This window comes from Engystomops pustulosus, chromosome 4 (genome assembly GCF_040894005.1).
Source record: "Engystomops pustulosus chromosome 4, aEngPut4.maternal, whole genome shotgun sequence".
NCBI classification, from domain to species: Eukaryota; Metazoa; Chordata; class Amphibia; order Anura; family Leptodactylidae; genus Engystomops; species Engystomops pustulosus.
In genome coordinates, this window is record NC_092414.1 from 136,679,694 (window position 1) to 136,958,932 (window position 279,239).

The 279,239-nt window shown below is 40.8% G+C and overlaps 6 protein-coding genes, 1 long non-coding RNA gene and 5 other non-coding genes across 18 annotated transcripts; 8 read left to right on the plus strand and 4 right to left on the minus strand.

The window, feature by feature from the left end:
- The first annotated feature begins 17,722 nt into the window (after positions 1-17,722).
- On the plus strand, positions 17,723-32,598 carry GTF3C6 (general transcription factor IIIC subunit 6). Of its 2 annotated transcripts, none has more exons than XM_072147571.1 (7): positions 17,723-17,826; positions 22,484-22,664; positions 23,729-23,809; positions 24,336-24,399; positions 25,635-25,679; positions 29,518-29,625; positions 30,561-32,598. In XM_072147571.1, the coding sequence occupies exons 2-7, from the start codon at positions 22,575-22,577 to the stop codon at positions 30,947-30,949; spliced, it is 777 nt and encodes a 258-aa protein (XP_072003672.1). In that variant the 5' UTR covers positions 17,723-17,826; positions 22,484-22,574; the 3' UTR covers positions 30,950-32,598. The 2 variants fall into 2 exon arrangements, with proteins under 2 accessions (XP_072003672.1, XP_072003673.1); XM_072147572.1 differs by lacking the exon at positions 17,723-17,826 and adding an exon at positions 17,889-17,983.
- Positions 32,599-76,920: 44,322 nt separating this feature from the next.
- On the plus strand, positions 76,921-176,131 carry IMPDH1 (inosine monophosphate dehydrogenase 1). Of its 3 annotated transcripts, none has more exons than XM_072147574.1 (15): positions 76,921-77,259; positions 142,142-142,240; positions 153,401-153,449; positions 155,488-155,589; positions 156,077-156,151; positions 158,815-159,021; positions 159,533-159,620; positions 163,208-163,407; positions 164,487-164,577; positions 165,646-165,741; positions 165,860-166,003; positions 166,945-167,089; positions 167,260-167,403; positions 167,635-167,718; positions 172,075-176,131. In XM_072147574.1, exons 1-15 carry the CDS (start codon positions 77,036-77,038, stop codon positions 172,094-172,096), a joined length of 1,770 nt encoding a protein of 589 aa, XP_072003675.1. In that variant the 5' UTR covers positions 76,921-77,035; the 3' UTR covers positions 172,097-176,131. The 3 variants fall into 3 exon arrangements, with proteins under 3 accessions (XP_072003675.1, XP_072003676.1, XP_072003677.1); XM_072147575.1 differs by lacking the exon at positions 76,921-77,259 and adding an exon at positions 140,903-141,093; XM_072147576.1 differs by lacking the exon at positions 76,921-77,259 and adding an exon at positions 145,879-145,999.
- On the minus strand, positions 87,549-140,996 carry LOC140127193 (uncharacterized). The gene is made up of 5 exons (XR_011854962.1): positions 140,579-140,996; positions 98,358-98,463; positions 92,956-93,042; positions 91,977-92,063; positions 87,549-88,129 (listed from the first exon to the last, which is right to left on the minus strand). It is a non-coding gene; the product is annotated as an uncharacterized lncRNA (long non-coding RNA).
- A 1,161-nt stretch (positions 176,132-177,292) lies between the features above and the next one.
- Positions 177,293-177,364, plus strand: TRNAP-UGG (transfer RNA proline (anticodon UGG)). The gene has a single exon. It is a non-coding gene; the product is annotated as a tRNA-Pro (tRNA).
- A 7,365-nt stretch (positions 177,365-184,729) lies between these two features.
- On the plus strand, positions 184,730-184,801 carry TRNAP-UGG (transfer RNA proline (anticodon UGG)). The gene has a single exon. It is a non-coding gene; the product is annotated as a tRNA-Pro (tRNA).
- A 177-nt stretch (positions 184,802-184,978) lies between these two features.
- TRNAP-UGG (transfer RNA proline (anticodon UGG)) lies at positions 184,979-185,050 on the minus strand. The gene has a single exon. It is a non-coding gene; the product is annotated as a tRNA-Pro (tRNA).
- A 1,204-nt stretch (positions 185,051-186,254) lies between these two features.
- Positions 186,255-199,664, plus strand: OPN1SW (opsin 1, short wave sensitive). The gene is made up of 5 exons (XM_072147577.1): positions 186,255-186,614; positions 188,338-188,506; positions 190,173-190,338; positions 197,835-198,074; positions 198,217-199,664. Exons 1-5 carry the CDS (start codon positions 186,260-186,262, stop codon positions 198,340-198,342), a joined length of 1,056 nt encoding a protein of 351 aa, XP_072003678.1. The 5' UTR covers positions 186,255-186,259; the 3' UTR covers positions 198,343-199,664.
- On the plus strand, positions 188,670-188,743 carry TRNAT-AGU (transfer RNA threonine (anticodon AGU)). The gene has a single exon. It is a non-coding gene; the product is annotated as a tRNA-Thr (tRNA).
- TRNAP-AGG (transfer RNA proline (anticodon AGG)) lies at positions 196,288-196,359 on the plus strand. Its single transcript has one exon. It is a non-coding gene; the product is annotated as a tRNA-Pro (tRNA).
- A 3,465-nt stretch (positions 199,665-203,129) lies between the features above and the next one.
- Positions 203,130-218,046, minus strand: CALU (calumenin). 4 transcript variants are annotated; one of them, XM_072147579.1, is made up of 7 exons: positions 217,746-218,046; positions 212,474-212,710; positions 210,801-210,994; positions 208,114-208,280; positions 206,973-207,033; positions 206,513-206,712; positions 203,130-206,072 (listed from the first exon to the last, which is right to left on the minus strand). In XM_072147579.1, the coding sequence occupies exons 1-7, from the start codon at positions 217,769-217,771 to the stop codon at positions 205,968-205,970; spliced, it is 990 nt and encodes a 329-aa protein (XP_072003680.1). In that variant the 5' UTR covers positions 217,772-218,046; the 3' UTR covers positions 203,130-205,967. The 4 variants fall into 4 exon arrangements, with proteins under 4 accessions (XP_072003680.1, XP_072003679.1, XP_072003682.1 ...); XM_072147578.1 differs by lacking the exon at positions 210,801-210,994 and adding an exon at positions 211,048-211,241 and having other exon boundaries at positions 217,746-218,041; XM_072147581.1 differs by lacking the exon at positions 210,801-210,994 and adding an exon at positions 211,048-211,241 and having other exon boundaries at positions 217,785-218,037.
- A 14,916-nt stretch (positions 218,047-232,962) lies between these two features.
- On the plus strand, positions 232,963-239,210 carry GCC1 (GRIP and coiled-coil domain containing 1). The gene is made up of 4 exons (XM_072147583.1): positions 232,963-233,119; positions 233,984-234,478; positions 235,671-236,193; positions 237,263-239,210. Exons 2-4 carry the CDS (start codon positions 234,006-234,008, stop codon positions 238,373-238,375), a joined length of 2,109 nt encoding a protein of 702 aa, XP_072003684.1. The 5' UTR covers positions 232,963-233,119; positions 233,984-234,005; the 3' UTR covers positions 238,376-239,210.
- A 6,181-nt stretch (positions 239,211-245,391) lies between these two features.
- Positions 245,392-276,214, minus strand: DENND6B (DENN domain containing 6B). Its single transcript, XM_072147586.1, has 20 exons — positions 275,977-276,214; positions 275,772-275,810; positions 274,908-274,950; positions 270,747-270,856; positions 269,396-269,476; positions 267,009-267,114; positions 265,459-265,538; positions 264,832-264,891; positions 263,632-263,687; positions 263,379-263,501; positions 262,784-262,879; positions 262,203-262,297; positions 260,802-260,867; positions 260,255-260,319; positions 259,656-259,745; positions 259,531-259,584; positions 253,836-253,945; positions 253,482-253,584; positions 251,958-252,032; positions 245,392-246,107 (listed from the first exon to the last, which is right to left on the minus strand). The coding sequence occupies exons 1-20, from the start codon at positions 276,133-276,135 to the stop codon at positions 245,985-245,987; spliced, it is 1,734 nt and encodes a 577-aa protein (XP_072003687.1). The 5' UTR covers positions 276,136-276,214; the 3' UTR covers positions 245,392-245,984.
- Between the last annotated feature and the right edge of the window lie 3,025 nt (positions 276,215-279,239).

The following is a 279,239-nucleotide window of genomic DNA, read 5'->3' on the forward strand; positions in this document are numbered from 1 at the left end:
GGTGGACTTGCTGTGCCGTGGTACCACCAGGTCGTTCCACAGGTGAAGGCAAAGTACACAGATGTAAAGCAGGATCAAAGTTGGAGACAGGCAGAAGGTCAGTACAGGCAGCTCGGGATCGAAGTCGGTAATGAAGCAACAGGTCAGGGCAGGCGGGACAGGATCAAAGTCTAATACAGAACCGAGGTCAAAATAGCTAATCCAAACACAAGCATACAGAATAAGCATGAAGATCTGGTAGGGAATGCTGGGAGAGGCCGGTTTATAACAATTTCCTGGAAATGGCCAGCACCAATCAGTGGTGCGTTGGCCCTTTAAATCTTCACAAGCCGGTGCGCACACTAGGAGTGGAGTCGCCTACACACAGCCATGGGAGCCGCAACAGGAACAAGGACAGGCGAGTGTGCTGGGTTGGGTGGGGCACAAGGGGCACGGGTGAGCCCATGACCCTCATGACAGTTGCCTCCCCTTCGGCTTCCACCTCTTCTTGGGCTGCAGAAATCTCTCCAGAAGATCATGGTCCAGGATATTGTCCTCGGGCTCCCAAGATCTCTTCTCCGGCCTAAACCCCTTCCAGTCTACCAAGAAGAACCGCTTACCTCTCATGTCTACGATTTCCTTTAACTCGAAGACATTGGTGGAGTCAGCCTCAGGAGAAGGAGGAGGAACTTACGGGGAGAAGCGGTTCAGGATGACTGGCCTGAGTAGAGATACTTGGAAGGAGTTCGGGATGCGCATGGTGGGAGGAAGAGGCAGCTTGTAGGCCACATTATTGATGTGGTTGAGCACCTCAAAAGGACCCAGGAATCATGGACCAAGTTTGTAGTCAGAGATCTTTAGCTGAACATACCTGGAGGACAACCAGACTTTGTCACCTGGAGGGATGATAGGAGGAGGCCTGCATCTCTTGTCAGCCTGGAGCTTGGTTGGGGGCGAGTCTACTCTCAGATAGACTTCAGATCCTGTACCAACTCATCAAGAGTAGTGACATCCGAGGACACAGGCAGTGGAAGAGGGGGCCGTACATGCAGTCCATAATTGATGAAAAATGGAGCAGAACCTGCAGAAGCTGAATCCAGGGAGTTATCAGAAAACTCTGTTCATGGCAACAGAGGGGACCAGTCGTCCTGACAGGCAGAAATAAAATATGGAGATAGCAGCCCAGGGTCTGGTTAACTCTTTCCTGTGGGTGATAGGCAGAGAATTTGGAGACAAACTGAACGCCATGATCAGAAACGATGCAGTGGGGAAGTCCATGGAGCCAGAAGATGTAATGGAAGAACTGGCTGGCAAGGCCTGGATCAGACGGCAGACCTGGCAGAGGAACAAAATGGGACATTTTGGAAAACTGGTCGGTTGCCACCCAGATGACAATATTGCCAGAGTAGGGCGGTCTATGATGAAGTCCATAGCCACATGAGTCCACAGGCAGCTGGGTATCGGCAATGGCTGAAGAAGACCAGCATGTTTCAGATGAGACATCCATGAACATCTATGACCAGATCTGGACACCAGTAGGAATGTAAAATGAGGGCAACAGAGCACTGCACCCCAGGGTGCGCAGCCACACGTGAGCAATGTTCCCAAGTCAGAATCCTCTTTCGTAAAGCAGGTCAAACATAGATCTTGCCAGGTGGTAGCCGCCGAAAGTCCACTGGAGTGGCCACTACCAGTTGCTCAGGAGGAATGACATGCCGAAGAGACGGTTCTTCCCCAATGACATCCGAGGCATGAGAAAGGGCATCAGCCTTAATGTTTTTTACAGCCGTATGGTTGAAGAAACTGAAACAGGAAAAGAAGAGTGACCAGCAGCTTGCTGCGGATTGAGTCGCTGTGCAGTCTGGAGATAGAGGAGGTTATTGTGATCCGTGAAGATGCACACCGGAAAATGAACTCCCTCCAGAAGATAGCGGGACTTTTCTAACGTGAGTTTTATCGCCAATAGTTCCCGATCCCCTATGGAGTAAGTCTCTGAAAATAAACTGCAGTTCAGCGTTTGGGCCCTTTGTGGGTGAGCACCTCCAAAGCTCCTACTGAGGAGCCATCTACTTCCAGATCACTTCTAGATGGAATGGTTAGTCTGTATCAGGCTGAGTGAGAACTGGGGCTGAGGCAAAGGCAGACTTTAATATTCAGAAGGCTTCTTCAGCCGCTGGAGGCCAGAGACGGGGATTTGCGCCCTTCTTTGGGAGCCTCACAATAGGAGATACTAGAGAGGAGAAGTGCGGGATAAAATGCTGGTATTAGTTTGCAAAGCCCATGAATCTCTGTATTGCATGTAGTCCTACTGGGCGTGGCCATTGAAGCACCACAGACAACTTAGCAGGATCCATCTGTAGACCCCTGTCAGAGATAATGTACCCAAAAAGGACTTGATGCACATGGGACCGATGGGATTCAAGGTCCGCAGAAAACACCAGTATATCATCTAGATAAACCACAAAAAAAGTTGTATTGCAAGTCCCTGAAGATGTTGTTGACGAACTCCTGAAAGACGGTGGGTGTGTTACAAAGTCCAAAGTCCGAACGACATAACCAGGTACTCAAAGTGCCCATCGTGAGCGTTAAAGGCAGTCTTCCACTCGTCACCCTTGCATATACGGATGAGGTTGTAGGCCCCATGAAGACCTTTGTGGAGAAGACCTTAGATTGATCAATGGCAAAGGATAGCGGTTCTTAACCGTGACCTTGTTAATGTTGCCGTAGTTGATACATAGACGCAATGACCCATCCTTCTTGGTCACAAAGAAGAAGCCTGCACCAGCCAAAGAAACGGATTTACGTATAAACCCCCTCTGCAGGTTCTCTTTGATATAGTCCAACATTGCTGCAGTTTCAGGCACTGAGAAAGGGTACACCGGACCCCGAGGAGGAGACATACCCGGCAGTAGATTAACAGGGTAGTCGTAGGGACGGTGTTGTGGCAAAGTCTCTGCTTGCTTCTTTGAAAAGATGTCCGCAAAATCCTGTAAGCAAGCTCAGAGGCTTGGGAACCACAGAAGAGACCAAGATGGGTACTGGATGAGGAACCACCAAGCAGCAAGACTGGCAATCAGATCCCCAATGAAGAATTTCCCCCGTCTTCCAATTGAGCATAGGTGCATGGAGCGGCAGCCATGTAAGATCCAACAGAAGGGAAGATGTGGCCCGAGGTAGCACATAGAAAGATAGTCTCTCTTTGTGTAGTACTCCGACTTGCAGTAATAAAGGCTCAGTGCGGTACCAGATCAGATCGGAGAGGATTTGGCCAATGACAGAGGAGATGACCAGAGACTTCTCAAGGCGGGCCACAGGGAAGTGATGCCGGGAGACCAGAGAGGCATCCACGAAGTGCCCTGCAGAGCTGGAATCCAGGAAGGCATAAATCTTGAACTGAGCACCTGTCTCTGAGCTGAGCAGAATGGTCAGATTCAGACGTGGAGAAGCTTTGTTCACATCTGGGGACGCTTCTCCCAAGAACCCTAGATGCGAGCATTTCCCGGACACTGAAGACGGAGTGGACAGGCCTGCAGGAAATGTTGCAGCAGAGGCAAAGATTCTCCTGGCGGCACCTGGCACGTTCCTGAGAAGACAGCCGAGCTCTGTCCGCCAGCACCGGTTCCTCAGTAGCTGTCACGGCAGGTGACTGAAGCGGTCTTTGGAAGGCAGGAGCCAAGGGGGGTAGACGTGGAACCTGGACTTGCCCTATATAAACTGGATATCGATCTAAATCGCCAGGGAGATGAGTTCACTCAGAGTAAACGGCAGGTCACGTGCAGACAGTGTCTTTAATTTGTCACCAAAGCCCCTTTTTAAAGGTCACTGTCAGGGCTTCATCGTTGCAAGTTAGCTCAGAGGCCAGGGTATGGAATTGAACCGCATAGTCACCAACAGAAGAGTCTTCTTGAAGCAGGTTCAACAGTGCAGCCTTAGCTGAAGATGTCCATGCTGGTTCCTCAAAGACAGACTGGAAATCAGCAAAGGAGGTAATATCAGCGGGTCTTTTCTGTCCCAGAGAGTAGTAGCCCATGCCAGGGCCTTCCCACAGAGAAGGATGATGGTGACAACTGAGTTGGCACAAGCTAAATATGCAGGGAGCACCAGGTGACAAAGCAGGAGCACCGGGTGATTAAGCCCCTGCACAACTTGGGGTCCCCATCATACTTTGACGGCATAGGTAGTCTCAGCCTAGGTTCAGCGGCAGGCAGGCTAACCGGAGTAGCAGGAGGAGCTGCAGGAACTTGACGCTCTTGCTGAGTAGCCATCAGTTGCTGCAACATGACAATTACTTGACCAAGCTGTTCACCATGCATGACAATCTGCTGGGACTGCTGGACCACGACGGTGGTAAGAACAACCAGTTAAGACAGCTGGACCTTGCCGGGGTCCATGGCCGGATCTTACTGTCAGGCTCCAGGGCAGTGGACCCACTGGGCCCACCGTGGATGATGACATAAGGTGACGCCTGGGACCGGAATCTAAGTGGCACCCGTTTTCCACCAGAGCCGCTACAAAGTGAGATGGACTTGATGCGGCGTGGCACCACCAGGCCATTCCACAGGTACAACTTTGTCCGCGGTGCCAGCCAAGGCGAGGTACACAGACATAAAGCTGGATCGTAGTCGGGGACAGGCAGGAGGTCAGGATGGGCAGCTCGGGATCGGAGCCGGAGACGAAGCAACAGGTCAGAGCAGGTGGAAGAGGATGAAAGTCTAATACAGAGCCAGGGTTTATAAGGAAAATCCAAACACAGGCACAAGGTAGGGACACAAAGTTTAACCTGTTGACGCACCAGGACATATTATAACGTCCTGGTGCTATGGGGGTTGTATGGAGAGAGCTCACGGGCTTACACAGCGAGTGTCAGCTGTATAATACAAATGACACCTGCCTGTTTCTGTCGTGGTCGGTGTTAAATTAACAGATTAATTGCTGCAGTCAAATCCGACTACAGCATCTAATATTGCTGCTATATCATATTTATATATTTTTTAAAATGACCTTCATTTTCAAATTAAAATCCAATCCCTTCAGGGAAAAACATTTTTGCATTGGCAAAAGCCATAACTTTTAAAACGTTTTGTCAATGTAGCTATGTGAGGACTTTTTTTTTTTGCATAAAGACTAGAGATGATCAGACCTGAACTTTCCATTCGGGTTGGGGTTCGGGTGTGTGATGCACATATTGTCAGATTGGCTACTAAAGAGCCAATCCGGAAAATTAACACCCCTAGCTACCAGCTATGGCTGTGATTGGCTGCGATTGTGATATTTTTGTGTGATGAATGATTTAAAAAAGTCAATTTGGTGCTTTCTATATTAATGCTATAGTAGTGAGTGTAGTACAGAAAGGCAGCACTGTGAGATGTAGCAAGGGATTCAATCCGCGTGGGTGCTAGCTGCGTTGGTCTGACCCAAGATCCAGTGGCATCAAAAACAGAAGAGAAGGCAGCAGCAGCACTCCGTTGTCCTTATCCAAGATATGTTTATTCACATGTGGATATAAAGCTACGTTTCGGCTAGCTCAATGTAGCCATTTTCAATGCTATAGTAGTGTGTGTAAATAAGAAAATAAAATTATGCCCATTATGTGGCCATGATTTTAGGAAGAAAATATCCAAATGCATTTTTAAGATGAGATAAGGAGAGAAGCCCCCCTAACATAAACTTATATTACTATGATTTATTCAGAAAGCTAATAGGCAAATCATTATTACTTACCTGAAGAAGACTACCTGAACAAGACTACAGTCTCTCATCTAGCCTATGTCATTAGGCTGTCTGAATATATCATGCTTGATAGTAAGGGGGCTTCCTTACAAGGTAGATGTGAGGCAAAGAAAAATTAATTTGCATATTGTTATGCAGTTTGAGAACAGACAGACAGGAATATTGGGGGCGTTGAAATTAATCCCTGACAAATAGCATTACCTACCCCAAGAGTTAGGATACAACTGGTTAATGTTCCCTTTTTGTGCAAAACACAGAGACAAAGAAAAAACAATATAACACGGAGAGGGATAGTTTCCAAATACAGGCCAGAACCAGGAGCACAATATAGTACAAAAAAGGGTCAAAGATACAGATTGGTGTGGTGGAAATAAATCGTGGCTGCTAGGAAAGGAATACACCAGTTTGGTAGTCTGAGAAGAAGTTAAACAAATTGATACTTCCCCAAATGCACAGCCTTTAAGTCTCAACACACCTGTAGAAGCAGACTTAAAAGGCAGAGTCTCCTTAAAGGGCACCTACCACCACAAATCTACCTATAAAGGTAGATCGGGTGGTAGGTGAATCAATGGGACGTGAGGATAGCCCTTTTAAGGGCTAATCCTCACGTCCCCGCACTGTTTTGTAAACTTTTATTACCCTAATATGTTAATTTACTTATGCGGCTACTGGGGCGTGGAGTAGCCGCATCTGAGGTTACACGAGGTGGCTACTCCACGCCCCGGTAGCCACTTTTCCCCTCCTACTCACCATGTTCGGCGCGCAGCTGCTCGTAGCTGCGCGCCCTCGTCCGCCGATCCTGCCGTCTGCGCATGCGCAGAACAGCAGGCCCGCGCCTGCGCGGTCACTGCTCCGAAGCCGGGGCTGCGCAGGCGCGGGCCTGCTGTTCTGCGCATGCGCAGACGGCAGGATCGGCGGACGAGGGCGCGCAGCTACGAGCAGCTGCGCGCCGAACATGGTGAGTAGGAGGGGAAAAGTGGCTACCGGGGCGTGGAGTAGCCGCCTCGTGTAACCTCAGATGCGGCTACTCCACGCCCCAGTAGCCGCATAAGTAAATTAACATATTAGGGTAATAAAAGTTTACAAAACAGTGCGGGGACGTGAGGATTAGCCCTTAAAAGGGCTATCCTCACGTCCCATTGATTCACCTACCACCCGATCTACCTTTATAGGTAGATTTGTGGTGGTAGGTTTCCTTTAATGAGTCTGCTTACTTCCTTGAAGCATGTTTTAGGAATTATATCTCTACATGCCTGGTTTGCGTTTTCTAACTGCTTTATAGATATCTACATACTATGACAACTCTGTGAGCTTATGCATTGCTAGAAACATGATATTTAGCAGGGATCTTAGGAAGAAAGTTGATTTGAAAAAAAGGGGATGAAAAAAGCAAAGTGATTGGAGAAAAACACATTCATATGTGCTATTGATTTATGCATATGTTTCAGTTAGTACAGTATATTTGGGAATACAACTTAGTGTTTGAAACTGGTAGCCTTTAGCCACAGCTGTATTCAGTATCACTGCATACATGATAAAAATGGAATTACTACTGGCCAGTGCTTAAGAAATGTTTCTGTCTACATCAAATAAAGGCAGTCCCCTACTTAAGGACACCCGACTTACAGACAACCCATAGTTACAGACAGACCCCTCTGACCTCTGGTGAAGCTGTCAGGAAGCTATATTATAGTCCCACATTGCAATAATAAACTGTAAGGTGTCTGTAATGAAGATTTATTGATAATCCTTGGTCCAATTACAGAAAAAAATGTTTAAACTCCAATTATCACTGCGGCCAAAATTTTTTTTGTCTGGATCTACAATGATAAATTATACAGTTTCGACTTAAATACAAATTCAACTTAAGAACAAACCTCCAGGACCCTATCTTGTACGTAAATGTTGTACTTCTTTGTGATCCAAATTTTTTATTCTATATTATGTAGGCTTTGTAGATGAGATGTGTCTCCCATTTATTTTCCCAGAGGAATCCCATTGTACCACAATGATGGGACTCTGCTGAAACAAGGGGGATTTAGGTTTCTTCTGGTTAAAATAGTATTGAAGTCCTGCTGTTTTTCCAGTGGCCAGAGAAAAATCAAATAATTACAGGAATAATTTTTATCTTTACAGGATCAATTAAATCTTTAATAACTCCACATTTTGGGAATATAACACAAGAAATTGCTACATTACACTCATCAATCATGAATGACTACCTTCCACTACAGGTAACTTGCCTTTCATCACTTGTCACTGCAATGGCATAATAAAAGATAACAGTCTTGTTCAGAATGTTCCTTGTCATACATCTACAGTGTATAGCCCATGGCAAGTGGAATACATACAGATTGCCTAAACTGTTAAGTTTAGTTCTTATATGAATAAATCAGGTGATAATGTGAAGCATCTTTCTCCACCCCTGCCTTTCTCTGCACTGTTTCTAAAAATCAGATAAAGAAAGGAATTGCAGACCTGGTTAACATTTTACTTGCGTATTCAGCTCTGTAAAGAAACAAGATTATTATGTGAAATGTTAGGTCTATAATGAGTTATATGGGTTCAAGTAAATCAAGTGACAGAAAACCATAAAATTACCTAAATGCAGGGTACACTTTCTTTTTTACGGTCACTCTTGCCCTGAAACCTGGGGGATTTGCAGGATTCCTGGGGAAGTCATTTGCAACTTTAGCAATTTCTCCTTATGTTTTTGATCTTTGAAGGGGTGTTTATTTGGAGAGATTGATAAGTGTGGGAAGACATTAAGAAAAAAAGGGCAACCATTTTTCTACGAGATAATATCATCAACTATACTATAGAAAATAAAGAAAAAATATTTTTAAAAAGTGTAGTTACACTTCAAAATAAAATAAGTATAGTAGAAAGCAGTGGTCAGAAATACAGAACCACTATACTATTACAACCAAACATGTAGAAAAATAAGTTGGGCAAATCACAATCTGCACCATCAGGGAGACATCCGAAAAGTATACCTGATTTACTCAAGAATAAAGTTGTGCTGCAGCTCACACAAGAGATCTCTCTACAATCATCTTATATAGATTATGGATTATGTTATTTTCTTATTAACGCTAGCAGATGCATAATGTTTTCTCCTTTTCACTACCAGATATTTAACCTCAACAATTAGGTTGTTCTTGTAATGTGACAATGTTGCAATGGCAACATTTTAATGCGGAAAACAGACAGAACAGTAAACCCTAAAACTCCAGCTCACTAGCAGCCCTACCTGCTTGGCTTTGTGTATCCTAGGTGATACAAAACAACCACAAAGACAGTCCCTCTGTAATTTCCATGCCAGTATCATCCTCTGTATGCAGAATGCGGCTAAGAAGTCATTAATGTCTGTTTGTGTTCCCCCTGTGTGAACTGTGGTGTAGCCTTTTGTTTATTCAGTCACACCAAATCCCACTGTTTGATAAAACCTGGAAACTGTGGGATCGCTTTTGGATGGAGGAGCTGAGACGTGAGGGAATGCGGATACCCATAAATATAACCCTTGTGTTTCTTTCCTTGTGGGGTACGTTGTCCTAGTGTGTATATGTGATCTCCCCAGTTTGTATGTGCTCTCTTTTATCCGCCTTCGTTTATTTGTGGTTTAGACAGTGGTGGTTGCACAATTTCCTTTATAACATGTTTTTCTCACACAAGTGCAATTTCCATTATCTTTGTGGTCGTGTAATAAAAAAAACAGAATGGAAGCTCTGGTAAAATTAATATGAAAGGTGTTTCTTTTAATAAAGCAGTTTATTTTTACAGGCAATGTTACATTACCCATCACAACTCAGTAAAATTCAGTTGTTGATGAGATGATTATTGACATACTCAGAGATAATTCCATCCAAAGATATTTACAATCATAGGTGATATTTTGGTCTCATAGACCTTCTTTAGACCGTCTAATAGACATTCTTGACAGAGTTTTTCATCCTTTCCTAGTGGGGTACGTTGTCCTGGTATGTAGGTGTGGTCTCCCCAGTTTATAACTGTGTTCTCTTTTATCCGCCTTGGTTTATTTCTGTTGAATAGGGACTATATGGCATTCAATATCCAATTTACAGGCAGTCCCCGGGTTACATACAAGATAGGTTCTGGAGGTTTGTTATTTGTTAAGTTCAATTTGCATGTAAGTCGGAACTGAATATGTTATAATTGTAACCCCAGACAATTCTTTTTTGGTCTTTGTGACAATTGAATTTTAAAAATGTTGCATTGTCATATGAACCAGGATTAACAATAAAGCTTCATTGCAGATACCTTTGATGAATGTTATAGCTGTTTATTGTAGCCTAAGGTTAAAGTACAGTAAATTACTATCATCCAGAGGTCCGTTTGTAACTCGTGGTCGTCTGTAAGTCGGGTGTTCTTAAGTAGGGGACCGCCTGTACTGCATTTTGTTTATAAAGGATGCCAATTGGCAACACCGTTGAGCTTTAGTTTCCACAAAAATATGTGTCATCTATGATTGATATTCTGTACTCTTCGATTTAATGCAATTTAATTTAATTATCCAAAAAATAAAAAAGGGTTACTGGTATGATGGACAGCTCCTCCACTCTGCTGTGGGAGGTGTACACGGGAGTATCCTTATATACCTGACCTTGATTGTAATAGGTTATACCTCCATTTCTATCAGTGAGTTCCAGTGCTTATATATAGTTTATTTGGCTATTGTACCCTAGACTATCCCTTTCTGGATTCTGATTCTGTGCTGTACCTGCTATCTTGTTGTGACCGGGACCACTTGTGATTGTTATTTGTTTGTTTATCTTTTATGTGTCTGCACAGTGGCTTAGGAACGTCTTTGTGGGTTCCCCATGTCACCTTTAGGGCATGTGAGGCAAATAGGTAGGTTAACGTTTTGGGGGCTCAGCTTAGGGCTCATTGTCCTGTCTGTCATCCTACGCTCCCTTACCTCCATCCCTACACCACAGTGCAGACATGAAACTAACATAGATAACACAATCAGAGGTGGTAAACAATACTGGTCACAACTGAGATAGCATATTAGGTACAGATGTGAAAATACATGAGAATAGTTGAGAATAGAAGCCAAGATCAAAATATGTCAGAAATACAGATCAAAGTCTCACTCTCAGGTTATAAGCAGGCCAATATAAATGTTAACCGTCAGGGAGGGACCTAGACACAGGATCTTTATAGGCAGCCAGAACTCTGCTCCAGGTGATTGGATTGGGGATTGGTCTGTTTACTGTTGCTGATTCATAGTAAGGTTGCAGAGATGGGTGTGGTGAAATCAAAACAGCAACTAAACCAATGTTTATACTTCCAAAGAAAGTGGGACACATACAAAATCAGCGTTTTCACAGTCTCCCAGCATGAATCAAGGTAGATGCCAGCACAGATAACAGCATCTATTCATTTTGTATTTGTACAGAGACAACCATTGATGGACACAACCTTTGGACTAGACAGAATCTCTTATAAACTTCAACCCATCAATTCCCCATTCACTGCAGAGGAGGCTCCATCAAGTAAGAGTTGTGTGCTCACATAAACAGTTATAGTACATTTTGGGGAAATGTAAGTCTTTTTAATCACTTTATATTAAAGTTTTTAGGATGCAGAGATACCTAATATGATTATGATTTGTTGTCTAACAGGTTAAAGGTCCACTTTACTTCACGTTTTGTGAATTTTGTGGGGCAGGATATGCATCTATTAATAGAAACAAAAAAGTGGTTTTGTTAAAAAATGTTGAGCCATTAACCTTCTGTGCTCCCCTGCCCTTCCTGAGTGTGTATATGCATTTTATCAAGAAAATATAAAAAGTACTGTTCTGTATAAAGAGGCCTCATTTTACCTTCTAGATCAATTACTTAAAATAGTTATGTGACATGACAACGTTTATAGGTCACTCTTTAGACAACTATAAAAGTCTAAGTAAGGCTTGCCCAGTATCCTTAACAATCACCACCTTCGTTTGCAAGCTTACTAAAGTCAAGCAGCAGGCATTTTTGCATATATAAAAAGGGGAATCTCCTACAAATTCCCCATTCCTGTGTATCTTGTTGACTCCACTGGCTGTGCTGGAAATGTTGACAGTCATGTGACAGCTGTGGCCCGTCGGTGGCAACTGTTACCACAAAAGGGTGAGCAATGATGTTCAAAAGTGACTTCCAACTTCCTATATGTAGAATGTATAGCCTCTTCAGGCTACTTTAGAAAAAGACATTTTGGTGTAATTTTTCAAATTTTTATTGTTCCAGGGCTATCTTCTGTTTCATCACCATCTCCTATGACAACAAGGTCCATTTTTTCCAGTGATTTTACAAATAGAGATATTTCTACTTTGGAAGGTGTATCACTTCCTGCCTCTATTGCAATGCAGCCACTGTCCTTTTCTCACCACCAGAGTGGATGTATAACTAACCGGTATCCTCATGTACCATATCTTAATGTGGACAGCTATGCATTCCAAAAAAATCAGAATTTTGGAGCCCCATGGACATTTGAAAATGTACGTTCTGTGTATCACTACTAATGGAAAATAGGGAACTACCGTATATACTCGTGTATAAGCCGAGTTTTTCAGCACAAAAAATGTGCTGAAAAATGTCCCCTCAGCTTATACATGAGTCATATACGAGTTAAAAATACTTAAAAAATCAAAAACTTATATACTCACCCTCCGGTGGCCCTGATGTGCAGCGCTGCTCCGACGTTTTCTGCGCGGCTCGTCTTCAGGCTTCCGCGCCCGTCTTCTTACTTCTGCAGGGCGCTGCCATTGTTCTTCCCCAGAGCGGCGCCTAGTATGACGTCAGCAGTGGCGCGTTATACTAGGTGCCGACCGAGAGAGAGAGCAATGGCGGCGCCCAGCAGAAGAAAGAAGACGGCGCGGAAGCCTGAAGACGAGCCGCGCGGACATCGGGGGAGCAGCGCTGCACACCGGGGCCACTGGAGGGTGAGTATATAAGTTTTTTATTTTTTTTTTTATGCTGGGGAAAGCTCTATACTACTGGGGGCAGGCGTATACTACCGGGGGAAGGCTGGGCTGTATACTACACGGGGCAGGCTAGGGTGCTGTATACTACTGGGGGCAGTGCTGTATACTACTGGGGGCAGTGCTGTATACTACTCGGGGCAGGCTGTATACTACTCGGGGCAGTGCTGTATACTACTGGGGGCAGTGCTGTATACTACTGGGGGCAGGCTGGGCTGGCTGTATGCTACTGGGGGCAAGCTGGGCTGGCTGTATACTACTGGGGGCAAGCTGGGCTGGCTGTATACTATAGGGGGCAGGCTGGGCTGGCTGTATACTATAGGGGGCTGACTGGTTATATACTGGGGGCAGGGTCTGTGACCAATGCATTTCCCACCCTCGGCTTATATTCGAGTCAATATGTTTTCCCAGTTTTTGGTGGTAAAATTAGGGGTCTCGGCTTATACTTGGGTTGGCTTATACTCGAGTATATACGGTAATTAAAAATTGTAGGATTATTCTGTACAAATTAATGAAAGTTCTGCCAGTCCCAAGTCAAGTTTAATTTCTGTCTTCTTGTAAAGCTGGGGCAACACTTGTATTATTATCCAGACTATTTTCCAGCTTCTGTAGTATGACTTTTTCTTTAGCTTCTGTAGTATATACGACTACATCACATGGACAATGTTGGTTGCACAATTTCCTCTATATCATGTTTTTCTCACATCAAGTGAAATTTCCATTATCTTTGTGTAATAAAAAAATGGTGGAATCTCTGATAAGATAAATATGAAAGGTGTTTTTTTTTCATAGGTGATGTTTTGGTCTCAAAGACCTTCTTTAGACACTGTTAAAACATATAATAGGCATTCTTGACAGAGTTTTTCATCTTATCCACAGAAGTAATAGAAAATAATTAATTATTGAAAAAATAATTTTTACATTGGATGTCATATTTGTGATCCGATCTCATACATTTTGGATAGTTTTAACCAGTAAAAGACCATATAATGAGATTCACGACAAAGGCCATCCCCTGCGTTCAGCCACCACATGAAACACCTGAGTGAAGTTGCCCCCCCCTCCACCTTCAAATCAAATCTAACATAATTGGTGTCAAACTTTTGTGCTATTTTTGTGCTGGTTTGTGCAACAGAAATTTTCGTTTGTGCCACTATCGTTTTTAAGATGTTAATAAAAGTTTCCAGGGGTCATCAGAGTTCAACCAGCCCCCCATTACCCAAATCAAACAAAACTGGTGCCAATCAATTGTGCAACATTTGTGCTGCCCAAATTTTTGTTTCTGTTGCTTTTGTTTTAAAGATACTAACGAAATTGTAAAGGTCAAATTACCCCCACATTATCGGAATCAAACAAAACTAGTATCAAATGTTTGTGCTATGGTTTGTGCAGCAAAAATTCCATTTGTGCTGCTATCGTTTTAAGGTACGTTTAGGTGTTTAAATGAGTTAAGGTGTTTAGGATGAACTGGTAAAAAGACAAACCTTGTGACACTTCGCTGGCTGACAATTTTGTTAATATCTTTAAAACAAAAGCAGCACAAAGAAAAATTTGAGCAGCACAAACCAGCACAAATGTAGCACAATTGATCGGCAGTTTTTTTTGATTTGGATAATGTTGGGGTGGGCTGGTTGACCACGGACCTCTGGAAACTTTTATTAATTTCTTTCTTAAAAACGATAGTGGCACAAACAAAAATTTCTGCTTCACAAACCAGCACAAACGTTTGACAGCAAATTTGTTTGATTTGAACAAGCCCCACTTTGAATGCCAACTTCACTAAGGTACATGAAACATGTTTCTTTAATGCAATTCTAATAAAGATTAAAACAATAAGAAAACATGGTCATTTACTATCCTATGTACTGTATATACTCGAGTATAAGCCGACCGAAGTATAAGCCGAGGCCCCAAATTTTACCACCAAAAACTGGGAAAACCTACTGACTTCAGTATAAGCCGAGGGTGGGAAATGCATTGGGCCCTTTAGTATATAGCCAGGCAGCTCCCAGTAGCATACAGCCAGACAGCACCCTTTAGTAGCCAGTCAGCCCCCTTTAGTAGCCAGTCCCCAGTTTGCCTAGCACTTAAAAAAAATAAACTTACATACTCACCTTCGAGTGGTCCCAATGTTTGGCACGGCTTGTGTTCTGCAATAGCCGGCAGAGACGCGGCCATGCTCTCTGCCGGCCGGCGCATGCTATGACTTCATCAGCAGCCGCATCATAGTGTGTGCTGTTCGGCAGAGAGGATGGCCTCGGGGACCGGAGAATCGAGGAGAAGACAGAGGAGGAGCCGCGCTGAGCATCGAGGGCGCCGGAAGGTGATTATGTAAGTTTATTTTTTTTTATTGACTCGTGTTTAAGCCCAGGTGAGGTTTTTCAGCACATTTTTTGTGCTGAAAAACTCGACTTATACACGAGTATATACGGTATGTGTGTATTTAATTACTGTTGCATTTTTTTCATTTTCCTTGTATCTTTTATGTAAAAGTCTGTTCATTGTTACTTTTTGTACATGTTTATTTATGCTATTGACATATGTATGTAATTTTATGGCTTCAATAAAAAGATTCAAACAAAAAATTATTAATTATTTTAAGTAATTCTGGAGCTGCAACAAACTTCAAACAATTCAAGTCCACCAGTAGAATGATACATTATATAGTTTTCAGGTAGAATAAAAGCCTAGAATTTGAAAAAGTTAATAATTAATTATATGTATCCTAAAACTGGAGAGAATCTGCAAGCTGGAATGGCAGAATGGCCCCTAATCCAGGTGTGAAAAAGTTTTTACATCCTACCCAAGAAGACTCATGGCTGTACCGGCTCAAAAGGTGCTTTTACTAAACAATGAGCAAAGAGTCTGAATACTTATAATCGTATAAAAAATCAGTTTTTGTTTTAATAAAAGAAAATGTATATATTTTTTTATTTAATACAGTAGCAAAAATATCTACATTTCTGCTTTCTTTCTAATAAGATGGGGTGCAGAGTGAAAAATGTAAAGGGGTTTGAACACTTTCCATACCCACTGTATATACATCTGATATGTCATAATCCAGTAGCCCATATGCCAAAAGCACATTTGAAAATGTAATGGCCTGATATAAACACTATATACTGAAATACATTTTAAAGCCTAAACATTTAAAACAATACTTTAAAATAAAAATAAAAAAGCTAGAGGTTACCAGAGCCTACCTCTATCCTTAGATGAATGAATAATAAAGTGTTACTGCATATAAAATATGAGGTTACATTGTTTTTTTTGGTCTGTGAAAGCCCCAAAAGTAAGACTTTATCACATGATGTAAAGTCCCTTTTTGTCTTTATTGCTATGATACAATATTTAAGGTATGGCTGTTCCTCTTCTTTCATATTGCTAAATTAAATTCAGATTGCTTCCCCTGGCAAAAATAAATTATACTTCAGAGTGTGCACTACTCAATATATACAAAGGTAATCATGCAAAGCACGTTCTGACAACTATTTTCACAAATGGTCAGATATTACTGTTACCATTTGATGAATTATTACCTTTCTATCACAAAAGAGGATGAAGTAAGAATGTGCAAAGCTGTTATTTTCACATTATCTTTAATTACTTTTTTAGTTGCTTACAGATCTATTATTATTACAAATATAAAATATATTTAAATGAAGAATGTTGCTTTTAAAATGTATTTTCTGTACATGGAAGAGATGAAAGATTTAATACAAGCAACTGCTGCATTATTAATATATGTGTATAGTGTAGGTTCAGCATCAGTAGAGCCAGGCAGAACTGTCTCTTAGCAAACAGTGAGGAGAATGTATCATAGCAGTTTTCTTGCGTTTCATTGTAGCAGAATTATTGCATTGGCTGTACTGCACCATATTTGCACCTTTTGCCTAATTACTCCACTACTCTCTTTTTTTAAAATCCAATCTTTTTTATTGAAGATTTTTAAATTTTGCAATCACACAACAAAAACAAAACAATCCCCTGCCTCCCCACCAAAGAGTCGTACAGCTTAAATAGACGTTGACATCTGGATATTATGGCAAATGACATACATCAATCAAGAGAGATAATGTATTTACTCAAGGGTATACCGAGGACATTATATACTACCCCATTTGTTATGTGACTCCACTACTTTCTAAAGGGAGAGAAGTGCACAATGTGGCAGGGCAGCAGAGAAGTGCTAACCTCTACAGAAGAATCAAGTGACTGCTCATGAAAGGACACAGCTCTGAACAAGAACATCACTTCATGCCATGTAGATGCCATTTAATGGACAGAGCTCAGCTTAAAGGGAACCTGTCACCAGCCCCAACGCTTGTAAACCACAAAAAGTATATGGCAGTTCTCAGTCACTCACAATGTCTTTATAACTTTCTAATGCTGCGTACTGCCCCAAAATGCACTTATATCCCTGTCCGGTCAGGGGGGTGGGGTTGTCATCCCAGCAGTCACAGGGGTACTCTCTGTCACGGTCACCTTGTCAGCATGGACCTGCAGCAAGCCCTGCCTCCTTGTCCACAAACAGTCCAGGCACATTTTATGTAGTTGCGCAGAATGAGTGATTTGTTTCTCACATCTGAATTGTGTTTTCATTTTCCCTTGCACTCTGGAGATTGAGCTTGAGCCATTTCATAAAAAAGAATGGGATCTAATACCAAAACAACTTTGATAAACAGGCGCAAACATGCAACAAAGGAAAATTATGATTTATGACCCCCTTGGTATTTTGTTGGTGTGACTTTATCAAGGCTTGTACGTCAATAGGTTACTGCAATAAATGACAGAAGCAGCGCCTGTTTCACAGTGGCCATTTCACTACAGAAAGTAGGGATGTGTCCCCTGCCTACATGGGTTTTGTCATCATATCCTTGTACTAACTGGCTACACAGCTCTACATCATGCAGCCTAAACACAAACATGCACCAGAAATAACATAGAAATCTGCCGCACACCCCCTGCATATCACATGCACAAACATGTCTGCATCACTTGTAGTATACACAACTCATCTCCTCTCATCTTCTGCGGACTCCACCCATCCAGCCCACATGACCGGTCACATGATGATGACATCATCATCACAGGTCCTTCAGCTGCATAGAGGCGGATGTGTAGACGAGGTAAGATGAGTTAGTGATGTGTGGTGGGCTGTATAGCCGGCTCTCAGTGGTGGCTCATGTACACGTGTATCTCTGTGTTCCGGGGGAGCTGAGGAGTGGTCTCTACTGCGGAACTGCTTGTTCTTATTACAGGACACTGTATTGCATGGACGGCATTGTGTGTAATGGACGTGCCCTGTATATGCTGTAATACTTGACATTGGTCACTAGATGGCTCTGTAGTGACAAGGAAGAGGGAACAGTCTGTGGTTGTTGCCATTTGGGTTTTTAGTGTGGGGAATTGCTATGTAAAGGGGTTTTCTCACGAAGTAAATTAGGACCTATCCACAGGATGGGGGGGCTTACTTGCCGATGGGTGGGGGCGCTCTGGTCGTCTCGGAAAGCTGATGAGGGAAGCAACGGGGGTTTATATCGGACTCTTCTTCTCATTATCTGTGGGGGGTCCCATCACTGAGACCCCCACCGATCAGAAAGTTCGGCCCTATCCACCTGACTTGCCTTTTGACATTAATAACAATGGTAAACCATGTTGCTACTAAGAAAACTCACTTGCATTTGGTGATGTGCTCCTCCTGAAACCATGTCCACACAAAATATATACCACCCCCTTGTTAATCATTGTGTCTCTTGCACTATAACAATGACATTTCCACTACTGCACTGTGGTGCCCGTCCCCAAGAAATATATTTTCCAACTTTATAATACATCCCATCAAATACATAAGTTTAAGACTGTCAGTGATGGGCTGTAGAGAGATTAGGGGCTCACCAGAGGCATATTTTTAGATGAACTGACATCTACTGCATAAAAACAGTTATATAATGAAACTTGTTACATAGAAAAGAAAACATAATTACATTTATTACATGAGGGCAGTATCAAAGCTACATAGAAGGAATAGATATACTGATTTGGCTTAATCCGGTATCATGTTATTAGGCTTCTTGTAAGTCATACTTGGTGTTAAGGGGGCTGCCTTTCAATGTAGCAAAAAGAGGCATTGTTTTCCTTTTCCAACCTTGGGATACATCACCAGCACAGACAGAGGTAATACAGTGGGCAGTAAATCTGTAAGTTATGAGCCAGAGCTCTGAGAGGTATAATTGCCTACCAATGTCACTTGCCATCTCCCATAAGAATCTTTCTAGTTGCTACTGCTCAGGAGGTCAGTGTAAGTGGTGTGTAATCTATTTACACTCTGCAGCCAGAAGCTCAATGCTCAGAGAGGAGGGGAGTCCTGTCAGTGATGTCCAGCAATATGCAGCAAGCTGTAACTGGTGGAGGAGGAGATCAGCTGACTACTATGCGACCAATCGAGGTTCATGCTGCAGATATCCATATTTCATACTGTCTGTAAGCACAGCCCATTGTATGAGAAGGGGGACCAGCATCTGGGAAACTATGGTTCTCTGGGGCCCATGAATGAAGTCACAGTATTATCCCTATGATGGCGGCCTTGCCATCTTCTACTCCTCATCTTTCAAAAGTCATAACGAATTACTGAAAGATAAATACTTCATTAAAATCTTCGATTAAAAAGCTTAAAATCTATCCTTAAATGGTTTCTTTCCATGGATGCAACGTTGAAGAAATTGAGTTTGTAAACTTATAAGGATATTGCCTGATGTGAGTAAAATAACACTAAGTGAGTCCTGCATATAAAATTTTACTTGCATTGCCCTGCTTCCTTGCTCCTGATTGACAGGTCTCACTGCTAGGACATGCTGCTTTGAGGAACATTGAGAGAGAGAGCATGTAACCAGGGTGATTTATTCTTCCAAGAGTCTTTATTCCTACAAGTAACTTTAAATTGTGTCTTCACTTTAGTAAATAATATAAGAATATACCATAGCCTGCACGGATTGTTTAAACGCACCTGACCCAGGGTTTCGCCAATTAGGCTTTTTCTGGGGCATGAGCAGCACATTCACTTCCATTTATACATCTTACAAGTCTTCAAATAACATAAAATTAGTTGTTTTGTTTTTACACTTGTATTATGAGAACAAAAGGACTAGAACCACCTCGGGTGGAAACCCTCTTTTTTCACAAAGAAACTATGACTAAAACGTTGTTAAAACATTTCAAAAAGTCAAGCTTTCACTGCCACACAGTGGCCCTTTACAGTGATGATCCTATGTCCAGGGAAAGCACTAAGCAGCTTTTGTGAAGTCTAGCAACAATGTCAATCAAAACAGAGGGGACATTCTGACATTGGGAGAGCTTGACTTTAGTGCTGAACTCTCCACCTCTGTGACTTTATACACATAGCGGGAGATTTATCATTAGTCCTAGGTAGCTTCTTGGCGTATAATTGTCGCAAATTTTTGCAGGTTTTTTTGGCAAGGAAAAAACGCAATTCTAAAGTCGCGCAGTGGTGGAAAAAATACACTACAGAGGCATATATCAACCTACTTGAGTGTGCAACAACAGATTAATCAACTGAGAATTTTCAAAAGAACGCAAATTTAATTGCAAAACTACACCTCACTGGAGGTTGTGTATGTGGGTGTACAGTGCTGATAAGTCTTCCACGGAGGCTAGTAACAGGGGACTTTAAGCTGTTTGCAGTGGTGAGCTAGTGTTGTGCGATACCCGATGGATGTCTCGACAACTCTAATTCGCTTCCGGAAACGTGCATTCAGGGAGTGTCTATAAAAATCAATAATTAAATGACCTTGCATACCCTTCAGTGGCGTGAAACGTTACAGCCACCATACTGTACTGGGTAATGAAATTGACATCTAGTAATAGTAGTAGTTACACACATACCCCAATGTAATACCACTCTGATTCTGTTCGCTGACACGTATCGGGCAGCTCTCTGACTTACATTGTCAGCACCTCAAACTGTCTTCCTCTCTAGTGGGATACACGAGAGAACTGACAACAGTTCCCACAGAGAGAACTGACAACTGTCGGTCGGCGCTGACATGCGCAGACTGACGTTCTATGCCTGCCAGCTAATAATACTACCATCGGTGGCTGGGAAATAGATGGCAGGGTAGCGATGTATTATTTCACCTAGCTAATATTACTTTCACAGTGTCATTGAACAATAAACAACAATGTGACTTTATGCATGAAAGGCAATATTGTATACTAGCGACATAACATCTGCAACTGATATAATATAGCAAGACAGCTGTGCTGAATAAATGTGATAAGTGATATGCTGTAAATTTTGGTGGTGTATGTAAATCTCATATAAGTCCATACTTACCAGATACATGAGATCATTACTTCCCAACATCATATGGGGATTTTGTGTCCATTGAATCAACTAATTCATGATTTAACAGGATCGATACAAGCAATTTTTTTTTTTAATCAAATCTTTTTATTGAACATTTTTGCATTTAAACCTCAACAAGTACAACACCAGGGGAGGTAAGTACAGATTTTTGCCGCATACAGAAATATTATACAATATATAAATAGTATCTTGCAACCATATATGTATTACAGAATGATTTCAGCTTTTACACTTTATGTTATACACTTTACACTTTACATATCAACTTTCCGAGTTGGCAATCAAACATAGTTATGACAATAAATTAACTTACTCTCTACCCTATACCACACCAATTCAAACGATCTATGAATTCTTTCTTATTAGGAGGCCTAGGTCTTATCCAGTGAGCCGCTATAACTTTCCTTGCTTGGTAAAGAGAACGTTGAATCGCGATGACTCTTTCTTCGCCCTCTTTCCCGGGGAACCCTGTAATATCCGCAGATTTCCTAATAATAGCGGCTAAAGCAAATAAGTAAGGGGATAGGGGGCATCCCTGCCTCGTTCCCCTTTCTAAAGCAAATTCGTTTGCGACACAACCGTTTATTTTTACCCGTGCTTTAGGACCTGAATATAATAATTTTATCCAATGAATGAATCTTGTCCCAAATCCCATACATTCCAGGTTTGCCGATACAAGCAATTTTACTATATCATTTACTAATAGAGGCACACAGGGTTATATTACTGTTCAGGACCCTATCAAACTAGGAGTAGAATAACTTGGGGACTCACCCCGACACAAATCAATATCTGGAATAAGGGTATACAGAATGTATGATTACATATCAACCATATTTTAAGAAGCTTTGATTATATTTAAAATATAATATTTTAAAAGATAAAAATATAAGCTATATTTTAATACTTTCTCTCTTCTCCCTATTCATTTGAGCTACTAACGTTTTGTTAACGGACAATATAATCTGTTTTGCGTAATGAAAGAAATACTATCTGAAAGTTGCTTGACTATATACTGGTACTGGACAGGTTCCTTTCAATTGTATGTGTTTATGGACTAAAATGGCATTTAGTAAAGAAATAGTTGTTGGCTTATGTCATATACAGTGCTTCAAACAATATTTAATTAGATCAAAATCTATAATGTGTCTGCTGCATGCATGGATGGAGACCCTAATATAAATGAGAAGATAAATAATAGCTTTGGGCCCATACAGATGGCAGTGTTTGAGCCAGGAAATAAGGTGCATGTTGTGACTGAAATTCCGAGCCCAACTGTGGCACATCTTCCCTAGTGATTTATGATTATTTGAGTTCCATCATTGCATGATTGAGTTTGGGATAAACCTACAGGTTGGCTGAAGGGTAGGTCTTGCTAAGACTGTATTTACTTTTCTCAGCATAAAAGCAACCAAGACGCGTGCAGCTGCTGCCACCCTGTGTTCTGAAGTCTTCAACTGCAAGTCTGCAACATCATTTATCCAGTCCATTATGGCTTCCAACACTGTATCTTATCATCAAACTACCAGTGTAACCAGTCAGTGCTTGCCTACTGATGATGATGACGACGAAGAAGAAGAGGTTGGATATAGCACAAAAGTGTTGTCATATATTACATATATATTTTTTAAGAGATTTTTTCTTAATATAAAGTTGTACACAAACTACAACATTATTGGAGCTTTAATCCCACATTGTGTCATTATACTTCTCGAAAGTCATTCTTGATGGTAAAAGGGCTGCTTTTCAAGGTAGCCAAAAAACCTCATGGTTTTCCTTATCCTATCCTGAAAAACATATTTGCATATTCCCCAGAATCCTCTAGTGGAACATCAGCAAAGTCACCATAGGGAGAGCTTTAACTTTCCAACCCTTAATTGCTTGGGGTCTGACTAAAGGGACTGTAATCACACGAATGGTGGACCTAAAGTCCCTTGAGGTGTTGAATAGGTAATGGAACACTCTTCATGACTTCAGCAGACCTTTTAGCAATGCCCCTAAATTTCATGGAAGTGAAAGGAGCAGTGATTCAGCATTTCATTTCTTATGATACACTTCAGTGCACTATTGATGTGCCGTTCTTGTGATCTCTAGAGGTCCCATTGACCTCCTATTGACAAACCAAGTACAGGCGGTCCCCTACTTAAGGACACCCGACTTACAGACAACCCATAGTTACAGACAGACCCCTCTGACCTCTGGTGAAGCTTTCTGAATGCTTTACTATAGTCCCAAGCTGCAATAATCTGCTGCAAGGTGTCTGTAATGAAGCTTTATTGATAATCCTTGGTTACATTACAGCAAAAAATGTTTAAACTCCAATTGTCACTGGGCCAAAAATTTTTTTGTCTGGATCTACAATTATAAAATATACAGTTTCAACTTGCATACAAATTCAACTTAAGAACAAACCTCCGGACCCTATCTTGTACGTATCCCGGGGACTGCCTGTAGTGCCAAACCTAGCAGTCCCAGGATTGATGTGAAGACAAATCAGAGCAGAGTAGGAGGGATGGGCCTTATAAGCAAGTGGGACCCAGAACACTACTGGACCTTATGTACTTCCCACAATAGTTACTGTTAAATTTAGTTGGTGGACTGTATATTTTATATTGATTTTTTTATTTTTATTTTTTTCATTTTAGGAGCAGCTGGTCTTGGTGGAATTAACAGGAATCATAGACTCAGACATTTTAGAAAAATGTGACAACAAATGCAAAATTTTGGTATAGTACAATGATATTCTAATGTATTAGTAACTATCTAGTTTCATGAATGGGATTTATGTTATGCAGAAAAAAAAAGAATGGTTTCTTAATTTAATGTCTATTATTTGTGATATAAAATTGTAATTGGATTGCAGACATGGTTTCTTAAAAAAAAAAAAAAAACATTGCAAATACCCTACATATTTACCTTGGTTAATAAGTAAATTGCATGGTTGTGCAATAAAATACTTAGTCATCTAAATCTTGATATATCTTAATATAATTTTCTGTTCTGCATCATTCCCTAAAGACTACATAATATATAACTATACAGACCAATACAAAGGGCATATATATCATATACATACTCACACTAAATACATATTAAATACCCCCTCAATATAACAAGGGGGGAGGAAAATTATTTTTATTGCTGGTTGCCTCATATATAGTAATAACTAAATATACATTTAGGCCTTATCTGTATTGTTTAACTTTTAAAAATCACTACTACAAAAATCACTACATCTACTTTTCTTTTCAGGGAATAAACACAGAAAAGCCCTTCCTTCAAGTTGATAAATATGTGTTTGCAGGCGAGTATGAAGGTGAGTTATGGATGCATGAGGCCCCGATCGTGTAATGGGACCGTGTGCTATCTGTTGTTTTAGCGGGTAGCACACATCCACAGTTACTTCTATGGGCCCATGCCCATGGATTCCATGGCCTTGTGAATGAGCCTATAACCCCGGTCACAAGTTTTAGGGTAGGACCTATTCCTTGAGAAATAAAGTTGATGGTCCAGCCAGCAAGAGTGATCTTTTTTAGACTTTTATTTCATCCATTATTCTTTTGTCCATAGTGCTATTCCAACATTCCAACGCGTTTCGAGCGATCTAGTCGCTCTTAATCATGGAATGACCTATCATGGAAGGACCTATTCCTGCCTGAGTTTGCAGCCAGGACCGTCTTTTTCTATTGTTGACAGTGGTGTGCTAACACCCCAATATTAGACAGGCTTCTAACATGTGCCCATAGTTTCTGGCCTGGAAACAGCAGACATTGGTGTGCACTTGGTAATCTTGAAAATGCTAACTTCAGCAGCACTGGGGATATTGTGTACCTAGGTGTGCAGTGCCACATGCTAAAATTTGCAGTGGATAGGATGGTTCTTCTTTCCTAATGTTTTTTCATACAGAATGTATTTTGCTTCAGTCTGAAAATCTGCTTCAAAAATGAATCTTAACAGTGATGCTGAGCCTCAGTTTTATTACATTAATTGTCAACAAGTGTCTGAAAGTAAGTCATTGCAAAGTTGCATTTTTATTGAAGTGGTCTCAATTGTCCAAAAACCAATTGTTTGAAACCTTTAGAAAAATGTGGTGCAAGGTGTTTTAGATGATTGGTACAAATTGTACTAGAAAACTGTTGCATGTTTTGATAAGTCTTCCCCAATCAGTGTCTGGTCACCTGCCCCATTCTAAAGCTCTATGGACACTGGATGTCCCAAAAATAGCAGCTACCTCATCCCTGGATGTGCATTATGCACAGGCATAGTGCGGTGAACGCATACTTGGATATGTGGCACTCGCAGAGATGATCCTTCAGAATTTTGACAAATGCGGCGTCCTGTACCCATTTATGCACCCTTTAAAATTCTGTAGGATCATCTAGGTGAGTGCAACATCTCTTTCTACGTAGGTCTGCATTGAGCTTTATGGCTGATCCTAGCTATCGCTATCCAGACCTGACCATTGGCTTAGAATTAAACCTGGATATCCATGTTTACTGTAAATTGTCATCCAAGGTGTTTTTTGGTAATATTTATTCATTTTTATTCTAGATGCTTTGGGCACATGTGTGATCTTTGAGGAATTACCAGATCAAGGTAACAGACTGTTGTAATTTTATAATATCCAGTTCAATTATTTAGAAAATACTGAATTGCATGAAGTAAATAGGAAAAGAAAGGAGGGAAAACGGATTGGCTACTGCTTTAATCAGCAGTTCCCATCCATCAATAAACAGATTTTTAAGCAATAAGGACAAAAGGGAGCAAACAGGTATTTCCAAGGCTTGTGTGGTGCTCTATTCCCAGTAAAAGTGGGACTTTAAAACTTGCAAGCATGTAAGAAGAATGAAGAAAGGAATGGCACTCGCCACCTTGGGATCTTCTTTAGTATTTCATTTCTTGGTACATACTCACAAATCTTTATGGCTGACAAAACCACATAGCAGAGAGTGAGGGGAGAAAATCAAATGCAGTACATCACAAAAAGACAAAACGACGGCCTTTGAATAGCACTTCATCCGGTACGCTTGTGTGTATGGAGACTAAAAAACTCTCATACTTATAGTACCACCGAGCCATCCTCTAGAGACACCTATACAAAGCCCATTAGAGAATAGTGGAATAGGGAATTTGGAATTTATTTCCAGCTTCCCAGTACATGACACAGAATATTAAATAGGCCTCACTCTGCAAATCAAGAAATTGGTGCAGAAAATGTAATGGTTGTATATTGGTAAATTATCTATCCTGCTACCCACAATTACACACATATTACAAAAAACATGAGGTAAAGTGGCCAACCCCTTCAAAACTTGCAATTAAAAGACTGTCTGTCTAACTTTAACCCCTTTAGAACGCAGCCATTTTGTAGCTTAAGGTATATGGTTATAACTTTTGAGCACTGCTACTTATTAAAGCGATTCTGAGATTGTTTTTTCCCCACATGTTGTACTTCATTTTAGTGGTAAATTGTGGCTGATAATTTTTGCGTTTATTTACAAAAAAAAAAAAAAGAGAAAAAATGATGAATTATTTTAAAAAATAGCCATTTTTGAAATTCAAAATCATTGTGTTTTCAGGCAGATAGATTTACCACCTAAATAAGTTGCTAAATAACATTGCCCATATGTCTACTTTACATTTTTATAATTTTTGAGGTCTGGATAATCTAATTTGATGTCACACGGATTATCGCTTTTCCGTCTTTTCTGATTGACTATTTTGGGGATGGATACCATTTTGAATTAAATTTTACATATTTAATCAAAACCCCCTATATAACCAACCCATTTTCAAATCTGCACCCCTCAAACTATCAGAAACAGCTTTTAGGAAGATTAACCCCTTGAGATCTTCATAGTAATCAAATCAAAATGGAGGTGAAATTTAGAATGGTCAAATTTTGTCGGTTATACGTTCATTTAGCCCTAAAAAACAGAAAAAGAGAAAACCCATCTTACAGTTTGTTATGCAATTCCTCCCGAGTGCAGAGACCCCCCCACATGTGGCAGTTACTTGCTTTATGGGCGCACAGCGAGGCGCAGTAGGGAAGGAGGGACCTGCAGCTGCAAGGATTTTAGTTTTCCCATTGGTCCCTTTTGCAGGCTATAAAATTTTAGCTTTTTCGTTATTGGGGCCATGTGATGCCATTTTTTTGCGGGATATGATGCTTTTTCCAGTTTTTTTTTGTGTTCACCGTGTTGCCCAATAATCTATGGTTCAATACGATTACGGGGATACCAGACCAGAATACCAGATACCAGAATATTTTTTACGTTTTACTAAATTTGTCAAATAAAACCCTGATGTGGGAAAAATCTATCATTTTTGCATTCACGTCTTCCAAGTGGCATACCATTTAAAATTTTTTTGGCTATGAAGTTGTTTGATGGCTTGTTTTTGCGTGACATGTTGTACTTTGCAACAGCATTAGATCTTGAGCTGAACCGGTATCAGTTCTCCGTCCAACATATCGGACGCTGAGCGCCAAGTCCCTGCACTCAGCATCCGATATATATCGGACGCAGAGCCCTAAGTCTGATATACTGTACGAGAGTTGATTTTCAGAAAATTACTATGTACTATTACTTTTGTCAGCTCAACCTATTTCACGAACCATCAGGAGTTTCTTAAAAAGAAGGTTACCAACAATTTTGTCCATATGTGCAAGTGTTTAACTGAGGCCATCTTTATAAAGAAATGCAACCACCGGACAGAGAATAAAAAGAAAAGTAATTAATAAAATGAAATGGTTCCAAAATAGTGCCAGTACTTCTAGTGAAGAATCATCAAATGTTGGTTGAGGCTTAGGCTTCCCAACCTGTCAAATAGTTTTTAGACACAGTGGGGGGATTCTTTAAGATTGGTTATTTGAACGTGAGCCTTAAAGTTCCCCTCAAAGCTGCTCTGTTCTCTCAGTAAATACAGGTGCAAAGTCGTTCAAACCTGTAGACCATTTCTGAATTGGCAGAGTTATTTTACAGATTTTAGCAAATCTGTTGAGCCAGGTGTTCTCGAACCTATCCCTATCTCGCCTGCTCTATAACATAAGGATGCAGCATTAGTAAGCCCATCTTGGCCAATAATATCCTCTGTAGAGGATATGTTCATGTGTTCCTAAATGGAATTCATAGAGAAATATACAGCGAGCCAGCACTTAAAAAAAAAAATTATATACTCACCTTCCGGCGGCCCGATGCGCAGCGCTGCTCCCCCAATGTCCGCGCTGCTCCCCCGATGTCAGCGCAGGTCCTCTTCTGTCTTCAGTAACATCCTGCAGAGCGCGGCCATGTTTCTTCACGGCCGGAGCATAGTATGATGTCTGCATCGGCCTACTATGCGCCGGACGGACGGCAAGAGCGTGGCCGCGCCCTGCAGAATCTTACCGAAGATGGAAGAAGTTGGAAGGCAGAAGAGGACCCGCGCTGACGTCGGGGAAGCAGCGCTGCACATCAGGGCCGACGGAGGGTGAGTATATAGGTTTTTTTTTTTTTTAATGCTGGGCTACAGGGGGCAGGCTGGGCTGTCTGTATAATACGGGGGCAGGCTGGGCTGGCTGTATACTACAGGGGGCAGGCTGGGCTGGCTGTATACTACAGGGGGCAGGCTGGGCTGGCTGTATACTACAGGGGGCAGGCTGGGCTGGCTGTATACTACAGGGGGCAGGCTGGGCTGGCTGTATACTACAGGGGGCAGGCTGGGCTGGCTGTATACTACAGGGGGCAGGCTGGGCTGGCTGTATACTACAGGGGGCAGGCTGGGCTGGCTGTATACTACAGGGGGCAGGCTGGGCTGGCTGTATACTACAGGGGGCAGGCTGGGCTGGCTGTATACTACAGGGGACTTGCTGGCTATATACTGGGGGGGGGGTCTGTGATCTATGCTTTTCCCACTTTCAACTTATACTTGAGTCAATAGGTTTTCCCAGTTTTTGGTGGTAAAATTAGGGGTCTCGGCTTATTCTCGGGTCAGCTTATACTCAAGTATATACGGTATCTAAACCCAGCATTACAATAACCACAATCATAGAATTACAAAAAAAACAAACCAGTCTGGCAAGATTGTCACACCTATACAAGATCTGTATGAATATATCTGCAAAGAAGCTCTCAAAAGTTAAATCATTTATTTGTTAGCATTGTTTAATGGACTTTGTTTTATTTTTCACCATTTTGAAGGGCTGAGTATATATGTACACATCTGATACATCTATATGATCTTCTGATTCATAAACAGTGTACAATGCAGGCTTTTACGTTGTTGCAAACTACGAATAACATTTTTGCAGCTACTCCTGATATATTTGGTTTAAAGAAAACTGTCTAGACGGAAAACAATTGTGTCCTTTACTCATCAGAGCAACTCCTTTGTAGAATGTAGTTATTGATAATGAAGCAAAGATTCTTAATTCTTTTTTTTGCTGTTCCATAAATAGGGGAAACTGAAAGCACAAAACCAAAACTAAAGTATAAGTGTCATACAGTAAAGAAACTAAACATGACCAGAACATTTCTGACAGAAAAGAAAGAAAGTGATGAGGGAGGTGAGTATTTGACTGACAATATATATTGTTTTTTGTAAAATGGTGTCCTTATATATAGTTTATATATAGAATATATAGTCCTGGCGAGCCAAAATCATAATCTCGGCCATATGTGCAAGTGCTCCAGTCCTAACTCTGCAAAGATTTGCTCAAACATCCTGCTCATTTAAGAAGGCATTACTCTAGGGCAAATATGAAGTTAGGTGTTCCCATTCTCTTCCCAATCTTAATGTTGGCTTGTGAAGGAAAACAATGAACACATTGACCCATTGGTTCCCATTCTCTTCCCAATCTTAATGTTGGCTTGTGAAGGAAAACAATGAACACATTGACCCATTCCAAAGCCTGGACGGAAGCTCTGGGGGTTTAGGGGAACTGCTTCTGCCAATAAGTAGCTTCCTCTGACTTTCGTCCCTAGATATGAAAACGTCACTCATTGGCTGAAGTGGGTCATATGGTACCTGGAAGTTCCAGTCCCAACTCCATTTCAAGAATTTGTGAAATTATGACAAACTTCTTTTTTTTTTTTTTTTTTTATACACTATTCTCACTCCCTTCTCATCTTATCAGAAAGTTATTTTAGAAAAGTGTGCTCTGCCAGAGCACCTAGCATCAGTGAAACTCTGATCTTAGGCCATTAACCCCATAGATTATGTGGTTCATAGTAACCGTGAAATCTTAGGGGTATGGTATGAATACCAAAATATCCTGGTGATAGATGCCAGATAATGTATTACTAATTATGAAATATTCATATTTACTAGGAAATCAAATAAGATATACTTGTGATGTTAAAGAGCTCTTTATTTACCCAGCTAATTTGTTCTGATATTGTGTTACTTACTAGATCATAGAAAAAATGTGTATAGTTACAGTTTTCACTAAGTTTCTTTGTGATACATGTTATTATAAGACTGATCACTTATATGTTTTAGGTAAAATTGAATGGTTCCAGATTAAAGATGATAGTTCTGCTAGTTGGCCACAGATGATCTGCAGCTTTGCACAGGAAACTGAGGATGTTGTTGAGTCTCAAAGTGAAGATGATGACCCTGGACAACTGGATGTATCTAATGAGGACACTGGACAAGTAGAGCAGGACATTCATTCAGAAGGGAAGCAACAGTCATCTGATTGTGAGAAAGGGCCATCTGAATCTGAAGCAAAAATACACATGAACATAGAGAAATTAGACTGTGACCCTAACCTGCTACACAAAGAAATATGTGTAGCAGGAAGAGACACTCCTTCAGCTGAGGTTGCCTTTACACAGAAAGAGGACTTAATCCATGCAGCCTCAGAAGACGATTGGTGCACTTCATAGCACTTAATAACTTTTTTTTTTACTGTAGGCAAACATAATTGCTAGAGCTGTTAAATTGATAGGTCTCGAGCTTTTAAGGAAAAATTGATCATCCAAAAATGTTTTTCATTTGACAGGATAGATGGATAATGTATTGTAAATAGAATAACTTTCTTCATACATTGGGGAAGATGCATTAAAGCATTTTTTCAGACTTCTGGTATAATCTGCAGCAAAAATGCCACATTTATCAAGGCTTTTAGACCTCTTTTCTACACTTTTCTGACGTGTCCGACTAAAGAGGCGTAACCTGTGAAAATGGGGCATGTTCTTTGAAAAAGGGGGCATGATGGGGTGGTTAATGGGCTGTGCATCAAAAAGTCAAGACTGTCGCCACATTGTGGGGCACAAGTTTAGACCGACTCTAAGGAAGAGTAAAGGAGGACACAAAATTTTGCATCACAGTGATAAATCTGGTGCAGCAAAAAACTAGTTCTATTTCTCTCTAATTTGGATTAAAGGGCCTTATTCAATGGTTGTAGAATGTTTTATTGCGTGGTTAAACCCTTTCTGTATAGAGCTTCAGAAATACTTGGGTATGGGTACTACACTATAGCTGAGCACTAACCCTGACTAACCACTATATGGTGCTTCTGTACATTTAAATTGCAGGATGCTTGTTAACAAGTATCATTAATAATGGTGAAACAAATGTGGTTTCCTTCATATGTTCAATGAGTGTAGTTAGTTCCTGTTTACTTGAATGGAAGCTGGGCTGCAGTGGCCCAGGCCACCCTTATACCGAACTATTTTTCCATTTGGTTTTGTGTTTTTATAGTTGTCTCCAGCAGCATAATAAAGAGTTGATCAATGTGGGTCCCATGATCAAATATTGATGATCTATACTATTGTAGTGAAAGGGTGGTGGGGAGAATCCTCTCCTGGGGTACATAGGCACACCAAGAGTCCACATAGCAAGATTGTTTACCACAGAGTTTGGCCAGTTATACTATCCTGATGCAGGGTTTGCATCCTATACAAAACAACAAATCCTATACCTATCCGGTTCTAACTCAGATGTCCTGAGACCTCTTAGAGATTTCCTAACTCATCCAGTACCAGCCTTGTATCTTGCACCACAAACATACAAAGTTCAGCAATTCCCCTATTGCTGTGGCTCCTCTGGCCTGCCACACAGCTCGTTGCCTCCCCAGAGTGGAGTCCCTGGGAAAAGAGTTTTCCATTATTATGCAGCTATTCCAGCTGCTAATTGATCTTCATTAACAGGCTAGAACTGTGTGTGCCATAGGGAAACGCCCAGCTTTTCCTTGGTAGAGGTGCACTTTTTCTGCTCATGTCCTCTTTTCTCAGAGCTAACCTACCAGCAAAGGTGATAGATCAGGATTCATAAGACAAGACTTCTTTCTTTTAAAAAACTGTGCCACACCTATCATAGGTTTTGTCTGAAATTGCTCTTCAGCTCCATTTAAGTGTATTGGGCTGATATATGATGGCATTTATGACCAATAGCTTCCGAAACAGCACACAAGTCTATCATCCATATTCTTGTCATTCTTGACTACCTTTTGCGATGAAAAATAGAATAATTAAATTAAAGTTTTATGTATTTTTATGTTGTATGTTTTGATAATAAACCATTGCTTTTTGAATTGCTGAATTGGATTTCACAGAAACACAAAGTTGTAAAACTTAACCTGTTTATTAGTATTTAGGCCAAGGTTCGTGTAGTGAGCTTTAACATTTGCATCTACCCTAAGGTTACCTCCCTTGAAAGTCCCTTGTTTTTTAGCAAGCCATATTCAGTCCCCATGCTGTCAGCTGAAGATGATTGACCGCCGGATGAAAGATCGGACCCTGGAACAGAAGATGCTGGCATACTTGCAACTTCATGTAGTCCTCTGAAGTGGAGATAGAAAGGGGGAAAAGCATACAAAACGCAGCAAGGGCACTACCCCACATGAGGAATCTGCCCGTGACTAAGAGAAAAACTTTTGAACTTGATAGTTTCCCCAGAGATGAATAAGCCCATAGTCGGTGTGCCCTATTTTGCTATTATGGTCTGAAAAATGTCCTTTTTTAGACCCCATTCTCCTTCACTTAAAGGGCATCTACCAGCAGGTTACCTGACGGTAGATGACTACTACGTACCTCCCTATCCTGTTCCCGTGTGTCCCAAGCTTAATTTCTTAAATGTGGGGTAGGCAAAGAATAGGAAAGCAGCACTCCGTGTCAAATAGGTGTTTATTTCACCAGTGGAGATTACAACGTTTCAGCTATCTCAATGTAGCCATTTTCAAGTCTTGAAAATGGCTACATTGAGATAGCTGAAACGTTGTAATCTCCACTGGTGAAATAAACACCTATTTGACACAGAGTGCTGCTTTCCTATTCTTTGCCTATTGGATGTTTGGGATCCTTGAGTCGGACCTTTACAAGCCTGCACCCTACCCTCGGATATAATCCGTATTCACACTGCCGCTTCATCCCTCCAATTGCTAGCTTAAATGTGGGGTAGATGCTCTTTGTCAACAGTGCCCTCGCTGCGCATTGTTTGCTTTTCCCCCTTTATAACTCCTCCTAAGAGGACTACATGAAGTTGCCAGTATGACAGGATCTTCTGTTTCAGGGTCCGGTCTTTCATCCCCCGGTCCATCATCTTCAGCTGACAGCATGGGGACTGAATATGGCTTGCTTAAAAAACAAGGGCCTTTCAGACAAGGTAAAATGTTGCTGGTCTTTTTACAAAATAGACTTGATATGGGATTAAGGGTCTCTACCCTGAAGGTCCACATTTCCGATCTTACTGTCTAACTGTATTGTAAGTTAGCTGACTGTCCTCTCATTTATAAAAGAGGCCTGTAACGCTGGCGATGGGTTCCGCCCCTTGTCACAGTCCTCGTCGCAGGCTTACCTTTGGCCGGGCCAGCCATGCTTCAGCTTCCTTAGGACACGGGCAGCGCCTCTCTCTCCTTCTTAAAGAAGCAGGGCGTTTCCCATCTAGGCTCCCCCTGCATGCCCTGTTCTCCGTGCCTGAGCAATGCTGCTTGCCTTGATTACAGACTGTTATTGACTACCCGCCTTGCCTGACCCCCTTGGTACCAAGAACTGGTGTCTTTGTGTCCGCTGGGCCAGCTGCTATCTATACGGGGACCACCATAAGAGGTAGCGGCCTTGTTATCTCTCTCTGCAGTCCAAATCCCTGTTTAGGCGGTACAAGGGTTAATACCAGAGAGGTCAGAGGATAACACCCTTAGTGTGTGGCTCTAAACCAAACCAGTTAGACAGCACAGTGGGTTTACAGCACGCTTTTTATCACAGTGCCTACAGAATTTGGCCTCCGGTCCAGGCTTCCTTCTTGGGACCTTAAGCTAGTGCTTTCCCTAACTACAGTGCCGTTTTCAACCTTTTTCTCTCAGGTTTCTCAGTTTTAAAACAGCCTTTCTTCTGGCCATAATTACCGCTAGAAGAGTCAGACAAATCTAAGCTTTTTCTTTTAAAGCCCATATTTTAGGATTTTAGATTATATTAAAACATCATTTTTCTTTTTTGCCAAAGATTCCAGATTCCAATGCGTGCAAGCGTGTCTCTCTGCCCAAAGGAATATGTGGTGTTATTTCTGTTTAATAAACTTTATTGAATTTGGCAATGCGTAATTAGGGCAATTCGCAATTGTAAAGGTGACTCCTATTAAACACATATCACATGTAGTAATAGAAGTAGAAATATATCACAATCAGTAGTTAAAAAATTGTATATGGGGGACCTCTGCATTGTGTAAGTCAAAGGATCGAACAGAGGCCATCCCCCCAATATAAGTAACTAAAACTGAGATATTTGAGTCTATGCTAATTGAATAACATACAGTAAACCACACTTACCTTGCTAGACAAGTAAGAGAGGAGTAACACATATAGAAAAGACCGGAGCTATCTGGTGTTATTTAGCTGACAAAAGCAGGTTTACTTTCTGTAACTATGACTGTTTATGTTCTGTAACTAGAATGTTATTTCTAATAAATTGTTGTATGTGCAACACCCTGCCAACTCATAGGCAAGGTGGTAGTTGCAAATAGCTCCCTCTCCATGTCAGAAGCTGTTAGGGAGACTGATCACCTTTCTAGGAAGTCTCTAAGTACTGGAGCACTTTGTAATTACAGCCACTGCCTGGTAAGGCAAGAGTTAACAATGGCAAGTGTTATTGTCCAATTATGTTTTTTGTGATATTGTAAACCAAGCCGGAAGCTGATTGGATAGTGTTGCCACCTGACCAAGGGAGTATATAAACCCCTGGTGGGTGGGAGCACATGGTCAGACCTCATGAGTCAGAGTGAGAGACTCCATCTTGGAGCATGTGTCAGCTGCAGTAAGCAGCGGGAAGTGCAGCTCCTGAAGAGCTGCATCGGCCAGTGTCTTAATACCAGGAACCAGAGGTGCCTCAGGCCACTACCTAGCACCTGGGGCAAGTCCAGAGACCTCTGGGCCAGAACAGAGAACCACTATCTGGCCTCTGGCTACTACCAGGCTGTATACAACCTTCCTGTGGACCAGCTATCTCCATGAGCCTTCCAGCTTGCTGAATTTGCTGCTACCGGTTGGCTGTTGACTGCTGTTGAAAGTTGAATAAAGAACTGTAAGTTGATTTGCAAAACGTTGCCTACATGTAATTCCTGGTTAAGGCTGCTTACCACCACGGGCTTCCCCATCCATTACCCAGGGATTCCTCCTACAGACACCTCAATGGTTGCCCCAGGGAGAAACTATTGCATCAGCTCCCCCCATATTTCTTGCACATACAACCTGCTGGAGACCTGCCAGACTGTATGTCAGCCCTCCGTTCCCCATACCAAGCACCCTGACCATAGCGTACCCAAGGCTGCACTAGCCAGCCACTTCGGTATTCTGTGCCCCGGCCTCCAGGCCACAAGAAAAGGCTAGGCCCCGGTGGGGGATGTTGCATATGCTTGCATCCTAGAAGGTACTCTCTTATTGAACTGAAGAGGTAAGATGAGTGAACCCAGTTTTAAAGGTTTTCTTCAGTATTGTTTTCTGTCCTGGGGGGTGGGGGAGCACTCCTTGCGTACCGCTGTGGAGGCTAAGGGAGAAATCCAATAACAGGTAAGTAATTTTCATCTTTTTCATTGACTATTTGCATAGACTGGCATATTTTCTTCAGCGCAGTGCTGCTTCTCTAAAAAACGTCAAGGCCTGATGTCAAGGCAATGGTGTTTTCAAGGGTGCAGTAACAGGTTTATGGTAAGAAGTTGCTTTGATTGTCATGGCACTGGGAAGCGTTGATGTTTACCATTGCAGTATATTGAAAAATGATTCTCTAAGGAATGAGTAAAGTACACGTAGCACATCCTCTGGGCATCATTGCTTTAGAGTTAAGTGAGCTGCAGCAGGATGTTTTGTTGCATGGAGATTATAAAGAAAATGTACTCTTATTTTATATTCAAAACATTTTTATTAAAGGTTTAATCTTATAACAATATAGAAGACCATGCAAGAAAGAAAAAACGAGAATTATTATGAAATACAGGTTAATGCAAACATAAGTCACGCAGGACCATGTATTAAGTAACTCAGAGGTATATCCAGAAAAAATAGCATTTTTCTGCTAAGGGAAACAAAATTTTAAATAACTAATTGCATATTAGCTTATATTTTAAGGACCCATTTGTATATTAATTATGCTTATTCCTGGAATACCCCTTTAAGTGTTAAGAGATACTGGGGTTCATTTACTAAGGGCCCGATTCGCGCTTTCCCGACGTGTTACCCGAATATTTCCTATTTGCGCCGATTTCCCTTGAATTACCCCGGGATTGTGGCGCATGCGATCGGATTGTGGCGCATCGGCGCTGGCATGCACGTGACGGAAATCGGGGGGCGTGGCTGAACGAAAACCCCATAGATTCGGAAAAACCGCTGCATTTAAAACAAAAAATGTGTCGCGGAGCTTGCACTTACCTTCACTAGGAATAGGCCAGTGAACTTGAGCGCGTTCCGATGCTCTTCAGCGCAGCAGCGCCACCTGGTGGACGTCGGAATCCCGGCCGGACCCGAATCCACCGCAGAGAACGTGCCGCTCGATCGCGAATGGACCGGGTAAGTAAATCTGTCCCACTGTTTTTAAGTGTCAGGCCCTGTTTTGTCAACGTTTTGTTGAACCCATCTCTCTAGGTGACTAGCTCAAATCCCCTCATGACTGACTTTATATATTAGATACATATATTGTCTATACATATTCCTGTATGTCATTAATAATATTTTTTTCACCTGTACTGTATTTTTGTTTTATTATATTGCATACATAACATATATAGTGCATATTTATTACTTTAAAGCTATAGTGATTTTGCTAAATTATTATATATGATTCCCCCTTTGAAAACAAACAGAACAATGCCTACTTTGTGCTGCTTGCACTTTACAAAGTTATGGCATTCTCTGTTCTGAAAGTGTTTGACAAAAATCTTTTTCACCAAAGGAGAAGTGGGCGGAGACTAATGTCTGTCAGTCTATGCCCTCAAGCTGGGGCCAGCTAGCTTTTCCACAGATCCCATGATGCCTTGAATCTCTAGCATTAAATACATGTAGCTTCCCACAAGTAAATGAAGTGAACACTGCACAGGGCACATACAGTATGTATAGGGTGACAGCCTGGCAGCTTACATCACATGCAGCAGTAGGGGACATGTAATAGGTGGGAGTAATCATAAGGAAACCAGTTACATGAAGTGTATAACCTGTGCAGTGTGAGCACTAAGGGTTAATACCTTACCTGCACAGAGCTTGAACTGCCAATGACAATGTGGCGGAAGAAAGCCGCATGAAGTGCAGAGAGAGACAGACAAAGAAAGTTCTGTAGAATCACAGACTAGTGTGGAAGGACTAATAGGGAACAGGGGAGATCTTGTAGCTCAGTATTCTGTGCAGAAGACATCTGCATTCACTGTCTTGGACACATCCAGCTGTCACATGACCTCCTCTCTGAGCAGGGATCAGCTGATCCTCCTCTCCCATGAAACTGACCAAGAAACATAGTGTAAACCAAGTACGGATTCACAGGGCTTACCAGCAGAGGGAGAGCCATTACAGCACTGAGGTAATCTGATGGGGATAGTAAAGAAACTACTGAATATAGGTAACAAAGATAATAGACAACATTGTTTTATATCCCAAGAGCTATTGTTTTGTGGAAAAATAAAAAATAACAGTTACTCTTTAATTGTTTTGCATAGACCCAGCCCAAGTTTTCTTTATTCAAAAATGTTTTCTATTTTTCTTTTCTTTCTAGCAAGACGGCAACCTTGCCTTGAATAGTATTAAGCTTTATCAATTCAGTAAATTGAATACATAACATAGTGTGTGAGGAAAATTATGCTGTTATATATATTATATTGTTGTTGTATATATTAAATAAGAACATTTGAATATTTGTAAATCTAAAGCTACTTCTCATCTAGAAAATCCTGTTCAAAGATATAAAAAAACAGGAACAGGTTATAGACAAATTCTGAACTAAAATTACCATATATACTCCAGTATAAGCCTAGGCTTATACTCAAGTAAAACAAATATATATATCAAAACTCACCTTTACGGCTTTCCTCTCTGCTGGCTATATACTGGGGGATATGGGGTGACAGGCTATATACTGGGGGGCAGGTGCTGGCTATATACTATGAGGCAGGGTCCGGCAGGCTATATACTGGGGAGGCTGTGACCAATGCATTTCCCACCCTCGGCTTATACTCGAGTCAATAGGTTTGCCCAGGTTTTAGTGGTAAAATTAGGGGCCTCGGCTTATACTTGGGTCGGCTTATATTCGAGTATATACGGAATATATATATATATATATATTTATGTTTAAGTTGGGTCTTCTATGCTGTCACCAATCTTTATCAATGTCAGACCTACCACTGTTAAAGCCATAGCAAGGTGTGAAGGGTGAAGTAGACCAGACTTTTTGTTGCACAACAGTAAAAGTCAAAGCTTCTTTCATCATATTCTTCCAGCGTAAACTTTTGATATTCAATAAAATAATAGAATTTAAATGAAGATACCAAGGGCCAGAAATAAGAGGCAAATCAATAGATCAATCACATAATTAAAATGTCAGGGACAGTTTCCTCTGATGCTTACTATAGTATTGGTTTAGTAGATGTTATAGTCTTTCTGGAAGTGACCTTTTTTCCTATCCATTACCAAAGCTATGAATGTTAAGATCCATGTTCTTCTTTTTACAAATTTGTGCTTCTCTGCACTTTCATGGCCTTTTCTAATGAATAGCCCTGCAGCAGGTTTCCAGCTGCTGCACAATCCTCCGGAGAAACCACTTAGCAACCTTACAGCTCTCCAGGGGATCGACAAAACAAATCTTTGTGTGTTTGTAAGATTCAAACGGACAAGACTTATTATAGCACCCAAGAATATGATGTATTATATGTTATGCACACATTATGCAGAATATACATATACAGGTGGTCCCCTACTTAAGAACACTCGACTTACAAACGGACCTCTGGATGTTGGTAATTTACTGTACTTTAGCCTTAGGCTACAATAAACAGCTATAACAATTATCAAACGTGTCTGTAATTAAGATTTGTTAATCCTGGTTCTTATGACAACCCAACATTTTTAAAATCCAGTTGTCACAGAGACCAAAAAATTTTGACTGGGATTACAATAATAAAGTATACGGTTCCGACTTACATACAAACTCAACTTAAGAACAAACCTACAGAACCTATCTTGTACATAACCCGGGGACTGCCTTTACACTGTGGCAGGGATTTATAATGGCTTATACAAGCCATGATAAGGTCAGAATTCTTGGGGCACGGTCAGAAATTGCAATTTCCTCTCTTACAAGTGGCCATGGAGGGGCACGGAGTGGGATGCCCCACCTATTATCTATAGCTTAATTCTAGTTATAGAGTAGGCACTGCCGGAGCCTCTTAATATAGTCTCTTTGTATATCCATTACTACCTGTAGTCATCTGTTAACCACCTCCAATAGTAATATATTTTGTTTTAGTTTTTCTATCCCAATACCATATATACCAACTTTTCTGATGACATTGAGAATTGAAATGTACAGTGGGTAAAATTCCCAAATTCCTAATTCTCTAGAATATAAACAACAGGTACAGGTTTATTTAAATGTACTAATAAAAAATAATATGAAAAACAATATTCTTTTTTTCATATTGTTAATTGTCTGCAAATAATAAAATTGAAAAACATGTGATTAAACTAAACTAATGTATTTAAGAAGAGCAAAACTTGTCATAAAAACAAAATGGTTATGGTATGTAAAGCTGTTGTAGATATATTCTCATTTAAAGAGAACCTGTCACCAGTAATGTCATTTTTAGCTGGTGACAGGTTCCAATAGCCTATGCTATGCTGATTTTAAAAATGCCTTTGTCAGCATTCTGAATCAGCTAAAAATGGTGATAAGTTTGCTTTTAGCTCTCACTGCAAACCGCCAGCGGGTGGGAAAGGTGGTATGGAAAGAGCTGCAAATTGCTAATGGCTAACACCCAAGGCCGCTGCTTGCAGTGCTGCAATTGGCATTTTTTAAACCGGCAGTGCTGTATTGGCCCAGATTGTCCCTTTCTGTGGACGTCATCAATGATGGACGATGGTTGACAAAAAATTATCTCTAACCATGAAACATAGAAATTTTTTTTTTTACAAAAGATTTACATTATTTAACATTATTTACGTTATTTATATATTTATATATATATTAAATATCTTCATGATCGTACTGACCCAAAGTATAATGAGGAGTGAAAGCCATAAAAGCAGAGCTTACAAGAAAGTGTTGCAAATCCGTTTTTTGTCAATTTCATTTGCATTTGGATTTTCCATTTCCCAGTATATGGCATTTTAAATACTGTCACTAGGAAGTACAATTTGGTATGCAGAAAACAGCTCTATACATGGAAACATAACTGAATTGTTAAAGGAGAGGAGCAAAATATGGAAACATACAAATGAAAAATGGTGTCTGCATGGAGGGGTTAAAGAACATCATATGAACAATATACACTCACCGGCCACTTTATTAGGTACACCGTGCTAGTAACGGGTTGTACCCCCTTTTGCCTTCAGAACTGCCTTAATTCTTTGTGGCATAGATTCAACAAGGTGCTGGAAGCATTCCTCAGAGATTTTGGTCCATATTGACATGATGGCATCGCACAGTTGCCGCAGATTTGTCGGCTGCACATCCATGATGCGAATCTCCCGTTCCACCACATCCCAAAGATGCTCTATTGGATTGAGATCTGGTGACTGTGGAGGCCATTCTTGTCATGTTCAAGAAACCAGTCTGTGATGATTCCAGCTTTATGACATGGCGCATTATCCTGCTGAAAGTAGCCATCAGTTGTTGGGTACATTGTGGTCATAAAGGGATGGACATGGTCAGTAACAATACTCAGGTAGGCTGCGGCGTTGCAACTCTTTGGTACCAAGGGGCCCAAAGAGTGCCAAGAAAATATTCCCCACACCATGACACCACCACCACCAGCCTGAACCGTTGATACAAGGCAGGATGGATCCATGCTTTCATGTTGTTGACGCCAAATTCTGACCCTACCATCCAAATGTCGCAGCAGAAATCGAGTCTCATCAGATCAGGCAACGTTTTTCCAATCTTCTACTGTCCAATTTCGATGAGCTTGTGCAAATTGAAGCCTCAGTTTCCTGTTCTTAACTGAAAGGAGGGGCACCCGGTGTGGTCTTCTGCTGCTGTAGCCCATCTGCCTCAAAGTTCGACGTACTGTGCGTTCAGAGATGCTCTTCTGCCTACCTTGGTTGTAACGGGTGGCGATTTGAGTCACTGTTGCCTTTCTATCAGCTCAAACCAGTCTGCCCATTCTCCTCTGACCTCTGGCATTAACAAGGCTTTACGCCCACAGAACTGGCGCTCACTGGATGTTTTTTCTTTTTCGGACCATTCTCTGTAAACCCTAGAGATGGTTGTGCGTGAAAATCCCAGTAGATCAGCAGTTTCTGAAATACTCAGACCAGCCCTTCTGGCACCAACAACCATGCCACGTTCAAAGGCACTCAAATCACCTTTCTTCCTCATACTAATGCTCGGTTTGAACTGCAGGAGATTGTCTTGACCATGTCTACATGCCTAAATGCACTGAGTTGCCGCCATGTGATTGGCTGATTAGAAATTAAGTCTTAACGAGCAGTTGGACAGGTGTACCTAATAAAGTGGCCGGTGAGTGTATGATCTGTATCACTTTATTCCCTGTCTAGACCTTCAGCTACAGGACTGCTCCTAAAGGTAGAACATACTGCACCTCGTACTTTACCTAGTCCCCTGACACTGTCCCTAATGCTATGCCTATCAGTTTTTGATTTGACTAGTCTTCGGCTCTACAGATGCCTAGAGGTGAAAAACTGCTCCTGACTATATATTCTGTGTTTATACCTGTTTATACCTTCCCCAAAGTAACAAAATGTGTGAACAAAACCTCAACACTGTGAAGAGTGACATACCTGGACTTACTCCCTTCAAGATGTCAAGAAGAAATGACACGAGATAGCACAGACTGATGCATATCCAGCACTAGCCGTGATGTCGTCATTACTACCAATGAATTATATATAGCATGTAATAATGTGGATATCATAGTAATGTATGCTCACATGTGTCCAGGGTTGGTACAGCTTTGCTAATGATGTTATTTTGTTGGTAACATTTATTTATGTACCGATCCCTGAATATATTATAGTCAAAAAACATATAAAAATGGTAAGCATAAAAAGCATATGAACAGCAAAACAGACAGGGACAAATGATCACAGCTTTTATTTCAAATTATACTCCTAAAAATTAAAGTTGGACTTTTACTTTCTTTAAGACATCTTTGTAGATCTATCCTGTGGTAGAATGATAAGAACACCAAAGTCAGTTTTATGTTTTTTTTTAATTAGACATTATATTTTCCAATACCGAAAATACCAGTAGATACATTTATCTTGTTTGCATTCAGATCTGGACAATATTGTGTAAATATTGTGTCACCTTTTGCCTATCAAACTCATAGGCCTACATTACTTTACAACCAAAAAGCCATGTTCTAGAAGTCATGTGATGTCAGGACCATTATAAGGGGTATTCCCGAAGACAAGATGTACTCAGGATAACAAAATAACACATTCTCTAAATCACTGCTATTAACAAAAATACAGCATTTCTCAGATATAAGTCCAACCTGTCTCTATTAGTCCTGGTGCATACAATTTCGGTTGCTGCGGGATCCAACTGTAAATCTTCAGATTTTTATGGTGAGGCATGGTAGATTCTTCTCATGAATAGCTTCTCCTATTTTCTTGATGCAGTGTGTGATCTCTGCCCCTCCTCCTGCATTACAAGATGAGCTCACACACAGACACTTCCTGCCGGAAAGCATCATTATGCACAGACAAACTGACAGTGTTTGTTATAGCTCTGATGTAGCAGAGCTGAAATGTGCCATTGTGTTATATGCATCTCAAGGATCTCATCATCTCTCATCTCTAATCTGTCTCATCTCTCTTTTTCTGTGTGCTGAAAACTAGTAGAATGTTCAGAAGCAGGGGCGTAACTTGAGGGGGTGCAAAGGGTGCGGCCCAAGAGGCTTAGGGGCCCATAAGGGGTCACTTTCCCATATGAGAAGACTAGTACTATACACAATACATTATAGTCGGGGGCCTGGCACAGACCTAGCACTGGGGCCCATCAGCTTCAAGTTATGCCACTGTTCAGAAGCTTAATAACAGTGTAGATAAACCCTGTACTCTGATAATCTAAGCACTTTGCCAGCACACAGCATTTCATATCACAGAGTAATCATGGAGTGTCTGCTTAGAGAGTCTCCACCCTCACTCTGGAATTTTACACTGACCGTCATTGAGTTATAGGAGCTAAAACAGCAATAAAACTGAATAAAATTGCAAAGTAGGGGGTTCAAATTATCTTTATTGTGTTAACATCATAAGGGGATTCAAATTTGAAAACTTTCTTTCATAAACAAACCCATTTGAAAAGGACCTTTCACTACCTCTATCTACCCCACCCCTTTAAAGCAGTGTTGTATTTGGGGACTGACTGCACCCATTTTTTAATTTTTATTTTTTACCAGGTACTGGGCCGGGAAAATAAAATTGTGTGCCCTGCAAACAGTCCATATCTAAATCCAACCCATATAATGCCCCCTTTCCTGCAGCCCCTTATCTAAAATATCCCCTTTCAATAAGGAACATCTTAGCAGAACACGTCTACCGTCAATAAAACTCGTGATAGATTTCCTTTAACATATTTCCCAGGCATATTTCTGATCTCTTGAGTCAGATGGACAGTGTCACTTGGCTTTCTAACCCAATGACCACCTGGCAATAAAGGTACCTTAAGACTATGCTCTTTACTGTCAGATGTGTGGCCCTTGACAGTATCAGACAGTTTTGCAGGAAATTCATCAAATTTGCTGCATGGATTTCTGCATAGAAAATTTACAGAAGAGCCAAAAATAATGAAACTGATTGCTAAGAAACAGTGGTGACTGGACAAATAATTAACTCTGTGCCATAATCAGTGGAACCATACCCACTAAAGAATGCACAGAGTTGGTGTTGGTGTAGGTGAAGTAGTAACCATATGAAATCTGGGTACAGAACCTTATCATGTAAAAACCCAAATGAAGGGATGTATGGAAAATAGATGAGAGATCCAAGAAACAAACCCAATTAATGGCCCAAATTAATTAATTTGACTGTATATTTTAACTACCGAGAATTCAACACAAAGACACAAACTATAAAATGACTGATTTCGACTTCCGGTTCCGGCGCGGGAATGTGAGGACGCACCTCAAAGAGCTCCCGTGAGCCGACCCCAGAAACCCGCAAAGAACCAGCCGGGGGGCAAATCGACGCTACCCGATTTGAGCCCTACAGTAGCGGAACGAGCAGCGGGCAATCCGGTGGCAGCGGAGTCGGCGGCAATCGCGCCCAGAAAGAAAAGGTCAGAGAGCCGGCCCGGAACCGCAGCACAGCCGCAACCGAAAGCGGGCAAGCACCGCAGCTGAGGATCCCCTGAACAGACCCACCGACAGCTGAGACCAAACGGTAGGAGAAAGGGGGAAGACGCAGGTGTCCTCGGCGGGAGAGATCACCCGCAGTAGCAGCACAAGGAGCGCAGAGCTGACAGGAAGCGCCATATTGGCTATAGCATCAGCACGTGGAGAAGCACGTGGAGGCAGGGAGACGGGCCAGGCACAAAGTAACGCCAGAACTCACAGGCTCCCCAGAAAAGGCCTGCCCAAGTCACAGCCAGACTGGCCAGAGATCTAATATATCCCAAAGCACAGTAGTATTTGGAGGCACGAAGTGATACATAGAAGAGTATTGGAGCCCCTGAGTGTATGGAGCGTTATCTCCTCCGCAGCGGTCACAAGACTAAAGCAGACAACGCTACTTCCACAGAACCTGCTCCACAAACAAATCTAGAACCTGTGAGAATGAGCTCCCAGCAAACTGACATATCGGCAGATGAGGAAATAGGAGCCTGTTCCCCCACGCCGCCAGACCCTGAGATGATGGCCGCGCAGTTCTCTCAAGATCCCACACCCCAGATAGACTATCAATCACTGGCGGCAGAGGTGATGGCAAAATTGGCGCCTGACATACATAAGGCCCTGGAGTCGTCAATACAAAAAGCTCTACAATCAGTGCGCACTGACATAGTGAAACAGGGGAGCAGGATATCGGAGGCGGAACGAAGAATCTCGCTCACAGAAGACTCACAGGTTGATCTAAAAAAACAACTAGAAATGGTCACGCTGGAAACTAAACGGCTGTCCGGAAAACTAGATGACATGGAAAATCGATCAAGAAGGAATAATCTCCGCATAGTGGGATTGCCGGAATCGGTCCGCCCAGGCGACTTACAGTTGTTTTGTGAACTTGACTTGCCAAAAGTACTGGGCCTCAAAGGAAGGTGCCGGGTGGAAAGGGCGCATCGATTGGGACCGGATCCGAGAGCAACTGAACCCCAGGTATCTGGAACAAACCAGGACATGAGCAGGCCGAGACAAGTAATAATGCGCTATCTGGACTACAACGATAAGACAGACATAATCAGAGCCTTCAGAAGGAGAACGTATCCGCTGATGTTTAAGGGTTCCAAAATATTGTTATTTGAGGACTACTCGGCAGAAGTTACCAAGAAAAGAAGAGCATTTAGTAACATATGTACAGCCCTAATAGAAAGGAAAATCCGATTCCAATTAGTGTTCCCAGCTACCCTTCGGGTGTTTTATAGCGATGGCTCCATGGGCATCTATGTCAACCCAAAGGAAGCAGAAGAGGCCCTCAAACGTCATCAAGTCCTGCCAACTGATCGGCAATCAAGAGACAGCAGAAAGCGAATGACCTCACCACAACCTCAAAGGCGCCCTCGACGCAGATTCCGCAGTCTGGAGTCCAGAACCTCCTCACCAGACCGAGACTTGAGGTTCCCAAGACCCAGCAGAGAACCCTGAACTGGTCGCCTGAGGGTGGGGTAAGGGAGCATAGCTCCACAAAATGTAGCAATACAGTTAGATAAGTTGAAGCATGTTATGTTATGTTGTCATAAAGGGGCCTAAACAGTAAGAGACTCCCGGGCAAGGGACTGTTATGATTTGATAGAGCAACCACTCAAGGAAAAGAAGGGTGAATTCAGCCAGAGCAATTCCCCACAATGAGCTAGCATGAAAGGCCCCCCTGGTGGACACTTATAGACACTTGGTCGGACTACTGAGGTGCTCTTTACACTCCTGAAAAAAGTGAAGTCCACAAGCCCAGGCGAGGACGGTCTGACGGCCGAACTCCTGGCTTCTAAGAAATATATTGTTGTTATGTGTTTCTGTTTTTTCTGGGGGGGATGGGATTCCTGTTATGCAATGTTATTGGCAAACAAAAACTATACACTAAATGTGATACATGTTAAGTGCATGGGGGGAGGGCGCACCACATTAAAGAGACGATCCAACACCTGTCAGACCGATGAAGCGATCTTTAAACAGGAAATACCAGCTTCTGGAATTTCATTGAAACCCGCCAACCACTTAAGCTAAAAGACATGAGAATTATCACATGGAACGTGAAAGGTCTGCGTTCCCCGCAAAAGCGCTCTAAGGTTCTTCGCCATTTAGGTAAATTACGCCCTGACATTGTCTTATTGCAAGAAACCCACTTAGAGGCATCAGACTACTTTAGACTTCAAAAATTCTGGGTGGGACAGGTGTATGGATCGCCTTCACAAAAAGGAAAGGCTGGAGTACTAACCCTGATACATAGGTCCTTTTCAGGGAAGGTGTTGCAGTCGAAACATGACACAGAGGGAAGACGGGTTTGGTTGCAGATAGAACATCAAGGGGAAATATGGTCGATATACAACATTTATGGCCCGAACGAGAACAATAGATGCTTCTTTAGGCAGGTCGTGGACTCCCTATTGGGAGATGGAGAAAGACTCATAATACTGGGGGGAGACTTGAACACAGTGGCATCGGTTGAGGAAGACCGTAAGAAACAAAATGGACAGACATCACGCCAAACAGAACGAGCGTTACCGGATCTTCTGTCACAAACAGGGATGAGGGACGGGTGGCGCGACACACATCCTGACGGGAGGGAATACACGCATTATTCACACCCACATAACAGTTGGTCACGCATCGATTACCTCCTGCTATCAGACAAAGCGAGCCAAAGGCTACTAACGTCGGAAATAGAAGAACTAGCAATATCGGATCACGCACCAGTGACAATCACATTACATGACGCACATCCCAAAGGTAGTGACATCCTTTGGCGTTTCCCGGCCTTCCTAACAAAGGACGATTCATTCAATAAAACACTAGAGGGATGGTGGGTAGAGCACGACTTCGAGAATGGGGTACACAAGGAGGAACCTGCAAAATTCTGGACGTCAGCCAAAACAGCAATAAGAGGGCGATTGATGGCCTACACATCTACACTAAAAAAGAAAATAGAAAAACAATATAGACAAGCCAGTGATACCCTAAGAGCAGCGTACACAACATTCCTAAACACTTCCACGCATGATTCAAAAATAGCATGGGATGAGGCCAGATCAAACTATGATCTATGGCTGGATAGAAAAGAGGAACAATACAGAAAGCCATACGAGGCAGAACTTTTCCGCTTTGGAAACAAGTCTGGGAGATTGATGGCCAGATTAGCAAAAGGAAGATTTAAACCAAACCATATCCCAGCTGTACGAAATAACGCAGGAAAGGTGCTTTCATCCCCCAAAGAGGTGAATGCAACTTTCAGGGACTATTACGCCAAGCTCTATAAGGACGACACGAAAGGGAGTGGGGAAGCGAAGAGTTTTATATCCTCAGTCAAATTACCCAAGCTTAGTCAAACCCAGCTAGACATGTTAAACCAAGACGTCACAGAGGAAGAAATAGGAAGAGTGATTAGCACACTAAAAAATGGAAAAGCCCCAGGTCCCGACGGGTACACCTCAGAGTTTTATAAAGCGTTAAAAAAACAAATAATCCCCATACTGATGCCATATTTTAATGGAATTCTCCAACATGGCAAACTCCCTCTGCACTCTAAAACGGCGTATATAAAGTTAATTCCCAAAGACGGCAAAGATCCCCTGGACCCTGGCTCCTACCGCCCTATTTCCCTAATAGACCAGGACATCAAGATTCTATCGAAAATCATGGCAGACAGACTGTCACTCTGTATGCCAGCACTAGTCGGGGAGTCCCAAGTAGGTTTTATCAAGGGGAGGGCGGCAGTGGCTAACATACGCAAGGTACTGGCAGTCCTAGATAGGGTAAAATACTGTCCACAGCCAGGGGAACATCCGACCCTGGTGGCATTAGATGCCGAAAAAGCGTTTGACAACGTGAAATGGCCCTGGCTGTGGACAGTCCTGCATAAATATGGATTCACCGGGAAGTTTTGCACCCTGCTAAAGGGTCTGTATAATGAGCCGGTGGCAAGGATACACACTCCAGGGTTCCTGTCAGCGCCATTTAGGCTACAGAAGGGCACAAGACAGGGATGCCCTCTATCGCCCTTGCTCTTTAACTTGGCGCTGGAACCGTTAGCAAGATCTCTTGAAGATGGGGCGCTGTTTGAGGGTATTAAAATAGGTAAAGAAACCGTAAAGCAGGCGCTTTTTGCAGACGATGTAATTTTGTTCTTTTCCAACCCAGAGAAACACCTAGAGAGGGTACTAGGACATATTGAGAGATTCGGTGCATTCTCAGGGTTTACCATCAATGTGGCAAAAAGTGAAATGTTGGAGTTAAGTCCAGGAACAACTAGCGCTAATTGGCCGCAACCAAACATGCCCATAAAGAAGGCGCGTACATACTTAACATACCTGGGAATCCACATCGGGCGACAACCCGAACAAATTTACACACTAAACTACCCTCCCCTAATTGAAAAAATCCTGAAAGAATTGGAAAGGTGGCAACAGCTTCCCTTAACTATGTTAGGACGGGGTCATCTAATAAAGATGATCTCGTTTCAGAGACTCCTCTACCCCCTACAAACTATCCCTGTCCTACTGACTCACATGGACGTAAACAAAATAACAAAAGCATTCCAAACATTCCTGTGGCGGGGTAAAAGACCTAGAATCACAGCCAAAAAGCTGATGCTCAGCAAATGGGAAGGGGGTATAAACTTACCCAATATAAGAGGCTATAACCTAGCCTGCTTATTTAGACATGTGGTGGATTGGATCAATGACACGGCCAAATACTCCAACACAAACCTGGAGAGAGAACTGGTGGCGCCAAATGATGTGGTGACATTGCTCCACACCAGTTTCCCGAAAAGGCCCTTAATAGCAAGGCAGTCATTAGTAATACGTGATACGCTGGTAGCATGGAAGGAGGTGAGAAAACTATACCACTTACCCTTCCTGCTGTCTAAGCACATGCCACTCTGGAATCATAAGGAATTTATGCCAGGGAAAGAAAGTACCCTCTATAAACCCTGGAAGGAATCGGGGGTGGGAAAAGTGGGTGACCTCATACATGACACTGAACCAAGGTGGCGCTCATTAGAAGAACTCAGGGCGAAATTCTCCTTAAATGGAAATATTGAGTTCACTTATCACCAAATGCATAACTTTCTCAGATCAAGAACCAGAGACATTACGAGGGAGGCATCTGACAGCGCGTTCAGTTCACTATTAGGCACAGCTCAGAGTACTCGCAATATAACCATACTCTATGCAGATATCAAAAACCGCATGTTAAAAGGGACACAGAACAAAGTAGGGAACTGTTGGGTCAAGCGATTCCCGGACAAAGAGATCTATGAGGGACTGATGCAAGGGTGGGCCAAAGTGAGACAATGCATAACGAGCGAACAATGGCGGGAGACTTATTTTAGGATCATGCACCATGCCTACTATGGCTTTAACCTGCCAAGAACACCAAATAATCCAGACAGACTGATAGCCTGTCCAAAATGCAAACAGCCTAGCACAGATGTATGGCATGGGATATGGTCATGCGACATTATTCAGACTTTTTGGAACCGTATAAGGGATCACATAAAATTAAACTGGGACAAAAACCTACCCATGGACCCGCTGCTCTTAATATTCCACATAGTAGAAGGGGATGCAGGTCAAGAAGAGATCCCACTGATCAGATTAGACGTCCATGCCTTCCTACTAGTGGCCAAAAGATGCATCATGAACCACTGGATAAAGGACTCCTCCCCGACAATTGTGGAGGTAGTCAATCAGATGAAACACTTGATCAGATTGGATAGGATCGAAACACTTAGACATAAAGAAAAACAAACCAAGAGTTTTTTCAGCAAATGGAAGCAATTTATTGTTTCACATATGACCAGACAAGAAATAATAGAACTGGTTACCCCTTTCAAACTAACAACGTGGTATAACACGGGAATTCTGAGGGGAAACCTGGGTAAACTACAGGTATGAGGGCCACAGAGGAGGATAAGGGCAGACGTGGAGATGACATCCCCAGTAAACCGAGCAGCGGGTCAAAAAGAGATCGCTGGGAACTAGATGAGGTGGTCCACCCCCCTGTGCACTAAAAACACAAAAATGGAAAATGTAACTGACATGTAACTCAGAAAGTATCTGATACATTGCTGAATGTTAAAATGTTTGTAAAATGTCTTATGTTAAATTTTTGTTTGAAAACCAAATAAAAAGAAGTTTTAAAAAAAAAAAAAAAAAAAAAATGACTGATTTCTCCTGCAATGTTAAAGACGCAGGGGAAATGTTGTCACATTTGATCCCATCATAATGATTCCCTGTACTCAGTCTATTGTTGTAAAACCCTTTTACCAAAAAAGTACAATGTTCCACACCTCTAAATTTTAGAGCTATGCTAGTTTTATTATTATAGTTTTTAAATGTTATACATAGCACAAAATGAGTCCACATCAATTGAAATATAGACCATCTTTGTTAAATGCTCCTGAAAATACAAAGTAACATTAGGATGTATGTTGGTTTCATAATGTACCACATTCTTTCTTCTGTAAAATATTTGAACAACTAATACAGAGTCAGTTTTATTTAGCTAAATCTACAGACAAATATGGAGTCTTAAGAGATTGCCAGAACATAGTGTTAAAATTCTATATAATTTTTTGTAACATAAGTGAAGCAAAGTAAGACTAAAGCCTTGACAAATGGCGTTAGTGTACAAAAGCATATTTTAGTGAAGAGTCTTTGTCATATATGCAACTGTGATGAATCATTTGATATCATAGTTCAATAAAGCAAAGTCATTTCTACAGGTATTTTTACACCAGCATGAGTCTTTTCATTTAAATACTGTTAGCGTTTTATTAAAAGGCAAACCTAGCACTCAGCAAGTGGCGTTATCTTTGTCTGACCTCATCTTAACCTTGGGCAAACCCATCTTTTTGAAGACAATAAAGTGCATAGTTTGCAGTTTCACATTTTGTGGCATGACTTTACAAGATTTAAAGAGACAGAATTTCATTTTGTGAGGGTAATACTGGAAGTAAGGACCGATTCATCGACTTGTGCAGTACATTTTTAACAGAGAGCACACAACAACATTAAATTAAATCCTCTTTAATGGATCAATTTACTCATCCATGTTTTGGCAGACCGTTTGACCTTTCAATTAAAAAATAGTGTATGAGGATCTGTGAAAAACAGGTGCAACATGAATGAAACTTGGTTGTGTGACTATAACCTCAATCACAATCACCTTCTTTTACCACCATTGATTTAAATGCATGTTATTTCTTCTTACTGCTGTCTTTTACCTACAGATGAGCTAAGGTTATGATATGTGTTCTCTTGCATTATGGAATATCCTTTTTTTAGATTCATTCTAAATCAATGGTCATCCATATGTGTATGGCTGGGTTAACATAAATCGTGCTATTATCCATGCTCTTATTTTATTCCGAAATATATGATTATTTTAAACTGCAGAGCATGGCTTAAAGGTGACACCTTAGAAAAAAATATTTTCTATGTTTCTCCATTTGGTTTTTATAGGTATTAAGAAAATTGGGTATACATTCACTTTAAGGAGAGATACACATAAGTCAGACTCACAGTCATTTGCTACTGCTGGGGAATTGAGTTAGCATTGAATTGTATACATTTAATTATGCACCCTAAATCTGCAGCAATAATTAACCTGCTGTGGATTTATATAGATTCTTGTTTTTTTTTATTTCAGGATGTGGATGGGATTTTTTTAAACATTCCATTCACTATGCTGCTAATGGAAATCACTGAAGGTCAGTTGCAGATGATTCTATTGAAACTAACCCACAGTGTAACTATCCTTCAGTTTTTAATCCTTTTTACAAGTTTACAAAGTTCTATAGTGCAAAAAATAGGTGTCCAAAGAAAGGAAAACAGATATAGTGCATCTTTTAATTTGCATTGGCTTTTGGAAAAGAAATGCGAGGCAGCCATACATGTTAAATAAACCAACACGGGGAGAGAAAAAGAACTGGACCGCACATCCACACATCATACAATGATTTTGATCAAATTGTATGACCTAGTTGTAGTGGGTCCCTATGCTATTGTGTACAGCATCAAATGGCATCCTCCACCTCTGCAGCATAGCACCAGCAGGGACCAAGAGAGTGAGTATTCAATACCTGTTCACACATGGTGAGCACTTTCTCCTGTTCACATGGTGCGGTATTGGCATCTGCTGCTTCTGTGGTGCGGTGCTGGTGGGGACTATGCCTGCCAGTATGGGTGCTGGGGGGCAACCGGGTTTTGGTCCCTGCTGGGGTGGTGGATGACGTGACGCCGCACACAATAGCATAGGGACCCACTACAACAAGGTCACTGAGGTCACCGTGAAGTGGTTAGTGGGCTTATACAATTAGATCAAAATGTAACTAAGAACCTCGAGTTCATTATGAAAATGTAGCCTAGCAGCAGTAGATCATTGTGTGATATGTGGATGTTTGTTCAGGTTATTTTTCTCTCCCCATGTTGTTTTATGCATGTTAAATAACTGTTATATGAAAAAGCAACCAAGCCAAGTGTTAAAATATTTTCAAAGGGAAGAGGGTAAAAGCAATTAACATAGAGTTTACTGAAAAGTCCACTGTTATTGGCTCAATGCATTCCATTCTAGGTGTTTGGGATGCAAAGAAAACTAAAATATTACTTCATATGCTTAAAATGTTGAAAAGTTGATTTCAATTGTTACCTGTGGTGCACAGATGTTCTATATACAGAATTTATTCCTGTAATTTGAAGGTTTAATGGTGAGGTGTTCAGGACTTAGCACTATGAAAAGCAAGAGTAAATGATAATACAGAGTACTCAATATCATGGAAAACACTTTATTTAAAGCTTCATGTTCCATTTTCTGATAGTCCCCATATCAACAATGTTCAAAATAGGCGCATTGTTATGTTTGTCTTAGACATTAGCCTTACATAACCTTCTGTGCCTGACACTCCCTGTGTGTTTTTCTCAGAATGAACTGAACAATCTGAAAAATGTTAAGGTTTCACTAAGAGTTGCCCTGTTTAACCCTTATGATAAAAAATAAAATCTAATAAGTGACCACAAACAGGCTCATTTGCAGGCTGAAAATGCTCACTGATGTGCAATTCTTGTCAATCCTTTCATGTTCAGAATGGTCAACTGTAATCTTTATATATAAAAGTGTCAAAAGTATTTAGCAGACATTTCCCTTTTCTCGCCATATATAGGTGATGAGATTTATGGGTGGTGTCTTCTCATTGCATAAAAATGTAAAGCACACATTTAGAAAGTGACAAATCACCTTTACTGTAGAGATCTTCCAATTGTTGCCTGGCAAAGTAAGTCAACAAGAAATCGGTGCCAAAGTATTTGAGCAATTTCCCTGTTGAACTCCCTGGTTGCAATCCTGAGAGAATTAACTGCAAGGGCAGATGCAAATACAGTAAAAAAAAATCCATCATCAACATGATCAAAAATGGGTCAGTGATCAAAACATTGAGAAAAAGGAAAGCTAAATCCAAGTGAGTACCAGATGTAAATAAGTTAGATAGAATATATTTTTCCCATAGCAAGTTTTACCAGCTGGAACTGAAGTAAGTTTAACTAAACTACATAATGGTTAATACAGCAATAATAGACAGAAAATTACTTTCAGCTCCATTGTTCACATGGACGGCCACGAGTGAATACAATTCTAAACAAGGGGACCCACCACATGACAGTCTGATAGGGATTTATATAGTTACACAATTATTGTGACTAAAGGAGGGAAGGGGAATGTGGGATTGGGGGATGTGCCTTGGCGGTTTCTTGCTTATAGGGAACCTGTCACCACATTTGCACAAATACAGCCAGTGACAGGTTCCTATAGAGGCCTATTAACTAACTGACACCCTTATTTTAGCTAAAAATTGCTTTACTGAGATCGACATAAATAACCTTTTATCTTATATTACCTAGCATCAGAGGGGGGGCATGCCCTGCTCATCTGGCCCCTCCCATCTACTCCCCATGCCTTATGCCTCCTTACTGGTCACAGTTCATGTCATGTGACCATAGTGACATCATCTCAGATCCTTTAGCCTCTTAATAATAGCAAACTGTACCCCATGCATGTATCTGACCACATGAAGTCACAGCTGCCTCCCTGGACTTCTACTCATCCTCCATGAAGGCTGTTGTGATTTCATGTGATCACATACATGGGGTACAGTTTGCTATTCTTAAAAGTCTATAGGACCTGCAATTATGCCACGGGACACATTTAATGAATGTAGAACAAGGCAACGTGTTAAAAAATTTACACAATATTTCCCATTTGTACATTAGAGCTTTATATGTCTGTAGTTAAATATTAGCAGACGGTCCCTAAGTACACTGAGGGAGGGCAGTGATTTGAAGAGACACAGAGCTCAGAATAATGGGGCATGGTTCACTGCCAGCCTGAGAGAGAGTCAAAAACACCAGACATGAGTAACAAAATCTTATTTGCATATCAGAAAAACATCTGTAATTAAGGTACCGTGCCCCACTGGCAGCTAATTTTAGGTGATATAGGTGGGCCTCTTAACCTTTGATCAGCTGGCATTGTTAGTCAGGGTGGTAAAAATCTGGTGATAGGGCCTTCATAAAAGAGCTCAAATGGCTACTGATTTTCTTTTTTAAATTGGTGAATAAAGTTGTTTAATGTTGGCCAAGCTGGGTAGGAGACACCTACGGGGCCTCATATTGGAAGTATAACAGAGATAGATTTGTGGTCCTGGTATAATCCTCTATCTATGATATTTATAATTATTATTATGTTAACCTTTATACCCTTAGAGTTGCTTTTGTGCTTCATTGAGCTCCCATCTCTATTGAAGGCTTCAAGGGAATATCTTAGGCCCACAAACCACAAAGAACATCTCATGAAGTACTGTTACAGGAGCAAAATGATGTCCTTCTATATTCTGGGAGTCATGCTGGGATGTCCTCTACTGACTTAATTAATTTTTATTGGCCAGGTACATAATCACAAGGGTGAGTGTCAGCTGCTGAAGTTAGCTTATGATGATGAACTATGGAATATATGTCAAGGGAGGAGATGTGAGGCAAGTGTGATTCTTCTTCACCCCCATGACTCATTGATTCATTTGTATCATTTGTATGCAGCTTTCAAATATTTATTTCTGCAAATTGCTGAATCTACCATAAAGTAAAGGACACATTGTGTACAAAGCTGGCAAGGTTATTACCCATTGGGAATTTTATCCCTTGATATCCTTATTAAACCAAACTATTAAAGTCAAAATAACTAGTTAACTGAGAAGTGTGACTGCTCCCACAACTTGTGGACTCTTACCATATGGGGTATGTACAGGGGAGATCAGCCATAGCAAATATCTGTATGGTTTTGGTGGTGCAGTATTGGTTGTCCGAATGTGCATGTGTTGTTGACATCTGGAGTGCAGGGATCTTATTGCAATTATCTTAGAGCCATGTATACAGCTTCATATACCAGAATGTACTGTCCACCACCAAAATGGCATAATGCAATCCGCATTCATCCACTTTTGCAAGAGGGTTTTCTGGCTTTACAAGCAGTGTCCGACTTAGGTCCCTTTTACACTACCATTGTGGGAATGCATATCTGGCTGCAAATTTACGGACAGATATATGCCCCCATAGACGGCTATGCTGTTTGGTGAACTCTCTCAGAGCAGTGCAGAGGGCGCCAGATTCATGAAGAACATGTGCCACAATTCATGAATCTGGCGCACCCAGCACACTTTTGATACATTTGGGTCAATGTGTCTGGAGTTACACATTTAATACATTAATGTATATTATATAAATCCTCTTTTTTATGTGGAAATCTAGTTTTCAGTTCAAAAATCCATTATGCTTCCTCTTTTCTTACTAAAGACTCTGAATTTCCTCTGAATCGTGTTAAACACCCTTTCTATCCCATAGAAGTAGCGGGGATAGGTTCTTTAAATGAAAGGATCATTGACTGGGTAAAAGCTCATTTACAACCCCTAGTACAAAGGGTCTCAAGTCTTAAAGAGGACCTGTCACCTAAATTTTCGGCACTAGGAGCTGCTTACTAAAGTAAGCAGCTCCTAGTGCTTGATCAAACGCCGCAGGGGGGGTACAGTGTAATCATGTATTCATGAGGAGGCGGTCCGAGGCGCTGCCTCTTCCCCGGTCCGTCCCGCTCGCTCCATAGGCCATGCCCCGCCCCCTCATGAATACGTCGGACAGCTTTGCGAGCTGTCCGACAATTACATTGTACCCTGCTGCAGGTTTCCGGTAACGCTATCACTCTAGCACTGCGGCGTTTGATCAAGCACTAGGAGCTGCTTACTTTAGTAAGCAGCTCCTAGTGCCGATAAATTGGGTGACAGGTCCTCTTTAGGTGAAGGCCTGAGGACAAGGTGGACAGTGTGTGACGTGGTTTTACTCTAATCACGTGTTCCACACAATGTGGAATTATTTGTTTTAAAATTTCATCTAGATAGCTACAGCAACTATGTTACTAATTTAAAGGAGCTTCTAACTGTATCTGATCTTATGGACCATAACTACTGTATATACACGAGTACAAACCTATTGACTAGAGTACAAGCCGAGGGTGAGAAATGCATTGGTCACAGCCTCCCAGTATAAAGCCAGCCAGCCCCCAGTAGTATACAGCCAGCCAGTCCCATGTAGTATACAGCCAGCCAGCCCCAGTAGTATACAGCCAGCCAGCCCCAGTAGTATACAGCCAGCCAGCCCCTATGTAGTATACAGCCAGCCAGCCCCCATGTAGTATACAGCCAGCCAGCCCCCATGTAGTATACAGCCAGGCAGCCACCATGTAGTATACAGACAGTCAGCTCCATGTAGTATACAGCCAGCACCCAGTAGTATACAGCCAGCCACCAGTAGTATAAAGCCTGCCAGCCCCATGTAGTATACAGCCTGCCAGCTCCATCTAGTATACAGCCCCATGTAGCATACAGTCAGCCCGAAGTTTGCCCAGCACATTAAAAATAATAAACTTACATAGTCACCCTCTGGCGCCCCGATGCTCCATGCGGTTTCCGATCCTCGGCGCTGCTCCTCTTCTATCTTCTCTATGTTGTAGTAGCCGGCATAGACGGGCATAGATGCGTCTCTGCTGGCTACAACAGCATAGAGACGATAGAAGTGGATCCGCAGAGAGCCGCGCCAAGGATCGGGGCACCGGAGGGTGATTATGTCAGTTATTTTTTTTTATTGACTTGTATATAAAAGTATATATGGTATTTCTGATCTCTGTATAGGGACTCGGTTTGAATAAAAAAAAACTATTCTTTATGTGTACCCAGCCTTAGGGGGATTTATATTAATCATGGAGTTCCGAATGTATTCAGTTCATCAGATTCAATGGGGCTCATTTACTTACCCGGTCCATTCGCGATCCCGCGGCACGTTGTCCGACGTTGATTTGGAGCTTGCTGGGATTCATTAAGGTCATGCGCCCGATGTCCACTAGGTTTCGCTGCTGCGCTGAAGTCTGCCAGAGTTCACCTTCTTTGTCCCGGTGTGAGTGCTATTCTTGCGACACAAATGTTTTTTAAAATTCTGCGGTTTTTCCGAATCCGTCATGTTTTCCGATGGCCACCCCCCCCTCGATTTCTGTTGCATGAAAGCCGGCTCCGATGCGCCACAATCCGATCGCGTGCGCTAAAATCCCGGGGCAATTCGGCACAAATCAGAAATATTCGGGAAACCCGACGAAAGTGCACAATTCGGACCCTTAGTAAATGAGCCCCATTGTTGCATCAGGCGCATGAGAAAAGACGGATGGGTGTGCCTACCTCTGTAAACAAACAGGGACACGGCAATGACAGCGCAGGAATGTGGGAATGATAGAGGAGGTACGCGTAACTTTTTTTACAGCCTTCCCAGGCAACCTTTTTAATGTTGTCAGCATACTGTGATCAGGTTGTAGATGCTTTTAACTCCTTAAAGCTCTGCATCCGATATATATCAGACACTGAGCTCTGTAAATTAGCACTCAGTGTCTGATATATCGGACGCAGAGCTGATGCCAGCTCAACGCGAGATCGTAGCTGCGCTGGCATCGGAATACACTTGGTGTAAGCTGTAACTAACAGCTGACATCCCAGCATAACACCAGCATTTGGAGTGGGCTCTGACCGCGGGTGTTTAACACGTTAAATACTGCATTCACCGCTATGGAGGTTTTATCATGCCTGACAGGGGTCTCTCCCCCACGATCCCCCCCCCCCCTGCTGTCTCCGGGGGTGGGGAGGGCGCCGATCGCTGTCATGGCAGCTCTGGAGTCCAATCAGAATCTCAGGGCTGTCTGCAGGCCGTACCTGTAAGATGCCATCTGTGATGGCATTTAAAAAGCACAGTGTCAGCGCATGTGCACAGGCTGACATGGCTTATACCCTGCAATACATAAGTATTGCAGGGTATTATCATGAACAAGCAATTAGATGACTGCTTGTGCATGTCACATGGTGGAAGTAATAAAAAAAAGTTTTTAAAAAAACAACCTGTAATGAGATTTAATAAAAAAGATCATTATTGAACTTGCTTCATGAACACAGTAAAAAAAACGTTAAAAACCCACCAAAAATTTGGATTTAAACCTATTTCATCCTACAAAAAAATGCAATAAAAAGTGATCAAAAAACATGTGCTCCAGATTGATACTGTTTCAAAGTACAACATGTCCTGCAAAAAACAAGCCATCAACCAGCTCCGTAGCCAAAAAAATAAAAAATGTTATGCCACTTGGAAGAAGGCAATGCTAAAATGATAGATTTTTCCCCAAGTTAGGGTTTTATTTGGCAAATTTAGTAAAACGTAAGAAAAAATATCTAAGTATGGTATCCCCGTAATCTAATCAACCAAAAAAACCAAAAAAAAAGGAAAAAATCCAGTACAGAATTGATGCTTTTCTACTCCTGCCCTCAAAAAAAAGTTCCTAAATTTTCAACAATAGGGGATACCAACCCCAAAATGGTAACACTGGAAAAAGCATCTCATCCCACACAAAAAAATGCTGTCACATGGCCCCAGTAACGAAAAAGCAAAAATTTTATAGCCTACAAAAGGAGCCAGAGAGAAAACTAAAATTCTGGCAGCTGCAGGGTGCTCCTTCCCCTCTGCGCCTTGCTGTGCCCCCATAACACAAGTAACAGCCACATGTGGGGGGTCTCTGTACTTGGGAGAATTTGCATAACACATTTTAAAATGGGTTTTCTCTTTTTATCTTTTGGAAATGTGTAAATTTTAGGGCTAAATGAATGTATAATATAACTGACAAAATTTGACAATTCTAAATTTCACCTCCATTTTGATGTAATTACTATGAAGATCTCAAAGGGTTAATGATCTGTTTCTGATCATTTGAGGGGTGCAGATTTGAAAATGGGTTGATATATAGGGTTTTTTTTAATGTTGTATATTTAAAATTTAATCAAAAACAGTAATTATCCCCAAAATTCAATCCTTCAATTCTGAAAATACATAAAATCCGATTAAGATAAATTATTCACACATTTAAAAAATTATTACAATGTAAAGCACGCCTTAAAGGGGTTTTCCCACGAAGTAAAGTTGCTGATCAGTGGGGGTCTCAGTGCTGAGACCCCTGCAGATTGCGAAAACGAGGGGCAGTCGGACCCCTCGTTGTTCCGTCAGATAAATGGAGCAGACTATCCCAGTGATGGCGAACCTTTTAGAGCCTGAGTGCCCAAACTTCAACCAAAAGCCATTTATTTATTGCAAAGCAATTTAAGCAGTAATTTATTTTTCCCTGTTCTTTAACAACCTTTAGTCGTATCAGCCTCCTGAGCACACCAATGCAGTTAAAAGGAGGAGAGCAAATTTGTCTATTGTTGCAAGAAGATTCTGCATAAAGATTCTTTGAGTCCTGTCTGGTGAACTTCATTCTGGGGAGATGGCCTGGGTGCCCACAGAAAGTGCTTTGAGTGCCGCCTCTGGCACCCGTGCCATAGGTTCGCCACCACTGATCTATCCTATGAATGGGTCATTTATCTTAAGGGCACGTTAATACGTTCAATTTTTCAGATGCAGTTTTGGATGTCCAAATCATGAGTTGAGTGAATAAAGAGTTAGAGTAGCTCCTTTCAATTATATATTCTCACACATTATGATCCACATCTGCTTTTGGCTTTGAAAACAGCACCCTCAAATTTTCAGATACAGTTTTTGGATGATAATGGGATGAGACAAATAATTTAAAGGTCCTACTCCTCCTCCTACATTTACTTTATTCCTGGTTTGGGCATCAAATACTGCAAAAATGAACGTGTAGCCGTACCCTGAATGAACCCTAAGAGCCCGGAAGTAAAGTAAAAGCAGCATAGTGTAGTAAAATATAAAAAGCTTTCTATAGCTTTTATGAAAGGTAATTATCATAGTATATAAGGCTGGAAAAAGACACAAGTCCATCAAGTCCAACCTTTAAGAATTAAACTAATGTTTTTTACCCATAACCTGTGATATTTTTGCTCCTTTTTTGCTACTTTTGCATCCATGTACAATTATCTATTTCTTAGGGATGTTGTGGTCATGTTAGAGAAAAATAAGTTTGTACCATAAGTACATGTAATGTTAACTTTAAAGCTTTGTATGTTCTTTGTATGTAACTTGCAACTACTAGGCTCCATGTTTGCCATCATTTGTTTCTCAGTTCTATAGGTCCTGTCTTGTTTTTTTGCTATTTTTGGTTCAAATCTTCCTAACTGAATTTCCAGCTTCACCACACCTATTTTCTCTGGCAAATACAATTTGCCAGTTAATTGTGTGGTAATTGCCATTGCAAATAGTCCCTCTTTCATCATCTTCATATTCATCGTCTTCATATTCATCTTCAGATCTCCATACCAAGACCCCTAGGACCTAGGGCCTTAGACCCCTTACATAGATGGACTCCTAGGACCTTCATGAGTAATGCATGTCAGAGTACCCTAACTGTATTTCATTCACATTCTATATTTAGGATAGTGCATAAAAACCATCCTCTGTATTTGTTTTATTGTATGGAAGGTCCTAACAAGTATCCTATCTCCTGGGATCCACCTTCTTAATCACACTCCAGGGCTGCTGGAGATAACATTTATAATGGGGGCCACAGAGTAATCATACAGAGTAGCACCGATCACGATGTTAACCCTTTGATTGGCGGCAGCAGAAGTCAAAATCCAGCAGCCAGTGGGCGGTGCCATCTTGTTGTGGATCGTTGCTCCACATGGCGTGGAGCACTCTGCACATGCCACAGGCAAACTTCCTGCATATAGGTTTTATTGACATTTTGATAAACGTGGGCCAATGTTTTAATTTCTTAAAATGTATCAAAACACAATAAAACCATTACCATGATCGTACCAAACCAAAGAATAAAGTAGATGTATCATTTGGAGCACACAGTAAATGCAGTGAAAACTAAGAAAGTGACACAAATTTGTTTTTTCGCCATTTCTCCACATCTGAAATTTTTTTTCCAGCTTCAGCATGGAATGAAAAATACCATCACTGAGAAGTACAATATCTATCAGAAAAGAAGCTGTCACATAGCTCTTAAAAATGTAAAAATTAAAAAGGTATATATTTTTGAAGGTGGGGAACGAAAAAAGGCTGTGATGCAAAAGGGTTAATAAAGAAGGCGGTCTACGGAATTTTGAATTAATTAAGGGGACATGAGGATATCATAGTTAATCTCTTTTGAATTAATCTATTTTGCTATATTAACTATGATATCCTCATGTCATTACTACAATTACTTAGTATATGCTTTGTATTTATATTTTCAGTGTTTGAACATTTATATGAATATTGACTGTGTGTCTTATTAAAATCCTTAAACTGCATATCGAAGTGCTGGGATTACATTTTTACATATCCTATGAATAGGTCATTTAGTTTAAGGGTTCGTTCATATGCAGATGCAGATGCAGTTTTGGATGTCCAAATCAGGTGTTGAGTGAATAAAGAGTCAGAGTAGCTCCTTTACTTTGTTTTGCTCCCTTTAGGTTTTTTATTGAAAATAAAACTGGTTGCGGCCAGTTGAATCAAACGAACGGTGTGATTGCTGTGTCTCGCAAAAGTGCCCGTCTTTCCCAGGAGACGACTACCCTGCTACCTAATCCCCTTAGAATACCTTTATCTGAGAGTTTCTTATATATGGTGTATGTGTCTATTTGTATGTGTAGCGTATAGTTTGTGTATGTTTGTAGAGCATATAGTGCTGTGTTTATAAAGCGTACTGTATTATGTGTAATGCAAGGGGGGGCGGGAGTGAGGATTTAGGTATATGGGCCCCCCTCATAATTTTGCAACAGCAAAGGGAAAAGGGTCTTGTTATGCCACTGGATATTCTGGTGCCACGCAGAGCATGTTTCTGTTTTTTTATAATAATATTCTATGTTACTTGTCAGTGATTAAATGAAAAAATATATTGCAATGGACACATTTACAGTATCACTTGGATGATGTAACCATTGCTTGTGTCCCTGGAGTGTACATTGTTATGATTAGGTATGTGGATGCAAGTTGTACTCTCATTCTTTCTGAAGTGCGGTATAATACTGCTTTACATTCCATCATTACTCTATAAATCTTTGTTTGTCCAATCCTGACTTCTAAAAATCAAGATTTTCTTATAGGTAGATTATCTTTATCGGTAGGAATAAGGCCCAGTTCACTTCTCTTTGAGTCTTCACTTATTTTTAGCCAAAATCAGGTGCAATTCTTTCCAGTGACTCTTCAAGTAAGTTGTAATGGGAAGCCTAGCACCTGTTCTTTGTGTTCAGCCACTTCTGGTTTTGGCTCACAATAATTGTAGGAAATGACTGAAGACCTAACAGAGATTGGCCAGTAATCCTTTTGCTCCCAGTTTTCCCTGTGAATACTGTTACACTTATGTTAAAATGGCATAACTGTAGCCAATGCAGGAGAGGGGGTCTTCTGTACTAAATATGTAGTTTCTTTTTACAGTAATAATACAGAGGTGGGTATAAGTATGAAGGCGTGGACATATAACATGACTGTGTCTTATGTGTTGTATATGAAGACGTGTAAACATGTTCTTATCTTATTAAGCAGAGCCGAGAGTGTCCTTCACAAAGGTCCTTTAAAGACAGGCATGAGGTAATTTAAAATTACACCACCGACAGTGCGAAGGGTGTGATCGAGGTTGTGAATAAACGTGCACGTAAGTTGATTGTGAACTGTAAAGTCTAGTGACAGGTAAAAAAAAAACATATGACAGTGTTTAGAAAATAATTTAGGTTTTTTTTTTTAGAAAAGAGGTAATGTAATTTATATTAATGATGCAGGTCATTGTCACTGTGTTTATGAAAGATTTACACTATGTTTATGTTGTTCTGTGACATTTATAATAGGTTAAGAGAATAAACAAACATCAAATGAATTTGGCTATACAATTTGCAATGGGAAATGAATTATCTATCTGTCTTTATATAAATTTCATAATGAACTGAATTACTCTAAGGAACTTAGAATGACATCACTTTATCCTTTGAGGCTTTTACCAACCGGCTATAATGTCATTTGCATGTGACCAGCCTGTAAATGTCGCTGACTTTAAGATGAGACAAATAATTTTTAATGTTTTCACTCCTTATCATTTTATCAGCCATATTTTTTTCATAGTCTATTTAGGTTCATCATACCTTGATTGATTTGACTTTATTTGACTTTTCGTGTTGTACAACAGCATTGTAATTATTATTTAGGACTATTATGCGTTTTACTATTTGTGTAATAGAGGAACATATTCTATATATTTAAGACCAAACTATCATTTTTTAATTCCAGGAATGAGAGTTGCTTAAACATATTTGGTTTTAGCTAATACCAATATCATTCTTCCCTTTACTACCCACGCTGGAATTTTATACATAGCAGCAAGTTGTTGTTACCAATGAAATATGAGAGTGTTTATTTAGATGCAAATGGAAACAAAATTATAGTCAATAAATGTGGGCCAATATGTGAACCAGACTGATGTCCCAATGATATGCTGTATCTTTCCACTAGATGCAATAAGATATTCGTGAATTGAACTACAGATGTGGATACAATGGGGGGGAGGGATTTACTAATTATGGCGCAAGCACGACTGTTGGCATCGGAGATCAGTCTCCAGAAAGCACAGCCCGATGTTTTAACACCTTAAGGACACAGCCTAAAATGGCCTTCAGGACACAAGCCTATTTTTCAGACCCGACATGTATCATTTTGTTTGATAATAACTTCAGAACACATTAACTTATCTGTGTTATTTTAAGATCGTTTTTTCTTGACACACTGTGCTTTATGTCAGTGGTAAATGTTAGTTGATATGATTCATGTTTTTTATTAAAAAAGGGGAAATGTAGCAAAAAATAAAAAAAATCTGCAATTTTTCTAATTTAACATGTTTTTTTTTCAGACAGACAATCTTACCATCCAAATTACTTAATAAATAGCATTTACCATAGCTCTCCATTATATTGTAATAACTTTGTAAACATTCTTAAATTTTTCTAGGATGTTAGCAGACTTACAATAGTAACAGCAATTTATAGGAAAATTTGGAAACCGTGTTTATGGACTATTGCAATTAAGAAAGGGCTTTTGAAAAGACTTTGCAATAAAAAACCATCACAAATGACTTAATTTTCAGAAATGCTCCCATCCAGCTTTTCAAAACCACTTTTAGAAGTTTTTTTAACCCTTTCGGTGTTTCACAGGAATTAAAGAGAAATGGAAGTAAAATTTTTAAAAATAATTTTTTTCACTAATATATTTATTTAGGCCTAAAATGTACAAATTTACAATGGGTTGTAGCAAAAAACACACACCCCATTTTATTGCACAATTCCTCCCGAGCACGGAAATACCCCACATGTGGGTGTAAACTGCTATTAGGGCATATAGCAGGGCACAGAACAGAGCGAGCACCATTTGGTTATGAGTGGGTAGATTTTCCTGAAACTGTTTTAGGCCACCATCATTCATTTACAAAGACTCTGGGGGATGGAAACAGTTAAAAACCCCAACAAGTGACCCCATTTTGGAAACTACACCCCTGAAGGAATTTATTGAGTGGTATAATGGCCTTTTCTACCCCCTCTGTGTTTCACAAAAATTAAAATAATATGGAAGTCAAATTTTTAAAAATCATTTTTTTCACTAATATATTAATTTAGGCCTAAAATGTACAAATTTACAATGGGTTGTAGGAAAAAGCACACCCCCATTTTATTGCACAATTCCTCCCGAGCACGGAATTACCCCACATGTGGGTGTAAACTGCTTTTAGGGCATATAGCAGGGCACAGAACAGAGCTCCAACGAGCACCATTTGGTTATGAGTGATTAAATTTTCCTGAAAGTTTTATGTCACACCTTTCATTTACAAAGACTTTTGGGAATGGAAACAGTTAAAAACCCCAACAAGTGACCCCATTTTGGAAACGAAACCCTTAAAGGTTTCCAGAATAAAGCAATAGTGACTTATAGGCCCCATTCCACACTTATAGTAGATTTGAGCTAACAGAATAATGTAACACCACCATAAGTGAACCTTATTGAAAACAACACCCAGAAAGCAGAAATTATTCATCTAGGTGTATAATGAAGGTTTTTGGTGCTAGTAAAATTAAATCCAGGCAAAATCTATTTGCATATGTTGTGAAGAACACTTGTTCCTTCTGTATTCATCTAGGGGTAATATCACTTTGTAAATGGCCAACATTGCAATGAAATTTTGGGCATGTTTGTTCAGGATCATGTAAAAATAACAAAAATGACAAAATAACAATAAAATCAATATTCCAAGGAAGTATGGTAAGCGCGGAAACAGTCTTTGATGCACAACCCTGGCTTATCTGGGCAAGTGTCGCTTTGATAACCGGTATCTTTGCGTGTTCCCTTCTTGTAACACACACAGTATTTTTTGTATGGCCGTCTTTTCTTTTCTGTTGGGGGGGGATCTCAGATGGGAAATGTTGTCGTGGCACAATTCTGCTGGCGTGACTAGCATGGGATGTGTTCGCACCCTCTTCACCCTCTGGGAACAGTAATTGCTTAATTACTTGTTCTTGGTATGCCAAGTATGTTACTTGTTGGCGGGTCTTGCGGTAAATGATAAAAGAATTATACAATACAGTTTGCACTAAATGCACTGCAACCTTTTTGTACCAAGTGCGGGACTTGCGAATCGCATTATATGGCTGTAGCATTTCATCGGCTAGATCGGTGGTTCCCAACGTTTGTAATACTGTGACCCCGCAATACAGTTCCTTATGTTGCGGTGACCCCAAACCATGTGATTCTCTGCAAAAACGCAATAAAATTGTGGCCTTTGATGGCTTTAGGTGACCCCTGTGTTTTGGTCGTTTGACCCCCGCTGGGGTCGCGACCCGCAGGTTGAGAACCGCTGGGCTAGATCAACCCCTCCCATGTGTTGGCTGTACTCCTGTATGCAGACTGGCTTGAGGACTGTGGCATTGGCTCCTCTAACAGAGACAGGGGTGCTGTAATCTGCATGGATAGATGTGAGGACAAACACATCTCTCTTGTCCTTATATTTTGTCAGCATGATGTTACTCTGACACAAGGACTTGCTTTCACCCCGTCTCAATTTAAGGTCCACCAGATTTTTTGGGAGGCCTCTTTGATTCCTCCTTATTGTTCCGCAGGCCACTGTTCCTTTTTCAAGGAGGTACTGAAAGAGAGGGACACTTGTATAGAAATTATCTATGTAAAGGTGATAGCCTTTACCCATCAGGAGGAATAAAAGATCCCATACGATTTTACCGCTTGTGGTTAGGACAGGAGGGCACTCCGGTGGACAGATCTGGGAGTCCTTTCCCTCAACGATACGGAATTTGTAGGTGTATCCGCTTTCACTTTCACAGAGCTTGTAAACTTTGATCCCGTATCTAGCTCTTTTGCTTGGCAGATATTGCCGAAATTTAAGCCTACCTCTAAAAAGTGCAAGTGACACGTCGATGGCTAAATTTTTTGTGGGGTGTAAACTTCCATAAATTTCTCATTAAAATGAGTCACTACTGGCCTAATTTTGTACAATCGGTCTTGGGCATGGTCACCAGCAGCAGGACACTGACTATTATCACTGTAATGGCGAAATTTTAACAGCGCCTCAAAACGTGGTCTTGTCATTACAGCCCTGTACATTGGTGTGTGGTATAAAACGTCACTGGACCAATATGACCGGATGCTAGGCTTTTTAACAAGTCCCATATTAAGAAAGAGCCCCCAGAATTTTTTTAATTCTGTGGCATTAGTGGGGTGCCAACTCTGGCTTCTAGCATAATAAGATGTGGGGTGACCTGCCAGAAACTGTTCTGCATACAGATCTGTGTAACCATAAGGTCTACAAATTCCTCTGTAAAAATTTTTTTTTAAAAATCAAGTTCCTTGTACCCATCTGTATTAATATTTATTCCTGGGTTGGAACTGAATGCTGGAATTTGGGGAGAAAACATATTTGGGGGCTCCCAACCTGGGTTACTTGACTGCTCTTCACTCTGCCTACTGCGCCTTTGTGAGGGTTCATCACTGTCACTAGAGGAGGACATTAGAAAGTGTTCTTCATCACTTGCAGTGTCTGAACACATGAAGGCATAGGCCTCATCCGCAGAATACACCCATTTAGCCATGCTAGAAACTATTTTTTTTGTATTTTTTTTGTTTTTTTAGTATTTTTTTAATAGTTTTTTTTATTTTATGGTAAAACAAAATACTAACTGAAACGTCAGCGCAGGAAGGGATACGCTGAAGATCTGTGTAGGTGTAAGTATATGTAATAATGTACCCCTACAGTACTAAACTGATACTATATCTATAAAACTAGAAACTATATATTTTTTTGTATTTTTTTAGTTTTTTAGTATTTTTTTTATATTTTTTTAAAATTTTATGATAAAACAAGAAACAGTAACTGAAATGTCAGCACAGGAAGGGATACAAACGCTGAAGATCTGTGTAGGTGTAAGTATATGTAATAACGTACGATTTTATATACTGCTTTTGTGTATACAGTATATATCCCTAACCGCTAGCCCTGATCACTAACCCTAATCGCTTACCCTAATCACTATAGATATTCTGCTGCCCTAATCACTAGCCCTAATCACTAGCCCTAATCACTAGCCCTGATCACTAGCCCTGATCACTAGCCCTGATCACTAGCCCTGATAACACAAAAAAAAAAAAAATGACAGCTCCGGCTGTCACACTGAATAAAGATGAAGAACAGGGGTGTGGAGGGGGTCGGATTGGGTTTTAGGGGGTATTTGTATGTGAGGGGGAACTTTCCACGCACTGAGGGGTCAGAGCTTCGGTTCACGGCTCTGATCCTGTCACTTCTGTCACGAAATATGACAGAATCAGACCCGGGAACCAGCTCTCCCCTCCCTCTTTAACAGTGATTGGTCAGGTTGGATTCCCTGACCAATCACAGTGATCATCGGGCAGGGACGGCTGTGATAGGTCCCTGGCCCGATGTCCGTGACGATCCGCTGTCATTGACAGCTGTCGTCACGGACTTGTCACCATGTGTTTACACATGGTGACAGTTTCAATGTATGACGATATAGATCATCTTTTTGCGCAAAGTACTCGCGGAAAAAGACGATCTATATCGTCTAGCGTCGCTAACGTGTTAAAGTGGGGCACGGCTGTAAGTTAACAATGGGTAGAAGGTAATAATCAGTTGTGCGCCATAAAAATACCAACATCAATGAGATGTGCGCCAAAATCTTACATGGACTGTGCCTTCATTTTGCTCTCTGACCATTTTTTTCTGGTCTATTGTGCACCAACAATTGCACCTCAAAATGCTGACAAAATACATATAAATGTGTCGGATAATGTGGAAAAGTTAGACCACGCTTACTTGTGCCTAATAAAGACGGAGGAATCGGGATAGTCGGAAACATCTGTTCTTTCTGGCACAAACTCATTATAAATGACTTGCAACAATTATGCGCCCAAAAGACGAAAGATCCAGGCATTTTTTTAGGCGCAGATACGATAATACATGTCCCCCAATGTGTTCTAATGTGAACCGTGAATATGAAGTAGATATATGATTATGACCAACAGTGAGTTGCTGTTTGGTGAAAAATAATTTTCTGATGAAAGGGAAGCTCATAATCCAGTAATCATTTTTATAGCACAGCTGCCTTAGTAGGAAGTATTACATAAGGATTATGTTTACTTGTGAGAGTTAAAATTATACATAATATTCATGCTGAACATTGTGCCTCATGAAGACAACCCATTCTGTTTGCTTTTTTAGAGAATATAAACATCTTATGTATAATGCCTAGCCACTCTATAAGCCAGAGGAGAGTACAATTCATGTGGTGATTTTGCATTGAGACTTAAACCCTTAGGCTTACTGCACAAGTTGTAAACTCTCACGTGGAAAATCCACAAATTAACCACACCAAATCTGCAAGGCTGTGGCAGAAAAGTGACATAATCATTCTTTTATTTTCCACATTGCACAACATTGCTGTCATCACATTGCTGAACTTGTGCCCTATCAATTCAAAGAGGCTTAAGAAGGTCCCACCTCTTATTGAATATGGGTGTCAGTTCCGACCCGTAAACCGTATTGGAACTGGCGGAGTTTTCTACTATAGTCTTTAATGGTTTTCCGGCGGAGACTATAGTAAATGTGATGGTCTAAGCATTTAAGCCCCAGCCCGCCCTCTATCCACCTTGCTCAATAGTGACGTGTGGGTCGGAGAAAACCCTAAACTGGCGGGGAAGTGGAGATTCATGTAGTTTCTCCTTCAGAAAACGAAGAAGCCATAATGAATCATCCCCATTGTGTATTGTTTTTTTTTACTATTTTATTTCATTTTTATTTTTGTCATCCATGAGCAATAACTTTTTTTTATTTTTTTGTCAACATAACTGTTTGAGTTCTTCTAATGTATTTTTTTTTTTTTGCGCTGTTCTATTTACAACTTAAAATATCTTGTTAAAGTTATCCAATAGGTCATTGTGGTTATATAGAGTTACATAGTATTATTTGCATAGTAAAACGACTTAAAAAATGTTTTTGTCTTCTAAGATGCACAATGTTTGTTTTTTTAAATGAAAACCTTAAAATATTTGTAAATATACAGATTTATAGCATGTTGTAGAGATATGTACTTCATTATATTCAATATATCTTCATTATTTTGGTCCATTATGCAATTTCCAAGATATTCCCAGTTTAATCTGTATGCTAATGAGGTATTCAGCCTTATACTTTTAACAAGACAAATCTACTGATGAATCTGATTAAGAAAGTAGTGGTTCAGGCAGGAATAGCAGTGCCACGGGTGCTTAGGATATGACCTTTGTGCACCATATGCCTCATTATAGTAGAAATTTCTTAGAAGCAGCTGGGATGCTGGGAATCATAGTGCATTGCTCTACAACAGGCTGCCAGCTGATTATTACACTTCGGATGGTATTAGACTAACTTTAAACTTATATTATCTTTAGCATTTTGAACTGCATTTTTTTTAGTTATTTGCTGTTTTGCTGTTGATTATTTTTATCAGTCAAGGGCTACATTCACACAATGTATACCCGCTGTACCGTAGTACGGCAGGCATACATCTGTCCCGGGGAGAGAAGGAGGGTATGAGCGCCACTTACCCTCGCCCCTCTTCATAGCGATATATGGCAGCGGAGCCGTATTACGGTTAAAGATGGGACATGTCCTATCTTTCTCCTGGCTACAGAACGGTACGGTGCTGTACGTGATCCCATTGCCGTGTATGAGGGTCGTATATACGCCTTATATTTGTCAGCCGTATATACGTCTATATGAGTTTGTGTGAATATAGCCTAAGCAAGTGGAAAAAGTGGCATTTTTAAATATGGATAGCTGCCTGAGCACTACTGCCCTTTCTAAAAAGCAACCGTGACCACTACTTACGACTATTTTAGTAAAAGCTTGTGTTCCTACAAAAACTGAAAAAAATTAGAATCTTTTGTACAAAAAAAATATTTGCCAATAACTTTTTCACACTTTGATGTACACCGCTATATAAGGTGTGATTTGTTGAAGTGTGCGCTGACATTTTAATTTATATCGATTGGGTTGCTATATGACTGTTTGATCATTTTTTTTTCAAATACTCATGGGTGGAAAAAGGTGATTCGGACATTTGGGTTCTATTTTCTATTATGGTATTCACTACCAGGAATAATCTTTTTTACGGTATATTTTGATAGAACAGGCATTTTGGGACACGGCGATACCTAACATGTTTATGATTTTTATTTCAGACCCTCTAGGGTACTTTAACCCTGTAGGGTCTCATTGCTCACACTGTATATTGCAAGACTTCTATATATAGTATATAGCAGTATATAGTAATTTTACTGCTCATCTCTAATAGTCTGCCATCAGAAGGCCTACAAGTCTCTATGAGACTATAGGCCGCCATGACAACCTATTGGCGCCCTCCGATTACATCATGATCGGCTATCCAATATGACAGCGCTCAGAGTCGGACTGGAGTGCCTAGGACCAGTAAAATTGATTCCTAGGGCCCACTCTACTGCTGCATAGAAATTTTATCTAAATCGTGGCAGTCTGAGATCAGGGAATTTCTAGGCATTGAGATGAGAAATCAATCCTTTCTCCTTCCCTGGCTGCAGTGCTTACATTATGTGAGGGAATTTTGTGTACAGTCACACATCGTGCTTAAGTTTGATCGACTAAAGATCCTACCCACCTTTTAACCCCTTATCACCGACACTAGTTTTCAGCTCAATGACCAGACTCGATTTTTCAAATCTGACATGTCTCACGATAATTGGTTATAACTTCGGAACGCTTTAACATATCCGGGTGATTTTGAGAATGTTTTCTCGTGACACATTGTACTTCATGTTAGTTATAAAATTTAAGTGATAAGTTTTGCGTTTCGTTCTGAAAAAAAGTGAAAATTTGGCAAAAGTTTGTAAAAATTCTTCATTTTCCAAGTTTGAAATGTTCTGGTTTCCAGACAGGAAGTAAAACTACCCAAAAAGTTTGATAATTAACATTTACAGAATATCTGCTTTATGTTGGGATGATATTTTATGCTTCCGGTCATTTTTCTAGGATGTTATGAGGTGCAGAACTTTAGGTGCGATTTTTCTTATTTTCATGAAAATTGCCATAACTCACATTTTGAGGGACAACTCAGCTTTCAAGTGACTTTGAGAGGCCTAAATAATAGTAAAACCCCATAAATTACCCCACTATAGAAAGTTCACCCCTCAACATATGTAAAACAACTTCTATTAAGTCCATTAACCCTTTAAGTGTTTCACATGGGTTAAAAAATATGGACCTGCGATTTAGAAACTATGGAATTTTTTTGGAAATACATTCATTTAGGCCAAAACTGACATTTTCAGAATAAATTAAATGATGAAACGCACTGAAACGCTTGATGCCCAATTCCTCCCGAGTGTACTGATACCACATATGTGGTGGTAAACTGCTGTACGGGCGCACGGCCGAGCATAGAATGAATGGAGGCGCCGTCCACAGATTTGTATTGTCACATTGTACGACCTATAAATTTTTATTTTTTTTGGTAATGCGATCATATGAGGGCTTATTTTTTATGGGATGAGATACAATGTATAAATAATTTATTTTGGGAGTCTAAAGCTTATTCATGAGATTTTATTAACTATTTCAAGGGGGACACAAACAAAATCATCAATTTTTATTTTGGATTGTGAGCATTCCCCCCCCCCCCCCGCTCACCGTAACGTAAAAATAATATTTTATCTTTATTCTCTGGTTCACTACGATTGCGGTGATACCTCATTTATATAGTTTTTCTTATTTTGCTCAATTTTCCTGAGCAAAACCAATATTGGAGAAAATCGCATTGTTTTTACTATTGACAACTTTTCAGGGCCATAACTTCTGTATTTTTCTGTTGTCAGATCTGGTTGAGGGCTTATTTTTTGCGAAAACAGTTGTTCTTTTCAGTCGTATCATATTAGGTACCGTAACTTTTTTTGATCACTTTTTAGAACATTTTTTGTGATGGTGTTTGATGAAAAATTGTATATTATGGGAAGTTTTTCGAGTTTTTTTTTTACGTAGTTCACCGAGCGGGTTCAATATTGATTTAGATTTATTGTACAGATTAATGCGGACGCGGTGATACCTCATTTATATAGTTTTTCTTATTTTGCTCAATTTTCCTGAGCAAAACCAATATTGGAGAAAATCGCATTGTTTTTACTATTGACAACTTTTCAGGGCCATAACTTCTGTATTTTTCTGTTGTCAGATCTGGTTGAGGGCTTATTTTTTGCGAAAACAGTTGTTCTTTTCAGTCGTATCATATTAGGTACCGTAACTTTTTTTGATCACTTTTTAGAACATTTTTTGTGATGGTGTTTGATGAAAAATTGTATATTATGGGACGTTTTTCGAGTTTTTTTTTTACGTAGTTCACCGAGCGGGTTCAATATTGATTTAGATTTATTGTACAGATTAATACGGACGCGGTGATACCAAATATGTACGTGTTTTGTGTTTTATATACTTTATTTGCATTTTATGTGTTACTGGGGAGATTATGGGACTTTTATTTTATTTATTTATTTAATTATATTATAAAAAGATTTAATTTTTTTTTTTTTACTTTTTTACATTTTCTACTTCTTGGCTTGAATAAGCGATCATCCGATCGCTTATTCAAGCCTTTACACTGCAATACACTTGTATTGCAGTGTATAGTGAAAGTAACTGAGCATGCTGCGCATGCTCAGTTACTTACAGCCGGGTCCTGCCAGGAAGGCAGGACCCGGTGAGAAGAGGAGCCGACAGCCCCGGGTCACTCGTCGGAACCCGGGGCAGCGGCAGGAGGGATCGGATCCCCCGGTAAGCACACCGGGGGGGTCCGATCCACGGGGGACACACTTGCACGCCGCGGTCATGCTTGACCGCGGCGTGCAAGGGGTTAAACACCCGGGATCGGAGTTTTTCCGATCCCGGGTGTTAGTGCCGGGTCTGGGCTGTGATATCACAGCCCGACACCGGCACCAGCGAGACCCGGTGTCCCGAAAACTTCTTCTGATGCGCCGCCGTAGAAAGGCGTCGCATCAGAAGAAGTACCCTTAATGACCGCCGTAAAAACCCGATAGGGCGGTCATTAAGGGGTTAAGGAGGTTCAGAAAGTTATTGTTTACATCTTAAATTTAAAACACAATATCCATATCGAGAAGGTCTGCCGTATAAAATGTCTCTTGGCACCAGAACAGTATGTCAAGCATGACCGCCTCGTGTAAGTGTCCCCACCGTGGATCGCCCCCCTCCCCCCGTGTGCTTATTGGGGGATCCAGTCCCTCCTGCCTCAGCCCTGGGGTGCGGCGAGTGCCCCGAGTCATCGGCTTCTCTCCCCACCGGGTTCCACCTCCTGGCAGGACCCGGCTGTATCTAAGTGAGCATGCTCAGTTACTTACACTGTACACTGCAATAAATTGGGCATCAAACGTTGGAGAGCGTTTTAATCATTTAATGTATTATGAAACTCTCAGTTTTGGCCTAAATGAATGTGTTTTCCCTAAAGCGCCTCCATTCATTCTATACTCGGCCGTGCGCCCGTACAGCAGTCACCACCACATATGGGGTATCAGTAAACTCGGGAGGAATTGGGCATCAAGCGTTGCAGTGCGTTTCATCATTTAATTTATTCTGAAAATGTCAGTTTTGGCCTGAATGAATGTATTTTCCAAAAAAAATTCTATAGTTTCTAAATCGCAGGTCCATATTTTTTAACCCCTGTGAAACACTTAAAGGGTTAATAGCCTTTATAGAAGTTGTTTTACATACATTGAGGGGTGAAGTTTCTATAATGGGGTAATTTATGGGGTTTTACTATTATTTAGGCCTTTCAAAGTCACTTGGAAGCTGAGTTGTCCCTCAAAATGTGAGTTTTGGGGATTTTCCTGAAAATGAGAAAAATTGCACCTAAAGTTCTGCGCCTCATAACATCCTAGAAAAATGACAGGATGCATAAAATATAATCTCAACATAAAGCAGACATTCCATAAATGTTAATTATCAAGCTTTTTGGGTAGTTTTACTGCCTGTCTGGAAAGCAGAACATTTCAAACTTGGAAAATGAAGAATTTTTACAAACTTTTGCAAAATTTTCACTTTTTTTTTCAGAACAAAACGCAAAACTTATCACTTAAATTTTAAAACTAACATCAAGTACAATGTGTCACGAGAAAACAGTGTCAAAATCACCTGGATATGTTAAAGCGTTCCGAAGTTATAACCAATTATCATGATACATGTCAGATTTGAAAAATCGAGTCTGGTCATTATGCTGAAAACTAGTATCGGTAATAAGGGGTTAAATTATCATAATTCCGTAATTAATGTGGCCAGATCATAACCCTGTCACTGCGGCGTCCTGACCACTCCATTAAATTATCCAGAATTAGGTAGCAACACAGGGTCTTAAACTCTTAAAGGTTAAAGTATGAACATAATACTTAATACATTTCTCTGATCAGAGACTGAAATCCTGAAGTGTTGCCAAGTCACTGTTCTGTGTATATCCAATGCAGGGAGGTAGAGCAGACTTATCAGTGCTGTCTGGTGGTAGCCACAGGGGTCACAGCTGGGAGCTCTGGGCTCTGTGATAAAGGTGCCCAGAAGAAGGCACGAGCTGGTGAGAACTAATAACAATGTGTCCTCTGGGTGGAGACATCTCCTGGAAACAGAAGCTCGGTGAGAAAGGGGGCAGGGAATCTGCAAGTGTGCAAATTCCCCGGCTATCAGCTGGTTAAATACTCCGATCCTCTTTGACAGCAGATAGTGCTCAGCTCAGGAGCCAAGGGCACAAGCTGCCTCATCCCTCAGCCAACCCTGTGCCCTCACTGCCCTGCACTAACTACTGGCAGAGCACTGCACAGGATGCCTCACTGACTATGGACGGCTACAGGTATGACGGTGATGCCCAGCAAGGGCTGTATGATTACCGGCTCATTGTGGGGGATGTGAAAGAACCCCCAATGTCCCCTTCTCATACCACACAAAGACGGTCATTGATGAATGGTTGCTCCCCTGTACACGGTGGGCATCTCCATGGGCATGAGACTGCGGCTCAGCGCTACAGTGCTACTCGTCTACAGGCTGGGTACGAACCTGAAAGGTAAGAGTTCTTCAAAGTTCTTACATTCTTTCACTTTACTTGCTGGGCTTTACCTCAGGTACAGAATCAGGGAGATAACAGGTTTGTCTGATAATATAACAAGTTCATTAACTTTTTTCAGTTTATGGTTCATTTCTTCATCCATCCAAGTCACAAACTAAGCAATCCCAACCAGTTATGAGCGATCCCCAAATAAAATTCAACATTATTTCCATTTTCACACAGGGCAAAATAATGCCCAGTGGTCAAACTGAATATTAGTGTGAGTGCCAATTAGATCCCCTGACCATACATGCTCATGTCACCTAAAGGGTATATCCTCCTGAGACATATATGCGGTGTGTGTGTATATAATATATATATATTTATTTCTGGATTAATCTGCAACTTGCACAAAAGCATCAGAGTGAATAACAAAATAAAATAATCAGAAATGGACCTGTATTGTCTATTTATGCTGCAGAGGTTTACAGCGGATTTATGCTTCAGAGGTTTATAGTTGGAATAATTCACATTCCAATGGACCCCATTGTAGTCAGGGGTGACTTTTCATCACCCTTGTTGTTTTCTGTTGTGTCACATGTTGATGGAGCAGAACAACACAGGCCCAGAACACAAGTGTATATTTAGCCCAAATTGTAACTCAATTGAATACATAGGGCTACTAGAAGGACATCATCCTCTCAAACAGTAAGTTATCTTGCAGAAAACTTATTTATCATCTTCACGTTAATAATAATGTGAGACAGCTTGCTGAAGTGAAGCAGATAGGTCAGAAGTTTTCAATGTGTGGCTCTCCAGCTGTTGTCAAACTATAGGTTCCTGTGTAACTTTTACACAGAATGTATGGAACAGAACAGATGACCTAGTATATTTGCAGCAAAACATAATCACTATGTGGGCATATTGTGGCATACATCAAATAGTGACTTTTTTATTTATACAGTATAAATATTTTTACAGTTTTAAATGCAGACTACTGTTTTCTTTAGTAAAAAAAAAAGGATTGTTTACCAAGTGCGTATGCCAAAAATGAATCATACAAGAAGTGTGAAAAGACCCTGACATGATTTACATACTGGTTTGGGGTGTAAATCCATATTCAAATATATGTCACCTTTTCGTTTCCAAAATGCCTATAAAAAGTTAAAGATGGATTCAGAATTGTAGACATGGGAATCTGCTTTTCCTTCTTATGCAAATTATTAAATGCCCATATTGTATCTTGAATAAAAAAGAATTATAATAAGTCATATAATATCACAAAACTGCTGACACCTAATAGCACTATTGGTATTTCCTGTATGAGCTTGTGGTTTCACTTTCCATGAAAAGTCATGTAAGAAATTTCATATAAATTTATATCTAATGCATTGCTTTTGAATTCAACTGGTTTATGCAGTCTCAGTGGCTACTGTAAGGTCAAATGTTAGAAATAATGGCTAATCGCACCTATGTATTGTGTAATGTGAGCAGTATTTGGAATATGCTCCATTATTGTTAGTAAATGTATAAAGGAATTGTATAGTATACGATTGAAGATCTGCTGTGTACTGTAGCCTCCCGTCTCCACACAGATAACGTCAGGGAATAAAAGGTCATGTATATTAATTTTTGACATATTGAGAATAAGGGGCCAGATTTATGAATAGTGAGGCAAACTAATTGCGCTTGAACTGAGTTCCCCAGTTTGTTTTTGTTGCACTTAGTTTATGAAGCGTGTGCCACATTTCTGTCGATTAACTGTAATAAATGTGGCGCATGGTCCCTCTGTGCACTAACACGCCCCTTTTAGGTGCAGAATTTTGTGGCCCAGAACACACAGCACTGCCGCGCCACAAAACTGGTGAAGATACTTCTTAAATACATGTGCAAGCTCTAAAGACGTTTATTATGTGCAAAGTAGGACAGAAAATTGTTATACTGCAAGCAGTTTAAATTGTGACATATCTGCCTTTTGCATCAGCACCTGCACCATGTTATAATCTGGTGCTGAAATGCCAATGCAAGAGTGCAGTGCCAGAATTAATAAGTCTCAACCACCAAGTAATTTCAGCATGCCATGCTGGGTGTGCCAGTATTTAAGAAGTATGAATACCCATAGATTTTCTGCCAGAGGTGTTTGAATGTGGCTTATCCCCTCTACTACTTCAGAACACACACATTTTCTGAATGGAGAATGCACATGTTTATGGGTATCAGCAGGAATACCTATTCCATGACTTCCGTAGGAGTATGTTAGTACCACTTCTGTTTCTAGAGCGCTTTTTTCTCTGTCACAAATAATGGATGCCTAATGGAGGTGATGCTACTGAACACTTCTGGAAGCCAATGGATTTAACGGATCCATTAGGCCTAAAACCCACGAACGGGTCTAATGCAACTAACTCGCATCAAACTCACATTGTGTGCTAGCTGGACTGTCGGGGACAAACACTCCGAGACCGGAACTGAACTGACATGCTGAGTTAAGTTCCGATTTCTGAGTGTTTGAGCCGGACATCAGACTCGCTTGTGGGTTTTGGGCCTTATACTTCAGGCATTATCATTTTAGTAGTGAAAAAATAATAACAGGCAGTAGCTTTCCAAACTAACTTTTAAACTTGAATTTTATGATAGTGGGATATCTTTTTCAAACTTTGTGAGTTTAAATAATAAAATTCAGTTTATTTGGAGACTGTAGATAAATGCACTTTGCATTTTCACTTTTCTTAAATTGAATCTGTCAACAGGAATGGTCATTTTTAGCTGGTGACTGGTTTCAATAGCCTATGCTAAGCTGATTTAAAAATGCCTTTGTCAGAATTCTGAATAATTTCAGTATTTTACAATAGTTTAATTTACATTAACTGGCTCCCTTTAACCAGTATGTGATGAGTCCCCTGGTAGGGGCAGCTGCAGCCTGTGTCTTCTTGTGTCAGTCTTCTCTCCTTCACACTCATCCAGCTCCCTCTCCACTTCCTGTCATGTGCACTGAGCAGGGGAGGGAGGGGGATGGTGTGAAGTAAAGGATGAATGCATGAGGAGGCACAGGTACACACAGGCTGCAGCTGCACCCCCCCCCCCCCAAGACTCACCAAACGCTGCTGGCAAGAAGCCAGGTAATGTAAAACTTTTTTTTTATAAACTACTGACAAAGGCATTTTTAAATGCTGAATTTTTAATGCAGCCATTTCAGTTCACTGCAAAGGGGCCCACTGACGCTCTGTCGCCCAGGGGGCTATTGAAACCTGGAGACAACCCTGGCAACAGGTTCCAATAGGCCCCTGGGCGACAGAGCGTCAGTGGGCCCCTTTGCAGTGAACTGAAATGGCTGCATTAAAAATTCAGAAACTAGTTTCCTACTTTATTATGTCAAACAGCCCCCTCATGGTTATGTCATATAAGCCCCCCTCACACCCTATGGATTCATTAGATACAGCCCCACTCACCCTCATGGATTACTTATGTACATTCTTATGTGGGCTCTCCCCACACAGCTCTGAGCCCAGGCACTTGCCCAGGTATGCCCAGTGCTAGCGCCGGCCCTGCCTGTCACCAGCTAAATATTACATTCCTGGTGACAGTTTCCCTTTAAAGGAAACCTACCACTTGAAGTGGCAGGTTTCAGATGGAAATACCGGGCACCAGCTCAGGGTGAGCTGGTGCCGGAGCTTATTTTTGTTAGTGTTTTAAACCGCTGTATTGCGGTTTAAAACACTATTTAAACTTTATAGCCGGCGCAGGGAGGTACGCGCTCGGCGCTTACCATGCGCGCGGCTCTCCTTCACTTCCTATGTGGTCGCGCGCATGGTAAGCGTCGAGCGCGTACCTCCCTGCGCCGGCTATAAAGTTTAAAAAGTGTTTTAAACCGCAATACAGCGGTTTAAAACACTAACAAAAATACCGGCACCAGCTCACCCTGAGCTGGTGCTCGGTATTTCCATCTGAAACCTGCCACTTCAAGTGGTAGGTTTCCTTTAAGGTATCGGATGCACACAAATGCATAGTACAGGAACACAGTGGGCCATTTTTCTTCCTAACATTCTATATGCCTACCTTCACACAACTAGGTCTATTGTCATCAGTGAAGATTTAATGTATGAAATGTTAGAAAATTGGGAAATTGTAAGGCTACCTGCACATAAACCATGTTTCATGGTCTACTGGTGACACTAGAAAAAGAGTTCCAACCCACTAGGGGTATGCTCACACGCTGTGCTTGCATTGTATTTAGAAACGCAATGCAAGCACATGGTACAGGCCTTGGCCCGATCACATATGAAATCTGTGACCTGGTGTTTTGTATATAAACAATTATTTAAATATTTGCTGGTTATTAATCAGACTGAGGCCTGCTCCCATGTGCTGGCGTTGCGTTTCTAAACACAATGTAAGCACCATCTGTGACGGTACCTTAATACTGTCAGCAATATAATTTATGGCTCGGGCAGTAGACCGATAGACAGGGACATGAAAACCATGCCCATGTGTACAAGCCCTTTGAAATACATGGGTCTGTATGATAACTGTTGGCTAGCCAACAACAAAAATAGTGTTCGTGTGCATGTAACCTAATACAGTAGCAGAGTAGTGAACAGCTTTTCTGAAAATCCCATACACACAGCAGAAAAATATGATGCACTCTATTTTTGTAATACAAAGTTTGAGCTCTGCTCCCCCCCATCAAACTGAAAAAAAAATGCATCAGAAAGAAACCAGATGGTGTTTGAACGCATAGAAAATGCATTTGTTTACTAAATGTGACATAAACACACTGTTAATTCAATAAGTGATAGCAGGAGTCTATGCGATGCGGTTTGAAATGCAATGCACATACCACGTGTGAATGCAGCCACAATGTGGGAATGCAGCCTGAGGCCATATTCACACGTTGTATAAGTTGTGTTCTTAAATGCAACAGGGAGGAGCTTGGTCACAACATATATGACACTAAAATGCATGAGTTCTGGAATTGCGAACCAGGTCTTTTGCATTTGCGTTGCATTTAAAAACGCAACTGAAAAACAATGTATGAATGCGGCTTTTAGGCTATCTGTAAACGTTGCATATTTCGCACAGATTTTATGCAATGTTTTTGGTGAATGTGATTTGGAAAACGCAGACAAGGCGTTTTTTTTCCCCCGTGCAGAAATTGTACCTCAGTGCAGAAACAAGAATAATAAACATGTTACTTTTCTTGTGCGTTCTTCCAGATTTTTGCATGCATCTTTTTTTATATTAATGTCTTTAGGAGAGTTAAAATCTGCATCAAATCTGTATCAAACCCACATCAAATTTGCAATCATGCAATTTTCATGCTATCTGAAATCTTCACATTGGAACATACACGAGCTAGTGGCCCAGCACTAACCCAGACACTCATGGGGACATTTATCATATGAATGAAAACCCTGCTTCTATGGTGCCACCACATATGAAGCCTCCTTATGTATTTGGTGGGTCGCTTTGAAAGTTCACTGGCTGTAGCAAATGCACAAGCACTACATCGGATCCTTTCACCTTCCTCCACACCCACTTGCCATTGAGGTGGTGTAAAGGTGGAAATAGTTGCAAATACTGGCTGTGTGGTCTGTGTGTAATATTCCAGTAAAAAGTATTGCATTTAGTGCAGTTAGTGCAGTTGTGTGCTGTCTGTAAAAAAAAAAAACTAATTGGCACATATCCATTTTTCACTATTGTGGGCATGAGCCCTAGGGGAAGATGATGACAGTGAAAATCAGTCATGTGCTATCCTTTGTTTGGATGGATGGCACAGAGCTTTACAAAATGCAATAATCTTTAATGGATCAGGGCCCAAGGGAGAGAGAGGACATAACATTTGGACATTCGTCTGACTGGTTTCTAGTGTCTTTTTATATTGCGCTGTTGTTAAAACATAAGGACCTGCTCAGTTTTTCCTGCTTTTCATACTGCTGCCAAACTGTACTCCTCTGCTTCCTGCACCTAATCCCTACATGGCTGCTGATGGTGAAGCATATCCATCCATGGCCTCCATTGACTGGAAACAAAATCTGATCTAGCTCATGCCCACTGTTTCTCAAGTAATCATGTTTATATTTTGTGAAGCTTTTTTTTTTTTTTTTACTTACAAACTTTATAATGAACCATAAGAAATCTTGCAATGGTGTGTTCGTGAATATATAATAATTCTGTGTGAGCTGAGCAATATGACCTGTGATCCCAAGAAAACACAAATCTCCAGAGGGAGGTTGTAATTATGGTCTCCAGCCTGCAGATAGTACATTGCAAGCCTTCTCCCTCACTGTACTTTTCTGGTGGTCCCTAGAGAGCTGAATGCTAAATCTCTGCCTTACCCAATGCTAAATAATGGTTTATAGGATGCATTCACTTGCATAGAATACATGTTAAATTACCAGTAAGAAATCTAATAACTCAAGTGAAACAAATGATATATTTGCAGGGCATGGGGCACATGCTGGTGTTTAATAACAGAGGGCACCATTGTTAAAATGCACCTATCTGTATGAACTTAACAGTTTACTTTATATAAAAATATTTACAGTCTACTCACTGGCAGAAAAGCCCCCTGATGGAGCTGTTGGAAAACAATAAAATGTGTATTTAATGATGATACATGTACGTGATTAAAATATTAGAATAAAAGTTTAAGGATAATATGAAGAGAAATGTACAATTGAAGCTCTAGTACCCTGTGAAGCCACCTCTAGCCTGGATACAAGAGGACATATTGCGGGGGATAGAGTTCTATATGGCATCCTACTGCACATTTTAACTCAGATATTGCAAAAGGACTGTCTTCCCATCTGGTGATATTATTGGCTACAAGCCAAGGTAATGTTGCAATCTGGCTCAGAAATTTCTGTGAAACTTTGCTATATGTGGGCTAGCATTATCCCTCTGAAATATGGCAGCAGTATGACCTGCCAACAGAAGAAACCTATGTGGCCTTAGGAACCTATGAGTCTGAAATGTGTCAACAATGATTACAATGAAAACTTCAAGTTTTAGAGGAACCTACAAAGTGCTGGATCACTCATGGGGGGACATTTACATAAAGTGTCGGTGTCTGCATTGGCTTTGTTACTGACCTGCTCTCAGAAAGAAGGTACACATTTAATATTGTGGAGCTGTGCCGATACATTTCTGGCGCCAAGACCATTTTTTGTCCCTGGGACAAAACAGTCCAACAGTCGGAGAACAGGCAATAGCACTGTTTTATGTCCCTTTTAGACCAAATTTCTTTTGGTCTACTTTCCGCTAGTTTATAGCGCCCATAAATGGCTGTGACACATATTAATTGTGTCTGAGTTTCCGCCAAAGCCACACTCCTTTTCGGAGAAGAGTCAGAGCAGGCGGAAAAAGTAACTTTTTCTGTCGCCGCCACAAAACTGGCGGAAGCGCCATAGTAAATGTCCCCTATTATCTTCTGCCATCTTATCTTGAGACACTAGTCCAGTGTCCTGATCCGTTACATGAGTCGAACCCATCTTGTTGGGAAGTTCTCCTGATGGTGTGTCGTGATGATGCTGTATTTTGTCTATTTTTCAATACTTTGTCCTACCAAGAAACATCCACGTGGGGGAGGTTAAATAAATATATTTTTATTGGGTAAAAGACTTACCCAGTAAAAGGATATTTTTTAACCTACCCTACATGTTTGTTGGATGTGCATAGGAAATACTTGCTCTTTTCCTCTGCTTTCACTATTATTCCCTGCCTGAGGGGAATGCAGTACCCACTTTCCCACATTTAAACCCTCACTAGAGTTATGCCTGCAGCACAACCGCCCGAGGTGAGCACCAGCCTGTCAACTTTGTGTAACACTTGTACAAGAAGTACAGACTGGCAAGGGATTTATACATTTATTGCTTTTTGGATTTTCTCAGCTTTCATGTGCACTGGTGAAAAAAACTAATATTTGGATGCAACATTTATGGGTGAGCTGATTGTATACTTTTTTCGGTTATTACATGTTGTAGGCAACCCTACCAGGGTTTTCAGGTTAAATTTGAAGGTTTGGATGTTGGGGGACAGGTTAACATGTTTTGGTAGAGTTCCAGAATATGGTGGATGTATGGGAGAGGTCCTGGGATATCTGTGAGAAGAGTGGTTGATAAGAGAGTGAAACAGAAGGTCTTTTAAGGAATGGAGATTATGGGGATTATTTATAATTCACCTGCATTCGTGATAATGTTGTAGCAGACCGGCCCGCAAACTTTCACTATTGAAAAGTAGATATAATGATAAATATCCCCCAATATGTGGGACATATTTGCTAATTGGTTCATGGTTAATATTTGACTAAACTGAATGTGTTGTACAATGGGTAACCAGAAGACAGGAGTGGTAGAGGAGAAGTGGGTAGAGGTAGGTGGGCAGAAGAGTTAAAGGGAACCTGTCACCACATTTTTGCAAATACAGCTGGTGGCAGGTTTCCATAGAGTCCTATTCACAAATAAACTTTATGTTATATTCCCTGGTATCAGAGGATGCATTTCCTTCTCATCGGACCCCTCCCATCTACTCCTTGCCTTGTCCGGTTCTTCTTCTCAGAATGCCATGTGACCAAGGTGATGTCATCTACGGTGCTGTTACATTTGCAACATCTACCCCACATATGTATCTGATTACATTAAAGGGGACCTACCACCACGATTCTACCTATAAAGGTAGAACGGGTGGTAGGTGGATGAATGGGACGTGAGGATAGCCCTTTTTTGGTAAATTTTAATAAGTCTGTATGTAAATTTTTTTAAGCGGCTACTGGGGCGTGGAGTAGCCGGACACGAGGCTACACGTCGCGGCTACTCCACGCCCCAGTAGCCTCGTCCCTCCGCCTACCATGTCATCTTCGGCGCGCAGCTGAGCGCCCTCATCCGTGTACCCGGCGTTCTGCGCATGCGCAGAAGCCGGGTACTTGGACGAGGGCGCGCAGCTGCGAGGAGCTGCGCGCCGAGATTACATGGTAGGCGCATGCGCATAACAGCAGGCCCGCACCTGTGCGGCTCCGGCTTTGGAGCAGTGACCGCACAGGCATGCGCAGATGGCAGGTTCGTCTGACGAGGGCGCACTGAAGATTGTGGGTAGGAGGAGTAAAGAGGCTACTGGGGCGTGGAGTAGCCGTGCTGTGTAGCCTCAGCTGCGGCTACTCCACACCCCAGTAGGCGCATGACAAAATTTACATATAGCTAATAAAAGTTAGCGAAACAGTGCGGAGACGTGAGGCTTAGCCCTTAAAAGGGCTATCCTCACGTACTATTGATCCACCTACCAACCGATCTAGCTTTATAGGTAGATTCGTGGTGGTAGGTTCCTTTTAAGTTTAGCGTATGGCCCTCTTTGTCGGTGGCTTTGAAAGACCATTGTGAGAGGTCAAAGGTGGATGTAAGTGAGAGGCGTTTAGAGGTTGCAGAATGCCAACTCTTTAACCATAAGAGAGTACAGCAGAGGAGGCAATGTCTATTAGAACATATGTGTGATAATAATATTACTCCTCCAGAGTTTGTTATATTTTTTTTTTTTTTTTTTCTTTCTTTGTGTTGTTTCATTCTGCCTGTTATAAATCATTAGGCTCCATTTGTTTAAGACCAGCCAGAAAGAGGAGCCTGGCAGTGTGTTTATAACACCCCAGGGAGTCTAAGTTTGATCAGAGAAGCATGGTCTTCCTAAGTGGCAGAATTAACACCTTTCGGCCAGAGTAGTCTAGCTAGTGGGGGATGAAAAGAAGCCACAGACTGCATGTTCTTCCCTCCAAATTTAGACAAAGGGAATAGCACAGCTGTCCATAACTGGGACATAATTCATAATTATAGGTCCCAAGTAACACAGGACAGTTATGGGGTCTAGACACACTCCTGGGCCGAAAATCAGAACGTTAGCTGCAATGGAAGGCAGCCAATAGCAGAACACCCCTGATATTAGGCTAAGACACCCCGAGTTCGGTATAGGGTTAATGGGAATAACATGCTCGTTTGGTTGGAAGCCATGGCACAATTGTGCCATCTTCCAATCAAAAGTTATGGGGTTCTGATAAAAACCCAGACCCAAAAAGTAGCTCACTGATGGGAGGGGGATAGAAAAATCCCCCTCACAAAGACATCACAGCCATGGGTGGGGGTCAAAAATCACCTGGGTTTAAATTAATGAAGCAGCCACATAGTAGTGTTCAGTCTGAGGATTCTATCACAATAGAAGGCTGGATCGATGCTTATGCCTTGTCCTTGGGCCAAAGAATTTCTTCCTATTCCACTAGCAAGAATTTTTTTTGTTTCGGTTTTCCCTCACTGTTTGTAAGTATTGTATGTGTATTGTTTTAATCCTTTTTTCATTTTATCTGACAATTTAATTCTTTGAGTGTACTGCATTTTTATGTAAATTAAAACTTTTTAATAAGCCTCTGCTTGTAGCCTTAAAGAATCTGAGTCTCTGAAGGGAATCACGTTACCAGAGGTCATTATTAGCATAGTCCATGTAGTAAGCGATTGCATGTTCTGTGTGAATTTATAATTGTAATATCGTGTAAGTAGTGAGTGCATGTGCTGAGTTATCATCAGGGTGCATTGTCTGTGTGGTTGAGGTGCCTACGGTCTTCTTTGCGTAAGTAATTCGTGGGTGGTGGCAGTGCGGATTGGCTGGGGCTGGAATTCTGTGGAGTAAATTTAGCGTACGGACGCCATTTTGTGGAAGTGGGCGGAGCTTAAGGGCTAAATTCTGGGACTCCATAGAGTAGGTATCCCCGTGTGTGAACTCCGGTGAGTCGGGTTCGTGACAATATGCTTGTTTTACTAGTTTAGAGTTTCATTAATCTTGTAAAATTCTGTAAATCTTTTATTTAGGTTTAGGTCTTGTAGTGCCATGATTCATGAACAAGGATGTCTTTACAGTTCTGTAAAAAAGAAAATAAAAAATGAACACCCAAAAACATGCAATGTCATATGTGATATGTGTTGTAAGTATCATGGTCTTGTTTGTGTATTGTTTGCATAATATTATGCAGCTTGTATGCACATGCAAACTTAACAAGTGGACTTGCGTTGTACTCTCATGGAAAAAAAACATGTCACAATATACGGTTAACGCTGACACATTACAATAAGAGATATTTGTGAATATAATAATATATAAGCTTATATGAAATTAGAAAACTATTGTGGTTCATAAACTGCTTCTGGTATAGCAACTTAGTCATTTTTACTTTTCCCTTTTAGATTTGGCATCTCAAAGATGTATCCTATGTTCACACTCATTCTGCAATTCATTCTTTTTAAAATGAATCTTGAGGTGTAGATTTAGACCAAAACACTGCCACCAACCTGTTATCCAGGGCAGTCACAAGATCACAATGATATCTATGGATCTATCTATGGATAGATTATCAATATCTTTCTCTTGAAAACTGTTTTTATAATGAATGTGAAAAGGATCACAAAGAGATGCTATTCAATGTTGATCACAATGTAGAATAGTTAGGAAAGGAAAAATGTAAACCATGCAAATTACTACGGCTTGTGCTTCAACAGACATCCCTACACATATTAACATGCACAGTCCATCGACCATGCAAACGAGTGTGTCTACAGTAGGTTTAGCCCTAAGTACAAAATTATGCTTGTCAAAAGATAAAACAGTGAGGGTATAAGAACCTAAAGTTTAAAAGTTGAATACATAGGGGTGAAACCTGTTTCTGAGAAATCTTCAAGTCCTGATTTACCTATTTTGAACAAATGAACTGTTGGATTTCTATATTACCCATTTACACTATTTAAAATGAATTAAAATAACTATTTCCCCTAGGGTTTATTTTGCTTTTAAGGCCATCTGCACACAAATGTGCTTGGTCCGTGGAAATGTTCCTGTGTATTGTAAAGATCCCATGGACCGAGCACAGTGCGGAGGATGTAAGTTTTAGTAACATAGAGAAAAATAACTACCTGTCTACTGGCTGAGCAGCATCGGCAACATAGTAACAACAGTAAGACATTGAGTCCTTGCATCATATTTCTCTATGATGCAAGGACTTACATGCTCTGCACTTTGTTCAGTCTGTGGGATGTGACCAGCACACGGGTCTATTTCCATGGACTGAATACGTTTGTGTGCAGCCAGCCTTAGTCAGCAAGCCTGCACTGAATCACATAGATCAGACAGCTCCTGATAAAGCCTTATCACTATAATGGCACCTATTGTATTTTTATCAGGGTGCCAGGATTTTACTGCACAGCATGGTGCATTTCACATGTGAACAGACCCTTAATACATATGAATATTTGTAAATTGACCATTGCATCTAAAATTGTCAAAATTATGTGCACCTACACAGTCTCTAGGACAATCAGGATTGGTTTGGCTGAGTCAAATTCTGGAGTAACATGACTCCTACTGGTTGTCAATTTATATAATAATCTAAATATAATATATAATTATATAATTTATACAAAAATATTTATACTATAAGTATTTTTGTGTTTTGTTGATACAAACAAGACAGCATACTAAAAATAGCTTTAACAATGTTATTTCATGCAAAATGCAAATATGTACTGAAATAGGCATAATAGGATGACCAAGAGGTGACTGTTCAAAAAATGCAGGTACAAATGCAGTATGTGGCAGTCAAAACACTAGTTTCCTGAGACAAAATTTGACATGCAATACATTACAAAACATCAAAAAACCAAGGAAACAGAAATCTCATTGCATGCTTGCATACAGTCTGTAGCTTTGGTCCCCAGTTGTTTACATAAAGATTGTTGTTACTAGCATTTTTGTGTGTATGCATTTTTGTGATATGATATTTAATCGGAAGCAGAAAACTTGAGAATTATTCTTATGTTTACTTTTAGAAATGGACCTGGCAATGCAGCCATATTAGTTAGCACTTTTGAATCTCCAACATGTATCACAGTGTCATGGCAGCATGTATTTTATTCCAAAGTTTTACCATAATTTTCTGATAATCTTATTAATAGAAAAATAAAAAGAACATGTCCTTATGTTATATCATTTATATTTTAATCTGTGGATAGATACAGTATATGTTTCTTCAAGTTCTTTACAATTACAATTGTTTAGAATTTTGGTAAAATACCGAAAACACTTCTATCCTCAAAGTAATTTAAAACTTTATAGCGAGTGTGACAGCAGGAGAGTTACTTGCCTCAGTAACCTTCAATAAAACATAAGCCGAGTGTTTATAATTGCCAAAATAGCTGCTCAATTTCTTAAAAAACAAAACAATATAATGAATGAATGAAGTTCAGTAATATCTTCGGCACCCATGTAGACACTGGTGAGAATAGTGTTTGCTCATCCTGCCATTATAACCAATAGTGAGAACGGGAATTCTCCGGATTGCGTGATTAGTGGGGGTCCCTGTAATCAGAACCTCACCGTTCAGCTTGTTATCCACTATCGTGTCGTGTGGATAGGGGATAACTTGTGCACTTGGTACAACCCATTTTTGTTCTCAGCCTCATGTGAACAAGACCTAACACCAAAATCCAATGTGCAACTACCAAATGGATATTAACGCAGCATCTGCGTTTGGGTTCTCTGATATTATATTTGATTTTCCATATTAGTTTCAAAGTTATGAATATGCAAATATGAACTGCTAAACAGCACTGTCCCACATAAAGTAAAAACTGCATAAATAATAAATTTGTATTTAATTAATTGTAAGGAGGCTCTTTTGGACCTCGTTTGCATTTTGTTTCTCTATATAGCTTCCTAATAGAATGCTCTACATTTACTTCTAACTATATATTGTTATTTCAAACAATTTGATACAAGTTATGACAATAATGTAATCTAAGGTTAAGCTGAGTTATTACAAGCCATTGACAAAATACTGAGCCAAATATGTATGTAACAATTTCTTTTGCCTAGCATCATTGGCAATATATGGCCAGTTTAAATGATTTTATAACCCAAAATACACAAAATATATATATATATATATATATATATATATATATATATATATATATATATAAAGCTGTGCCTGCCTAGTTACTGATTAGTCACTCTGATTTGTATGGCCTTCTTTATTTATCAGTTCCTTGTGCTGTAAAAGATGGCTATATCTATTAATTCTTGTCTAAAGTGCATTAATCACGAATAATGCTTTATAATGGTAATTACTAAAACATGTATTAAAGAGTATTCTCCAAAGACAATATTCTTAAATATACCCAGGATAACAAAATAACACATTTTCTAATTCAATGTTATTAACAAAAATAAAGCATTTCACAGATATTATTACAACCTGTCTCTATCAGTCTTGGTGTATACAATTTTGGTTTCCCTGGCTGGAAAACAACTGTAAATCTTCTGATTTTTATGGGCAGGCAGGAAAGATTCTTCTCATGAATTGCTTCTCCTGTCTGCACGGTGCAGTGTGATCTCTGCCCCTACCCCCTTCATTACAAGCTCATACATAGACACACACAGACACTTACTGCCGGCAAGCAGCATCATGCACAGACTTACTCTACAAGCTACAGATAAGAAAAGGCCTTTATCCAGAGGGGGAGACACTCTGTCATATATAGCATAGCTGACAGTGTTTGTTATAGCTCAGATGTAGCAAAGCTGAAGTTTGTCATTGTATGTTATATACATTTCATGGATCTCATCATGCCTCATCTCTGATCTGTCTCATCTCTTTTTTTTCTATGTGCCAGAAACTAGTAGAATGTTCAGAAGCTAAATAAAAGATAAACCTGTACCTTGATGATCTAACCACATTGTCAGCACACAGGGATCATAAAGTGTCTGCTTAGAGTTCCCGTCCAGAGTTCACTGAGTTATATGAGCTAAAACCGGAACAAAACAGAGTATTATTTTAAAGTAAAGGGTTAAAAATTATCTTTTTGTGTAGACATCACTTGGGGATTAAAATTTGAGAACTTTCTTTCATGGGGCAACCCCTTTAAGTTCACTTGCATGCAAATAATGGTAACATAATTTGTGAGGATAATCAAGCTGTCTGCGCCAGAATTATGGAGTATTTTCTGCCAAAAAACTCACCAGATTTATTAAAAGGGGTATTCCAACGAAGACAGGATTCTTAAATATACTCAGGATGACAAAGTAACACATTCTCTAATTCACTGTTATTAACAAAAATACAGCATTTCACAGATATAATTCCAACCTGTCTCTATCAATCCTGGTGTACACAATTTTGGTTGCCCTTGGTTCCGAACTGTTCCCTTGGTTCCGAACTGTTAATCTTCTGACTTTAGGGTCAAGAGGGCATTTTGCTCTCCTGTCTGATTGCACTGAGCTTCTCTCAGTAGCAGCCCCCATCCTTACATTTCAGGACAAGCACACACATGGCAAGCAACACACACATTAAATTTAGGGCCACGCCCACACATGTCACTGTATGTTTTTTTTATCCATCCACTCCTTCTATGTTATAACTTTATTTTAGAAATATGAAAATGGGGCTGGAGTGCTTGCTGGACCCAGGAGTCATATAGATGATAGGATAAGGGTGAGGGAAAGCACTGGCTGCTGAAAGTGTAATGGTGTTATTTCTCTGGAGCCGGTGCCCTGAGCTGCTCTTTTAACGCCCCAAAAAAAAAGCTTCAGCCTCATTCCCATTTTCCTATAGTTTTGGCACGGAAGGAGCAGCTATAAATAAAATCAAAAGTATGACATGTCTGGGCCTAGCCCTGCATTACATTTCAGCTTGTTCACCTTGGTAAATCGTGGTGACTGATTCCTTTAATTACTTGGTTTCATAGACAATCCTTGCTTTGTAAATCAGTAGCTGAGCAGATGTTTCTGAAAGCAAAGTTACACATGTAGGAATGTCAGTCATTGATAGGACCATCCACATGACCAGATGTCAGCTCTTATGCACCCAATGAGCTGCGCTTCATTGCACCATTTTGTATTCACAAACCTGTATATGAGGGTGCTGTCACACGTCGCGTTTACTGCATGCGTTTAAAAACGCATTGCTACAGCTGAAGGGATATTTCCCTAATTAAACAGCTGTTAACACTTGCGTTTACAAAACGCAAGCGTTAACGCATGCGTTAACATCGCGGTTAACGCATGCGGTTGTTAACGCATTGTTAACACATGCGTTAACCGCGATGTTAACGCATGCGTTTTGTAAACGCAAGCGTTAACAGCTGTTTAATTAGGGAAATATCCCTTCAGCTGTAGCTGAAACGCATGCAGTAAACGCGACGTGTGACAGCACCCTCTGGGTGCTGTCACACGTCGCGTTTACTGCATGCGTTTAAAAACGCATTGCTACAGCTGAAGGGATATTTCCCTAATCAAACAGCTGTTAACGCTTGCGTTTACAAAACGCATGCGTTAACATCGTGGTTAACGCATGCGTTAACAATGCGTTAACAACCGCATGCGTTAACCGCAATGTTAACGCATGCGTTAACAATGCGTTAACGCTTGCGTTTTGTAAACACAAGCGTTAACAGCTGTTTAATTAGGGAAATACCCCTTCAGCTGTAGCAATGCGTTTTTAAACGCATGCAGTAAACGCGACGTGTGACAGCACCCTCAGGGGGCAGTCACACGTTGCAGTTAAAACTGCATCGCAATTAGTTTTGAGTTGGTTTTATGTGCAGTTTTGTCAATTTCACAGGTGAAAGACATGAACTGAATAGGTGAATTTGATTTTGAAGGAGAAAGCTGTTTCACAAATTTCATTCACTTATTGATTTGAGGTCTTTCACTTGTTAAAATACGTAATAGCACCTAAAACCACCCCAAAACTAATTGTGACGCAGCTTTAACTGCAACGTGTGACCTCACCCTTAATCTACTCATCTCCTCCTACTTTATAACATGCTATGTGTTCATGCTGATGGTTTCCCTTTATAGACACACATTTGAAATTATGTTACAAGCAGGGCCACAGAGCTTCAGTGGGCCTCTTTCCATTGAACTTATGTGGTGGCATGAATAACGCAGAAACTAAAGACACCAAATATAAAAACGTTTTATTTGCTTGTTAATTATAATATTTAAGTATTAATATACAAGTATTTACTATTGACAGCCCTGGAGTCTTAGATAAGACCCCAGAGCTGCCATAGCAATGATGAGCAGTCCCTGATAATGCTGCGGGGGCACCAATCGTGAGGGAATCACTTTGAGGGCATTTAACACCCGTGATCAGTTACAGCTGACACCCCATGTTTCCGCATGTTGCTTCAGCTCTGGTGACAAGCTAATTCGACATGATGTATTGTTACTGCATGGAGAGCTAAGTTACAGAAATCCATGCAGTAATAGTACGTCATAGAACATTAAGGGTTAATTATATACTGCCCTTTATAGTTTTAGTAGGGCCCTACTAGGGTTAAACAGCCCTCCCCTGGAGGGAGCTTTATATACTAAAACTATGAAGAGCTGTATGTAAGTTATAGTTTTTGTTTATACAGGTGGACCCCATGCCTTAGCCCAGATGTATGGAACCTATGGCTTGGGAATCAAATATGGCTCTTTTGTTGGCTGCATATGGCTCTCAGACAGATCTTTAATAAATAGTGACGGCTGCTGTGTTTCGCCGCCATTGTCTAAGCCTGGTTCAAAGAGAAGAGCATGGGAGTGAGGAGGAGCTGGGTGCAGGGATCGCTGGTATACTTTTTTTTTGTTGCTGTAACTATCTATCTACTGGGGGGCATGTGCTGTGGCTGCCTATCTACTGGGGGGCATGTGCTGGGACTACCTATGTACTGGGAGGCATGTGGTGGGTGTCAGGATTTGGAGTAGTGAACCCCCCGGACCACCGTGGACGATGATATAAGCAGACACCTGGGACTAAGTGGCACCCGGTCTTCACCAGAGCCCGCCGCAAAACAGGATGGTCCTGCTGCATCGGGGTACCACCAGGTCATTACACAGGCGCGACTTGTCCACAGTGGCAGCGAAGGTTGAGGTACAGGATCACTAGGCAGTCTTGTGGTCAAGGAACAGGCAGGCGGTCAAGGCACGTGGCAATGATGTGAGGCCCTTAAATCAGTGAGTGCCGGCACGCTTGCCCTTTAAATCAGCGAGTGACGGCAAGCTGGACGTGACGGGAGCAGGAACATGGAGAGGTGAGTGAGCTCGGAAAGGGGCATGGGTGTGCCTGCGATCCGAGACATAGATCGCAGGGGCACCCATGACACTGGAACTACCTATCTACTGGGAGACATGTATGGATCTTACGGAATAACATTTAAAAATATGTAGCGTTCATGGCTCTCTCAGCCAAAAAGGTTCCTGACACCTGCCTTAGCCCATCAGTTTTATGCTTCAATGTGGCCAGCAAATAATGAAAGTTACTTCACCACCTCATGCAGGTCCAAGGCTCCTGCTCTCCCCTTCTACTGTTACTTCCGGGCATGTTACAGTTTAAGGCAGAAGTCATTGACAGTGAGGTGCTCTGAGTCCTCCCCCAGACAGCATGCACCGGCAACGCAAAAGTAACTGTCAGCAAGGTGCTTCGAGTCCTCCCCCAGGCAGCATGCGCTGGCAATGCAGCAGCCCCCTTCACTAAGAGACATTGGCAATTGTGTTCAGTATAAACCCGTCCCCAATTTCCCCCACCCTTCCCGGCTCTGCAGTGGTGTCTCCCAGGCATTGGTAAATTGCTCCTCTCCCAGGTGGCCTGCCACCACCTTTACTTTACGGTGCTAGCACCTGTCCCAGAGCTTGGGTATGCGAGGTGCTGAAGCCAGCCCTGGTCATGTTTTTGGAACCACAAAAATGTGCAATTGAAGTAAATCAAACAAACATTTTTCAGGAATCGCATAAAATGACAAATAGTGTATAACAACACTTAGACCACTATTTCTCAAACTTTCTCAATTGAGCCCCTAAATACACCTAGTTCACTGAGGGATGGAATTTGAAAACGTTAACATCCAAATATTCAATTTTGCTGAATTTTTGCTAATTTTATGGCAGCAATACTCTGTTGACAATTATTATTACATTACCTATTATTCAATAAAAGTGACTGGCAGCTCCAACAGAGAATAAGCAGTAATGACATGACAACTGTTTTTTAGCCCTGATAAACAGATTAACCATGTTAAACCTGTACTATGCTGTGAGGCATTTGTTGTTCAGCATAGGCATTAAGACAGAGAATGTAATAGTTGCTCTACTGCTAATAGAGAACCAAAAAAAAAAAAAAAAGAAAAGAATCATCAGTTCCTTAGACTAGTATACCTGGCAATGATTGTATGGACAGTATATACATCTTTAGACAGCATATATTTTGTATGTGAAGTAGACTAGCTGGGGGCAGACTACAAGCTTTAGATTTTCTAAAAGCACAACTAGACCGTGCAGACCAGAACTATAGCAAAGCACTACTGGCCAGGGTACGCATTGAGCACAATCAGGGGCGTAACTAGGAGAGGTAGGACCACATAGCAGACTTCTAAATTGGTCTCCCCCTACCCCTTCAGAAAATATACATATTTGTATACTCGGACATTTATACACTCTTACACACATTTATACATTTATGTGCATTTATACATTTATGCACTGATATGTACATTTATACACAGATCTGTCCCAGTAGATGCTGACCACATGGGAGAAGTAGATGTCATGAATTAGACATGAGAGATCTCTAGTCCTTTTGTTCTGCTGTCCCGTCCCTCCCCCTCCAAATTTCTTATCTGAGATTCTTGCTGTATACTGTGAAAGACATGTACTTTTATATACATACTAGCTGTAGCTCCTGGCGTTGCCTGGGATAGTAAATAACTGCTTTTAGCTATAACAAGATAGAATGGGTTATCAAAAAATATTTTATATGTATCTATAGACTATCTTAGACTATCTCTGTCACTGACCGTCTTTGTCACTGACCGTCCCTTTTTTAGAAACATTTTTTACTATCTCTGTCTTTAACTGTCTCTTTCAGCGACCGTCTCTGGCAGTCTCTTTCAGCGGCTGTCTGTCTCCGAATGTCACTTTGTCTATGGGGTGATTTATCAGAAGTGTCTGAGAGAAGAACTGCTGTAGTTGCCCATGGCAACCAATCAGAGCTCTGGCTTCTTTTTCCCACAGCGGTTTATAAAATTACAGCTGGTCTCTTATTGGTTTCCATGACAACTGGAACAGTTTTACCTCACATTTCTGATAAATCTCCCCATATCTCTGTATCCCTTTCCATCTTCCGTCACACATAAGTATCTTATACTCATTGCCTGTAGTACCAATCACAGCTCAGAGCTCATATTAATGACCTGTGGCAGAACAGCAACCAATCACAGCTCAAAATCCCACTGCTGCAGCAGCAGCAAACAATCGCTCCTGAATGTGGTGGTTAATAAGTGAATTTTGGAAAGCATGGGGTGAAAATGTTGTCTCAAAACCTAGTCTATGACACTCCCCGAGTCACAGAGAGCAGTTGTGCAAAATTTGGGGACTGTAAACATGACGGTACAGATTCCTTTAGACATACATACACACAAAGACACACACTCAGCTTTATATATTAGATTATACTGTACAATGTGCAGCATGATATGTATATTATGGTGCACATCCTCCACTCTTTAGAGTGTCAACTCAGATACCAGGGTCCCCTAACACTACAGGCCCCATAGCAGCTGCTAAAGCTGCTACTTCTGTAGTTACACCCCTAGGTACAACGACAACATCACATTGCGCCTACCGACCCCTACAGGACTCAAGCCCAGGACCTTAGTTGGTGGGCTCCAGATTATTGCTGCCAATGTCCATGAGACTGTATAAAGCTGTTTCTATTGTCATTGGTGCTCAGGTTTGTTTGCAAGTAGCCTTATACTGAGAACTGTCCTTCTGCCCAAAGTAAGCTCAGGTTGTTTAAAATTAATTAATAGCCTTTACATCTAAGTGGTGGTGCATATGTACATAGACATCTGCATGTGTATTTCACCTCACAACCAATGTCCCAATAGTTAAAAAAAATGTTTTCTGATGGTGTGTTATACTGACTTGATAAATGATACCGATTTTCAATACCTCTATAGATGCTCCACTGAAAGGGTTAAATGAACTCACTGTCCATGTAAATCGACTTGTGATAAAGCCTCCCAGTGTCCAGTGACACAGATTACTTCACTGCTTACCTTGGGATAGAGATGGAACATGACATCCATTAATCCAAGCTGGTTGTGTCCAGGCTAATTCTATGCAGTCTTCCGTAGAGCTGCTTTCAGAGGACATCCTGGTGAACTGGGACAAAAAGCCTGCACATGTAATACTATTAGTTTCAGCTATATGATAAAATAACTAGAGAGAGAAAATATGACGAAATGGCAGCAATGTGCACATTTACTTTAGTATAAAAAAATTTAATGTTAGTAATGTCACTATGTATGGAAGAACATTTTAATGCAGTTAAATTAAGTTGAAATGAGATAAAAATATGAATTATATTATAGTAAAAATTGGAAGAAAGATTTTGAGGAATTATGGAAAACCTCCTTACTGTGCCTGCTTTAAAAAAAATCACATTACATAGAGTAAATTCTGATCTATATGGATTACATACAACATTGTATAAGGCATGGTAACATATACAAAGACTGTTAAACCAATAAACATACAGTTTATAAAAAGACATGGCTTGCTGAATCTAACTCATGTGGTTCACTGTTTATTACAATAGTTAAAGGGAACCTGTCACCACATTTTTCACAAATACAGCAAGTGACAGGTTCCTTATTAACTATTAACATAGTAAAATAGTTTTCCTCACATCCCAATAAAATCAACTTTGTTCAATTATCTGATATACAGCTTTTAGTCAGAGGGGGCTTGGCTTCTTAGGCCCCGTCCAGTGGCTCCTCCCAATGCCTCATACCACTTCTCATTATTCAGCACTTCATGTCAGGTGACCAGGGTGATGTCATCTAAGGTCTTTTACCCCCTAAGGCCGTTTTTCACACACGTGTTCTGCGCATGCTTTTGACGTGCAGAACTTGCATTACACTCTGACCCATTGTAATCAACAGGCTTTTTCAGACCTGCATTATTTTTCAAGCAAACGCGCATTTTTTTGAAAGTGCATATAAATCTCAGCACACTCTACTTTTGTAAATCACATGCGTGGAAAACGCACCATATAAGTCTATAGAGATGCATCAGAAACGCATTGCACTCTGAGATGGATGCTAAGTGCAATGCGTTTTTCACTGGTCAATTGCCATAGAAAAGATAGACCATAGTTCTTTTACACACGCGTTATCTGTGAGTGAAAAACGCATTGAAAACACACTGAGACACTGAACAAACTCTGACCGAAAACTGATTGAACTCTGATGCGTAAATGTCAGTTTTTTACTGACCAAACCCTGATCGCACCCTGATCAGACTCTGATGCCTTCAAGGAGGCATGCTATGATTTCACGTGATCAGATAAATACATGGGATAGATTTTACAAATATTAGGGTATAAAGGACCTTAGATGACATTACCCTGGTCACATGACATGAAGTGCTGAATGATGTAACAGAGCTCTATCTCAACGCTCCAGTAAGGCACTGTGCAAGGCAGGGCAGTAAACACTACATATATTGACTACATTAATAGCATTGGACTCACATCAGATGAGTCGCATATCAGTTTACAAACTGACTTTTTAACATTGCAGGCATGGAAGAAACCATTTAGGGATAAGGGGAATGCTGTTTAATCATAGTTTTTTTTATGAAGTATCTATTCTGGTTGGGATAATTTAAATTGCAGGTTCCCTTTAAGTGATGTGAATTGTGATTTCACACCAAAAGGTTGTCAGCCATGTTACACAACCATAACATTGTATTACGTTTTATCACATCACGAGCAGATTACAGTCAAGAGCGACATCAAGAATTTTGTGGACCTCCTATGCCTGGCACATTACAGTATTTACTTTTTTTCCCTAAAGCCAGCCTCCCTTCAGTAAAATGGGCCCATTAGCTTTACATACCCTTGTCATTTTACATCATCAGCTACCTTATGTGGACAAACGTCTACTGACTCTTCCATGACGTATTGGACAACCAACAGGTTCATGTCAATCTTGTTCAGTCTCCAAGCATTTCAGGTCTCTCTCTTCTCTCAGTTCAACAAGACATTATGGTTCTTCTGAAGCAAAAAGGATACCCAAATTCTTGTGGGAATTTTAAACCCATATGATATGAGACACAGCGGTGAGACCTCCAAAATTAGTTGGCCCTACAGTTGTTGTGATTCGTCTATATTAATATCCTGTAATCTTGCCAATACGATTATACTTGGTCAAAACCCTCCTGATATACAAACCAAGGCACACACTCCACACATGTCCAGTGTTTGACATGGTCCTTTGTTTGGCACATTTCCTGACCTAGATGGATACGCATTATATGTAAAAAGAGCGGTGGGCTAGCCCAACAGGGTTTGTATCACACCATAGTGCTTATATCTATACATGCAAAACTGTGGGTAGAGATTGAATTGGATATATCCATAGCACAGAAAAGGCCATAGGATGCTCCTAGAATCAAGATACAGAACTATCACCCTTCTTGTCATTCTTGCTAAATGAGGTGGTTTACATTTAAATCTAATCTAACAGCTATTCTCAATCCATCCTCCGTGGCCCCATTGGGTACAAAAACATCCCTAGATCGATTGAACAAAAAATAACATGATCCCTAGAATTAGAGATGTAATGAATGCAGGTGGGCTAAAACTACATGTGGATATGACAGACAGAAAGAGGGTCTCATGCTGTAATTGGCTTTTGGATTTTCAAATATGTTGTTTTCTAACATCCCCGGCTCACAATTTTCTGCTTCTGTCACCCCTTTTGAGAGCTCGATAAATCCCTCTCTTCCAAGTGGTGGTCTGAACATGCTGGTAATATGCACAGGCAAAAGCTGAGACATTAGTTAGGAAGACTTTAACCTAGTGTATCATAGTATATAATATTGAATAAATACATCCATTAATTCCAACCATAAAGAATTAAACAATTGAGGCATCCAGGCCTCTCTTGTACATAGAGTCCGCCATAACAACCTCTTGTGGCAGAGAGTTCCATAGTCTCACTGCTCTTACAGTAAAGAACCTTTGTCTATGGGGATGTTAGAATCGCCTCTCCTCTAGGTGTAGAGGATGCCCCCCGGTCATAGCCACAGGCGTAGGTATGAAAAGATCTTTGGAGAGATCCTTGTACTGTCCATTCAGGTATTTGTACATGATCATGAGGTCTCCCCATTAGTAATCTGAATAAGTTTAGTAATCTATCATTGTAGTCTAGTCCCCCGATTACCCTAATAGTCTTACTTTCTCTCCTCTGCACCCATTCCCCTGTTCCCAAAAATGTACACAATATTCCATGTGTAGTCTGACCAGGTAATTGTATAAGTGCAAAACTATGTACTTATTAGAATCTATTTCTCACTTGATACATCCTATAATTTTATTTGCTTTATTAGCAGCTGCCTGTCACTGTTCGCTATAATTAAAAGACATCTACCACCAGAATGAAGTATTGTAAACCAAGCACACTGACATACCGGTGTGTGTCTATTCTGGCAGGATCTGCTCTTCTTTTAGCTTCTTATTCCCTGTTTTTTTTTGGGGGGGGGGGGGGGTTTAAAGGCTTTTAAAATTATGCAAATGACCCAAAGGGGCTCTGGGCTCCACAGGTGTTAATGGAGCCTGGAGCCCCTCAGGCTCATTTGCGTAATTTTAATGCCTTTTTTTTCTTAAAAACAAGGACAAAGAAGCCGAAATAAGAATGGATCCTGCTAGATGGGACACACACCTGTATGTCAGTGTCCTTGGTTTACAATCCTTGATTCTGGGGTAGATGTCCTGTGTTTACCATCCAGCAGTCCTCATGATCAAGGGGAAATTACCTTATGGGTTCATCAAAACATTATTACCAGTGTTAGTTATTAAACATCACAAAATAAATCAGTGAACATGTAGTTAATTTATAATAAGAATAATAACTGCATATAGAATAATTTAGGTAATTTGAAAAAAAAAAAACATGGCAGAATCTCCACAAATGGCCAGTTCACATGTCTGTTATGTCAACATTGATTTATTGCTGCAATTTTAAGCAAAAGACAAAAGTAGATAAATACAGTGACCCACATTTCTTAAAGTGTTTGCATCTGTGTTCTGTCTGACTTTGCACTTGAAAGAACATTCAAAATGCTTGTACATGTATTTAAAATGTGTCTGCGCCAGTTTTGTGTTGTGGCTGTATCTGACAAGACAGAACAAATGTGCACTAAAAGGGGGTATTAGTACTTAGTCGGATTGTGTGCCACAATTCTGCAGCATAAATAAAGTACACCAAAAAAAATGGTGCACACGTCCAGAGCAGTGCAGGGGGCGCAAGATTCATGAAGACCATGCACCACAATTCATGAATCTGGCGCACTCTGCACACTCTACAGGCAAACTGCATATAGTACAGTTTGCACTGTTTTTGGTAAATGTGGGTCATAGAATAGGTACAAACACATTTGCTCCGTGTATAGCATGTGGACTAAAGCCATAAAATGGCTGCAGTTGATGACACTGGTTAACAGCATGTGGCACTGAGTAAAGCGGCAAGCAGAACAGCCTACAGCACTGATTCAGCTATACATGTGCTGAGCTGACACTTACCAGCATCACCAAGGGAAGTAGCAGTAATTAGGACTCTTGTCTTTACAGCTTGTTAAAGCTGTGATGACTCTGTAGGTTTCTCTGCATGTAAACTCCAATGCACAATTTATGAACATGTCATAATCTTCTCAGCTCCATGCAGGGCATCAAGTAGATAAAGAACTGTAAATAATATTTATTTTGCCATGCCTGATACAAGGTCATTTATGCAACAAATCCCATTGTAGGAGTTAAAGAAAATAATTTTATGAAATAATGCAATACTCTTGTGACAAAGCTTAATAATAATAATAATAATAATTCTTTATTTATATAGCGCACACAGATTACGCAGCACTGCACAAAGCATGTCTAATTGGTCCCTGTCTCCATGGGGCTCACAATCTAAACAACCTAACAGTATGTTTTGGAGTGTGGGAGGAAACCGGAGTACCCGGAGGAAACCCACGCAAACACGGTGAGAACATACAAACTCTTTGCAGATGTTGGGGTTCTGTACTAACTTTGCAAATTATCCCCTAAAACAAGCTGATTGCTAAGGGTCTGATTGATGACACCCCCACAATTAAGAATGGGACCCCAGCAATCTGTATAATGGGGATACCATTCTCAGTGATGGTTGTAGCAGCAGGATGAACATGCATCCTGCTGCTCCATTTAAGAGTATGGAATTGTCTAAATTTACGCCATTCCCATTCTATTAAAAGCAGCAGGTTCATCATGCACCATTAATGAGAAAGATCCATAGCCAGCAAACTTGCAAAGTTAGCACAGTTGAATACAGTTGGTAACAAAGAGGGCCTTGACTCACAAAGATAACCCAGGGTTCATGCTCTACCTGCTATATACGAATATTAACTGTGCTCTAGGGAATACCCAACTCTGAATAGTATTTGTAAGCAACGGCTGATGTGCAACTGATCGATAATACCAGAGAGTGATCTGCTGCCTGGTGAGCCCTCTCCATAGCTGGTAAGTCTTTGTTGCATATTGCATATCGCAGCGTTGCCGGTGGCGCCGCCATCTTGCCAAGGATCGCCGCTCTCTGTGACATCATCAAGGAACGGCGATCTGTAACCATTACAGCCTTGGGTCTTCTGAAGACCCGAGGCTGTCTCGTTTTAACCCTATCCACACATTGTAATGAATGAGGAGGGAAATCCCAATATACTGCCATACTGTAGTATGGCAGTATATGGTAGGATCGATCAGACAACCTAGGGTTAAAAGTACCCTATGGAGTCTGAAAAATAGTAAAAATAAAAAATAATTAAAAAAAAAATAATTAAAAAACTACAAATTCAAATCACCCCCTTTCCCTAGAACTGTAATAAATATAGATAAACAGTTAAATTCATAAACACATAAGGTATCATCGCATCCAAAAATGCCTGATCAAAATATAATAACGGCTTTTCACTGCGTTTATCCCCGTAACGGAAAATAGCACCCAAAGTCGAAAAAGGCAGTCGTTTGCCATTTTGTAAAATAAAAAATTCTATAAAAAGTGATAGAAAGGTCGTACAGTCCTAAAAATGGGAGTATTAAAAACGTCATCAAAAGTCACAAAAACCAACACCGCCCACAGCTCCGGGCACCAAAGTTTTAAAAAGTTATTAGTGCCAGAAGATGGCAAAATAAAAATAAAAAAATTTATACAGGAGGTTTAATTTGTATGAAAAAAATTATAAAACCTATACAAATGTGGTGTCCCCGTGATCGCACCAACCCAAAGAATAAAGTAGACATGTCATTTGGGGTGCACAGCAAAAGCTGTAACATCCAAGCTCACAAGAAAACGGTGCAAATGCGTTTTTTCACCATTTTCACTTTTTATTTTCCCGCTTCCCAGTACACGACATGGAAAATTAAATACCATCACTATGAAGTGCAATTTGTTATGCAGAAAACAAGCCATCACATAGCACTTTACGTGGAAAAATAAAAAAAGTTAGATTTTTGAAGGCGGGGAGTGAAAAATGGAAGCGAAAAAAAACCTAAAAACGTCCAGGTCGTTAAGGGGTTAATTTTGTGGGCGACTCCAAATACACACATATTCTTTGCATTCTAGGACACGTATGCGACAGGAAGGCAGTCATTTTATTTTAGAGCTATGATTAAACCATGAAGCAACAGTTGCCAAATAAAAACTATTTCTGAAATTATCTATATCAATGTTTTTTTATTTTGTTTTCTCAATACTGTCCTGTTTTGTGCTTAGCAACTAAAACCCAACATGTCATGCCTTAAAATTCTTTTTAATAGACCTATAAAGATTAGAAAAAAATATCATACCAACATTGGTATTTACAGGCGGTCCCCTACTTAAGAACACCTGACTAACAGATGACCCCCCTTGTTACAAACGGATCTGGGTATTGGTAATTTACTGTACTTTAGTCTTAGGCTGCAATAAACAGCTATAACAGTTATTAAAGGAGTCTGCAATTAAGCTTCATTGTTATTTCTGGTTCACAATCAAACATTTTTTTAAATCCAATTGTCACAGGGACCAAAAAGTATTTGGCTGGGGTTGCAATTATAAAATATACAGTTCTGACTTACATACAAATTGAGAACAAACCTAGAGAACCTATCGTGTACATAAACTGGGGACTGTCTGTATTGGACAGAATGCTAAAAGCCAATATACTTTGTCAACTAATGGTACAAAGACAGTTTTTTTGGTCAGAAGGCTGAATTGGCAAATGGTACTAACTCAAGGGGCTACAATAAATTTTTGTATGCATTTTTCAGGGTGCAGATGAGTTTGAGGAAGAGTTAGCTGCGTAGTTGGGTTACAAACTGATGGAAATGTTAAAGTCTGCTGGAATTTTTCTGTCTTGTGTAAAATCTTTTATAGTTCTTAAAAAAGACTTCTCATAAAAAAAACTTGTTTAATGTGAATTGTTGTTTAATTATTGACTAGTTTTGGGTCAATTGTTTATTGCTTTACACATTTGAGGAACTATTCAAAATGATTGTAATCATTTATAATATTTCCCATACTTGCCCACCAGAGGGAGCTACAGCTGTATACTCTATCTATGGAGGCAGAACACAGTCCATTATGGAGTTTAGAGATTGGGAGCTGACCCCATTACTGCTCCCAACAGGAGCTCCGATGACATCATGATGGGGGACCAATGCAATGCAACCAAAACCACCAGATCAGCACAAGGCCTTGTACAGTATACTGTACTTTGTTTTTAAAATGTGACAATTGCCTTTCCCCAAATATGACATCATCAAAGAACCTTTACGTGTAACAATCATCTGTGTGCCTTTTATTGTTACAGTTCATAGATGGTGCTCCCTCTAGTGTCCAATAGGGGTATACATTTAAAAGAAAAGTCTATAATTTTTAATATTTCCCAAAATATGAAACGAGAAAAAAATTACTAACGTTAACAAACACAAATGTACATTTATTTTTTAATTCTTTTGACAACACTTTCCTTAGAGGGAACCTGTGAGCAGATAATGACCTAACAAATGACTACCAGTATGTTGTCAAGTACATTAACACCTTCCGCATTGTGTTTCTTTCGTGGCCCAATGTGGTTGAATCTTCCAGAAGATTACATTTGAACTGAAATGCACATTTGTCACATAAAATCGTGGAGGCACCTTGTGGAGCATTAAAGGGGTATTCCCATCTGGGCATTCACATTCAGTTTCATTAATCTGCCATATATAAACATTTATTCCATTAGATGTTATTAAAAAAAATGTACCGGTGTGAAGATAATTTCTCATAAATGTAGTAATATGGTCCCTAAGAAACAAGACTGTATCTTTGGATACGGCCACCTCTGCTGGAGGGATTCCACAAGGAAACAAAAAGTTTCTGAATATTAAATGTTCGAGGAGTTACTGCAGGTGCCACAGCCGTCCTGTGGTAATGATCGCTGAATCCATGTGGTCAGGCAGGACTCAATAGCACAAGTCTGGCCACCGCTGCCAAAATGTGAGGTGGTCGTATCAGAGGACGCTATCTTGTTTCTAAGGGACAACATGGCTACATTTATGAGAAATTATCTTCACAAAGGAACATTTTTTAACCAGTTAAGGCCCTTTCCTGTTTTACATTTTTCACTCCCCACCTTCAAAACCGTGTTTTCTGCGTAACAGATTGCACTTCATAATGATGGTATTGAATATTCCATGCCATGTACTGGGAAGCGGGAAAAAAATTCCAAATGCAGTGAAAATGGTGAAAAAACGCATTTGCGCCATTTTCTTGTGGGCTTGGATATTACGGCTTTCACTGAGCACCCCAAATGACATGTCTACTTTATTCTTTGGGTTGGTACGATTACGGGGATACAAAATTTCTATAGGTTTTATAATGTTTTTATACATTTACAAAAATTAACCCCTTCACGCTCCGTGGCGGATATATCCGCCACGGAGCGCAGTGACTTAGCGCTCAGTGGCGGATATATCCGCCACGGCGCCTATGCCGGCTCGGCTCTGGATCAGAGCCGAACCGGCATCGGGAAACACGGGGTGCCGGGAGTTGTCTCCGATCGTGGGTGCTTAACCCGTTAAATGCCGCGGTCAGCGCGACCGCGGCATCTAACCTGCATCCGGGGGGTCTTTCCCCCACGATCGGCCCCCCCGAACCGTTTTTGGGGGGCACCGATCGTTGCTATAGCAACTCTGGGGTCCGATCTGGACCCCAGAGTTACTTGCAAGAATTGCCGGTAAGATGGCGTCTGTGACGTCATCTTACTGGCACAGTGCCAGCCTATGCAAGTGCATAGGCTGACACTGATAATACTCTGCAATACATCAGTATTGCAGAATATTATCATGAAGAAGCAATCAGATGATTGCTTCTTCATGTCCCATGGTATAAAAGTGAAAAAGTAAAAAAAAAAAAAGTTATTCAATAAAAAAATATAGTCATAAATCACTAAAAATGCCCCAAACCCCCAAAACATATAAAGAGACATATAACTCAAAAAAAAGACTAAATCATAACACAAACCCCACATATATAGTATCACCGCGTCCGTAACAACCCGTAGAATAAAAGTAAATCATTATTGAATCCCCACGATAAACGCCGTAAAAAAACTGTTATAAACCCTCCAAAAATTATGATTTTTACCTTTTCAATCCCACAAAAAATGCTATAAAATGCGATCAAAAAACCATATGTACTCAGACATGATACTGGTGCAAAGTACAACATGTCCCGCAAAAAACAAGACATCAACCAGCTCCGTAGCCAAAAAAGTAACAATGTTATGCCACTTGGAAGACGGCAATACATAAATGATAGATTTTTCCCCACATTAGGGTTTTGTTTGACAAATTTAGTAAAACATAAGAAAATATATTCATGTCTGGTATCCCCGTAATCGTATCAACCCATAGAATAAAGATAACATGATTATTAGTCTATACAGTGAACACCAAAAAAAAAAAAAAAAGTAAAAAATCCAGTACAGAATTGATGCTTTTCTACTCCTGGAGTAATAAAGTTGATGGTCCAGCCAGCAAAGGTGATCTTTTTTAGACTTTTATTTCGTCAATCATTCATTTGTCCATAGTGTTACTCTAAAATTCCTACGCGTTTCAAGTGAAGTGGTCGCTCTTAGTCATGGAATATCAGTTTACATTTGTGTTAGTCCTTTTAAGCATTTCCTAAAGTGAACACCTGTAGGTGGGCGTGTACAAATCAGAGTATCACGTATTACCGTTGTGAAGGAAATGCACAAAAAGGAGTAAAACATACAAATAATCCAAATACATAGTACATAATACAAATACAAATATATCTTAGTACAAGAACACAATTTAAAACACTTGATTGTTTGCAAATTCGAAAGAAAGAACCTTTCTCTGTGCCTCCGGTTCCCAGGGCAACGTGGACTCCTCTGCAAGGGTCATGTGATGTCACGTGATCTACGTCACGTGGACCAAATCACGTGAACCATGTCACGTGAACCAAAGGTCGAGAATCAGGGAAGAAACTCAACCACTGGTAAGTAACGATTTAAGATAAAAAAAAAAAAAAAAAGGCTTTTTGGTCGTCAAAATTGCTCACAAAAGTCCCTTTCAATATTGATATTCGGTATCGATATAATTATTTCGGAGTAAAAGCGTTGCCGTGGACATCCCGGAACTTCAGTGGAAAGATTCTTCATGATGCTGCATATATTCTACATGAGAGAAGGATGAAAAAGACAGCAATTACTTACTCGAACCAACATTAAAATACTAATAATGGATTAAAAACAAAAGCTATGAATAGTGGCAATATAAATATGACAACTTTGATATAGACATAAGTCGATATAAGTCGATATATAAGACTAATAGACAGATGAGTCTTAGAGGCTAATGAACCTATGTAAGTAAATATCAGGCAACTGTAATAACAGGAACATGCATTAAGCTTCCAGATTAATAATGATATGAGAAGTCACTTCTGAAGTTCATGCCTTTTGGATACCGTGTATCCAGGTTCAATATCCAAAATGCCTCTCGGCTACGTAATTTATTACTTATATTTCCTCCTCTTAATGGTGTCTCAACTTTTTCAAACGCAAAGGTACGTAAATTATCTGTGTTTCTCTGGTGTTTATCAATAAAATGTCTGGATGCTCCTGATAACCCTCTAATGTCAGTCTTATTTATCCCATTGAGATGTTCTTAAAACCTTGTTTTAAATTTACGTTTAGTTTGTCCGATGTACATGAGATCGCATTCAACACATGTGATAGCATAAACAACTTTTGAGGTGTTACAATTGATAAAATTTTTTATTGGAAATGATTTATCCCCAGTGCTATTTTTAAATGTACCAGTTTTTTGAACATGGCTACATGTAACACATCGGTTGCTGCCACATTTAAAGAAACCTTTTTGAGACAACCAGGTAGGTGTAGGTTTTTTAGGGAGTGACTGTTTTGACATGGACGATTTCTTATTTAAGAGTTTTTCTCGTTCCTTTTTATCAACTAGATTTTTTGCACGTGACAGCATCCAGTTCGGATAATGTCGGTTTTTGAGTCTACTGACAGATTTGGCAACTTCCTGTTCAAATACATTTTTTTGACTACAATTACGTTTTAATCTTGTAAATTCACAAACCGGAATGGCTTTAATAGTATGTTGGGGATGTTGTGAGTCCGCATGTAATATAGTGTTACCTGCTGTTGGTTTCCGGTACGGGACAAACTGGATAAATTCATTGTCACTACCTTTAAGTATCAAATCCAAAAACACTATCTCCTGTGGATGACTATATGACGTGAAACCCAAATTGTAGTGATTACCATTAAGATATTCCAATAATTTCACTTCATCGGACCAGGACTCCACAGAAGGTCAGACCCAAGAATCGGAGGAGGATTCTCCTGAGAGAGCTACTCATAAACCAACTTATTATAAAAAGTCCCGCAATAAGAAGAAATCAAAAAACGTCGAGGGGGGCGTAAACACCATAGAAGGCATCCCCAAAAGGAGATTACGGAGCCAGAAGAACAACTAAAGGTATTTGACGTTATGAATCTTTCTAATCACATTATGACTAAAAATCAAGAAGAACTTCTCTCACGAGGTCTTAGCTTTGTTCCTACTAGGGACTTTGACTTATACTCTACATTATGTGATATCAACAAATTTGTACGTGATATGACTGTCAAAAGACATTTTTTCAATACAGAATTGACGGACGATCCTGTCATTTGCACTGAACCTATGAAGCAAGTAAATGTATATAAGAATATGTCTTTTTTAGAACAAATGACTTTATCTACTTTATATGACCTAGATGAAGGAACCTCTCAGAAAATAGATTTGAATCAAGTCACTGACTTTAACATTAAAAATCCTAGGTTTTACCCAATACAATCGAGGTGTGAATCCATGGACCTTTTTCAGGAACGGGTTGAGAGAGATTTAAAAGATTTAAAAAAGTCAAGAAATCTTCTGCATGATAATCTCTCGCCCAACCTTAGAAAGGCCCTTGGAGAACTTAATAGTTGGGAGGATGTGACCATAAAAGTGGCAGATAAAGGGGGTATGGTGGTAATTATGAATAAAGAAGATTATAAGAATCAAATTTACTCACTTTTAAATGATACCACCACTTATCGGAAGTTACAATATAATCCCATTCTGTCTTTCAACAAAAATTAACTAAACTGCTGCAGGATGGCTTTACCATGGGGGTTTTAACACAGGCACAAATAGATCAGCTTAATACCAAGGATCCTATAATTCCCATTATGCATGCCCTTCCTAAAGTACATAAGGGGGTCACACCACCACCAATGAGACCGATAGTGTCTGGCATAGGGTCTCTTAATGAAAACCTTTGTGGATGGGTTGACACATTGCTTCAACCCCTCGTCCAGTGTGTACCAGGTTTCTTACAGGATACTACCGATGTTTTAACATCTTTGAAAAATACTATTTGGAATAAGCATTTTCATTTTTTAAGCTGTGATGTGGTCTCTCTCTACACTTCAATCCCCCATGAGATCGCTATAAAAGCCTTACAATTTCACCTAAATGAATATAGTGATTACAGTTTGGATTTAAAGGAGTTCATAGTTGATGTCTGCATATACTTATTAAATCATAATTATTTTATGTTTGACAATGTTTTCTTTCTACAGATTCGAGGTGTCAGTATGGGGGCAAAATTTTCCCCCTCACTGGCAAACCTGACGATGTCATGGTGGGAAGGACAATTCATCTTCACCGATGACAATCCTTTTCTTGAGTCTCTGGAGTGGTATGGCAGGTATATAGACGATCTGCTGATTATATGGAAGGGCAGTGCACCTGCCATACCACTCTTCTTGGAATATCTTAATGGTAAATCACTACAATTTGGGTTTCACGTCATATAGTCATCCACAGGAGATAGTGTTTTTGGATTTGATACTTAAAGGTAGTGACAATGAATTTATCCAGTTTGTCCCGTACCGGAAACCAACAGCAGGTAACACTATATTACATGCGGACTCACAACATCCCCAACATACTATTAAAGCCATTCCGGTTTGTGAATTTACAAGATTAAAATGTAATTGTAGTCAAAAAAATGTATTTGAACAGGAAGTTGCCAAATCTGTCAGTAGACTCAAAAACCGACATTATCCGAACTGGATGCTGTCACGTGCAAAAAATCTAGTTGATAAAAAGGAACGAGAAAAACTCTTAAATAAGAAATCGTCCATGTCAAAACAGTCACTCCCTAAAAAACCTACATTAGTTGTCAGCTATAGTCCTCAATTTAAGGACATAACTAATATTATTCATAAACATCTTCCCCTTTTGAAAGCAGATCCAATATTGGAGAAAATCTTATCTCCGGGATATAGAATTGTTTCACGCAGAGGAACCACCTTAGGTAACCTCCTTTCACCTTCTTTATTTACAACCCGCATTAAATCTACCTGGTTGTCTCAAAAAGGTTTCTTTAAATGTGGCAGCAACCGATGTGTTACATGTAGCCATGTTCAAAAAACTGGTACATTTAAAAATAGCACTGGGGATAAATCATTTCCAATAAAAAATTTTATCGATTGTAACACCTCAAAAGTTGTTTATGCTATCACATGTGTTGAATGCGATCTCATGTACATCGGACAAACTAAACGTAAATTTAAAACAAGGTTTTAAGAACATCTCAATGGGATAAATAAGACTGACATTAGAGGGTTATCAGGAGCATCCAGACATTTTATTGATAAACACCAGAGAAACACAGATAATTTACGTACCTTTGCGTTTGAAAAAGTTGAGACACCATTAAGAGGAGGAAATATAAGTAATAAATTACGTAGCCGAGAGGCATTTTGGATATTGAACCTGGATACACGGTATCCAAAAGGCATGAACTTCAGAAGTGACTTCTCATATCATTATTAATCTGGAAGCTTAATGCATGTTCCTGTTATTACAGTTGCCTGATATTTACTTACATAGGTTCATTAGCCTCTAAGACTCATCTGTCTATTAGTCTTATATATCGACTTATGTCTATATCAAAGTTGTCATATTTATATTGCCACTATTCATAGCTTTTGTTTTTAATCCATTATTAGTATTTTAATGTTGGTTCGAGTAAGTAATTGCTGTCTTTTTCATCCTTCCCTCATGTAGAATATATGCAGCATCATGAAGAATCTTTCCACTGAAGTTCCGGGATGTCCACGGCAACGCTTTTACTCCGAAATAATTATATCGATACCGAATATCAATATTGAAAGGGACTTTTGTGAGCAATTTTGACGACCAAAAAGCCTTTTTTTTTTTTTTTAATCTTAAATCGTTACTTACCAGTGGTTGAGTTTCTTCCCTGATTCTCGACCTTTGGTTCACGTGACATGGTTCACGTGATTTGGTCCACGTGACGTAGATCACGTGACATCACATGACCCTTGCAGAGGAGTCCACGTTGCCCTGGGAACCGGAGGCACAGAGAAAGGTTCTTTCTTTCGAATTTGCAAACAATCAAGTGTTTTAAATTGTGTTCTTGTACTAAGATATATTTGTATTTGTATTATGTACTATGTATTTGGATTATTTGTATGTTTTACTCCTTTTTGTGCATTTCCTTCACAACGGTAATACGTGATACTCTGATTTGTACACGCCCACCTACAGGTGTTCACTTTAGGAAATGCTTAAAAGGACTAACACAAATGTAAACTGATATTCCATGACTAAGAGCGACCACTTCGCTTGAAACGCGTAGGAATTTTAGAGTAACACTATGGACAAATGAATGATTGACGAAATAAAAGTCTAAAAAAGATCACCTTTGCTGGCTGGACCATCAACTTTATTACTCGAGGTGTTTTTGCCTTTGCAAACAGGGCGGGTTCCGTGCCGACATCCATGTGATCTCGGAGGTGAGCTGGGATAAAATTTTCTTTGTTTCTTTTCTACTCCTGCCCTCAAAAAAAGTTCCTAAATTTTCAACAATAGGTGATACCAACCCCAAAATGGTAACAATGGAAAAAGCATCTCATCCCGCAAAAAAAATGCCGTCACATGGCCCCAATAACGAAAAAGCGAAAATTGTATAGCCTTCAAAAGGGGCCAATGAGGAAACTAAAATCCTGGCAGCTGCAGCGCCCTCCTTCCCTTCTGCACCTCGCTGTGCCCCCATAGAACAATTAACCGCCACATGTGGGGGGGTCTCTGTACTCAGGAGAAATTGCAGAACAAATTGTATGGTGGGTTTTCTCTTTTTATATTTTGGAAATGTGTAAATTTTAGTGCTAAATGAACGTATAAGGGAACAATATGACCATTCTAAATTTCACCTCCATTTTGATTCAATTACTATGAAGATCTCAAGGGGTTAACAATCTTCGTAAAAGCGGTTTCTGATAGCTTGAGGGGTGCAGATTTGAAAATGGGTTGGTTATATAGGGGGTTTTGATGCTAAATATGTAAAATTTCATTCAAAACTGTATTTATCCCCAAAATAGTCAATTCTGAAAATCCGGAAAAGCCATATTCGATTTGTAGGCCGCGTGACATCAAAATAAATTATCCAGACATTTCAGAAATTATGAAAATGTAGACAAATGGGAAATGTCATTCAGCAACTTATTTAGGTGGTAAATCTATCTGCCTGAAAACGCAATGATTTAGAATTTCGAAAATGGCAAATTTTTCAAAAAATTTATCATATTTTCTTTTTTTTTGTAAATAAACGCAAAACTTATCAGCCAAAATTTACCACTAAAATGAAGTACAACATGTGGGGAAAAAAAACAATCTCAGAATCGTTTTGATAAGTAACAGTGTTCAAAAGTTATAACCATATAAAGCGAAGCAAGTCCGAATCCAAAAAAATCGGGCTGAGCCTTAAGCTACAAAATGGCTGCGTCCTTAAGGGGTTAAAGCCTCCTGTACAAAAATTTATTTTTTGATTTTGCCATCTTCTGGCACTAATAACTTTTTTATACTTTGTTGTACAGAGCTGTGGGTGGTGTAATTTTTTGCGACATTTGATAATATTTTCAATGATTTCATTTTTAGGACTATACAACCTTTTGATCACTTTTTATAGATTTTTTTTATATTTTCAAAATGACAAAAAAGTGCCATTTTCGAGTTTGGGCGCTATATTCCGTTACAGGGTTAAATGCATTGGAAAACCGTTAATATATTTTGATAGATCGGGCATTTCCGGATGTGGCGATACCTAATGTGTTTATGATTTTTACTGTTTATTTATATGTATGTCAGTTCTAGGTAAAAGGGGGTGATTTGAATTTTTAGTTTTTTTTATTATAATTTTTTTTTTTTTACTTTTTTTTTAAATTTTTACTATTTTTCAGACTCCCTGGGGTACTTTAACCCTAGGTTGTCTGATCGATCCTATCATATACTGCCATACTACAGCATGGCAGTATATGGGGATTTTCCTCCTTATTACAATGTGCTACCAGCACATTGTAATGAAGGGGTTAAAACAAAATAGCCTCGGGTCTTCGGAAGCCAAATTGTCAAATACGTCCCCCATACGTTCGTGTGAATGTAGGGATAAATACTATAATAGTTTTGCAACCTTGGTTTGTATGTGTACAGAGGTACATAATGGGGCTCATTTACTAATGATCTCACGCTGCACTTTCGTCGGACTGATCACCTTTTCGAGGGCTTACACGGATTGCACAGATATTTGAGAAGTGTCTGCGCTGGGGTTTTGGCGCAGCTTCGCTGGCTTTCATACGACACAAGTTAGGGGGGCGTGCCGTCGGACTGTCCAACTAATTTGGAGTTAACTTTCAAATTGTGTCGTAAGCCCAAGCACTTAGATGCACCACATAAAAGATGGTGAACTCTGTTGGACTTGAGCGGGGAAGCAGCACATTCATGACTTCGGGCGCATGATCTTAGTGAATTGCGGCAGGGGTCATTATAGTCGGACAATGCACTTTCTGTGAACTCCAGTGGCAATGTAAGTAAACGTGCCCCAATGTGTGCGATTTTACTTTTTTTTTTTTTTTTTAAAGGGGCTGGCGATTTTTGTATTTTTTTTCTAATTCATTGTTTTAGGTTTTGTAGAACATTATTATTATTTTATTTTGTACATTTTAGTTTGTCCCATAAGGGACACTATTACAATGCACAGCCCTACTTATGTAGTGCATTGTATTATATCATCCCTAACAAGCATCTTAACCCCTTCACGCTCCGTGGCGGATATATCGGGCTGAGCCCTCTTCATACAGAGATGGGCTTTGCTGCATATCGCAGCAAAGACCCATCACTATCACCCGCGGTCGGTGCTTGCACCGATCGCGGGTGTTAACCTTTTCTTTGCCGCCGGCGGCACTCTAAATTTGGCGGCGCATGGGCGCCGCCATCTTACCTCCGATTGCCGCTCCCCCGAATGTTAATGTACCCTAGAGGGTCTAAGAAATAGTGGGGAAAAAAAGAAAAAAAAAAAAGTTTAAAAAATGTATAAAAAAAATAAAAAATATTAAAAGTTCAAATCACCCCCCTTTCCCTAGAACTGATATAAAATATAATAAATAGTAAAAATCACAGACACATTAGGTATCGCCGCGTCCCAAAATGCCCCATCTATCAAAATATAAAAACGGTTATTGACGGCGGTGACCACCGGAACGCCAAATGGCGCCCAAATGTCCAAAACGCGACTTTTACACCTTTTTAGATGACATAAAAAATGTAAAAAAATGATCAAAATGTCGCACAGTCCTCAAAACGGTAGCAATGAGAACGTTGGCTCATTTCGCAAAAAATGACACCTCACACAGCTCCATGCGCCAAAGTATGAAAAAGCTATTTGCGTCAGAAGATGGCAAATTTTTTTTTTCTTTTTTGTACACATTTGTTTAATTTTTGAAAATGTATTAAAACGCAATAAAACCTGTATAAATTTGGTATCACCGCGATCGTACCGAACCAAAGAATAAAGTAGAGGTGTTATTTGGAGCGTAGAGTGAAAGTCGTAAAAACTGAGCCCACAAGAACATGACGCACATGCAGTTTTTTTCAATTTTTCCACATTTGTAATTTTGCGGCTTCCCACTACATGGCATGGAATAATAAATAACATCATGGGAAAGTAAAATTTGTTACGCACAAAATAAGCCCTCACACAGCTCTGTACACGGAAAAATGAAAAAAAGTTATGGATTTTTGAAGATGGAGAGCGAGAAATTAGCGAAAATACCCTGCGTCCTTAAGGGGTTAAGCCTCCGGCCTGGCCCAGATTGCCGTGCCATGCCAGCAGCATGCTGCAGCGAATCGCGTGCTCCCTCGGCAAGCAGCAGGACAAAATGGGGGATATTTACTTAAAGTGTCGGTGTCTGCATTGGCTTTGTTACCGACCTGCTCTCGGAAAGAAGACACACATTTAATATTGTGGAGCTGTGCAGATACATTTCTGGCGCCGAGACCATTTTCTGTCCCTGGGACCAAAATCTGTCCCGAGCACCAGAAATGTGTCCAACAGTCCCTGCTAGACCAGTATTCTTTTGGTCTACTTTCCGCCAGTTTACAGCTCCCAAAAAGGGCTGCGACACATATTAATTGTGTCTGAGTTTCCACTCCGCTAAAGCCACGCCCCTTTTCGGAGAAGAGTCGGAGCAGACGGAAAAAGTCATTTTTTCTGTCCCCGACAGCTAATAAATAGGTCTCAGAGCAGAACATGTGGTGAGAGCGCCACAAAATTGGCGGAAACGCCATAGTAAATGTCCCCCAATGTCCTGCAAATTTCTCTGATGTGGTGCAATTTAAAAATATGTTGAATCACAAGATGTACCATTAATGGCCTTAAGAGACTTAGAGAACTTTTCACCAGGTTTTACCCCACTAAACTACCAGCTTTCTCAAGTGAAAGTGCTGTGAGAAGTTGTGCTGTGAGAAGTTTCCTATTTGTCCATCTTCAACTAGGATTTTTTTTTTGCAAATGTAAAGGGTATAGGACCTTAATGACATTGCCTTGGTCACATGACATGAATGTAACACAAGGCACCGTGTAAGAAAATTGGCACAATATTTCCTAGAGGCACAGAGCTGTCAAAACAAGGGGGGGGGGTTCACTGGCAGCCTGGGAGAGGATTAGAGTCAAGAAGACTAACTTACATATCAGAAAAATAGCTGTAATAAGGGTAGGATGTCCACTGTTAGCTAATTTGAGGTTATATGGGGAGGACTTGTAATCCTTTACCAGCAGGCATTGTTGGTTTGGGTGGTAAAAATCTGGTGACGGGTCTCCTTTAAGTGCTCAAATCTCTGCCTCTTGACTTGAAAAAACAAATTTGCAGTCTTCCCTGTCTGCACGCCCTCCTTCATCAAAAAAACTCCCAGATCAGTGGTTGGAGGAGTGTGCTGATGTATCTGCTGATATCGGAATGGAGATCATGGAGGGGCATGCAGACAGGAAAGACTGCATGGCCCCCTCCATCCACCAGAAGCCAGCAAGAGTCAGGAACTTTCATAGACCTGAATGGAGAGTGGCTTTGCAAACTTTCCATTTGACTCAGGCAGTGGAAGAGGATCAGTGAGCCCCTGTTCTTGAGATAGGTGCACATATCATGTATTTATGACATATCCTGTACAGGCAGTCCCCGGGTTACATACAAGATAGGGTCTGGAGGTTTGTTCTTAAGTTGAATTTGTATGTAAGTCGAAACTGTATACTTTATAATTGTAGATCCAGACAAAAAAGTTTTTGGGCCCAGTGACAATTGGAGTTTAAACATTTTTTGCTCCAATGGGACCAAGGATTATCAATAAAGCTTCATTACAGACACCTTACAGCTGATTATTGCAGTCTGGGAATATAGTAAAGCATTCAGAAAGCTTCACCAGAGGTCAGAGGGGTCTGTCTGTAACTATGGGTTGTCTGTAAGTCGGGTGTCCTTAAGTAGGGGACCGCCTGTATATGCTTTGTATTTGACATGGCACACACCGGAAAATCATGATGAAGTACTTTTTTTACCGCGGTAGACACTATAGTAGTGCATCCAATGTTACATTTTCACCACAAAATTCTGTTTGACTGACAGATCACTTTGTAGCAACATTTCTGTCATTCGTGACCTTTGTTAGGCTAGATCTTCAGAGAAAATGGATCGATAAGAGCCAAGAAAAAGAAATGTATGCAATAAAGCTTCTAGGTCTCATCATAGATAATGTGATACAGTCAGGGGCAGTTAAATGGCAATATCATATGAGGAAGAATAAATACAGATAGGGCTGAGGAGGGAAGCCAGGGTAGATATGGAGGCAAGGAGATAATTGCCAGTGGCTCAGGAGGAAGGACTGGAGAAAAGCAGAGGATCTAGAACTAGTTAATATATGAAGAGAGCAGGTAGGAGCATAGTTCTTATCTGTAATTGCCATAAATGGGACTACATGAGGTAAGGGGAGCTGTTGAAGCACCCTTTAAACTGCCATATCATCTGAAATACAAATCGCATGACTTTACTACATGTAGGAAATGAAATAATTGTTAAAACTTCCGTACTTCCAGTGAATTCATGACTGCCATGTGATCACTGCTATGTAGTACATTTCCCACATCCTTTCTTGTTTAATCATACTCCTTGATTAAATGATAGCTCTTGTATTCTGTAGAATGAAAAGGTAATTTTTCTGATATTTTTTTCCCTCCAAAGAGTGTATAAAATTAGCATTCTTAATTTCATATTTTATTTTTAAAAAAACTCAATTTAATAATTTTACTTCTTACTATGTGGGAAGTTGTTATATTTAACCTCCCAATACGGTTTGCATACACTTGCTATAGCAGACTAGTATTATCCTAGCTGTTTAATATTTTAATAGCACTCAGATTATTACTTTTATTTTCAGCATCTCCTAGTAAAACACATGGGTGAAAACCTGGGAACTTGTTAATAAATCAATTAAAGTAAAGATAAAGGCTGCTCTTGTGACTTACTGAAATATCATGTGGTCTCAATGTGAAATCTTTCCAGCACAACTAATGTTTCTCACAAGTCTGGTCACTTATCTCTGCCTGTTCTAATTTCATGTGAACATTATTAGGGTCACAAGGCTATAGAACAATTCAATTATTGCCATCAGGACAGGCTTCGTAGCAGAAAATAGTGAAAACTGATGTCTGTCCATTTCTCCATTTTTGTCAGATCTCATTATGGGCGTCTAATATTACACAGTAGAGGGCAAAAACTGAAAGAAGCACTAGGATTCTGCTGAATGTTCCCACACAACTCAACATTACTGAGATGAGACCTTGCATACATTTCAAGGGCAGCTGAACCTTCTTAGTCTGAAGGATGTCTCAATCATTTGTTAACCATACATCTTGAGATAAAGTGCAAGGGCAGGCAACAAACTAGGGAAGATAATGAACATTGTTCATAAACGTTGTATGGATGTTATGAGACTTTATTCAGTTAACCATAGCAACAGATGTGCCTTTCAGTCACAACAACTGCTGAATGTTGTTCAATAATTTCTTGCCAAAATAAAACATTTTAAGTTAAAATATTTTTTTCCTTGTTCATTTTTTCTCTCTCTATTTTAACATATTATCTTTGAGATCAAAAGATGTTTGCATATATATTCCAATATGTATGCTAATTATTTAAATGAGCTATAGTTTGGCACATGTTTCTTAATATGCATCTGCGTTTATGCATCGTGAGAAAGGCTGTTATCACTATTGAAAAACATAAATTGTACCCCGGTGAGTAGTGAGAAAATATGTGCATGGGGAGACTCCTCAATCTTGCCCACTTTTATCACATCATGGGAACATGTGCACACTACACTTAGTTAATAGCAAGTTCTTCTTTATCTCTTTTTAATAAGAACATTAGCATACAGTATTTTTGTGGTGTCTCCACCGTGTTATATACTGTCCATATTCAAAAATCACTCATATGTCAAGCTTATCTTACTTTAACACACTATATATATATATGTGTTGTGATCTGTAAAAGGTTTAGAAGAGTCATGATGGACTATACACCTCCATGGCTTGAATAATTGCCGGCAGGACCAATATGACATAAACTACCTTCCTAGATGGCACGTCAATTAAGCCAGCATCATTCTTCTCCATCCATGTACTCCTTACATGTTTGTGTTCAGCCCATGAAGATCTTTTTCAATGTAATGCTGAATCTCTCATTAATATAAAAGCACAGCATTGTGAAACTGTCATCATCCTGGATAACAGGTTGTGGAGGTTTCTGGGCCTTAATCCTCATGACAGGTTCCTTTAAAACCACGGTGTACTGCTTACATACGAAGTACATCAAATGTACGCCAAGTCTTAAAACTGATTTGATTGTAGATCGGTAACACAAATAATACATTGGTTAGTGCTGTGTCTGTGAATGCATTCGGTTAACAGACCAAGTCAGACCAAGTCAGTTTGTAAAAAGTGAAGCCTTCCAGCATTTTTTTTTACTTTATTGAATTTGTGCATTGCACACGGTTTTATAGTGCCCCCCAGTTTCCTTTTGAGGAGAATTCACTTAGTTTTCAATTTGCTGAGAACTGAAATATTGTCCTGTGTCTGATGTCTTTTTTTCTAGACTGTGAGAATAAGACGACGACACAGATAAGTGGAATTAAAACAGAACTAGATGTATATATTTGAGTATTTCTAAACAAAAATCTCACCCCCTAACAAGGTCACAAAAACATTTTTAAAATGTCAACTTTTTCAGTTTTTGTGTCCTTGAGGATGATGATAAAAATGCAATTGTATTTGTAATTTCTCACAACAGACTTATCTTTTGCAGAATGAGAATCTCCATAGTTTTGATTTTTTTCAATGGCTTGACTAATTTATTAAGCGGTTTATTAAGTCAAATAAGCCTTAAATAGAGTTTAATTTTCATGTTGTAAGGAGGATTCCCATAATATCCTTGCAATGGAGAGCAGTGGTGTTTGCCCCTATATGCTCATAGATTGGAATAGGTCCTCCAGTTCCACTCCAGGAGGTGAAAAGAACATTGGCAGCAGTCAGTGAATTCCTGCTGCCAATGTTCCATGTGTCTCCCTAGTGACATAACTGTCCATAGTACACGCTCAGTAGACGTTAGAAATAGATGCCATCAGTTCCCCATGGGCTATTACAACCTCCAGTAAACATATACTGCTGAGTCCAACAGGAAATGGGATGGAAAGCCGAGGGAGGTAAAAAGCATTCCTCTGGCAGTATATGTCTATGGACACATGTATGCCAGGAGCCTTTCTGGCGCATACACTGAACATAGCCTAAACTTATCTTGCCTCTTTTCAAGTAGTCACTTCTACATGAAAGACACATCACTGCCTAGGCCGGTCAGTAATGCATCATGGATGCAGAGCTCACACGCAATGAACACCGTACAAAAAAAAAATTGTTAAAAAAAAACCACCAAAAAGTTATGATTTTTATATTTTACACGACAAAAATAAATAGTAAATCAAAAAACATATCTACTCCAGGATGATACTGATGCAAAGTCTTACATGTCCCACAAAAGTGTTATGCCACTTGGAAGACAGAGATGCAAAAACTATAAATTTCTTTCCCCCATATTAGGTTTTATTTTGAGATCATATTGACCCGTAGAAAAAAAAAAAAAAAGTTGAATAATAAAAGTAGTACCATATATACTCGAGTATAAGCCGACCCAAGTATAAGCCAAGGCCCCTAATTTTACCACAAAAACCTGGTAAAACCTATATTTTTTTACTCAAGTATAAGCAGAGTATAGGTTTTCAACACATTTTTTGGTGCTGAACAACTAGGCTTATACTCGAGTATATATGGTAATTGATTTTTGACTTGATTTTTTTGGTGTTCACCATATAGCCTAATAAAAATCTTATTAGGCTAAATCTAATTGATGTTTTTCTACTCCTCCACCCCCAAATATGTTTTCAACAATAGGGCATACAAAATGGTATCACTGGAAATTACATCTCATCCCGCAAAAAAATTGCCCACACATGGCCTCACTATTAAAAAACTAAAATTTTATAGCCTACAAAAGGGCCCCCAATAAGGGAACTAAAATCCATTAAGATGATTAGCACAAATCTGGCAGCTGCAGGATGCTCCTTCCCTTCTGCGGCTTGCTGTGCGCCCATGTAACGTAACAAGTAATTTGTGGGGTGTCTCGTTACTCAGGAGAAATTTTATAAAATTTAAGATGGGTTTTCTCTTTTGACCTTTTGGAAATGGCAAAATTTTAGGGCTAAATGAATGTATAACAAATTTCAACTCCATTGTGGTAAAATTTTGTTTTAAAGGGGGTGTCCGACACCGTAAAAAAAAACATTGGTGGCCGGGATGGGGCTGCTCGAAAAAAATAAACATTTACTGACCTCAGAGGTCCCTCCCGGCGTTCCACATTGCCTTCTGTTTTTTTACAGGGGCATGGAAGCTGTAATGCATTTTGGTAAAGTGTTCTAAAGTTATAACCATGTAATGAGATACATGCCAGATTACATAAAAGAAGCCGGGCCTCAACGAACAAACTGGCTACATCTTGAAGGTGTTACAGAAGAGTGGATGCAGCCACACACCAGTATGTCAGTGTGCTTGGTTTACAATCCTTGATCCTGGTGGCAGATGTCCTTTAATATGGTAAAGTAAAACAAATGACAAACACCAGACCTAAAATAAGGAACAGATAAACCACCCATAGGTAAACAATTTCAGCACAACTTAAAATGGGACATAAAGCTATACATAGGATAAGAATACAATAAAGTGTCTGCATGTGAAGTCAAAATACAATACACAGTATCTGCAACTTCCTTATTATAGGTCTGGTGTTTTTTGTTGCTGTAGTTTACCTTTTGAAGTGTTTTATCTGGTATTTTTATCTCCTTGATTACCATGAAATAAAGGAATTATTTTAAGAGGTGCAGAGGTTTTGTATATATGTCATCTTGGTCCTAACACTTGTAAATGTAAATCATTTGCAGTGAACCACTTGCCAAACAGGCTCAATACGGTCCAGACGTTGTTTTGGCGCCTAGGAACTTCACTCATGATGACAGGAACTGTCATAATAATAACATCCAGCTAGGTAACAATAATATAAAAACCATGATTTTAAGATCAAGCTACCTGTTTCGTGTCTGGTCTGCACACTTTGTCAGATTATAGCATGACAAAGTGCCCAGACCAGACACGAAACAGGTAGCTTGTTCTTAACCCCTTAATGACCGCCGTATCGGCTTTTTACGGCGGTCATTAAGGGTACTTCTGATGCGACGCCTTTCTACGGCGGCATGTCAGAAGAAGATTTCGGGACACCGGGTCTCGCTGGTGCCGGGCTGTGAGATCACAGCCCAGACCCGGCACTAACACCCGGGATCGGAAAAACTCAGATCCCGGGTGTTTAACCCCTTACACGCCGCGGTCAAGCATGACCGCGGCGTGCAAGTGTCCCCCCCCGTGGATCGGACCCCCCCCTGGTGTGCTTACCGGGGGAACCGATCCCTCCTGCCGCTGCCCCGGGTCCCGACGAGTGACCCGAGGCTGTCGGCTCCTCTCTGTGCCGGGTTCCGCCTCCTGGCAGGACCCGGCTGTAAGTAACTGAGCATGCGCGGCATGCTCAGTTACTTACACTATACACTGCAATACAAGTGTATTGCAGTGTAAAGGCTTGAATAAGCGATCGGATGATCGCTTATTCAAGCCAAGAAGTAGAAAATTTAAAAAAGTTTTACAAAAATTAAATCTTTTTATAATATAATTAAATAAATGAAATAAAAGTCCCATAATCTCCCCAGTAACACATAAAATGCAAATAAAGTATATAAAACACAAAACACGTACATATTTGGTATCACCGCGTCCGTATTAATCTGTACAATAAATCTAAATCAATATTGAACCCGCTCGGTGAACTACGTAAAAAAAAAAAAAAACCTCGAAAAACTTCCCATAATATACAAATTTTTCATCAAACACCATCACAAAAAATGTTCTAAAAAGTGATCAAAAAAAAGTTACGTTCCCTAATATGATACGACTGAAATGAACAACTTTTTTCGCAAAAAATAAGCCATCAACCAGAAATGACAACAGAAAAATACAGAAGTTATGGCCCTGAAAAGTTGTCAATAGTAAAAACAATGCGATTTTCTCCAATATTGGTTTTGCAAAAATAAGAAAAACTATATAAATGAGGTATCAACGCAATCGTAGTGAACCAGAGAATAAAGATAACATATTATTTTTACATTACGGTGAGCGTGGGGGAAAAAAAATGCTAACAATCCAAAATAAAAATTGATGATTTTGTTTGTCCCCCTTGAAATAGTTAATAAAATCTCAAGAATAAGCTTTAGACTCCCAAATTATCTATACATTGTATCTCATCCCATAAAAAAAAGCCCTCATATGTTCGCATTACCAAAAAAAATTAAAATTTATAGGTCGTACAATGTGACAATACAAATCTGCTGTGAATGGCGCCTCCATTCATTCTATACCCGGCCGTGCGCCCGTACAGCAGTTACCACCACATATGGGGTATCAGTAAACTCGGGAGGAATTGGGCATCAAGCGTTGCAGTGCGTTTCATCATTTAATTTATTCTGAAAATGTCAGTTTTGGCCTGAATGAATGTATTTTACAAAAAAATTCCATAGTTTCTAAATCGCAGGTCCATATTGTTTTAACCCATGTGAAACACTTAAAGGGTTAATGGACTTAATAGAAGTTGTTTTACATACGTTGAGGGGTGAAGTTTCTATAGTGGGGTAATTTATGGGGTTTTACCATTATTTAGGCCTTTCAAAGTCACTTGAAAGCAGAGTTGTCCCTCAAAATGTGAGTTTTGGCAATTTTCATGAAAATGAGAAAAATCGCACCTAAAGTTCTGCACCTCATAACATACTAGAAAAGTCAGAGGATGCATAAAATATCATCCCAACATAAAGAAGACATTCCGTAAATGTAATTTATCAAGCTTTTTGGGTAGTTTTACTTCCTGTCTGGAAAGCAGAACGAAACGCAAAACTTATCACTTAAATTTTATAACTAACATGAAGTACAATGTGTCACGAGAAAACATTCTCAAAATCACCCAGATATGTTAAAGCGTTCCGAAGTTATAACCAATTATCGTGAGACAGGGCAGATTTGAAAAATCGAGTCTGGTCATTGAGCTGAAAACTAGTGTCGGTGATATGGGGGTTAAAATCATGTTTTTTTATATTTTCTTGTCTGGTCTGGGCACTTTGTCATGCTATAATCTGACAAAGTGTGCAGACCGGACACAAAACGCTAGGCTTGTTCATAAAATCATGTTTTTTATATTTTGGTACTTTTTTTTTTTACCTTTAGACTAAGGTGACTTGCTAAAGTCCATGGACCTTATACCGATCATCCCCCATAGGAGTTAAATGGAAAAGCCAAGCAAAACTAAAAAAAAAAAAATATTTGAGGGTTGTGAGTTAGTCACACAAATATTGCACACAGTCGCAGTGTGGGACGATGCCAAGCTCCACAAAATATTGCGTAGGTCCTTTTCCTGCCCAGATTGTGCTGCGACCTCTCATATCTTACAGTGGGTATAGAAAGTATTCAGACCCCTTTAAAGGACATCTATCGCCAGATCAAGAATTGTAAAGCAAGCACACTGAAATATTGGTGTGTGCCCCCTCTGGTAGGATCAGCTGTTCTTTTAGCTTCTTATGCCTTGGATTTTTACAGAAAAAGGCCTATAAAAAAATATGCAAATGAGCCTGAGGGGTTCACGGCTCCATAGAAGTTAATGAAGCCTGGAGCCTCTCAGACTCATTTGCATAATTATTAAGGCCCTTTTTTTCTTAAAAACAATGGCATAAGAAGCTTAACCCCTTCACGCTCTGCGGTGCAGAGGTGCAGGGAATGTATGAGGAGGGCTCATGGGCTGAGTCCTCTTCATACAAGGGTGGGGGTTGTTGCATATTGCAGCAAACCCCCACCACTAATAATAATGCAAGCACTGACCGCGGCTATTAACCCTTTCTATGCACCCGGCAAAGTTGCCAGTGGCATTTAAAAGACGGCGGCGCGTCCATCTTTATTACGATCTTAGCTCCCCCAAACGTCATCGGGGGATGGTAATCGCTTGCCATGGTAGCCTCGGGTCTTCGATTGAGCCACTGACTCATTGTAACGAATAACATTCAAAAATGCCATACATTGCAATACAGAAGTATTGCAGTATATGGCAGGAACGATGTAGGGTTAATGTACCCTAGATCAGTGATTTTCAACCTTTTTTGAGCCGCGGCACACTTTTTATACTTAGAAAATCCTGGGGCACACCACCAACCAAAATAGCACAAAATGACACTAAAACAGTCATAAAAGGCCTCCCTTTACTAGTAAAAAGGCCCTAGCTGCCTCCCTTTACTAATAAAAAGGCCCTAGCTGCCTCCCTTTACTAATAAAAAGCCCCTAGCTGCCTCCCTTTACTAATAAAAAGCCCCTAGCTGCCTCCCTTTACTAATAAAAAGCCCCTAGCTGCCTCCCTTTACTAATAAAAAGCCCCTAGCTGCCTCCCTTTACTAATAAAAACCCCTAGCTGAATCCCTTTACTAATAAAAAGGCCCTGGCGGCCTCCCTTTACTAATAAAAAGGCCCTGGCGGCCTCCCTTTACTAATAAAAAGCCCCTAGATGCCTCCCTTTACTAATAAAAAGGCCCTAGCTGCCTCCCTTTACTAATAAAAGCCCCTAGCTGAATCCCTTTACTAATAAAAAGCCCCTAGCTGCCTCCCTTTACTAATAAAAAGCCCCTAGATGCCTCCCTTTACTAATAAAAAGGCCCTAGCTGCCTCCCTTTACTAATAAAAAGGCCCTGGCGGCCTCCCTTTACTAATAAAAAGGCCCTAGCTGCCTCCCTTTACTAATAAAAAGGCCCTAGCTGCCTCCCTTTACTAATAAAAAGGCCCTAGCTGCCTCCCTTTACTAATAAAAAGGCCCTAGCTGCCTCCCTTTACTAATAAAAAGGCCCTAGCTGCCTCCCTTTACTAATAAAAAGGCCCTAGCTGCCTCCCTTTACTAATAAAAAGGCCCTAGCTGCCTCCCTTTACTAATAAAAAGGCCCTAGCTGCCTCCCTTTACTAATAAAAAGGCCCTAGCTGCCTCCCTTTACTAATAAAAAGGCCCTAGCTGCCTCCCTTTACTAATAAAAAGGCCCTAGCTGCCTCCCTTTACTAATAAAAAGGCCCTAGCGGCCTCCCTTTACTAATAAAAAGGCCCTAGCGGCCTCCCTTTACTAATAAAAAGCCCCTAGCTGCCTCCCTTTACTAATAAAAAGGCCCTAGATGCCTCCCTTTACTAATAAAAAGACCCTAGCGGTCTCCCATTACAAATTATGAGCCCCTAGCAGCCTCCCTTTACAAATTAAGAGCCCGTAGCGGCCTCTCTTTACTAGTTAAAAGCCCCTAGCTGCCTCCCTTTACTAATTAAAAGGCCCTAGAGCCCCCCCCCCTTTACTAATTAAAAGGCCCTAGAGCTCCCCCTTTACTAATTAAAAGGCCCTAGAGGCCCCCTTTACTAATTAAAAGGCCCTAGAGCCCCCCCTTTACTAATTAAAAGGCCCTAAAGGCCACCCTTAACAAATAAAAAGCCCCAGCCTACCTTTACTAATAAAAAAAAGACCCTAGCTGCCTTCCCTATACAAATAATAACCCTATATACTTACCCTTGATGTCTTCTTCCGCGTACCTTCACTCCTAATGGCGATCCGCTCACCTTCTGTAGCTCCTGCACCGCGCGCCTCTGGTCACGTGACTTACGCGACCTGACGTCAGGTCGCGTCAGTCACGTGACATGGGCCGCGCGGTACAGGAGCTACAGAAGACGGGCGGATCGCCGACGCGGGGCTTGGAGGTAAGTATGGGGCAGAAAACGGGGGCGCGGCGGCAGCTCGACACCGGGGCAGCCTAGTTCGGGCAACTTTTCCCCGCGGCACACTCAACCTTGTGTCGCGGCACACTAGTGTGCCGCGGCACACAGGTTGAAAATCACTGCCCTAGATGGTCTAAGAAATAGTGAAAAAAAAAAAAGTTTAATAAAAAAAATTAATAAAATATAAAAAATTCAAATCACCCCCCTTTCCCTAGAACTGATATAAAACATAAACAGTGAAAATCACAAACACATTAGGTATCGCCGCGTCCCAAAATGCCCGATCAAAATATAAACACGGTTACGGCCAGCGGGGACCTCCGAGACGGGAAATGGCGCCTAAATGTCTGAAATGAGACTTTTACACCTTTTTACATCACATAAAAAATGGAATAAAAAGAGATCAAAATGTCACACCGACTTCAAAATGGTAGCAATGTAAACGGCGGCTCATTTCGCAAAAAATTACACCTTTCCCAGCTCCGTACAGCGAAGTATGAAAAAGTTATTAGCGTCAGAAGATGGCAAAGTTTTTTTTTTTTTGCACACAGTTTAATTTTTGAAAATGTATTAATGTAAATGTATCAATAAAACCTGTATAAATTTGGTATCACCAAACCGAACCAAAGAATAAAGTAGAGGTGTTATTTTGTGCGCACAAAGTCTTAAAAACTGAGCCCACAAGAACGTGACCCATGTGTATTTTTTTTTTATTTCCAATTTTTCCACATTTGGAATTTTTTTCCAGCTTCCCAGTGCAAGGCATGTTAAAATAAGTAACATTACGGGAAAGTAAAATTTGTTACGCACAAAATAAGCCCTCACACTGTAAAAATGAAAAAGTTATGGATTTTTGAAGGTGTAGAGCGAGAAATGAGCGAAAAAACCCTGCTTCCTTAAGGAGTTAAAGAACATCAGATCATGCCATAGGGGGCACACACCAGTATGTCAGTGTGCTTACTTTACAATCCTTCATCTGGTGATGTCTTTTAAGTTTTTCACTGTTTGTTTGGAAAGATCAAAAAAAGTTCTGTTTTCTGCTTATTATTGTGCACTTGGCACCCCATCTTCACAAAAATACTGAAATATAGATATTTTTGCTAATTTACTAAACAAGAAAAACTGAAATATCACATGGTCATAAGTATTCAGAGCCTTTGCTCAGTATTGAGTAGAAGCACCTTTTGATCTAGTACAGCCATGGGTCTTCTTGGGAATGATGCAACAAGATTTTCACACCTGGATTATGCCTTGCAGAATCTCTCCAGTTCCCTCAGGTTGGATAGTGAACGTTGGTGGAAGTAATTTTTAAGTCTCTCCAGAGGTGCTCAATTGGGTTTTCACTCAAATTTATAACGGGAATGCTGTCCTTTTCCTTTTGATCCACCTTGAGATGATTCTACTCCTTCATTGGAGTCCAGCCTTGTTGAATTTACTTGATTAGGAAAGGCACACTACTTTTCCTGCACCTGGCCGTCCAGCTAAAGAACCCTGTGGCTGATCTTCAGAGATGCAGTAGCGAGATGGGAGAAAGTTCCACAACTATTACTGCAGCCCTCCAACCAGTTGGGGCTTTATGGCAGAGTGTGCCGATGGAAGCCTCTGCTCAGTGCAAGACATATGAAAGCCGCAAACACTTTGCAAAAAAACACATGCAGGACTCCCAGACTATGAGAAATAAGATTCTCTGGTCCGATGAGACGAAGATTAAACTTTTTGGTGTTAATTCTATGTGGTATGTATGGAGAAGACCAGGCACTGCTCATCACCTGCCATATACAATCCCAACAGTGACACAGCATCATGCTATGGGGATATTTTCCAGCTGCAGGGACAGGACGACTGATTACAATTGAAGGAAACATGAATGCAGCCAAATACAGAGATATTCCCGATGAAAACCTCTTCCAGAGTGTTCTGCACCCTAGACTGGGCTGAAGTTTAACATCCCAACAAGACAGTGACCCTAAGCGCACAACTAAAGTAACAGTGGCTTCAGAACACTCTGTGACCATTAACTGGCCCAGCCACAGCCCTGGCCTAAACCCAAAAGAGCATCTCTGGAGAGACTTGAAAATGGACTCCACCAAAGTTTACCATCCTGAGAGAACTGGAGAGGATCTGTAAGGAAGAATGGTAAATGATTCCAAAATCAGAGTGTGAAAAACTTGTTGCATCATTCCCAAGAAGACTTGGGGCGATGCCACACGTTGCATTTTTTCTAACCGTTTTAGCCCCTTAAGGATGCAGCCATTTTACAGCTCAAGGCTCAGCCCCATTTTTTAGATTCTGACCTGCGTCTCTTTATATGGTTATAACTTTTGAACACTGTTACTTATCAAACCGATTCTGAGATTGTTTTTACCCACATGTTGTACTTCATTTTAGTGGTAAATGTTGGCTGATAAGTTTTGTGTTTGTTTTCCAAAAATAGAAAAGAATTTTTTTTAAAATTCGAAATTATTACATTTTCAGGCAGATAGATTTACCACCTAAATAAGTTGCTGAATAACATTTCCCATATGTCTACTTTACATTTTCATAATTTTTGAAATGTCTGGATAGTTTATTTCGATGTTGCGCGGCTCACAAATCGAATAGAGATTTTCCATATTTTCAGAATTTACTATTCTGCGGATAAATACATCAAAACCCCTCTATATAATCAACCCATTTTCAAATCTGCACCCCTCAAACTATCAGAAACAGCTTTTAGGAAGATTGTTAACCCCTTGAGATCTTCATGGTAATTGAATCAAAATGAAGGTGAAATTTAGAATGGTAAAATTTTGTCTGTTATACGTTCATTTAGCCCTAAAATGTACACATTTCCAAAAGATAAAAATACAAAACCCATCACACAATTTGTTCCGCAGTTCCTCCCGAGTACAGAGACCCCCCCCCCACATGTGGCCATTACCTTATATACTCAAGTATAAGCCTAGTTTTTTAGCGCACAAAAAATGTGCTGAAAACCCAAAACTCTGCTTATACTCGAGTCAAAAAATAAATCAAAACTCACCTTTCCGGCAGCCCCCGTAGATCTTCTGTGCGATCCGTTCGCTGCAATGGTATTGTTGTGCTTCACAACAGAAAGGGGGGTTGGGCAGCTATACACTGGGGCAAGGCCTGTCAGGCTATATACACTGGGGCAGGGGCTGGCAGGCTATATACTGGGGAGGCTGTGACCAATGCATTTCCCACCCCCGGCTTATACTCGAGTCAATAGGTTTTCCCAGTTTTTTGTGGTAAAATTAGGGGCCTCGGCTTATACTCGAGTATATACGGTACTTGTTTTATGGGTGCACAGCGAGGCGCAGAAGGCAAGAAGGGACCTGCAGTTTCCTCATTGGTCCCTTTTGTAGGCTATAACATTTTTGCTTTTTTGTTATTGGGGCCATGTGATGGCATTTTTTTTTGCGGGATGAGATGCTTTTTCCAAAGTTACCATTTTGGGGTTGGTATCCCCTATTGTTGAAAATTTAGGAACTTTTTTTTTTTTTAGGACAGGAGTAGAAAATTCTGTACTGGATTTTTTACTTTTTTTTTGGTGTTCACTAAATAGCCTAATAATCATGTTATCTTTATTCTATGGGTCAGTACGATTACGGAGATACCAAACATGAATATTTTTTTCTTACGTTTTACTACATTTGTCAAATAAAACCCTAAAAATCAATCATTTTTGCATTGCCGTATTCCAAGTGGCACAACATTTTTAATTCTGAAGTACATTTGTTTTTTTGATCACTTCTTATTGCATTTTTTTGTGGGATTGAATAGGTAAAAATCATAATTTTTGGAGGGATTTTAGCAGGTTTTTTTTTTTTACGCCGTTCATTATACGGGTTCAATAATTATTTACTTTTATTCTACGGGTTGTTACGGACGCGGTGATACTATATATATGGGCTTTGTGTTATGATTTAGACTTTTTTTTGTGTTATATCTCTTTATATGTTATGGGGCTTGCGGGCATTTTTATTGATTTATTACTTTATTTTTATTGAAAAACTTTATTTTTTTTACTTGTTCCACCATGGGACATGAACAAGCAATCATCTGATTGGGGAAAGACCCCCCCCCCCACAAATGCAGGTTAAATGCCGCGATCGTGTTGACAGCGGCATTTAACAGGTTAAACACCCGTGATCGGGTGCCAATTAATTTTTCTTACTTTGGTATACGGAGCTGTGGGAGTTTTTTTTTTTGCGACTTTTGATTAAGTTTTCAGTGCTACCATTTTTAAGACTGTACAACCTTTTGATCACTTGTTTTTTTTAATATTTTTCAAAATTTTCCGTTAGGGGTAAAATATACTGTGAAAAAAGGTTATGTTCTTTGATAGAACGGGCATTGTCTGATGCGGCGATACCTAATGTGTTTGTGATTTTTACTGTTTATTCATATTTATATCAGTTCTAGGGAAAGGGGGTGATTTGAATATTAATTAATTTAATTTTAATATTAATTTTTTTTAAACTTTTTTTTTATTTTTACTTTTACTATTTTTCAGACTCCCTAGGGTACTTTAACCTTAGGTTGTCCGATTGATCCTACCATTAACTGCCATACTACAGTATGGTAGTATATGGGGATTTTCCTCCTCATTCATTACAATGATCGCACCAATCGCAGGTGTTACCAGTAAGTCTTTGCACCAAAGACTTACCAGCTATGGAGAGGGCAAAGCCCGTGAGCCCTCTCCATGCACCTGCAGCTGACTCGTGACATGCTGATGTGTTACGTGCTGACATGGTAAACATTCAAAAACCCACGCAAACAGTCCTAAAACATGACGTGTGGCATCACCCTAGTGGCTGTACTAGCTCAAAAGGTGCTTCTACTCAATACTGAGCAAAGGGTCTGAATACTTATGACCATGTGATATTTTAGTTTTTCTTTTAAATAAATGATCAAAAATATTTACATTTTAGTTTTTTCAACTCGCACAAAAAGTGAGTAGGTACCGCGGTCCACACCAGCTGATGACCTTAGGCTAAAATGGGCAAGAAACAGGGCCCGTTTGTTGTCCGTTTTGCATACACGGTCATGTGCATGAGGCCTTACACAGATTTTCCAGTGTTGCTATGTAACACTGTCTTGTAGACTCCCTGTAATGTAAGGCCAATTAACAGGAACATTGCAGAGTTGCTTATTTTTATTTTAGCTTTACTTCTAAATTAAATTGATTATAAAATGGTTTCATTTTCCCTAATAGAGAGCATGTGGGTAGGAGCTCATGAGGTTTACTGTACAGGATGCAAGATGCTGTGTGGATAATCATTGTTACATAACGGCTGGAGGCAGCAGACGGCAAGCTCTCTGGTCACTGCTAATTACATTGTCAGAGAAACACAAGAGAAGCTGCCTTTGGGGAGTCATGTTTATGTCCTTGCTGATACTCACATGCCAGCAAATTCTGTGCATGCTTCATTTTAGATGGGCTGTGTCTGATCTGGTTGGAAGAATTATCTAATTGACATTTGCAAACTACATGAAAAGGTGCATTGACATGTGGGACAAAGCTCCATATTATGCTTCTTAAAGGACATCTAACATCAGTTTAGTGATGGTAGATGTTTCCTAGGAAGATGTTCCTCAGCACTTCGTTTATTAGAACTCTATATGCCGCAATAGTGGAGAAATAGATTTCTAAAAGTTATTCAAATTACCTTTGGGCGCTCAGGCTACATCAACTGAGCGCCTAAGGGTGAAGACACACATGGCGTTTTTGGGCCGTTTTTGGGCCGTTTTTACTAAGTGCGTTTTTAGATCGTTAAAAACGCATGCGTTAAAAAACGCATCCGTTTTTTAAAAACGCATCCGTTTTTTGAAAACGCATGCGTTTTTGTCCGTTTTTCTTTGCGCAATTTCGGAAAAACGGACAAAAACGCATGCGTTTTCAAAAACCGCATGCGTTTTTTAAAAAACTGATGCGTTTTTTAACGATCTGAAAACGCACTTAGTAAAAACGGCCCAAAAACGCCATGTGTGTCTTCACCCTAAGGCTGGTGCCACACTTAGCGTTTTGTCTGCGCTTGCAAACGCAAACAAAGCTGCGCCCACCGGGGCGGGCCTCAGCCCGATCGCATGGACGCTTCTATGGAAAAGCCTGCGATCGGGAACAAGCCGCCGGTCTTTTGCGGTAATTTAACGCAAAACACTAGCGTCTCGTTTCCGATCGTAGGTCTTTTCCATAGAAACGCGGATGCGATCAGGCCGAGACGCAGCCAGCGCGGCTTTGTCTGTGTTTGAAAGCAGAAAAAGCGCTGTGGAGCCACATATTTTAATATATGCACACCCCCGTAGTACGGTCCTGCCTGCGAATTTTTTGGAACATAATGCTACATGTAATCAATCAAAATTAGGACAAAATTCTGTTGGGTTAGCAGTATTTTTGGTGGAAGGCCATCCCCCTTTTGTTGAGCAAGTCATAGGAGAGCCAGAAAACCATCTAAAACCCTTTATAAATGTGGTGCAGACAGTTTTTTAGTGCAAACTACTACATAATTCCGTCGTAGATAGATTAATAAATCTCCCCCTGTGTTTGTAGACCCCAAATTGCACACATTTGTGCGAATTAGACTGAGGCTGGGGGCATATGGGCTACAATCATCAAAGGAAATCTACCATTAGTTTTTTTTCATTATGAATCAAACATACCTTGAGAATGCTGTAACTACACTGATGCAGAAACATATCTTGGTTAATCCCTGAACTGAGTGGTTTTACTGAAAAAAAACTATTACAAAAATATGATAATGAGGCTCTGTCCCACCTGTGGCTGCCCCGGCGCTCTCCTCACACTAATTATGCACTACTTCAGCCTTGTCCTGCCCAGCATAAGCCAAGAATACGTGATCACTGTGTTGTCCCTGACAGGCAGAACTAATCAGGTTGGTAAGTCCTGTTTGGATAGTTTAGGCAGCTCCTTTGCATGTGGAAGCAATATGTTTATGTACGGCAGCCATTCTGCCCCAAGCTTTCCCAAGGTCCTGAATTTTATAATTCATTTTCAAGCTAAACCACTCAGTTCAGGGATTAAAAAATATATGTTTCTGCATCAGTGTCGCTACAGCATTCTACAGGTATGTTTGGTTTACAATGCATAAATACAAAAGGTAGATTACCATATTTCCATAATGGCAATTCCATCTGTGTTTTAAGGCTGCAACTTTGCTGAAGCAAAGGATTAGAGCTGAATTCTGCAGGAATACCGTATTTTCCGGGCCATTAGGCGCACCGGAATATAAGGCGCATTAGTCCGATGCGCCTTATATATGTAATAATTCCATATATAAGGCGCGGGGTCCGGCGGCGTGGCGGAGGTCCGGGGGCGGAGCGGAGACCCGACGGGACGAGACGCGACGCCGAGACGCAACGCGGAACGCGGGGAAGGTGAGCGGGGAAGGTGAGGGGGAGGTGGAGGATGGCAGCGGACCATACTTACATAGGTCCCCGCTACCGGAGACAGCAGATCTCCAGCGGGAACTGCAGACCGCTGGAGATCTGCTGTCTCCGGTAGCGGGGACCTATGTAAGTAGGGTCCGCTGCCCTGCGCCATACATAGGACTATAAGGCGCACTTTGGATTTCTAAGGAAATTAACATGCTGCTGATTCAAAGCCCGCAGCAGAAATTAGTTTCCAAACATTCTCATTTTTCACATTCAGAAAATGTACTAGAAAATGTTGAAAGAGAACCTGTCAAAAGTCATCCCCCCTACAAACCTCTCACAGTACCTTTTAGATGTCTATATACATATTCCACTAATGCCTCGATCCATGCAATTAGAGCCACCAAAAAAATTTATTGATGTCCTTTGTTACTATAAATCCAGTCATGAAGAGAGGGGGAACTCTAACATACAGTCAAGGTATCATGCCCCCTAACTACTGCCGACACTGCAAACGAGAGAGTTGAAGAACAAGAGTTAGAAAAGATGTTTGCTGTGTGTGACTTGCTGAAGCGAAATCAGCTCTTTCAAGCAGCCTTCCCTCAGAAATTCACACACAGCCGGCATGTCTCGACAGTGTAACAGACTTTCGCTGTAGTGCAGCCTCCAATCTGCTTTCATCATTACACTATCATTACAGTAAGATGATTCAATCATCAGGAGAGTATTACATGGTACACATGTTGCTTGTTCTCGATCATAAGCATTTAGGTCTAAATGCAAAGGCAATTTTGAAAAATTCCTCCCTGCTGTGCTTGAATTGCATTTGTAAATGCTGCCTGAGGGTGAAGACACACGTGGCGTTTTAAGGCCGATTTTAGTAGAGCGTTTTCAGATTGGAAAAAAAACGCATGCGTTTGTGACCAGTTTGAATTAAGATAATTGGTCAGACCTGTCAAAAACGCATGTATTTTTTACCATCGGAAACTAGAAACGGCCTAAAAACGCCACGTGTGTCTTCACACATTTTAGAAATGCAAGTTAACCTGAACGGTAAGGGTGATGTCATACATAGCGTTTTAAGGCCATTTTTGAGCCGTTTTCAGATCGTAAAAAATGTGTTTTTTTTCAATCTGAAAACGGCCTAAAACCACCATGTGTGACATCACCCTAAGTGGCTTGGTCTAATAGCATATGTGTTTCAACTAAAATGCATGTGATCAGTAGCAAGCACCATGTGTTTTGTATGTAAACATCATAAGATATATGGTGCTTTTTATTGGTGTTCAGGTGAAATGCATATGCCATCAAGCCAAGTCCTGCCCCATTCCTTTTGACAAGTCAACTGGAATGTTTGAAAGCAGCCACGGTAACCATACTGCCACACTTTGCATTTTTGGACTTTTTTAAAGCATGCGGTTAATTAATGTTTACCATGTGTTTGGCTGCTTTAAATCCGTTTCCCAGCTTCCTACACTTTTAGAAATGAAGACAAACAGGTTCAAAGCAGCCAATCGCATGGTAAACATTCAAAGATGCAAGCATTTTAAAAACGGACTGAAAAACCTGCTATAAACGGTCCAAAAACGTGACGTGTGAAGTGATGCATCACCCTAAGGGTGATGCCACACATGGTGTTTTGAACACGTTTTTGAGCGGTCCGTTAAAAAAACGCATGTGTTAAAAAACGCATCCATTTTTTTAAACTGCATCCGGTTTTTGAAAATGCATGCGTTTTTGTCCATTTTTATTGCTCAAATTCGGAAAAACTGACAAAACGCAAGCGTTTTAAAAAACGGATGCGGTTTTAAAAAAACCCAGATGCGGTTTTTTAACGCATGCGTTTAACAGATCGCTCAAAAACGTGTTCAAAACGCCATGTGTGGCACCACCCGTAGGGTACATATTCACATATGTTGACTTTGTCCAAGTGCTAATCAATCACGCCAATCGTTGCCATAGCCCGGTGTGAACTGATTGCTTTTTTCTTTTGGAATGACACAGTGACACATGGGCTGCAAATAATAGACCCAGGGAGGTCCTAAAAACTGAAGTGCAACACAGCTAAAGGGAAGCAGAGCAGGTTAAGTACTAACCTTCAGGCCCATGTTCAGGCACAGCTTTTGTTAACCCCTTACTGACCGCCCTATCGGCTTTTTACGGCGGTCATTAAGGGTACTTCTTCTGACGCGTACGCCTTTCTACGGCGGCGCGTCAGAAGAAGATTTCGGGACACCGGGTCTCGCTGGTGCCGGTGTCGGGCTGTGATCTTACAGCCCAGACCCGGCACTAACACCCGGGATCAGAAAAACTCTGATCCTGGGTGTTTAACCCCTTACACGCCACTGTCAAGCATGACCGCAGTGTGTAAGCGTGTCCCGCGTGGATCGGACCCCCCCCCCGGTGTGCTTACTGGGGGATCCGATCCCTCCTGCCGCAGCCCCGGGTTCCGACGAGTGACCCGGGGCTTCCAGCTCCTCTACCCGCCGGGTTCTGCCTTCCTGGCAGGACCCGGCTGTAAGTAACTGAGCATGCGCAGCTCAGTTACTTTCACTATACACGGCAATACAAATGTAAAGGCTTGAATAAGCGATCGGACAAGAAGCCAAGAAGTAGAAAATGTAAAAAGGTAAAAAAAAAAATAAAAAAAAAAAGAAATCTTTTTATTATATAATTAAATAAATAAAAGTCCCATAATCTCCCCAGTTACACATAAAATGCAAATAAAGTATATAAAACACGTACATATTTGGTATCACCGCGTCCGTATCAATCTGTGCAATAAATCTAAATCAATCTTGAACCCGCTCGGTGAACGACAAAAAAAAAAAAACTCGAAAAACTTCCCGTAATATACAATTTTTCATCAAACACCATCACAAAAAATGTTGTAAAGAGTGATCAAAAAAAGTTACGTTCCCTAATATGATACGACTGAAAAGAACAACTTTTCGCAAAAAATAAGCCCTCAACGAGGTCTGACAACAGAAAAATACAGAAGTTATGGCCCTAAAGAGTTGTCAATAGTAAAAACAATGCGATATTCTCCAATATTGGTTTTGCTCAGGAAAATTGAGCAAAGATAAGAAAAACTATATAAATGAAGTAGTGAACCAGAGAATAAAGATAAAATATTATTTTTATGTTACGGTGAGCGTGGGGAAAAAAAAGTGCTAAAAATCCAAAATAAAAATTGATGATTTTGTTTGTGTCCCCCTTGAAATAGTTAATAAAATCTCATGAATAAGCTATAGACCCCCAAAATGAATTATCTATACATTGCATCTCATCCTGTAAAAAATAAACCCTCATATGTTTGCATTACCAAAAAAAAAAAAAATGTATAGGTTGTACAATGTGACAATACAAATCTGCTGTGAATGGCACCTCCATTCATTCTATACTCAGCCGTGTGCCCGTACAGCAGTTTACCACCACATATGGGGTATCAGTACACTCGGGAGGAATTGGGCATCAAACGTTGCAGTGCGTTTCATCATTTAATTTATTCTGAAACTGTCAGTTTGGCCTAAATGAATGTATTTTCCAAAAAAATTCCATAGTTTCTAAATCGCAGGTCCATATTGTTTTAACCCATGTGAAACACTTAAAGGGTTAATGGACTTAATAGAAGTTGTTTTACATATGTTGAGGGGTGAAGTTTCTATAGTGGGGTAATTTATGGGGTTTTACTATTATTTAGGCCTTTCAAAGTCACTTGAAAGCCGAGTTGTCCCTCAAAATGTGAGTTTTGGCAATTTTCATGAAAATGAGAAAAATTGCACCTAAAGTTCTGCGCCTCATAACATCCTAGAAAAGTGAGAGGATGCATAAAATATCATCTCAACATAAAGCAGACATTCCGTAAAGGTTAATTATCAAGCTTTTTGGGTAGTTTTACTTCCTGTCTGGAAAGCAGAACATTTCAAACTTGGAAAATGAAGAATTTTTGCCAAATTTTCACTATTTTTCAGAACGAATCGAAAAACGTATCTCTTAAATTTTATAACTAACATGAAGTACAATATATCACGAGAAAACATACTCAAAATCACCAGGATATGTTAAAGCGTTCCGAAGTTATAACCAATTATCATGAGTGTCGGTGATAAGGGGTTAATGCATTATTAACATAGTTAATTTACTTTGTCTTAACATTGTTTTAAGTAAACGCAATGCAAATGTGAGAACATATAAAGAATATGTCAAACTAATCCTTTTAACACACCGCAATGGAAAACGCAAAGGTCCAACCATGAGGGAGGGATCCCGCACCTCCAGTAGGTGTATAGAGCAGGGGCCGCATGTGCAGGTATGAGGTGGGGCGTATAACAACGTGGTAACTGCAGCGCATTACACCAGGCCTGTCATCTGTTGTAGGGTACACGTAGCAGCTGTTAGATACCTGTATGTCCCATGAATACTGCTAGTGGCCTAAAGCCGCGGACGTTTATATGCTGAAGGTGGTACTTGTGTGACTGGCCGGGGGCCGCAGTGTCGCTACCCCGTGTTACATGTTCTGACCACGTGTTGCTGCTGTTTGCTTCCGCTTCCCACGTGGCTCTGGCTCCCGGGCACTGCGCATGCGTTGTTGCTCCCTATGAGAAGAATTAGTGTGGTGACAGGGATTCTCGGGCTACATGCTGTGTAGTTGCGCTTCCCGTTACCTCTCTGCAGGGAAGACACAGAGAGACAAATACATAACTCGAGGTTAAAAAAGAAGGGCGGGTCGAAAGCCGAAGGGGGGAGTGGCTAGGTGGCGGCCAGGCCCCGCCCTCTGGCAGACTGTTTATGTGCCCGCACCGCCTGACTCTAGCCTTATTCCCGGGGACTGTGCACGGATTGCGGCTCGTCTTGAGGAGGTGGCGGGAGAGCAGCAGTGAGAGTCGTCCTCCCAGGGGGACGCGTGTGTTCCGCAGTGTGTGTATATATATGTGTTGTCGTGTGGGTGTATGTAGCTGGGGTGGGGGGAGCAGGCCTGGTATATAGGGTGGAGGGTGCAGAGCCCGATGTGTGACTAGCCTGTCACTGCCATCTAGCTGCCAGGCATCTGCACCAGAACAAAGGCCACAGCTTCAGTATGGAGCGCTGTGTGCTGGCACATTACTAGTCTCAGGAAGGGGGATGCGTGTCCCTCCTCATGTCACACATCAGGATGCGGTCACTGCAGTCTCATCCCTATCATATCTTACTGACACCAGGCTCACATTCCTCACTTCATAGCAAAGGGTTAATCTGGGGCCCCTGTATAGTGGGTGACTGGTGTCCAGCTTCCATAGATGACTGGTCACACTGTGGCCTACTTACTGAACCTACCTGTGCTGCTTCCATATGGATGTGCTATGTGGTATAGGGGAGACGCGTCCCAGATGTACAGGTGTAATGTCCACACTGTCTATATTTCTTGTCTGTTCCTTAATATTTTTGCTGTGAAGTTAAATTGCCAACCTGTCATTATTTTCCTCTTGCTGACAATAGAAAGGACAATCTGAAGGTATAATGTATACTATAGGGCAGATGTTTTATCATTTCCAAATTGAGAAACTCTGAATTTCCATTTTAATTGAAGATGTTCCATTTCTTTAATATGAATATTTGCATGTTGGCATAGAGTAGACACTTCTGACTATATACATTATAGACATTTACTGTACTGTCATTAACAGTCCACATCTCTCTTTACAAGGCATTTTGTGCTATTCCCTTATATAAATGGTTGGTACACTTTGTGATGACGGAGTATGTAGATATACTTTAGTCTTGATATTCCAGGTTTTTTAATTACACTGGTGCCCAGGCCACCTGAGTCGTGTATTTGGCTACATTATGCATCTGCTTCCCAGCAGGAACACCACTGCCAAATACCAGTATAGTTTTTTTCAATAATGAATGGTGTAAGCTTAGTCCTCAAGAAAGTGGTATATTTCTACATGTACTAAGTTAATTTATCCTTGTATTTTTCTTCCAGTATGGCAGACTATTTGATCAGCGGTGGTACTGGATATGTCCCGGAAGATGGTCTGACTGCACAGCAGCTATTGGCAATTTCTGATGGACTAACATACAAGTAAGATTATGATATGTTTTATTCATTTCCTGATCCCATCTAGTTTCTGTGATAAACCTCTAAACTAGATGAAAATTGCTACAAAAAAATTGATTGTGAGTTTGTCAAAGATTGTTTCAAAATCAGCATGGTTTGCATAGCAGAGGGTGAAAATCCACTACATAAATTTCTATGCTGTGCATTTTTTTTTCCTCCATATCTTGCAACAAAATGTATCAGCCATGTGTTAACATACCTGTATTTACAAATAATGTCATCCTTTGCTGTTCATAGGGTAAAAATCTGATACCATCCATATGCAAAGGTCAACATGATTGTATGCCTGACAATTCATCATGGTGCTTAGAATAGAAAATAGAACGTCAATATGAACATGTTGAAAAGGGCGTTTGAAAGTGTTTTATCCCCAGATGTCTTGCATTTTTGCAAGAGCGTATAGAAATTTTTGTGTCGTCTGGGAGATTCATCAATCATAGGGGGTAGCATAGGGGGTAGGTTGATGTGATTTGGTACTATGCAATCTCATAGACCTGCTCTGCATGTAAAATAATTCAATATGCTTACACTTAAGGATGGTTTCCAAAAACTTGGACATTGAATATATTCTTAGAATAGATCAGCAATATCAGGTTGGCGAGAGTCCAGCTCATGGCTCTCCACCCAGTCGTCTGCTGTTTACATCTTACAACTTGTAATTTACAACTTCAATGTTGATTTTTCTGGATGATGGCTCCACATCAGGAGATGAAAGAAACCTCATCAAGTAGCTGTTCAGCTACATGACAACAGACTGTTATTGGTGTATTAGGCCAATTTATGATGACGGGTTCCCTTTAAGTATTTGCAGCTAGATTGTTTTATATATTTAAGGTTGTACTTCATTGCCTACAAGGAAAGGAAGATCTTGTGGAGACAAGTGGTCAACCATCGCTGCCATATATAAGTTACATGCTTGGATCCTGAGAATGTTTACGTAGTCCCTTATAACATATAATCACAAAGACTCTTTTAGTGTCTGGCAACTTTTGCCTTGTGCAAGGATGCAGTATTGTAGTTTTTAGACCAAACAATGTCTTGGGGATGGGGCTCCAAGCATCATAATTATATATGATTCAAGGAGCCACTTCAAAACTTCACATCAGGTGTGCCGAACTGTAATGTTTTTAGTACTGACTGTTCTGTCGTAAAACGGCATGTTTGTTTTGGGGAGATGCATTTTTCAATATACAAAGTTTGACCGTTTTGTTTGCTAACTGTAAATTTGTGTTGCTGTCTTAAAAGGAGGCCTAGCCTAGGTTGCAATGTTGGACACTAATTTAGAATACTATTTAAAGGGGTAAACAGTCTAAGGGTACATTCGCACAGATGTATGCCTGCTGCTCACCCCTCCCCTCCATAGAAAACAGCGCCCCACATGCAAGGAACGATGGAGCATGCTCTATCTTTTCCCTGCGTATGACCCTTCCATTGTCGCCTGACAGATCGCCGGATTAACATCCCCCAGACAAGCCGTGTGTTTTTTCTTCTTCTTTTAAACAGACAAAGCTGCTCCTGAAAAAAATTTATTTAATTGGGAGAGGGATATTGACAGTTTTTCTGAGCAGAAAATCCTTGCCAGAATTCTCTGTGCGAACCATCCCTAAGGGCGCGTTCACACGTTGCATTTTGGTCGCGTTTTCATTGCGTTTGAAACGCATTACAACAGCTGATTTGCGTTATTACATTACAGTTTATGTTTGTTAACGCAATGCATGTGTTAACATCGCATTTACGATGTGTTTTGTAAATGGAAATGTTAACAGTGATATAATTAGGCAAATCACCTCTTCTCAGCTGTTGTATAAGCATTTCAAACGCGATGAAACCACAGGTCAAAACGCAACGTGTGAACGCGCCCTCTGGCTATTTGCACACGATTGGGATTCAGTGCACTGTATTGCATTTATTATGTGCTTTACTTTAGAAAACTGTGCACCAAAAGTGAGTGCTTGATGCAGATTTTCATGCAAGCGTTTCGCATGACAATCCACAACATGTGCAGATAGCCTAAAAACGTCTAATCTAATTTTCATGCATTGAAACTGTCTAAAAATTATCCCAATTCGTACTTTATTTCCCTTACACTGTCCGTTTAAAGTGGGTTTTCCTACAAAGACAGTTAGGCCCTATCCACGGGAATGCGGTGCTCAGCAATTTCCATCAACTCCATAGAGATTATAGTGAGGTGTGTGTGTGTTTGTGTGTGTGTGTCAAAATGCTAGCAGTATAAATTGCTGCATTTTTGCCCCCCCATAAACCTGTTGCATTGTATATTTCTTACTTTGTTCTGGTTATTTAGATAAAGCCAAACAATTGCTTACCAGATACTAATGGAGCAAATAATACCAAGGTAGTCAAATATATCTGAAGCACGGTACTTCCATTAATAAAACTTTTACTTCTGATCATGAAAATTATATGCAAACAAGAATATGTATTAAAAATTCTGTATACTTTAGCACCTCTGCATGGTAAGAAAAAAAAAAAAGATTTGTCTTGCCACAACCTCTGATACCAAACTCCTTGGTCAGGATTCTCGGGGAGAAAGTGTATAGCAGGGAGCTCTGTCTCTATCCCTTCTTTTGACTCCAAGGGATTTAGCGGTATCACTCCCCTCAGCCTTTCACCTTCACAGAGGGCTTAGATATTAACAAGAATGCCGGTTCACACTGAAGGCTGGTGACCAGTATTGTAATTCCCCTGGTCTATCAAAAATAGGGGAACAAGTTAATATTGGTCCTCATCTAATTTTTCTAGAAACCGTGGCCTCATGCATGAACCAACTATGTGAGCCATTGAATTCAGAACAGGTCTTATGCCAGTCTATCTTTTTGGCTTGAGAAGCCTTAATTATGCTCATCAGTGCATGGAGTGGACTACGTCCCTGTTACTTGTGGCTTAGGATCACACCACGGGTGTGTGCATGTAGCATAAGGGTTCATTCAGACGGCTGTCTGGAGGCACGTACATGTGGCCGCAAACTTGCGGCTGCATGTATGTCCCCATAGACTGCAATGGCCGTCCGGCGGCGGTGTGGCACCTTTCCGTGCCTTACACTGGACAAAGATAAAGCCTGCTCTATCTTTTCCCGGCTGTGCGCTGCTGTTTCTAATGGAGGGGGGAGAGGTCACCTCCTCCTTGTCTCCAGCAAACAGCGTTGTGCCCGCACGGCGGGAATACTGCATGTGAATGCACCCTAAGAAGAATGTTTAATGATGTCAAACATCACATGGAGATGAAGACCAGCTAATCTTCCAACTATTTGTCTCTCAACTTTGTTTTTTTTTGTTTTTTTTTTTATATTTTGGCTACAGTTTATTCCAGTAGTCTAAGAAGGCCAGATGATTGAACTCAGATCTGTCTTGGTTTTCACAAAACTTTACCATCTATATGCATGTAACGGCTTGATGGAAAACATATACATTTTATATATATAATTTCTTTTTATTTTTCTGGGAGGAATTGTTTAAGACCTATTGCTTTGTAAAGAAATGTGGATTTAGATGAGAATTGTGCATTAGTTGTACAGTCTGCACAGAATACTTGGTCAAAGCGGAAGGAAAGCCTGTAACAGTGATCGTTCTCCTCCCATATTCCAGATCAAAATAAATAAGTGTAAATCTGTCACAGCTGCCTGCATGTTAAGCCGATAATGGAGCGGGACAGTAGAGCCAGCAGTGAGGTTACACCACCAGCTTTGTTACTAAAGAATCCAGAATGGCAAGTGTTTCCTTTCTATTCTCTTATTATGACTGTTTTCATGTGTTTCTAGTGCCACTGTATGACAAATGCTTTAACGGGCACTGTAACTTTCTCCATATGTATGCATGTCCTTCCAATCCTTGATCTGTATTTGCCTAAGTTTAGAAAGTTTTTAGAAGAGTTTGTAGAGATGTAAGAATGATTATTTAATGAAGTGCCATTCTATTGTCATATTGCTTTCCCTGACATTGCTGTTATCTAGCATAGACTATAGGGAATTCAATAATTGTGGCTACGTGGAAAGTGGTTGTTTATCAGGCTGCTTTTATTCACATCATATGTGAACACAATAGGGAAGCTTCCCCGACTGATTCAAAGTTAATAGAAGAAATTCTCGTAAAAACGACTTTTGTCCCTGCTTTAAATTTGGCCAAGCCCAATCAATGTGTGGGAACTGTTCACATTTGGATTTAATGGATTTAAATTTGTTTTAATAAGCCTTCATGTAAATGGAAAAATATACATCTGTTCTTTGTGTGGACGTGTGCATGAAACAAATGCAATAACAAAAGCGCTCCGGCGTTGAGGATTAAGACTGTTGAAACCTTATTAAAGGCTTCCCAACTTTTCTGGACCATCTAGGACACTTGCTAACTATTTTGTGGGGATTTAAGCAGTACTAGTTATGCAATAAGATCACAGGGCTGCAATGTGACAGAACGTTGCACCTGTCCTTTTAACCCCTTACATATGCGCGCCGTAGTAGTACGTTGGGTCCTGGTGCATGAAGAGGGCTCATGGGCTGAGCCCTCTCCATAGCCGGTAAGTCTTTGCTTCATATTGCAGCAAAGACTTAACGGTAACACCTGCTATGTCGTCGATCGTGGCTGACAACGCTGCCGGCGGCTTCAAAAAGATGGCGGCGCATGAGGATCGTCGCTCCCCCTGACGTAATCGGGGAGCGGCGATCCATCGCAATGACAGCCTCGGGTCTCCCTTTCATTACAATATACTAATGAATGAGGAGGAAAATCCCCATATACTGCCATACAGTAGTATGGCAGTATATTATAGAAGCAATCAGACAACCTAGGGTTAAAGTACCTTAAGGGAGTCTGAAAAATATTAAAAATAAAAAAGTTTACAATTAAAATTAGAATTAAAAAATCAATTCCCCCCCCCCTTTCCCTAGAACTTTCCCTAAAAAAAAGAAAAAAAAAACCGTAAACACATTAGTATAGTAAAAATCTAAAAAATGTCAGCATTGAAAAAATCGTCAAAAGTCGCATAAAAATGACACTACCCACATCTCCGTACACCAAAGTATGAAAAGGTTATTAGCGCCAGAAGATGGCATAATTCAAGAAAAAAAAAATTTGTACATGAGTTTTTAATTTTTGTAAATGTATGAAAACATTATAAAACCTATACAAATTTGGTATCCCCATGATCTCAGACTCAAAAAATAAAGTACTGTATTTTCCGGACTATAAGGCGCACATAAAAGCCTTGGATTTCCTTGGAAATCCAAAGTGCGCCTTATAGTCCGGTGCGCCCTATAGGAGGGCAGCGGACCCTACTTACATAGGTCCCCGTTCCCGGAGACAGCAGATCTCCAGCGGGAACTGCAGACCACCGGTCTGCAGTTCCCGCTGGAGATCTGCTGTCTCCGGTAGCGGGGACCTATGTAAGTATGCCATTCTCCACCTTCCCCGCATTCCTCGTCTCGGCGTCGTGTCTCGTTCCGTCGGGTCTCCGCTCCGCCCCCGGACCTCCGCCACACCCCCGGACCCTGCGCCTTATAGTCCGATGCGCCTTATATATGAAATTATTACATATATAAGGCGCATCGGACTGATGCGCCTTATATTCCGGTGCGCCTAATGGCCCGGAAAATACGGTAGGCATGTCTTTTGGTGCTCACAGTGAAAGTCCAAGCCCACAAGAAAATGGCACCAATTCCTTTTTTTTTTTCACTGTATTTGGATTTTTTTCCAGCTTTCCCGTACACAACATGGAAAATTACATGGAAGTGCAATTTGTTACGCAGAAAACAAGCCATCACAGAGCTCTTTTACGTGGAAAAATAAAAAAGTTATAGATTTTTGAAGCTGGGGAGTGAAAAAACTAAAAAGGGCCAGGTCAGGCCAGATGTGGAGGCCTGAGTTTAGGTGTTTAATAGTAGAAGAAGAGTGCCATATGGTAAGAGCAGCACTGCTTCCTGTCATGTTGTGCACAGTATGATTGCCTGCTGACTCTTATTTCCTGCTCCTTTCTATATTTAATAATGCAAGAACACATGACCATGTTAATCTCACACAATTACAGTAAATAAATCTCTCAATTTTAGGGGCAAGGGCAGTGCTGAACTCGGCTCCACACAGTGCACACTGACTGTGACATTCACTTCCAGGTTATCTGATGAAGGGAAGCAGAAGCCACGCCCTCTCAGCCTGGAGCACTTTTTGTGACTGATGCTGGGCAGGTCACTGTCTGCTACCAGAGTCCCAGCGCTCCTGTGCCTACTGTGCTGTTCTCACAGGTGTGTGACACTGAACAATTCCCAAAGAGGGCCTGTACAAGGTCACAGGAGCTTACAGTCTGTCACCTCCTGTGTCCTCCTCCTCATAGATTGTACAAGCATTGTCACCTCCTGTGTCCTCCTCCTCATAGATTGTACGCTCTTGTGGCCATTGTACAAGCATTGTCACCGCCAGTGCCCCTCCTCCTCATAGATTGAAAGCTCTTGTGGCCATTGTCACATATACTCATACCTATACAGCCCTGGTAACTCTTGAGACACCCTGACGTGTCAGCATAATTCTATCTAAAGAGCCGTAATTCCCATCACTAATTCTGCCCCCAACACTGGTTGGCTGAGCTTGCTGCTAGCCAAGCCTTAGCCAATCAGTGTTGGGTCAAAGGAACAACACTCCCCCAGAGTCATCCTTTAGCATCCGGTAACAGTGTTCATAAAATGTCCCCTAATAAGGTCTCCCCACACAAAGTACACTTAAAAATTCACCAAATGTCACACAATGACACAAAGTATCCCCTACACAGTCCCTCTAGGCTACATTCACATGAACGTGTGCCCTCCGTACCGTAGCACGGTGGGCACACGTTGATCCCTGGGAGAGGAGGAGGGTGAGGGCTGCTCGCCCCCTACCCCTCTCCAAAGAGAAACATGGCTGCACCGCCCCGTACGGCGACGTTACTTTACTAAATATTTTAGCACACTATAAAAAAATTTATAGTGGTCAATTTGAGTATGAAAATTGATATGTTTTATATTTTTTGCATTTTCGGTTTTATGTCTGTCGATTGCGTTTGAATTGTTTAGAAACGTAATTGAAATGCAGCAGGTGAGCCAGCTTTAGGCCAGTTGACCACAAATGTGTTCGGTCCGAGAAAACCCACCATGTTCTTGAGGGATTTCTCAGATTGAACCTCGTATCAGTGGACTGAACTCAGCATGTCTGTTCAGTCTAGGAAAACCTGCCTGTTTTTCTTGGGCCATACTGTCTTGTAAAGCAGTGAATATGGAGAGGATGCCAGGAAACTGTTAAGATGTCTGCACATGTGGCCTTGTTAGCTGAAACTACAGAGTATCCTGAGATGCAGTATAAAATAAAGATATATGTGCTCTAAGTGACGGAGTAAAAACCAGTGCAGAGCTGTTTATTGGTAACATACCTTTTCTTGTTTAAAATATCTTATTGCTACTGGTAAGTTATTCACTTTCGCCTTACTTTTATTTGTACAATTTTGATTTCGTTTTTATTTAAGCCTGCTGTCTTTCGCCATTTTTATTTTTTAAATGCATGCATTACTGTATTTTTGTGCTGTAAAAGCCAAATTCAGATTATAGTAGTGTATACAAATTAAATCCACTTAGTACAACTTGCTTCCAACAGTCGAGTATGTATGGTATTTTTTGGCAAGTGTTCTCTATTAACAGAGTTGGTCTTTATTGCTTATGTACTCCATAGACGGTGAGGGCACAGGAATTACGGTCTCCCCAATTTTTTTTTCTTTACTTTATTAAATTGTTTTGATATCTAGGGTGGCTTGTAATTCTGAATATATTCTTGAGTATAAGCCAACCTGAATATGGGGTGGGAAATGCATCGGTTACAGCCCTTTGCACCCTTCCCTAGCAGTCAGCCACCCCCCCGTTTGCCCAATTTAAAAAAAAAAAAAAAGTCAGCAAAACTCGCCTTTCTGACGGCAGACCACGGCCCCCATAGACCTCTGGCTCCTGGTTACAGCACGGTGAGCAACACAGTGCATCACCTAACCGTGACAAAGTCAGTATGGAGGGTGGATAGGTGAAGAGCACTCTCGCCACCTCCTAGCCCTGTGCTCTCCTGGGAAGTTCATAGCCGTGGGAATGAAGCCTTAAGTAAATTCTTGTGCCCTGTCTGAGAAGCTCATATCTTTTGTTTTGGTGTGTGTGTGTGTGTGTTTCACCATGACAATATATAATAGTTGAGTTGCATTGCTACTCACATTTACTTTGAATCCTCTTTGCGTTGTTGATTGCATTTGCATTAGGTAAGTCGGTATTTCCAGAGATTAGTCAGCAGCCAGGGATTGGCAATCTGTTGTTGAAACCCATCTGCTTTCTTCCAGCAAGAGGCATATGTACTGATGGCATATTTGTTTTTTTTTTCCTAATAATTGTTATCTTTGGTGTACATTCTGTACTGTTCTGAGACCGCACCAGTCACATGTAATAGTATTTTTAAAGGTATTTTAGGCTCATTACCTCTGCATTCATGGCACATGATCTTACACTGGTAAAGCCAAAAAGTAATTTATATTAAAAGCAATTTTAAAGGGAACCCGTCACATTTTTTTATCCCACTAAACTAGCTGCAGCCTCGGGTACAGTATGAAATGTCCTTTCTAGAATTCCCTCTTTTATGTGATATTTTGCTGTTTTTTAACTACTTTTTTTAAATTAAAAAAAAAATATATATAGCTGAGAAGAGTTATTAAGAGAATTTCATTTATGAAAACACATCAGGCTTATGGCTATGTAATCTACTGAACCTGAGATATGGCAAGTAAAGTAAAGCTATAAATAAATATAATTGAATTGGACCTTTAACTCCTTTAACACTCCATTACGGGTGTATGAAGAGGGCTCACGCAATGAGCCCTTATAAAGACCTGAGGTTTGCTCCGTTGTTCTGGCACCGATCACGGGTGTTGACCTTTTAAATGCCGATCGCAATGTCGCTTGGGGGCACATAGGTGCCGCCATCTCGGGATGGTTGTCACACCCTGTGATGTCATCTGGGAGCGACAATCTGTTTCCATGACAGCCTGGAGTCTTTAGATTACCCCCTTTCCCTAGAACTATTAAAAAGAATAAACAGAAATCATAAAAATTTTGGGTATGTCCCAAAATGCCCGTTATATCAATATAAAAAAAGTTTATTCCTGGTGGGGAACCCTGTAAAGTAAAATGACTCCCAAATATCCAAAGCACCACTTTTTTGTAATTTTTCATAACTTAATAAAAAAAAAAATAAAAGGTTGTACAGTCCTCTAAATGGTAGCCATTAAAGGGTATTACAATCTCTGAAATGTTATTTTATTTGGACTATTAATTCTGTTATTATTCTATTATTATTATCAGCTAATTTCTCAAAATATGACCTTACACAGCAACGTACACTGAACTATGAAATTTGCGCCAGAAGGCAACTTAAATTTTTTTGTTTTCGTACCCAAGGGTTTAATTTTTAAAAAATCTAATTAAAGCCTTTATAAATTTGGTATGGCTGTGATCGTACCGAGCCAAAAAACAAGAAGTATCATATGAAGTGCACAGTAAAGCTGTAGAAAATGAGCCCAAAATAAAATGGTGCAAATTCTTTCACCAATTCCACTGCATGTGGATTTTATTTTCCTGCTTCCACAGCATGGAATAATAAATACCATCACTAAGAAGTACAATGTGTTATGTAGGAAACCCAGCTCTGCTCTGTACATGGTAAAATGAAAAGTTTTTTGGAGTTGGTGAGGGAAACCTATACAAATAAAGGCAGCGTCCTTAAAGGATATTTTTCAGTTTCTCCCATCTTCATCCCTATATTTCAGGTTCTGATATCATTTTGATGAGATTCTCATCGTTAAATTGGTAACTTTAGAGCACGTTTATAAGTCCCATTTTACACGCATTCTGTACTTCCACCCTTACATCAACTCAGGCTAGAAAATAATAATAGTAGTATTTATCCAGTAAAGCAAAAAAAAATTTAAAAAATATAAACTACCAGCTGCAAAGTGGATTACACCACTGTTCTCCAGACCAGCAATGCTTTCTGTACTCTATGGTTTACTATTACTTTCCTTTCAGGTGACAATGCCTGATTACCTGTAGAGGTAGCTGGCATGTCTCTCTCTTATTGAGGTGGTGCTGACAGTATTGCATAGAGCCTATATGGTACACAATCACTTATGCCTTCTATTCTGTGGTCTTTTCTCAGTTTTTGGGGGTTATGATGAGAATGGCTCTACCTTTCCAATATGGTGGACGTTTTGTTCTAGGACCGAAAACTGTTAGGCTACATGAACACATCCAGCACCATAGGACATGACCTATCTTTTCCCCATGTACGGAGCCGTCTATGGGGGACTTATTGCAGCCGTACATATGTTGCCCCTCCCCCAATGGTTGTGTGCATGAGGCATAAAGGCTGTGTTCATATCCTGTCATGGACGGGATGCCATTCTTTGCCTCCAATTGCCTCTGCTGATCGTATACGTTGCTCAGCAGGGTGGAAAGACTCCCTTTGATTTTATTGTATTGAGGACTTTCCATAACACTTTTCAATAAACTATATTGAATAGAAAATTAAAAGAAAAGTTATGTGCAAACAAGTACAACAGCATGTGCAAACTGGTTTCAAGGCACACATATCAAGGATCGTGCAGGATCCTACACTTTCCTTGTTGACTACAATGTCAAGAAATTTACTTTTCCGTAATGGAAATAAAGATGCAAGTTTCTGTGTTCTCTTTTTGTTTTGTTTTTTCCTGCTGGCTTATATCAGAAGAGGGGGTGCAGCCTGACTTGCCCTACGAAAGAATGGAATAAATGCAATGGTTGCTGCGTTAGCTTGAAACTGAAAAGGATGATGATAAATTGCAACTAAACGCTCTAATTTTTAGTAATTGTTTGCCTCCTTCCTGGTGGACATTAGATATGAAGGACATTAGTCACTGGCATTAGATAGAGGCTTCATTACTTGCTCAGGTAAGTTCTAACTGGCCTGTTTGCAGATGGAATAAAACCTTATACATTCTCCGGAAGTCTTATCTGATGATGGCGATGAGCATTGTATACTGAAAATGAAATTTAGATCTTATGTTTAGTTTACATATGACTTCTTTCTTTTTCAGTGACTTTTTGATCCTTCCTGGATTTATTGATTTTACTGCAGATGAAGTGGTGAGTGATGCTTGAAAACCTGTAAAACCAGGTTCTGTTATATGTATAGATCAATGTATGTACGATGTATGCACTAAAGCCACTCTTACAGCAGTCCTGCATCCGGACCTCCTACTCATGATCTCAATGTTTGGGCCATTGCCCCACATTTTTGTTTTTAAATTATTTAACCATAAAGTTTCTGTATTTGAACATGTCAGTAGGGCTACATGCACATGACTGTGATCTGAGATTCCATGGGTTAAAAAGAATAGTGCATGCCCATTAATCATAAATGGAGGGGTTGAGGGTTTCACAGCTTGTGTCCCACAAAGTCCATCTGTCATAGACGTCCATTTAGAGAGGCAGTTAGATGCTTCATAGAAAACATGACTCCATAGAAATCAAGCAGGAGACCTTGTGGTAGCCAGAACCTTAGATTCTGACCACAAAAGCTTTAATAAGAAGACAAATGGGTCTGTTGCTTGCACATTCAGAAGGATCCTACCCAGGTTTGTACTGTCCCACGTTTTAAAGTCACATTTATCTAACCAATGCTCTCCGTGAATGACCTTTCTGAGCATTGTCTCACATTCTAGGTTACTGTGTACCTACAGTACTGGCAGAAGTAGTATCTAGCCAATCACGGGCAACTATTCTGTTTCATTAGGTACAGAGCTTTATTTCTACTAGCCTGACATCTCACTGAAGAATCTTCCCTCTATAGGTCTTTACCTCCCCATTAGTAATATACATATACAGCAATGCTGTAGTTGATCACACACTCTTAAAGACTCCACCATTTCATCTTATGATACCTCTCCTGGTACTAGTCTAGACCATACACCTTTAAATGGTGTGCACTGTAATATTGCGGTGCAGTGTCATTAAACCTTTGAGGACAAAGCTTCTGTTTTTTTCTCTTCCTGCATTGGCAGGGTGTGTTTTCAGTGCTCCATGAGGTTTGTCATTTCTACTTGCTGCCAGAGTTTGTGTAACGATTAAATGGTACAGTCTCTCCCAAATTTTTATGGGTTGCAAAAGTGTAAATTTTGTTTATTTGATCGGGCATTTTGGGATGCGGAGATGCTCAACATGTTTTATTTTGCTTGTGTATATATGCTATCTAGTGAAGGGAGGGTGCTTAGAATTTTTACAGTTTTTTTTTTTTTTTTTTTTAACGTTTTTTCTATGTATAATTTTTTAATTAAAAAAATGTATACTTTTTCAAGCCTCGTAGGATACTTGATCCCTAGGGGGATTGCTTATACATTATACAGCAATACTACTGCCTATCTCTGCAGACCAAAAGGGTAAAGGGGAATATGTCATTTGGATAGCATAGTAAAAGCCATAAAAATTAAGATAGTATTTTAATATTCTGAACATGACCTTTTAAATATACATGATAAAGGCCATTGTCTATCCAGGTTTCTACCAGTGCCGACACAATATGTCACTTTGTTACTATAAAGCTCCATAAGACACCTCCCAGTCATGTATCCAGTTGTTGGCTCTAAAAAATGAAGGCTTCCCTATACTTAGGGCATACTTTATATCATATATGCAGAGGAGTTTTAATTTTTAGTTAGCTCACGTATTGACTTGCATACGCAAGTGGCACCTTGGATTTATATGTGTGTTTTTTGTTTTTCAAAAAAATGTACAGTCTTTTAACGGCTTCTGCTGCCACCCTGTGGTGGTTTAAAAGGCTGCAACTAAACTCTTCAACACAGAAATAAGTGTGACATTTCTAAGGTTTCACCTTATACCTTATATGATGATGTTAATGTTACTGATGTTACAACACAAATTACTCACACAGAATCTGTGTTCTAGAGTGACACATGCTCGTTGTCTCAGACAATGGCAACTTGACACATGGGTGCTATTATTTTCCACACTTCTAAAATAATTTGTACACCTGGTAATATTATATGACTGACTGCTTGCTGCTACTATAAAAATTTATAAAATATTGTCAGAAAAAAAAAAAAATTCATGGAATTTAAGATGACGAATGCTAAAAAGTGCTATGTTTTGTTTTTTTCTTTTGCAGGACTTGACTTCTGCTTTGACACGTAAGATAACTCTGAAGACCCCTTTGATCTCTTCACCCATGGACACCGTGACTGAATCTGATATGGCCATTGCCATGGCGGTGAGTAAGCATGGATCTACCAGCACTGCAGGCTAAATAAATGTGTATATGTGTGTGTGTGTATGTGTGTGTAATATCTCGTTCTAAAATAATTGCGACTCATTCCTCACAATATGGTGGAAATACACTATAGAGCCACAGGATAGGGAATAACCCGTGTGATTGGTAGTGGTTGCATTGTAACTAATCGATTAAGCAGCAGGTCAAGCATGTGTCCTCTGATTCATTTTGCTGTCTGTGGATGTGAAAGCTGAGTACTATGCCTGACATCGCCATAGACAGAGATTGGAGTAGCAGATCAAGCATGCCACTACTCATTACTGGGAACAAAACCACTATTCCGTGATCGATGAGGGTCCCTGAGGTCAGACTTGACCACTGTAGCTATCCTGTGGATATAACCATTAAAAATTATCATTCTGACATGTTTACATGATACTGTTATATCCCTTGTAAATGTTCTACTTTATCATTTCCTTTATTACAGCTGATGGGTGGAATTGGGATTATCCATCACAACTGCACGCCAGAGTTTCAAGCAAATGAAGTCAGGAAAGTCAAGGTAATAAGCGGTTTACTACTCTATATAGACTGTAGGAGGATACAGGTTGTGATTTAATTGTAAAACTAGCTTTGAGGAGATGATTCCTTAACAAAGTGAATTTTGAGTGTAATATGCCCTGTGCATCAAGCAATTAAGTAGCCTGTCATGTTGTAGGAGATTGCTTGAATTGTACGTTATAGTCTTGTGTCATTCTGTAGTCTGCTGGTCTCTAATTCTTGTTTCTAGACACTGCCAGGGATTGGTTGACTGATGTTTCCCGAGAACGAAGAAGGAAATGCCAGAGGTTCAAGTTGAATTTGTTCCTGGACCTGGTGTGACATTTAGTTATAGGGGGTTGTTGTAACAGAGGGCCCTCCATATATCCGTGTACATACAGAGTTAGGCGGTCATTTCCTGATCATACCATCTACTTTACATTGCATTCTGAAAAGTATATGGATTAAAGTGTGGAAAATCCTGGGGCCATGGCCGGGTAGCTGAGCTACACAGACGTATGAAGTGAGCTCTCCTGCTAAACCCTGTATACAGCGACTATACACAGCCATCTCTGAAAAGCTACTTAACTAGAAAGCTAGCTAAAAATTATTTCCCTTTAACCCCATAGAATCAGAATTATAAACTTGCCAGCAAAAAAAATAATCACAGCATGACTGCATAGACTTCTGCTCCTCTCCATGCAGGCTACTGTGATTTCATGAGTTATATGCTTGGTGTACAGTTTTCTAATGATAGACTGAAGGACCTGTGATGATGTCACACTGGTTTATATTATATTACTGCTGGATTCAGCCCAAGGAGGCCATACCCACCTTGACTTGCTATAGACCTGCTTGGGCACCAGGTAAAACTATAAAGTTGAATATATAGGAGTCTTGAGAGGAACAATTTTTAGCCTATAGGGGTATTCTCATCTGGGCATTCACATTCAGTTTCACTAATCTGCCATATATAAACATTTCTTCAATTAGATGTTATTAAAAAAAAAAATGTTCCTGTGTGAAGATAATTTCTCATAAATGTAGTGATATGGACCCTTAGAAACAAGACTGTGTCCTTTGTCTCCAGCAGAGGTGGCCGTATCAAAGTTTTTGTATATTAAAAAAAAAAGTTTTTGTATCCAGAATGTCCGAGATTTACTGCAGGTCCTACAGCCGTCCTGTGGTATTGATCCCTGAATCCAGTTGGTCGGGCAGGGCTCAATAGGTCATGTCTGGCCACCGCTGCCAAAATATGAGGTGGTTGTATCTGAGGAAGACATCTCGTTTCTAAGGGACAACATGACTACATTTATAAGAAATTATTTTCACACAGGAACATTTTTTTTTAATAACATCCCATTGATGTTTACATATAGCAAATTAATTAAATTAAATGTAAATGCTCAGATGGGAATACCCCTTTAAGGAAGGGTGTCAGTTACTAGGCTCTAGGAATCTGCCACTAGCTGTATTTGTGAAAAATGTGGTGAAGGGTTCCCTTCAAGTCCCAGCCAATCTGATGAATCTGGACGCCTTGGTCTTCCCTCAATGTTTGCACATAAGCATATACTGGTTAGGTACCACTTTTTTCCTGGCACGTTTCTTGTCAGTGCCATGGATCAACTACACTAGGCTTAGAGAGATGTCTGTGATTATTATGTTTTGTTATTATCCTCTTAAATATGTGTATCTTGTACTATCTAAAGAAAAGACCTTTACCCAGAAAAATATGCATGATCATAGTTGGTGAATTATGTTACACTTTTTTTAAGCTGTTTTGAATATTTGTGTTGTCTAAAGCTTCACTTTGCTAATGTTTTTATATCTTTTATTAAGAAATATTAGAGGACCTGTCACCCAAAATTTCGGCACTAGGAGCTGCTTTCTAAAGTAAGCATCTCCTAGTGCTTGAACAAACGCTGCAGTGTTAGGATAGTGTTACCAGAAACCTCCGGTAACTCTATCTAACACTGCGGCGGGGTACAGTGTAATCGTCAAACCGCTCACAAAGCTGCCCGACATATTCATGAGGGGCGGATTGGGGCATGTTTAGGGGCGGTGAATGCCGCATGACACGCAGAAGAACCGCCACCTTATGGAGCTAGCGGGGCGGTCCGGAGAAGAGGCCACGCCTCGTACCTCCCCCTCATGAATACATTGGACAGCTTTGCGAGCAGTCCGATGACTACACTGTACTCTGCCGCAGAGGTTTCCGGTAACGCTATCCTTCTAACACTGCCGGGTTTGTTTGGGTGACAGGTCCTCTTTAAGACAAAACAAAATGTGGAAAATAAAAGTTTTACTGAATCCTTTCCCAGAAACCTACATTAAAGAATGGCATACATCTGCATGGGGGTTTTGGTTGTTATGCTTTGCTAGGCAAGCTGAGGAAAAAAACCTAGTGTGGATGGTAAAACTAGTTGGCACCAGCAACAAGGAATGTGCCCTTAAAAAGAATTGTACTGTATTACTCCAGTGAACTAGTATGTGGATCTCATGAAATGCTCTACATTTACAAATGGCAAGTGGATATTTCAAAATGGGGTCAAAGGATTTAATGCTTGTATATTGTTCTTTTTTCTTTTTTTTTCCTACCTGCAATTCCATCTGTTTAGTTGCATTTCTTTACATCTTTTTGTGTAGGTGAAGGGTTTCATCTTTGCTTTCTTTCTTTTCCTCCAGAAATTTGAGCAAGGATTTATTACAGATCCAGTCGTCATGAGTCCCAACCACACTGTGGGCGATGTGTTCGAAGCTAAAAATAGACATGGATTTTCAGGCATCCCAGTGACCGAAACAGGAAAAATGGGCAGCAAATTAGTTGGGATTGTGACTTCAAGAGACATAGACTTTTTGACAGAAAAGGACTACATTACATACTTGAGTGAGGTATGTATCATCCACTTAACATTTATATGCTGCAGTTTTGTAATTTAAGTCTGCCAGTAATAAAAATGTAAAAATGTTGGATTTTAGAACTTCAATAAATTGGGGTGAAATCCACAGTGAATTGGCAGGGAGATCCACATGGAAGTTGAGCATGATCTATTGTAGAAATATTCTTGATCTCCTTCACCATCAGATTGCAGTGTAGCCTATATTGCAGGTAATACGTGAATGTGCATACATTGCAATATAAAAGCACATCAGCATGACAGCCACCAGAATACATGCAGGTATGGATATGTTCGCATTGCAACCCACAAGTTAATACTTCCTTGCAGTTACCAGAAATGTATCTATAGTGGAATCCTCCTTTAGTCATTTTATATTGGCTAGTTGCTGGTGATTGTACCCCTGATGGTTGCTGGTTCTCAATGAGCTATAATTTGCAGCTCATATTCTGTTTTACATGTTTACATTTTGCTTTTCATGTCTAATGTTGCTAATGTTTCCATAGGTAATGACCAAACGTGATGAGCTTGTTGTTGCTCCAGCAGGCGTTACCCTAAAAGAAGCCAATGAAATCTTACAACGTAGTAAGAAAGGTATACTGCTTACTAAATGTAAAAAGTGACGATTATTTGGAACACATCAGCAAATGCCATTTCAGACAAACTTTCAAGGAAAGGCCTCAAAATCTATTAACAGAATGGTGGAGATTTATCAGAAGTGTCTGAGATAAAACTGTTCTAGTTGTCCAGGGAAACAAATCGGAGCTCGCCTCTAATTTTATAAATATTTGTGGGAAAATGAAAGCTGAGCTGTGATTGACTTCCATGGGCACTAGAACAGGTTTGCTCTGACACTGGTGAAGATTTATCAGAAGTGTCAGAGCATACATGTTCTAGTTGCCCATGGAAACCAATCGGAGCTCGCCTCTAATTTTATAAATATCTGGTCGGTACATTCATGAGGATACCAAATTTATATGGTGTTTGACATGCATTTACAAAAATTAAATTTTGCCGTCTTCTGGCGCTAATAACTTTTTAATATTTCAGTTTAAGGAGCTGTGTATGAAATAAGGTGACATTTTCAATGCTACCATTTTGAGGACTGCACAGACATTTGATCACTTTTTAATAAGTTTTTATTTATATTTTGCAAAATGGCAAAGAAGTGGAATTTTCAACCTTGAATGTTTTGTAGGGTTAAACGCCAGAACTTTATTGTTATATTTTGATAGGAGATATTTGGACTTATGATTTTTAATATTTATTTTTTATTTAGATCAGTTCTAGGGAATGGGGGTGATGGAGGTACCTCATACCCCCTTTCTTGTGATCTGTTGGGGTCTCATGGGGACCTCATATCAATCTATAGGATAGGGCCTAACTTGTTTGGTGGGAAAACCCCTTTAACTCTAACACCAAATAAAACCTACGGTATATATAAATTTGGTATCCCTGTGATGGTACCGAACCTAAGAATATATTAGGGATGCCATTTGGAGCGCACAGTGAAAGATGTAAAAACGGAGTCCACAAGAAAATGGTGCAAATATGGAAAGGAAGTACAATTTGTTACGCAGTAAACCACCATACAGCTCTTTACACGGAGAACTAAAAAAAGTTTATTGATTTTTGAAAGTAGGAAGCGATAAATGGGAACTAAAATGGAAAAAGCCCATCAGTGGCAAGGGGTTAAAATGGCCCCTGTTCCACATGATAAAAAGTTTACAAATTCTCTGGGATAAGGGTTTGTGGTTGAGAAACAAGAAGTAAATGCAATCTTGCCTCAACATGCGATCACAGACAGACTTTGGATTGCGTTTCAAAATGCAACAAAAATACCACGGCCTCAGGGGCTCTGCAAACATGTCATGGGACCTGAAAACTATTCTAATCGAAATATGCCCTACAAAAGCTCAATGGTTCCTTCCCTTCCACGCACACCATATGCCCTAACAGTGGGTTACATCCATATATGGGGTGTCGTCTTACTTGAAAGAAACAACACAATATATTTGTAGATGCATTTCCTACTTGTATTCAGTTTATGTGTGAAATTTTAGGGTTAAATTAACATATTAATGATAAATATTAGTGAATTCCAAATCAAACCTTTTTTGTTTGAAGTCCTGTAAAATAGTTAAAGAGAACCCGTCATGCAAAATAACCCCCCTAAACTAAATATATTTTCATAAACTGCAATTAGAAAGCATTGCCTCTATCCCTTCATTGTCCCTCTACATGCCTGTAAACCTAAGCAATGAGGTCCTAAAGCTGTATGCAAATGACCTGTGAAATGTCCAATGAAGCATTAGCATATTCAAGCTGTCCACTCTATTCATGAGTGGGAGGCACAGCCACACCTCCAGTGCATGACTGACAGCCTGTATAATGATGTGAGGCTGTATAATGGTGTGCTTCCTGGTGCTGGTGGCCACGCCCCCTGCAGCCTGTGTGTGCATGTGTGTGTGTTTAGGAGAGATACAGCAGCTCCAGGATGCAGCCATGTTACAGCAGAACATGTCAGATTCATGTGTAGCTGATGTCTGTGTCTCTCACCTGTATATTAGGAGGATGCAGCATGTCAGCAGGTAAAGCACAGACACTAGTCATGCTTTACTATACATTACACACAGACATGAGCAGGGGGAGGAGAGGGGAGGAGGAACAGGGGTGACATCACTGCCTCTGACCATGTGACCAGCCTCATTTACATGATAAAAAATAGATGATTTTACAATGAATAATGTATGAAATAACTAGATAAAGGCTGGGATGGGATCCTTGTGAGCTGCTCCAACAGGTAGAGGTGACAGGACTAGTGACACAGACCTGATGACAGGTGTCCTTTAAAGGTTAACAAGCTTCCTACCTGCTGTTTTGAATCGTTTGAGGGGTGAAGTTAATAGAACGGGGTTATGTGTGGGGATTTTTATTAACAGAACTCCCAAAACCCCTATAGAAATAAAATGGTCCCTAAAATAATTGATTCTAAAGGAAGAATTCTGTTGGAATTGCGATCTTTCTAGCGTCATAATAAAACAGAAGGACACTTCTAAAATGACGCCAACAAAAGCTAAGATATGCTAAAAGTTAGTGATTAAACTTTGATAATATGACTATCAGTTTGAAAAACAGAAAATTTTTAAAATGATTAATTTTTTTTCAAAATATTTACCAAATTCAAAAAAATTTTAATAAATGCATGCTAGATATATCAACCAAAATTTCCCACTAGCTTGAAGTAGAAAATGTCACCAAAAACACTTGAGTAAGTTAAAGCCTTCTAAAGTTATTATCGAGGTAAAGTGACACACTCTGGTTTTGCAAAATAGGCCTTGGTCATCAAGCCACAAATGAGCTTGATCACTAAGGGGTTAACACTCAAATACATTACAATGCAGCTAAACTACACCAGCAGCAGTTGTCAACCTTGGATATGTAGGTGACATTTTGGCACCTGGAATATTTTGTTTTGGTATTTGCTAATTTAGGCAGGGCTATACTCCGAGCTTCACAATAGAGTATTGTGGTATCATCTTACATGAATCTTTTGGAATTGCTCATTGACCAAAGGTAAGCAGGATCCTGGAGCAGATCCCTTCATCCTCAACATGAAAGCCCTCTGGCTTCTTCCTGAGAATCAGGGGGAAGGGCGTAAACCAGCAAAGACTGCAGACATTGATCATGGTGGTAAGGAATTGCATAAGGTAGAAAAGTTTTTTTTTCCAGGATCTGTCTTCCTGGTCGTGGGTTTTTATTTTGTTATGTTTAGAATTTATATAGCTTTAATGAGCAAGGTTTGGAGGAAGTTTACTGGGGCTATTTCTTGCTATCTTTGTGACTTTTTGTGATGTTTTTAGGAGAAAATGTAAGTATCTGCATTTCATTTCCTGCGTGTGAAACCTAATACATCTACTCTTACTCGCAAAAAAATAACAAATACGATTCTGGGGCTTACATTGGTCTGTAAAAACAAATTAACCTAATGTTTATTAAGTTTACTGTTAAGTTGCTGCTTTAAGTTGGTAATGTATTACTTTTTATCCCAGTGTCCTCCCCGAGGACATGCTCATGGATTAGTCTTTCAATGCTTTACTAAGTCCGCTAACATTCTATGCAGTGTCCTGTCGTTCTGTTGGTTTAAAAGTAATGAACGTATTTTCACCTTTTTACTACAGGCAAACTACCTATTGTAAATGACAGCGACGAGCTTGTTGCTATTATTGCTAGGACCGATTTGAAGAAGAACAGAGACTACCCTCTTGCATCCAAAGACTGCAGAAAACAGCTGCTATGTGGGGCTGCCATTGGGACTAGAGAAGACGACAAATATCGACTTGATCTTCTCATGCAAGCTGGAGTAGATGTTGTTGTTTTGGTATGTATGTATGTATGTACATAGTTTACTGTGTGTGTTTGTGTGGCCGGGCTGTTGCATCCATTTTGTTAAATGTCTGGGTTTTTTGTTTTTTTTTGTGTTAAATATGGGCTCCAATGAGGTTTAAAGTAACATAGAACCTACACCTGCTGTTCTCTGGCCCTTGGTGCCAATTTTAAAGTCCCCACCACCCTCTGTTCAGACACTCCATACAGAAATTCTGCAGTAGAGCCAAGCCCACAAGACTGTACATAATGAATCCTAGGGGGTGATGGGGAGCCTTATATAAAATAACCATGAGGGGGCTGTTTGGGATGATAAACTAGGGAACAGGAGGCTGTTTTAGCTTATGAATTTTTATGCCGCCAAGTGAGTTCACTGTAAAAGGGCCCACTGTGGCTCTGTTGACCTGACACTACAGCTGAGCCTCTGCATAGAGGAACCAGTGGTTACTCACTGGACTATAGCGCTGGGGAGTGGTTCTTTATTTTTACAAACCCTCATGCCAATATTTAATATTGAAATTTCTTTTATTTTTATTTACCTGCAAATTGGATTGTGGCAATGTGATGTGAACTCAAACCACGGTTGGTGGCGCATGCACAGCCATGGAGAAAGGCGCAGGCATCTATTGCACAGGCGCAAGAACTGTAATTGAAGGGGAGGCCCTCATGACTACGCCGGACTGCCGCAAGGAGAGTTCCTTCGATGGGACCCATAGTAGCTAATTAGCGTAATGTGGGTCTCACATTGGAGATGATTATAAAAGTTGTAGAAATCCTGCAGAAACCAAATTCATATGCTTAGAAAAGGGGCTGAGGGATGTTGTTGTGTGATGTTATTTTATGTGATGGGTGTCCTTTAATGCAATTTTGAAAATGAGTCAAGTGTCCGCTTTCAGAAAATATATGGTTTGTTGGAATTTAGTACAGTTTTTTTTTTGTTTTTGTTTTTTTTTCTTTATGCTCTCCTTTCATTTTTATTATAAATTGTAAAAATTGCGCAGGCCAATAATGATACAAATTTGCAGAAATGACTGGAAGGGAAAGAATTAATAGCTGTCCTTTCTCCATCTACAGGATTCATCACAGGGTAATTCTGTGTATCAGATAAATATGATCCACTACATCAAACAAAAATATCCTGATCTACAAGTGGTTGGTGGAAATGGTAGGTGGTAGCTAAATGTGATGCACTTTGTTTTATGAGAAGATTCCTTTGTTCACACTATTGAAGGCCTATTCTTTAGATTATATAACATACAATGATATTGTGGTGCTGTGGGAATGTCTGGAGAAGGCACACTGACACCCACAGTGTTTGGAGAGAGCTCAGCCTGAGTCGGGTGACAGCTGTGTTATACAGCTAACTGCAGCAGTCTGTGCTGGCAACAATCATCGTAGTCACATTTAAATAAGCCTCTTTCCCTAGAATGCCTAGGAAAATAAACAAAATCATAAATGCGTTGGTTATCACCACATCCCAAAATACCTGTTCAATTAAAATATTCTTGGCCGTGAACACTGTAACGGAAAATGTCTAAATCCCAACTTTTTTGTCTTTAAATCCCAAATATTTTAATTAAAAAAATAAATAAAAATGATCAAGCTGTAATAAATGTTCAAGATTGGTATAAATAAAAGCTTCAGCGCGTCCTGCACCTTACAAGGGTCCGTACAACAAAGTATGAGAAAGTTATTTGGCTCATACTTTGGCAAAATTGCACTTTTTTTTTTTTTTTTTTGTATATATATTTTTTTCAAATCTACAAAACCTTAATAAAACCTATATCAAGTTGGTATCCCTGCGATCATTAAGGGCAGCCGTCATTTGAAGCCCACCAACCATGAAAGACATAAAATGGTACTCAAAAGAAAATGGTGCAAATGTGTTTTTATTTTACCGCACATGGAAATTTTTTCCAGTATTAATATTCCACATGGAATATTAAATGGCGCCAATAAAGTACAATTTGTCCCGCAGATAACAAGCCCTCCTATAGCTTGGCGAACTGAAAAATAACAAATGGTGTGGTTTTTTGAATGAGGGGAGTAGAAAACAAAAATGAAAAAAGTCCTGAAGGGGTCAAAGGATTGCGCAGCAAAATTTATTTGAATGAATAAAATCCATTATTACTTGTGATTTTATCAAAGTTTTCATGCGTGTTTTCTGCTCTTAAACAAAAGATTCATTAGTACTAAATGTTGGTAACTTGTGTGTTCCTTTTGGTGTTAACAGTGGTAACTGCAGCACAAGCAAAGAATCTCATTGATGCTGGCGTAGATGCTCTGCGTGTGGGGATGGGTTGTGGATCTATATGCATTACTCAGGAAGGTAAGTATGTGGTCGTTAGAATGCAACCCAAAAACCGATATGGACTAGAAATGTGAAAGTAATGGGTAGAAAACCATGTTTTATTATAATGGTCAAATGGGATTTTTTAAAATTGCAGTCATGGCCTGTGGAAGACCACAAGGAACTGCAGTATACAAAGTTGCAGAGTATGCCCGCAGATTTGGTGTTCCAGTTATAGCTGATGGTGGCATTCAGACAGTGGGACATGTTGTGAAAGCTCTAGCTCTTGGCGCTTCAACAGGTAAATATAACAAAATAATAATCAAATATGCAAAGGGAAGTTTAGATGCTGTGAAATGTTTGTTTTTTGTCTGCGGTTATGTTTCCATGTTTTGAGATGTCTTAAATCTCTAACTAGTCTCAAGTCATTGAAAAGTTAAAAACTACTGAATTCCCATAAGAATGCCTGTGCTTGTCCAGAACATAGGCATCACATGAGTGGATTCTGGTCCAGAATCCACAGTGATATATGAGACTCCCCTAAGGCCACTTTTATGAAGCAGCATATTGTGTATTTGTAAAGAAAAAAATTTGAGTGGGACAAAGACTTGAGGTTGACCACTGCCCCCTACATATATACCAGCTTCCTCTCACTGCTTTAGGCTGTCCTTATGGTGTCATCTGCCATGTCTAGCTTTTCCCTGTCCATCCTCACTGACAAAGACTAGAGTAGGGTGCAGGATGAGTCATAACTCTCCTGCTACAACTCCTCATTTTCAGCAGAGCTCAAAGATGTGAACAAAGAATCGAAGAGAATCTGCGCACAGCACAAGCTAAAATGGCAGGACTGTTGAATCACTTGAATGTTTAGGGTTTATCCACAAGGCATTCATACTGCTTGAGGTGTATGCAGTATATAGATATTTAATATGTGAAGACAATTGCATAGACCACTGATGATATAGGATGTTATCTGCTATTGTAATATTGTTAGTAAAGTCTGTTGTTAATGAGGTGATACCTGCAGAGAAATCCCCCTATAGATTTTGCAAGTATCAGTCTATTAGGCCTAGTGGCAAGTAGTGTATACTACTTTATCTTTTTAAAGGAAAAATACATTTTTAGAGAATTTGACAATTTTTATTCAATTTCTGGCAAAAACTTTAAAAAGTAATGCATCACCAGAAAATTGTTGTAAAGGGACTTTAGTTTTCAATTAACTCTTTACTTTTCTCCATTCAGTTATGATGGGCTCCTTGTTGGCTGCCACCACAGAGGCACCTGGGGAATATTTTTTTTCGGATGGTGTAAGACTGAAGAAATACAGAGGAATGGGCTCTCTGGATGCTATGGAGAAAAATACCAGTAGCCAGAAAAGATATTTCAGGTTTTCTGAACTATTTTATCCCCCCTTACATTATGCCCCCGTGTTTGTCAATTTCCCTTATCAAGTCTAAATCAAATCTTGTATAGAATATCAAAGAAGCTTAAATTAAATACTTTTAGGTTGTTAATCCTAATCTGTAACAGGATTTTGTTTTGTTTTGTTTTTAACAGTGAAGGGGACAAAGTAAAAGTGGCTCAAGGTGTGTCTGGTTCCATTCAAGACAAAGGGTCCATACATAAATTTGCTCCATACCTAATTGCAGGGATTCAACATGGCTGTCAAGACATAGGGGCTAAAAGTCTTTCAATATTACGGTAAGTAGCCTGTGTGTTTTTCCCTTTTTAGTAGAAGACTCTTCTGCAGCACCACTGCAATAAAACCTACAGATTCACCAAGGTGCCCACAAAATGCTTGAATCGGATGCTGAGGACATTTTATGATATACACTACTCCCAAAACTGTTGCCATGTCAGAACAAATTTTACTATACAAATGTGAAGTATCATAATTTTGGTTAAGTAATTAATAATTCCATACATTTTCAGTTCCATGATGTATTCCGGAGAACTGAAACTGGAAAAGAGGACTATGTCAGCCCAAGTAGAGGGAGGCGTCCATGGTCTACATTCGTAAGTTTTGATTGTTTTGCTTAAGTTATCTCACCTCCTGGATATAGATATATAATATATTATTATTATTATAATAATAATATTTTATATATATATTTTTTTTATATTTCTAGATTATTAGATGTTGTGCACAAAACAAAAAGCATACATGGATGGCAAAAACATTATATTCTATGGCTAGAAAATAAGATGTATGATGCAGATTTGCTTCATAAATGGTGATCGAATTATGCTTATTGTTTTGTCGGTAGTGTGCCATCTCTTATTATTCCTGTGTGGGTTTTTTATTTTATTTATTTAGATTAGTATTGTCAATGGTTGCATGTGGGACCTGATAGGTGTGTGTGTGTTGTTAATCATTTTAACATTTTTCTAAAGGACTAATTTACTATAAGTTCTGATGTTTTTGGACACTGTGAAAACCTCACCATAACAATTTTTAGTTTGTTATGGCTGTCCCATTATCTTTGTGGGAGCAATGGGAGACCAGTTTGGTACTTATTTGGAAGGTGGTAAACTTGGCACCCTTTCTGATCATGACCCAAACTATCTTCAAAAGAACTAAAAATCTTCACTCAAGGTGGTGACTTTCACTGACCAGAAGCATTCCACTTTAAAGGGGTATTCTCATCTGGGCATTCACATCCAGATTCATTAATCTGCCATATATAAAAATTTCTTCAATTAATGTCATTAAACAAAATTTACCTGTGTGAAGATCATTTCTCATAAACGTTTTAATATGGGCCCTTAGAAACAAGACTGTGTCCCTGGAAACTGCCACGTCTGCTGGAGTGATTGCACAAAGAAACAAAAACCTTTTGTAAATGAAATGTCCTGGACTTACTGCATGTCACACAGCCGTCCTGTAATAATGAATGCTGAAACCTGGTGGTCAGGCAGGGATCAATAGCGCATGTCTGGCCACGGCTACCAAAATGTGATGTGGTCGAACCCGAGAAAGCCATCTCATTTCTAAGTGACAACATGGCTACATTTATGAGAAATTATCTTCACACAGGAACATTTTTTTTAATAACATCCAATTGAAGAAATGTTTATATATGGAAAATGAATTTAATTAAATTTAAATGCCCAGATGGGAAAACCCCTTTAACTACTAAAGAGTTCCTTTTATTTTGCATCATGCATTGAATTTGGGAATTAAAGTGCAACTAAACTTTTAAGAAAATTGCGCAAATCAATAGTCTTAATAGGGATAATGGTAAACCTTTCTAAAATAAAAATCCTTCAAAGTTTTCGTTGTGCTTCAAGCCATTCTATAGATTAGTAGAGGATACTGATGTTTATAGGAGGTCTAAACCAAAAGCAGGCACAAACATAGTGCCTATACTGGCAGCATTATCTGGCATAGCAGCCAGTATGAGGAGGTGATAAGACTCTCTCGGTACTGCTGATTGTGACAGCAATCAATATGGAATGCCTGTAATGGTGAGGGTCCTGTTCCTGGCTAGGTTGGATACTCAAAATAGTTGTATCTTGTAGCTGTTTTTTGTCAATCTTGATGCATATGTAGCCAGGCAGTAATGCAATAGCGGCTATCCATGTGGAGCAAAACACAAAGGATTTACCCCTCTTATGAGAACAGTATACAGTGAATGTTTCTCAAGTTTGAATCCTGAGCTGTGTAAGCTGCTGCACATGTGTGTTCACCAGCAAACACCTGTTAAACTCATGTTGTTTGTTCCCGATCGCAAGCATTTAGGTCTTTAGGGTTAAAAATGGCTCTTCCCCCTTGTGCTTGAATCGTGTTTTAAAACTCATTTCAAAGGCCACGTGTGAATGTGGCCTCAAATGGAGTCCAGTCTTCTGGCAACATTTTGGTAATGAAGCTGAGCAGATTTATACATGGTATGGTCGAAATCTTGGTTCTCTTCTTTGTGTCCTCAGTGGTACTGTCTCTTAATGACAAACTGAATACCATCAGCCTCAATCTCTGCTGTAAGATTTGCAGTCGTCATCTGAGTAACACATTTTTTTTTACTAGTAAAATAAACTTTGCTCATCCCCCTCTATTTTAGACCAGTGCCCGATCCCACAGATTCCGATGACTTGCAATTTGTGGGCCAGTGACTGCTGTAGCTAATTCCTGGTCTGTTTCTTTCACGGTCCAGTGTGGTGGCATCAGGGAGAAAATCAAATTTGAAATGAGGTGGAGATTTTGGTATTCTCACTGCCTCAGAACGCTGGTGATTGACTTCATTCACTAGCTTTTGAGAGCTGGTTATGATGTCCCAGGACGCAGGACCAGCAATTACAGTGAAGGGGCATTCTGGGGTGGGCAGAGCTTGACTTCTTTGCTGAACTCTCTGCCTCCTTGACTTTATACAACCATTTTGCATCTCATTTCAGAGTTGATTTTCTAGATGCCACCACACTGAGCCATGAACAAAACATAATCTGGTTTCTGTGTAGAGGTCACTACTGATTGTCAATGGTTGAATGCTCCTTAAATGGACATGTCTCTGGACATACTGCTTGGGTTGTCTGACTTTGGACAACTCCTTGAGGTTATATGGTTTTGTAGGAAAATATCCTATACAACAATCTACTAGGCTCCCACTGTTCTATAATGTGCTGACTACATAAAGAAAGCTTTCACTGAAAGATCTTGCTTTAAAGAGGAATTTCTAGCACCTATTATCACCACTAATTCTTTGCATCCCTAAAGTGGCCCCATCAGGGTGATTTGGGACATAAAATCCATATTGTAATTTATTAGTAGATAATGTGGGTGGTTTAAAGTTTTACTCTAAAAGAGCCATAAATTTTAGTCCTCCACCTTATGTGCTTTGTATTTCTGGCTCCAGTTTATTTTATATATGACATTTTGTCTGAGTTATTGGTTATGGGTTAGATCAAAACCACCTCCATGACCAGAAGGCTTTTAATCTTCTTTCTCTTTTTTTGCACATGCATCCATTGTAGATATACATTTCTACCATGTAAGTAGTAGTCTTATATTCTGCAGCATATAACAATGAGAAAATGCTAAGTATTACACTTCTAATTTACCTTGATAGCAGTACAGACCATACAGCAAGTTGATCTTTTATCTTGTATCGCTCTGAAAAAACTACACGTGCCAGACCCCATTTCTACCTGTGTTTGACAATCTGGTTTTACAATGGAAGTATATGGCAGTGTGAAAGGCAGATGCCCCATGGCATGGGTGGTCCATATTTGTATTTGCGGATCAGTTGTTATAGAACACAATCATGTGACCCCCCTCAAGTGCTTGGGACTAGCAACATCATTTGCCAGCCTTTTTGCAGATCCAGAAGGATGTTTGCAGCCTGAAAACAACGCGCGCTCATGTGTATGTAGGCTTTTTCTCTCCAAGGAGAGGATGATAATAGGCAGTATGTGTTAGATGTATGACAGAGGAGATCCATGGGGAGGGAGACGTGTGTTATGATTTTCTGATGTTGTCCACTGAGAAGCTTCTGTGGACTACGCATTGTGATCTCTATATGATCTTCTAGATCACTGGGGGTGAACTTCTTATACAGGGCCATCACCCCACCACAGAGTTCGCCTGATTGAGCTCAAGGTATGAGCCTCAGGAACGGCTGCGCTTGGTGCTATTTTAAAGCAACACTTTATGGGCTGTCTGGGACTTCTGGTGCGTGGTGCACCATTCACAAGCACAGACGTGCAATACCATGCAGCGCTACAGACTCATAAATGCTGGACCTCTTTCTTACTTCCTTCTTACAGTGATAGACGTATTTGACAAAGGCTTATTTTAGCCGAAACGTTATACTTTGGATTACCGCAATAAAACTTTGTTCATAAACTTAAACTTTGTGTGCCTGGATATTCTATGTGCATGACATCAAAATTAAGCAAAGGACACTTCCTCATAGATCCAGACACATGACTATGGTAATCTTTGTTATCCATAGCACCCCACCTTCTAAAGTAAGTTTTTCAAATTATTGCTAATGAGCCTGAAGGACTACCCTAGCGCCTCTGATATGGCTTTACAGACTGTTACACTGTACTCCCCCCCCCCCCCCTCCCCCTCAGCACTTTTGCAGTGAGCACAAGTGCTGAGGAAGCAGGGGGGATGTGAGACCGTAGTAGGGTAGCCCATCTGGCTCATTAGCATAATTTGAAAAGAAGATTGGTACAGTCACTATACTTGGATCTATGAGGAAGTGTCCCTGGTTTATCATACTTTATTTTGATGGTACATTTCCATTAAAATCATATGAGTTTTACAAAAGGGGAAAAAAAACTACATAGAAGTAACAAGCCTAAGTTTTAATGGAGTTGGTATTATTTTTAGCAAATGTATTAATCTATCCTGTATTGTTTTATTTTCACCAGTTACGAGAAGCGGCTATACTGATAGTGGGAGACGCAGCCATCGCCAGTCTACTCCCAACATCCCCACTCTGGTTCCAACCAAGCCCACTTGATGTGTTGAAGAGTCCCTCCTCTGTTCTTCGCCTTTCCCCTTTTTCCCTATAATGCAGGAAATCCAACTCGGCAATGTTTACCTACTCACTGCGTGGCGTGGTATTTGCACTAAGGACATCATTCTACAGATGTATGAGACAGAACTTTTATTAAATGGAACACCAAACTACTGCCATGCTGATGTACGCATTTATCCTCATAGATTAGCAATGCTAATAGATCTACTCGCATTCTTCTCCATTATATAAACCAACAACCGTTCTAATAATCCCTTTCTTAAAGGCATTTAGAGATGGTGCTATTGAAAGGTTTCAATAAAGATGGTTCAGATCTGATACCTTTTTCGGACTCTTAATAATGTGAAGTATTGGAAGTGGTATCGTACTATAATGTAGCATCTTGTTACCAGGATTGGCAGAACTAATCCATTGGTTCCAATATAGTACAGCAGAAATAGGGGAGGGTGTGCTGTAGTATGCACCAGTGGAGGTATAATATCCCTTATGCATCTATTTTATGTAGCATCCATTTTATGTATATCCTGTCATTATCATGGAGGTGTGCAGCAGGGACTGCGCACAGAGAAACTGCAAGTTTCACTTTATACTTCCAAGGTGATTTTGCTCATTACTGGAATGTGTTTTTAGAATGTTACAAGTCAGAGATGAACTATTTTAAGGAAGACCTTTAAAAAAAGAATTGTTTCATACATATTATGTTTTTTTTCTTGTTGTGATTCGTTTCATCTAGTAAATTGTGAGCAATATATCTATTATATATTTATTACCATGTCATGCTGATGAACATCAAGCAATAAATCTGAGCTTCACCTGCCAGTGTGGTGTTATGTACTGTGTTTCCTAAATTGTCCTCAAGCTTGAAAGCTCTCCAGAAGTCTCCCAATGCACCTAGAAATCCACTGACCTCTAAAATTATCTTTTGTATTCTAGCGATGTCTAATGCCAGCATTCATTACATATTCACTGACTTCAACAAACCTACATGAATCAGTCCTACAAGTGACTACAAGAAACTTGCTATATAACTTATCTATATATAACTTATGACAGATTTCTGTCCACTGAAAATAAACATTGGAGCTTTCTATAGAATGACAGAGAAAAGCAGAGATCTTCTCTCTAAATAAGCAGAGATTTGGAAACCGTGAGGAATTAATACAAAGTATATTGAAAAATTGTATAATTCTTTGACAAATTAATGTTATGGTTTATTCTGAGAATACCCCTTTTAAGCATAAATACATATTGAAGATAATGGGAACATATTTCTTTAGTTTATTGGGACCTCCTTTTTTTGCCCATCTTACACACACACACACACACTGAATTAATTAGAAATGCTCCTTTAATCTTTATCAGTGCTGTAGGGGAGTGAAAACTGATTTTCTTTTACATTTAAGCACTTTTTACAGCCATTCCATAGATAATGAAATCTCCTTTAGAGCTCAATCAAGTGAAATATGCTCTGGGTATGGAAAGGGTTCATCTTTAGCCTCTTTTCAATACCTCTATTTTACTGGACTTCAGATACACTGCTCGTTACAGGAGAAAGAGCAGAAGAACAATTGCATTACTTAAGTCTGCAACAAACTTTACTATTACTTGCACTATTTATTTCTGTATTAAAAGTAAATTTGTTTAAAGTAACAAAACCTTTTAAAGGCGAACACCAAATGCCATGTTAACTGCATGTGCATGAGCTACAATATTATTGTGCTTCTGACAATCTTGTGTATGGAGTCCATATGTGTTTGCTGCAGAATAAAATTTTCCCTTGCTTGCCCATACATGTTTTAGTTTCATCTGACCCATATACTATTAAACAAATGTATTGATCAATGAACATATGAAAATACTAAACCGTTTGAGAGTCTGGAAAGTAGTTCCACTCTCAATAGTTATCCCCAAGATGTGGTTCATACATATGTAAAGGGGTATGCAAAAATGGAAGCAACAGTAAAGCTTTGTATTCTTTATCTTATCAAACACAGTATTTGAAAATAAACTACGCAATGCCCAAGTTTGCTGTAAGTTTTTTATAGTTTTGAAATCTTCCAATATACTTGGTACTAAACTACTACCTACATAAGGGGTTTCTATTAAACTCTCCTAAAATGTAGTGTCACAGAAATAAAAAAAAAAAAAACAACAAAAGGTTAGAGGATGGTCTTCTGCTCCCCATAGACTTCAAGTTTTTTTTTAGCAGAAAATACAACTCAATGAATAACAGGCTAAGCTTCTGTTACACCTTCTATGTTACTACTCTTAGGCTACATTCACACGGACGTATGAAAACGGCCGTATCCGTACCGTACCGTTTTTTTTTACGGATTACATACGGCCACATTCATTTCAATGGACAATACGTCTGACCATTTATATTGCCGTTGTTAAATCCGTTCCGTACCACACCGTATACTAGCCGTATAAAAATATAGAGCATGTCCTATTTTCTCCCGTATTTCAGTTCCGTATGCCCTAGAAGTCTATGGGGACGTATAAAATACGAGTTACATACGTGCTGCATACGGATGAAAAACGTCACGTATATACGGCCCGTAAATACGGGACTGGAGAAATCATACGGTCGTGTGAATGTAGCCTTAAAGGTAATTTTCCATGATGCATTTCCACTTGGGAAAGTTGTTAAGAAGCTAGTGTTGTTTTCCTAATCTGCATTTTGGAATTTACCAGATTGCACAAGTTTATTACAGATATAGCCAGGAACATAGACGTTATCTGATTTATAGTGTTAAATGCTGTTCTAAATGCTTTACAACTTAAGATTATGCTCACCAGAAGAGTATGAAGGAAGGCTCTGTTACTGCTGTTTTAACAATGTCCTCAAACATAGCCATAACATTGCCACAATTCTCATTCACCATAGATTTATTAACTAGCATCTGTTTTCCAGTCTTGTGTGTGCATGTAAAGTTCATCTTTCAGTTTATGGTTTATTATGCAGACAATCGCCATACCTCTAGGGTCATTTATTCCAGTAGATGAATAATAAACCTTGTCACAGCTGTGCTTTGCATATGTCTTTTTAGAATGTATTTCTCCTGCACCGACTTCTCACATGAGCTATACTCCGTATAGAAAGTAATGTTTATCAGGAAGATTGGCTTTTGCTTATTTTATTGTTTTCATGAATGGATAAAGATGTACTATGGCTGAGTTCACACTTGCGTTCCACTGCTTCTGTTCCCTTTACCCTACTAAACAGCAGAAAAAAATAGTGCAGAAGCTTTTTTGCTTTTCTTACATTATTAATAGCAGAATGTAAACCTTCTGTACATTGAAGTCTATGGGAAAAGGCAGACATTATGTTCACCTTTTCCGTTACGCTCTTTTGAACATAATTCCAAAATGCTCTTTGTATTACACAATGCCTAGATGCAACTGTGAACTGAGCCTAATATAATAATATTCATTCCTATAGATCTAATAGAGAATTATACTGCAATGTTAAATTTGGCAAAATCCACATGACAATTGTATGCCCAAATCCTTCCTCTGATGGTAACGATCTAAAAATGTTTGCCCTTTAATTCTAAAAGTGTAAAACTCTGCTACTTGTAAAGGGATTAAAAATCCTATTCACATTATTTTACTTTAGACAATTTTGAAACTCCTTCTGCAATGTCTCAATGTGGCGTTAGTAAAAGGCAATGTACATGTCTTGGCAGATATTGCTCAGTCAACGATTAAAGCGACATTCTTTGCAAAACTTTGAGCCCTCCCACCAGTCCAGAGGTGTAGAACTGACACACATATATGAGATGTAAAGTGGTCTGGGTCCATCAGGTTTCCTACCCACCTGGTATGCTGATTCTTTCTGTATGAATTCATTTGTTCTAATGCATTCATTATATTCTGATCAGTCCACTTTTTGTCTTTGTATCACTGTATTTATGGTATAATAAAGTGAATCTATCAACCAACTTTGTCTTTATATGGTTGTGTGTTTAACTCCTAACTGGCAACTAAATTTTATCACTTTGGAGTAAGGACCCATCAATATTGAGCCATCTATATCATCCATCCAACCTGATAAGGTTCTTTAACTGTATGCATTTCCCAGCCTGAACACCGCTTGTCAGGGATAACCCAAGACAAGATAGGGGCACAAGATGTTGTGAGGGGCTTTGTTCTTGCTTCCATAGCATTATAAATAACTTGGGTTGCAGGTTCAGGCGAGAAGATGCATGCTACTTAAAACAAACCATATCAACCTATCGGAAGAAACAACGGGCAATGCATACAGCTGGAATAAAACATCCTATTTTAATTGTTAAAATTGAAAACCTAAGACAAAAATACATAATGTAAGTAGCATAATCCAGGGATGGTTAAAAAAAATGCAAACGGCACATGTGAAATTTTACATTTCATATATATATATATATATATATATACACATATAGTTAATACTCACTTAAATATGTAAACTTTACACTGAATAGAGGGTGTCATGGCAAACAATACTCGGCCAAATAAATTATACTAGCAGAATGATTATTGTTATAAAGTGCTTGTGCTCGGTAGTGCTTATGTCAATAAATTAATGCATAAAGTGACAAAAGATGCCCTTCATAACATACCCACATTAAAGTCTCCTGTATACATGTGGTTGTAGCGCATCCAGAGCATTAAGAAGCTCCTAGAGCTTTTTTTTTTTTTTTTTTAATAGGTTGACAGGTCTTCTATAAATCAATAGTGCTTTTAGCATCCCCAGTATTATCCGAGCAAATTGGGAAATATTACAATGGATTACTCTTTTTCCATACAGGATAACTTCTCAATGCAAAGTGATTGCTCTCCCTTACCCACAGCAGTCAGGCCTCCATTGATCACAAGAATATGGTTGTATATTGTACATCAGATATATGCGGTGTTGCATAGTGATCCAACTTGGTGCAACACAAGTAGCTACAGTATCCAGCTTCATATTAAATCATGTAGCCCAATTATGGGTAGAGCCACTGCAATATTTTAGTTGCCTCCCATTCACTACAGCTTTTACCAGAGCCTGCTAGAATATTATGCTGCTGTAGCTCCCACAAGCAGATGTTTGAGACCTAATTTTCTGCTAGCAAACACATGGCTCGTTGGTCTAGGGGTATGATTCTCGCTTTGGGTGCGAGAGGTCCCGGGTTCAAATCCCGGACGAGCCCTTTTAACTATTGCTCATTGACTTGTTGTTGACCTTTTGAGTAAGTTGTTTGAGTAAGTTGATTAACCCCTTAAGGACGCAGCCTGTTTGCAGGTTAAGGCTCGCAACTTTTTTTTTAAATTTGACCTGCGTCTCTTTATATGGTTATAACTTTTGAACACTGTTACTTATCAAAGCGATTCTGAGATTGTTTTTTCCCCACATGTTGTACTTCATTTTAGTGGTAAATTTTGGCTGCTACGTTTTGCGTTTATTTACAAAAAAAAGAAAAAAATGATGAATTTTTAGAAAAATTTGCCATTTTCGAAATTCAAAATCACCGCGTTTTCAGGCAGATCGATTTACCACCTAAATAACTTGCAGAATAACATTTCCCATTTGTCTACTTTACATTTTCATAATTTTTTAAATGTTTGGATAATTTATTTTGACGTCACGCGGCCTACAAATCGAATAGCGATTTTCCATATTTTCGGAATTGACTATTTTGGGGATAAATACTGTTTGAAATCAAATTTTACATATTTAGCAACAAAACCCCCTATATAACCAACCCATTTTCAAATCTGCACCCCTCAAACTATCAGAAACAGCATTTACAAAGATTGTTAACCCCTTGAGATCTTCATAGTAATTGAATCAAAATGGCGGTGAAATTTAGAATGGTCAAATTTTGTCGGTTATACGTTCATCTAGCCCTAAAATTTACACATTTCCAAAAGATAAAAAGAGAAAACTCACCATAAAATTTGTTCTACAATTTCTCCTGAGTGCAGAGACCCCCCACATGTGGACATTACTTGTGTTATGGGGGCACAGCAAGGCGCAGAAGGGAAGGAGCGCCCTGCAGCTGCCAGGATTTTAGTTTTCTGGTTGCCCCCTTTTGAAGGCTATAACATTTTCGCTTTTCCGTTATTTGGGCCATGTGACGGCATTTTTTTTGTGGGACGAGATGCTTTTTCCAGTGTTACCATTTTGGGGTTGGTATCACCTATTGTTGAAAATTTTGGAACTTTTTTTGAGGTCATGAGTAGAAAAGCATCAATTCTGTACTGGATTTTTTACTTTTTTTTTTTTTTTTGTGTTCACCGTATAGCCTAATAATCCTGTTATCTTTATTCTATGGGTCGATACGATTACGGGGATACCAGACATGAATATTTTTTCTTATGTTTTACTAAATTTGCCAAATAAAATCCTAATGTGGGGAAAAATCTATCATTTTTGCATCGCCGTCTTCCAAGTGGCATAACATTGTTACGTTTTTGGCTACAGAGATGGTTGATGGCTTGTTTTTTGCGGGACATGTTGTTCTTTGCAACAATATCATTCTGGAGTACATATGTTTTGTTGATCACTTTTTATTGCATTTTTAGTGGGATATAATAGGTAAAAATCTTAATTTTTGGCGGGTTTTTAACGTTTTTTTTTTACGGCGTTCATCATATGGGTTCAATAGTTATTTAGTTTTATTCTATAGATTGTTACGGACGCGGTGATACTATATATGTGGGGTTTGTGTTATGATTTAGACTTTTTTGAGCGTTATATGTCTCTTTATATGTTTTGGGGCTTATGGGCATTTTTAGTGATTTATAAAGTAATTTTTTATTGAAAAACATTTTTTTTTACATTTTTTTTACATGATCCACCATGGGATATGAACAAGCAATCATCTGATTGCTTGTTCTTGATAATACTCTGCAATACTAATGTATTGCAGGGTATTATCAGTGCCAGCCTATGCAGATGCATAGGCTGACACTTTGCCTTTAAGATGACGTCACAGACGGCATCTTAAAGGTAAACCCTCCAGGCTTCTCTGGGGTCCCGATCGGACCCCAGAGGTGCCAAAACAGCGATCGGCCCCGCCGAAAACGGTGCGGGGGGGCCGATCGTGGGGGTAAAGACCCCCAGAAGGCATGTTAAATGCCGCGGTCGCGTTGACCGCGGCATTTAACGGGTTAAACACCCGCGATCGGAGCCCACTCCGACCGCGGGTGTTAGCCGGGGATGTCCCGCGGCTAGCGATGCCGGTTCGGCTGCTATACAGCGCTGAACCGGCATCGTCTCTGCGCAGTAGCTGTACTGCGCTGAGCGCTATTCGCGGGACTCAGCGCAGTACAGCTACGGCGCAGAGCGCTAAGGGGTTAAGGATTGTAAACCAGACACACTTACATGATGGTGTGTGCCCCCGCTGGCAGGACCCACTCTGCTTTTCATGTGATGGTATCATCCTGTCTGCCAGCATAACTGCACATAGAAGCCACATAGAAGGAAGAGGAAAGCAGCTGGGGAACCGGGGTAGAAAGGAGGAGGATTGGGGGCCTGCAAAATGAGGGGGCACTATGATGGAGGCCCACAGGATCACGGGGATATGAGATGGGGCCACAATATGATGGGCAGTAGCACCAATTTCTTTTAATAAATAATGATGGACACTAAGGATGTGTTCACAAGATGCTCCTGAATTACAAATGGATTTGGAGAATTTCTTCCCGTATGTGTTTAGACCTAAACGCTTGGCTCTGGTAACTATGGTAATGTTTTTAGTAATGCAACAAAACATACAGTACAGACCAAAAGTTTGGACACACCTTCTCATTCAAAGAGTTTTCTGCATTTTCAGGACTATAAAAATTGCACTGAAGGCATCAAAACTATGAATTAACACATGTGGAATTATATACTTAACAAAAAAGTATGAAACAACTGAAAATATGTCTTATATTCTAGGTTTTCCAAAGTAGCCACCGTTTGGTTTAATTACTGCTTTGCACACTTTTGGCATTCTCTTGATGAGCTTCAAGAGGTAGTCCCTCGAAAAGGTTTTCACATCACAGGTGTGCCCTGTCAGGTATAATAAGTGGAATTTCTTGCCTTGTAAATGGGGTTGCAGGGGTGTAGAAGTCAGGTGGATAAACAGCTGATAGTTCTACTGAATAGACTGTTAGACTTTGTATTATGGCTATAAAAAAGCAGCTAAGTAAAGAAAAATGAGAAATCAAGATCAGTCAGTCAAAAAATTGGGAAAACTTGGCTCACATGAGGACCTCTGCTGTGGAGGATAGGTTCATCACAGGTTAACAGCAGCTCAGATTAGAGAATAGGACAATGCCACACAGAGTTCTAGCAGCAGACATACCTCTACAATAACTGTGTGTAGAAGCCTTCATGGTAAAATAACTCCTAGGAAACCACTGCTGAGGAAAGGCAACAAGCATAAGAGACTTGTTTGGGCTAAAGAACACAAGGAATAGACATTAGATCAGTGGAAATGAACGAATGGACTTTACATGGCTGGTTACCTCCATGAAGTGTGTGATGGTGTGGTGGTGCTTTGCTGGTGACACTGTTGGGGACTTATTCAAAATTGAAGATATACTGAATGGTTACCACAGCTGCTTTGCATTTAGTTGGACCATCATTTATTTTTCAACAGGACAATGACACCACACACCACAAAGGCTGTGTAAGGGCTATTTTACCAAGAAGGAGAGTGATGGGGTGCTATACCAGATGATCTGGCCTCTACAGTCACCAGACCTGAACCCAAAAGAGAACGTTTGGGGTGAGCTGGACCGCACAATGAAGGCAAAAGGGCCAACAAGTGCTAAGCATCGCCTTTAAAACTTTTGGAAGAACAGTTCAGGTGACTATCTCTTAAAGAGCATCAAGAGAATGCCAAGAGTATGCAAAGCAGTAATCAAAGCAAAAGGTGGCTACTTTGAAGAACCTAGAATATAAGACATATTTTCACAATAAACTCTTTGAATGAGAAGGTGTGTCCAAACTTTTATTCTTTACTGTATATTGCCAGTTGCCATCAGGGGTGTAACTTTAGGGGGTGCAGAGGTTGCGATTGCACCTGGGCCCAAGAGGTTTAGGGGGCCTTATGGTGTCACTTTCCAATATGAGAAGACTATAATGTAGGGTTTATAGTAATAGTTGGGGGCCTGGCACAGACTTTGCACTGGGGCCCATCAGCTTCTAGTTACATCACTGGTTGCCATATGCAAGCATTTAAGTCTTTAGACATGTTCGGGTTGGAAATACTCTAAATATGCTTGAAATGGATTTCAATCATATCTTATGAAAAGGGCCTTAGGCTGCATTCACGCAATGGCCCAAAATATTAAAACTGGTGCACTGTGCATTAGTTTTTTTTTCACTTGCTTTCTGCAAGTTGGGCTACATTATTTAATAGTGTTGTATGCTATTTGTTAATCTATTCTTTCTTGATGCACTTGGTTTCATGCTGTTGCAACAGATTTGTGTCTCATAGAAGTTTCTCAAAGTGACTACACATGCTGAGTATGGTCTTGTATATACAAAAAGAGGTCCAGTTGGCAGATCTCACTGGAACCCTTTGTCCAGAACATAACCTTTATTATGACATACTATTAAAATAAAGAACACCTTCCTATCATTAAACAATTTAAAATCTTCCGTACAAGTGATGTTTGTTGTTTATTATTTGATTATGACTATATATGAATATAATGATTTAAGATTGATTTCTATGTCACAAACAACCACAAGGTGCTGCTAGTGTTCAATTCAAGAGGATGATAACACTAGTATACACAATGATACATTTCTCTGATTTGTATCAGTTATCCAACTAATAAACACATAATTGCGCCTTGCTGCATATTAAGTCATGTGTCATTTTTTCTGATTTTTAATTGTTTATTAATAGGAAGGTGTTCTTTATATTAATAGTATGTCACATATATCTCACACCACAGCTGACTGCATTTTGTCTGCATGTATCATATATACTAGGTGTAACAAAAAGGTTGGGACTGTGGAATAGCTCGCAAAATATCTCACATCGGAACAAAAAGCTAAACCTATTTGTGTCAAATATTTTTCAAAAATCTATCCAATGATACCAAAGTTGAGGGGCAACTTTAAAATCTTAAATGGGAACTCCCATTTTTTTTTTTTGTTGCAGATTCAGTCTTCCCAGGAAAAATTTGACATTGATTCAATCTACGATTCAAGTCATGGCGCTGTAATTGTCGAAAATCTAAATGGGTAAAAAATTGGTAGATAACAATGGAGACAATTCAAGAAATAAAAATCGCATCAAAAAAAAAAAAAAAATATGGGACAAATTGACCCTGCATTTTGAGGCAGGGAATAATTATATATATATATATATATATGCGTTGGAAATGGTAGGCAGCACTCCAGAATTCAGGTCAAATAAAGGTGATTTTTATTGGAACAAGTAGCGAGGTTTCGGTGTGATACATCAAGGTGTATCACACCGTGTTTAGATAGATTTGGATAGATTTTTTAAAAATATTTGACACATATACTTTTAGTTTTCCACCATCCCAACCTTTTTGTTATACCCTATATATACCCCTCACTCCACAAATAAACAATGCTGTGCCGTACATAAATATATCCTGCATTCCACAACTGACCAGACTCTGCCGCTACACGAAAATAAACTCTGTGTATTTCAAATTATACTATTCTCCTGCACTTTAAACCATCAAGATTTTGAGCTCTGAAAAAAAGAATTCAACATAATTTAAATATATAATATATGCTGTACCCACTAAATTAATATCAACAATGGCAACCTGATGCCAGGTGAATTAATTATATAGAGAGTGCCCTAAATAAATGCCCCTACAGTGTTGTGTTGAATTGATTCACTGGGATGCTTTATATAAAGGAGTAAATTAACATGACATTTTTATTCTGTGGGCTGATAAAACATATGTAGTTTTATGTAGTGTAACACATATAGGAAATGGATATTTGAACACAGTTTTGTGAATTCGAATTGTGACTACAGAGAGTGTTGGGCACCTTCAGTCAATTCCAGGAAGTTATGGTCTGTATACTGATTGGAAAGCTTGGGGTTTCCTAATACTGTAATCTCTAAGCTTCTTTTGCTCACTTGCTTTAAATAGATCTTGTATCCTTGAAAGGCAATTTGCCCTAGTTGTTAATATACAGTACAAAAGACGTACACTGTATGTTGTCTTTGAAAGATTATCTGAACACTGAAATCTTACTGACATGATTTCCCCTTCTTTAAACATAGTCAGGAAGAATTATATTTTTAAGAAAGCTGTAGACATATATAGGGGTCATCTTAGGTCATGAATATATATATATATATATATATATATATATATATATATATATATATATATATATATATATATATTACTAGGACAATGAACTTTTATGATACACACAAAAATGTTTAAATAAAATTCCACTCCTTATGATAAGCTATCAATTGGTGGGTGGCCGACATATCACTGCACTGAGCAGCTCTTCGGTCCCTTCTGAGACCCTGACAATGAACCTGGCAGGGTGTTAAGTAAGTTGCATGGGAACCCCAAGTTAAAAGTTTTCCCTGGGGCTTGTAAGTCTTTAGTTACCCTCTTTAGTGATTTTTCAGTTAGGTATTAAAGGGGCTGTCCAGCCTTTAAAAAAAAACATATATACGGCTTGAGGGACCTTAAAAATGCCTGAACATAAATAATAGTTCGGATTTTGATATTAGGTGCACTAAGGGTGCATACAGCAGAATGTTTAGAGTCAGGAGTATTGGTTTTACAGGAAAATGTGAGTAAATTCATATTAAAAGGAAAAGGGGGGGACCTTGGTTGCCCCTTTTACCCACTTAGTGGTAAACATACATACATATGTAATGATAGATAACAAGATCACAAGCAACTGCAGGATCATCCAGCTTTGCAGAACAGGATTAATTAACACAAAGTCTCTACAAGTATCTTACAAGCCAAAAATCAGTGCTCTCCAATAAAGCCACTAGCTAGAGACTGTTGTAATCCAGGACAGCAGCTCATTTGGAAGAGGATACTTCACTTGGTTATTGTAAAATTAAACAATAGAATTAATGATATCATTTGTCCTCACCATTCCGACGTGTTTCCTTCCTGAAGAATTGCAAATGGAATATTTAATTCTTGGAGATCTAGGATGCATTTTAATGCTCCCTATATTTGTTTGCAGTGCATATGGTTGAGCAATTATAACCTGAATCATTTAGTTTCATTTTGTTTTGTGTAAACAATTAAAAACGACCGGAATAATACTCTAAGCAATGCTGGAACAAATATTTGTACAACATTATACTATTACATAGTGTACAATTCTGACTAGAATCCCTTCAGCAAAGTGTATGTTTATACTGTATAATCGGCACTGAGTAACAATCCATATGCAGCACTTCGATGTACTGGATGACTGCCGTTATACAGTGTCATAGAACAAGCACAAATATTCTGGTGTGATTCACAACAGTGTAGCATGCATCTGCTTCCTATCCTCATAACACAAAAACACACACATTCATTCAGCTGGCTCGTTGGTCTAGGGGTATGATTCTCGCTTTGGGTGCGAGAGGTCCCGGGTTCAAATCCCGGACGAGCCCATTTTTGTATTATTACAAATATAACATATTTTTTCCCTCTTTTGTTGCTGAATAAAGATTACTTTTTTTTAGATGCTAACTAAAATCATTCCCCGCACCATTTTAATTAAATAATGGATTGTTGAATTACCGATGTTATTAGCTTTACTATTCCTCCTTTACACGAAAAACAAAATAGGGCTCGTCCGGGATTTGAACCCGGGACCTCTCGCACCCAAAGCGAGAATCATACCCCTAGACCAACGAGCCTCACACAGGAAACCTTGCTACATCACGTGGATTTAAAGTTGCTGCAGATACGGTCTAGCCTGAATTTAGTTTTCGTGTTGGTATGTGAACTACAACACAGTCAAGTGCTGTCTAGTGTCAACCAGCATCTCTCTACATGGGTTTTCTGGGTATAGAATAGCTCATTAAAGGAAATATACCACCAAATTCAAGCATAATTAATCAGGGACACTTACTAATAGATCCAGGAACCATTACTGTGATAATCTATGGCTTCCTTCCTTCTAAAATTAACATTAAAATTAATCACCCAAAAGGGCATTGCGTGATTAATTGTGTGAGTTTACAACAGGCAAAGGAAGGGGGAAGTGCTGAGAGAGCACGGTGGTGGTAAGACCTGCTTCAGCACAGCATAACAGGCTGTGAAGCCAGTGCACAGAGGGGCTCTGGTAACACCACCCAAAGCCGTCATTAGCCTCATTAGCATTAGTTCAAAGTTGATTTTAGAAGGAAGGAGGCCATGGATAACAACTATAATAACATACAAGAAGAAGATTACCACTGTCACAATGCCTGGGTCTGTGAGTAAGTGCCTCTGGTTTATCATGCTTCAGTTCGATGATAGATTTAGTTTAAAAGGAGCTCAATATGTGACACCACCACTGTTTGACACTAAAGGTAGAGCCATCCATAATGTCTGGTTGAAGTGCATGACTGTGGCGCTACCTACAGTAAAAGTGAGCAGCGGCTACACCATGAATGGCTCCGCTTGTAGTGTGAAAAAGCTGATCAACGGGGTGTTAGGCACCGCACCAACACTGATCACCTAATTATAACCCATCCAATGGGTAAGGGCTACTTCACGTAGAAACCTATGAGTGCACAAATGGCCCAATGCAAAGTATCCTTATAAAAAAATCTGTGTTTACATGTGTATTAGAGCCTCCATAAAAAAAAAGTTCAATTCTTCATTTCGGTCCCAAAACCTGAAGCCAAATGGCTGGTAAATGCTTTACTCCCACTAGTAAATGGCTCCCAATCTTAATCTGGACTCCAGCAGGCATTACTTGTATTTCTACATCTTGCTAAGAACATAAACATCCATAAATCCCTCTGGGTGAGTAGGATTATTGGCTGATCCTGATGAGTACTTAAAAGGATTGGGCAGAGAATAGTCCCTATAAAATGGTGCAACAGGGCACCTTGAGGATAATCGACTATATACACATTATGGGTGGGATGTTGGGGGACGAAGAATTCTACCTCTTTAAGAATATATCTCACATTGGTCCCTGGGATGGCCCTCAATATCATATTGCACCAAAATGGGCATTCACCCTACAAGCCATTTTTATGGGTGTTGTGTTCATCATTGGCACACCCTTAAACTCTATTGTTCTTGTGGTGACAGTAAAATACAAGAAACTGCGGCAACCACTCAACTACATCCTAGTCAACATCTCGGTGGCTGGACTCATCATCTGCATTTTCTCTATTTTTACCGTTTTTATTTCAAGTTGTCAAGGTTATTTCGTCTTTGGCAAGATGGTCTGTGCAATCGAGGGCTTCGTTGGGACCCTGTCAGGTGAGACCATTTGAACATGACTCCTATTATGAAATATTGTGTTTCAATTTCTGATAATAAGTATTGTTACTCCTTACACACGCAAATAATTAAGTGTGTAGAGAAATACAGGATTATTGGTACCAAGGTGGTCATTGTTTTCACTACACGCTATGGTTACATCAGATCTAGACAAATATCTGTCCACTACAATGAGCTCGAAGGCCAGAGACAAACAAGTTTCTATGAACCCCGGTGGATGATGCTGGTCAGATTTCACAAACACATTGCTGAGGATCAGGGGCACCAGAAGATTTGTTGGAGAAATTTCTGTTTTTGAGACTGTCTGATTCATCTGAATGAGGTTTGTAGAAATCCTTTTGCTCGCCAAAAAAATTCCCATTCAGTTTCAGGCTGGCACCACACAGTCTGGGAAAACCGGATGGAGCACAGTGCCAGGGCTGCGACTCCCAGCATCAGGGTGATGCCACACATTAGCATTTTGATTTCGTTGACATCTGGCGCTGATTACCAATCGCATGTGCTAGCATACAAACGCATATGCGGTCATCTGCGGCCGTCCCAGTGCGCGTTGATTCCGTTACAAAACGGAATCAAAATGCTAAGATGTGGCATCACCCTCATACTGATTTATGTGGAGCATAATAGTGAGTTATTAGGAATTTTCCAATTCTACCATCTCCCACTTGATGTTCAGGTTTTCAGGTGCAGGTTTTGATATCCAAACCAGGAGTGGAGTGATAAAAATAAGAGGAGGAGCAGCTTCTCTCCATATGTTCTCCCCATTATAATCCACACCTGCTTTTGGCTTCAAAAACTGCATCTGAAGACCTGAATGTTTGAACGCAACCTGAGGGCGCATTCACACGATGCATTGTGTCGCGTTGTGCGTTGCGTTTTTGACTGGCTTCAGCCTTGTTTACATGCTAAGGTTACATTGCATTGTAGCAGATGGAGTGGAAACGCAATGAAACCTTAGCATGTAATCAAGGCTGAAGCCAGTGGAATGCGTCAAAAACATGCGCACAATGAGATGCAACGCATCGTGTGAATGCGCCTTCAAGGTCAGTGGGATCCATCAAGATCAATGTGACTCATCTGTCATGGTCCAGAATTTATTATTATTATTATAGAATATTATTAATGTTATGTCATTATGAGGCCAGGTTCAAACAGCTTTTATTGGATAGGATGTTGAGGTGGTCATCCAAAAACCACCTTACCATCTCCCTGCATCAGAAAAGAAAGGGTGGGTCTGCAGTTCCTGTGAATGTAGCTCATACAATGGGGTGTATTCCAATTTTATGCGGCCATCCATTGCAGATTCATTAGTGACAACCCAACAGCCAACTCTGCCTCCCATTAAGATGAATGAAAGGCAGATTCTTGATAATACTGTCATTTTGAGCCATACAAAGTGCTGCAGGCCTTTTCCTTCCATAATTTTTGACAGAAGTTGCTCCCAATGGTCCCTCTGACATGAGTGTGAATAGAGTCTTATCTGTGCCTGGACTGCTCTGGGAAAGGCTGCTCACTACTACTGTTCCCCATATTAATGAGCGCACAATAGAAACGTGCGGACGTTTGTATGCTGCATTTATTCACACAACACTCTTGCTTTCCCGCGCATAGTACTAGTCGTGAAAGTAGCGCCGGGTTAGCGCTGAGTACCTGTAATGACACCTGTACGTTTACCCGATGCTCTATCTCTTCTCTCCGTCAGGTTTGGTCACTGGCTGGTCCCTGGCATTTCTGGCCTTCGAGCGCTACATTGTTATCTGCAAACCCATGGGAAACTTTTGCTTTAGCTCGAAACACGCGATGGCTGTTGTGCTGTGCACCTGGCTCATAGGCTTTGGCGTGTCTATACCTCCGTTCTTCGGTTGGAGCAGGTAATCCACATCTTAAATTAATCAGACTTTCAGGCATAAAAGACGTCAGCTATTAGTGTTGCACTTATGACGTCAAAACTATTGTTAAAATGTTTGCCGCTTGTTGGGTGGCGTTGTGTCTGGTGTGTGACTAATATGAGAGCGACGAGAAGGAAGAGTGTGCGGCGCTGTGGCTTAGTTGGTTAAAGCGCCTGTCTAGTAAACAGGAGATCCTGAGTTCGAATCTCAGCAGTGCCTAAGTTTTTTTTTTTTTTTTTAATTCTTGTTTTGTTTTTCTTATAAAGATAACCTGTACCTTTGGCGAACAGCCTTGACACACACACACACATTCAGATATAATTTCTCATTTGGTATTGAATGAATGTAGCAATGTGATTGGTAACTGGGGGTAACTGATTATTTTATCACAGCCTTAGTTTCTTATATAGTTTAAAAGAAAAGTCTCTCTGGATTTTTTTTTTGAGTCTAGCCGAACAGGGGTATAGCCATATGGAATGCTAGTGTAGCTGGTGAATGAAGTCTCAAGGGTCCCACTCTAATTTCATAAGACACCATTGTTATACATGGCACCTCATCATGGATAATGTTACACAGTTTATACTCAGCTCTGAGGCTAGAAGCACTTGACAGTGAAATACAGGCGGTCCCCTACTTACATACATACATATGACCCCTAGTTACAAACGGACCTCTGGATATTGGTAATTTATTGTACTTTAGTCCTAGGCTACAATCATCAGCTGTAACAGTTATCAGAGGCGTCTGTAATGAAGCTTTAGTGTTAATATATCTTATGACAACCCAATATTTTTAAAATCCAATTGTCACAGAGACCAAAAAAGTTCTGTTTGGGATTACAATGATAAAATTACAGTTCCGACTTTCATACAAACTCAACTTAAGAACAAATCTACAGACCCTATCTTGTATGTAACCCGGGGACTGCCTGTACAGCCGTGTGCGGTTAGTTTTTTGAATAGATGGCACACGCTGCACTAAATGCAATACTATTGATAACAGATCAATGCACGCATAAATTATTTTACCTGACCCTGTGTCTGCCCTGTTAAAACATACAGCATGTCCTAGTCTGTGTACCATTTTTCACAGAACACTCTTTTATAGTTTATAAGGATCTGTAAAAATTGAAGTGTAATGATTGCTACACAAAAATGTGTTCAGGCCATAGAAACAGACTAACATTGCACAGGATGGGATTCCATGTATCATACAGAATATGATGCAAGGATTCCTTGCCTGATGAAATGTTCTTCCCTCCGCCGCACTGGATATACCAGAAGGTTGCGATGGTGTACAAATACGCTATAACCTGCTCCCATTCAAACCTGATTTGTGTCCGTCTATACACCCCGATTGACGCCTATGGCGACCCGTCGTCGGTATGGTGCCGGACTAATGCCGACGAGCACGCTTCCATGTGAATGCAGCCTTAGTCTGTATTGTAGCACAGAGCTGAATTTTTATTTCTGCAATATTAAGGACTGAAATCCACCAGCTGGCTAACTTTCTGAGCTTATTCAATGGAGTAAAAGCTTTATGTTTTATGAAAAACAGTCTAATCTGAACAGGTAGAGGATGATTGCCTTACAGCAAAGTGATTTGCCTCCTGTCACTTATTAACCACTTTGCATCTTCTTCTATCCAGGTATATACCAGAGGGTTTACAATGTTCATGTGGTCCAGACTGGTACACGGTCGGCACAAAGTATCACAGTGAATATTACACCTGGTTTATATTCATCTTCTGCTTTGTTATTCCTTTGACCCTCATCTGCTTCTCATACGCACAGTTACTGGGAGCATTGCGTGCGGTAAGTTTATCAATGCTACCATAGCAGATTATTTCCATAATGACATGAAAGTTACCATAGTTCATAGAGACAAAAGCAGCTTCACTGACAATGTTTGCCCTTTTAGGCCTAATATAAGGGCTGATATCATTTGTAAGTTCTTGGTGTTTTAAGATTCTTGGCTACAAAGAGGTAAAGGCTAACGCCATAATGTAAATTTGACATAAGTGTATAAAGAACTTGGTAACTGGGTAGCCAGGAATACAAGAGAGTGACTGCCTGACTTCTACTAAATCTAGAGATATGAATGAAAGGAAATCTACCATCAAATAAAATAAATTGATAAACCTGGGGCACTTGCTCATAGATCCAAGTGATAATAGTGATAACAACTGTCAACGGTGACAGCAGTGCGGGAGCCCAGCTGTACGCAACACTCAGCCTCCCGCGGTAACAGCTGGGATTGCCACAACCGCAATCACTGCTGTTTAACTCTGTAGGCGGCACAGTTTCGGGGGGCGCCGTTTGTCTCTGTCAGAGACAGGATGTGTCAGTGTGCGTGTGTATAGGCCAGTGATGGCTAACCTATGGCACTGGTGCCAGAGGTGGCACTCAGAGCCCTTTCTGTGGGCACTCAGTCCATCACCAGAGATGACTCCAGGTATCTTCCTGCTGTCCCAGACACCCCAGGACTTGCTGTGCACAGAGCTATTTTAAAGTGACAGCTCTACCTGGGACTATTTTCTGCTTTATTGGTGTCCTCAGGTGCTGGTATCAATGAAAACTGTGACAGAGAAGGGAGTATAAGTCACAAATTAAATTTCTGTGTTGGCACTTTGCGATAAATAAGCGGGTCTTGATTGTCGTTTGGGCACTCCGTCTCTAAAAGGTTCGCCATCACTGGTATAGGCTGACTACTGTTATGCACTACCATACAGATGTATTGCAGTGTATTACTTTGAACAAGCGATCAGATAATCGCTTGTTCAGATCCCTAAGTACGACAGTAAAGAAATGTAAAAAAAAACCAAAACTTGCAAATATAAAAAATAAAAAGTAATAAAAGTCCCCTAAATGCCCCATAAATGATCAAACACATACATATAAAAAAAGATGAAAATCACCACACGAAAAGTACATATGATATATCACTGCGTCAGCAATAACCTGTACAGTGAACGCCGTAAAAAAAAATTTAATAAATAAAAAACCATGGAATAAAAAATTCGGATTTTTGTGCATCCAACCGAATAAAAAAGCAATAAAAACTGATCAAAAAGGGACATTTTCACCACAATGATTCCAATAAAAAGTACAATTACAAATAATACAGCTCAATCAACAAAAAGATTTGTATGTTACGCCTTTTAAAATATGGTGATGCAAAAACAAGTGATTTTTCTCTCCAAATGTATTTATTCAGCAAAATTAATAAAATAAAATAAAAAAAATTATAAATGGGATATTGCCATAATCAGAGGTCGCATTAACGCCTCACCACGCGTCATAGACGCGTGATGAGGCGCCATTACCCCCCAAAATAATTGCCATGCGTAAAGATACGCTTGGCAATTATTCCGTGTAGCGCTCAAGCTGAGCAGCCCGGCGCGCACTGCATAGGAGGGGAATGGCAGTAGCGTGATCGCATCGTGCGCGTGACCACTCAGCAGGATGCAGCGATCTCTGGAATCTGTGAGCGTCGGCCACGGGGGAGACATGTGAGCCGCGATGCTGCTGCTCCTTGTCCTGCTCCAATTCTCTCTGCCCGCAGCAGCCGCCAGCAGTTATGTGATCCCGGGTGAATGTGATCCGCGGCCGGGGTACACTGCACTCTATGTGTATGTGAGTGAGTGTGTGCTGTGCCAGTGTGTGCTATGCCAGTGTGTGCTGTGCCAGTGTGTGCTGTGCCAGTGTGTGCTGTGCTGCGCCAGTGTGTGCTGTGCGTGAGTGTGTGCTGTGCTGTGCGTGAGTGTGTGCTGTGCCAGTGCGTGAGTGTGTGCTGTGCCAGTGCGTGAGTGTGTGCTGTGCCAGTGCGTGAGTGTGTGCCAGTGCGTGAGTGTGTGCTGTGCCAGTGCGTGAGTGTGTGCCAGTGCGTGAGTGTGTGCTGTGCCAGTGCGTGCGTGAGTGTGTGCTGTGCCAGTGCGTGAGTGTGTGCTGTGCCAGTGTGTGCTGTGCCGTGCCAGTGTGGGCCGTGCCAGTGTGGGCCGTGCTGTGCCAGTGTGGGGTGTGCCAGTGCATGCTGTGCCAGTGTGTGCTGTGTACTGTGCGCGCTGAGTGTGTGCAGTGAGCAGACAGATGATTTTTTTGGTATAAATAGCGTGTATTAACATTATAAACGGCTATGAGATATGTATATGTATTACCAAAATTTTCATACTCCTCATCGGCTAAAAATACTCCTCAAAAATAGTAAGAGGAGTATTATTACCCTTCGGGAAAAATGTTAGTGCGACCTCTGGACATAATGGTACTGACCCATAGAACATAAATTACATGGTATCCGTGCTATACAGTGTATAAAACAAAAATGATAGTTAACCCCTTGCCAATGAGACCCAGCAGCTCTAATTAACCCCTTAGGCCCAGTGGTCATGTGACCGCCGAGTCTATGGAGCCGGTAGTACAGCTGGATGCTGTGAGGAGTGGAGAAGGAAGAAGCGGTAATAAACCACATCTCCGGGTATCTAAAAATGTTGCTGCAGCCGTTAAAGGGAACCTGTCACCAGGGACTTCATTTTCATTAAAGACAGGTTGCAGAAGCTTATGACACCTGCAGTGCAAATCTGCCTTTCTGCTTTTTCTAAGCATTTGCATTACAGTATAATTGTGTGTTATAACTTACTCTTGCACCCTCACAAAATCCTGGGGTAGTCACAGGGGCTGGGCTTTGGTTTGGATGTATTTCATAAAACAACATGTGGCTGGGTCCAACCCCTGAGGGCGCGTTCACACGTCGCGTTTTGGTCGCGTTTTCATTGCGTTTGAAACACATATACAACAGCTGATGAGAGGTGATTTGCCTAATTACATTACCGTTTACGTTTGTAAACGCAATGTTAACGCATGCGTTAACTGTGATGTAATTAGGCAAATCACCTCTCTTCAGCTGTTGTATATGCGTTTCAAACGCAATGAAAACGCAGGTCAAAATGCAACGTGTGAACGCGCCCTGAGGGTGCAGTCACACGTTGCAGTTAACCCCTTAAGGACGCAGGGTATTTTCGCTCATTTCTCGCTCTCCATCTTCAAAAATCCATAACTTTTTCATTTTTTCGTGTACAGAGCTGTATGAGGGCTTATTTTGTGGGTACCAAATTTTACTTTCCCGTGATGTTATTTATTATTCCCTGCCATGTAGTGGGATGCCGGAAAAAAAATCCAAATGTGGAAAAATTGAAAAAAAAAATGTGTGTGCGTCACATTCTTGTGGGCTCAGTTTTTATGACACCTCTACTTTATTCTTTGGTTCGGTACGATCGCGGTGATACCAAATTTATACAGGTTTTATTGCATTTTAATACATTTTCAAAAATTAAACAAATGTCTACAAAAAAGAAAGTTTTGTCAATTTAACAGGTGAAGGACATTAACTGAACGAGTGAATTTGATTTTGAAGGGACAACCTTCTCCACAAATGTCATTCACCCGTTCAGTTCATGTCTTTCACTTGTGAAAGACCTGTGAAAATGTCTTTCACCCCCAGACGAAGGCTCATTCAAGCCGAAATGCTCGTCGGGGCCGGAGTCACCCTGGGCACAGGTACCAACTAGACCTTTGATATGGGTAAGGGTACATTCACACAGCGGTGTTTGCGGCTGCATGTACGTTCCCGCAGACGGCCATGTGAATGTGCCCTAAGGGAACTTGTTTTGCTCTATGTGGGCTTTTCATGTTGTCACACTCTACTTAGCTTTCAGCTCCTGCTGGCACCTTCATGCTTTAAATATGTCTTTTTAAAGCCCCCACAAAATAACATGATTTGGTTACCGTAATGTCCTAATGGGTTGACTTCCATTTTCGGCGCATCAACCGTTGTGGCTGCATATTTTAATGCTTGGTTTTCTGAATTAATTTTTGTATGTTTATTTAATAAAGAATTTTCCATATTATATACTTTATATGTGATTTATGCTTTGGCTTGTTCAGTGTGTGGACACAATAGGCCAGTGATGGCGAACCTTGTAGTTACAGAGTGCCCAAACTACAACCAAAACTCACTTTTATGGCGCAAAGTGCCAAAATGATAATTTGAGCAGTAACCTATTGATCTCTGTAGTATCACAAGTTTCAATCGTATTGGCGTCCTGAGGACACCAATACAATAGAAAGCAGGAGACATTTAGATTGTAGCTTCCCTCAAGGGTCCCCTAAAGAGGAAGAATCAGGGGACCCAAAGGGTGAAGACACACATGGCGTTTATGGGCCGTTTTTGGGCCGTTTTTACTAAGTGCGTTTTCAGATCGTTAAAAACGCATGCGTTAAAAAACGCATGCGTTTTTGTCCGTTTTTCATTGCGCAATTTCGGAAAAACGGACAAAAACGCATGCGTTTTTAAAAAACGGATGCGTTTTTTAACGCATGCGTTTTTAACGATCTGAAAATGCACTTAATAAAAACGGCCCAAAAACGCCATGTGTGTCTTCACCCAAAGCAGGAAATCCAACAATACTCTGTCTCTATCCACACCTTCATCCTCCTCCTGTAGTCCTGGCAGCCAAGTAGGTGTCACTTTAAAGCCGGCGCCACACAGGGCGCTTTGTCTGCGCTTGCAAACGCAGATAAAGTCGCGCCCACCGGGGTGGGCCTCGGGCCGATCGCATCGGCGTTTCTATGGAAACGCCTGCGATCGGGAACGAGCCGCCGGTGTTTTGCGTTAATTTAATGCGATTAAATTAGAAACGCCGATGCGATCGGGCCGAGGCCCGCCCCGGTGGGCGCGACTTTGTCTGCTTTTGCGTGTGCAAGCGCAGACAAAGCGCCCTGTGTGGCGCCGGCTTAAAATGGCACTGAGCGTGGTGCTTCCTGGGCTCTCTTGAACTGCAGGAGGAAGCCGTGAGTACTATCTGGTAAATTCTGTGCTGGGTGCCCACAGAAAGGGCTCCAAGTGCCACCTCTGGCACCCGTGCCATAGGTTCGCCACCACTGCAATAGGCTATATATTATTTCTTTGAGCCATAAGTAAATTTGGTGTCTTAACTATTTAGGAGGCAATACTGGGTCCAAGGGGACCCATTTGTGTAATGTATATACTGTATACACAACACGCCTCAACAAGTAGGTTCATTGTAAGTGTTCACCTGTGAAATTGACAGAACTGCACCTAAAACCACCTCAAAGCTAACTGCAATGTGTGACTGCACCCTGAGCTGTTTGGTCTTGTATAGACAGGTGTGTGCCTTTCCTAATCAAGTCCAATCAATTTAATTAAACAGATGAACTGAAACTAACAGAAACTAAAGTGCCCGTTATGTAAACACACACATATAAAAGGATTGGTTAATATCGAACAAATTACTTTAATTTTATTTCAGTTAAGCATCCATTATTAGGTCCTCTGTTTTTTTATGGACAGTGAAATGCAAGTAAACTTGAAAGTGACGTTAATTAACCTGAATTGATGAATCAAGTCTGGAGTTGAAGTCATGGCAAGCCCGTGTTACTTTACTGGAATATTCCTTGCTATAATGAATAAAGTTATGGGTCTTCGAACAGCACTGCAGATTACTTTGGTGGCATAAAATCAAAAATAAAATACATGGCCTTAGTTTTGCCTAGTGGTTTTAGATGTGTTTCATTTGGACTATGTAACATTTATACAAGAATCTTCAGTTACATTTCACATCTGTTGGAAAAGGGTTATGTCTGACAGTGTATAAAGTGAAGCATTCAGCCCCTGAATTGTAAGATGCTGATGTGGCAGTCCTATACTGTTACATTCCTCAGGTCTGCAAAAAGGAAAATATAGTAAGTGGCTCGTTGGTCTAGGGGTATGATTCTCGCTTAGGGTGCGAGAGGTCCCGGGTTCAAATCCCGGACGAGCCCTATTTTTGTACAATTTATTGTGGTTTTGTCATTCCTTATCACCTGTGTGTTTTGTTCTTGACATGTTGCCATTCGACAATATAATCAACAACTAATCACAATATAATCACAGATTTCAAGTGCTTCAACCCTAGATCCATATTACCTGAAGTATCAACTGTGAAATAACATTAGAGGAATTTAATATTTAAACCCAGATAACATTGCATATGGGTATGCTTCCTATTTCATGTTGTTTTTATCAACAGCTGAGAAAAGACAACTATTTGTACATATACATGAATTGTATTGTAAGTTTCATTACCAAATATGTGCTATTGGTATATCTGCAAAGATAATACCTAGAAAATATTTAAACTTACAAAACGTACAAAACATTGTTCATTTACCTGTTCCTTTCTCAAGCAGACAATCAAATATCAATATAACATGCATACATTCATGTCATATGCACCATACTATTAATATGGTATTACATAAATGCCCACTACCATGTTATCAGGCTCCAGGGGTAGTGGACACACTGGACCACCCCGAACGATGATGTAAGTTGACACCTGGGACCGGAATGTAAGTGGCCCCAGTTTTGAGAGCTTTCAGAGCCCACCGCAAAGCGGGTTGGACTTGCTGCGGCGTGGTACCACCAGGTTGTTCCACAGCTGCCGTGGTGGCCGCCAAGGCGAGGTACACAGATGTTAAGCAGGATTGTAGTCGGGGACAGGCAGGAAGTCAAGACTGGCAGCATGAGATCAGAGTCGGGGACATAGCAACAGGTCAAGGCAGGCAGCAGAGGAGTGTAGTCAGGAACGGAACCGGGGTCACAATGGGAGATCACAAAAACGGCACTGGGCATTAGACAAAGCTTTCTCTAAGGCAAAGGTAACAAAGATCAGGTTTATATAGAATTCTGGGAAATGGCCAGTGGCAATTAACGATGCGCTGGCCCTTTAAATTTTCTGAAGCACGCTTGCCCGAGGAGACAGGGATGTGTGTGCATGGCTGGAGGACCGGAAACAGGAGTGAGGACAGGTAAGAAGCATGGGCGCCGCACCACCGCACACCGAGGGGCATGGATGAGCCTGTGACCCGAGATATTCCTTAAAATATCAATATTTTTTATGTATTGCTTGTATGTAAGTGCTACAATAATAATTTTAGCAGATGTGAAAAATTTTTAAGCAATGTAGAAAAGATTATGAAAGGTATCATATTATTTCTATAGAGATTTTGTCCATTTATATAATCAGAGGGGCTACCAGGAGTAGGACCCCAAGTGATCAATATTGGTAGTTAAATACATGATTTTTGACTTTAAAATATTTTTAAAGCCATGGCTTTTATCATTACCTCTAATAGTATTAAGAACCCTCTGTTCATTCTTTTAATTATGACACATTGATGAATCCTCCATTCTGTACATTTGCATCAAACTGTGTTGCCTTTTTTAGTGTGTTTTGTCATTATTTCCCCTCTAGGTTGCTGCACAACAGCAGGAGTCGGCCAGCACCCAGAAAGCTGAAAGAGAGGTGTCTCGCATGGTGATAGTTATGATTGGATCTTTCTGTTTGTGCTATGTTCCTTATGCAGCTATGGCTATGTATATGGTAACTAATCGACACCATGGACTGGACCTGCGTCTCGTGACCATCCCTGCTTTTTTCTCCAAGAGTGCTTGTGTCTACAATCCCATCATATATTCCTTCATGAACAAACAGGTAGGCTACTGCCACATAGCCAACACAAATTGTAGGCTCTCTTTTTACAAATTATGCTGCAACTGTAAATCGCAATAGAATATATCAATGGCATAAATACCACTCATTCCCACACTTAATAAAAACTGTCTATATCTTGCAGTTTCGGGGATGCATCATGGAGACAGTATGTGGGAGACCTATGTCTGATGATTCTTCAGTTTCCACCAGCCAAAAAACTGAGGTGTCTACAGTATCACACAGCCAGGTCAGCCCATCTGGAAGTTAATGTCTTACATATAGGATTACACAGCCACCCAATACCAAAAGAAGTGGTCTATACTTTACTCATTATAAACTGGTAATCCTTTTAATGGCACTGCGATTTTTCTGAAATTAGATTTTATAAATGTGTTTTTTTTTTTCTCACTAGGCTTTATAAATTCCTCAATAAAGAACTATGATGTATGTATTGTCTAAAATGAGTCACCACCTTGATTATAATTGAAGATCTATTTTCATAAATTACAAAATTCCAGTTTATAGGAGATTTTATAAACAGGCTCGTTATAGGTTAGAAGCCCACTATGATTAAATCATTATTTACAGATGTAGGAGTTTATCAAAGGGACTGCAACTCCACATTTTCCCAGAATCTATCTGGTTCTTACCTCCAACTTTTATACCAATCACATATAACTAGATTTACAGTGTACCTCCAGGTATGAAGGAAAGAAACTTCTTTTCCTAATTCACTTTATTAGGCAATAATGATGGCAAATGTCAGAAAGGACTGGCGGATGTGTATGCTATCTTCTCCATGCGATCGGCCCGCCCAGGTAGGCGCGGCTTTGTTTGCGTTTTCAAACGCAGACAAAGCAGTGCGTGTTGCATCGGCCTGAGCGGGATTTTGCACAGCCATCCTCCTTCTGCACCATCTCCCTGGTAAATGAATAGGAGAGTCTAGGAACTTGTGGTAATTAACTGTTTTTATGGTCACAGCACACATTTAAAGCAAATCTAACACAACCATATGTTAAAGTACAACTTTTGCCTAGCTCTGCACTATGCCAAAATTAGCAATTCTATAATTTGCACTCATTAGCTATCTGCAGCTGTTTGACTGCTAGCAGGCTAGAAGCTAGCAGTTACATGGCCTCTCTCTTTGGTTGGTTGCCATGGTAACCCGTAGCTAGACGAAGGAGAGGAGGGTGGGTCGGTGTTGTTGGGACGGTATACTGGCACATGCACCCTCATGATCAGTGCAGAAGAAAATCACTCCCAGCAGCATGTAAAAAAAACCCAGGACCTGGAGTGATGTCATAAGCATGTGACTGATCACATGCTTCAGATCATCCAATAACATACCAGGAATAGTATGTATGTAGCAGAGCTGTTTGTGTTTGAAGGTTTGAATATAGTAGAAATGTGTATGTATGAAACTGAATGCACCAATAAAGACGCTCAGGCTCCCCATCAGTTCTAACGAATGGGAGATGACATGCAGCACATTATATATACAGTGAAACCTCTTTGAGGAGATTTCTTTGCACAGGAAAGGGGTGGTCTGTAGATAGGAGGCAGCTTCCATAAAGTATTATGGCAATTAAAAATAAATAAATAAATAAATAAATCATCGATTGAATAAAAAAAACTTTTTTAGGGAGGGGTCCTCTTAGGCCCCTTTTACACATGCAAGTGTGATGAGATGAACTCGCAATACATGCTGCTCTCGGATCGCACGGCCCGAACGCTGCACACCGGGACTGAACTCGCGAGTGTAGAAGGGGCCTTAGAGAGGTGGTTTTATGGGGAGGTTTCAGGGTGCATTCACACGCGGCAATAAAGCATGTGTTTTCAAATGTATCAGAACAGATGAGAAGAGATTGCCTGATTTACATAGCTGTTAACACATGTGTTTTTTAAATGTAATGTTAACACAATTTTAACACCACGATCAACACAAATGGCCTTGCGGGGTAGAATACAGTCCTACTTGTCTGACTCTGCCCTCTCCTCCCTTTCTGAGGAGGAAGCAGAAGCCTTATTATCCCTATTACTGACTTAGAATTTCAGTTAGCCATTAAAGAAACGAAGACAGGTAAAGCCCCTGGGCCTGAGATCGCTATGGGGGCCTCACTTCCCAAAGATGCTCTGCGAGCGACCATAGCCAATATCACCAAATCTCGTTATTAAATCAGGACCTTAAGTTTTCTGCGAACATAGCCATGTGAATAGCTCCTCTCCGATCTACTGCTTTTCACTCGGACCAGGCTGTTTTTTTACTGGGCAGAAAGGCAAGAGACAGTACAACTAAAGCAATCAATCCTATGTATAAAGTTCAACCGGACCACCTGTCACTTATGTTACTTTCTGCTGCTGCGGAGAATCCATTTGACAGAGTAAGCTGGCCGTTTATGTCTGAAGTTCTTTGCAAATTCAGCGTCTGCAGCAGAATGTTTTGCTGGATCATGTTTTTTTACTCTTATCCTTCGGCATCTGCCCAAGTGAATGGCACTCTTTCAGATAGTTTTGACATACAAAACAGCACTAGGCAGGGGTGTGCGTTGTCCCCTTTAGGCCGGCGCCACACGTGGCGCTTTTGTCTGCGCTTGCAAACGCAAACCGTGCACGCGGCTACATAGGAAGTGAATGAGAGCCGCGCGCATGGTAAGCGCCGAGCGCGTACCTGCATGCGCCGGCTATAAAGTTTAAAAAGTGTTTTAAACCGCGATACCGCGGTTTAAAACACTAACGAAAATAAGCTGGTGCCCGGTATTTCCATCAGAAACCTGCCACTACAAGTGGTAGGTTTCCTTTAAATGTGTCTGGAAGCGTCATTTAATTTTAAAAGGGAAACCCAGAGCATTACTTATTTGGGAATTCAGTTACCAGCAGACCTGTCTAGACTTTACACCTTAAATTTCTTACCATTACTCATAATGAGGACTGCTCCAGAAGTACCAAGGGCATTTTCTTGTGGTTTGGCAGATGTGCCATACTCAAAATGAACACATTACCACGCTTTCTATATCTCTTTCAGGCGTTCCCCATTAAATTGCCAAAGGCATATTCCAGATCGTTTAATGCCACTCAGCATAAATTTATCTGGGCTGGCAAACCAGCTACAATTAAGTGTACCACCCTGTACCACTCAAAAATTTCGGGAGTCATTGGACTGTCATACTTTAAAAGCTACCATATGTACGCCGACAATACGAATGTGGAAAGCACAAATCAATCAAATGCTTCTCTATGAGGCAGTCTTATACAAACACAGAACTTGTTCAGATAAGTTCGGACAAATCTGGGGCACTAGGTGTGACTCGCGTGAGACACACTATTCACCTCATAGACTCAGGCCGGCGCCACACAGGGCGCTTTGTCTGCGCTTGCAAACGCAAACAAAGTCGCGCCCACCGGGGCGGGCCTCGGCCCGATCGCATCTGCGTTTCTATGGAAACGCCTGCGATCGGGAACGAGCCGCCGGTGTTTCGCGTTAAATTAGGTTAGACCCCAATAGGACGCCTACTCTGAAAACCCATCCCACGATTGGCCTGACCATTCTCTAGGGAGCAACCTTAGCATGTTGGGGAAGTGGGGGGTCTACCAAGTATGACCTAATCTCTCTGCCCCTTAAACTCCATAAAATAAGACCTCTTTTGAAAGCCTTTGCTCCAGTACGGAGACACTTCGTCAAACTCTTTCTTCTGCACATTCATGCCTTATGTCCATTCCTGACGACCCTGGCCACAATACTTGACACGTTGGGAACTTGACTTGAGGATTTCTAATAGCCAGATGGTATAGAGTCCCATTTAGACTACATACTAATTTCTCACAGGGCCCCACCACATGTTGGAGATGTAGAGAAGACGATGGAACCTTCCTTTACATGTTCTGGTCAGGCCGGTAACCAATTCAGACAGGAACTACAGCGCCTCATCTCCCTAATTTTTGGAAACTCAATAGTGCTGGACCCCACTGACCCTTTGCTTATTATTTATCACTGTGACATTTCCACATCAACATACAAGCGCTCTCTATTGCAATTCTTAATTATTACTGGCAGATACTTGAAAATACACATGTGGATTAACAAGGGCATTGACATTATGCACATGGAGGACATTACCTTGCCGCTCCATGGCACATATGCCAAGTTTCATATTTATTTGAGACCCTAAAGGGGCTCTTGCTCCCTGGGCCTGGACCCTAACCCTCCACCCCCTTTTTTTCTTTTTCTCTCCTTTTCCCATTTTCCCTCCGTTAGCCCCTCTTTTACCATCTCGTCTTTTTTCACAGGATACGTCGTATACAGAAGACAAAAGCAAAAACTATCCCTCCGAGTGTCTGTCAATAGGTATGCTCAGAGTATATGTCGGGAGCTTTCCAGATGTATCCGCTGAGTGTATACTAAAAGAAAGGTGTGAACCCAGCCTGAAAAAAAAAAAAAAAAAACACATTGAGGAAAAATTCTTAAAAAGGGGAGATTGAAGTCTTTTGGATACAACAGGATCTAAGGCAGGGCTTAAGTGTACTACATAGTAATCCGGGGGTAGATAAAACATTTTCAAAAGGGAAGGCTGCTAGGGAGGAATTTCTCTTGAAAGGGTAATGGAGTTTGTCCTTATGTTGACAAAAAAAAAAAAAAAAAAAGTAGGACCAAAGTTTTTGTTTTAATTTCTCTTTTAAAACTTTATTATATTGTGAAAACGTATTCAATAAAAAAAAAGTACAAAAAAAAATTAAAGTGGGACACTGCAGAATTATCTCTGGTGTTCTGTAGTTTGAAAAATTTGCCAATAGTTTACATTAACAATAGCAGGGCACAAATACATGGTGTCTGATGTGCATCATGAAGAAATGCTAATGCATTAATCTTAAGTATTGGGTGCAGTCTATGGCTTTTCACCTAACCAAACCAGTTGCCTATGCTGCACTGATGGGAAGCAAAAACTTTTAAAGTGCACCTGCAATTAGAAACCTTTTCCTATCTATATTGATTATCTAGATCACATAGTACTTATAGGGGCAAAGCAATAAACAGAATACGGTTCTAAAGCTCTGTTGGTCTTAGAACCAATAACTGTTCTTTAATCACTTTATAATGGAATACTCCTTTGAAAGATTACAAATTGAACAGAAAATTTTAAAATACAAAAAACAATATTTACGGGTTGAATTATGGGTAGAATTTCAATTCGAATCTGTTGTAGCATCCATGAAACTTCTGTAGTTTAATAAGAATGGGAGCACAGATATTAAGCAAGTGACCATACATGATCAGTGTTGGCATATATTGAAATTGTTCTTTTTAAAATTTTTAGCCTAGAATCAAACACACAAAAGAAGAGCAGATATAAAAAGAAAGACTAAAGAGTATTTTTCCATTGGACCCAACAGGAAAGCGGTCTGCGTTTCCAGCATTAGGCCTGAACGTCCAGGCCCTAACCCAAACAAGCATACTACCAGGTGCAGGAAAGAGGGGCGAACGCTCCTCACCCATCCCCTCTTCATAGAAGGCCAGCGCTCGGCTCAGTCACGGTGCGGTGAGACAGTGTGCTCACCACACTGTGACCGGGTGCCATAGACCTCTATGAGGGCCATGAGATCATGGCTCTCATACAGTAGTGTGCATAAGATCTTAGGCTAGGGATACATGCAGTGATTAACATTAGCAGCATAGTGGATGAAATTCCCACGCACAAGCTGCAACTAAAATCAGAAGCATGTTAAGGGGTACTTCAGAAATCAGCATACTTCATATAGAAATGGGTCCTTAAAATATAAGCTAATATGTAATTAGTTATTTAAAAATTTGCATCCCTTAGCAGAAAATATTGTGGACATACAAAGTGATTGAGAATTAAAATCCTACTGGCCTTTTAATCAACTCATTGATTTCCTCCGCATGTAGCAGACACAGGACAGAAATGTCCGCTGGTCACATGTCCACATCACATGTCCTGCACCTGCCTGGGCAGGTCATGTGATCATCACTATGTTTGGCTGTAGTCTGCTGGTTGCAGTGCACCCAGTATGATCAGTGTTGTGGTGGGACGTTATCTCAGTGATGTTAGGCGCAGTGATGGCTGTTACATATCATTACCATGGTAACAGAGCAGGACAGTCTATTACATCATCACTGGGGGCAGAGTATAAGAGGTAGGAGGGGTAACTGAGAATTAAAGGATTATGGGACTTGTAGTTTCCAGTGGCGGTCATCTTGGTGATAACTGCATACTTTAGAGAGGCCATGAAATTTTGCAAATCATAAAATCAAACTATTTAAGCTCCATTTTGTGACTGATGACATTGGTTTTGTTGTATTCATTTATTTATAGCATCATGGGTTTTTGTATTAGAAGTACATATTCCCGGAATACCCTTTAACCATTGTTGCAGGATTCAAACTCTTTGAAGCAAAAGTTAACCCCCACCCCCAATTGCTGCTTAAAACAAAAACACATGGCAGCTCTGGTTGAAAGCAGCATGCAAAATCTGCTGACATCCCACACACAGCCTCAACAAGTAGGCAGCATTCAAACATCCATATGGCAAATTTCATATAAAAACTTTACTTACAAATATTTTATAAAAAAAAAAAATCATGGGCAAACAGAAGATCCGGTTATTTTAAAAACAAAAGTATGGTTAATTTAGAAAAAAAAAAATCTCACATTTATTGAAGGTTTATAATTAAAAACGATTAGAAACACTGTATGAACAGTTTCATGTCCCGTTGTTTTCCACTGTATCTAGTTTATACATGATTATAACATATAGCCAACACTAAAAAAGGTCTATACATATCCCTCTAAAATAACACTGGCATTGTGGGGGGTAATAACTAAATCTATTTTGTATAAGATGATTTATATAAATAAAGACAAAATACAAAAGGTTTAAAATTCCCTCTGTGGACTACTGGACGCATTTAATATGACCTAGTGCTCTGTGAATAGTTAAGAAAAAAATAATACACATATGAAATGATCTGGGGGCAATACTGGAGTTGTAGACATATCGGCCATTCAGTAACATCAATGTATAAGGCCTCATCCACACGAGTGTGTGCTCACCAGAAACCAGCTAAAGCACGCAACCAATTGAGAAAGGAGGGGGAATGTGAGCACTTCCCACCCCTCCCCTCTCCATAGGAAACAGAGGCCACAGTGCAAATTGGTCCAAAGATGGGACCTGCTCTATATTTGGCAGCACGGCCATCTGCCTCTATCATGGTGTGGTGAGACATGGTGTTCTAACCCCACCATGACTCGATCTCAGAGACCTCCTGGGTAGGGGTGATCACTGCCCCAATACGGTCATGTGTATGGGTCCTCAAGAGAAATTAGGCAGCATAGTGATCTTTCATTCACAAAATATTCTCTGTAAGCTTATGTTATAAATTCACACGTAAGGTTCTAGGTTTTTGTTTGTGTTTGCTGGTATAGCTGTGATTTACAAGTTGTACTGGTCGCTGATGACTAGGATAATGGCATATCAATTTATAGGATTTTTACAACATTAAAATGCTGTTCCATCGCTGGGGCGACAGAATGGGTTTCCAACAACAGATTTTCATAGATTTTAGCTATTGAGACACCATAGGGCTGCAGCAACTAGCAAAATGTATGCGCCTTCAAATACTGCATATTAGTCCCAGGAAGTTTAATGAAAAAAAAAAAAAAGTGAAGTAGTGTTTTCATCATACGAGGCAGAATTTACAGAGTAAGGTCTACGTGGCCTCTTTAGTATATTCGGATGAGTCTTCACTCTCGTGTTTCAGAATGTCACTTTACAATAAATTACTTTTGTTCAAAGTTATGTTCTCTCCACCCGCTGAAGCCCTTTTAAGGGGCGAGGTTCCCCAGATTGATCACTGGAGAGATGAATGAGTCATCCTCATCTTTAGAATTCATCATGTCTGACCAGTGCTTCTCCAAAATCTGTAGCCTGGCTACCCACAAACAAGTCATATTTATCCACAATCTCTTCTCGTGTCAGTTTTCCATCCTGGAAGGTAAAATAACGAACATGTAAGGTTTTAAATACAAAACTATACATATTAAGATCTTGGTTTGATTGATTGATATATATATATCTCTATGCCGACCCGAGTATAAGCCGAGACCCCTAATTTTAACACAAAAACTGGAAAAACATATTGACTCGAGTATAAGCCGAGGGTGGGAAATGCATTTGTCACAGCCCCAGTATATAGCCCGCCAGCCCCCCCCCCCGTACATGCCAGCCTGCCCGCCAGCCCCCCCCACCGTACATGCCAGCCTGCCCGCCAGCCCCCTGTTGTACACAGCATTTCGGGTGTCAGTGTTCTGGTGTAGACAGATTGCTACATATTCCCTATTAATTTATGTCTGCGATTAAAACCACATCAGAACTCTTTATGATGCAGTTGAACCTTCTTACATACACACCAGAAAGTAAGCACTCACCTTGTTCTGATCAGATTCATAAACAAGATGACGAGCTTCAGCCTCAGCATGGTCATAGTCAGAGGGTAGGATCCAGTCTTTAGTTTCCTCTTTATCCATTTTGCCATCCCGATTTTTATCTCTGAACTCAGTAAATTGTTCTCTCTCGGTTTTCACCCACTCAGGCTCATCAGCATCACCATCATGGTTGTACATATCACCTGTAATTAATGTACAAGGTCTTTGTCAAAACAGCCATAAAATACTTTCCAGTCTTAAAATCCCCCTTCCTTGTGCTTTTACGCTCATATCTAATCTGGCCCCTTCATAAACATGGGCCTAAATCCTGTAGACCAGACCGAAGAAGCCAGAAAACTGTCTGGGAGGGGGAGAAGGCATAATGGATCACTCCCATTCCCTTTCAAAGCAATCAGAGTCAAAATGTGTATATGATACATTATGTATCTCATTATGTGCTCACCGATATATTCCTCCAAGTCAATCACACCATCTCCATTTTTGTCAATATCTTCCATAGTTTCCTATAGATTTAAAACAAAAATAAAGTGTCTTCTAAAAACACAAAGCAATGAGATACTAGAACTCCTGAATCACAAGGTTAAAAATCTGTAGCTATTACCCATAAAACCCCCACCCACGTACGTTACTTCACAGAACATAGGGAAGTATGCAAAAACGTTTTCCAAGGTCTTAAATGGAAAACAATGCCTCCTTTTGCTACCTTGAAAGGCAGCCCCCTTAACACCAAGGATGACCTACAATAAGTCTAAAAACATGGTGTGGGATTAAGCCAAACCAGTATATCTATTCCAGAAGGAACAGACTCCCAACTGTAGACAGCACTGTTTCGACCTGGTTGGGTCTCCTCAGTACAGCATAGGGCAGTGATTTTCAACCAGTGTGCCGTGACACATGGTCGGGTGTGCCGCGGGGAAAGTTCTCAAACTATGGTGCCCCCTGTGTTTTATTTCCCAGAGAAATGTAAAATGAGAAATACTATAGTCATGAGTGCTGAGTATATGAGCTGGCACTCGTACTCTGGCCTCATGGCCATAGTACTTCTCATTGTACCCCTTTATTTTGCAGTATATGAGCCACATAATAATCAGCACCATACACTAAAACCAGGGAGAAACTGAGAACTGTTGAGGAAGAGCATTGTGTGCATCTTTCCACCATTCCTGCCAGGATATCCCTTTTGTGTTTATCGAAACAGGCCCAGGTTTCACAATGAGTGAGTAAAATAAATTTACAATCTATATTATTAACTATATGTATAATATGACTGTTTTAGTGTAATTTTGTGCTATTTTGGTGGTGTGCCCCAGAATTTTCTAAGTATAAAAAGTGTGCCGCGGCTCAAAAAAGGTTGAAAATCACTGGCATAGGGAACTGGTTTAACTGTGTGAGAAGCTATTGACCAGGATCAGACAGTAGGTGTTCTCCTTATGGAGAGATTGTCAATTAGACTGAAAGCCATAGATGCTCCACTAGGGAATTTAGAACATATTCAGGGTTAGGCAGTCAATATAATATGTGCTGAGCGCAGATATGACTAGTGAAGGAGGCCATTTTACACAGGTACAATAAGCCGTACTGACCAGCACAACTATATCCTTCATGTAGTCATACTCTTCAGGGTGCAGGAATGCTGTGAACTCATCTTTGGTTGCAATAAAATCACCATCCTTATCAGCCATTTTAAAACGTCGCTCATCTCGAACCATCATCTGTTTATAGTTAAAACTGTTGTCAGGATCCGGATCATCTGGGAAGCAGAAAGCAGCAATAAGGGTTATACACAGTCTGAATCTATTAGAAAAATTACCAGGATATTTTGCAATTTCTTAGCCCAAGTTGAGATTTAAAACTGAAATCTTATACACACCTATTTTTACTTTACTTATATCTCATGAAGTGGTATACACTTTTTTTCTTAAAGAGGACGCTCAAGAAAATACTAAATAATGATATAGCAGATTTTTCACCAATTAAAACTTTAAATACATGTCCCCTTGTAGTTTATATGTGAATTAGCTCTTGCTTGCCAAAACTGATGTGATTGGTCATTCAGCATTTTGTACTTGGTGAGAGGGCTTGGCTCGTATGAACAATACTTACCTTAAGATCCTTGAAATATCAGATTATGTATAATACTGGAATTCAGAGGTAATAAAAAGTATCTACTTTGTTTTCTTCTCCTTCTGGCTCTACTGAAGGTGAAGCATAAGTGGAATGAAGTGTAAGTCTACCACAGGCACTGCCAAACAAAGCCCCACATTGAACCCAGACATTCCTTTAATATGACACATGTTCCGTCTTGTAGGAAATATACATTTAAACCTTATGTAAATCGGATCGCTTGTGCACCCAAGGCGTTGGCTTTGCTCTTGAAGAATTTCTTCAAAATCTCTTTCCACTCCTGCTACTATCCAGTGCTGCTCCAGTTTTCATCCCAACAACACAATGTAATATGCTGATATCAGGAGCATGGACAACTCTTATGTTTTCCCAGCAAGCACTTGCATGCGCTGGCAAGATGTTGATATCTATGCACTGGCCAGTCAGTAAGCTCATAAGTGTCAGATATGAATGTATTTTCCAGAATTGAAGGAGGGTTAGGGGATACTTTCCATGGATGGAAGTGGGGAAGGAATAACAAAATAGCGCTTCAGAACTAAAGCCAAAGTATTGCGTGCAAACACCGTGATTTACATACGCTTTAATGCGTCAGAATTAAAGCAAACCTGTCACCAGTAATGTCTTTTTTAGCTGGTGACAGGTTCCAATAGCCTATGCTATGCCGATTTTAAAAATGCTTTTGGCAGCATTCTGAATCTTTTCAGTAGTTTTGTGTGTTTAATTCACATTACCTGGCTCCCTGCCAGTAGCATGTGGCGAGTTCCGGCAGGGAAGAGCACGAATGCATGAGGAGACACTGGCTGCAGCTGCCTCCCTACCCGGGATTCACCACACGCTGTCGGCAGGGAGCCAGGTAATGTGAATTAATCTTATATTAACTACTGAAATGATTCAGAACGCTGACAAAGGCATTTTTAAAATCAGCATACCATAAGCTATTGGAACAAGTCCCCAGCTAAAAATAGCACTCCTGGGGACAGGTGCGCTTTAAAGGGAACCTTACTTCGGGAGCCCTTTTCTGGCTCCCCCATGTCCCCATTGAGAATAGTGTATACATTGTCCCCCGTCGCTTCCCCCATTAGGACATCGTACATGTCTACTCCATTCCTAACTGGCCACTCCACTGAGACTAGGGACACAGCTATGCATACAGAAAAGGTAAATTTTCATCTTTTTTTTTCATAAAAACTCTTTGGCAATATGTACACTATTCTCTATGGAGATATGGGGGAGCCAGAAAAAGGGCTCCTGATCACAGTTTTCCCTTTAAGGTCTGTCTTACTGGGGCGTGAGGGGCTCTTTGTGTCAGTGCTTGCGGTTTAAAAGCAGTGAGGGTGATAGTAGACTACCTTTATACTGGCCATAGCTGGTAAACTTTTTGCAATTTGCTGGTCTACTAGCTTTCTTCAAAAGCATAAAAGCCCCCCACCTTAATGCAATAGCTCTTTTGAGTTTAAAGGGGTCTGTAGAACCTCCCAGTGCCTTAATCTGTTGGCAGCATGTTGTAGAGACATGTATTTTTTCATGTACATAATACAATTTTTTTTATGAATTCCCATGTTTATCCATATCAGAATTAGTTGGTGCACCAAGATATCATCATTGTCTTGGTAGAAGCATGGTTCGACACTCTAGGAGCAAAGTGATTTTGGCAGGAATGGACCTTGGTGCACCAACTGCCATATTGCCACACAGATTAAACTGGGAATTTCATAATGGACAGAAATACTAAATTTATAATGATTGGTGGTAGATTAAGTCATACAAGGGCCTGTTACCTTTTGAAACAATATTGATAAAAACAATGCAGCTGCACCACTAGTAGGAGTGCACTGTGAATGTCACCGCTGAGCCTCTGTATACAAAAAGAGCCAGCTTTGCCAGGAAGCACTAGACTGAAGTTAAGGATAAAGGAAAGTGGAGGTTGTTTTCGTGTGGCGGTAAGGCATTTATAAACTACATTCTATATGGTTAGACTGCATGACAAATAATTAAAATGTTGTCTAATATGCAAGTATTTTAATATCTGTGTGCAACAATTAATGCCTTTGAACGGCTTATTCTAAAATTCGGCTGTTTTTTCCAGTGGCCTTTGTCAGCCTAGGCACAGTTCCCATCCAATTTCTAAATTTCCCTAAACCCTTACCCAGGTAAGTGCCATAGGTGACATTTCTGTACTCCTCCCATGATATCTGTCCATCCTGGTTCATGTCAAACTCCTGCCATTGCCGTTCCACGTTGTCGTACACATATCTCCTTTGAGCTTTCTTGATCCATGCAGTCAGCTCCCCCTCCGTCACAAACCCATCATTATCCAAGTCTATTTTACTTACAATGATTCTACAAGACAAGACAGCACGAATAAAGGTGATGCAACACAGACAAGCACCTACCGAGTATGTAACCATAGGTGGCATTTTTGTATTCTTCCCATGACACCAGGTTGTCACCATTGAGATCGTGACCCTTCCACTGTCGTTCTACGTCCTCATAAATCCACCTCTTCTGTGCAAATTTTATCCAATCCCTTAGCTCCTCCACAGTTACAAGACCATCCTTGTCTGCATCTATCTTACCCACAATCTTTCTGTGGGGCCATGGCAGCGCCAAGCAAAAAAAGAAAGGAAATGTTAGGCGATGAGCATGGTTCCATAGAGTAAGGAAAGAAGACCGCACGAATGTCACGATATGGAACACTAGAAATGTTAATTTTATTAAAGCTGATCTATGTTCATATTGTTACTCAGAATACAGTGCTTCTTGTCCGAATATTAGTGCATTTATAGCCTGCTAGTTTAGTATGACAGATGTTTAAGGAGTAGGCCACTTGAATATAATAGCACATTACAACACTTACTATAAATTTCTTAATATCTTAAGTGCCAAAATCCACCTGCTGAGTGATACTCTGTATACTCAGTTTCACTATGCTCTGGTCGTAGCATGTGCCCGATAGAGGGGTTCATGACCAGACTGACCCATCCATCAACAGCCTCCAGAACATAGGAGACAAGATATGAGGGCATGTGTAATGAATCTGGTGACAAATACCTTAAGCCATGGCCATTAAGAAACAAGAGCAGAGTAAAGGGGCCGTTGCTCACTTATACTTAAACTTGAAAAAGGTTTACCAGACTTTTACCCTCTATATTAATATCCCGCATAGGGGTGGTCTAACACCTGGAACCCCCTCAATTAGCTATTTGAAAGTAGAGGTTTTTATTTTTGTACCAATTGTAATGCTGTCTGTGGTGTAAATGAGGTGACAGTTGTGTAGCAAATGCCTACAACAATAGCAGATATCACTCTGTTATTAGGTTTAGTGACTTAATAAAATATATATAGTTCATTCTGAAGAAATATTTTTAACATAAATACCTGGTTAAAAGTAGGTAATGTTATATATTTTTTACTTCAAGGCAAATTATTGTTGAGCCTGAGGATAAATCCTTAAACTCATGGTGGAGGTCGAACACCCAACACCCCAATATGTCAACTGTTCACAGCAGCTGATAATTCTTGATTCAATGTGGAAAAATGTCATGCTCTGAATGAGGCAGGATAAAAGTTGCAATTTCTGCCAAGGAAATTGTGACTTTATGCGTCTTTTGTACCATTCACACCACAAAAAAAAAAATGAAAGAAAAGTGGGCATGGTGGGGACACCATGATCCACCATATTTACTATAACCTCTGCAGGTATACTGGTGCATAGTTGAAACAGACACCAGGCCGAACCGCTCAGTGAATCTCTTATGGGAATAAATCTCCCCCATTATATTTAATATAAATTACAAAGTCACAGGTCAGTGGTCATACCCCAGCCTTTCCTTGCTCTCCTCTGGGGTCAGCTGATCAAAAGTTTTGGCTTCCTCTGCTCCAAGAAAAGCATCATGGTCATAGTCAAAATTCTGTGCATCATCATGCAACTTATCGCTCAGTTGAGGGTCATGGTGAACACGATCTTTCTTTTCAGTAGGTTTAGAAATTACACAAGAAGCCCAAAGGGCAAGGCACAAAAGAAGGTAAATGTTTGCCATTGCTTTCTGATGTGACCTAGGGAACAAACAAGGCAACTTAATTATAATTCTTAATTGAAAAATTCTAAAGAAGGAGATGAACACAACATTTATGAAATTCAGTAAACCCTTTTGATGAATACTCAAAAATCAACTTTATATAACATATCTGATCCTATTAGATCATTTCAGTCCATAATATACATACTGTCATATCAAAGTTGATGCTAACTTTGGAGACACATTCAGCAGGGTTCAGTACACACTGGTCTGAAAATAGTTGTAATGTAATAGAGTCAATACAGACCAACCACCTTCCTTTTTTGTTTTGAAATAGTGTAAAAGCGTAAATCCCAAAAACAGTGCTATCCAAGGATTATAAACTAATTGCTACCATAAAGTTGAATGGAGACACACATACGCGGCACTCCCGCCATTCAGTTTGGCTACAGAAGGAGGCAGGGCCGGATTATAGGCGGGGCTCCCGGGGCTCGAGCCCCGGGGCCCCCACCATCTTGCCCCCCCAGGGGGCCCCCACCAGATCGCGTCCCCCAGTCCCTGACTCCTCAGCCGCCGCCTCCCTTAGTCGTCTGCCCTCGGCACACGTCTCCACCTCCACGGATATGCCCTTGCATGGCTTGCCCGCCCACCTGTCCGCCCCCCGGCACAAGTTACTGCCTCCCCGACCTTCAGCTGCATGGCCGAGCCATCCGCCCCCTGCCCGCCCATCCCGCAGCCTTACCCTGCATCCCCCCGCCGCCACCCCCCTCCTGCCCAAACAGGCAGTCATCCTCCGCATCTACCGCTCCTCCCCGCCGGAACATTCATTCGTCCTCCGCTCCCCACGCCTCCCCCCGCCGGAACTTTCAGCCGTCCTCCGCTCCCCGCCGGTCCAGAACATTCAGCCATCCTCCGCTCGTATGCCCCCCCCGCCGGAACATTCAGACGTCCTCCGCTACCCCCCCCCCCCCCGCAGGAGCATTCAGCCATCCTCCGCTCACCCCTCCCCCCCCCCGCCCGGCAACATTCAGCCGTTCTCCGCTCTCCGCGCCACCCCGCCCCCGCCGGAACATTCCCCCGGCGTGGAACATGCTGTTGACAACGGTCCAGGGCCCTGAAGAAACACACCCCCCGCGCCGCCGCCGGGGCAAGAAGTCGCCTTCCGTTCCCCCCGAACAAGCAGTCATCTTCCGCAAGGCCCCTGATGCCAGCTAGAACAAGCAGCCGTCCTCAGCTCCCCCGCCTGAACACCCTCCTGATGGGACAGCCGAACACCCTAAAAGGGTAAGTATACATTACATATTTATTTATCTGTGTGTATATATGATGTATATTGTGTGTATATATGTATATACTGTGTATATATGTATATACTGTGTATATAAAGTGTATATACTGTGTATATAAAGTGAATATATGCATCTACTGTGTATATAACGTGTATATATGTATATACTGTGTATATATGCATCTACTGTCTATATATTTATATACTGTGTATATATGATTCTACTGTGTATATACAGGCGGTCCTCTACTTAAGGACACCCGACTTACAGACAACCCATAGTTACAGACAGACCCCTTTGCCCCCTGTGACCTCTGGTGAAGCTCTCTGGATGTTACTATAGTCCCAGACTGTAATGATCAGCTGTAAGGTGTCTGTAATGAAGCTTTATTGATAATCCTTAGTACCATTCCAGCAGAAAATGTTTAAACTCCAATTGTCACTGGGCCAAAAAATTTTTTTGTCTGGATCTACAATGATAAAATATACAGTTTCGACTTACATACAAATTCAACTTAAGAACAAACCTCCAGACCCTATCTTGTACGTAACCCGGGGACTGCCTGTATAGTGTATATTTGTATATACTGTGTATATGTGTATATATGCATCTACTATCTATATGTGTATAGATGAATATACTGTATTTATACATGAATATATTTGTATAAGCATATATATGTGCACATTTAAATATATGCATATATATATATGTATATATGATGTATGTTTATATGCTGTGTATATGGTATGTATGTATATGTTCTGTATACTGAATGTGTGTGTGTATTTCCCATATGTGTGTGAAAATGCTGTATATACTGAATGTGTCTGTATTTGCTGTATGTATATGAAGCATGTGTGTATATGGTGTTTTTATACTGCATGTATATTTATATATGGTCAGTGTATACTGTATGTGTGTATATATATATATGTGTGTATGCCGTATGTGTGATGTATATATACTGTGTGTGTATATACTCTGTATTAGTGTATAAATGTATATGGGTACATAAATGTGTGTGTATACTTGTATATATAAGGGTGCAAGCATATGAGTGTAGAAATGTATGTGTGTATATAAAGGTATATATGAAAATATCAGTGTATAAATGTGTGTAATTGTATAAACTGCAGGCAGCATGTCTGGTACGGGCTGAGGTGTATGTTACATGGGACTGCATATCTGGTAGGGGTGAAGGTAGATACAACGATGTGTTACTGGGGGTGAGGCGGCTGTCTATAGATGTGTTACTGGGGGTGAGGCGGCTGTGTGTAGCTGTGTTACTGGGGGTGAGGCAGCTGTATGTAGCTGTGTTACTGGGGGTGAGGCGGCTGTCTATAGATGTGTTACTGGGGATGAGGTAGCTGTATGTAGCTGTGTTACTGGGGATGAGGCGGCTGTATGTAGCTGTGTTACTGGGGATGAGGCGGCTGTATGTAGCTGTGTTACTGGGGATGAGGCGGCTGTATGTAGCTGTTTTACTGGGGATGAGGCGGCTGTATGTAGCTGTGTTACTGGGGGCGAGGCGGCTGTGTGTAGCTGTGTTACTGGAGGTGAGGCGGCTGTATGTAGCTGTGTTTCTGGGGGCGAGGCGGCTGTATGTAGCTGTGTTACTGGGGGCGAGGCGGCTGTATGTAGCTGTGTTACTGGGGGTGAGGCGGCTGTATGTAGCTGTGTTACTGGGGGTGAGGCGGCTGTGTGTAGCTGTGTTACTGGAGGTGAGGCGGCTGTGTGTAGCTGTGTTACTGGAGGTGAGGCGGCTGTGTGTAGCTGTGTTACTGGAGGTGAGGCGGCTGTATGTAGCTGTGTTACTGGGGGGTGAGGCAGCTGTATGTAGTGGTGTTGCTGGGGATGAGGCGGCTGTATGTAGCTGTGTTACTGGGGATGAGGCGGCTGTATGTAGCTGTGTTACTGGGAGCGAGGCGGCTGTATGTAGCTGTGTTACTGGGAGCGAGGCGGCTGTATGTAGCTGTGTTACTGGGGGTGAGGTGGCTGTATGTAGTGGTGTTACTGGGGATGAGACGGCTGTATGTAGCTGTGTTACTGGGGGTGAGGCGGCTGTATGTAGCTGTGTTACTGGGGGTGAGGCGGCTGTATGTAGCTGTGTTACTGGGAGTGAGGCGGCTGTATGTAGCGGTGTTACTGGGGACGAGGCGGCTGTATGTAGCTGTGTTACTGAGGGGATAGTGGATAGTGAGCAGGAGGACATGTATGCACGCTGCACTCAGTGGGGGCCTCCACCAGATTTTGCGCCCAGGGGCCCCCACCACCCTTAATCCGGCCCTGGAAGGAGGTCAGCGGACCTTCATTCCTGGGATATATACAAAATATTTATGATGGGAATACATCTTTTATATCGGACCATGCACCAGAGATATCTAATGAGCTCAAGCTTCTTGGATAGAGAAAGCAGCAATCACAAATGGAGAAGTCTGTTTCACCCACCAGATCCTTCAATAGCCCTTATAAAAGAATATTCACTTAAAGGGGTATTCCAGGAATCAGCATAATTCATATGCAAATGCATACTCAAAATATAAGCTAATGTGTAATTAGTTGTTATTTAAAATTTTGCTCCCCTTAGCAGAAAATGCTGGTGACATAGACGGTAATGAAGAATTAAAATGCTACTGGCCCTTTAATCAGTCCGTTAATTTTCTCCGCGCGGTCCGTCGCAGAACAGAAGATGGCCGCTGGTCACATGTCCACATCACATGTCCTGCTCCTGCCTGGGCAGGTCATGTGATCATCACTATGTTTGGCTGTAGTCGGTTGGTTGCAGTGCATCCAGTATGGTCAGTGTTTTGGTGATGGCAGTTACACATCATTACTATGGTAACAGTGCAAGAAAACCATCACTGGGAGCAGAGCCTGCGAGGTAGGAGGAGTTACTGAGAACTAAAGGATCATGGAACTTGTATTTTCCAGTGGCGGCCATCTTGGTGATAACTCCACCTACTTTAGAGAGGCCATAAAATGTTGTGAATCATATAATCAAACTATTTTGCTCCATTTTGTGACTAATGACATTGAGTATTGTTGTATTCATTTATTTATATCATCATGGGTTTTTGTGTCAGACGTTCATATTCTCGGAATACCCCTTTAAGAGGTGCTATCAACCTATTTGTAGTTGTTAAAAGATGTCTCACCAATACTAATGACTTTTCTTAAGGAAAGGACATGGATATCTTAATCCATGAAAGCCTCACTTAAGTACAACCCTTTAATGAAGCTCATTTTGTAAAATTGTGAACCCATTATAGAGACTTGAGCAGGGAGACTACTCAAAGGGTTAGAGCTTAGTGGCTTCTGTCTAATAATAGCACCTGTCAAAACAGTAGTCGATATATTGGTCGCCATCATGTGATCCTGGTCATGTTCAGTGTATAGCACATACTGCTGCAGTGACATAGCAGCATATACGGGGAGGCCATAGTAAACACCATCAGATACACATCTTGTTGTTAGGCTGTGGAATGTACATGAGCACAGGCGCTGATCAGTGGAGACCATTTATTATTAGGCAGAGAACTGAAATCCTTTGAGCCTGGTGTGCCTTCTAACCAGCTATAGTCATGGCCGGGGTGATGTTACAGGAGGAGAGGACTCCGGGTGTTACTATGGAAAGTCTACCCATTGATATACAAGGGATCTCCCTGTGGCTACCAAGGAGCTAGCCGCAAAAAGTACATACTACTACAAAAGCATAATGAGCACAGTCATATCAAACACAACACACAAGCACCGTTATATGACGGCAGCCCGAGCAGTCACCTAGTTCTACACTGAGAGCATCCCATCCCGTTACCTGTACTGTACTTCTCTGCTCCGCCCGTCCTGCCCTCACACGCCGACACCGGAAGCAGCTGCTTTCCTTGGTGGGCGCCGCTTCCTGCGCTAACGTCGCCTGGATTTTGCTTACTGATTGGTTAGAGGCTGCGGATGGGTGGCTCGCGCTGGCTGGTTGGCTGGGGAGCGCCACGTCCACACGGGAGCGCGCAGTGATACAGGGGTCGCGGGTGGGGGCGTTCTCCCTTGGCGGGAGATTTGTGGGGTTGTGTACGTTACCACATAGGTGGGAGGCCCCCGCCGCGCCCTCCCCTAGTGGCCTGGGCTGCCTGCCAGAGCCTGTCATGATGCTGCTCTTATAACCGCCACTAACCCTTTCAAGATTATATATGCCTTATCCCGTTTTTGTATTTTAGTTCTTTAACTTAGTGCGATCTAAAAGTAAGAAGTAAAAGTTTTTTTTTATTTTGGTTTACAGGTATTGTTATATGTGGTAAATATTATTCCTAATGACACCATTGAATAGCCCATGCAATTTACTGAGCCGCATAACTGGGAAAATTGGACACGTCAAGAGGCTGTGATATCCAAAATTATAAAAACGCAAAATCAAGTGGAGCATAATAGTATATATGATGAGATTGTAATATTGTGTAAGGAAGTGCACTGATCACCAAATTTAGAAAAGTCAAGAGAGTCAGCCCAAAGGGGAAGCTAAATTAGTTAAATGCCCAGATGAGACATGCAAGTTTTGTTTACTTCTTAATTAGAATCTGTAAGGCAAATGAACCCCCCAAACTAAATATATTTTCATAAACTGCCAGAGAGCATTGCCCCTATCCCTACATGGTCCCTCTACATACCTGCAAACTCAAACTATGAGGGTGCAGTCACACGTTGCAGATGAAACTGCATCGCAATTAGTTTTGGGTTGGCTTTAGGTGGTATTACTTATTTTAACAAGAGAAAGACATCAAATCAACAGATGAATGACATTTGTTGAACAGGTTTCTCTTTCAAAATCAAATTCATCCGTTCAGTTCATGTCTTTCACCTGTGAAACTGACAAAACTGCACCTAAAACCACCTCAAAGCTGATTGTGATGCAGTTTTAACTGCAACGTGTGACTGCACCCTCAGGTCCTAAAGCTGTATGCAAATGAGATGTCCAATGAATCATTATCATATTCAGCAGTCCAGCTTATTCATGAGTGTGAGGTACAGACACATCCCCCAGTGCATGACTGACAGCCTGTATAATGATGTGACACTCCTGGTGCTGGCAGCCACGCCCCTGCAGCCTGTGTGTGTATGAGGGATACAACTGCTTTAGGATGCAGCTATGTGTATAGCAGAATATGCCAGGCACTGGTGTAGCTGATTTCTGTGTGTGACACAGCATGTTAACAGATAAAGCGAACGTATGAGAGTTTATGATTTGATATTTTTTTATTTGTTATTACTTATTATATTACTTATTTGTTATTATTTGTTTGGATGCATTTAACCCCTTAACGACCGTCCGATCTGCTTTTTACAGCGATCAGTAAGGGTGCTTCTTCTGACGTGATGCCTTTCTACTGTGGCGTGTCAGAAGATGATTTTGGGACATTGGGTCAGTCTGGTGCTGGTCTTGGGCTGTGATATCCAGGTGTTTAACCCCTTACACACTACGGTCATGCATGACAGCAGCGTGCAAATATGTCTCCCGTGGATCGGACCCACTTGGTGAGCTTACCGGGGGACCCGATCCCCATAGCACAATGCTGCCACCACGTTTCACAGTCCTTCATGTGTTTTTGGAGTCTTTCAACTGTATGAGGACTTTCATATGTCTTGCAATGAGAAGCAGCTTCCCTTGGCACACTCTGCCATAAAGCCCTGACTGGTGGAGGCTGCAGTGATAGATGACTTTGTGGAACTTTCTCCCTTCTCCTTACTTAATCTCTGAAGCTCTTAGGGTGCTTCTTTACCTTTCTCGCCAAGGCTCTTCTACCACAATTGATTAGGCTGGGTTCACACCTCATTATTTGCCATTTGTTATAAGGACAAGTCAGGAGGATTCCAACATGTTCTCATAATGTATGGCACAGACGTATCTCACTGTATACCATGCCTGGTGAAGGGAACATAGCTGCCCCTAAAGCTTGCTTGTAACATCATATATTTCAGTTAGCCATTAAAATGTATCACAATCTCAGGAAGGTGACTTTATTTGACCTATCAAATGCAACAGGAATTTGTACACCCCCTGAATGTGGTGGGAAGTATACATCGGCAGCAGCTGGCAATTAGCTGCTGCTGATGAACAAGTTGTTCCCCCAGTGATGTCATTGTCCTAATATGGACAGTGAGATCATCAGGTCCTCTCTCCTGCCGAGCAACATAAGCGCTCAGTGGGGCAGTGGGAAGAGAGGCAATACGCTGCATCCGCTCCCCATAGCCAATGACAACCCTAGATGACAACCCTAGAGTAATTTTCTCAGAAACTGAGGAATCGATGGACAGTCTATTTTCGAGCCAAATGTCGTCCCAACTGGAGGGTGAACAATGCAATACTGCATCCAGATCAATGGGAGCTCTACATAAAACTAAGCTCAAGGACACACACACACAGAAAAACCTGCCAAAAAGCAGAGTAGGAGGGCAGTTAACCTATCCAGCAGGATATTGTCTGAAGAGCAAATTGGTGTTTTGGCCAAAGGTTTAAAATTTTCACCTAGTTGTGATTTCAACGTATTCAATACTCAATGTCAACAGACTGGCACGCAATATTACAGTTAGGAAACATTTTAACTCCTTTTTGCTCGCCCGCTGACTTTAGACGTCAGCGGGTGCAGGTCCAGGTCTCCGGATGTCAGAGGCACCCGGAGACCCTAGGGAGAAGGGAGATGCGGTTCGTTACCGCTTCTCCCTTCTCCGATCCTCCCTGCATCGCGCTGAATGAGCGCGATGCATAGAGGAGCTGAGCGGCGCGGCTGCCGGCTCCATAGACTCATAGGGTCTAAAGGGGTTAATCAGAGCTGCTGGGTCTAATTAGACCCAGTACAGCTCTGATCACCTGTCCCCAGTGACAGGTGGGCATTTACCCTGTAACTGAGGCTCTTATAGATGCCTCAGTTACAGGGGAAAACTTGTAATAGAAAAAAAAAAGTAAAATGTAAAAAAAAAAAAGTGAAAATGACCCCCAGGGGTTTTTTATGACCTCATGGGGGACATAAAGTAAAAACACACTCACACACACAAAAAATTAACCCCTTCACGCTCTACATCCGATATATCGGACGCTGAGCGCAGTGACACAGCACTCAGCTTCTGATATATCAGATGCGAGCGCTACTTGTATGGCATGGCAGCAGGCATAGCGTGGAAGAGCAGGCGTAGCGTGGAGGAGCAGGCGCAGCGTGGTGGAGCAGGAGTTCTGTGGTGGAGTAGGTGTTCTGTGGAGGAGTAGTAATAGTGTGTAGGAGCAGGCGTTGCGTGGGGGAGCAAGCGTTGCGTGGGGGAACAGGTGTTGCGTGGGGGAGCAGGCGTTGCGTGGGGGAGCAGGCATTCTGTGGAGGAGTAGTATAGCATGGAGGAGTAAGCGTTCTGTGCAGGAGCAGGCGTAGCGTGGAGGAGTAGGCGTTCTGTGGTGGAGCAGGCGTAGTGTGGAGGAGTAGTAATATCGTGGGGGAGTAGACCTTGTGTGGAGGAGCAGGCGTAGCGTGGGGGAGCAGGCGTTGCGTGGGGTAGCAGGCGTTCTGTGGAGGAGTAGTAATAGCATGGAGGAGTAAGCATTCTGTGGTGGAGCAGGCGTAGCGTGCAGGAGTAGGCGTTCTGTGGTGGAGCAGGCGTAGCGTGGAGGAGTAGGCGTTCTGTGGAGGAGTAGTAATAGCGTGGGGGAGTAGACGTTGTGTGGAGGGGCAGGCGTTGTGTGGAGGGGCAGGCGTTGTTCTTTGTTGTTCTACTTAGGTTGTGTACTACCCCCACCATGTCCCAGAAGTCATACACTGACTTGTAAGTATATAATTAAATGGCCTCCGATATGGAGTCTGCTAGTGGGGACGAGTGTGGGGACGTTTTGTTTGTGCACCTCTTCCTCATAAAGCGACTCTGAGGAACCCCCGAGAAGGCGCTTTCATGGAGGGATGTTGTTTTCAAATAGGGTCAGTTTTTAGGGCTTCCTACTGTACTGATCCCCGAGGGCATCTACAAATGTTTTATGGTGCCAAAAAAAATGTAAATGTCGGTACTCCAAATGTCATTGTCTTCCGAGCCCTGCCCTGTCTCCATCTTTTAGATTATTGGCATGTACCCGAGAGAAGTTGCATGATGATTTTTGGGGTGTTTGCCTCCAGTTGCATGAATTGGGTAAAATACTTTTGACACTACAATTACAAATTTTGAGAAATTGCAAAGCAAATTTTACTCGTCACCATTCAATTTGTGTTACATTTGAGCCAGGATCTTATGGGTTAAAATGCTCATACAACCCTAAATAAATTATTTGAGGGTCGCTCTTTCCTAAAATGGGGTCACTACATGGGGGTTTCTATTGTACTGGTACCTCAGGGGCACCCCAACACCAGTCTAGTGAAACGGGTGCTCCAAAAGCTAGTTTTTGATTGTCCCTTCTCCGGTCTGCTGTGTCCCCAGCCTGTAGACTATTGCTACACATGGGGCATTGCCATACCCAAAGTAAACCCACTGAATGATTTTTGGGGTGTTTATCCACAGTGGGATGAGTTGGGCTGAATACATTTGACCCAGCATCTCAGGGGTTGAAATGTTCATACAACCCTAGATAAATTCTTTGAAGGGTGCCCTTTCCTAAAATGGGGTCACTACTTGGGGGTTTCTATTGTACTGGTACACCCCAACACCAGTCTAGTGACATGGGTGCTCCAAAAGCAAAATTTCGCTCCTTCCCTTCTCAGCCCCGCCGTGTGCCTAACCTGTCAATTTTTGGCACATGTGTGGTATTGCAGTACTCGGAACAACCCAAAGAATTATGTTTGTGGTGTTTGTCTGAAGTGACATGAGTTGGACACAGTATATTAGGTGCGAAAATGACATTTTTAATATGCACCATTTACTTAGCATTAAATTTTGACCATCATGCTGGGGGTTAAAATGCTTGACACAACCCCAGATAAATTCTTTGAGGGGTCTAGTTTCCAAAATGGTATAATTTCTCAGGGGTTTCTATTGCACTGGTACCTCACGGGCCCTGCGAACATGACATGGCCCTACAAATCCAGACAGGTGAAAGTGGAGCTTCAAAAGCAAAATCTCACTCCTTCCCTTCTCATTCCTGCTGTGTACCCAGCCTGTCAATTTTTGGCACTTGTGTGTTATTGCCGTACTCGAGACGACCGGCAGAATGATTTTTGGGCTATTTGTCTAAAGTGGCATGGGTGGGATACAATATATTAGGCAGTAAAATTACATTTTTGAGATAAAACACATTTTTTACTCTGCACCATTTACTTTGCATTAGATTTTGGCCAGCGTGTTGGGGGTTAAAATGCTCACCACCAACCCCAGATAAGTCTTTGAGGGGTGTAGTTTCCAAAATGGTATAATTTCTTGGGGGGTTCTATTGCACTAGTAACTCACGGGCCCTGCGAACATGACATGGCACTCTAAATCCAAACGTGTAAAAACGGAGCTGCAAAAGCTAAATTTTGCTCCTTTCCTTCTCAGCCCTGCTTTGTGCCCAGCCTGTCAATTATTGGCACATATGTGGTATTGCCATACTCGGAACAACCTGCAGAATGATTTTTGGGGTTTGTTTAAAGTGGCATGGGTTGGGCACAATATATTAGGCACTAAAATGACATTTTTGAGATAAAAATGCATAGTTTACTCTGCACCATTTACTTTGCATTAGATTTTGGCCAGCATGTTGGGGGTTAAAATGCTCACCCCCAACCGCATGATAAATTCTTTGAGGGGGTCTAGTTTCCTAAATAGTTACATCTTTGGGAGTTTTCTATTATACTGTTACTTCAGGGGCTCTTAAAGTACACTGTGCCACCACAAAACATTTGCAGTCAAATTGGCCTTCCAAAAACCCAATGGTACAAACTCTGTTCTGGATGTCACTGTATGACTAAAGAGCAGTTGACATCCACATGTCTGGTATTACCGTACTCGGAAGAAGCAGGGCAAAAATTTTGGGATGTATATTTACCTCAAATTCCTTCTGAATTTGTCCATTTTAGGGCTAAATGAAAATAATCTTATTCAAAAATTTTAATTTCAAAATTTTCAATCCATTTTTGTTTGCTTCCAGAGAAAGATTTAAAGGGTTAACAGACTTCTCATGCTGATTTGAATAGCTTGAGATGTTAGGTTCATATAATGGTGTTACTTGAGGGGTATATAATACATAAGCCTTTATAGAGCACTTCCAAACTGAATTGGTCACTAAAAATTTAGTATTTTTCAAATCTCTTGAAAATCTTAAAAGTTGCTACTAAAACTTGAAACCTTCTCAGATCCATAAAAAAAATGGAAATGTAAAACAAATTATGGAAATAAAAATAAGACCAATGGCAAAAGGTTTCTACAAAAAAAAATTGTGGTATGACTTTTTGTCTAAAAAGTATAACATTTGAAATTTGAAAATTGTCATTATTTAAAAATTTTTCCTAAATTATTGAATTTTTACCCCCCAAAAAAGAAACTGATCACTGAAATGATAATACTAACATAAACTACAATATCTCGAGAGAAAACAATCTCAAAATCACAAGGATATCTTAAAGTGTTGAAAAGTTATTACCACAGGAAGAGAAACTGGTCAAATTTTAAGAAAAAGGTCTGAGCATTAACTTAAAAACCGGCTGCGTCATTAAGGAGTTAATATACCAACAGTTAATGAGGAAATTACTATTGTTAATACACATAATGATTATGTAGCAGATTTGATTAAGTCAGATGTAATAATGTGTGAATTTGCACAGCAAAGAAATTTGTTAAGTTTATGCTCTTTCTGATGTGAACAAGCTGATATTACAGGAAACCTACCACTTTGAAATGGCAGTTATAACCCTCAAATACCTTGCACCAGCTCAGGGTGCGAGGGTGCTGGAGCATATCTTCATTATTTGCAGAAACCACTGTATTCCTTTTTAAACTGTTTTATTCTTTACATTTCAACCACGCTTCGGCGCACCATGTGCTTGACCGTGCGTGTGTCTGATTAGGAGGTGCCGGAGAGCTCGGTGACGTCACCGGCTCCTCCTAATCAGGCACACGCATGGTCGCACGCATGGTGCGCCGAGCACATATCATGGTGCACCGAAGCGTGTTTGAAATACAGGCAGTCCCCGGATTACATAGAAGATAGAGTCTGTAGGTTTGTTCATAAGTTGAATTTGTATGTAAGTCGGAACTGTATATTTTATCATTGTAATCCCAGCCAGAACTTTTTTGGTCTCTGTGACAATTGGATTTTAAAAATGTTGGGTTGTCATAAGAATCAGGATTAACACTAAAGCTTCAATACAGACTACTGTGATAACTGTTACAACTAATCATTGTAGCCTAGGACAAAAGTACAATAAATTACCAATATCCAGAGGTCCGTTTGTAACTAGGGGTCGTATGTAAGTCGAGTGTTCTTAAGTAGGGGACCGCCTGTATAAAGAAAAAAACAGTTTAACCCTTCACGACATTTGACGTTCTATTACTGCATGGCGGGAGGTGCGTTTCCACAAAATGCAGTAATGGTACGTCATGCTTCTGGCGCCGGCTCCAGAACGGAGCCGGCGCCAGAAGCTGCGGGTGTCGGCTATATATTATAGCCGACACCCGCCTCTAACACCCGCGATCGGAGATTTCTCTGATCGCAGGTGTTAACCCCTGACACGCCGCAGTCACGCTGACCGCGGCGTGCTAGGGGCATTTGAGAAGAATCGGACCCCCCGCGGCGCTTACCGGGGGGGTCCGCTGCTCCGATCGCAGCCCCGGGACTGCCAGATCCTCTTCTGTGAGCCGGGTCCGTGCCTTCTGGCAGGACCTGGCTGTAACACACTGAGCATGCGCAGTCCTTTAAAGACACAGCGATCTATCGATTGCACCATAATCTTTCTATATTGGAAAGATATGCATTACAACAACTTAGACAAGACCCTGACCTAATAATTAGGTCTGCAGACAAAGGGAGGCAATACAGGAGGTCCCCTACTTAAGAACACCCGACTTACAGACGACCCCTAGTTACAAACGGACCTCTGGATGTTGGTAATTTACTGTACTTTAGCCCTAGGCTACAATAAACAGCTGTAACAGTTATCAGAGGTGTCTGCTATTAAGATTTATTGTTAATCCTGGTTCTTATAACAGTCCAACATTTTTAAAATCCAGTTGTCACAGAGACTAAAAATTTTTTGGCTGGGGTTACATTTATAAAATATACAGTTCAGACTTGTATACAAATCCAACATAAACATAAAGAACCTATCCTGTACATAACTCGGGTACTGCCTGTAGTAGTTTTGGATGCCCCCCTCTAGCTTTGGGAGACAGGGACATTTACCGTCGCTAAGAATCCAATCCCACAACTTTGGTTCAAAGCCATCTATTTAAAATATTGAATGAGGGGGTCTCCTTGGGAATTTTGTTTGAAAAAATGAGAGATTATTTGTTTGTGGAGGATCCAGTCACACCAGTCTTTCACTCACTCCCCAAGGTCCATAAAAATATTTTTCCACCGCCTTTAAGACCTATAGTAGCTGGAATTTGAAGGGGGGGGGGGAGACTGGGAGAGTGGCTGGACCATTTTTTACAGCCCCTTACTAGGGTTACTCCCTCGTTTTTACAGTATACAAAACACTTGTGTCATGGTTACACCCGCGATCCGTACCGAGGATCGCGGGTGTAACCTGTGCCTGCTGCCGCTGTCCCCGCTCCCCCAGGTCGGTACTTACCTCTCCCAGCTCTTGATGGCTCCGTCGCGGTCCCGTCCAGGCCGCAGGTCTGCTTCCCAACTAGGCCGCGCACGTGGATCTTCGAGTCATTCTGCAGAAGAAAAAGCCCTCCGTGTTTCCAGACGCCTCCGTATTCCTGTGCTTTTCCAGATGCCTCCGTGTTTCCCGTGTTCCTGTGGCATTTCTGTATTCCTGTGGCATTCCTGTGTTCCTGTGGCGGTCCAGTATCGCGATGACCATCCCGAGGTCCTGCCATCCCGTGGTCCTGCCATCCAGTGGTCCTGCCTTCCCGAGGTCCCTACCTTGGCTGCCACCGTGGGCCTAGTAGCACCTGTGGAGCTACCTGGTGGCTCCCCACCGCAGCAAGACCATCCCGCTTAGCGGCGGGCTCTGGCGAAGACCAGGAGTCCAATTAGACTCCACTCCCGGGTTGAGGCTAGTATCATTATCCCCTGCAGTGGCCCAGGGAGTCCACAGACTTTAGCCTCAGAGACTCTTATCATACCCCAGTGTGTAACAACCTGTTATGAATCATGAGGGATGTTAAATGGCAAAAAGATTACAAATGGGCGTCATGTGATGTAACTGCGTTGTATTCGTCCATCCCCCATGATTTGGGTCTCCAGTTTCTACGCAGACACCTTGACAGGTATAGTACATTCAGTATCGCATTAAAAGAATATTGTTTTAGCCACAACTTTTCTGCTCCAGAATAATTTCTGTTTGTTTGATGGGAAGTACAATTTGCAAGTGGAGGGAGCCCCAATAGGGGCAAAATTTTCCCCCTCCATTGCAAATATTTATATGTCCCAATGGGAAGAATTCGCCATTTTTTCATCTTCCAACTCGCACCAGGCGTCTATAGTATGGTTTGGCCGTTACATAGACGACCTGGTGAGGGTTTGGAAAGATTCTGAATCCTCTTTTTATGATTTTGTTGAATATCTCAACGATAACTCTATGAATTTGATCGATCGGCGATTCGATCACATTTTTGGATGTTACATTAATTGGGGATAAAGATAGGGTGAAGAGTATCCTTTACAGAAAAAAGAGATGGAAAGGAATGCCGCGTTGTTGGCATCCTTATGCCATGCTCCTCATGTGATTGATAACATACCGTACAGTGAATTTGTGAGACTAAGGAGAAACTGTTTAGACTATATGGATTTTAACAGAGAAAAGGTCACACTCAAGGAGAGATTATACCAAAGAGGGTATGGTAAAATTGTTGTGGAAAAGGCAGATGGTAAAACTAAATACATAGAACACGCATTACTGGTAGATAAAAACAAAACAGATGCAACAACGAGTGGGAGTAGATACAACAACAGTAAAACTAATGGTTCTAGAGCCCATTTGGTTTTTCTACAGCCTATAGCAGGCAATTTAGAGACATTAGCAAAATACCGTAGTTCATAAATACACTCCCATACTGCTACAAGATCTAACTATCTCTAAAGTTTTGGATGAAGGAATCAGATGTGTGGCTAGAAAATCCCCTACTTTAGAAAGGGTTTTTTTTACCTAGCCTTTTTAGCAGCCAAAGTCCAGATCACACTTCTCTCAACACTGTAGGATGCTATAAGTGTGGTCATCAACATCAGTTATCCCATTAAATCTTACCCCAATTGCAATATCCACAATGCAATCTATATGATCAAGTGTGTGTCACAGTCTATAGGGATTAGTCCCTTAGGACTAAGTAAGTGGACTCCCTGGACCACCGCGGGAGATAACAACCGTAGTCGCACCCGGGAGCGGAGTCTAAGTGTACTCCTGGTCTTCGCCAGAGCCCTTCACAAAGCGGGATGGTCTTGCTGCGGCGGGAGTCACCAGGTCGCTCCGCGGGTGCGACCAGGCCTGCGGCGGCAGCCAGGGTAGGGACACGGGGACCACGGGACGGCTGGCAGGACCTCTGAAGGACGGCTGGCAGGACCTCTGAAGACCACTAGGATACTGGACCGCCACAGGATTGCAGGACCGCCACAGGATTGCAGGACCGCCACAGGAACAAGGGAATCACCACAGGAACAAGGGAATCACCACAGGAACACGGGAATCACCACAGGAACACGGGAATCACCACAGGAACAAGAAGGCGTATGGAAATGCTCAGGAAGGCTTTCACTCCAGAAGAATGACCTGAAGATCCGGCAGGGGATGCTGAGAGTCGCCAGGCTATATAGCCGAGCCAGGAATGCCAGAGCCAATAAGGAGGACGCTGGCCCTTTAAGGCTGGGAGAAGTCTGTGCGCTCCCCCTTTTGTGGCAGGAGCACGCGACTGCATGAAAGAAGCATGCGGCCTACACCCTGGGAGCAAGAGTGCAGGCCGGAGCCAGGAGAGGTAAGTGAGAGCTGGGGAGTGGGGACCGCGGCAGCAAGCACGGGTACACCCTCAATCCGTACCGAGGCTCGCGGGTGTAACCGTGACAGTGTGGGGAATGTAATAAACAAATTACAAACTACAGGCCCCCCTTAAAGTCAGGATCAGGCGTCATTTGTCTGATATTACAAATGAGGCAGTATGTGTTTCTGCGGCCACCAAACGTTTTAGGAAAGTACATTAAAAAAAATAAAATTAAATTAAAAAATCAACCCGTCATTTTTTGTGGATGGGAATTGATAAAGTTACACGCCACATTAGGGGTGGTAACATTAAAACTTCTCAACCGAGAAACTTTTTGGATTTTTGTTATTGAGTCTGAATAAGAGGCAGGATCTTATCCTTAGGGTACATTCACACAGCAGTATGCCCGCCGTGCGGGCACACCACCGTGTGCTTGAGAGGAGGAGGAGGCGGCCCCTCCTCCCTCCATAGAGAATAGCGGCGCACGGCCGCCGAAGATAGAGCGTGCTCTTTTTGCGGTGTGCGGGCCGGATCGGTGCCACACATGTGTGGCACCGTATCTGCGGCGCGCCGCTATTGCCGTCTATGGGGACGTACATGCGGCCGCATGTACGTCCCCGCAGACGGCCATGTGAATGTGCCCTTATCTATATATATATATATATATATTACTCACCGGCCACTTTATTAGGTACACCTGTCCAACTGCTCGTTAACACTCTAATCAGCCAATCACATGGCGGCAATTCAGTACATTTAGGCATGTAGACATGGTCAAGACAATCTCCTGCAGTTCAAACCGAGCATCAGTACGGGGAAGAAAGGTGATTTGAGTGCCTTTGAACGTGGCATGGTTGTTGGTGCCAGAAGGACTGGTCTGAGTATTTCAGAAACTGCTGATCTACTGGGATTTTCACGCACAACCATCTCTAGGGTTTACAGAGAATGGTCCGAAAAAGAAAAAACATCCAGTGAGCGGCAGTTCTGTGGGCGGAAATGCCTTGTTGATGCCAGAGGTCAGAGGAGAATGGGCAGACTTGTTCGAGCTGATGGAAAGGCAACAGTGACTAAAATCGCCACCCGTTACAACCAAGGTAGGCAGAAGATCATCTCAGAACGCACAGTACGTCGAACTTTGAGGCAGATGGGCTACAGCAGCAGAAGCCCACACCAGGTGCCACTCCTTTCAGCTAGGAACAGGAAACTGAGGCTACAATTTGCACAAGCTCATCGAAATTGGACAGTAGAAGATTGGAAAAACGTTGCCTGGTCTGATGAGTTTCGATTTCTGCTGCGACATTCGGATGGTAGGGTCAGAATTTGGCGTCAACAACGTGAAAGCATGGATCCATCCTGCCTTGTATCAATGGTTCAGGCTGGTGGTGGTGGTGTCATGTTGTGGGGAATATTTTCTTGGCACTCTTTGGGCCCCTTGGTACCAATTGAGCATTGTTGCAATGGCACAGCCTACCTGAGTATTGTTGCTGACCATGTCCATCCCTTTATGACCACAATGTACCCAACATCTGATGGCTACTTACAGCAGGATAATGCGCCATGTCATAAAGCTGGAATCATCTCAGACTGGTTTCTTGAACATGACAATGAGTTCACTGTACTCAAATGGCCTCCACAGTCACCAGATCTCAATCCAATAGAGCATTTTTGAGATGTGGATCATGGATGTGCAGCCGACAAATCTGCGGCAACTGTGTGATGCCATCATGTCAATATGGACCAAAATCTCTGAGGAATGCTTCCAGCACCTTGTTGAATCTATGCCACGAAGAATTGAGGCAGTTCTGAAGGCAAAAGGGGGTCCAACCCGCTACTAGCATGGTGTACCTAATAAAGTGGCCGGTGAGTATATATATATATATAGATATATACTTGCAACATATAGATATATACTTGCAACATCCCCCACCGGGGCCTAGACTTTTTCTTTTGGGGCCTGGAGACAGCCGGGGCCCGGAATACCGGAGTGGCTGGCGGTTGCGGCCTAGGCACGCTAGTGTCACGGTGCTTGGTATGGGGACCTGAGGGCTGTCCTACAGCCTGGCAGGTCTCCAGAAGGTGGTGTTGGAAAGAAATGAGGGAGAGTCTGTTATAGTGGTTCTCCCTGGGGCAACCCTTTGGGGTCTGGAGTATGAGTCCCTGTGTAGTGGATAGGGTGCCCGTGATGGTGACAGCCGTAGTAGCAGGGATCAGACGGAGGCAGACATTGTCTAAAAGCAACTTACAGTTCTTTATTGGAACCAACAGGAACAGTGGATAACGAGCCAAACGAATATTGACAAATAGGAAAATGCTGGGGATGCACTTGGAGAGGGAACCACAGGGATTGATCACCAGCTTGGATGCAGGGGCAGGCTGGGAGATAGCTATGTCCTAGTAGGATGCTTCAGCTTGTCCTGGGTTACTTCAGATATCACCCTTGAAGGTAGGATGATACCCCTTTTTCTCTCACTAACTCTTCAGAGATGCTCAGGCAATCGTCTGGCTCTCCTCTGTCTGACTAGACTGGTCTGATCTGGTTTACTGGCTGCACTGTACTGGTCTCCCTCAGAGACCAACTGAACTAGTCTGTCTGACTGACTCTTGTCAGTCTTCCTCTGACTGACTCCTGTCAGACTAACCTCTTGACTGACTGTCTTGTCAGTCTGCTCTGACTGGATTAACTCTAGAAGTTTCCTGACCAGGAGTTTTATCACTCCCCCTGGTCAGGTGGTGGTTACTCCTCCAATGACATCCCAGCTTACAATATAACATTAGAACAGATGTGATTGGCTGATGGAATGACATCACATTAAACAATTAACTCCTGCCTTACTAGGCAGGATCTACCGCTGCAGTGTTCCCCGTGTTGTGTAGTGACCTGCTGTGGGGTTGAACAGACTCCACACAGGTTGCAAGCTACATATTGGGACGTATTCGCAACAACCCCTCTGCTTTGTATCGGCAGGGGTGTTGCATATATATATATATAAAAAAGGTTGTAGCAGCACTCAGTATAAATGTAAATATAAAAAAAATACATCATCTAAGAACAACCTCAAGAAAACTCAACCACATACTCTACAAAGATGACCGACTATAGACAATGGGGCTCATTTACTTACGCAGTCCTGTCAATATCCCCGCTGTGTGTTGTCCGACAATCGGTTTTTAGTGTCCGTCTACTGTCTATTTATGGCCTTATCCAACAATCTGACACTAATTGACCCAGAATTCTGGAATGTTTTCTCTTGATGGGGCACATGTATCTTAAGCTTGGCTTTGAGCACCTACTTTTTTTTGTTTGGCTTTTCTACTACATGTGGTCGTCAGGTCTTTATTGAATTTGTGACTTACCAAAATGCACCAAAAAGTCGCAAACAGCTCTAAGCTGTTTTCTATACCTGGCGTAGTCACAATATAAAAAAGTTGCACCTTTCAAAGCTGGAAACCTGGAAAAAGCCAAGCCAAAAATGACACGGATTCTAATGTGAAACTAACCTAATACTTATTTCACACGAATGCTGTCTTTTTTTTTTTTTCAAACAGGGAATTAAAAATGCATTCATGTTTTCTGCTTTGTCTTTTAGGCAAGTACCATATTCGTATACAAGAATATATGAACGGGTGAGTGAGAAAAGCTGCGTATGTAGTTGAGGCCTATGCCACGCATGTGATTTCATGACCCGCAGAGAAGGGGGTCCAGTGACCGTGGGCTCGTGTTTTTGTCACTAGTCGTTCAATTTGATAAGTATGTGTTTTTATAAAAGTTGTAGACTCTCACAATGCTCCAGTAATAATTGGACAGAAGTTGTCATTCCGAGCGCTCGTCACTAACTTCCTGCCTGGCCTAACAGCCAATCCGTGTGAGTACAGGAAGTCCGCTGTCTGACATGTTGGTACACCCCGAGGTGAAGTAAACCGGAAGTGTTTTGTACCGGAGATGTCTGACATGTTGGTACACCCCGAGGTGAAGTAACCGGAAGTGTTTTGTACCGGAGATGGATCCGGGTATGCACGGTTGACCTGCGGAGAGCAGACACGTCAGTCGCACCTCCCGGTTGCTTACCGTCTTGTGGAAAGCCTGGGAGGTAAGTATTAGTACTGCTTCTATATAGCATGGTGTCTGTTCCGGATAGGAAGGACTGACAAGTAGTATTGGTTTCTGGACGTCATGCACGGGTGCATATAATGGCAATTGATGAAGTTCTATACACCCCGAGGTTTACAGTGACAGCTCTGATGTCATATCTATAGATGTATCTAATCTGGGTACAGTTTTGTTCTCTTTGTAGATTGAACCATATAGCAATATTCATGCAATAACAATGCAGAGATATTCACCTAATAAGTGAATAAATATAATTTGCTTGTAACTAATATAGTGGTAAATATTTGCACATTGGAGCACATTTAAGTTTAGGCACTTCTAGATGTAAGCTGCTTGCACAGGTATTTACGAAGTTTTCGAACCACTAATGTGTAACACAAGACCTTTTTGTGGCGCAGCTGCACTAGCCACCATACAAATGCTGCTCATTTGGACCGTGCGCCGGATTTAACATGCAAAGTCTGTTGCACGCCCTATGTTAAAGATACACCACAAAAACTTGGTGAACTCTCTCGACAGAAATCATGAATCTATCTGTCAAACCCAGCATTATACACAGCAGAGCACTTTTAGTGCAGTTTCCCACATTCATAGTAAATGTACCCCATCATCTTGTTTTCTTTTTGTGATGGTGATGTTTGAAGTTTAGAGTGTGTGGTCAGAACTGCTGACAGTCCCATAGAATAAAATAGAACATTGCTGTATTTATATGGGACACTAATGAAGCAGGTTCAGATCCACTAGGAAAGTTATAAAAACTGAAAAAACAGTGTTCAAGTCTTACACTGCAAATGGCTTGTTTGACTTGGGTTCTACTTTGAATTTCTTTGTTAATTTTCTGCAGGGTGAGCAACTGACTTGTTACCATGGAGAAGCTGGGTATGAATTTTGGAGGAGGCCCTAGCAAGAAAGAACTTCAAGAGTTGGTGGAGACGCAGAGGAAGCAGCTACTTCAATATCAGACTCGTTTAAAAGATGTTGTGCGAGCATACAAGAGTCTCTTAAAAGAAAAAGAGGCTTTAGAGGCCAGTCTTCATGTGCTGTCCACTACACAGGAGCCAGGAACGCTATCTACAGATGTTGAGGAGCCACTTGATGACCAGCATTCCATACACAGTGAAGACAGTGTAGATACAGCGGGAAGCATACCCAGTGCCAGAGGTGGAGAAACCAGTGAAGATGAAAGACCAGAGCTTGCCCAGCACATCAGTGGTTTAGAGGAGGCAAGCGGTTCTGAAAGTGGGGTCAGTACAGCCAGCGGAGATGGTGGTCCTTCTACTACAGCAGATACAGACAGAAGGATAGTGCAGCTAAAAAACCAGCTTGCCACGTTAACCAGGTGACTTTCCCATTCCAAGTAAATTATTTAAGTAGTCCCCATTTGCTTTATATTGCATTCATTAGTGATACTTGTGTTATTTTCAGAACCCTATTTTGTACACCTTTGAAAACGGATTTAAATGTATTTGTTGCAAAGTGGCAACATTGCTGCATGAAACAAATTATTTTGGTAGCCTGACTGACTTTCATAAATATTTATACTTTTCTAAAAGAGAGTGGGGGACATTTACTATGGTGTTTCCGCCAGTTTTGTGGCGCTTTCACCGCATCTTCTGCTCTCCTACCTATTTATTAGCTGGCGGGGACAGAAAAAATAACTTTTTCCTCCTGCTCCGACTCTTCTCTGAAAAGGGGCGTGGCTTTGACGGAGTGGAAACTCAGACACAGTTAATATGTGTCACAGTCATTTTTGGACGCTGTAAACTGGCGTAAAGTAGACCAAAAGAAATTTGGTCTAGCAGGGACACAAAACAGTGCTATTGCACTGTTGCCTGTTCTCTGACTGTTGGACACATTTCTGGTTCTCGGGACAGATTTTGGTCCCAGGGACAGAAAATGGTCTCGGCGCCAGAAAGTATCTGCACAGCTCCACAATATTAAATGTGTATCTTCTTACCGAGAGCAGGTCGGTAACAAAGCCAATGCAGACACCAACACTTTATGTAAATGTCCCGCAGTGTGTTGCCAGTTTTGTGCATGCAAACATGTGACAGATCTAGTTGTGTTAAGTTGAAAGGAGTTGAAACATACCCATGTGAGCTTTTACAAAAAATTATGGCTACAAGTACAAGCAATCCTCCTCATTTTTCCGCTAGTGACAGCTGTAGGTGCTGTAGAATAGCTCAGAGTTCTGCAATCCTCCACTGAAGGACTTTTGGGAATTTCATAATTTTTATGCAGGGACAAACGTGTCTTCTGAAGCCTTTCCTCTAATTAGGTCTGTTGTTTAGCATCCTCAACCTACAAGAAAGTGTTTGAAGTTCTTTGTGTTATCTTAAAAGACAAAAAAGATGTTTGCTTGTTATTAACAGATCATTTGCAAGCTTTTTTTTTTTTTTTGTCAATGTCTATCCTTTTGTTTTTTTGAAATTCCAATATCTCATGTATGAAAATTCACTTTTTACTAAATAAAAACATGTTTTGTACAACATTTGGTTAATCTATAACTTCAAACTTTTTTGTATTTTCAGTGCTTTGGCCACTGTTACTCAAGAGAAGTCACGCATGGAAGCTTCGTACCAAGCAGACAAAAGAAAGGCGAAACAAGAGATGGAGGAAATGGCACAAACAATGGAGGAAGAGCACAACATCTTACGTGGGGAGATTGAGGGCCTACAGGCTCAGCTGGCGGAGAACAGGGCCAAACTTATTAATCAGCAACATGATCGAGCGCAAGAGCAGGCAGACCATGCAGTAATGCTGAAGGAGTTACAGCGTTTACTCCAAGGAGAAAGAGACCAGAGGCAAGAGGTGGAGCTGCGTCTGGAGGAAGCAAGACAAGAACTTGCAGGTAGATCTGAACTTGTAGTTCGAGTTGAGGCAGCAGAAGAACATTCCAAAAAGTTCCGTAAAGAAATTGAAGAGCTGAAAAAGGAACTTCTTGAGGCCAGAAGACAAAGATCAGAGCCTGATCCAATGGTTCAGAAGCTACAGGAAGAGCTTTGTGCAGTGAAGAAAGATCTGGAAGGTCAGCTACAAGATGAGAGACGTAAGGTATGTTCTTTGGATCAGTAGTGTCCACAGATGGGTTTCAGAGGGAAAAAATGAGACGTTGCCTTGGGAACGATTGGATCACAAAGTATATCAGAAAGTTGACTGCTTCTCCAGGAAAATGATAATCATAAAAATAGTCATACTGACCTAAGCACCCACTATTCTGTTTTTAATGCTACACGATTTTCCCAGCACTCTGAACTTTTTCTGGTTCAGCAATGACCTCTCAACATAGGGGATTGTCATTGATTCTACCAGTCACTATTACAGTCAGTGATTGGCTACGGCGCCTGTGCCTGGGCGCTAACACTTTTTTTTTTTTTTAGGTATCCTTTAGGTATTTGACTTTCACATAATTTTGGAGCTTCTCTATGAACAGTTATTTCAGTGATTGAGATTATCAGAAATATAATAAAATGGATATAGCCTAAAATTTCAGCTTTTAAAAATACAAATGATAAACCTTTAAAATAGAAATCTTCCAATAGTAACTGGACACAATAAGATTATTCTAATCATTGCATGGCATGCCTGAATTGATGAGAAGATCTGCGGTTTTCCACAAAGTACTGATTGCTAAATACACCATTCAGTGAGAGGGACAGCATTCTGGTACGGACAAGGAGAGGGCTTCCTGTCTGCTCAGGCAGAGTTTTGAAGAGAGCCAGAGCTGTAAATCAAAATAGGGAGTCAATGTTCACTGGCCACCTGAAGAATACATGGCTGTTCTAGTCAGAATATGACTTTTTATACTCATTTGCATAAGGTACAGAGCCTCGGTGGCAGATAGTTTTAGGTCATATAGGGAGGACTTTTAACCCTTTACCAGCAGATATTACTGGTGTGAGGGGTATGTTAAATTGATGTATAGGATAAAACATGGCTGCTTTCTTCCATGTATTGGTACCATGCTTTCCTTATGTTTTGATGAGTATTTTGCTTAATATGCTACATTTGATAGAGTAGAGACACAGTTGACCACCTTCTTGTGTTTATGAAAGAGAAAATGTGTTATTGCTTTTATAGGACACCTATATGTGATAACATGAACTTCTGCACTTTGTTTCAGAGGCTGGAGGAAGATCATCACAGTCAAGAGAGGTTTCTGCAAGAGGAGGAAAGGATACGCTCCCTTGAGTCTCAAGTATCTGAGTTGTCCGAGCTTTTGGGAGCAGCAGAGACATCCAAACAAAGGGACCAAGTTACTATTCGTAAACTACGAGAGCGCCTCCTTCAGCTAGAAACTGAGAACAAAACAATTGCTATGGCCACTTCAATACATCCTCCATCTGAAACCCTTGTCATGAAATCTTCAGTGGGTGAGGACAATGAGGAGAGTTCTGAGCAGCGTGGATCAGCTATATTTTACCAACAAGAGCTCCAGCAGGTAAAAGAAGAATTTGAGCGTTACAAAGCCCGAGCTCAAGGAGTACTAAGAACCAAAGGGGCCCGTGAAGGAGAGCTGGAAGCTGGCAAGCAGAAATTGGCAGATTTGAAAGAAAAGTACCTCACCCTAAGATTGTCTTCTGAAGAAGCAGAGAGTAAATACAAAGCAGAAATGGAGGCTGCACGCAAGGAACTTGTACTGTTAGCTCAGACTCACCGACAGGAGCTTGAACAAGTGCGGAAAGAAAGTCGGGAGAATATAGCTAGAATGGAGGAAGAGTTGAGACAACACAGAGAACGTGTTTTGGCTGTGCTAAATGAGAAAGAACAAGAACTTGAAAGGTTGAGAGAAAGCAAGATTCCACTTAGCATATGTCCACCTTCACCAGACCCCTTAGAGAATGGCTTAGAACTTCCTACAAACAATTCATCTGCTTTTCTTGTATATGTAGATCAACTGTCTCATAAAGAAGCAGAGATTGGGAACCTTCGTCGCAAAAAACATGAACTTGAGGCAGAATTGCAAAGCATGCAAGAACGGTTAGCAGAGAAAAATGAGGAGACTCATACTTTACATGAGCAGGTTGAAAAGGCAATGCGAGACAAAAGCAGGGAGGGTGCAAACTTGGAATATTTGAAAAATGTTTTGTTGGGATTCTTGACACTTTCAGATCCCCTGGGTAGACAACATACATTAAGTGCACTTCTGACTGTGCTTCATTTCTCCCCAGAAGAGAAAAAAGCTGCACTCAGAGCACAGGATGGCAGTCGGTGGTGGGCAGGTGCTAAGAGGTGATGTAACATCACTAAACCAGGGTATTAAAACATTATTATATATGACAGCACTTTTACCAAGTGATTTTTGACATTTTCTGAACTATGTAGTATTTTATATTTTGGGACCATTAATATATGCTGACCTTGCTGGGTTTTAGGGACGCCATGTCATATGTAACTTGTAAAATTTGCATCCTCCTGTGTAAGGTTTATTTGTTTTAATATTCTGTTAATAATGTAAAGAAATAACTATCTTCAGTATTGTAAACCATCGGTAAAAATTTATCGGTCACGCTTTTGTTTGGAAACGGCATTGACAGCTTGCAAGAAAAAAAAAACATTCTCTAGATTCTGGGGGAAGTATAGGACATTTCAGTCAAAATCTGCAGATGATAGTCTGAAAATTCAAGTAATTGTACCCTTAGGACTCTCACAGGAATAGCCCAATGAGGAGTGAATGCTGTTCCCCTCTCTCCTTTTCCATAGGGAGCCATGAAGCCCGTCAGTACATGTGGGTAAAGATAAAGCATGCTTTATCTTTTTTCCTGTGGACGGTGCAATATAATAACACACGTGAACTCGCTGTACCATAAGCGTCTATGGAGACCATTAAAATTGTGTGAAAGGGGCCTTTCAATGCATTGTTTTAGCTAATCCAGTGTGTGAGCGGGGAACAAATTAAATCTTTGCTACATTGTCTACTGGGATAGAGAAAGTTTTCCCCATCTAAAATGGCTTGTTAGACCTAAAGAGGAGAAACGGATGTTAAAGGAAAGCTACCATTTAGAAAAGTAAAAAAAAAAAAAAAATGCCCAACTCCACTCCTCTTGATGTTTATGCGGGCGCTGTCCTCTGCTGGGGTCATCTAGAAAAGAACCTTATAATTAGCAGCATGGAGATGTCCAGCTCTCTGGGCTGCTAATTATGCACAGCATAATATATAAAAGCCATCCCAAAAATATAAGCCGAGGCCCCAAATTTTGCCACAAAAAACTGCTCCAGCTGATGGCCGGGCCCCTGCCCCAGCTGCTGGCCCTGTTTGCCCAATTCCTAAAAAAAAAAGTCAAAACAACGCCTCCCCCCTCCTCCGCAGGTCTTCTCTTCCGTCTGACAGCAGCAGGTCCATGTGATCCTGGGGGGGGGGGGGGGGGGACGTCGGAAAGGTGAGTTGACTTTTTTTTTTTTTTTTTCCTTGACTCCAGTATAAGCCGAGTTTGAGTTTTTCAGCACATTTTCTGTGCTGAAAAACTCGACTCATACTCGGGTATATACGATAAATTAAAATTACATTTACATTTGTAAAAAATCGTGATTTTTCTGCTAGTCAGGTAAAACTTAAATCTAACAAATTATGGATTTGTCAGCATTTTCTGTAAATATAATAAAGACATGATTTTAATCAGCCGGCTATGCTGTACATTTATCTCTGCTTCTATATAGGCAAGATTTGTAGATAGATTGCTGACAAGTGTTTTATCCCATAGGCAAATTACAGTGGTTGTCTGCATTCATGTACACTGCAAACCTTTTACAGGCAAATTGCCCCAAAAACTCATAAACATTGTTAACGGTACAACGGCACCAGCTTTTACCCCACTAAACGAACAGTACGCTCATATAAAATATCTTTTCTAAAATTCCCTCTTTAGTTTACCTATATAATAAAATAAATCAGGGCAGCACGGTGGCTGAGTGGGTAGCACTACTTCCTTGCAGCGCTGAGTTTATATGTTCTCTCCGTGTTTCCGTGGATTTCCTCCAAGTCCTCCGGTTTCCTCACACAAGCCAACGATATACTGGAAGTTTGATTAGATTGTGAGCCCCATGGGGACAGGGACCAATGTAGCAAGCTTTGTACAGCGCTGTGTAATCTGTAGGCGCTATATAAATTATTATTAAATCACCTCCCACGAGAGAAGTATCTATAACCTTTGTATCATATTGTTAACAATGACAATCTTTTCTTTCAAATATCTGGTCACATGTCATCTTGTGGTTCTATGAGCCAAACACAAGAGGTGCATTCGGACAAAGTTGAAAATGCGAGCTGCAGAAACGTTTCCAATTTCCACTATTACTTTACCCAGGAGTATCTCTGGTACTGTAGATCACAGAATAAAAATGCTGATTTGAAGATGAGATTCTGATCTTTGATATAAGGTGCAATATAGCCCAAGATATGGGTCTCTGAAGCAATGCTACCCCTCCAGTCTCTAAAAGGGGAGTTCCATAAGGAACTCTCCTCAGCTCATGCCTTTGGAGTTTGTTACTTTTATTAACTGGGAAAAAGGTGAGTTTTGGATGAGAGAATGCTATAATCGATGTCACATACCTTACATGAATGCTGGTAATTTTGTTTTGTTAAAATTCTTAAAGGGGCCATTAAACCCCTTCATGACGACGGGTCATTGGTGCCTGAATTTTCAGATTAATCTTTAACCTCTTGCCTCTGATGCTCTTTTTCGAAAAAAAAACCTATATTGCTACCTGTGAGGCACTATCTTCTATCTCAGGGGCCACTCCATCATCCAGACATTGCCAACCTGAAGTTACAGCATGGATCCTAAAAGGAACATTCTAAAAAGTAAGGGCTTTTGGGACAAAGTGATTGAAACTCTAGTGGCCAGTTGGAAGGGAGTAACAAAGTAATTTATGTAAAATTCTTTAAGATATTCTAAAGCTGGTGGCATGATAGGGGGCCTGATCAGAAGAAACTGAATTTTATGCAGATACTGGATTTTCTTCAAGAGGGTTTCTCCAAGGGACGAAGACCCCATACATTGAAAGTGCAAACATCAGCTTTGAGCATCTTTTTCGACGCCCATGATTATTCCCTCCTCTACTTCCTGGTGTTAATATGGTGGTGTGAAATTTATTTAACCTTTCCTGGTGTTATTTGGTAGGCACTGGTGAGGGGTTGCTAGGGAGGGAAATTTAAACTCTCGACTTCCTGTTCCTACAGGGCAAAGGAGCAACCTGAGTCATGGTGGTCCCTTTTTCATACTTTGGTGTTTATTTTGTGTATGTTGCAAAAGGGCGAAAAAGTGCCGGGAATAACTATTATTATATTTTGATAGATTGGACATATTGGAAGTATGCAATACCTAGCATGTTTGATAGTGTTTTTTTATGTCCATTTAAGGGAAAGGGATGTGACTTTTTTTTGTGTGTTTTTTTGCACAGGTGCTTATCTTTTAGTATTTTCCATTTACAGAGATATAAGGGCTTGTTATCTGCGGGGCAATTTGTATTTTCTAGTGGCATCATTTTTTACTTTGTTCATTGTAGAGGGAAGCTGGAAAAAAATTCCAAATGTGATAGCATTCACAAAAAACACACGTGCACCATATTACTACAGGCCTTTGTTTTGTATTTTTTTTTTTTAAATCCTGTGCAGTCCAAATAACAACTCACTTTTATTCTTTGGGTCGGTACGATCACAGTGATGCCAAATTTATATAGTAGGGAGGGACTTGCTGCATCGTGACATACTACTACTACTACTACTACGTTCCGCTTTTAGCCCTTGCTGCCAAAAGCTGCGGGTGTCAGCTGTTTATTACAGCCGACACCTGTCTCTAACACCCACCAGTGGCAAATATCTGGGGGTAGGGTCCATGGCCTCCATATTAAACAGGAGATTCTTCTATTTAATAGGACAACATTGTGTTTGTAGTTGCCATGGTTTAAGAGACAAGAATGTTTAAAGTGGAACATTGTTTTGACATGTATATATGTGCTAGGACGTATATAGTCATATGTTGTGAATGGGTTAAACACGCCATTGTGGATGCAGCACAAGAAAGCATCCCAAAGAATGCTTCATTCTTACCATAATGGTATAATCTTTAGTAGTATTTCATGTAAATTTTATTTGATTACACATTTTGAACCTTGCAGGGTTGTTCCTCAAAGCATGAGACATTTGCAAGCAAAGATGACTGAAGAATCCAAATAACTATTTTATTGCTAGACCAGAATGTTGTTATGGAGGTCCGGTAGTGAATGGTATACAGGCCACTGTAATTTTATTTTAAAGATTTTTTTTTTATTTTAAAAGACCCGAACTACATGTTTCAAATCATGCATATAATGGAATATATAGAACTACAAAGCACACGGTAGAACTAGAACATTACAATTTTAAGTGGTATTTATTTTAAGTTTCTTTACTAAACCCTAGAAAATATGTCAAATGACTGTTCTAGTGCATTTACCTTTTAAAGGGAACCTGTCATCAGAAATTGGCCTAATAAACCACTACCAGTATGTTGTCAAGCAGTTGAACAGCTTCTATATCATGTATCTTGGTGATGCTTGGTGGCATCATCCAGAAAATCAACTTTGAAGTTTAATGTATAAAGTCAGGGAGATGGAGAGTTTAACATTTAAGTCAAGCTCTCCCTGCCTCTGAACACCTCCTCCCATGTGATTGACATAATTCGCCAGACTTCAGGAGAAATTACAGTAAGGCGGAATTTTAAGGCAGTGTTAAAATCTCCGACTCCTTGACTTCTTTAAACCAATTTACATCTCACGTCAAAGCCGTTTTTTTTTTTTTTTTTTTTTTAATATGGTGCCACCACACTAGGCCATAAAAGAAACATCATCTAGAAGCTGCTCAGCTGCTAGTGGTTTATGAGGCCAATTTCTGATGACAGGTTCCCTTCAAGGCCCCGTTGTTCTCAAAATCATGTTTGCCTTTATGGATTTCAGACCTTTTTTTTTTCCATCAGCTATTCTGCCACTTTACGTTTTGTCTATATATAAATGAGGTGCAACAGCTCCCAAAAGCACAGAGGGTGCAGGATGCTGTACATCTTGCATGAGAATACAGCAGACGGTGGGTGGAGGGAAAAGCAGAGCAGGGATGCGGTCACAAGGGCTTCAGGTGGGGGTTTAAAAGCCAGAGCCCCTGGTAACACCCCTTGTGCCTCACTTTCATACAGATGAAAGTAAATTTTATAGATAAAATACTGTAGTTCATAAGAAATATTTCCCCATATTTGCACTGTTGGGAGCTGCCTAGCAGTGTGAATGGTTGATAAAGTGGAGAATATGTGGCAGATTTCCTTTTAGGTGAACTATATTTTATGTTGGAGCGATTTATTTTTAGTGTACTTGGAGGAGGTTTCAGAAATAGAACCAACAACAAGAAGCATGTACACATCTTAAAAATTCAGACAATACATTTCTAGCTCTGTTGATAATGGAATTACTCTTTTTATTTAATCCTAGTTTACCCAGCAAAGCTTACAAGTGAGCTCCATAACACAGGAAGTGTCAGCCTAGGGACCCAGCGTGTCCATGTGCATGGGGTTTACAATGCGTGCTTCAGTGGCCAGTGTGAAAACTGCAATATTTCAAGTAACTGAAAAAAAAAATCTCCAAATCTTTTATAAAAATTTCATTTTCCGAAATAAGAATTTTGTTTATACATTCTCTTTAGAGATATTATGAACATTTTATTATCTGAAAGCTGCTAATGCAGGTATAAATAAATCATAATTTATAAGTGTTCTGCAGGATAAGAAAAAATTACTGTGCACATAACCTACATTTCTGTTCTATACATAAAAATTTGGTGGTGTTTCTAATGCACTTGAATAAACCTATTCATGTATGGGGTTTTCTGCCACAACAGACCATTCTGTAAGATTTTCTCTGTCATTTTAATCCCCCATGTTTGTTTAACACATTCATAGAGTAGACATTGGGCATGCTGCATACACAGAAACCCATAATGCAGTGTAATGAATGTGCATATGTAAAGAAATACAAACATCTATAAAGAACATACAGTACAAAATTAAAACATGCTTAAGTAAAGCAATACTATGAAATACATAGCAGCAAAATACTATACACAAATGTGAGCATAATTCGTTGCCTCTTGGAATCAAAACTTGCAAACCAAACGCTATCACTATCTCTTCTGTGTCGGCTGGTATTGGTGGTACAGAGTCTTTTAGAATCCAAAAACCCTTGATGGCATTGATCTCCATTATGATGTTATGGTTTTTACAGAATGTGTGTTCCTTTCATGTAAAAATCAGCAGAAGCATGTTCTACAAGAGTGCAGTATGTAAGTTAAAGGGAACCTGTCATCAGTGACCTCATTTTCACTAAAGACAGGTTGCAGAAGCCCATTACAACTGCATTGCAAATATGTCTTTCTGCCTTATCTCCCATCCAAGTACTAACTAGGCCCGACCATGCTTAGCTTCCTAAATCAGATTTTCTGTCTTCTCTAAGCACTTGCATTACAATCATTACAATATAACTGTGTGTTATAACTTACCTTGTGCCCTGACAGAATCCTCTGTGTAGTCCTAGGGGTTGGGCTTTGGTTTGGATGCATTCCAAAAAACATGGAATGCATCCTCAGCTCTTGGCCCCCACCTTTGTGCTCCTGTACAGCTCCTCCCTCCCTCGGTAAGGAAGTAGGAGGGAGGAGTTGTACAGGAGCACAAAGGTGGGGGCCAAGAGCTGAGGAGTAGTGATGTGAATTACGACTCAGTGAACTGGCTCATTAGGCTCCGGTCACTAAGAAGAGCCGGCTCTTCTGGCTCCTGAACGGCTCCCTATTACATCTATAATAGGGAGCTGCAGTCCACCACTTTTAGCCTGATTGTATTGGGCTAAATGGGGCGTGGTGAGCTGGTTAGGGACTAAGGGGTTAAAGGAAACCTACCATTTCAAATGGTCGGTGTAAGCTGTAAACACCGAGCACCAGCTCAGGGTGAGCTGGTGCCGATGCTTAGTTTCGTTAGTGTTATAAACCACTGTATCGCGGTTTTAACACTTTTTAAACTTTATAGCAGAAACTGCTTCGGCGCTGCGTGCGCACGATCGTGCGCGCGCCTACATAGGAAATGCTGCAGGCGTTGCGCGCGCACGGTCGCGCGCAGCGCCGAAGCAGCTTCTACTATAAAGTTTAAAAAGTGTTAAAACCGCGATACTGCGGTTTATAACACTAACGAAACTAAGCACCGGCACCAGCTCACCCTGAGCTGGTGCTCGGTGTTTACAGCTTACACCGACCATTTGAAATGGTAGGTTTCCTTTAAATAAGACAATGGCTCACTGAGGGGAGCTGGCTCTGGTCTTTGTGTAAAAGCTCTTAGAGCCAGCTTATTTGCGAACGACACAACACTACTTAGGAATAGGCAGCACAGACAAGTCACATGTTGTTGTTTTTTAAAATGCATGCAAACCAAAGCCAACCCTTGGGACTACACAAAGGGTGTCAGGGTGCTATGTAAGTTATAACACACTTACATAGTAATGCAAATGCTTAGAGAAAGCAGAACGGCAGATTTGTACTGCAGCTGTAAAGGGCTTCTGTCTTTAGTGAAAATGAGCTCCCCGGTGACAGGTTCCCTTTAAGCAGGTGTTCTGTTGTGCTTGTCATCTAGGTTTTTCTAAGTTGGAGAAATATGTTGTGTGCTTTTCCAAATACTTTTAAACTGTTGCTCTCATAATTGTATACTGTGCAGATGTATCTAAAAGGAGATGCCATATAATAGCCATTGAAAATAAATATGTACTTTACAATCATATTGCAGTGATAATAAATGGTAGATACTGAGGATTGCAATAATGGGATGAGATGCAATGCAATACTTTCAGTGAGGATGCAAAATGCTCTGCAGATCTTCAGGAAGAGAGCCAATAACTTCATCAATGTGAAGTTTCAGTCTGTTCAGTGAAGCAGGGCTGACAGGAAGGTGTTGTCTGTGAGCCCGAACCTGGAAACAGAAGTCTCAATTACTTGAAAGCTCTTTGCCTATCATGCACAGTGTTAAAGGGAATAATATAGCAAACTTGACTGCATTTTTTTTTATTACAAAATGCTTTTGGGTTTGGTAAGCAGAACGTTTTTTTTTGTGTTGTTAACATGGCAAAAACACAGAAAAGTGTGGTTTTTGTAAAAATGAATGTGTTTGGTTAGGAGCATTTAAAACCCACATCAAAGACAGCATTAAGGCGTGGTCATGCGCAAGCACCCCGGAAGCAGGTGTCGGCTGGACCGCATATGGCTTTCCATTGAAACGCATGCGATCGGTAACCAGCACCCAGTGTTTTACGTTGTTTAAATGCATAATACCGGGTGCTGACTACTCATTGCATGAGTTTCAATGGAAATGCATATACAATGAGGTTGAGCCCCACCTCTGGGCATTTGCATTGCAAAGACAATTCATACGCCACCGGTGACTACAACCTAAGGTCATCATGTAGATGTAGTTTGTCAAATTGGATCTTTTTCAGCATTCTGCATTATAGTCAGTATATTATACCAGATGAGGTATCGCGCTGCTATTTATAATACACAATGTTGACAAAAAAAGTGTATGTTTTTAGTAAATTTCTCAACAAAATATTTGTAACATATATATTGGGACATAGAATATATGGACTACGTGTTTCAGGGAGAATTTCCCCTTCTTCAGGTCCGAGTTGTTTTGTTTGTGTCTGAGCGTGTAGACTTTTTGACCAAAGGTCAGCCGGGGCGATGTTAATAGCCTGAGCCAACTTACTGGCATTACGTCAGGAGGAATGATGTTAGAGATCGGAGGGGAAGATTGAAATCCTCTAATTCCCAGGATGGAGTACGCGAACAGCTGAGGTGGGCGGTCACAAAACCTTTAATGCAGCTCTATCTGGGTCGGTAACAGCACAAGCAATCGCAATTGCTAACGAAACGCGCAGTCCATATTTTCTTTGTCCCAATACATATGTTACGTGGGCATTTGTAAAATAAATATTTTGTTGAGAAATTTACTAAAAACATGCACTTATTCTGTCAACATGGGGTATCGCGCTGCTATTTATAATACACAATCTGGTTACCCAGATTCTATCTTGACACTTCTGATCAGGAAACTTTTCCTGTATACCAGTGTCTGCAGCAGCTAACAAAAGGTAACCTCCAAAAGTGGACAACAGGTACATTACCGCTACCAAGCAATACTGATCTTGGTAGTAGTCCAACACCTCCCCATTTTTTACATCACCCTCGTTGTTTAATACATGGAGCATAGTGTATTCCTTCTTTATCACTATATTATACAGTCATACATGTGGGACAATTAGTAATAACCCATGACAACTTCTAAGCATATGTATTAGGGCAGAGATAAATAGCATAATGTCTTCACCAGAATACTGGAGTAATTTGTACCTGAAATGCTGCCAGTCACATTTATTGAGGGTTTTAGAACATTTTTATCCAGTTTTCTGACTTGTTCAAAAAAGGAGCAAGGCCTCAGTTTTAAGAGAGCGTGGTAGGGCCAGAAAATACAATCTGTGCACCGGAAAATTCAATATTCTGATGCCCCAAATTCGACCCAAATTCTTATACTGCATCAGATTAACCATCCAGCATCAGACACAGTGATAAATGTGGCGCATCAGGGAACTGTCTAATTTTACTCTGCACTAGTCTAAAGACAAACACATTAATACGTCTCGCAATCTGATTAGTTCCTTCTGTTGGAGATTCATGATTTGTTAAGCAAGATCTTCTCCCAAGGTTTTTCATTTGTGGATGTTATTTTTAAGATTAGGTAACGAAGTAGGCATGTTTTCGTGGTCTTGAAAAGATTTGTTTAGTGCTATTGTCCAAATGACCACTTGGTTTTCACCTTTTACCTCTCGTAGCAGGATCTTAATTTAAACCAGTGATGGCGAACCTTTTAGAGCCCCAGTGCCCAAACTTCAACCAAAAGCCACTTATTTATTGCAAAGTGCCAGCACAGCAATTTAAGCAGTAATTTATTTATCCTTGTTCTTTAACCCCTTAACGACTTGGCCTTTTTTAGTTTTTTCACTTCCATTTTTCACACCCCACCTTCAAAAATCTATAACTTTTTTATTTTTCCACATAAAGAGCTCTGTGATGGCTTATTTTCTGCGTAACAAATTGCACTTCGTAGTGACGGTATTTAATATTCCAAGGCGCGTACTGGGAAGCGGGAAAAAAATTCCAAATGCAGTGAAAATGGTGAAAAAACACATTTGCGACGTTTTCTTGTGGGCTTGGATTTTACAGCTTTCACTGTGTGCCCCAAATGACAGGTCTACTTTATTCTTTGGGTTGCTACGATCACAGGGATACCACATTTGTACAGGTTTTATAATGTTTTCATACATTTAAAAAAATTAAAACCTCCTGTACAAAAATTTTTTTTTTGATTTTGCCATCTTCTGGCGCTAATAACTTTTTCATACTTTGGTGTACAGAGCTGTGGGTGGTGTCATTTTTTGCGACTTTTGATGGCGTTTTCATTGCTATCATTGTTAGGACTGTGCGACCTTTTGATCACTTTTTATTAATTTTTTTATATTTTCCAAAATGGCAAAAAAATGTCATTTTTGACTTTGGACGCTATTTTCCGTTACGGGGTTAAACGCAGTGAAAAACCGTTATTATATTTTGATAGATCGGACATTTTCGGACGCGGTGATACCTAATGTGTTTATGATTTTTACTGTTTATTAATATTAATATCAGTTCTAGGGAAAGGGGGGTGATTTGAATTTTTAGGTTTTTTTAATATAATTTTTTTTTTTTAAACTTTTTTTTACTTTTACTTTAACTATTTTTCAGACTCCCTAGGGTACTTTAACCCTAGGTTGTCTGATCGATCCTACCATATACTGCCATACTGCAATATGGCAGTATATGGGGATTTTACTCCTCATTCATTACAATGTGCTGATAGCACATTGTAATGAATGGGTTAAAACTAGACAGCTTCGGGCCTTCGTGAGGCCCGATGCTGTCATGGCAACGGATCACCGCTCCCCGTGACGTCATCGGGGAGCGAAGATCCGCGCCAAGATGGCGGCACCCATGTGGCGCCATCTTTTTGAAGCCTCCGGCAGCATTGCCGGCGGCGATCGCGGTGAAAGCACCCGCGATCGGTGCTAGCACCGATCGCGGGTGTTACCGGTAAGCCTTTGCTGCAATATGCAGCAAAGACTTACCGGCTATGGAGAGGGCTCGGCCCGCGAGCCCTCTCCATGCACCGGGACCCGGCGCGCGGCGAAGGGGTTAACAACTTTCAATCGTTCAGCTTCTTAAAGATACCAATGAAGTTGAAAGGAGGAGGGCAAATTCGCCTATCATTGTAGGAAGATTCTCCAGGAAGATTCTTTGAGTCTTGTCTGGTGAACTTCATGCTGGGGTGATGGCCTGGGTGCCCACAGAGAGGGCTCCGAGTGCCGCCTCTGGCACCAGTGCCATAGGTTCGCCACCACTGATCTAAACCATAAAGCAGGACACGTTTTTGGACTGTTTTTGAGCAGTCCGTTAAAAAATGCATTTGAAAACTCATTCGTTTTTGACCCATTTTAATTACGATAATTAGTAAAACCGGATGCGTTTTTTTAGCGGACTGCTTAAAAATGGCCCCAAAACGGGTTCAAAACGCCACGTATGCCGCGGACCTTAGGCCGATTCCGTTTAGAAAGGGAAAGATAAGGTCAAACACCTCCTAAGAGTCTAATGGTTTTTGGCCATAGGAACCATGCCTTTGCCTTGTGCTAGCCTTTTAGGGGGCACAGTCACATGGTGCGTTTTCAATGCATTTTGAAACGCATTACAACAGCTGAGATGAGGTGATTCGCCTTATTACATTACTGTTAACATTAGCATTTACAAAATGCAGCGTAAACACAATGTTAACACATGCGTTAACAATGCATTTAAGTTTGAGTTTTGTGAACGCTCTGCTAACGCATGTGTTAACGCCATGTTTACACTACGTTTTGTAAGCGCAAATGTTAATAGTAATCTAATTAGGCAAATCACTTCATCTCAGTTGTTGCAATGCGTTTCAAAATGCATTGAAAACGCACCATGTGACTGCGCCCCCTAAAAGGCTAGCACAAGGCAAAGGCATGGTTCCTATGGCCAAAAACCATTAGACTCTTAGGAGGTGTTTTTTTAGTGAGAAAAACACAACTCTAAAGTCACGCAATGGTGGAAAAAACACACCACAGAGTGTGCAACACCACATTTATCAACTGAGAATTTTCAAAAGAACGCAAATTTAATCACCAAAACTACACATCATAGGCAGTAGTGTATGTGGGTCCATTGCTACTACTGCTCAATTTTATGTTTGAGGTATATGAGAAATTCCTGTGCAAAAACATAGCAAAAAGGCAGAAATTGAGCAGATGCTACTGGTGCAGTCTATTCACATAGGGCACACACAACTGTCACATCAGAAGGCATTTAACACTGCACATACAGTGCACTAAAAATCCGACAGTTGGAAACCTGCCAGTCTAACACATAGACGACTGCCTAATGATCTCCCCCAAAGTCTTTTGTCTGAATTTAAGATTACAAAGTGCAAATTGACCAGTTGTAAAGTACAGAATTGTCTCAAACAGGTGTACTTAATGACACTGTCTAAGGCTGTGTTCATACAATGCACTTGTAGTACGTTTTGAAGTGCATTTCAAGAGCATTGTGAGAAACCCCTCCCTGAACGCATAAGTGTTTTCACTTTAAAAGGTAGAACAATTGTTTTTATCCAATGCGCTTCAAAACACAATCTAAGTACATTGTGTGAACACAGCCTAAAGAACAAGTAATCATAGCACAGCATTTATTTGACAGAGAAGGAAATAAAAGCTGTTCTATGATAACTTGCCATTGCATACAAATATGGATTTACTTTTGGACATGGTCATAAATACACCCTGGGTGTTTTGTGCCTTTCTTCCAAAAAATACAAAACTTCTCCCTTGGATGCTTTCAGCATTGCAGCTCAGTTTAACTGAAGTAAATGGGGCTGAACTGTTTTGCCACTCCACTGGTTAAGTGTGGTACTAGTTTTCTGATGTTGGACAACCCATTTAAAGGACACCTGTCATCATGTCTGTGTCACTTGTCATGTCACTACTTCCTGTTGGAACAGCTGACAAGGATCCCATCTCAGCCTTTATCTAGTCAATTTATACATTAATCATTATAAAATCATCTATTCTTTATTATGTAAATGAGGCTGGTCACATGGTGAGAGGCAGTGATGTTACCCTCGTTACCCCTCCCCCTGCTCATGTCTGTGTGTAATGTACAGTAAAGCATTGCTAGTGGCTGTGCTTTATCTGCTGACATGCTCTCCCTCCTAATACACAGAGACACAGACATCAGCTACACACGTACCTGACATGTTCTGCTATAACATGGCTGCCTGGAGCTGTTGTATCTCTCCTATAAACACACACAGGCTGCAGGGGGCGCCAGCACCAGGAAGCACATCATTATACAGCCTCACGTCATTATACAGTCTGTCAGTCAAGCACTGGGGGGTGTGGCTGTGCCCCCCACTCATGAATAAGCTGGACAGCTTGAATATGCTAATGACTCACTGGACATCTCACAGGTCATTTGCATACAGCTTTAGGACCTCATTGCCTAGGTTTACAGGCATGTAGAGGGACAATGAAGGGATAGAGGCAATGCTCTCTAATGGCAGTTTATGAAAATATATTTAGTTTAGGGGGGTTATTTTGCCTGACGGGTTCTCTTTAAATGGAATGCAATAATGGGAAGACTTGGAATTTTAATACAATACCAGTTTGTCTCTCAGTTTCAGTACCAGATCCACAATCTCCACCTCTGATTTGTTCTTTATCCAGGCTGTTATGTTCTATAGAAAATCATAAAAACAAGCACATTAGCTGTATAAACATTTGTGTGTTTTCGTTAACATCCAAAGTACTTTTTGTTATATAACTTTGAGTTTCTTATTTATGTAAACCTATTGATCTACACTTATATACGGTAACTGCAGTCTTTACCTTCCTTCCTACTGATCCTGGTTACAGGAGATGATAGGTAAAGACTCTCTATGAATAGGATATAACAAACTACCTAATGAAGCTCCACAATTACAGCTTCCTTGGCACAGGAAGAGTGGAGTGACAAGTCATATAAATTAGCAGATTTCAAGAAACTGTGGGCAGTAACTGGATTGCAGCTGCACTATTGCCACGAGCGAGTGCTGTCACTGAAAATCGCTTTGTGGACTAAAAAGATCACCCGAACCTCAAATTACTAGAATGAACTCAGCATGTCCGTTCATGCCAATGATCAGAGGTTTCAGGCGGGATATCCCTACAGTGCGCGGAGCAATTTTCACTGACTGCACTTGCTTGTTGGAAATAGGCCCAAGGGTGCAGTCGCATCTGTCGTGCACAGGGGCATAACTCGGACTGATCGTATGACAGATTGTTTAAATTAGAAACACTTTATGTGTCTTGACGAAAACACATATGCGATGGGGCCGAGGCCCACCCATAGGCCAAGCTCCATGTGTGACTGCACTCTGAGAGTGCGTTCACATGGTTTCTTTTACAGATGTCCAAACCAGGAGTGGACGGAAAAAAAGAGGAGGAGAATGTTCTCACTCAATATAATCCACACCTGCTTTTGGCTTCAAAAACTGCATCTGAAAAACTGAACCTGTGAACACACCCTAAGGCTGGTGCCACACGCACCGCTTTGTCTGTGTTTGAAAACGCAAACGCAGACAAAGCCGCAACCACCGGGGCGGGCCGCGGCCCGATCGCATCGGCGTTTCTATGGCGTTTGCATTAAATTAACGCAAAACACCAGCGGGTCATTCCCGATCGCAGGCGTTTCCATAGGCCGCGGCCCGCCACGGTGGTTGAGGCTTTGTTTGCGTTTGTGGTTTCAAACGCAGACAAAGCGGTGCGTGTGGCACCAGCCTTAGGCTCTTCAATAGCATATAATTTAAAAAAAGGTGTCCTTTTCAGAAGTAGAAAGAGCCCAAAAATTTTTTTCACTGGATGTTATATTTAACATAATTTCCGTAACTATACTCGAATATAAATCTTATTGGGAGGAATGAACTGATTTATCACAAGTTTCTCTGTGCGGACAAGGATAACAATTATTAATCATAAAATTGATGTCCAATGTAACGTAACCTGCTATAGGTGTTATTGTCTTTTAAGATCTCTGATGGTCCAGTGATGTAAATCATTGACAAAGACTAGTCCGGATGCTATTTACACTACATATATTTTGTGGATATTTGGAAATTATAGATCTCCAACATGTAGGCTTCACTTACTGCTTCACAGATGACTTTAAGATGTGCGGTTTCAAGTCTTTCTCTCATCTCTTTCTGCTTATGCCGATACCAGCCATCAAAATGGGGAGACTTCAGGAAACGTCTACAATAAGTATGGGGTCAGATGGTTAAGCATTTAAGACAAAACTGGATCCTATTAGAATATGTTACTAACTTATGCCAATTAAAAACCACCTAGTGGCTGAATACCAGCCTCAGATGATGTGGCAATTAATACTTTTTCTGATCATGAGGACATTTACATTCATAGGTTTACTTCAGTACATTGGAAGGTGTGTCACAAGTTTATCACAAGTGAATTTCTTGATGTATCCTATGCTCTCCCTTGCTCACCTGTACAGTCCAATCCAGTCCCCCTTTATTGCAGAACTATACTGTGGACCTGTATGCTCCAACATCTTCATTAGCTCTTCCTGCTGAAATGGCCGTACCTGTGGGGGATTCTGTACAAAGAGGAACAACTTTTCATGTGAGACATCTGCCTATACAATATCATGTGCTTAACAACTTACAATATAAATACTGAATAAAGCAACACCGGCCACAAATATCTGCAGATCTAGCTATATTTGGCAACATCTACTAACAATGTCAGTGAACAAATTATCTTACCTTAGAAGAAAAATAACAAGATTAACAAGATTAATTTGGTTCCTGAAATGTGTAAGGGTCATGTGACGTCATGCTGGCATCTATAGAAATCTAGTAAAAACATATGGTGCATACAACTAGTTGTTGTTTAAACACACTTGACTTATGCATTAAAGGGATTGTTCAGGATATCAAACATATGGCTACTTTCTTCAAGAATCAGTGCCTCCTACAAGAAAATGTTTGCTATCCCAGTTCAGCTACAATTAAAGTGTAACCACCATTTCAAAAAACTTTTGAAATTTTAATTTTAAGCCCTTTTGCAACTGAATTAGTTACCTGAATCTTGCTCCTTCCTCTTGTATTCTGAGGCCTTCCCCCTGTTGTTAGTGACTCCTGATATGGCTTTTGCTAGGCACATTCTGTCTTCACAGAGGAGCTGACTATAGAGCAGGGGTAGGGAACCTACGGCTCGGGAGCCAGATATGGCTCTTTTGTTGTTTGCATCTGGCTCTCAGACAGATCTTTAATAAATAGTGATGGCTGCTGTTTGTGTCTCTTAGACTGATCACTGGACACAGGCAGCGATGTTACTGCTGCCTACGTCCTTTGTACGACCCAGGTGCCATCTCCACCATCGTCTAAGCCTGGCTCAAAGAGAAGAGCATGGGAGCAATGAGGAGCTGGCTGCAGGGAGCGCTGGTAAGTGAATATTTTTTTTTTTTTTTGCTGTGACTACCTATTTACAGGGAAGCATGTGATTTGGCTACCTATCTACTGGGAGTATGTGCTGTAGCTACCCATCTACTGGTGGGCATGTGCTGTGGCTACCCATCTACTGGGGAGCATGTGCTGTGGCTACCTATCTACTGAGAGTATGTGCTGTGGCTACCCATCTACTGGGGGACAAGTGCTGTGGCTACCCATCTACCGAAGGACAAGTGCTGTGGCTACCCATCTACTGGAGGACAAGTTCTGTGGCTACACATCTACTGGGGGACAAGTGCTGTGGTTATCTACTGGGGGGCATGTGCTGGGGCTACCCATCTACTGGCGACCATGTGCTGTGGCTACCCATCTACTGGCGGCCATGTGCTGTGGCTACCCATCTACTGGGAGCATGTCCTGGGGCTACCCATCTACTGGGAGTATGTGCTGTGGCTACCCATCTACTGGGAGTATGTGTTGTGGCTACCTATTTACTTGGGGGCATGTGCTATTACTTCCTATTCACTGGGAGTATGTGCTGTAGCTACCTATCTACTGGGAGGCATGTGGTGGGTGTCAGGATTTGGAGCAGTGAACCCCCTGGACCGTGGACAATGATGTAAGTAGACACCTGGGACTGGAATCTAAGTGGCACCCGTTCTTCACCAGAGCCCACCACAAAGCGGGATGGTCTTGCTACAGCATGGTACAATCAGGTCATTCCACAGGTGCGTGGTCAGGAACAGGCAGATGGTCAAGGCAGGCGGCAATGATGCAAGGTCGGGGACAGAGCAAGAGGTCAGGGCTGGCAACGAAGGGGCAAAACACTGTGGAAAGATTCCTCATAGGCATGAAGCACTAAGATCCGGCAGGGAATGCTGGGAGCCGCCAGTCTTTATAGGAATCTGGGAATCAGTGGCACGCTAGCCTTTTAAATCCGAAAGTGCCGTCGTGCACGTTGGCCAGCCGGGACGGGAGCCAGAAAGTGGTGAGTTGAGTGAGGTTGGAAAGGGGCGCCACCACGGAGAGGGGCAGAGGTGTTCCTGGGATTCGAGACCTAGATCGCAGGGGCACCCGTGACACTAGGACTACCTATCTACTAGGGGGCATGTGCATATTGTACGGCTCTTACGCAATAACATTTTAAAATATGTGGCGTTCTTAGCTCTCTCAGCCAAAAAGGTTCCTGACCCCTGCTATAGAGGGAGAATAAGATGCACCCACCTCTCTCTGCTCTCCCTGGTGTCAGCTGATTCTCCTCACAGCTCAGTGCTCCAGCACTCAGTCATGTGCTGCCAGGAGCACTAACTAATGTAGTAACCAAACACATCTCTCCCTCAGCTTTCCCTACATTTGTATATAAGCAAATAATCCACACAGACACAAGATGCAAAGCAATCACAACCCCCCCTCACCTATCACCTCACACTCCACAGCAGGAAATGGCAGGAGAGACCCTCCAAGTCTTCAAGCTGTCCCCTCATGTGTTGTGCTGAAGTTTTACTTAGATAGGATATACACAGATCTCATATCTATCTCTCTATATCATATCTATTTTTCTATCTATCTGAGATAGATGGGATTTACATAGATAGATATGACTAGAGTGATAGATATGAGATGGATAGATAGATAGATAGATAGATAGATAGATAGATAGATGGATGGATATGGGATAGATAGATATGGTGTTATTGGTCAGCAGCTTGTGATGAGGTGACAGGAGGCAGGTCCCGCCCCTCCATCTTGCTGATTATAGTTTTTTTGAGAGCTGGAAACCATGGTTGCTAAAGGCCAAAAAAGTTACTAAGTGAGGACCGAGAGGCAAAATACTTTGAGGAATGATTCCCAGGAGCACCTGTAGCAAATTTATGTATTTTAGTTTTTATGCTCAGAATAACGGTTACAATTTAAGTAAATAGAACAGAGCTGCAATACCACACATTACATATAGGCAGGGGTGGTGCTAGATTTTAAATAAAACAATCATCCGTTACTGATCTTGGACAACCCCTTTAAATTCCCATTTCACTGGTACACAGGCTTTTCCTTAAAGGTAATCTGTCATCAGTATTTGACTGTACCTGATGACAGGTTCCAATAGCCTTTTCTGTCAAAAGTTCAATACTGCTTTTATAATCAATCTTCCATATACCAAAATCATCCTTTGTCATCTTCCCTCTCTCTCATGCCTGTGGGAAATTTGCAGCAGTTAGCTCATGTAACCATGAAGGCAGTGGCGTAACTAGGAGAGGTAGGGCCCCAAAGCAGATTTCTGCATGGTGCCCCCCTCTCTTTTAAAAATATTCATGCATACACACACGTTTATGCAATTACACACATTTATACACTTAAATACACACACATAACATTCTACACTCACTTTTATGTACTCGTCCACACATACATACGTATACACTCATATGCACACATTTATGTACTCATATATACATTTATACACTAATATATACAGTTTATATGCATCAAAGTTTCATACATACTATTTATATACATACATATAGCATACATACACTCACCGGCCACTTTATTAGGTATACCCGTCCAACTGCTCGTTAACACTTAATTTCTAATCAGCCAATCACATGGCGGCAACTCAGTGCATTTAGGCATGTAGACATGGTCAAGACAATCTCCTGCAGTTCAAACCGAGCATCAGTATGGGGAAGAAAGGTGATTTGAGGCCTTTGAACGTGGCATGGTTGTTGGTGCCAGAAGGGCTGGTCTGAGTATTTCAGAAACTGCTAATCTACTGGGATTTTCACGCACAACCATCTCTAGGGTTTACAGAGAATGGTCCAAAAAAGAAAAACATCCAGTGAGCGGCAGTTCTGTGGGCAAAATGCCTTGTTGATGCCAGAGGTCAGAGGAGAATGGGCAGACTGGTTCTAGCTGATAGAAAGGCAACAGTGACTCAAATCGCCAGAAGAGCATCTCTGAACGCACAGTACGTCGAACTTTGAGGCAGATGGGCTACAGCAGCAGAAGACCACACCGGGTGCCACTCCTTTCAGCTAAGAACAGGAAGCTGAGGCTACAATTTGCACAAGCTCATCGAAATTGGACAGTAGAAGATTGGAAAAACGTTGCCTGGTCTGATGAGTCTCGATTTCTGCTGCGACATTCGGATGGTAGGGTCAGAATTTGGCGTCAACAACATGAAAGCATGGATCCATCCTGCCTTGTATCAACGGTTCAGGCTGGTGGTGGTGGTGTCATGGTGTGGGGAATATTTTCTTGGCACTCTTTGGGCCCCTTGGTACCAATTGAGCATTGTTGCAACGCCACAGCCTACCTGAGTATTATTGCTATCCCATGTCCATCCCTTTATGACCACAATGTACCCAACATCTGATGGCTACTTTCAGCAGGATAATGCGCCATGTCATAAAGCTGGAATCATCTCAGACTGGTTTCTTGAACATGACAATGAGTTCACTGTACTCAAATGGCCTCCACAGTCACCAGATCTCAATCCAATAGAGCATCTTTGGGATGTGGTGGAACGGGAGATTCGCATCATGGATGTGCATCCGACAAATCTGCGGCAACTGTTGATGCCATCATGTCAATATGGACCAAAATCTCTGAGGAATGCTTCCAGCACCTTGTTGAATCTATGCCACGAAGAATTGAGGCAGTTCTGAAGGGGGTCCAACCCGTTACTAGCATGGTGTACCTAATAAAGTGGCCGGTGAGTGTATATAGGGACTTACTTACATTTCTTGTAGACCGGCTGCTGTGCAGTGGGAGGCTGGTTCTTCGGGAAGCTGCGGAAATAGTAGGCCGGCTGCATGATTATGGTAAGCCAGCCGGTCGACTGAGCACGGATGGAGTGGGCTGGCCGCGGAGCCGTGGAAGAAGCGGCCGTGTAGAGACAGTGTCGGGCGGATGGACTAGGCCAAAAGAAGTGGGCGGGCTGAGTGCCAAAAAATGAAGAGGCCAAGCCACACCTGCAGATGAGGTGGGCGGACGATGACAGAGGGATGGCACATGGGTCCGTATTACTGTACAAGGGCGGTCCCATCTTGGCTTTTCATCCCGGGCCCCCGATACGGCTGCTACGGCTATTGTTACGCCACTGCATGACTGAGGGAGGATGACTCGCTAACGCAGGGATTCGTTGCATTTATTTATGGTTTTGGAACATGGAAGATTGATTATTAAAGCAATGCTGTACTCATGATAGAAAAGATTTTAACACAGAAGTCAAGGTCAGGAGCTCTGAATGACTCCTCCTTTGTGATTGACAACACACATTGGACTTCAAGAGATCCAGTTAGTGATGTCTCTGGATGCAGGACCATCAATTACAGTGAAGGGGCTTTCTGCGGAAGAAAGACTTCAGTGATAAAATCTCTGCCTCCTTGACTTTATACAACAATCTCACTTCAAAGATTTTCTGGATGATGTCACCACCTTAGGTCATAAAAGAAACATGATCTGAAAGGTGTTTAGCTGCTTGGCAACATACTGGTAGTGGTTTTTTAGGTCAATTTTTGCTGACAGGTTCCCGATAAAGATTCAGAGCCTGAAATGCATTATGAATTTTGTTTACAGTAGTGAGCACAACAGACAGCAGATTAAATGGTGGCAGATGATTCTACTGAACTACCTTTTGAAGTTGGTTATTATTTTATAGGTTATCTTGGTTCTAACATGCATATACATTTTCATAAAGCAGCCATTAGTAAATATAGAAGTGACCTACCTTCCAGGGAGTGATGGCACTATGATGTGGCATCAAGCTACCCATATAACGCTCCTAAAACAAACAGAGCCTATAAGCATGGGGTAAAATCTGACAATAGCACAGAAAAATATGATCTTTCTTACCAGAGGAAGAATAAAGCTCTGAGTCAAATGAAACAGGTGTTTTCGTAGCATTAAGCTGAGAGCAGAAGAAGGGAGTTTCTTTTGAAGACCCTAAAGAGGAAAAGTTCAGCATTTCTATGTTGTATTGTATATTTTATACTGCATTGTATATGCATGTTTTAAAAAAATCACGTTTCTATCAAACTTATGGTACGAGCTGAAATGGGATCTTTTTCATAAATCTAATTCGCCCCCATAACATCCATATGTGGCGATAAGGGCATATGAGCAAGGGTAACCCTTCAAGAAGCTGGCACTAAGAAAAGTCACATTTGTGTTCTGAAAAAGTATCAAGTGAAATCTGTCGGAACAAGAGACTTTTGAGGTTGGGAATTTACACAAAGAAATACAGCTTTCCAGTCCAAGGATATCAATGTAGTATTGAATAAAAAAAATCTCTGGTACTGAGAAAAACATCACGTCCTTTGTAAAACTATGTCATTTATAGAACTATAAATGATATATTAGGGTATATTAACTATGTATCATTATTATGACAGAATTGGCAATTTTGGAGCCTATTTCTTTACATTTCTATACCCCTATATTTCAGAAGTTACCTTTAATAACTGTTTAATGAGGGTCTTGTCTTTGTGAAGAAATGGCTTGTAAGATGTGTACATCCCTACAAAGAATAAAGAGAAAAGACATATTTTATTTGCCTAAAACAGTGATGGCAAACCTTTTAGCAACCTAAAACCCCTCTCATTTATCGCGAGGTGCCAACCAAAAATTAAAGCAGTGACTTATTGCTCTTTGTTCTTCAACAACTTTCAATCATATTAGCTTCCTGAGGACAGCAACACAATAGAAAAATGGAAAATTTGCATCATTTTAGCTGCTTGGAGCTTCAGGAAGATTCTTTGAGTCTTGACTGTTGTGCTGGGGCGATGGCCCGGGTGCCTACAGAAAGGCCTCTGAGTGCCGCCTTTAGCACCAGTGCCATAGGTTCGCCACCACTGGCCTAAAATATATATAAAAAAATCTCCTAACATACTGATGATGATGGAATATTTTGATTTTTACTGCACTTTGGTCCAGGACATGACATAACTTATTTATTGATAGTATTAGACTATGTCACTAATCTGAAGTACTCCATCTTACCCATTTTTGTGTCCAGTGTTTTCAGCTTTGTTATTTTCTTTAACTTTACTTGTTTCGGCAAATCACCTGCAAATGACAAGAAATAACATTTTATTTATGTAAATCAATAGTGAAAGAGAATATAAGAAATTGTAATATATCAAAGACAAATGCCTCTTTTTCCCTATATAAGGCTGTATTAAATTACATGTGTCTATAGTAACATGTCTACACAGACATCAGGGTCTAGATGCTAAAGCAGGGAGACTAATCCTTACAATACAGTATTGTGTTTGTGCTTATTTAAAGGATTGTGCTGTTTTAGCCAATAAACTGTACTGTTTATACAATTTCCATTATACTTTCTTTTATAAATTCCTTGTGGTTTTCAAGATTTTCGCTTACTGTCACTGCTTACTTCCAATACATAAAAGTCAATTTGTGGTCCCATCGTATACACACATCACATGACCATGGACTGATTCTCATCCGCTTCAAGTAAACAATGGTTTTCTGTTTTACCTTTTCATTATTATACAAACAATAACATTTATTTGCTGGAACTGGACAACCCCTTTATGTGTTTTTTTACGGACAATATTTCCATTGAGTGTACTACTTTGCCATGCATGTGGACCACAGACCACCATAAAAGTCAATGGGGGGACATGTATCTTATTTTTTTCTCGCTTCTTTTTGCAGGTTTTTTAATTTTTCTGGACTGTTTAGGTGCTTTTTTTCTTGGCTCGTTGGTGTGTCTATTGCACTGTAGATGTATCTTTCCAAGACAGATGTTTTCTTTGTCCTGCAACTTTTTGTAGAGCAAATTAGATACTTTTTAGGTGGAAAGCTAAGTATAGCTGAACCCGTGCTTAGTTTCATATATGTACCTAAAAAATAAAAATTCCTGCAAATCAGAGACAAAGCAAAAAAAAAAAACAGACATGTATCATATCAACAAATTTAGAAAGATACATAGCACTGCGAAAGTATCCTGACTCCAGCTAACTTTAAAAAAGTCAGTGAAGAACACAAATAATACATGTCCCCAATGGGTCTGTAAAAAGAAAACTGGAAAGCACAGGATGTAGAGCGCCTACAATAATTAGACCCTCTACTGTCCCTCTACTACCCTCTACTGGGTGGTCCTGGACTAGAGCAGACAGCAAGGCACCATCTATCTGTCAATTGAGTGCTGAAAATTGATACTGAATGCTAAAGAAATAATTCCAGCAATGCAAGAATCTGTGGAACAAAGATTACTAAAGGATTTAAAGAGTTAGGGTTGGCGAAGGAGGTAAAATGTCCTTTTTACAGCATTATACTCAGGAATATATCCACAACAGTTTAATTAAGGTGTGTACAACTTATATTTTACCTCCAAGAATGCTCACTACCACATCAGCAGCTCCTTTTTCTTACCAGACACTCGAGGTTCGCCTACACGAAGAATATGAGGCCAGTGCTGTAAAGTCTTGATGAAGAAAGGGTTGGTTACTCCAAGTAACAAGCTAGGGCTAGAGAGTGAACACATATTTGATGAATCATTTCTTATTTGCTCTTTATTGCTGTTCTACAACTTATCTTTCCTTTATAATATACAAGATAATTAACTCCTGGAACAAGCCAAAAGAGAAATTGCTGCCTTTCTTAGCCTTTTACTGCAAGGCCCAAAAACATAGTCATTTGCAGGAGGGCTTACTTAGGCCTACAGATGCCCAGCCCACATCTACAGTTTACCTATTTGCCATTAAACTACTTCATATAGAAGGTCATTAATGTCTGGTCATTAAAAATATTTTCCCATAAAAGAAAATGTTTCCCTAACAGGGGACCCCTTAGCTACCCAACTTCTGGCAGCAGCTTGTCCTGTGAACCATAGCATTCTAAGGAGCACCACTGACTTAAATTAGGCTTCGAGTTGGAACTCTCCCATTTAAAGCCCCTTTACGTCTCTATCAGGCCTGTCCAAGGTGCTTTGAGTAGAAGAAATATTTACTTACGGGGCTTGTGTTTTTGTTGTATATTCTTTGAATTCGCTGTCATGAATAGTGAAATATGGGCGGAAATCAGAGCAAAACTTTAAAGGCGAAATGCATCTGTAAATGCAAAAATATAGAGAAAAACATCTTTTAGGGCAGTTATGGTGAAACTTTTAGAGACTGAGTGCCCAAATGAGCTCCTTGGGCTCCCTCGGACTGCAGGAGGGGCCTTGAGTCCTCTCAGGCGAACTCTGTGCTATGGTGACAGCCTGGGTGCCTATTTCGGGGGCTCTGAGTGCCACCTCTCACATTCGTGCCATTGGTTCTCCACCACTGTCTTAGAGTAAAAAATGCAAAAATACATCTTGCATACCAATATAGGAATACTTCAGCATGTGGTTAGATGACTGGCAGAAGGCTTAAGTACTGTAGTCCAATTTATGTCCATTGCTTGTTAAATCCAATTCAACCAACATGAATGAACAAAAAAAATGAAAAAATTTTCCAATTATAAGACCTTGTGAATGTAGCTGTACCATAGGAGCTACTACAAGGCAAGTATTCAGAATTCAGGATAACCACATTGTAAGTAACATAGAAAAAAAGAAATCATTACCCAGTCAATGCTAGCACAAGTTCAGAAGAAATGGTGGGTGAAGGTGCCATAATAACCAGTGGCTCTCCTAGCAAAACCAGTTCCCACAGCAACTGGAGGTTCATCAGAACAGACTGCAGGGACCTAGGTACATACAGAAAATGACAGCTGTTGCATACAACGTATATGCAATGTGACAAGCCTTCATGTGCACAGATACCGAAGAATGTTTGAAAATGATAATTCTTTCACATCAAATAGTTACATATTTTACCTGAAGAGATCCAACTCATGGATGCTGGAGATATGGCATGGGGGGTCAAGTCGGTCCTGCGTATTATGCAGAGATATGATCACAACACTTATACAATGTATATGAGGTCATACATTACATTGCTATTATTGCCGTTTTAATAATGTGAAAAAACATATTTGTTGCATGTTTATGCAGAATACAAGATGTGTGTTTATGCAGAATACAAGATGTTCTATCTCCATAAGAGAAATATGTGAAAATAACTAAAATAAGTGCTTTAAAAAGGGGTCCTGTTGTGTGAAAATGCTGTTACCATATGTAGAACACTTTCATTTTGTTGCCCTGATGAACTCACCCTATAAGAGATATGATACTAAATACCAATTACAAGCATCAAAATACTATTATTGTAGAGACAAAATCCACAATTGGTTGTCAGTATCACATATGAACTAAACATATGTGCTTGTAGGTGAAGTGTACGACACCATAGATGCAAATAAGCATTTTGATGAAACTGGGCAAGCGGTGGTGCACTAGAACTGTGCCTAGGTTGCATCAAAAAGCTCATTTGCATGTAATTAAAACTGTAGATTTCTATACTTTAGACTACACGCACACAATGGCCCAGATTTATCAATAGTGAGTGCAGTTTAACTCACGAATGTGCAGGGTGCACAAGATTATTGAATACTTGTGCACAGTCTTCAATAATTTGGCGCAGTAGGCACTGCTCGGAAAGTGTGCAACATCTTTTTTTAGGTGCACCTTTAAATGGGTGTTCCCATTTCAGCAATCCAGCTTTCCCAAGTTCCTGAATGTTATAATTGTGTTTTCAGCAAAACAACTCAGCTCAGGGATTAAACAAGATATGTTTCTACATCAGTGTAGCTACAGCATTCTCAAGGTATGTTTGGTTCATAGTACACGAAATCAAATGGTAGATTTCCTTTAAGAAGAAACCTAAGGAACCTATCTTGTTTGTAACTCGTGGATTGCCTGTACTTCAATTGTTATCACTATGCTCCATAATCTAGAATTTATTGGAAAGCTTTGTGCGACTTTCAATAATAACCAATACATGTACATCTTTGGGCAACATGCAATTGAGACCATTTGTCACATGTATCGAAAAAAAATGGACATAAATATATATATATATTTTAATATTAGCTTAGAAAATAGAAATGCAACTTCCATAGCAAATGTTAAATGCACCTTGGGGTGATCAGTTGCAACATTAGTTTCGATGACATCAGTCTGGCTGGGGATTTTGACCTAGAAGAAAATGAAACTAAAATAAAAATATGACTCTAAGTTTCATGGCAATTACAAAGAAAAGTAGATACAAACTAAGGCACCCTTGCACAAAGATGGTTTTTGCTGCTGTGTGCTACCCGTACCATACTTTTAATATGGGTAGCACACGGCCACATTCACTTCAGTGGACAATATGGTCATCTGTAGCCCTTATTGCCCACCATACCGTGTCAGAGCCAAGCTGCCACACTGTCAAAGATAGGTCATGTCCTATGTTTTGCTGCATTTACGGCATGGCCACACAGCCTCCTATGGAGAGGAGAGGGGTAAGGAGCACTCACCCTCCTCCCTGAGTGAGCACACAGCCATCTACAAGGGATTTAAGGCTGGGTACAACGTCCAGCTGGCCCTTACATGCTGATTGCATGTATCATGTTTGTCCTGATCTGTATGTGACTGGTCACAAGATGTCCCAACAATTTGCTTAATAAAATAAAAATCCAAACAGTCAGAGAAGCCATAAAACATTCTAACATAAAAGTAGGAGAAACATTTTGGTTTATAGGTAGCTAATTGGGATACTACCTGCAGGACAAGTCCCATAATAGGCAGTGACAGCAAATGTCCTGGTTCAGGAAATGGCCATCGATCAATCTGATTACAAACTAGAGTAAAGAAAAAAAAAAATTGTTTTTGTCACTATGCTAAAAAACAAAGCAAAATGTTAAATTGTCACCACTGTGACTGGCCAAAACACATCAGTGCGTATGTATGTATTTTTAAGATGAACAGATAAAGAAGTGTTTTACAGAACCTTAATAGTGTGTGACAGTGCCACAGTGATAGAGGCATCTGGTTTTACTACTTTAGGCTACATGCATACATTGGGTACTGTTATACTAGATGCAAGCAAGAGTCCAGTCGTCCATTGTTTGCATCCTATATGTCAATGATGGGTATGCATTTCACATCTGCCAATATCAATTTTAAAACACCGTCTGGGCCCGCAGTAGGATACTTGCACAGCTTTAAGTCCTTCTCACGTTGGACAAAAAAAGGAAAGACCTTTGTATGCATTAAAGAAATCCAGAGACCCAGGGTGCGTTCACACGTTGCGTTTGTTAACGCATTATAAAGCAAACCAATTGTATTGTGTATGTAAACATCACATTAACATCACAATTATACAAGCGCATGTAAACACAGTTGTTAGTGCAAGATAAATGTGTTGTTAAAGCAATGTAATGTAAACGCCGCAATGTGTGGACGTGTCCTAAAATAGTACAAGGTATATACACACGTGTATATATGCCCTTGAAAGAAAGTTCTCAAATTATATTACCCACGTGATGTTTACACAATAAAAATAAATCGTTTTATTGCTGTTTTAGCTCCTATTACTCTGTGGTGATCAGTGTAAAATTCCAGAGTGTGGGCAGGGACTCTCTAACCAGACACATTATGATCGCTGTGTGCTGACAATGTCCTTAGATTATCAGGGTACAGGTTTATCTACACTTCCATTTAGCTTCTGAACATTCTACTAGTATCTGACACATAGAAAAAGAGAGATCAGAGATTATGAGATCCATGAGATGGATATCACATACAATGACACTCTGCTAACTCAGCTATAACACAGACACAGTCAACTCTGCTTTATATCCTTCCCCTCCTATAAAGATCTTATCTGTAGCTTGTAGAGAAAGTCCGTGCACAATGCTGATTTTCGGCAGGAAGTGTCTATGTGTGAGCTCATCTTGTAATGGAGGGGGAGGGGCAGAGAGCACACTGGAACAGACAGGAGAAGCAATTCATAGGAAGAATCTGTCCTGCCTGGCAATAAAACTCTGAAGATTTACGGTTGGTTCCCGGGGCAACTGAAATTGTATACACCAAGACTGATAGAGACAGATTGGAATTATATCTGTGAAATCCTGTATTTTCGTTAATAACAGTAAATTAGAGAATGTGTTATTTTGTTAACCTGAGTACATTTAAGAATCTTGTGTTTGTGGGAATACCCCTTTAACACTAGATCACCATGTGAATGCAATCAATATTATTTAAGCTCCAAAATAATGTATGCATACAGAAAAAAGTCAAATAAAGTGCTTTGTTAAGTACATCCTTACCAGCTTCAAGACATGGTTCCAATTTGTTAAAATATTCAGGTGCTATAAGTTGCAGGAGTGTGTGAAACAAGTTGGTATACGGTAAACTGGACAGAAGAACTAGAGACTGAAAAAAAAAACAGATTAATTCCTTAGGCAAGTAAATATTGGATGTGGGGAGCTCATTACAACAAGACGGTTACAGGCAAAACATACCTAAAGCAATATGGGGTAATTGAAAGAATGAATACACATACAAATGTCAAATTTTGCATTGCTTTATGTATTTCACACACTTTTTTTTAAATCTGCTGAGGTTTTTGATGCATGTGAATATATATCTTATGTATCTTATATTATAAGTCTTGACTTTTATGTTTAATCCGTTTTATGCCCCCTATTTATCCACAGATAAATAGTTTTGGGGGCTCTGTCTTCATTAAAAATCACCAGGAAACAGGAAACTCTAGTGGCTTTCTTAATGGACTATTTTACTGTTCTCAGTCTGGATTTGGTCCAGAAGTTGATTTAGAGCATGTCAGTGAGAATTGCAGAGGTCCTGAAGAAGAAGGGTCAACACTGCAAATATTGACTTGCTGCATTAAAGGAAACCTACCACTTGAAGTGGCAGGTTTCAGAAGAAAACTCCGAGCACCAGCTCAGGCTGAGCTGGTACCGGAGCTTATTTTTGTTAGTGTTTTAAACCACGGTATCGCGGTTTAAAACACTTTTTAAACTGTATAGCCGGCGCAGGCAGGTAAGCGCTCGGCGCTTACCATGCGCGCGGCTACATAGGAAGTGAAGGAGAGCCGCGCGCATGGTAAGCGCCGAGCGCGTACCTCCCTGTGCCGGCTATACAGTTTAAAAAGTGTTTTAAACCGCGATACCGCGGTTTAAAACACTAACAAAAGTAAGCTCCGGCACTCAGCCTGAGCTGGTGCTCGGAGTTTTCTTCTGAAACCTGCCACTTCAAGTGGTAGGTTTCCTTTAACTCATTCTGTCAATAAAAGCTTTTGATACTCATAAAATGATTGCACTTGTATTTCTGTATGTGATAAAAACATCTGACAAACACACATAAAAACCAGAAGGCAACAGATCATGTGAAAATATAATATTTGTGTCATTCTCAAAACTTTTGGCCATGACTGTATGTGTGTATATGCTTTAATATGTGTCTATACGGTACTATATGTATTTGTGTATATTCTGTATGTATATGTGGTGTGTGTATGTATACTGCATGTATGTTTATGCTGCCTGTGTGCTTATGGTGTGTATAGGCCGAGCTTATACTAGAGTCTATAAAAAAACAAACATATGTACTCACCTTTCCAATGCCCCCCGCAGGTCCTCTTCTGTCTTCAGCTCTGGCTCCGTCTTCGGGTCCCCGCACGGGCCTGTTGCACACACCATGACGTCAGCCACTTGCCAACATCATATTGTGTGCGCCACCATCGGCGCACACTATGAAAGCAGGTGACATCATGGTGTATGCAACAGCACCACACGGGGAGCCAGAGCTGAAGACAGAAGAGGACCTGTGGGGGTGTTGGAAAGGTGAGTACAGAGTTTTTTGTATTGCAAGGGGCTGCTGGCTATATACCAGGGGGCAGGCATTGGCTATATACTGGGGGGACAAGCACAAGCTATATACTGGGGGGGCAGGCACTGGCTATATACTGGGGAGGAGCTGCTAGCTATACACAAGGGGGCTACTGGCTATATACTAGGGGGCTGTTGACTAGGGGACAGGGGGATGGTTATATACTAGGGGGATGCTGGCTATATACTGAGGGACATGGACTGCTGGCTATATACTAGGGGGCAGGCGCTGGCTATAAACTTGGCGTCAGGGGCTGGCTATATACTAGGTGACAGCTGGCTAGCTGTATACTGGGCGGGGGCTGTGACCAATGCATTTCCCACCATAGGCGTATACTCAAGTGAATAGGTTTTCCCAGTTGTTTGTAGTAAAATTACACTTTTACCCTTTTAGCTTATACTCGGGTCGGCTTATACCTATATGTAAATATGAGTGTATAAATGTGTGAGAATGTAGCTCACATTTGTGAGCATACAAATATGCATATTTATTTAAAGGGGGAAGGGGGCCCCATTCAGAAGTCTGCTAAGGGGCCTGGCGTCTCCTAGTTACACCCATGATCTGGGGCCATGCACAGGGGAAGCGGGTGAAGGTAATTATTATTATTATTATTATTAAGTAATTCATTATTTTGTTATACAGATATATTAATTAGTAAAGGTATATATATTTATTATGGGGGCTTTTTGTGCCCAGGGGCCACCACCACCTTTAATCCGGCCCTGACTAGTACCCTGGCAAACCAGACCCAGAATACATACAAGGCTGGTAATGTCTTTGTACAGTTAAAATGACTCCTCACCTTCTGAAAATATCCTCTTTTCACGGAACTGTCTCTTACTTGTCGGAAATAAACATACCCAAAGTAATGAGCAGTATCTCTCTGTAAGGATGGAAAAAAACAGCATATGGATGGATCATACTACTGGTCTATGTTCAGTATATAAAAACGTTACTGTACAATATCATATTCCTTTATATGGTATCAACATATTCCACAGAACTTATTTATATCCTTACTTATAACCTGAGTGAAGTTGGCCCCCCCCACCTTGTTCAAATCAAACAAAATTGGTGTCAAACGTTTGTGCTATGTTTGTGCTGGTTTGTGCAGCAGAAATTTCTGTTTGTGCCGCCATCGTTTTCGAGATTTTAATGAAAGTTTCCAGAGGTCATCAGAGGTCAACCAGCCCCCCCACATTGCCCAAATCAAACAAAACTGGTGCCGAACAATTCAGCTACGTTTGTGCTGGTTTGTGCTGCACAAATTTTTGTTTGTGCTGCTTTTGTTTTGAATATATGAACAAAAAATTAAAGTTCAAAAGTTCAAGCAGCCCCCCCACATTAACCGAATCAAACAAAACTGGTGTCAAACATTAATGCTACGTTTGTGCTGGTTTGTGCAGCAAAAAATTTTGTTTGTGCCGCTATAATTTTTAAGGTATGTTCAGGTGTTTCAGGTGTTTAGGATGTACTGGTAAAAAACAAACCTAGTGACACTTGCCTGATTTGATCACCAGGGGGAGCTAGCAAACACATTGTACTTTGGAAGAAATGAACTCTGATGACCTCTGCAAAAAAGTATGAATATATTAAAAATGATAGCGGCACAAACGAAATTTTTGGCCATCCAGAACATGCATGAAGACCAGGTCAATGCACTCATGTGAACATAGTTTTACGTCTAAACATCATCTACCTCAAAATATATCCCAATAATTTGCCTAAAGGCGTTTTTGACATCAGTATGCTGTGTTTTTTTCCCGCAGATAGCATACTGACCTATTGATTTATATGGGTCTGTTCACATGACTGTGAGAAAAAAATTGTAACATGCTAAATTTTTTTCTCACATGCAGACGTATACCGCCATAAAAGTTAATGGATCCGCAAAACTTTTTTTTTCTCAAATTCTGCTAGGCAACCAACAGGCCGGGGCAAAAAATACATTAGAACACCATCTGATTTTTTTTTTTTTTCGGATGTGAAAAAAACGGGTGTCTTACGGATGTAAAAAAGAAACAGATGCGGATACAATGCGAACTGAACACAGATATCACACGTGCGCTTTTTTTTTTCCAAACACGCAAATGGGCATGCCTGAGTAAGCTCTAAATGCTTCCTGGCTAGGTACATTCAATGCTTGAGCTTACCTGCAGATTAACAGGCGCTTCCCGATTATACTTCTCTGCATCATGAAGTGAATTTTTATGTCCTGCTGAGCGGCGCATGCGAAATGTGAACTGTGTGTCACCCAGACAACCTGCAGTGACATCATAGATAGTAAATGTAGCACTTTAAAAAGTTAGAATTATTAAGTAAATTTTTATCTGATTCTGTATGGATCTTAAAACATCATCTATAGTTCTGTTTACATCAGGCACTATAATCACTGGACACTATATAATGTATAATACAACACTCTAAGCAAAATACAACTGATTTCAACGTTTTACCAGATATTTAGCATTAAACCTCAGAAATGGGAACATATAGGAACACATTAAAGGACATCTACCCCCAGGATAAAAGACTGTAAGCAAATGAGCCTGAGAGCCTCCAGGCTACATGTGGTGTACTCCTGACCAATTAGGGAAGGTGCCCCTGGACTGATGAATGCTGTTTTTAGGTTAGTCTCTGCACTATAGGGTTAAATTGGCACTTTATTGAGCTGGGTGTTGCTAGAGTGTTTTCTCCTCCCCTCTGCTTCCTGTTTCCTGGTTTTATAAGGGGCTGTCAGCTACTCCTCTTCCTCTTTGATCTGCGGCACCAAAGCAGTCCCACCCTCCCTCCCTACAAGTTGCAGTTTTATGTTGTACTGTTAATATTTTCCATGTTTTATAGCCCTGAAGTCACAGATGGCGGAAAGAAATGGAGAGAGGATGGATGTGCTGCTCATCTGGCCGACTTGTCATCTGGGAGTCCAGAGGCATAGTGCAGTACGAGCCGTTTTTCTTACAGAGATTTACCTAAAAATGTGTATGATGAGATTTCCAGGTTTTATAAAGAAGTGAGAAATGGAGAGATAATGGAATACCGCTTTGCTCGTCTGGCCGACTTGTCATCTGGGAGTCCGGATGGGCATAGTGCAGTACGAGCCGTTTTTCTTATGGAGATTTACCTAAAAATGTATATGCTGTTGAGATTACCGCTTTTATAAGTAAGTGAGAAATGGAGAAATAATGGTGTCATCTGGGAGTCCAGATGTGCATTTGAGCCATGTGTTGCACTGTGGAGATTTACTTTGGAAGGTATAGATTTCCGGGTTTCATAACGAAGTCACAACTGGCGGAGAGAAATGGAGAAATAATGGAATGCTGCTTTGCTCGTCTGGTCGACTTGTCATCTGGGAGTCCGGATGGCCATAGTGCAGTCGAGCCGTTTTCTTCGCTATGGAGATTTACATTAAAATGTGTATAATGCTGAAATTTGAGTTTTATAACTATTTATATTAAGATATGTGATAGTAAAGCTGTGACCGGTTTCCACCACCCAACATGAGCCTCAGTGTCAATTATTTCAGGAAAATGGTGTTTTATGTGGGTTATTCAAGAAAGTGCCCCGGGAGTATAAGGAGAAGGTGGTTATGCATTTCGCCAGTCTTAACATGTATGAAGGCTGGAGCCCCTCTGGCTCATTTGCATGGAGTCCTTAATCCTGGTGGTGGATGCCCTTTAATAAAGGATAAGACTTCACCAGGCTTGTGTGTAGTCTGTAAATATGTTAAAACTTTATATCTGCAAAAAGCTATATACAAGAGTATTCACACAGGCTCCTTGGGGGAGATTCCCATTCGTCAGCCTCCGTGTTCCGTCGTATGATAGAAGCCCCATCCCTCTGGTATCGCCAGATACATCAAGAGGCTAAGGCCTCACGATTATTTTATGGCTTTTGCACCAGTTTCTGACACAAAAGTCCTGATGAATGTCAGCCCTTATCTTTTATTTTAGACAATCAGATACGCAGAATAGGATCATGTAGTTTATACTTGGAAAGTATAGGGTTAAAGGGAAGGCATCCATTATTTTTCACCTGTTAGGGTATTGCACAATAATAAATACGTTGTATATCTAATGAAAAATGATGGAAAAGTAATGAAAGCTATATATTTCTACTTAAATATAATCAGTCAGCAGTTTTGACCAGGCAAAGCTGAAGACAGTGTTAGGTATTATAATCATACCTTTGTGTTGTGTTACTAGCAGCAGAAATTACATTCATATTCCACAATTAAAGCTGGATTTGGATCACTCAGGGATCTCTTTATTTGTAGTTCTGCACAGCCCCTCCCCTCTGCTATTAGTCACTGCTGTAGCAGGCTTCTGTTTGAATACTACAGCAGTTAGACAGGGAGGAGGGGCTTTGCAAGTCACGAAAGGCAGCTACGGATCAAGGTCAGGTCAACCTGAGGTTGGCACCAGATGTAGAAAGCAGCTGGAGTCATGTCAGCAGGGGGACTAGTCTCTGAGTGTATATACACTGGAGATCAAAGTCATATATCAATGAGTTTCAACACTGCAGCTGGAATTGCTCGCCAGTTCAGCACTGAACAAGGTGAGGGTCTGTCTTGTCATACATTGTCTTAACGTTTAAAAGGCAATCACAGTCAGCTCCATAGAAATTAACAGGGCAGCCCATGCATGTGCGAGCGGCTGCTTCGGTCATCTAGGGTAGCTGACGTTGGTACATTGCACCTCCAATCTTGTGATCAGCAAGTTCGTCCATATCCTGTGGGAAAAACCCTTTAAGAGCATTTAGACTGAAAGCCCATACAACAGTGACCAAATCTCTCAATAGGAGAAAGAATTTAAAGGAGGAGAAAAGTGGCCCGCAGTTCATTTTAACAAATGCAAGTTTCATTTATTTAGATCTCATGGGAAACATTATGTTCGTTGAACAAACTGGAGAAAACCTGAACCCAAAGTTTTGTAAAGAAGTCAGTGAAAGCTGGTGGAAGAAGTGTCATGGTTTGGGGAATGATTTTTGCAGTAGAAGTTGAACCTCTAAGCTACATGGCAAAATGAATGCAAATGTGTATCAGAACCTTCTTCAACAACCCGTGGTTCCTTCCTTGCCTTCTGCACTCAGTCAGCCAGCAATTTCTATGCAGGAAAATGTCCCCTGTCACACAGCAAAATGGGTAAAGCTGTTCCATAAAACAGAAAACATTGAAATGGACAGCCCAGAGTCCTGATCTAAACGTAACCTCTAGAAAATCCTTGGTTTCAAGTTTTCACAACAGTCACAGAACTGTGGAAGAGACTGGAAGAAGAGTGGAGCAAAATGACACCAGAGCAGTGTGATGTGAGTGTGAGAGACTAGTGATATCCTGTGGTCACAGATGTGCTGAAGTCATTCACATCAAAGGCAAGTTCTACTGAAGATGGTGACTGTTGTAATCTTCAGAAAATGTCATTATAATATTTATCTGTACCACAGTTGTTGCTGTTCTCTAATTATGATCATCACATTTTTTGCAAAATAAAGGTTTTATATTGGTATACTGTACTTTGGGAATTTTGTAAAACAATGTACTTGTGGCATAGTGTACCACTTAAAAAAAAAACATCAATTGTTGATCAATGGATCAATCTTTATTTTTGAAAAAAAAAACAAGTGATCATATATTGTTGTAATTTTGATCTCTATTGTATATATAGATATCAAAATAATGAAATAGAGCCATAGCAAATAGACCCCTACCAACCATATTCAAGGTCTCAGCTTTTACACACGACATGTAATGTTATCAAAATAAATACTAATACACTAAAGCCTCTTCCACGCTAGCGTTTTTCACGTGCGTGTTCTGCGCGTGCTTTTGAAGCGCAGAACTTGCATTGTACTCTGCCCATTGTTTTCAATGGGCTTGTCCTTATTTTCACGCACGTACATGTGTTTTTTTTTTTCACGCGCGTCAAAATTGCAGCATGCTCTACTTTTGCGTATCACCCACGTTTTTCACGCCCCATTCAAGTCTATGGAGAAAACGCATTACACTCGCGAGCATTGCAAGTGTAATGTGTTTTAAATGGATGGGTTGCTAGGTGATATGAAAAAAAGTCAGGAAGTACCAATTTAAGAATCATGTGATTTAAAAACCGCAAAAACACAAATGACTCCAAGGAACAAAGGACCAAAAACGCAGCAAAAAAGTCTGTTTTTTACGCATTGCACCCTGACGTGATCTGCAACGCAAGTGTGGAAGAGGCCTAATTGTTTATAAAATCAATTTTTGATGAATTCAATGTTTTATTTTAGTGTGGATTTTTTGAGACAAAGTTGACTTTTCATCTAAAAAGAGATCAGCCTACCTGAATACGAGTCTGGGAAGGACAGATAGCAGATGCTGGTTTTCTAAAACACACACAACAGTATTTAGTATAACATGCCATGCAAACCATGAGTTCATACACTGATGAGAAAAAGAAAATACACCCTATATGAATTCTATTGTTTTACATACATGCATAAGATTTCATATAAAAATATTTATAAGGTCCTTTCATAATGCAGAATCAGTGTGTGAAAATAAAGTATTTGCTTACTGTTTCCTTTGGGATTCTGTTCACACAAAGTGTGTTTTGAAACGCATCAGGAAAAATGCAACATCAAATGCATATTTGTTTTGTCCAAATTGCATGCCTCTGGTAAATAACAAGGCAAAAGGTATGTTGCTACCTACTGGTGATGAGAAGTCCAGCTCTTGTTAGTGAGCTGGATCATTAGGCTCTAAAATATATATAAATATATATGAATATATAAAAGGGAGTCTAATAGGAATTCATTTGGGGGTAGCAATGTGTAAGTGGGATAGTGCTGCATAAACTATAATCAATACATAATTTGTGGAGGGCTGTTAAAGCTAAAAATCGGGGTGCATTGTCATATTTGAATAACCTCAGGTTATAACCTGGGGGATTTTTTGAGAATCGCCCTGTACAAATTCCCTAGAACCTGGCCTGGTCATGGTATCCCATAGTGGGGTCTGTTTCCTGTTCTCAGCCTGTAGGGATCTGGCCTGTAGTATAAGACTCCATGGAGTGACTGGGGGGATGTGCAGTAACATCACCAGCACTGATGGCCATTACATGTGACATCTTTCTCCATGCACTTGTGACTTGTGGCTGTTATGGAGGAGCTGGTATGGCAGAGGGAAGGCAGGCTGCACACTTTACCTCTTTTTCTGTGATGTGGATGTTGTGAGGATACACCAGCTGGAAATAAGAGAGAAGTCATGTTACCAGGTGAGTAGGTAGCAGATGCCTCCAGGTGCTCTATGCTGGCCAGGCTTGCTGGTACATGTAGTCCCCCCAGCTTCCTCCATCTTATGTGCCGGTGTCTAGGCCTCTCCTGCCTCCTATATCACTGCCCGGGGATTACCTCCATTGCCTGGCCGATCTCCAAATCGAAGGTCACCACGCACACGCCGTCCAGCCATGCCGAGAAGCATTCCCAGGGCAGGCGGCTTCCCCTCGGGCTCCCGGCCTCCTCCATGATTTCTGGCTGCGTCCTCTCTCCAGCCCACTCAGCGCCGAGCATCCTCCTGTGTTACCATAGCGAGACCCACCCTGGTCCTGCCAGCTTCGCTTCTGTGTGTGCTGAAGGACTATGGCGGCTAGGGGGCGCCCTACTACCTACTATCACATCACACCTATGACCCGGGTGTATCGCCACCGCATTATACAGGGTGACATCATTACATAATATACATGAGCTCTAGAATTAGTGTCTAGCACCTGCTATACAAGCAAATCCTGTTATATATTCATTTCACCACAATCTAGCCCGCATGGGTTATATCATATTCTTCATAATTATGCTGAGAAAATAGTGCATTGCCATATTAGACAGAATTCACAATGGAGGCTATGGATGTTCACATGTCACTCCAGCTATAATTCCTTTATTTATATAGCACACACAGATTACACAGCGCTGCACAGAGCTTAACAAATTGGTCCTTTTCCCCAATGGGGCTCAAAATCTAATCAACCTACCAGTATGTTTTGTCGTGTGGGAGGAAACCGGAGGACCTGGAGGCAGTGGCGTAACTAGAGTCCTCTGCCCCCCCCATAACAACATTGAACACCATCCACCAGTAGCCATAATCAATGTCCCACATCACCAGTAGTCATAATTAATGTCCCCTCATCCACCAGTAGCCATAATTAATGTCCCACATCACCAGTAGCCATAATTAATGTCCCCCAACCCTCCAGTAGCCATAATTAATGTCCCCCAACCCTCCAGTAGCCATAATTAATGTCCCTCCATCCATCAGTAGCCATAATTAATGTCCCCCCCTCACCAGTAAACGGAAACAGGGCCCCATATATTTAAGCAAAATAAAAACTACAATTCTCACCTTATTCCGCTCCTCTTTGCGATTTCTCTCATCTGGAGATCCCGGGTAGGCGACGGCAGATGACGCGTCTGCCAGGTCAAGCGCCGGGTTGTAGACCTCAGCAGACCCAGCGCAGGCAGACATTAAGCCTGCATCGGCCTAGGTGATGGATGCGGTGTGAGGGTATGGCGGGTGGGGTGGGTGGGGACGTTGGGCGGAGCAGGGGCACGTTCTCATTGTAAATTGTGACAGCTCCGGGCTCCCTGGATCCAGTGCATGGACCAGATGCAGAACAGTCCATGCACTGTAACAGGAAGGCCTGCTGCTGTCACAATTTAAAACATCTGCCCGCTGTGCTGTGCTGCGCTGCGCCAAGTTATCAGCCTCTGACTGACAATGGGCCTGGTCAGACAATGGACCCCCTGCAACCGCAATCGTTACACCCCTGTCTGAAGGAAACCCACGCAAACACGGAGAGAACATACAAACGCTTTGCAAATGTTGACCCTGGGACTTGAACCCAGGTCCCCAGCACTTCAAGACTGTAATGCTAACCACTAAGCCACAATCACTATTACTGTCACATAAGCAAATATCAGCAATTAATCATTCACACAGTAAAAGCATTTATAAACCTCTACCAGACAACTCAATTTTTCTTGTTTGCGTTTCCATTTTTTGCTCCCCTCATTTAAAAATTCATAACTTTTTTTAATTTTTCTGTTTTCAGAGCTGTATGAGGGCTGGTTTTCATTGTAACAGACACTAAGGGCGTTTTTGGGCCGTTTTTACTGTGTGTGTTTTCAGATCGTTAAAAACGCATGCGTTAAAAAACGCATCGGTTTTTTTGAAAACGCATGCGTTTTTGGAAACGCATGCGTTTTTGTCCGTTTTTCATTGCGCAATTTCAGAAAAACTGACAAAAACGCATGCGTTTTTAACGATCTGAAAACGCACTTAGTAAAAACGGCCCAAAAACGCCATGTGCCGTTTTTCGGCCGTTTTTAGTTAGTGCGTTTTCAGATAGTTAAAAACGCATGCGTTTTTGACAGGTTTGAGCAATTATCTTAATTCAAACTGGTCAAAAACGCATGCGTTTTCGAAAAACGCATGCGTTTTTCAAAAACGCATGCGTTTTTAACGATCTGAAAACGCACTAACTAAAAACGGCCCAAAAACGGCCTAAAAACGCCATGTGTGTCTTCAACCTAATACAGGAGACCCACAGAGCAGACACTAATAAAGGAGACCCTCAGGGCACGTTCACACGTTGCCTTTGGTTGCGTTTTCATTGCGTTTTAAAACGCATTACAACATGAGGTGAGGTGATTTGCCTAATTACATTAATGTTAACGTTTGCGTTTACCAAACGCATGCGTTAACGCATGCATTTTGTTAACGCATGCGTTAACATAGCGTTCAGACATGTAAGGCCGCGGTCACACGTATCGCTAGGCGTCCGTCATAACACGACGCTAGCGCACAGGGGGAGGTCCTCGGCCCGAACGCACATGCGTTTCCAGGGAAACACATGCAATTGTTAAGCCGATCTCATGCATTTCTGTGGAAACGCATGTGCGTTGGGGCCGAGGACCTCCCCCTGTGCGCTAGCGTCGCGTTATGAACGGACGTCTAGCGGTACGTGTGACCGCGGCCTTAATAGTAATGTAATTAGGCAAATCACCTCTCCTCAGCTGTTGCAATGCGTTTTAAAACGCAACCAAAGCGCAACTTGTGAACGCGCCCTGAGAGCAGACTCTAATACAGGAGACCCACTGAGCAGACTCTAATACAGGAAACCCCCAGAAATGCAAGAGCACACTATAAACTGGTTACCCTTCAGTTGAAGTAGAATACAGAAGACCCCAGCAGAGACCCAAAACAAAACAAATACTCACCTATCCTAGCTGCATTTTCTGCTCCCTCAGGGCGCGTTCACACGTTGCGTTTTGACCTGCGTTTTCATTGCGTTTGAAACGCATATACAACAGCTGAGGAGAGGTGATTTGCCTAATTACATCACTGTTAACGTTTCCATTTACAAAACGCATCGTAAACGCGATGTTAACGCATGCGTTAACATTGCGTTTACAAACGTAAACGGTAATGTAATTAGGCAAATTACCTCACATCAGCTGTTGTATATGCGTTTCAGACGCAATGAAAACGCAACCAAAACACAACGTGAGAACGCGCCCTGAGGGCGCGTTCACACGTTCCGCTAGCGCCGCGTTCATAACGCGACGCTAGCGCACAGTGGGCGGGGCTCGGGCCGATCACATATGCGTTTCCCTGGAAA

Bases quoted from the DNA above. Each gene is read 5' to 3' on its own strand.
- DENND6B (XM_072147586.1), bottom strand. From the start codon at position 276,135: ATGCTCGGCGCTGAGTGGGCTGGAGAGAGGACGCAGCCAGAAATCATG. The intron at 274,951-275,771 runs GTAAAGTGTGCA...TGTGTGTTTTAG, and splicing joins TCCACATCACAGAAAAAGAG to AAAACCAGCATCTGCTATCT. The intron at 263,502-263,631 runs GTAAAATATGTA...GTATGTACCTAG, and splicing joins CATGAGTTGGATCTCTTCAG to GTCCCTGCAGTCTGTTCTGA.
- GCC1 (XM_072147583.1), top strand. From the start codon at position 234,006: ATGGAGAAGCTGGGTATGAATTTTGGAGGAGGCCCTAGCAAGAAAGAA. The intron at 234,479-235,670 runs GTGACTTTCCCA...TTGTATTTTCAG, and splicing joins CAGCTTGCCACGTTAACCAG to TGCTTTGGCCACTGTTACTC. The intron at 236,194-237,262 runs GTATGTTCTTTG...ACTTTGTTTCAG, and splicing joins TACAAGATGAGAGACGTAAG to AGGCTGGAGGAAGATCATCA.
- GTF3C6 (XM_072147571.1), top strand. From the start codon at position 22,575: ATGGCTTCCAACACTGTATCTTATCATCAAACTACCAGTGTAACCAGT. The intron at 23,810-24,335 runs GTATAGTACAAT...TTTTCTTTTCAG, and splicing joins ACAACAAATGCAAAATTTTG to GGAATAAACACAGAAAAGCC. The intron at 24,400-25,634 runs GTGAGTTATGGA...TTTTTATTCTAG, and splicing joins GTTTGCAGGCGAGTATGAAG to ATGCTTTGGGCACATGTGTG.
- IMPDH1 (XM_072147574.1), top strand. From the start codon at position 77,036: ATGGACGGCTACAGGTATGACGGTGATGCCCAGCAAGGGCTGTATGAT. The intron at 159,621-163,207 runs GTATACTGCTTA...TTTTTACTACAG, and splicing joins CTTACAACGTAGTAAGAAAG to GCAAACTACCTATTGTAAAT. The intron at 163,408-164,486 runs GTATGTATGTAT...CTCCATCTACAG, and splicing joins GAGTAGATGTTGTTGTTTTG to GATTCATCACAGGGTAATTC.
- CALU (XM_072147579.1), bottom strand. From the start codon at position 217,771: ATGGGATGCTCTCAGTGTAGAACTAG. The intron at 207,034-208,113 runs GTCAGTACGGCT...TTAAATCTATAG, and splicing joins TGAAGGATATAGTTGTGCTG to GAAACTATGGAAGATATTGA. The intron at 206,073-206,512 runs GTGAGTGCTTAC...TTTACCTTCCAG, and splicing joins ATGAATCTGATCAGAACAAG to GATGGAAAACTGACACGAGA.
- OPN1SW (XM_072147577.1), top strand. From the start codon at position 186,260: ATGGGTGGGATGTTGGGGGACGAAGAATTCTACCTCTTTAAGAATATA. The intron at 186,615-188,337 runs GTGAGACCATTT...TCTCTCCGTCAG, and splicing joins CTTCGTTGGGACCCTGTCAG to GTTTGGTCACTGGCTGGTCC. The intron at 190,339-197,834 runs GTAAGTTTATCA...TTTCCCCTCTAG, and splicing joins TACTGGGAGCATTGCGTGCG to GTTGCTGCACAACAGCAGGA.